Genomic DNA, 238114 nt, shown 5'->3' on the forward strand with positions numbered 1-238114 from the left:
CTGGACGTGCCTGGAACACCTCCCTAGGGAGGCGCCCAGGTGGCATCCTCACTAGGTGCCCGAACCACCTCAACTGGCTCCTTTCAATGCGAAGGAGCAGCGGTTCTACTCCGAGTCCCTCCCGGATGACTGAACTTCTCACCTTATCCCTAAGGGAGATGCCAGCCACCCTGCGGAGAAATCCCGTTTCGGCCGCTTGTATCCGCGATCTCGTTCTTTCGGTCATGACCCATCCTTCATGACCATAGGTGAGGGTAGGAACGAAGATGGCCCGGTAGACAGAGAGCTTTGCCTTCTGGCTCAGCTCTCTTTTCGTCACAACAGTGCGGTAAAGCGACTGCAGTACCGCTCCCGCTGCTCCGATTCTCCGGCCCATCTCACGCTACATTATTCCCTCACTCGAGAACAAGAGCCCGAGATACTTGAACTCCTTCACTTGGGGTAAGTCTTCATTCCCTACCTGGAGTGGACAATCCATCGGTTTCCTGCTGAGAACCATGGCCTCAGATTTGGAGGTGCTGATCCTCATCCCAGCCGCTTCACACTCGGCCGCGAACCGATCCAGTGAGTGCTGAAGGTCACAGACCGATGAAGCCATTAGGACCACATCATCTGCAAAAAGCAGTGGTGCAATCCTTAGCCCACCGAACTGCAAACCCCCTCCCCCACAGTATCTCCCTGGGAACCCGGTCATACGCCTTCTCCAAATCCACAAAGCACATGTACACCGGATGAGCGTACTCCCAGGCCCCCTCCAGGATCCTTGCGAGAGTGAAAAGCTGGTCCGTCATTCCACGACCAGGACGAAAACCGCATTGTTCCTCTTCAATCTGAGGTTCGACAATCGGCCGGACCCTCCTTTCCAGCACCTTAGAGTAAACTTTCCCCGGGAGGCTGAGTAATGTGATGCCTCTGTAATTGGCACACACCCTCTGATCCCCCTTTTTAAAGAGAGGAACCACCACCCCAGTCTGCCACTCCTTCGGTACTGTTTCCGACTTCCAAGCAATGTTGATGAGACGTGTCAACCATGACAGTCCCTCAACACCCAGAGCCTTCAGCATTTCTGGGCGGATCTCATCCACCCCCGGGGCTTTGCCACTGTGGAGCTGTTTAACTACCTCAGTGACTTCCCCCCGTGAGATTGGAATTGATCCCCCTTCATACCCCAGCTCCGCCTCTAACATAGAGTGCGGAGTTGTCGGATTCAGGAGTTCCTCAAAGTGTTCCTTCCACCGCCCTAACACACTATCAGTTGAGGTCAACAGCGCCCCATCCTTACTGTACACAGCTTGGATGGTACCCTGCTTCCCCCTCCTGAGGTGTCGGACGGTTTTCCAGAACAACTTTGGTGCAGACCGAAAGTCCTTCTCCATGGCTTCTCCAAACTTCTCCCACACCCGCTGCTTTGCCTCGGCCATGGCTGAGGCTGCTGCCCTTCGGGCCTGTCGATACCTTGCAACTGCGTCAGGAGTACCCAGGGATAACATATCCCGGAAGGCCTCCTTCTTCAGTCGGACGGCTTCCCTGACCACCGGTGTCCACCAAGAGGTTCGAGGGTTACCGCCCCTTGAGGCACCTAAGACCTCGAGACCACAGCTCCCTGCCGCAGCTTCGGCAATAGAGGCTTTGAACACTGCCCACTCTGGTTCAATGTCCCCAGCCTCCACAGGGATGCCTGAAAAGCTCCGCCGGAGGTGTGAGTTGAAGGCCTCCTGGACATGGGACTCCTCCAGACGTTCCCAGTTCACCCGCACTACACGTTTGGGCTTACCAGGTCTGTCCAGAGGCTTCCCCCGCCACTCGACCCAACTCACCACCAGATGGTGATCAGTTGACAACTCCGCCCTTCTCTTCAGGTCCGATGATACGATAACAAAATCGATCATGGACCTTCTGCCTAGGGTGCTCTGGCACCACGTACACTTATGAGCATCCTTATGTTCGAACATGGTGTTTGTTATGTCCAATCCATGACTAGCACAGAAGTCCAGTAGCAAACCACCACTCCGGTTCAGATCAGGGGGGCCGTTCCTCCCAATCACGCCCCTCCAAGTGTCTCCATCATTGCCCACGTGTGCGTTGAAGTCTCCCAGCAAGACTAAGGAGTCCCCTTCAGGAGCCCCATACAGGACTTCTTTCAGGGTCTCCAAGAAGGCTGAATACTCTGAACTGCTGTTTGGTGCATAAGCACACACAACAGTCAGAGTTTTCCCCCCCATGACCCGCAGGCGTAGGGAGGCGACCCTCTCGTCCACTGGGGTAAACTCCAACAAAGCGGCACTCAACCGTCCAACCCTTATCCAGAAGTAAGGTTCCAGAGCCGACGCTGTGCGTAGAGGTGAGCCCCACCAGATCCAACTGGTAACGCTCCACCTCCCGCACAAGCTCCGGCTCCTTCCCCCCCAGAGAGGTGACATTCCACGTCCCCAAAGCCAACTTCTGTCGCCTGAGTCTGGTCCGTCGAGACCCTCTGCTTTCCCTGCCACCCTTCTGGCAGCGCACCCGACCCCATCGTTGTTTCCTGTAGGTGGTGGGCCCGCGGGACAGAGAAGCGGAGGTGTTGCCCACGTTGGTTTTTCGCACCAGACGCTCGCTGACGAGTCCTCCTTCTGGGCCTGGCTCCAGAAGGGGACCCCGGGCTTCCTCCGGGCCGGGTATCCTCGCTTCCAATTGTGTTATTCATGGAGTCTTTTTGAACCAATCTTAGTCTGGCCCCTTACCTAAGACCAATTTGCCATGGGAGACCCTACCAGGAACACAAGGTTTCCCCCAGGTTCATCGGGGCACACAAACCTCTCCACCACGATAAGGTGCTGGTTCTCGGAAAGGGCTATTTATAGGGTGTTATACAAAAGTATAAAACAAAGTCTCTTGTACAATACAATAATAACATGACTTTTAAAGACTTCTCATGAGGACCCGTTTCTTTACTCAACCTACCTGCAGCAGACGTCGTATTTCCTGCTGCAGGATACCCACAATGCAACACTGTATAAAAATAGTGTAGAATGAAAGTCCTGACCCAATGATACAGGATTGAACAATAACTACAAGACAACTTATTTACTCCGTTACACTAGCTGGCCTGCATATTCAGCTTATCAATATTAAATATAATATAATGAAATAATAAAGCCTCATGTGTTATTGTGGATTTATGAAGCACAAATCGGCTTGAAAAAGCAGTCTATATCATTTTAAAAAAGGGTGTTTCCCACCTGTGAACATCATTAACTCATTGATTTATTTTCCTCATTACAGTTGTAAGAAATAATAATCAATATTAAGAGTAACCACAACACTGTTCAATCTTATTTTGAAATTGTTCATAATTGTAACCGGATGTATACAACACTGATGACGCTTGATGCCGGATGGAAGAAAACTGCGGGTTTGAGCGTTGGTTTCCTTAGCGGACAGAATCTGGATAAAGAGTGAATAGGGGAATTACTTGTGGTGTTATACATTAAACACACAATACTTATTGACGATGTAATACCCTACGGAGGGAGATGACCCTATGCGACGTATTCACTAAACTGACCAGAAGTACTGTTACGATTTGAGGCGACCAATAGGAAGAGGCGACCTCTGGACAAACAGCAATGCAACTAAGGAATCGATCTCTTTTTGCTCGGACCCTCGGACAGTAAACACCTCGTGAACCCTATTCATGTTTTGGGCCTGTTCAAGTGTGTTCTGAGCTACTGAGCCACAGCTGTGAAAATGTTGTAAAACTTACTGCTGCATCCTTTTATTAAATACTCCTTTTAAACTTTCATGAGGAGCTTCACTTCGTTTTCTTTTAAATCGACTTCGAATAAAAGAACATTTTCTACACAGTAAAATGCATAAACACTCATTTTTCCCTGCTTGGATGCCTGAGCGATCCAGAGATGGAAGGAGGGATCTTGTACAGGCATGGAGGAACACTGCAGCTGGAACATATACCAGGTGAAGGGGCCACAGTTTCTGTGTGGATCAGAGGCACATCCCAGCAGGAAGGCTATCACTTCCACCAGGCTCAGTGGGTCACTGGAACACGCGTTTACACAGAGCTGTTTCAAGCCCAGGGGATGACGGTGGTGGCACGGTGGAATTACCAGATGCTGGTGGACCTGAAACAGCCAGATGTTAAACTCCCAGCCGTCTGTGATCCAGCGTTGATGGCCGAGCTAAATACAGTCTCTGAACAGGTGTTGGGGCACGTTAGGTATCCTGCTTTTCATCTCCCTAACAGAGACACTGGAGAGAAGTTTGACCTGGAATATTTGGAGCCTGATTGCCGGCCAGTTCCTCTAGACTGGGATAAGCACAGGAGCAAGGCAGACTCTACCCAGGCCGTGGATCCACCTCCACAAAGCACAAGCAGCAAGCCCCAGTCTGAGCTTCTTCAGCCACCCTCCATCGCCCCAACCAAGCTGTTGTAGTTTCCTGCTAACCCTCCTGATGATTCGGATGTTAAATCAGATGTGACTGCAGGAACGACTCCCGAGCTTCAGACAGAGCTAGGTAAACAATAGATGGACAAACAAAGTAGTGAATAATGCTTCAGCATCAGTGCCTGGATTTGAATAATTTGTTTTTAAAAAGAGCCTTTACTTTCTTAGACATGTAACAATATGATGGCCTTTCCTTTTTTGTTAATGAACATCTGTCTTTTGTTGTTATAGAAACCACATGTCTGCACTCTCTGCCTCTGCTGTCCTCGCCAACTGCCGCTCGCACTGGACCTGTGAAGACTGGTGGGAGGGTGTTTGTGTTGGACCACAAGCGCTTGCCAGTCCCAATGAAGCAGGTTATTGACAACCTGCTCAACGAACACCGTGGTCAGAAGGACATGCTGAAGCTTGTTGACCAGGAGTATGCTGCTCTTGTACATGACTCCTGCACAGACCGGAAATGCAGATTCTGCAGGATGGAACTTAGGCAGGGCCCAAACAGTCCTCACAGTCATACAGGATTCCCAGGAGTAGTACGGAAGTATGTTTACTGTCCTGCTAGTGTATTCCATCTACAGAGATCAGGGCATGGAGAAGCAGATGACCTAGAAGGAGTTCCAGGAGTCTGTTTTTTTTGAAAGTGAAAAGGAAAGATGGCAGGGTGAAAAGGGGAAATGCAGATATATTTTGCTAATTGCCCTTTACTGCTTTATTTACATTTTATATATTACTTTATCTAATAATATTTTAGTAGATCCCCATTACATACAACAACAAAACTGACTAGTTGTGCAATAATAATTTATGTGCAATATATAAACCATTATTAACAACTGCAATATTTACCTGGCTGCCATATCTCAGTACAGGATGTGTATTTTGTAAATTGTGTGTTTTTCTTTATCTTCATATTTTTTAAATGCATATTTTCTTTTGTAAAGCTGCCTCTGTTGTTGCTGTAGCACATTTAAATTTCCCCTCTGTGGGACCAATAAAGGGATTCTGATTGTATGCTATATTTTTTATAACATAATCTGCTTTGAATATTTACTGTTTCTGTTGTTTTTATAAAGATTTTCTTGATTTAATATCTACAAGACTCATAAGTGAATGATTCATACTGCATGGTCCATAAGTTTAATATTAATAATACTTTCTTTTTAAGGTATTAAATAAATACTAACACAATAACAGTCACTATAACACATTGGGGTTCACAATTCTTGATTCATCTTGATTCTTGATTCATTATCTTTCACAAACTTTGCCCTAACCGGGAGTCGTGTCTGCTTCCATGTGATGACGCAATTTCATTGGCTGTCACTGAGTTCCACCTATACACGACTTGCCCTCGCGGGAGAGGTGCCAGTTCTCCTCCTGAGCCACTGCCAAGGTGACCTTGAGCAAGGCACCGAACCCAGAATCTGGTCGCTGGCGCCGGGTACCTGACAGCCTCCCTGGTCTGCCACCTCTCCTGCGTGTGTGTGGTTGTTTGTGTAAACACCACAGAGTGGGGAAAGAAATTTCCCTCTAGGGATTAATAAAGCATATCTTCTTCTTCTTCTTCTTCTTTGGGTTCACTGCATTTATATTATATACAGTATTAATATTCATTATTTATTCATATACTGTCTGAAGGCACCTTCCGCCACTAGTTATACTTGCGTAAGACAACATGTTCACTAGTTAACTATTAGGAGTTTATTTTGACTAAAAAGTAAACTAGTACTAGTAAAACTTTTACTAGTTGACTAGTTTTACAGTGGTGGGCTGTCAGGGCGTAACCAACAATATAAAGTGTGTGTAAAAGATTTTTCTTGGGTTATGTAAGTTTTAATCGTATAATATCCTCAAAATTACAAAAATTAAGTAAAGTTTTGTTGAGACTGTATTGGATTTTCCTGCATCATAAAGTCACTTAAACACCTCACAGTTATTTTAGTTAGTGGGGGCCAGCACAACAAATACTGCTAGCCTTTTGTTGAAAGACAACACATTTGATTTGTAATAAGCATTAGTGACAGAGTCATCAGCCAATCTGATTTTAAACAAAACGATCTAATAAATGCAGTATCCGAGGTGTTAAATGATCAAATCAAAGAGAAACTAAATTTGTGGCGGTTATGGTCGAACAGTCGACTGGCTTAGTACAGACAGTAACACTGCGCCGCTCTCGTATGTACTCAGGTACGTGACTGAAATGGGGGTTATGAGGACATGAGTGCACACAGATAAGGAAATAAAGAGAGGTGGGTGAATTGAGATGAAAGTCCCTGGACAGCCGAAGTGTGTCACAGATCTCCCATGTCCAGTTGGTGATTCAGGTTTTCCTTCAATCTGTCCCCTTCACATGACTTTGCCTCAGTGAAAGCTTTTGGAATATATCTCTATATCCTGCAGTGGATTTTAGGACACCAGAGGGGCCTGTCAGCTTCCTGTCAGTAAGAACTATTAGTATGCCTATCACCCAAAGCAGAGTATAGCACTGTAGCACTATTTAAAACGTGCTTTACCTTTCTCCAATGGAGGCTTTGATGAGTACTGAGATGAACACATTTTGACATAATCTTTTTGTGCATCATGTGAAAGAATTAGTAAAGAAAACATATGGAATTATATAGTAAACAAAAAAGTGTTAAACAATCCGAGTATGATTTACTGTATATTTTAGATTCTTCAAAGTTGTCCCCTTTTGCTTTGATGACAGCTTTGCACACTCTTGGCTTCTCTCAGTCAGCTTCCTGACGTAGTCACCTGGAACGGTTTTCAATTAACAGGTGTGCTTTGTCAAGAGTCAATTTGTGGAATTCTCAATGTGTTTGAGACCATCAGCTGTGTTGTGCAGAGGTAGGGCACAGTGGATAGACCTATGTGATTACTGTTGTAATCCATATTATGGAAAGAACCACTCGACTCAGTGAAGAGAAAACAGCCATCATTACTTTAAGAAAAGAAGGTCAGTCCAATGTTTCCTCAAGTGCAGTCGCAAAAACCATCAAACATTATGATGAAGCTTGCTCTCATGAGGACCGCCCCATGAAAAGAAGACCAATAGTAACCTTGATAAATACATAAGAGTTACCAGTCTCAGACACCACAGATTAATAGCAGGAAGAGAATTGTTCAGGCCAAGAGACACGAGGAATAGGCATTAGACCAGGAAAAATCTGTGCTTTGGTCTGATGAGTCCAAATTTGCGCTTTTTGGTTCCAACCGCCATGTCTTTGTGAGACGCAGAGAAGCTGAGCGGATGGTTTCTGCATGCAGGTTCCCACCGTGAAGCATGGAGGAGGTGTGAAGGTGGGAGGGTGATTTGCTGGTGAGACTGTTGGTGATTTATTCAAAAGTCAAGGCACACTTAACCAGCATGGATACCACAGCATTCTGCAACGCCATGCCATCCCATCTGGTTTGTGCTCACTGGGACCATCCTTTGTTCTTCACCACGCAATGACCCCCATCACACCTCAGGCTAAGTAAGAAGGAAAGTGATGGAGTGCTGTGTCAGAGGACCTGGCCTCCATAATCACCCGACCTCAACCCAATTGAGATGTTTTGGGATCAGTTGGACCGCAGAGTTAAGGAAAAGCAACCAACAAGTGCTCAGCTCCTCTGGGAAGTCCTTCAAGACCGTTGGAAAATAATTCCAGATAGCACCCTCATGAAGCTGACTGAGAGAAGCCAAGTGTGAGCAAAGCTGTCCTCATGGCAAAAGGGAGGGCTACTTTGAAGAATTTAAAATATAAAACATATTCTGGTTTGTTTAATGCATTTAGTACATATTTCTATGTGTTATTTCTTCTTTCTTTCCCATCTTCTGTATTAATCTACAATACTAAAATAAATAAAAACCTTCAAATGTGTGTCCAAACGTTTGACTGGTACAAAAAACAGGAGGGGCACTTCAAAATTATTGAATGAAATAGTAAAATAGGACATTTATATTTATCTAATTGAAATAAAGAAGTGATTACAGTGTCTGCTGCTTCACTCTAATGGCTTTCATCAGCAGCCTGCCTGCTGTTCTCAGTAAAAAACGTGGGTACACTCCTGAGCCAGCACCAGGGGCGTGTCTGCATTAGGGGCCGGTGGGGCCGGGCCCCACCACTAGTAGTCGCTGTGGTGCAGTTCACGACATGATCAATAATTCGATTTCCACTAACAACAAGTAGTATATATGTATTTATTTCGTAACTAACATTATTGCGTGTTTATTACATGATATGACAGTGGTAGCGCTGTAACTGTCTGGTACATTCCAAATCGCTTCCTGTACGTGTTGAGTAATGGTTGCGCTTCTCCTAGCAGTCTTCCTCAACGGGCATGGGGCTGGCCCCTCAGCTCCTGTTTAACCAGGTTAGCAGTCAAAAACACAGTGCGCTTGCTCAACGCGATTTCAATGATGAGTGGTGGGGCACAACGGTTTTGGCCCCATAGCCAATGAAAAATAATAGAAGGACATACGTCACATATTACCATCCACCGTTGATGCAGAATTCTGTACAGTTAGACCAATCAGAGTTATTTGCTTGATGCATTCTTATTTGAATTTTGAACGAACTAATAGTGATTTGTTAATTCCCTTTGCCCGTGATAGGCAGAGACATTTTGTAAGTCCAAGTTTCTGTTCTGAAGCGGCAGGTGCCATTTTGTTCTTTGCTTTTGAGTCAGACCTTTATAGTTGTATATTACTTACATTTATTTTTTTATGAGCTAGTTAAGTAATGTTAGTGAGTGTAGCTGAATGACCTAATCTTAGCAAACACTGCTCAACTTTACGGCTCTTTCGTCGTTGAGGCTGAGTGGGCTTTTTGCTAGTGGCTGCTGTTATTCTAACTTAGTTATCGTTAGCTGCGCTCCACTGGCACCTAGCCGTTCCCATGGAGCTTGAAGACGACGGAATAGTTGTTCTGACAGGTGCTAGGCCCACCGGAGAACCGGGAGGTGCCACAACCCCATCAGTCTCTGCTACGGCTGTTAACGTTCCATATCCCATTTTGCTTGAGGACGGAGGAGTTGTTTCTGTGCAATCGTGGTGAGTGAAGCCAGTCCAAAATAAATCAAATCGATAATTTACTCAGAGTTAAATTAAGTACCTTGCCATTAGAGCAGAAATTGGAGATTAAGCGTTTGGGACCACACCAGCAATTTAATTGTAATATTATTCAGTCTGGAGAGGACAGAAGCCGCTCCTTTAATTCAGAGTGGTTAAAAAAAAAGGCATGTAAAGGGTCTTAAGACAACATTTTGCTTTCCTTGCCTGCTCTTTGGGGGGGACACTACTTGGACTACAACAGGGTTCAAGGACTTGAAACATCTTTTGGAACATCTGAACAAACACGAAAGCAGTGGTTCGCATAATGCTGTTAGGTTAGGCTTGCTTTAATGTAGCAGCTCAAATTGATAACGCTCAAATACTAGCTATTACTGTACTATAGGCTACTACACCTGGCTTATGTGATCACTCTTAGTGAGTAGGTTAGCAGATAGGTGCACTTTACACGACTCCCTTACAGCGAATATATGTGTACTACTTCAACAGCCCCCCGCGTGCACGCGCGCGACCGGGCCCCACCAGTCTTTTCGTGCCAGAGACGCCACTGGTCAGCACCAAATCACAATTCCGCAAAGCTACGACATCAGTATGTTGATGTTGTGTGGTGTATTAAATCTGTTCAGTTAGTTAGCTACTCTGAGGTCATAGAGAGTGCAGGGAAGATGTTCAGGGGCCATATGGTGGGCAATCGGATGTCGTAAAACAACGTACGAAGTACGTCAGGGGGGCCCTATGAACGGACATGTCATTAGTGAGCCATACATTGTCATTGATTACCTCCTGTGAGCACACATACTTTGGACACGCACACACATTTTCTTCTATAAATTGCATGCACAAAGAGAGTTCGGGGGGGACTTCCACAATTGGCTCTGGGAACCTCGTATTGCCCGGGTTGGTGTATGATACTATGCTGTAATAAAAACCGTATTATATACAAGCTGGTGTCTCCGGAGACTTCTTCATCATCTTCACAAACATCGCTACAATACCTCAGTTGCAACATTCAACATAAATGCAAAAAAAACAAAAACGTATGAGGCTAGATGTGTAAATAGTAAAATTGCCCTATCAAGCTAATGAGGTAATGATATATCACTGTTGTGTTCCCAGCTTGTTCTGCTGCTCCCAAGGGGCCAACAATGGAGGTAAAATCATTGAAAATCATCAACATCTCACTTTAGCTTGGAATTAATTACTATTGAATTATGCTTGTGGATTTTCCAAGAATACATATAAGTTTGGTTAGAATGATAATAAATCAAGATCCACTAACTTATGTCAGTTTAGAAAGATAAGCAGAGCCGGTCGGATTAAAATTGGTTTGAACAATGAAATCACTGCTCCACGTTCTACACCTCTCCACCCATCTGCGTGTCAGCCTGCGGTGCAACCGAGCTTACGTTCTCCGGCTATTTCTTTTATTATTGTTGTCATTGGTAAACACCACACATCTGCCTGCTCATGTCGGCTTCCCATTGGTTTAACGGGTTGTCTTTCGTAGTACTTCCGTCCGTTTGGACGGTTTTGATTGGTAGACGCCGTTCTCTTTTCCTCTTCTTCGCGGCGGTGGGTCGGAGCCGCTGTGTCCCTGGTCTGGCACGTTCGTAGCCACATTCTCCACGGTGTAAAATTAGACCCCCCCCCCCTTTAACAAAAGCAAAATAATCCCCCTTTCAATTCCCTGCTACCGTTTACAGGTTCACGCTGAACTCACACAACCCCCCCAGCACACAGCTCTGAAGATGGCGGTGGTTAGCGGGATGTCGGGGTCGGCTGTAGCCCGGCTGGAGGGCCGAGAATTCGAGTATCTGATGAAGAAAAGGTCAGTGACCATCGGCCGGAACTCTTCGCAGGGTTCGGTGGACGTCAGCATGGGACACTCCAGCTTCATCTCCCGGCGGCACATCGAGATCTTCAATGCGGGAGAAGACGGCACCGGCACGGGCGAGTTCTATCTGCGGTGCCTCGGGAAAAACGGGGTGTTTGTTGATGGGGTGTTCCAGAGGAGAGGGGCGCCTCCTCTCCAGCTCCCCCGAATGTAAGATCACTGGCTGGTTTACTTCGGCTGCACAGATCTGCGGATCCGTGGCTCGTGTGTTGTTGTTGTTTATGTTGTGTTGTCCCGCAGCGTGGTGCACGTGTTGTGTGGAGAGTGCATGCTGCTGTGTGTACAGCACAGCTCCATGCCGGATCTGCCAGAGAACCTGCTGTTTATTAAGTCCAGCACACAGACATGATCACCGCAGAGCATTACCTTCTATGGAAGCGTTTTACCTTTAAGTTAGTTCTACTTATTTTGTTAAACCGACTATTCATGAATCCCGAATTACAGAGGGGGCTGCCGTTTAACAAGTCCCAATGTCTGTGTTTACTGATATCAAACAAACTATAACATCTCGGATTTGAAAAATAATTTGGTTTCTCCAAACTGAGGACCGTCTGCTGCTCTCTGACAGCAACATCATAATGCTCCTCATGCAACATGATTCAGCCACACAAAGATAGTAGAGGGGATTTTTGATTACAGAGTGCTACAACACTGTGTGTGTGTGTGTGTGTGTGTGTGTGTGTGTGTGTGTGTGTGTGTGTGTGTGTGTGTGTGTGTGTGTGTGTGTGTGTGTGTACCAAGCTCTTTCACCTGTAATACCCCAAAGCCCCCCCTACACGTTTGTACTTCTGGTAACTAATTTCACATTTTGTCTTTATATATATATATATATATATATATATATATATAAATATATATGTGCGTGTGTGTGTGTGTGTGTGTGTGTGTGTGTTTCTTAAATCTTGAACTCTACATGTATGGCAGCCATTGCAGTGTCTGTTGAATTCCAGCACAGGTAAATGTTGTCAGTGGTTTATAGAATACAATGAAACAATTCCTTTAACTCAAAGACATGTCTATAAATAGCAAAACCGGAGAAACTGATAATGCTGCAGTGGTGTCTTAATTTTTTCCGGAGCTGTAATTTGATATGACATGTCAAATTTGTCGCAATCCATGTTTGTTGTGGACAAATATACATAGTCATTTGAATGGAAATTGTTGGGACACTAATCACACACTTGATGTTTTTGTTTGTGCTTCCTTTGGTTCCCAGGTGTTGTTTCCGGTTTCCCAGCACAACTATAAAGATCACGTTCACAGCCCTGTCCAATGACAGGAAGGAGCCAAGGAACGTGTCGGATTCACTGGTTAAGCCTGTGCAACCCCAAATCTCCCCACTGACCATCAACATTCCTGACAACATTGCCCACCTCATAAGCCCCCTGCCTTCCCCGACGGGCACCCTCAGGTGGGAGAGCTTTGTTTCTCTTCTGTGCAATCATCAAAGCACATTGAAGTTTAAAAATATATCATATTTGAATTGTTTTATTTTTCAGTGCGGCAAACTCCTGTCCATCAAGTCCTCGGGGGGCGGGCTTCTCCAGCTACAGGCCGGGCCGTGTTCTGGCATCAGACCTGATAGGAGACAACTCCCAATCAGAAAACGACAAGGAGGCCTCAGGGGAAGACAGCCCAAAGGTGAGAGACGAGGAAAACTCTTAGTGTGTCCGCTTCATTTTCAAATATATTCTCGGGGATATTTTAAACGAGGGGGGGCTGCATGACAGACTGTCTGAGCAATATTATCAGCCCTGGTTACTCATTATAAAGGCAACATAGACTTTGGAGTAGAGGACAGTGGACTAAGTCTGTGTTAGTGTTTTTGAACCAGCCTGACCCTGGCTGACCTTGTGTTACATCAACATCTCCCCCTACCATCACATGATGCAAACTTTCTTTCCTTTTCCACAGGATGACTCCAAGCCTCCATACTCGTATGCACAGCTGATAGTCCAAGCGATCACCATGGCCCCAGATAAACAGCTGACTCTAAATGGAATATACACCCACATCACCAAGAACTACCCTTACTACAGAACAGCTGATAAAGGCTGGCAGGTCAGACTCTTCACTCTGCTTTCTGAGGTTGTGAAGTTCCTTTTTTTAAGGACTGTGTCACCTTATTGTAAATGTAAAAACCTGAGGCACTGTGGAACACAGGATTTACTCTGTATTTCTATCAAAATAATTTTAGTGTGTGCAGGTTTTGGATGCCTTTGAAATTTCAATGTTGCCTTCAGGCATTTTTCTTCTGTTGATAATGAATCTGTTTTAACTTTGAATGTATGGAGTCTCTTTGGACAGGGACAGCCAGTGTCTCATGATGGCTCTGACATGTTTAATACACCCGTGTCATGGAACAGTTGGTAACTGTTAGTTATTGTCCATTGTAAACCTCAGAAATCATCAAGATAGACATGGACAGTCCCAAACCGGGGAGTCTTCCTTCGTTAAATCATTACCGGTGTTTAATTTGAACATGAACCTTTTTCAGCTGCATCGTTTTTATTCATTTAAGCGGATTGAATTACAATATTTTCATTTATAATTTGGCAGAAATGTTGTCAATACTTTACAGAATAGAACCAAAATGTTAATTTTATTTTTACCTTCATCGCATACCTATAAATAGCTAAAAAACCTAAAGTGATATTTTTGCTGAGGTCCTTGTTTTTCTGAGCTGTGTGTGTGTGTGTGTGTGTGTGTGTGTGTGTGTGTGTGTGTGTGTGTGTGTGTGTGTGTGTGTGTGTGTGTGTGTGTGTGTGTGTGTGTGTGTGTGTGTGTGTGTGTGTGTGTGTGTGTGTGTGTGTGTGTGTGTGTGTGTGTGTGTGTGTGTGTGTGTGTGTGTGTGTGTGTGTGTGTGTGTGTGTGTGTGTGTGTGTGTGTGTGTGTGTGTGTGTGTGTGTGTTAGAACTCAATCCGCCACAACCTGTCCCTGAACCGGTACTTCATCAAAGTGGCCCGCTCTCAGGAGGAGCCAGGCAAAGGCTCCTTCTGGAGGATCGACCCCGCGTCGGAGAGCAAGCTGATAGAACAAGCCTTCAGGAAGCGCCGGCCGAGGGGGGTGCCCTGCTTCAGGACGCCCATGGGACCGCTCTCCTCCAGGTGAACCATGGGAGTGTGTCAGCTGCTATATTGTGCATATTCAAACCGTGCGGTCAGAACTCATCCTTGCTGTCCTCTTGTCCCAGGAGCGCTCCGGCCTCACCCAGCCACACGGGGGCACTGTCTGTGTCCAGCGGGGTTCAGACTCCAGAGAGCCTGTCCAGAGAGGGCTCCCCTGTCCCCATGGAGCCAGAGCCAACCCCCCCGCAAGCACCCACCCAAACCACGACAGTCCAGCCCAAACTGGCTGTGATCCAAGAGGCCCGCTTCACACAGAACTCCTCCGGTAAAGATCCTCCTCATGTGCTTCAGATTAAGATCAAACTGTTAAATTGAACTCTGTTAATACAGTATATATAGTTTTGTACACACACTAGTACACACTAGGGGTGTAACGGTTCACAAACATTTCGGTTCGGGACGTACCTCGGTTTTTCGGTCACGGTTCGGTACGTTTTCGGTACAGCATAAAAAATGGTCACAAAACATAAAATATATTTGTTTTTTTAAAATTATTATTAAACTGAATATTCTCTCAAATAAATACAAAATATAATAAAATAAACATTAAGGTGCAGCATTTCGAAAATGAACTGTACTGTACTATTCACATCAGCAGCTTGGCATTAGGACTTGTTATCAGCTTGTACATTCATTGTATTTTCATATTTTTTTTCAGAAAAATTAACTTGTCCACATTGCTTGCAAAAAGGCACTGGCACTAAAAATGTCTCCTGCTGTGGAGAACACACTCTCGCTAGGGCAGTGGTTCTCAAACTTTTACAGTCAGGCCCCCCTTGGGTAAGCCCCCCCACCCGAACCCGGTTCCGACCTAGATTGGTAGGATTACTTGTAAGAAGTTGTACAAACGTCACATTTTGTCTATCTAATAATAACAACAAAGATCCAACTATAATTATGTATATTATTATGGATAGAACATAAACAACTGAGAAATTAATGGTATTTTTATTTGTTATTTGTTTAGGGAAAAACTAAACAAATTGGAAACGGAATAAAACAATTATATTAAAATTGCTTTATTTAATATATATCGTGGATTCTGGGCTGCTAGCACACATATCATACCTGCAGTAAGTAATTAAGTACATTTACTTAAGTACTGTACTTGTACTGAGTATTTCAGGTTTTGCTACTTTGTACTTCTACCCCACTATAATTCTGAGGTAAATGGTGTACTTTTACTCCAATACCCCAGCAGATCTGTGTGCACGGTGCTGCAGCGTGTCTGTGAGCGAGCAGCCCCGCTCCCCGCACACACACGAGAGAGACGTCTCTCTTGTGAAGAGAGCAGAAATAATGTTATTGCAAGTTAGAAACGTAGTTGGTTCGATAAAATGTGCAAGCTAACTTTGATGTAGCAATAAGAAATACATTATTATAAAAAAAAAAGTATTCTAACAAAGCGCAACCAATGTTTGTTTACAACTTCCTCCCAAGTGGGAGGTGGGTTTGCACTTCAGTCATTTTTCTTTTGGTACCGGTGATATTCACGTTCGGGTGATGCCTTTTCAAATGAGTGTGCATGTTTGATTTATTGCCAGCCGCGTAACCAATTTGACCTGAACAATGCCGACAAACAGCTTCGGTTCGGTCCACCTGTCTTTGTCCGTCATCCGTGTATGTAACTTCGAAACCAAAATGTACCCAAACCGGAGACTTAAATGATGCTGGGGGATTTTCAAGCTCAACTTAAACTGTGGTCGCCATATCAACTGTTCCGCAAATAGCTGACTAAATTCCAACGCACCCCTGAACGCATACCTGACCAGCTCTCATAGTAGGCTCTCGTCCAATGAAATGACTTGGTTGCTCTATGACGTTGAACACGCAGCGAAAGAACGCAGCACCTGAGATTACTTCCAAAACGTTTTCCACGTGCTCAACTTTTTACCTTCAACGTTATATTCGTTCGGTACATTTCGGTACACATGTGTACCGAACCGAAGGGCCCATACCGAATATTTTCGGTACGAATACGTATACCGTTACACCCCTAGTACACACACAGTACACAAACATGCATTATAAAAAGGTGCAAGAACCAAGAGGCTTCCAGTCTGTCTGCAGCCAGGGAGCAGTAGTGCGGCTCGATGCCTTGCACCAGGGCACCTCGGCCAGAATGTGAACTGGCACCTCTCAAGCTAAAAATTCAACAATTTTAGTGTGGTCTGATTGGGACTTGAACCCCCCCCCCCCCCCCCCCGACAGGCTCCCCCCTCAGCACGCAGCCTGTCCTGATTGCTGTGCAGCGCCAGATGCCTCAGACCACCATGAAGCCTGTGACCTACACCATGGCATCGCCAGCCATAGTATCAACATCAGTTAGCTCCGCCCCCATCATGCAGACGGTGCACGTTGTCCACCAGATCCCAGCCGTCACCATGGCAACTGTTGCTGGACAGCCTACTGCTACAGTGAGCCCGAAGCCTCATGAGAATGGAGGAGCAGAGCACCGGGAGATCAAACGTAAGTGTGTGTGTGTGTGTGTGTGTGTGTGTGTGTGTGTGTGTGTGTGTGTGTGTGTGTGTGTGTGTGTGTGTGTGTGTGTGTGTGTGTGTGTGTGTGTGTGTGTGTGTGTGTGTGTGTGTGTGTGTGTGTGTGTGTGTGTGTGTGTGTGTGTGTGTGTGTGTGTGTGTGTGTGTGTGTGTGACGTGTGTGTTTCTCCCCCCTGTAGCCAAAGTGGAGTCAGTGCCCCCCCTCACAGCCTCATCCATAGGGGGAGTCAGCCGCATCGTCCAGGCTCCTCTGACTACACTCACCATCCTGCAGCAAGCCCCCCCACTGGGCCAGCACCAGCTCCCCATCAAGACCCTCTCACAGAACGGGACCCACCTGCTCCCCATCACCACTATTGCAAGCACAGGTACCCCCCCACCTCTTCACTGTCCCTCTCAGGTAGCTGCAGTCGGCTCCCTGTCCGTCAGACCTGTGAGGTCATAGATAATATCCCCTCAGAGCTGTGAGCTGTGGGGGGGGGGGGGGGTGTTTGACCTGTCTCTGCCAGATATGTTGTAACTTCCTTCTCCTTCTCTCTTCCAGCCGTTGCAAACCCCCTCCAGCTCCTGGCGGCCCACGCCTCCGCCTCCGCGTCCCTCCCCACCAAGAGGCAGAACGGAGAACTGCATGACACCCCCCAAACAAAGAGGGCGAAAAAAGAGGAGGGGGACGCAGCAGCCACCTGCAACAATGGCACCACGGACAGAGCCGGGGAGGGTGTGGTCAGTGAACAGTTCAGTGATAAGTAGCCCCCCACACACACACACACACACACACAATCTCTCCTGTAATCCCCCATCACTCCATCTACTCCAAGGTGCCAAAAACCGAAGAGATAGGGAAACACCTACAGGACTACAGAATGTTCAAAACACCCCCCCTCCCCCCGGACCTCTCCTATATATTTAAACACGATGCAAAAACTAAATACCAAATTTGAAAATGGAGCGAAGGAGTCGCTGATCACTGCGTCCCTGAAGCTGGAGAGCCAGAGGTGAAAAGAAAAAAGAAATCCATGTTCCAGATCACAGGAGGAAAAGTGCTGTGTGAGGAGCGACTGCTGCTACAGCTTCACTGTGAGGGGAGACAGTGGAGTGAGCAGTGTGTGGGCAGAGGGAAGGTGGAAGGACATTCCCATCTTGGACAGCTAGCCTCCATGTGGACCTCCCTCCCCAGTTGTGAGTAGATATGCAGTATTCCGTTGTACCAGTGTATCCTGAGATCTCTTTCAGTGTTGTCCTCGGCACAGATACTATCCAGTAATAAATAAGATCATTAAAAGCTCCATAAGGACTTCACACATCAGAACGTGATCTTTTGGAACTCTTTTTATCCGTTATGTTTGTGGACTCTTTGTTCGGTCAAATGAATGTAGTCCCCCTTTTCCTTTAAACACTATCTATGGAGTGGATGTTTGTTTCTGCTCATCCATGCAAATGACATTTCTTCATCACTGTACATTTACACATTTTTCATATTTTACAAATATCCTATGAGATGAGAAGTATATACCCATACGCTCCATCAAGCTTGCATGTTCTGATCTAGAGACGACGTACGTGAGCAGATAATCTGAATATGGAACTGACCCTTCATGGCTGTTTGTGTGACCTTTGTGTTGGAGCTGGATGGTTTGATTCTGTTCAGGCTATGAAACGGTCTCTGAACGTGGACATCTGTTCACAAGGAACAAAGTGATAGGTGTTCATTCTGCTTAAGTGGGTAAATGCTTTTTTTTATAAATTAATTTAAAACGCATAATCTCATAGTTTGTATTTCTTTGAGTAAAAGCCTTCACTGATACCTAGTCCCCTCAGTTATTTTTCAGACAATAACCAGCTGTCCTGAGGCCTCATTTATAAAGCTTTGCGTAGGATTCACGTGAAAAGATGGCGTACGTAGGAACAAAGGAAGTGAATACACACAAAAATATTCAGATTTATAAAACACTGCACACGTTTCCCTTTATAAATCACAATCAATCAGCTTTTGCAGGCTTCACGTAACTAAATAGTCAAGGAAACGCGGTGGAGACAAGTTAATGATACTGTTTGGTGGACAGTTTGAAGATAAAGACTTGCAGCATGTGGAGCACGCTGTGAACACTACTGCTCAGAAGGTCGGGTCGTAAACAAACTAAATAAATATGTGGTCCGCCAAAGTTAATGAAAAAAAAACGCTGAGTGTTTTTGACAGGGGACATCGCACCCCGTGATGAGAAACTGAAAAGGTTGGTGGGGGGTTCCCGTCAAAGATTGGTTAGAAATAGCCACGTTTATAAATGAAGCCGCAGAACCACTGTTTATAAGTCCAACTGTTCCTCTACTTAAAACCTGGCTTTATTCTAATGTAATGGTGTTATACACGCTGTCTTACTCACAGCTCAGGCTGCTTGCTGTTCCTGATCCAACACATAGGGCATTACTGTCAGCTAAATGAGGACACACTCAATACACTGACTGAAACTGTTTAACACCGAATGTCATGGCAGACACTGATCAAAGGACAGAGACTAAGCCAGTGTGAGAGATCAGTGCATCCACAGTTCACTCTGAATAAATGCAACTTATACATACATACATACAACCTGGAGGCCAGGACACCATTCAAATGCACACAATGCGTAAAGGAGGCTCCCTTCTCAGAGGAGTGACATTCACCAGGACCTCACAGCGGAACAGAAAACATTCATACCTGGCAGTAACAAAAAACACAAGATCAATAATTTTTTTATAATCCAACTGAAAAAAAACCTCTTTTGTTTAAAAACAGAAATGTAAATGGTCTGATATGAAAAAGAGCATTATGTGACATCATGTTTGCAGCGGTCCTCTGGTGTGTTCAGGTCTGTGAGTAATGAGGGGGTTTCTCAAATGGGGGGTTGTATGGTGTCTTCTAGGAGGGACTATGATAGAACCAAACATGAATTTCATTTCTGATTTTCTTTTTCTCATAAGAGAACCAGTGATCTACAGAACATGTATGTGGCTGTTGGAGAACCTTCTAAATATTCCTGGTGCCCTAAACACTGAGCAGTCAAATGGTTCAGTTTCAGTACAACAGGCAGACTCGACTTGTGTAAAAAAAGGCATGAAACAGCCCAGCATGTTTAACTGTAAAAGCAGATGTTACATTTATTCACCAATTCAAACGCAGGTTTACAATCATTCTGAGTGTCAGACACAAGTTGGCATTTCAGTTTGTGCGGCCCCCTGCTGTGTTAGCAGAGCCACAGTTCCATGTACAATCTGATGCAGGAAGCAACTCAAAAGTGTCCTCACACTGAATCAACAAAGATGCTGTCATCAACATGTCAAATCAAAAAAGGTAATATTCCATCATTCATTTACAGTGTCATTGTAGCGGAGCCAAAGTGCCTCCGGTTTATGGCGACACTTGGTGAAAGCACTGCAGCGTCCCTAAAAAGCAGCAGCTGAATGTGGGTGTGGCTTCGCATGCTGGAGCAGTTTAGAGGACACACTGCCACCAGAGGGATTTGAGTCAAGATCCAGCTTTGACTAGCCAACACAGACTTCTGATTTCATTATAACATATTAATGTTACACAAGATGTGCTGTCTTTAACCAGAGTCTACATTTGACAGCTGATCAGGTTAGTATAATCATTCTTTAGGATTGTTGGGTGTTTCTCCTCAGCTAGGAACAGCAAACACTAAAAGAAATAGTTGAACGGTTTAGGAAATTATTGTTTATAGTTTGACATTTATTGCCAAATGCACATTTGCTTTCTCACACGGAGTGAGTTAAGATCTATACCAATATCTTCACGTCTCAGTCAGAAAGCACTTTATTGCATTAAGTAATAAATGTCAAGCTATTTCTGAACCTTCCGTCACAAGCTCTGAACAAAAAGCATTAGGGGAACACTGTATGAAAAAAAGGACGACGGATACAAAGACATGTTTTTTCTGCTTCTATTCTGTACAGTTCTAGAGTTAGAAGTTCAGTCTGGTGCTTTGTGTTTCTACAGTGAATTTAAGAAAATCTATTAATACTAAGGTGACACTTACAGAATCAGTGTGTTCCAATGTATTCTGATTCAGATGTGAACACCTGATGTGGTACATTAGTATATACACAAACACACACAAGTATATATGACAAGGACAATATGTGCACACATACAGCTTCTTTCCAGTCTGAGGCACTCCCTATAGTTAGGTTAGGTGGTAAGTTGACAAAACCTCAATATTTTCAATCCATTGAACTATTAGAGTCATCATATGATAAGAACAACCATCCTTTGTAAATTCCTCGGAAGACATCTTATAAAGCTGCATGTTTTTTTTATTCAAAAAATACCTTTCACTCTTCTCTAGTGTTTGGTTTGGGAGTCAAGTCTGCATCCGTGTCCCTCTGTCCAGAGACAATCCTCTGTGTCCCTCTGTCCAGAGACAATCTTCAGGAGTGAGAAAAACAAAAGTCTTCATCCATGTGATCAGCTTCCCCAGTCTTTTTTCTTCTCTTTATCGGATGCTCTTTAACAGAGTCTGTAAAGATAAGTGCAGCGTGGGACCTTTCCTCCAAAACAAAAGAAGTACAGAAAAAAGAAAATCCGCCAATGATACAGCAAGTCTCCAGAGAGGTCAGAAGTCATATTTTCTCATCGGTCATCTCCAGGAACTGGGCGTACACGTCTCTGGAACACTCCCCTTTCTGGTTGAACAGGAACTTGTAGTAGCTGCCGTCAGCACAAATGGCTGCAGAGTGTGAGAGAGAGCAGAACACACTCAGTGAGCACAAGCAGGGTTTATGAGAGTCCTACAGGAACAGGAAGAGTCAAGTACACAGGTTTTAAGACTGTTGGACTTTGGATGAGAGACCTTGAATGAGTCCTGATGCTACTTCACTGCCAAAACAGAAAAAATAAGTTTTCCCCTCACCAGAATACGCTTCACTCAGGATATGGATTTTGAACTTTCATGTAGTGCCCCTTGATGGGCATCTTCCTAAAGGGCTAGGCCACTTGCTGTCTTGATGTGTAAAAAATGTAAAGAAGCATTGACACAGCTGTATAGAGTGCTGTTAAGTCTGAATGAAAACAATAAGGGGTCAGAAATAATGTGACAATCATGGGAGTGGTTCTCTTACTGTAAGTGCTGCAGTAATAATGTATGGTAGGAACCCGGAAGTAAGCATCACAAGGGCCCCTCAAGTAACACCCGTGGGATTATGTCATGATTTTGGAATATTGCAGAAAGTAAGATCAGAGGTAAACATGTTTGTGATACTATATGATGATATATTAACAGCCCTTTAACATTTGGAAGCGTAAATACAATCACCAGAAGTAAAAAGCTAATGCTAGGCTATAAGCAAAGTATGCATGTTTTTATGACACACAGAAGCTTCAGACATTCACCAGTGGGGTATTACTGAATTATTTTACGCCGTAGTAAAAAAAGGGTTATCTCTTCAGGTTGTAATAAGCACAGACCTTATTTCAGGCAACAAAAACATGTTCCAAAATCCATCGACTTTGAGACGAGGAAGCCATGGTATTAAAATGCTGACTCATTCCCTGGTTTTATTTTTATTTATTGTCATTCTTGCACCACGTGATAAAGTGATTTGTTTACAGCTTATGTGATTTTTTTCTTTGCCCTGTCTTATTTTTAGTGATGTCACTTTGATTCGAAAAGATGGCTTAAACTCTCAAAATCAAGCACAATTCATGGCATAGAAATGTGATGACATGCAGCAGTTCTCCTCATAATGCCACCCACAGAGAACAGGAGTGAACTCACCCAGCACAGCGTTGGGCTCTGTTCCAAAGGCACACACACAGGGGGAGCCTGAGGGCACCTGGAACTTGGAGAAGCTCCACTTGGAGCTGAAGTATTTGGGAAGAAAGCTGGCTGATGCCAAACTGCAGAGAGAAGGACACAGGTTTGCAGACAAAGTCCTTTAACTTTTTTAATAACAACATTTGTATTATTCTCAACCCATCAGAAGAGATGGAGTTATTACTACGCTGTAGACCAGGGGTGTCCAAACTTATTTCACCAAGGGCCAGATGCAGAAAAATGTACAGAGAGCTGGGCCGCTTATAGAGGTGAATATCGTCTCAAAAGTTAAGTTATAAGTTAGCAAAACAAATCAAATGTAGGTGAATAATGCGCGATACCTTCAAATGGTTTAAGGAAAGAACAACCTACATCCCATCTGTCTTTATGGTTTCATTTATTCTGTTGGCAGCTCATTCCTTAAAAACAGAAGCCTCAGATTGTTGATAATAAGAGTAAATATGAAGGTTACATTTCAAGCTGGTTATTGAAATAAACTATTGGGCTTTTTTTTTTATCAACTAAGATTTGTTAGAAAATGTTTTAGATTCTAAATGACTGAATTTATTTAAAAATTTGGCTCATTAAAATATTTGAACAGATATATTTGAGAAGTACAAAATAAGACAAGCAAGAGTTTAATTTGTGGGCCATATTCCATTATACTTTTAGAATTTGCAGAGGGCCGATTCAAAATGGCCTGCGGGACGCATTTGGCCCCCGGGCCGTAGCTTGGACACCCCTGCTGTAGACAATCACTCAGAACATCTCAAAGCTTCAGCAGAGACTGACCTCGACTGCTTGTTCCTTTTGGGGTCCTCTGCAGCAAAGATGTGCACAGTGCCGTGGTCACTGGACACACAGATCAGAGACGCATCCTGGTTGAAATTAATGCTAAAAATGACGGAGCAGAAGGTTTCATTAGAAGTGTTCATTAGAGTCAGTCTGATGACACAACATGAAGGTGACACCGCTATAATATAAAAGCTACAAGATGAATCTACAGAATGACAATAGGGGAAGTCTGATGGCAACATGGTTTAAAACTAAGTCACTTCCTGTGGAGGGCAGCTGGCTGGATCATGTGACCGCCGCCCTGCTGATGCAGCACTCTGCAGTCTGGCCAATCACACGACACAACATGCATTCTACTGCCTACTAACTACCACATTGAAAACGGAGCTAATCTCCTGCCAAAACTCCACAGACAAACCAAACATGTTTTACAAATGCCCTTTGATTCACAACATAGTGTGGTTTGCAAATACAAAACACCATCTAACAAACGCATTACATTTTTCTAATAAATCGTGTTTCAGACAAAAATACAGCAACACAAGTACATATAAGTACACACAAAAGTATATATATTTCCTACAGAGACAAAAAGATATCATATGACTTTTGTAAAGAATATTCCGCTAAAGATTTCCTCACAAATGTCGTGAGTGAGTCTCCAAAGCAGCCGCTGAGTCCATTTAAACGGAGGGGGGTTGAGCAGAGTGTGTAACAGCCCGCTCTTTTTATCCCATACCAGACTACATTAACACTTTGAGCGGACAACAGGTGAGCTTGTTGTGTCTGATGAGAAATCTAATGTTGAATAAACCTATTGTTAATGAGCAGGAGGATATGTAGCAGACTGCAAGAGCTAGCTTACACCAAGCTAGGCTTATTATCATTTTGGTTCAGTAGAAGTTTTAAACTGTGTTTTGCTTGTGGAGTTTGGGCAGGAATTTAGCTCCATAGAAGCAGTTGTATGCCATGGCCAGGCTTGAAACGAAGCTTGCAAACAACCGTTATACCTTCTTTTGTACAGCCCTGCATAGCCAGAATTGCTTATTGTTGTCAAGTAGAAGAAGCAGATTCTGCAGATGCTTTCAGCAAATTGAGTAAAAGATAAACAGGAGAGAGAGGGCCCAGCAAATGCTCTGAGGTGCAGATGTGAACAGTAGTATAGCTCAATGCTCACCAGTAGATGTTAGCTGCCTGAGAGCCACGCCTCAGCTCCTGAATGAGCTGCCCTGCAGATGTGTCGAAGATCCTGATAAGAGTCCCCTGTGAAAAGGCCACACGGATCAGTCACAAAGCAGCAACTCTAAAAACACAAACATTGAAACATTACATTCCCGTATTGCTAGCTTGGCATACTTTTTCTGATGCAGTAGCTATCCTTGTGCCCTGCAGATTTAGAGCGATGCAGCACAATGCCCCCTCGTGGGCGGGGATATCCACCGGGGGCTTCTCTGTGTTGGCCAGGTCCACTATCTGCACGTGGCCCGAGTGAGTGCCAGGGAAGGCCAGCAAGGAGTTGTTGCTGTTAGGACACAGCACACACAGACCTGAGGGGAACAGGTTGGTTATAATATGCGCCACATTTATAGCCAATCTCTAAATGGAAAGCCGGATGGTGTGTGTCTTTAGTCAGTAGGCTCACCTTTGGGATTATAGCAGGTCTCGAACACATGCAGCTGATGGGGGTTGTGGGTAAAGGTGAAGACTTTGATCATTGAGTCCAGGACCACCACGATCCTGAGAGCAGAGGAGAACCAACACACAAGCTGCCAGTTTACCTCATATCAAAGACTTCACTCAAACAGAATCACACGTATAATAGTAATGCTGTCATGATGGTGCTGAAATAAAAGTCCCAAAAACAATGACAGAATACTGTAACTGGACCAGTCCAGCAGCTTTACCTGTCACGCCGGAGCTTCACTGCTTTCACTTCTGTTGAAAACTCAATCTCGATTACTGTCTTCTTCTTCAGGTCATCCCAGATCATCACTAGAGTACCAAAGAAAATCCCAGGAATAAAGTGTGCCAGTTAGTCAATTTAATATCACACTGGCCAAAGTATGATAATGATATAAAACCAGAAAGGATGACATTACCTAGCAGGATGTGTCTCTTGATCACATGTCTTAGTACTCACTGGCTGTATAATTATAATTATTAATGATATTATTTGTTTGATTAACAATTCAATTCAATCTGGATAATCAGCAGAACATCAATTTGTTGGATTACCTCATCAACAAATGATGAATTCAATTAAAGGGAACATGGGATTCAACAAGCCATGCAGGCTCTTTAGAACATATTAGATCAACAGCGACGGCTGAAGAGCTACATTCAGTTATCTGGTGATGCATTAACAGCAGATAGACGCTTCAGACAGGTAGCATGAGAAAAATAATAATTATGTCCCCTGTAAGTTTAATTTAGGATCTAGTCAGAAGAGCAAGCTAGAGAAAATGTCTCTGACTTTTAAACATTTAAAGAAGGATTTGACTCCACCTGCAAATGAAACTACAATCCATTATTTGTCAGAACCAAAGCCGTTGTTAAGTCCAGTATAAAAAGATCACAAGACAAAACCTACCTTTGTTGGTTGGGTACTTTGGCTTCTTTCCTCCTCCCACTAGTGCTAGATAGTTACACCTGAACAGCATCTCCACATGGCCGACCCCCCCCTCCAGGAACTCTGAAAGTCATTGGGAGAGCACATCAGTAAAAATGTGAAGCACACGTCAAGCAAACTGCTTCAACAGGCTGTAAAGTCTGTGCTCAAAGAACTGCACGTGGATTAAGTCTGAAAAAAATGATTAAATAAGCAGATTTGGTCCGTCAATTATTTGCTAAGAGAGAAAACTGGAGCATGTCATGTGCTTAATCATATCTGAGCCCTGTTGGGGAGAATCTTCCTCTTCTATCACTCCATGTTTCAACAGTGTTCTGTGTGCAGCACCATTGGTTGCTCTGAATGATATTCCTGCACCTGTCACAGAGTATATGGCACATTATTCCTACAACTGCCTGCATTTATTAATTCATTTACTAACCCAGTCAAGTCAGCATAAATTAAAAGTAAATAAATCTAATTTCTATCAAGATAGAGAAATATACTGCAGTGGAAACCCTGCTGGGCCGGCTTGTAGAGTTGGTGGCCCCTGAACTAGGGCTCAGTCTCTGCTGCAGCGGACACAGGTTCAAATCCAGCCTGTGGTCCCGTTTCACAGTTCATTTCCTCTATCTAACCCAGGGGTGTCAAACATGGGGCCCGCAGGCCAAAACCAGCCCGCAAGAGAGTCCAATCTGGCCTGCGGGCAGACTTTGCAAAGTGTAAAAAATACATTAGTATTAAGACATTAACTGCAATTTCCACAACTTTTCTGTATTTTGTAAGTATACATTTTAAAGATTAACAAAGCAGGCTTGTATGGCGGTTTGTCAGTTTGGGTGGTCAGGAATACTACACAGACGTGGAAATGAATGTTAAATAATTTCTAGATATTGACAAGTTCTTTTGATCATAAAGTAAAATACTATATTGTTCAGATCCAGACACCTGGGACTAAATGTTTTGTGCCTTGTAGCTACACTCTGATCTGAGGCATAACATAACATACAATTTCAGTTATTTTTCTCTTTAAAACTTCATGTTGTTCATAATGTTTTGTAAAATGAAAGTTAATTAAATGTGAAAATTCTCAGTATGCACTTTTGCACTGAAACAAAGGGAAACGTTTGGAGTTGTGGTTATTAAAAGGTTATTGTGATAGGATTTTATTGAGATTAAATTTGGCTGTATGTGGCCCCTGACCTAAATTGATTTTGACACCCCTGATCTAACCCTTTCAAAACTATCTCTAGAATAAAGGCTAAACTGGCTCCTACCAAGCCCTGGAACTGTAATTGTAAACTACAGTATGTTGTCTTAAAACTGCCGGCTAACAGGAAACTAGGCAGTGTTGTCTCTGATTGCGAGCTCCTGGAAGCTGCTCTGGGTTCTTTTTTATTTGCTCTGCCTCCTAACAGGTTTCCCAATTAGTCAAATCTGAACCAATTGAGGGTGGGCTACCTAGAGTACATACTCATAGAACTGGAGTTATATTCAGGTTACTTCACAACATTATGTAAATGAGTTAATACTTCTATAAATGGAGGGGTGGCCATCAAATTCAGCGATTCACACATTTTCATTGATCGAAGAGATCAGCTGTTGAAACAGAAAAGCCTTAATTATCAATGTGTTGTAACCATTGATGGGCAAGTTACTTCCAAAATGTTATACAGTACATATTACTTATTACTGTCTTTTTGAAGTAATAAGTTACATTACATTATTACTGTCTCTGAACTGTAAAGCGTTACACTACTTTTGCATTACTTTCACCAAAAATAAAAGTATGGCTTTAAATGCTAACATGTAGTTTATTGCAGCTCATTAAAGCAATCTATGGAAGTATGCTGAAATTAAACTCATGCTCCGTTTAAGTGGGCTGAATAATATGTGATACCGGTAACATCACGTCTCTGTGTGTTATTAATAACATGTTAGTGGAGCCTCTGCACGGCCCTGTAACCTGCTGTATATGAACCAATCTCTATGCAGCGTTAGCTCACCTTGTCATTGGTGTGTTAACGGGGATTTTAACTTTCCAAAAGCCAGCGATTCCACAGAGGACAGAGGCTGCATATCTTCAACACTCAGCCACGAGTCTCTGAACTTCTCGGGGTTCAAGCAGCAGACCCAGAGAAAGTTACCTTCTGTTGCTTTGGCCTGCGCGCTCTCGTGTGTTTTTATTTTATTTTATCCGAGCCTGCAGCTCTGCATCGTGTCCATCGCGAGCCTGCAGCTCTCCATCGCGAACCTGCAGCTCTGCATTGTGAGCCTGCAGCTCTGCATTGTGAATCTGTTTCTGCAGCCCTCTTAACCAATAGTAAACAGCCTTACTGAGTTACTATTCTACCTGCACAATTATTTCTCTGGTGTCGGAATGTCTCGCGATGTTTGTGAATTCTTAGAAACAAAACACCACATAATTTGGGGTTAAAATGTGTTGTAAATGCGTTACTGATAATTGTAATGGGTATTATATTACCCACATTTCAGAAGTAATGCGTTATATTACTGCGTTACAGCTAAAAGTAATAGATTACTGTAACTCCGTTAGCGTTACACCCAACACTGGTTGTAACCACATTATACTGCTAAATGAAAATGTAAAGGTACACACCCAAACCAAACACTTGTACGTGAAATAAGATGACACAAACGCTATAATCTGCAGAGCTGGTACCTTGTTTCTCCTTCTCTTTAAGAGGATCGGTGTTGTACACACGGAACCCGTTCTCCATCCCGCAGGCAAAACATCCTGCAAACACAAAAAGAGATGAGATATTTTGTATACACTGAGGATAACATTATTGATCAGTATGAAATATATTTCAACCTTTACAGTGATGGAAAAAATGCAGAAAGAGGACAGTATTACAGAGGTAAAAGAGCTGACAGAGCCAGGACTAACAAATCATTAACTGTGCAGTAAAACTGGCACACCGTTATTTGACATATGATGACTGAAGTCAAATGTTGGAGGGATTACATAAGGTCTTTGGTTGCTTTGCCTGTATAACATCACAGTAAAGTTACCCTCTTGGCTGGTGAGTCCAGTAATTTAATCAAAGGATGTTAATGTTAAATGTTACATATAAACGAATACGTTAACTTTTCGGCCTGTCGAAATGTGTGGTGATGGCGAGAGGTATGTGTAAACAGTTCTGAGTCTAACTACGGACGGGTTAACATAACATTTACTTCTGAAACTATCCTTCTTTAAAACACTCGGCAGAAGCAAACACAAATCAGTTACACGGTAATAACTGTGAAGCTAACCTTACATTCTGTTAGCTAGCTAACCAGCGCTAGGTGTGGCAACCAGGGTTCTGCTTGTATTATGATATTTAACAAGCAAGTTAGCTTTTAAATTAAGATTAGCCACATCGACAATGTTAACCTTCCATAAAATGATCTCATTTAGGGACCACGTGTTTATGTCTGACTTATCAACCCGTGTCATGCTGACTTAACATTAGCTGATTAATGTGGCTGAAAACAAAAAAGCTAGCTAAGTTAGCTGGCTAACTGACGTAATTGGCCAGCAAAACTAACACTAAGGTAACGTTTGGTTCAATAAAGTTACCGTTTCTGGAGATACGATTTAAACACTACCAAAAACTTTAACGGTAACCTGTGACGAGCATAGACATTTCATATATGTTGTAGATAATGCTATGCTTAATTTAGCAACTTTAGCTTAGCATATTCGACACTGCCAAGTTCCAGTTGAAAGAAAATAAATGACAGCCCCGCTTCTTACCATGATCCTGGTTGAATCCAGCATAAAGGAGCCCATTCCCGTGAGGATTTGACGGCACTAAATTCATTATCTAACAGGAAAACCGAAAGCTAAGGAACGACAACAAGTTAGTTAATCCTACAGCTGATGCCCGTAGAGCTAACCTGCTAACGCTACCATTCCTTCGGAGGAAAACAACTGAGGCTTGTTCCTGCTTGGAGAGAACTGTCACCAGTCATCATGAAAGGGAGTTTCAGTGAACTTCGTTAACATATTTGAACGTACATTCCACCCTAAAAGTGTTAATTGACTTCAATAACGGTCTTATCTAAATGTAAACATATTTGAATGTTTGTGAGGCAATGACTGATTAAAAAAAAGCTTTTTTTTAATAAGACACTGTCATCGATCTATTGATAGAGATGATCTAGTAAGTGTACGGTTACTGAGTGGATTGCCAGTTCTTTAATATATGAGTGACAATAACGTGCGATATCAGGTAAATATGATTATTATTCATAATACATCCGATCCAAATTTCACTAAATTATACAATTCAAATCATGTCCGCTAGAAGCCCCAGTGGCCTAATGGATAAGGCACTGGCCTCCTAAGCCAGGGATTGTGGGTTCGAGTCCCATCTGGGGTGGTTTAATTTTAGTTATTTTTCTATTATCGATTATTAAAAAGTCAATCAATAAAAGCCATTATAATGACAGTCATTATACTGCAGTAAATTGTGATAGTATTATTCATATGCTTAACAGAGTTGGGTGTAACACCTTACAAAAGTTACAATTCCCAGTAACGCAGTTACAACACATTTTAACCCGAAATGATGTGGTGTTTTGTTTCTAAGAATTCACAAACAGCGCAAGACATTCCGACACCAGAGAAATGATTGTGCCGGTAAGATAGAACCAAAGCCCGTCTACGGAAAGCCCCTTCACTCTCTATTCACCCCCATTGTACCGAATTTGGCTGCAGTTCACCTAGGGGGCGATCGCGGGCGAGTGCAGAATACATGGACCCCTATGGAGCTAGGCGGCTAGCTACATCATTCTCCTAGCATATCGTCTACAAAATCCAAAATACTACTGTGGTTTCCGAGAGGTCGACAGGGATTTTTCGTCAAAAGTGGAATAATCTGGGGGTCATAGCCTTTTGTTTTCTTACAGGTTGGGCAGTTGCGACCCAGGTTCTGCTAGCATCTGGCTAATGAAAGCCGATTGGTCAATGAAGAACTCACGACTGGTTACGACCGAAGAATACGCTTTGTGGTACCTGTCCACAGAACATCAACAACGCTCTTAAGGTGCCAACCGCCGTTAAAAGAGAAGAAGAAAGCTCTTAAGGAGGACTCTGAAAGGACATTACAATCAAACTTTTTTATTTGATTATGGTCAACTTTGGATGTACTGATCCTACCACACACATACATTGTATTGTAAAAATAAATTTGAAAGTTAACTGATTACGAGCATGTGTTTGTTTTCTTACCTTGAGCGTATGTTCGATATTGCTATATTGCTACCTTAAGGATAAATCCCGCTTTCTAGAACATTAAACATTAAACATTCCGTAAAAAAAAGTTGATTAAGATAAAGATGCCGCGTCAGTGTGCTGCAATTAATTGCAAAAATTCTCAAAAAGGACTGTCCTATTTCAGCTTCCCCAAGGATGATGAAAGGTAACATGTTTTCCTTCTATATTCAGTTATATCTGTACTATATGCAGCCTATCTGCGCTCGGCTTCGCAAGAAAGCCGGTATTTAAAAAATTTGGAGGGAAAATCTGCGCAATTGTCAATGCCTGAAGGAAGTTGACAAATGTGACTAGAGACATCACTGATTGTACTTTGCTCAATTACTTCATAAACACAGGTCTGCGAATAATTTGTCAAATGCTAAAGGAGGTGTGCCTTCAGGGTAATCTTAGGATTGATTGCCCATCATCATCCTAACACAGACAAAAAAAAAGCATGCATCAGCCTTGTAACTGGACTGATTTTAATGACTTTTATTTAAAACAAAAACACATACACACACCACCCAGAAACATGCCAGCTAAATGAGGCGATCTCAATTACATAATTTACAATGTGCAGGCTAAGGGCCGAGATCAGAATATGGAACAGGGACGGGGGCCTCTCCATGAAAAAGGTGGCAGAGAAAAAAAAATGTCAGCATTTAGGAGCTCAACACATGGTCTTCATGGATGTCATTACTCCATACATAGATAACATAAATACATATATATATATATATATATATATATATATATATATATATAGATAGATACATAGATAAATACATACAACTGCAGACTTCAAAGCCTTCGTGAATGAGAGATTACAAGAACAGAACAGAAGAAAGTAATACCCAATTCATTGTACCCAATTGAAACGTGCAAAAACACCTATACAGCTAAAAACTTAAATGAAGGGGATGATGTGAGCGGTCTAAAATAGGAGAGAGCAATTTAACAAGAGAACACAGAGAAGAGAGCACACACACACACACACACACACACACACACACACACACACACACACACACACACACACACACAAGTAAACAAAACAATACAGCAAACAAAGTTGTGGCTGAACAGAAACGGAATGAAAACCAAGACACCTACAACAGAACACAGGTCCAAAAAGACTACATTTAATCAGATTTCACTTTCAGGAGGAAAAGATGGCTCATTAATATCAGAAGGGCTGACCTCAGACTTAGTCTGTCCCATGCAGAAATGATGCAGGGAGGATATGTGGTGTGTGAGCTACATTTTGAGGAGCGCTTTCTTCGAAAAGTGAGTTGTGCTGGTGTGTAACATTAGTGAAACATTTTTAGTCAACAGTGACATTACTGTCCTTGACGATGATGAAATGATAAGGTCACATGGCGCCGGGAGCACGAAGATCTATGCATCTCGTCAAATATCGTTTAGCTTTAGCCTAGCTCCCATTTCTGATCTCACTTACAACTTTGGATGGATGACTAAAACAATATGTTAACATTATATAATCGACAAACTGTTTTCATACACGCTTGTATTAACTCGTCAGCATCATACTTTCACCAGTTAACCACACACTTTTATTGTCAAAGCTTTTTTTTTCTGCTGACCATATCTAACGTTCCCTCTGGTAATAGTACTCACAGTGCTAATATAGCCAACTGAAGCAACCAAATAACGTATTTTTTCAAAAACGACATATTCACATCAGAAAGTCTTCATTAACACTTAATTGTTTGTTAAGATTTGTAAATTATGAGTATCAAATAATGTCACACCTTTTCAAAACATGTAGGGCCGAGTTCAAATCAGTCCCACGGAGCCAAATCAGCTGCGATCGTATGCAGCTGTTGCTGCGAGGGAAAGGAAAGGGAAGGAGAGACACAAGGTGCCGTAAAGCAATTTATCACGCATGACGTCATCCGATTTACAAAAACCTAATTTTAGTCAAAATCAAGCGAATATAAAATACTAGCTATGTGTCGTTTGTGAGGATTATCTATTCCATGTTTAAAAAACTATAGCAGTGATTTAAAAAAAAATTATATCCAAAGAAATGTAGGAATCTATGGGTGGGGCTCCATAGGACCACATTCATTCTGCACTGGCCCACCAGCGCCCCCCAGGTGCAGTACCATACCGGAACGGTTTTGAGAGTGAACGTTCTCGTCAATATTAAAAGTTCTCTGATAGAACTCAGTACGCCTGTTTACTATTGGTTAAGAGTGCTGCAGAAACAGATTCGCGATTGAGAGCTGCTTGCTCACATTGGAGAGCTACAGGCGCAAAATGCTGAGCTGCAGGCTCACAATGCAGAGCTGCAGGCTCGGATAAAAGAAAAGAAAAAGACAGGAGTGCGCGCAGGCCGAAGCAACAGAAGGTAACTTTCTCCCGGTCTGCTATCAGTGACGCTGGAAGTCATTCAGAGTTGGGGGTGCTGAGTGACGTCACCTGGTGACGATGACGTCACACCAAACGCAGCGCAACGGAGCAAAAAATGAGCTAGATTCAATATTATGCTACAACTTACAATAGGCTACTTAAATTAGCTCTATCTTATAACGACACGTCGTGTCATCATAACATTACAATAGTTTTGTGTACATCAGATGGCCAGCGTGTAGTATAGCCTACTGTATACATTTACTGAGACACACACAGACTTTATTCCTAATAAGTGCATTTATTGAGCGATTTAACTGATTACTGTTTTACCAACAGGCAAATCCAGGTCTGTCGTTATACCCAACATTCTCTCTCTTCTCTCTCTCACTCACTCACACTCACACACACACACAACAGCAGCTGCAGCTGCAGCATGAACAGCATCCTCCTCTTGCGCTCATTCACAGAACTACAAAGTAAAACAAGACATAAGCAATTAGCCAACTACATTTCTTAAAATAGCCTGATAACAAATGAGACGGGAGACTAAAAATATCACGATTATGCAAAAGTAGAAAATTAATGTTTTTATTTTGAAAAGTAAAAAGTTGAAAATAAAAATTATTAATTTACTACGTCAGTGTTGCATTGTTGCAATAGTCCTTCACCAGGGGGTGCTGCAGCACCCTCAGCACCCCTACTTCCAGTGTCCCTGTCTGCTATGCTGGTTGAATCCCGAGAAGTTCAGAGACTCGTGGCGGAGTGTTGAAGATCTGCAACTGATGTTATGACGGTTATGACTTAACGCGCAAAAAAGTCGCAAACGCATCGATAACTGCCATCGGCACATGAGAAGACATTCACCGATGGCAGTTCCCGATGCTTTTGCTACATTTTTTTTTTTGTTAGCGCGTTTTTGGCAGTTAATAGGGGGAACATCGGCCGATGTTTCAATGCATCCCTACCACATAGTCTTTTATCTCTGCTCTCAGTGTCCTTATCCAGGAGTCGACGAAGAGGCTCAAAGATCTCCGATAGCTTTGGCAGGATATTAGCCAGATACTGTGTATCACAAACCCGATCATGCGCTGCACTGCCGTAGCATCCGTGGGCGTCGGCATGTCCAACACTGCCTGAATTTTCTCTGGGTCGATTTTCAGTCCTGAGGACAGTACATGGCCTTTTAAATGTACAGCTTTGAGTTTGAACTGCAGTTTGCGTTCACTCAATCTGAGCTTCACAGCCCTGCACTGCTGCATGAGCTCTTAAATTGGTGTTGTGTTCCTCTTCGGCCTCTGCGTCCGTATCAGCACTATTTTATTTATCTTATTCGCACCATGTATGTTGAGTTGTTGGAGGAGCATGGAATATAAGATTTTCATTGCCAACATATACGTTGTAGTCTATATGCTGTACATATGACCAATAAAACCTTGAAACCTGACTACCAGGATGTTATCAGCAATAGTAGGCTCGATGCCAGCTAGGCCTGATAGCAGCCCATGTTGCTTGCGCTGATAGATCTCTGGCGCCACAGATATTACAAAAGTGAGTTTGAGCCATCTCATCCAACCCCATGGGCAGGGCCGGTTCTTCCTACAGGCCATCAAGGCGACCGCCTAGGGCGCCAAATTGGCGGGGGGGCATCCCCTAGTGGCGCCCTTAAGCACACATCTTTGTTTTTACAACATTGATTAACGATTTTTTTTTTTTTTTAAAGCATGGGATATAAAAATCTCAATATCGCCTAGGCTAGGGCAACCAATGGGCTAGAACCAGCTCTGCCCATGGGGTCCAGAATGTCGTCAAACGGCTTCTTCCCTAATCAAGCTTGCACTGGAGAAAGGCGTCACCAGTGTAAAGACACGAGCCTTGGGCAGTTTGTACAAGACGTCTTCACTGTAAAAAAATATTTTCCCTTTTTGTTGTCTCAACTTCTGTTTTTGAGTCAAGTGAACTTTCAACTCAAAAGTTTTCATTACTTTTGTTGAGATAACACAAATATCTGTGTTTTTGCTCTGAAATTCTAATCCACAGTTGGCACAACTGAGTTATTCTTGTCATCTCAAATTTAAGTTGAAGTTCACCCTCTGGTTCAACACGTTACGTCATCTTGCACACGCGCAGACCACGCTAACTTAGTCAACGTCAACCGTCAACCGTCTCTTCATTGAAGGACCAAGCGGATGAGAAGAGAGCCGACTGTAAGTAAACCTAACTTTTTTACCGTCAGATATTTTAGTAAAGATTGACTTTTGTCTTAACTAAGCGAAATACTGTGAACTGACCATTCAAACATACGGTACTTAGCTCTTAGTTTCAAAATCTTAAGTGATAGCTAGTAGTAGAATTGGCTATATGAATCGCGGGAAAAGATTCAAAATTTCAAGAGTTTATTTGTCATAGACGTAATTTGTAAAAAAACAAGTAGGCCTAAGCAGTGAAAAGAACGAACATTGCACGTTTTACATGAACAAGACTATTACTAGCTATATAATAATTATGTGGAGAAATTCTGAACTTGCCGCCAATTAAGTTATGCGAATAGCCAGTTGGTTGACTAGCCTAGCAAGCGACCGGCTAGGTCAGGATGAGACAGACTCACTTTAAAAACTACCCATAGGCCTATATGTAATGGCTATATCGTGAAATGTGAACGGTAAAAGTATGAACAAAGAGTACACCTTATTAGGGATTGCACTGTTCTCAATGTTCGCTGAGTGACATAGGTTTAGGAAGTGTAGCAAGCAACGTTAACATGTTCTGAGAAGTTGAGGTTAGGTCGTGTGCTAGCTTTGACGGCCAGCATGATTTTTCTCGAGAGTGTAACTACCTCTGATGAAGTTTGTTCGATGCACGTATGCATGGGCAAATTGTGTTTTCTTTAGAATTTCTGACATGGTTAAGTATGCATGCAAAGGGTAAAATCACGCAGGATCCGTCTCTTAAAACGTGACGCGAGCAAAAGCATTGTTTCCTATGGGATGGTGTGCCGTTAGAAAACACAATTTCCCCATGCATGCGTGCATCGTGCTTGGCGCGCCTGTAGTGTGCCGTTAGAAAACACAGCTCCCCATGCATGCATCGTGCGTTTACCTTATGCATGCGTGCAACTTGCATTTACCTTATGCATGCGTGCAACGTGCATTTACCTTATGCATGCGTGCAACGTGCATTTACCTTATGCATGCGTCTAGCGTGGATTTACCTTAGGGTAAATTCACACAGAATCCGTCTCTAAAAACGTGACGCGTGGAAAAGCATAAAGACAGTTCTGTTCATTCAACAGACTTGTGTTGTCATTTAAGGTGGATTATTCTCCATACCTGCCTTTTTGAAATATAAGTAAAAACATATTGGCTGCAAAGCCTACTATAATTTAATCAGACCAGTACATATTTATTTTACCTAGTAAATATTAATGAAAAGCAACTGAAGCCTTTAAAAGGGAAAAATGTATGTAATAAACTTAAAGTATGTTGGATTGAATTCAGAGTATGTATTACAACTATGCTGCTCATTGTAGCTGCCCATTCCCAAATGTGATCTTTCCATGAGTATTAGCTAAATAAACTAATTTACTGGTCTGTGAAAGTACAGTAAGTTAAGCAGCTCTTTTCCTAGTAGATCTACATTTATTACTTTGTAGCAGCACCTTTTGGCTTTTATTTGGGTTTTGATTTCTCTTCTACAGTTTATCCAGAAAGTCCTACTAGGTAGACATTGTATTACAAATCGTGGTCACCTGTCTAAAATTAAAACACATGACATTGTCTCTTTTAATCCGACATGTTGCCTAAACTACCCTCCTTTTGCAATATATTTGCTATTTGACTTGTGTATTTCAATAGAAACTATCAAAATTCAAGTTGACTCCACACTTTCAAAAGGTAGTTGCCAGTTCTTCAAAATCTGTAAAGTAAGTGAGGAATTATCACTTGCTGATTTAAGTCTTTTTTTCATCCAAAGCAATGACCCGTAGTTATAGAATGTATTAATTGTACACTCCTGAGTGAAATCTTAAAACCAGTTGAAAAATGGCAAGCATTTGATTTTGACAAGGTTTTAGGTATAACTTCAAAATGCTACGTAAAGTAGCGAAGGCTTACCACTCTTTTGTTGATGCAGGTTGGTGCAAAGGTAGGCCTACAAGATTTACAAGGAAAAACATTCGCACACTTAGTATTCCCTTCTTCCTTAAAGGTGCACCGCGTAAGATTTTTAGTAGTTTATTTCCAGAATTTACGCTGCCCATTCACAAATGTTACCTTTTTCATGAATACTTACCACCACCACCAAATTCTAAGTATTCATTATGACTGGGGAAATTGCACTTTTCATACATGAAAAAGGGGATCTTCTCCGTGGTCCGCCATTTTGAATTTCCAAAAATAGGCATTTTCAGCTGCAAACCTTACTGTACTTTGGTTAAACTAGTAAATATTGGTTTATTATTTAGTATATATTCATGAAAAGGTTAAATTTGGCAACATGCAGCACAGTTTCAAAGAGCAGCATAGTTGCAGTATCCATTCTGGTCACATTCTACACAGTGCACCTTTAACAATTGTTTTTCATCAGATATTTATATATTGAAATGCATCTTGTATATCCTTATGCATCTTGAATTTCCATTGCTTGAGGAATTAATGCTGATTGGCTATGTTATTCCAATTGCTTTGCTCTGTCACCAGCCAAATGAGGAGAGTGAAGCTGTCAAGGGAATGCACGTGGGAATCCTCATCCTTACAGAGAATGCACAGCGCCCTGTCCCCAAGGAGGTGATCGATGTTGCACTTGCACTGGAGGAGGATGTCATTCTCCGAAACCTGAAAGATGTGCCTCACGCGTTTTCGTTGCTGATGGGTTTGCTTTATGGTCTCAACATCCACTACCCAAAAGGACTCAGATACATGTTCGAGATCATACAAAAGGTGGTAATGAAGATTGGCGCAGAGTCTTGCTCCTCAAGAGTTAATGGTGTCCGGAACAGGCTCATGTCCACACACTTGTGATTGCACACGCATCTTTGAGTGGAGTTGTATGTTCTCAGTTGTATGCCGTTTTCTCTCCTTTAAGTGGTTTAGTTGCTTATACTTTTAAGTTTGAAAGGTGAGGGTAGCAACTCTGTTCAAATGACTGGAATTTTCTATGTTGGTTTTTCTGGCCCTTGTAGATGTGTATTTTGTACATAAACTGGATGTGTATGGTAGTTTGGGTAAGTGAACCAAAAGATATACTGACATCACTCACACTGGTTGGCAGACGTTGACAGACGTGAACACAGCAGCAGTAATAGTGAGGCTTACGTTTTTGTTTTCTTTTAATGTCTCAGATAGATGTGACTACCAACTTATGCTTAATTGCGACTGACTTAAACATGTTGGCTTACACACACACACACACACACACACACACACACACACACTACACTAGACTAGAGACACTCAGACACACTCACAGATGGACTGACGGCCAGACACTCAGATAGATGTAGAGAGACAGGCGAACTCTGATCAGCCATGCACAAACAGTAACAGTGACTTGTGTTAAATGTTTTGTCATACCCCAAGTGATGATGCACTGGTCAACTTTTTGAGCAATGTTGCCTGGCAACATGATTGTCCACTGCTGATTCAAGTTCTCCTTATCAAGGTCCTGTATTGATAAACCGCCCAAATAACATTTTGCAGTATTGTTTCTCAAAAGCATTGCTCAAAAAGTCATCACCTTTACCCACTAATGCCAAAGATACTTTTGTGTTTGAGAGATGAGGGTCGCAACTGGTTCAAATGGCTTTGGAGGTTGCCATGTTGTTTTGATCACCTTTTGTAGATATACTGTACATGCACTTAATCTTTTGATTGGTCGGCAAACGCTGATGCAGACGTGGCTTAAGAAATTACTGTTTTATTGCCTCTTGTAGACATGTATAGTACTGTACATGCGCTATATTTAAGAATTGCTAGTGTATCTTCAGCACCTTTATGGTATATTGTTTTCAGAAAATATGTTTTATTTTTGCCACTGTTTGTCCTACACAACCAAGTGTCTTGTACAGTGAAAGTTTACAGTAAAAGTGTGAAATAAATGTTGGTTGTTATTCATCTCATATGAGTGAGTCTTATGTAATTTTACACTGTACACCTAAAAAGAAGTTGGAAGAACTTCAATTTTGAAGGCAACCAAGGTAACGCCTAAAAAGAAGTTGGAAGAACTTCAATTTTGAAGGCAACCAAGGTAACTTACTTGATATGCTCATAGAGCTAACAGATTGAAGTCTGGATAAATGCAAAACTTGAGTCAAGCTGACTGTATAAACATGTTGGACTGATGTAGACTACAGTGGAGTCCACATAACCACTTGTTAAGACAATGCCTAATTAGAAGTTGGACTGATGTAGATTACAGTGGAGTCCACATAACCATTTGTTAATACAACACACGATTAGAAGTTGGACTGATCGAGATTACAGTCGGGTCCACAAGAGAATTTGTCCATACAACACACAATTAGAAGTTGGATTGATTGAGATTGGAGTCCAGTCCACAAGACCATTTGTTCATACAACGCATAAGTGGAAGTTGTCTGGAAAACAAACATCAGTTCACCTGACCTGTCATTAGTTCACCGAACTTGCAACCTTTAGCTGAGCGAACTGGTTGCCTTTTTGTACCAACTTCATGCTTCAATTCCATACAACTTCAAATTTGAAGGCAACCAGGTTACACCTATTTTTAAGTTGAGTCAACACATTTTTTTTTACAGTGTTCTAGCATTGGCATGTGGCAATGAGACCTGAGAAGTGCCTGATTGAGAGGCTTTGGGTCATTGCAGATTCTTATTTTAAGATAAGATAAAATAAGATGGACCTTTTTTAATCCCCGTGGGGAAATTCAGTAGTTAAAGCAGCAACAGAATAAGAATCCCCCTTGGAAAATGTGTTAATCCCCTCTGGAAAATAAATATTGATTGATTAGGACATGTCGTATGTATCCGATTGACTCTACAATTTACCGATGTTCACTAAACGTCTCATTATGCACGTGCTGCCAATGGCAACAATAAACAATAGCTTTATTCAGCACAGCCTGATGCAACAACATAATACTACCGTTCAACTGCTGACATAGGTGTTTCTGCTCCAAAGTGTTTTGTAAATCCACTATTTCTGTGGTGACTTCACAGCTACAATATTGTTGGATTGTGATGTTTTTGCTTGTAGACTAACACTTTTTGTATGCATTTAATTTATTCATTACAAAACCACAGATAGATTGTCGTTGGTTATTGTCGCTAGATATCGAGCATGCATTCCCATTATAAAGCACGTATGTGTTGTGTGTATGCGTACCCTTCAAAGTTTCTTGTAAAAACAATATTTTTACTCATTTTCAGATTAGGATTAAGAGGAAATGGTGTGTTGCCAGGAATTTCTTTCAAGTCAGATTGATAGCAGACCACCTCACAGTGTCACTCAGAAAGTATCAGGACCTTCTGATGTGGAATTTCAAAATAAAAGCCCTTCAAAATTTGTTAAAGCAATATTTTGTACTCATTTTCAGATTAGGATTAAGAGGAAACAGTGTGTTGCCATGAACTCAATTCACTTCAGAGTGATAGAAGACCACCCCAGAGTGTCATTCAGACAATTTCAGGACCTTCTGATGTTGAATTTCAAAAAGAAAAATCCCTTCAAAATGTCTTGTTAAAGCAATATTTTTACTCATTTACAGATTAGGATTAAGAGGAAACGGTGTGTTGCCAGGAATTCAATTCACTTCATATTGATAGCAAACCACCTCAGATTGTCACTCAGACAATTTCAGGACATTCTGATGTTGAATTTCAAAATAAAAACCCTTCAAAATGTCTTGTTAAATCATAGTTTTAATAGAAGATAGAATCGGAGGATGAAACCCTTAATCATTTACAGATTAGGATTAAGAGGAAACGGTGTGTTGCCAGGAACTCATTTCATGTCAGAGTGATAGAAGACCACCCCAGAGTGTCACTCAGACAATTTCAGGGCATTCTGATGTGCTATTTCAAAATAAAAGCCCTTCAAAATGTCTTTATAAAGCATTTTTTTACTCAATTTCAGATTAGGATTAAAAGGAAACTGTTTGTTGCCAGGAACTCATTTCACATCAGAGTACCACCTCAGAGTGTCACTCAGACAATTTCAGGACATCCTGATGTTGAATTTCAAAATAAAAACCCTTCAAAATGTCTTATTAAAGCAACATTTTTTTAACTCATTTTCAGATTAGGATTAAAAGGAAACTGTGTGTTGCCATCAACTCATTTCACATCTGAGCGATAGAAGACCATCTCAGAGTGTCACTCAGACAATTTCAGGACACTGTGATGTCCATCCATCCATCCATCTTCTCCCGCTTTTCCGTCAGGGTCGCGGAGGTAACAGCTCCAGCAGAGAGCCCCAAACTTTCCTTTCCCTGGCCACATCAACCAGCTCTGACTGGGGGATTCCAAGGCGCTCACAGGCCAGCGAAGAGATATAATCCCTCCACCTGGTCCTAGGTCTACCCCTCGGTCTCTTCCCAGCTGGACGTGCCTGGAAAACCTCCCTAGGGAGGCGCCCAGGTGGCATCCTCACTAGGTGCCCGAACCACCTCAACTGGCTCCTTTCAACGCGAAGGAGCAGCGGTTCTACTCCGAGTCCCTCCCGGATGACTGAACTTCTCACCTTATCCCTAAGGGAGATGCCAGCCACCCTGCGGAGAAATCCCATTTCGGCTACTTGTATCCGCGATCTCGTTCTTTCGGTCATGACCCATCCTTCATGACCATAGGTGAGGGTAGGAGCGAAGATGGCCCGGTAGACAGAGAGCATAGCCTTCTGGCTCAGCTCTCTCACAACAGTGCGGTAAAGCGACTGCAGTACCGCTCCCGCTGCTCCGATTCTCCGGCCCATCTCACGCTCCATTGTTCCCTCACTCGAGAACAAAACCGCAAGATACTTGAACTCCTTCACTTGGGGTAAGGTTTCATTCCCTACCTGGAGTGGACAGTCCATCGGTTTCCTGCTGAGAACCATGGCCTCAGTTTTGGAGGTGCTGATCCTCATCCCAGCCGCTTCACACTCGGCCGCCACCCGATCCAGTGAGTGCTGAAGGTCACAGACCGATGAAGCCATTAGGACCACATCATCTGCAAAAAGCAGTGGTGCAATCCCTAGCCCACCGAACTACTGACCCCCTCCCCCACGACTACGCCTCGAAATCCTGTCCATTAATATCACAATCAGGATTGGTGACAAAGCGCAGCCCTGGCGGAGGCCAACCCTCACCGGAAATCGGTCCGACGTGCTGCCGAGGACCCGGACACAGCTCTCGCTTTGAGAGTACAGAGATTGGATGGCCCTGAGCAGAGACCCCCTCACCCCATACTCCCGCAGCACCTCCCACAGTATCTCCCTGGGAACCCGGTCATACGCCTTCTCCAAATCCACAAAGCACATGTAGACCGGATGAGCGTACTCCCAGGCCCCCTCCAGGATCCTTGCGAGAGTGAAAAGCTGGTCCGTCGTTCCACGACCAGGACGAAAACCGCATTGTTCCTCTTCAATCTGAGGTTCAACAATCGGCCGGACCCTCCTTTCCAGCACCTTAGAGTAAACTTTCCCGGGGAGGCTGAGTAATGTGATGCCTCTGTAATTGGCACACACCCTCTGATCCCCTTTTTTAAAGAGAGGAACCACCACCCTGGTCTGCCACTCCTTCGGTACTGTTTCCGACTTCCACGCAATGTTGATGAGACGTGTCAACCATGACAGTCCCTCAACACCCAGAGCCTTCAGCATTTCTGGGCGGATCTCATCCACCCCCGGGGCTTTGCCACTGTGGAGCTGTTTAACTACCTCAGTGACTTCCCCCCGTGAGATTGGAATTGATCCCCCTTCATACTCCAGCTCCGCCTCTAACATAGAGGGCTGGATTCAGGAGTTTCTCAAAGTGTTCCTTCCACCGCCCTAACACACTATCAGTTGAGGTAAACAGCGTCCCATCCTTATTGTACACAGCTTGGATGGTTCCCTGCTATCCCCTCCTGGGGTTTCTGATGGTTTTCCAGAACAACTTTGGTGCAGACCGAAAGTCCTTCTCCATGGCTTCTCCGAACTTCTCCCACACCCGCTGCTTTGCCTCGGCCACGGCTGAGGCTGCTGCCCTTCGGGCCCGTCGATATCTTGCTACTTCGTCAGGAGTACCCAGGGATAACATATCCCGGAAGGCCTCCTTCTTCAGTCGGACGGCTTCCCTGACCACCGGTGTCCACCAGGAGGTTCAAGGGTTACCGCCCCTTGAGGCACCTAAGACCTTGAGACCACAGCTCCCCGCCACAGCTTCGGCAATGGAGGATTTGAAAACCACCCACTCTGGTTCAATGTCCCCAGCCTCCACAGGGATGCCTGAAAAGCTCCGCCGGAGGTGTGAGTTGAAGGCCTCCTGGACTTGGGACTCCTCCAGATGTTCCCAGTTCACCCGTACTACACGTTTGAGCTTACCAGGTCTGTCCAGAGGCTTCCCCCGCCACTCGACCCAACTCACCACCAGATGGTGATCAGTTGACAACTCCGCCCCTCTCTTCACCCGAGTGTCCAAAGCCTCAGGTCCGATGATACGATAACATAATCGATCATGGACCTTCTGCCTAGGGTGCTCTGGTACCACATACACTTATGAGCATCCTTATGTTCGAACATGGTGTTTGTTATGGCCAATCCATGACTAGCACAGAAGTCCAGTAACAAACCACCACTCCGGTTCAGATCAGGGAGGTCGTTCCTCCCAATCACGCCCCTCCAAGTGTCTCCATCATTGCCCACGTGTGCGTTGAAGTCTCCCAGCAAGACTAAGGAGTCCCCTTCAGGAGCCCCATACAGGACTTCTTTCAGGGTCTCCAAGAAGGCCGAATACTCTGAACTGCTGTTTGGTGCATAAGCACACACAACAGTCAGAGTTTTCCCCCCCATGACCCGCAGGCACTGGCGTAAAGTATACCCCCGCAGCCCCCGCGAGGCGGGGGGGCCCCGGCCCCCCTCATATGAGAACGGGCCCCCTACCTCTATACCCCAAAGCGGCCGCCGACAGCATGTTAGATTTCTACTAGAGCGGCCGCGGCCGGCCGCAATTTTGAAAGACACTACATGAAATAATAATGCGCCAGTGGATACATGAACAACTTACTTTTATTTTGAAACATTATTTTGAGTAGGCTAGTAGTAAGGAGGTGGCAGGTGGCGGTGGGGGGCCCCAGTCTAAGTACCTGCAGGGGGGCCCCAAGTGCTTGTGTTACGCCAGTGCCCGCAGGCGTAGGGAGGCGACCCTCTCGTCCACTGGGGTAAACTCCAACAAAGCGGCACTCAACCGGGGGCTTGTGAGTATCCCCACACCCGCTCGCCGCCTCACACCTTGGGCAACTCCGGAGAAGAATAGAGTCCAACCTCTATCCAGAAGTAAGGTTCCAGAGCCGACGCTGTGCGTAGAGGTGAGCCCCACCAGATCCAACTGGTAACGCTCCACCTCCCGCACAAGCTCCGGCTCCTTCCCCCCCAGAGAGGTGACATTCCACGTCCCCAAAGCCAGCTTCTGTAGCCTGAGTCTCAGATTAGGAGTAAAAGGAAACTGTTTGTTGGCAGGAACTCGAGGGAAATTCAAGGTCTCCGGTAGCTTTTAGACAACACACACAACATACACATACAACATAAAAAAGGATGATATAAAAATCCACATGAAAGTAAATAGAAAAAGTATAGGGATAGGACGCTTGCAGTGCCAGGGCCTGACCCTGTGATTCAGTGTGCATTGTAAGGTGCTCAAGGAGAATGTGTGCCATGGTGTAGTGCGTCTTACAGTGCAAGACTAAAGCCTAAAAACCAGCATTAAATATGGACAATAGAAAATAAAAGAAAATAATGTAAAAAGTAGGAGAGACACAGAAATCAGCAGCAAATATTAGAGTAATGTAAACAGTAGGAGAGACACAGAAATCAGTAGCAAATATTAGAGTACTAAGTATTAAAGTTACAGCCAGTATTCAAGTATTAAGTTAAAAGTTAGGACACAGTCCAGGTTGGGGGAAGGAGGGTGTGTTAATATGGGCTAATATAGCCAGTAGACAGTCAGACAACAAACATTGTTATAAGTGTCAGGGAAAATGGAAGTGGGGGAGAGGGAGACGGACTTATGCAAAAAGTCAATCTCTCCTCTACCCCTTAGTGACACATTGTAGAGATGTATAGCCCTGGGTGCAAATGACTTCTCCAGCCTGTCCGTTGAGCATGGCAGTGACCTTAGTCTTGAGCTGATCATGCTCCTCTGCTTTGTGAAAGTGCTGTGCAGTCGATGACAATCATTGTCCAGAATGGTAAGCAGTCTGTTCAGTCTCCATTTCTCCCCAGTATCTGTGATAACCTCCAGCTCAAGGCCAGCAACAGAGCTAGCTTTCTTTACCAGCCTGTCCAGTCGCCCAGCATCCTTCTTGTTAATACTGCCTCCCCAACATACCACAGCATAAAAGATAACACTGGCGACAACAGACTGCTAAAACATACAGAGGCTTGACTTTTTCCCCCCCATCTAATTCTGTAAATAATGGATTTAGTTTGTCGACACACGAGTTGATGCTTGTTGGAACAGTGACGACTAACCAAGACCAACAGCCTGGTGGTTTTCATGTTTCTGTAGAGATTGAATTAAGTATGTTTATCAAGGCAGCTAGTAGCTAGCTGAGAGCCTGACGTCTACCACTTACCTGCCTGCTAGTTATTGGAGTGAGTTATATATAGAGAAAGAACTGTTAACCTTTGTCTCAAGATATTGTCTGTAAAGAAACATTGTAAAAGTGATTATTGCAGTGAGACAACCAAAAGCATGATTCTACAGTATTTTTTTTTATAACAGTTCAATATTATTCAAATTAAAACCGATATTTTAATGTTGAAGAACTGTTCATTGATAATCTGATTGTAGTACACACTCATTTAAAAAAACACCCGAAGACACAAACACATCTCCTAAATCAGTGATTCTTAAACTAGGGGTCGCGACCCCAAACGGGGTCGGCAAAAACTTCCGTGGGGTCGCAAAATTATTTGTTACTTCAGTCGGAAATTAGCTGTTATAACACCTGGTGAAACAACGAAAAATAAAATGTCAATACAATGAAAATCTGCCTTTTTCTCATTCCTACACGCTGTTAAGAGGGAGAGAGAGAGAGAAAAAAAAAAGTTGCCCAGCTTTAAATGGCGTTTCGAATCGTTTATTGGTCCTATGATAGAAACAATGTAACAATCTGCGCCCACTGTTCAAACTCAATTTCTTCCCGGTTTTTTTACAATACGTCATAGTTAACTCGCCACGTTACTAGCCACGTTTGTGATACTAGCCACTTTTTTAGCCACTAGCCTAGTTATAACTTTCATCAAAAATGGACAGGTGGCTGCTAAAAAACAATGATTTGAGCTCAGAAGTGCCATCTACCTCCAGTTGTGCACCTACTCCTCCGCGATCCTCAGATGGGACAAGTTTGGCCGGTGGTGAGAATAAAAAAGACCCACCAACGAGGCGTCGCCGATACCTGAAAGAATTTCTTAAATATGGATTCACGTGCCAGGTAAAACATGAGCTCGACCACCCACAGTGTGTTATTTGCGGCGATGTTCTGGCACATGAAAGTTTAAAGCCCACAAAAATGAGACGACATCTCGAAAGCCGACATCCAGATGATGCTCAGAAACCCATGACATTTTTTTTACGAAAAGAAGCTGCGCTGCATGGGCAAAAGACCGTTGTGCATAGCCAAGCTACTGTGCCCACCAAAGCCTTGGCAGCGTCATACAAAGTGGCCCACCTTGTAGCCAAAGCACAAAAGCCACACACAATTGCTGAAAGCCTCATCCTTCCTGCAGCAATTGCGATGACCACAGCAATGCATGGTGAAAAGATCGCAAGTGTGCTTAAACAGATTCCCCTCTCCAATGATACCATGTCCAAACGCATTAACGACATCGCTAATGATATGAAATGCCAGCTCATCGAGAGAGTGAAAAACAGCCGGTTTTCTTTGCAGTTAGACGAGTCTACTGACTTGACTAATGTAGCCCATTTAATGGTTTTCATTCGCTACAGTCATGACGGGAAACTGCATGAGGACATGCTGTGCTGCTCTCCGATGGAAGGAAGATGTACTGGTGGAGACATTTTTAACTGTCTTAATGGTTGGATGGAGGAGACAGGCCTGGATTGGGATAAATGCATAAGCATATGCACTGACGGTGCCGGGGCTATGATGGGAAAACACAAAGGGCTGAAAGCCAAGGTCCTTAGCGTTGCACCACATGTCAAGTTCACACACTGCATTATCCATAGGGAGGCCCTGGCATCCAAGACACTTGAACCCGAGCTTAACAATGTTCTTCAAACAGCAATCCAAATAGTGAATTCGATCAAATCGCGCCCTTTAAATTCACGACTCTTCGCCCTTCTCTGCCAGGAAATGGGGTCTGCACATGAATCCCTTCTTTTTCATTCAGAGGTAAGGTGGCTTTCACGGGGCAAAGTTCTTACACGCCTGTTCGAGTTGCGAAGCGAGGTGCGCACCTTCCTCTCAGACGTGCATTCCCCTCTTGCAGACCATCTCACTGACTCGAGATGGTTATCACGTCTTGCATACCTGGCGTGCATATTTGACAAATTAAATAGTCTCAACCTGTCACTACAAGGCCCCAGCACAAACATCCTGACCCTCTCAGACAAAGTGAATGCTTTCACAAAAAAATTGCAGCGTTGGGCAGCCCGTGCAGAGAGTGGGGACTTTGAAATGTTCTCGGAGCTGCACGACTTTTTGGAGAGTGACATGAATGCCAATTCATTGAAAGAGTCAATAACCTGTCATCTTCGTAGTCTCCTCGACAAATTCAATAAGTATTTCCTCACGGAGAATGTAGAGCCTTTTGACTGGGTACGACAACCATTCACCAACTGCTCCTCAAACAACCTGCCATCTGAGCTCGAGGATGCGCTGATTGAGCTGTCCAGCGACCGCACATTGCAGGCGTCGTTTGCCTCAAAAACTCTAGATGAATTCTGGCTGTCAGTTGTGCAGGAATACCCCGGGTTGTCCAAGGCTGCCATGGACATCCTCACGCCGTTTGGATCAACCTATCTGTGCGAAAAGACATTTTCGTCCCTGGCCTACATAAAGAACAAATACAGATGTCGTCTCAACAGCATGGAGGAGAATCTTCGTGTTGCTGTGAGCAGCATCGATCCCCGAATTGACCTGCTATGCTCGCGGAAGCAGGCCCATCCTTCTCATTGACATGGCGTCCGTATAAGAGGAAGTGAGATCGTTCCAATCATACACACTCTCTGTTGACTCTTGACTCCCGTTTGATTTGGACATTTGTTTCATTGCTTTGTTTGTTCCAGTTCTTGTTTGCGTTAATAAATTGTTGCCGCCCAGGCCTTTTCTTACACATTGCCTATTTGTTTTTGCTTGATTGACAGTCGTTACCATGGGTTTGCAATGCATAACGTTGTCCTGGCAACGCGATTTACAGCCCGCCCCCAAACAACCAAACTGCAGATGGCATTGCTGTTTCTTTCAAAATGTATGACTATCACTCAAATCATTGGAGACGCAAACTCGTAAATTAATTCACACAAAATCGTTCCTTTTCCATAAAATAATCGTCATACATTGTTAATTTGTTTGGATTGGAACAAAAAATCGGTTGCTACGGAAACGTGACGTCACACTTACACACTTTTGGGAAAGTGGGGTCACCAAACCTCTCCAGTTTTTTTTGTGGGGTCGTCAGACAAAAAGTTTAAGAACCACTGTCCTAAATAACACACTTGCTCTTCAGTTATGTTATATGTTTCTTGTCATTTCTGTTAGGTACGGACATCATTTATTTTCCAAAGAAAGAGAGGAGCCTTAAAATAAAGATTGGTCTTGCAGTGCATCATGTTGATTTTGTCCTTTGGACTGTTTGGCTAAACTAAAGAAGCTAGAACAGGTACTTACATCTTTCATGTATACAGTCTGGTTACAACACAAAGACTTTGATATGAACTCGTAGTTTATTAGATGAAATGATCAACATTGTCTTTCTGTTTTAATAACTTACAAATTGTGCAGCATGATTTATATATTGATAATTCGGTGGTAATGAGGTAAAATTATGATGGCCCAAACCCAGTGGCGGCTGGTGGAGTTTTCTCCAGGGGGGGCTATAACTCCAAAATGTATATATAAAAAAAAAAGCATGCATACATGTACTAAGGTATCAAACAAGTGTATTTACATAAATGAAAACAACAAAAACAACATTATAGATAGATAGATAGATAGATAGAAGTGCAAAGAGAAACAAGTGCGATATATAGAATATGTACAGTATATGCAGTTAAGAGTGATTATGTAAAGATAAGGGCAGTATAAAGTGGTGGGAATAATTGGCATAGTATAAACAGATGTAGTATGAACAAATATACAGATGTGCTATATTACTATAGCTACAGAGGGCCAATATACATATATAATAAATATCTATCTATCTCTCTATCTATCTCTAGATATATCTCTATATCTATATATTTAAATAATATATATCATATATAACATGGACAATACACATATTATATTATACTTATGACAGAAGGCTGTGACGTCCTGCGCCGTGAGAGGTGCGCCCCAACATCGTCCTATCTCTTGTATTGAAGAGGAGCTACTGCGCATGTACAACTTTTAACGAGAGTCAAAAGACAAAGATTCCTGCGCCCCAGGGCGGGAATACGTCACCAATCAGACAATGTCAACGAACGAAACAACTTTACTCATCATTAACTATGAAATATTTATCTTGCACATCTAAAAAAATATATACATATATTTCGAAATTATTTTATTTTATTATTTCATTTTTATTTAATTTTTTGTATGTCTTATTCAAGGAAATGTGGTGAGAGGTGAGTGGTGGGGCGGCGCCCTAGCGCCCTCTATTGGCCAGCCGCCGCTGCCCAAACCCCTGCGGTAAAACTACTACAGTACCAAGAGGGGATTGGGCAAATGATGGGTAGCTAGCAAACACTAGCTATCAAATATCTTCCATTCTACTTTGACCACTTACCTCTAAACTACTGTTACAGGCAAAATAGATTATACTAGTCAAATTGATCTGAAGATGGGCATGTTTATACCTTTACACAGTCTGCATATCTTCCTGCAGACGGCAGTTCAAACTGTATTTCCTTTATGCTGTAATATGACATAATGGCTTTAAACTCCGCACACAGAGCTCTGATTGGTCAGCAGGCGGTGCTTTCACTGAGTTGATCTCTTATTTGGAACATAACCTGCTCCGGAGCAGATTAGGTGTTCAGCATAGGTTAGGTTATGTTAGCACAAGGTGTTCAAGATGTTGACTTGGCCTCCAATTCATCAATATGTGGGATGTGCTGGATAAACAAGTCTGATCTCTACTTACAGGACTTTAAGGATCTGCTGCTAACGTCTCTAACCACAGCACCTTCAGAGGTCTAGTCGAGTCCATGCCTCGACGGGTCAGGTCTGTTTTGGCCGGAAAAGGGAGGCCTACACAATATTAGGCAGGTGGTCATAATGTTGTGGCTGATTGTGGTATGTATGATTACTACTGACTTCTGAACTAATCAGAGACACTTTTCTCATCCATGGACTGACACTGGTGCTAATCTTCAGTAAATGAGGGTCTGCCACAAATTAACATACTATCAGTCTGTAGGGAAATGGCTTGGGAACTGAAGGATTGCTTGTTCAAATCCTGATCGGACCAAATTAAATCAGAGTGTGAAATGGTAGCTGGAGAGGTGCCAACTCACCTTCTAGGCACTGCCCTTGAGTAAGGCACCAAACCCCTAACTGCTCCCTCGTGGCAGACAAACTGGCAGCCTGTTTGCTCTTCATATAACAGAAAGAATGCATGTATGTATTTATATCTATGTATATGTATTCAGACCGTGAATAGGTCCTGTTTGTGTGTGTTGTGTGTTGAGTGAACAACTGAATTTTCTCCTGGGGATAACATTAAGATTGATATTTGTACTTTTTTATGTATTCTTTTATTTATCCATAATGCAGATATATAAATTCAGCCGCGGAAAAAATTAAGAGACCACTTCAGCATTATAATTTTCTCTTGTTTTATTATTTATAGGTATGTCATTGAGTTAAAACGTTTATATATATATTCTATAAACTACTGAACATTTTTCTCTGTTGGAATCCAACAGACACGGGAATGGCTGCCATACATGTAAAGACAAAGATTCAAGAAAAATGTGGACTGGTCTCTTAATTTTTTACAGAGCTGTATGTACAGTGGGGAGAACTAGTATTTGATACACTGCCGATTTTGCAGGTTTTCCCACTTACAAAGCATGTAGAGGTCTGTAATTTTGATCATAGGTAATCTTCAACTGTGAGAGACGGAATCTAAAATAAAAATCCAGAAAATCACATTGTATGATTTTTAAATAATTAGTTTGAATTTTATTGCATGACATAAGTATTTGATACATCAGAAAAACAGAACTTAATATTTGGTACAGAATCCTTTGTTTGCAATAACAGAGATCAGACGTTTCCTGTAGTTCTTGACCAGGTTTGCACACACTGCAGCAGGGATTTTGGCCCACTCCTCCATACAGATCTTCTCCAGATCCTTCTGGTTTCGGGGCTGTCGCTGGGCAATACAGACTTTTAGCTCCCTCCAAAGATTTTCTATTGTGTTCAGGTCTGGAGACTGGCTAGGCCACTCCAGGACCTTGAGATGCTTCTTACGGAGCCACTCCTTAGTTGCCCTGGCTGTGTGTTTCGGGTCGTTGTCATGTTGGAAGACCGAGCCACGACCCATCTTCAATGCTCTTACTGAGGGAAGGAGGTTGTTGGCCAAGATCTCACGATACATGGCCCCACCCATCCTCCCCTCAATACGGTGCAGTCGTCCTGTCGCCTTTGCAGAAAAGCATCCCCAAAGAATGATGTTTCCACCTCCATGCTTCACGGTTGGGATGGTGTTCTTGGGGTTGTACTCATCCTTGTTCTTCCTCCAAACACAGCGAGTGGAGTTTACACCAAAAAGCTCTATTTTTGTCTCATCAGACCACATGACCTTCTCCCATTCCTCCTCTGGATCATCCAGATAGTCATTGGCAAACTTCAGACGGGCCAGGACATGCGCTGACTTGAGCAGGGGGACCTTGCTTGCGCTGCAGGATTTTAATCCATGGCGGCGTAGTGTGTTACTCATGGTTTTCTTTGAGACTGTGGTCCCAGCTCTCTTCAGGTCATTGACCAGGTCCTGCCGTGTAGTTCTGGGCTGATCCCTCACCTTCCTCATGATCATTGATGCCCCACGAGGTGAGATCTTGCATGGAGCCCCAGAACGAGGGAGATTGACTGTCATCTTGAACTTCTTCCATTTTCTAATAATTGCGCCAACAGTTGTTGCCTTCTCACCAAGCTGCTTGCCTATTGTCCTGTAGCCCATCCCAGCCTTGTGCAGGTCTACAATTTTATCCCTGATGTCCTTACACAGCTCTCTGGTCTTGGCCATTGTGGAGAGGTTGGAGTCTGTTTGATTGAGTGTGTGGACAGGTCTCTTTTATACAGGTAACGAGTTCAAACAGGTGCAGTTAATACAAGTCATGAGTGGAGAACAGGAGGGCTTCTTAAAGAAAAACTAGCAGGTCTGTGAGAGCCGGAATTCTTACTGGTTGGTAGGTGATCAAATACTTATGTCATGCAATAAAATGCAAATTAATTATTTAAAAATCATACAATGTGATTTTCTGGATTTTTGTTTTAGATTCCGTCTCTCACAGTTAAAGTGTACCTATGATAAAAATTAGACCTCTACATGCTTTGTTAGTGGGAAAACCTGCAAGATCGGCAGTGTATCAAATACTTGTTCTCCCCACTGTATACAGTATATCAACTTCCTCTATCAACAGTCATATGGTGGTTTAGAGCCTCTAATTCTCACAAGGACAGATACAAGAAAACATTCCTGCCTACTGTACATTGTAAATTTATATTTAATATTCCATTCCTTACACTTAGTGTAAACAATATCCTGCTTTATTCAGACTGTAAATTCCCATCAATAGTGTTGCATTTTATTTTTCTGAGTTTATAGATTTTTTATCTTCATGGTCAAGTTGTATATTTTCTACTCTCAAATGCTGTTTACTTCTACTTTGAGATGTTTACATTTTAGAATAGTTATTTCTACTCATTTCTATTTATGTGCAATGCCTTGTTTTTTTATGCTGCTGCAACAAACAATATTTCCCAATTTGGGATCAATAAAGTTCATCTAATTTTATATCAGAAAAAATGTGATAAATTAATTATGTTTATTTATACTTGATCTTAATGTTTGATCACATTAATGAGACATTACATTAATACATGTAGATTTTATTTGTGTATTTATATATTTACGCTCTTTGGTATTTTTCATTTTGATGTTAATGTATAAGATGATGAGTTCACTAATCAGAGGCATTACCCCACTGGACATTTGATGGATGACGTTGACATTTATTTAAAGCAGCACGCTACACTTCATAAATACACTTTAATTTATCCCAAAAAATAGAGTAAATGAATACATTAATAATAGATGAATAATAACGTGTAGATCTATTTAAATACAACTTAATTTTTTGTATGTATGTAATGTGTTTTAATTCGTTATTTTTTGTTTTTAATTTAAATGTAACATTAAGTTATTCAATAAGTTAGATATTTAGATATTTTGTAATGGCTCCTAAAGCCTTCCATACGGTTCCAGGTAATAGCCCAAACCAACAATGAGCCATCTGTGGTTCAACACTGTAGATATATAACTAAGTAACCATTTTAGTGTTCAATAGTACTAAACGGATTCATTTTTAGACCAGATTCCATCACATATCGAAACAATGTGCAAACTAATCTGATGCTCAAATTTATCAGAATGACTTTTCTCCTGATTAAATTAAATGAAACAATAAAATCAAATATTCAATTTATTTAAGAAAAAGAAATAAATTCCCCAAGGGAATCCCAGTTTGTATCGTTTATACATACAAACCTTATGTAGAACTACAGCAAATGTTTCTGTAAAAAATACAAAGCTACATTTTTATAATGCACTATACATTTACACATCTTCCAACAATACAAGCTGCGGCAGCCAGAGATGAAGATGCAGCAGATATTTTAAGCAAAAAGTCCTTCAACTGAAAAACACAGTCCCAATTCCCCTTCCACACGCAAGGTTAAATCCTTTACAGTTCCTCAAGTTCTGGTCTACATCTGATGCTGACATCCTCAAAAAGGGGAAACAATAAACACAACATCCCTATGTCTTATGGCCTATGCATGAACAAGTCTCCTGTGACGTTTTAAGCCATGCAAGCTTGAAAAGCCCTTGTTACATACTGCACATACATATGGTCTCTCTCCAGTATGGGTTCGCATGTGTAAGGTAAGAAAACAGGATTGGACAAACCCTTTTTCACACACGTTGCACTTAAATGGTCGTTCCCCAGTATGGTATCTCCTGTGGATTTTTAATTCTGCAGCAGATCTAAAAGACTTATCGCAGTCGTCGCACTTGAAAGGCCTTTCCCCAGTGTGAATCAAAGTATGTCTCACCAAGGCGTCCTTGCCAAAGAATCCCTTGCCACAGTGCTCACATGGGAAACGCAACCCTTTGTGATGGAAGTTGTCATGCTTCAGGAGGCATCTTCTGGACGTGAAGGTCTTTCCGCACTGAGCGCAGGTGAAGATTGGCATTGGTTTCTCTGTCACGGGTTCTCCGGAGTGATGCACACGCTCCACGTGCCTCGTCAATGTCACACCGTGCCTGAATTTCTTGCCACATTCCCAGCAGAGGAATGGATACGCCTTAGTGTGCTTTTTCTGGTGCTCCACAAGGTCAGAGTATGATCGGAATCTTTTGCTGCAATGAGGGCACTGAAATGGTTGGTAACCAGTGTGTTTCCACTCGTGTCTGATGAAACGCTTTAGACTTGCAAAGGTTGTCTGACAGTGGGTGCAGGTAAAAGGCTCGATGGGATTATGGATGTCGATGTAGTGCTTATGCAGGGCCTTGAACACAGGGAAATTCTCCTCACACTGGTTACACTGAAAGGGAGTGTGGGATTCTTTGTGCATTGCCAATGCCTCAGGGTCCCGTACCAGTTTCATGCACACCTCGCAGTACAGCGGGTTGTGAGTTTGTTTGTGGGAATCCAATGTGGACTTGTACTTGAATGCCTTGTCACATTCATCGCACCTAAAACAATGCTTAACATCCTCAGGCTGCTCAGGGTCCACCTGCTGCTCATTGTAGCAAATGTTTCTTAAATGGAACCGAAAAGTTTGTTTGCATTTAAACTCCACACTGCAGTGAGGACAGTAGAACGGGCCTTCCAGCACGCTTTTGTTTCCGTCGGGGCTTTTCTGTTCCCCTTGTCCTGTGTTGTCTGACAGCGCCTCTTCATTGGCTGCCTCACAAGGAAGCCCACTGGATGATTGTTCACCCTCGTCTGCTGCGATCTCTTGATCCTTTGCTTTTGTCTGATTTGGACATTTATGCTGCTGCAAGTAACGCAAGCTCTTATAAAACTTTTTACACACAGGACAAGAAAAAGGCAGCTCCTCTGAGTGTCGATTCATGTGACGCTCTAAGAACTTGGCACGAGTCACCACCTTGCCGCACACTTTGCACGTTCTCTCATCCAGGTCATTGCTTTTGGTTGTAGCTTGGGATCTTGCAAACCTTTTAGGGCTGCTGTTAGTCGCATTACCGCCCGGTGTCTTTCCTGATTTCCTCCACTGGGAAAGGTACCGTTTCATCTTGAGTCCACGGTTTTTTCGCACTGGTCTTTCCCACAAAACGTCTAATTCTGGATCATTTTTGCCCCTCATTTTGCTTTGCACCTCAAAGTCTTTATCTTCTGGACATTTCTTTTTCCTCCCACGTCTATTTGGCTTCTTCTCCACGCTGTCGAGCACCGTCACCTGCCCGTCCTCCCCTATCATGAGTGTTCCAGACGGCTCTTCGGTCATTTCACTGTCACTGGCCTCCGTGCCTTGCACACGATCGGTATCCACCACAGAGTCCATTTCTGCCTTCACCTCGCTGCCGAGGCCAAACCACTGTGTTTGCACACACTCAGAGTTCAAATTTCCCTCCATGATCTCAGATTCCACCTCCATCTCTTGGCTCACTGTGTACATGAGTCCGCTCTCTGCATCTGTTTCTGTTTGTTCGTTGACAATCACAACTCGTTCCACAGGAGGCAGACACAGGGCTGACAAGATGCCACTGTCAACAACACAAGACTCTGAAAAGAACAGATAACATTACTCATTAAAATGCCAGTATCATTGATATTCTGTGAATAGGCTTATTAGAATTGTGACAAGCTTACCGATGTCCTCCAACTGTCCGAGGTCTTTCTGAGTGTCCAGCAAGCTTTTGAGCTCTTCAGGTTGAGCGAAAGTATCCATGCATTCATTCAGAACAGAAGAGGCATCGCTGAGCAGAGAGGCAATCTGACAAAGCCAACATGAAAACAGATGTAAGGCAACAGTCCTGCAATTTGTCATCGTTAGGTCAAATTCAGTTTAAAGCAAAATAAATATTACGACCCGTTTAAGTGATTTACAACACTCGGTTATGAGTAAGTGGGTAAAATAAAAACCGACAAAGCACCAAAAGTAACAAAGTCCTCTGCGAAAACTAATGTCTTAAGGGCAGGAATATTAAGCAGAGAGGTTGCCACACACAGTTTCTTTCCTCCTAGTCTATCATTTACATTGATGTCTACCTGTTGGAGAGTTTGGGTGGGAAGAAGCTTTTCAAGTCGGGACAGAAAGAGCCACATCAGGGTCTGGATTGCTTTGTCGTATGTTGGGCCAAAGTCTCCTGGGAAAACATCCTGGAAGACAAAGACATACCTGTCACTATAATGAGAAAAACTGGTCCACACGTCCTAACTTATAACAGTACTTAGCAGGTGGTAAGCTATACACTGGTGAGTAGTTGTTCACCAACAAATACTTCACTGCTAGCTTCACCGCTACTGCTTACTTTATATTTATTGTCATACATAGGCTTTTTCCCCCTTTCAAACACACAGCAATGGTACACAGCTATTGCTCAAAAGAGTTTTTCATATTCTATAGCTGATTTAAGTTTTTAAAACATTCTAAAAATACATTCAAAATGTATCCAAGATGCTTACTTGGAAGAAGTTTCTCCTCTCCTCCGGATTTCTCAGCAGGTTTTGGACGAGGCCCATGAAATGTGAGTCAGATACGTCTGCATTATCATTCTGCAACAAAGATTGGTATTAAACGGCAGAAGAACAGCACACTCGAGCCAATCAAGTCATTGCTACAGATCATTACCGCAAATTGTATAAAAGGAAAGTAACAGCTCAAAACACAAAAATACGCTTTGGTTAGTTGATGTTAACCAAAGGTTTAGTTCACCTCCACATTCCACAGAGTTCTGAGACTCTGCATTCGGTCAAGATGAGGCTGAATGATCTGGGGATCCGCAGTCTCCTCCGAGCGGCACAGCTCCAGGATCAGCTACAATCAGAGATAGAACATCGGCTTTCAAATTTGGAATTAAAGATGATATTAGCAGTCAGAACAATTAAAGAAGCAGTGTAAATAATAACAAAAACGCAAAGGGTCACATCTTAAAGAAATATTTAGATGCATTTATTTAAGATGTGAAGCTATAAGTTTAAGATGCACTGTTTATGTACCGTATTTGCAAACCTCTGTACAAGGCTTTGTCTTTCTATCTTTATAGTCAGTAGTGTAGTATTTAAGTACATTTACTCAAGTACAATTTTGAGATACTTGTACTTTACTTGAGTATTTCAGATATGTGCTACTTTGTACTATTAATCCTCTAAAATTCAGAGGTAAATGGTGTACTTTTACTCCAATACATTTATTATACCTTTGGTTACTTGTGATTAAAATGACCTGCAAGCTGTTAAACACTCATCAATAATAAAAATTAATGCATCAATAATTCAATCAATCAGTACTTTTACTATTGGCAATTTTGATTCTAATACTTTGTACCTTTACCTGCTACATAAGGCAAAGCAAGTTAATGTATTATTAATATGTAGAACTTCAAATTAAGTGCATTGTTTATCAGTGAGGAGGACAATGTTAAGAGATCATTATGATGGTCGGTAACATTATGCCCATGAAAAAGTAGATTAGGAAACACAGGCTAAAGCTAACGCTAGGAGCAATTGAAAATGTATGCTAGTAAGCAGGCTAAATGATTTATTAAATAATATCAAATAAAATTAACTTTGAAACATTCACTACAGATCACGCTCTGCTCTGAGTCACCGAACGGCCCATTCTAACAGCACTCCGAGTTCACCAAAGGACCAGTCTGTGCCAGAGTGACTCCGGCACGCACAGCGACTATTAACCAACGCATAAATTGTTTTTTTTCCTCCACACTCTCAGCATCAAGACACCTTCCATGTCACACTATGACGAATGAGTCTAATAAGCACATTATGTGTCCAACTGTAAAATATTAAAGAAAGTGTAAATGCCACACAGGCAGAAGTACTCAGGGTCAATAAGCGTTATCTATGTATTCCCACAAAAAATCATTCTATTAAGTTCATTTTCAAAAACAACCACCAACTTGTCCTCACCCGTGCTCTGAGACCCAGAATGAGTTCTGCACGCTGCCTCGTGCTGAGAAGTTGAGGGACTATCTCCGTAACCATGAAAACAAACTCCTCAAGAAGCCCATAATCCGACACAATTTTCTGCTCCACCGTCTGCCAGATGGCTGCAGAGACCAGCCGGATGGGGGGGATCAGGAGGCGCAGAGTGGAGAGAGGAAGAGAGGGACCTGCACACAGAGAGGTACAATTAATAGAAATGTTAGGAAGATGCCGTTCTCACATTACATCAAGACTTATTTAGTAGGTTGAGAACAAAACAATCTTATACAAGTTAATATGGCACACCATGCCATTTCTGGATAGATGTTACTGATTATGCTTTGAAATGCAATTATTCAGTGCCAACAGCACCACAAACAAAATTCCATTCATCTCCATTTTTGTGGTAACGGATATCTCTAACCTAGACAATAAACCAAACCATGCTAAGGGTCTTGCATAAATATATGATATAGATTAACAAAATTGAATAAGTAAACATACAAGATGTATGAAACATATTATATTGTATATCAATCAGTGTAATTATAATTTTACCAAAAAGTTATCTGGTCTTCCCCACCCCCAGACACACACATACCTCCCAGCCTGAGCACAAAAATAATGTTGTAACAAAGACAAAAAAGCATCTTGGTCAGAAGTGCAAGAAGAACATAAGTAAAGTAAGTGCCAGACTGTAGGAAAAGTCCTGCATTCAAAATGTTAGGCCTACAGAAGTAAAAGTACAAAAATATTATTATCAAATCCAAAAGTAATAATAGTCATTGTTTGATTGGTCCATTTCAGAATATATCTCTGATATGTTTTATAATGATTGATCATTAAAGTGTTCTCAGAGCTGGTAAAGGTGCAGCTAGTTTTAATGGCTTTGTATACTGCAGGGTAGCTGCTGAATTTACTGCAGGTGAACCAAAGTCTAATTTAAGGGTTGATTATATTTACCATCATTAATCCAAAACTTTTAAGTAACTGAAGGGATTAAATACATGTTATGAAGTACAATTAACCTATGCATTAGGTCAGCATATGGATTGTAGTGGGGTTTCTACGTAAAACGTAAGAACAAATAGAAATATTCAAGTAAAGTACCAGTTAATCTATTTGGTTGTTTTACACTACTGATCGTGGTTTATTATTGGAGCCAACTAAGAGGCATGTCTCATTCATGGTCTTCTGTACAGATGTGTGGTATCAGGTAATTCAAGGTATTAAGAGTCTGGGTTTTTTTGGGGAACTTAACAGAATACTCAACGAAATGCTAGGTCAGGCTCGTAGAAGCCGATACGTATTTTATATTTCGTGACTTAACATAACACCGAATGGAATTTTATACAAGAATAAATGCATTAATATCGGTTCAGCGTTTGTACCAGTTTGTTTGATTCAGCACACACTAAAGCAGCTGAGTGGGAGTTGTATGAAGCTAGTTCCGTTAGCGTTAGCTCAGCTAGCACATCGACTTTAGCATTAGCAACAAAGCTGCCGCTTCACATTAATGTATGACATAACCTAGCTACCGCTCTCCTGGGCAGGATGAGCACAGGTTTAGCGCCGGCAGTCTAAAGTCAATTCAAATGCATGTTGTAGTAAGCTGTCTAGACAAACTGTACATTCCTGACAAAGTTAGCAATGTCATTCCCGCGCGCGGGCTGCGTTGAGGCCTAGTCAAACAAATGAGTGAGTGAGTGAGTGTGTGTCTGTCCTCACCAGAAACACACCCGTCCATCTTGTGTGACTGCTCTCACATTACACTCAAACTTAGTAATGTCTGTCGCTCCACAGAAGCTCTTAATGTTAACGTGTGATGATTCAGGAGACCGATGCTGCAGGCGATCTTTGTGCGTCAACGTTTACACCGCGGTCCGTCCGAAACAACAATCCGACGAGAAACGCCCACGTGATATGAGTTCCACTTCTTCCTTTTTGGTCCCCCTCTCTCGTCACAATTCCTTTTACAGCGCTGGACACTATTTGAAAAATCCACTACAAAATCATCAACTTATTTAGTTGTAGTTTTATTCTACTGTGAATATGTATGCATTTGCTTTAAATGTTAATTGTTTTAATTATTGTTTAAATTAATGATGTAATTATTTTACAATGAATGGCGTGACAAAATCATTCCCCGATTTGGGATTAATAAAGATATGTCTATCTATGTATCTGTCTATCCATCTATCTAGCTAATATATCCATTTATCTTTGTAAGAATTCAGCATTATTATATAAGAAAGAGACTTTACTGAACCATTTAAAAGTGGCATATTCCTTGGTGAAATTACGAAGAATAAATGCTGCATTAAACAAATATGATTTGCATACAAGTTGTTACAACGTATATATTGTATATGTTAACATTAATTGGTAACACATTTTGTCTGTCTAACTGAGAAAGTTTAAGAGGTTTTCTTTACATAGATTATATTCTGCGAAAAAAAGACACGTCATATCACCGTTTATATTCCAGAACGTTTATAACAACTTCTTGATAATTAATTTTTTTCTTTTTTGAAGGTGATGGGATAGAAAAATATAAACATTTTGGAAAATTCCACATCAGTAAGATTTTAATAATATAATACGCACAAACAATTGAGTATTTCACACATTTTATTTAAAATATGAATTTCTGGTCCTTTTTTATTTCCTTTCCTTTTTGGTTCTTAATCTGTTTTACCTTTGTATTCCTGGTTTGAACAGTTGTGTGTGTATATTGTGATGATGTATGTGATGCTCATATATTTTCTTAAATAGAGAACAAATAAATCATCCTATCATGTTGGTCTGAGGTGTGACTGGTACTAATAGAAACAGGCCTATAGAGGAACCAGTGTTGCTACCATACAGGAGAGGCTTGGGCTGGTTAGGTAGCATGCTATTTTCAGAAGATATCTCTGCAACATAATATATACATGTTTTTGATGTAATGTTAATGTAACAATTCACATTCTGCTGATAATGTAAGGTTGTTTGAAAATGAAATTCTGGCCATACCCCTGTAGTGTATATTGCTCCTGCAGATTTAACACATTTTACCTGTAACAAAGCTTTCCTACCATGCAGGTCAATGCGTAATAAATGCATGCACTAGTTTTTTGTGTCTCTGCATGCTGTAGCGCTTGGGGAAAGCCTTGCCACAGATATGGCAAACAAATGGCTTCTCTCCTGAGTGTGTTTTAGCATGAGCATTGAGAAAGCACCTTTTTATGAAGCCCTTTCCACATATGTCACATGTATAAGGTCTCTCTGTAGTATGGTGTATGAGAACATGACTCTTCACTTCAGGAGTTGACCTGAAGTACTTGTCACACTCAGGCACGGTGCATTTGAACGGTCTCTCTCCCGTATGGATTAATTTATGTCTAGCAATTGTTGACGAGGAGACCATCTTTCCACAGTATGTGCACGGATGACGAAACAATTGATTCTGGTGTTTGGTCCTCTGGTGTTTTTTCAGGGCTCCTTTCTCTTTAAAAGATTTCTCACACTCGGGGCAAGAGTACTTCTTCTCATTTCGAGACTCGCTGTGGATCAAGTTGAGGTGGCGCAGCAGGTTAGACTTCTTGGAGAAAGTCTTCCCGCACTCTGCACACAGGTAGGGTTTCTCTCTTGTGTGGACTCTTTGATGGGAAGTGAGATCTCCGTCTGTTTTGTATCTCAAGCCGCACTGAGCGCACCGAAACGGAAGATGACCCGTATGTTTCCACTCGTGTATGATTAAAATACGCAGCTTAGATACAACCTTCGGACAATAGCTGCATTTAAACGGATGGTTGATTTTATGGATGTTTTCGCAGTGCTTCAACAAGGGCTTAAAAACAGTGAAGGTCTCCTCACAGCGGTTACACTGAAACGGGGTGTGAGAAGTCTTGTGCCTTGCCAATGCCGCTGAATCTCGTAACACCTTCCTACACACACTGCAGTAAAGTTCGTTGTGGGTGTGTTTGTGCCTATTCAGGGACACTTTATACCTGAATGCCTGATTGCATTTGTCACATTTGTAAAGATTCATTGTTTCATCTGGCTTCTGCAGCTCAAGCTGCTGCTGACCGTACTCAAAGCAGGTTCTATTGAAGTGCTGCCTGAAGGATGAGTAGAGTTTGAACCTGCTGTCACATCGGGGGCAGGCATATTCCCCCAAGGGAAAATGGGTTTTCATGTGGGCTCTCAGGCTTGTATTCACAAGCTCCTGGCAGATAAAACACTGGACCTTCTGAGTCTTTTTTAGAGTGCTTGCTTTGATGTCTGAGATGCCCTGTTTTTTTTTTATAGACGATATATTTTTAGGACCCATGAAGGAAGGTTTCTCATTTGAGCAGCTAGACAAAGAATCCCTGTCAATGGGACTACTAACAGGAGTCCCAAAGGAAGACTTATCAACTGAGTAGTCAGACCATGAACCGGCCTCACTAAGACTGCTGTTAGGAGTCTTATGGCCCAAGTCCTGATCAGAGTAGTAAGACCATGAGTCATCGTCGCTACCATTATTGATAGGAGCCATATATAGGGAGTTGCTGGGAAAGTCGAGCGCCATGTTGTCAGAGGGTTTTGTTTTCCTCAAAGCGGATTTGTAGGCAGGGTGGGCCTCTTCCCAAAGGTCTATCTTCTCGTTCAACAGAATCGTTTTCAGTCGCTCCCCTCTGTTTCGTCTCACAGGCCGAGACTGCATAGGCATGTCCAATCTTTTAAGCAGCACACTGCATTGTTTAAGAAGTAGAGGACCATCCTCCACTTGACTTTTAAGGAGGCCTACAGTTTCTTCATGTCTTGTAAAATGTCCCAATAGCACCTCTGTCTCATTGTTCCTCAGAGTCCAGTTAGTTTCATCAAACTTTAAATCCCTCGTCTGTTCTTCTGTGGTTGTATTTATCTTTCTCTGTGCTGTATGACACACTGTTGGATCTGATAACATCATATTATCCAAGATGTTGGATCGTGGTTCGTCAGTCTCACTTCGTTGTAAAGAGGGAATTTCCAGAGCAGAAATAACGCTGTCGTCTTCCAAAGAACTATCTGGAAATACAAAAATAAATCACATAATTTAAAACACCCAGTTATCATTAATTAATCAATGAGTATGCTAAATGAATTCTTTACGAGCCAATAGAGAAGGTCTGTATGTACAAGAAGCCAATCATTCAGAGAAAAACTCAGCAATCAATTGTTTAGTGGGTTGCATCATGTTTGGTCTCTTTGAGGCAGCATAACCAGCCTCATACACAGGACTTACATAATCACCTTATCAAGCTCTAAGCCAATTTACACCCCCAGTAGACACGGAGTGCTGCGCCTCTTTGTTAGCTAGGGTTTTGTTTTTATGAGCTATGAGAGAAATACCACCCTTATGCAGGGCAAGTGTCTATATATATTGAATTTAATGGCATGGCAATTTAAAGTTCTAATATATTCCTTGTGCGGTATACATAGATGGGCTTTTTGTATCGTAACATAATGTGTTTTTATAATGGACACCCATTGCACTACATAAACGCTCTCCAACATGTCTAGTGGTGATGTTTTCCCAAAAAGCATGATGGTGAGGAGTAGATCAAATTCAAAGGTCAACCCAAATAAAGCCACAAGTTTTAAAAGGTGTCAGTAATAATAAAGGCTTTCCATTGTGCTCCAGAAGGCTGAGGTCTTTGTGATACTGCAGCAGGGTCTTCAGCCCCTCACACTGAGACACAGAGTCCATACATTCCCCCAACACTGAGGACACATCGACAAACGTGGAGGCGACCTGAAGAACAATAAAAAGAAACAATGATAAGAGCATGAACACTCAAAGCTAGCTTACATTGATATATGCAAAAAGTTATTTTATCTCAACACTGCACGTCTATTTCATACCTGCTGGAAAGTCTGAAGAGGAATAATCTGTTCCAGTCTGGATAATAACTTCCACATCAAGGTTTGAAGTGTGTCATCGTATGTGGGACCAAACTGTTCAGGGAAAACTTTCTGAAAGACATTACATTATTTTATTTTATTTTTAAGCTGGAAACTATATGAACACCACAATGACTGAATAGCTCAAATATTTCAAAGCACTCAATGTAGTCTGATATCAACATACAGATACACATATTTTACAATCATTCAGTTTGTATTACAGAGAGCACTAAATACACTACTACAATTCTACTGCTGTCATTCAAACAGAGTATCATCCAACAAACACTGACCTGATAGAAGTGTTCTCTCTCATCAGCATTCTTCAGCAAGCTCTTAATTTGATCCACAAATGTTGAGTGTGGCACTTCCGTATTGGCTGCCCCAGCCTGCAGAACAACATGAGCAGTGTAACATTGTGTGGTGCAGTGGTTCCCAAACCCTTTCAGTGAGCCCCCCTTGAGTAATAGGAAATATTTTCCGAGTCCCCTATCTAGATTGGTCGGATTCATTGTATAAAAAAGGTGTACATTTTCTGGTAACACTTTATATGAAGGTACACAAATTCACCATCATCTAGTTGTTAATTAAGATGCATATTAGCAGTATATTGGCTCATTATTAGTCATTATAAAACACTTATTAATGTCATACTCCACATGACCATATTCTACAAGTAATAGGACATTAGTTAAGGGTTTTTCCTCAATAACCCTCTAATTAGTGCTAATTTATTGTAAGTAAGGAAGTTGTTGTACATGAGTTTTGGTCTTAATATGCTCTGCTCAATATGTATGGGGTGAGATCAGTCTCATAATTCACGAATGCACACAGAAGGATTCACACTTGTATTTCATGATCCGCAAAAGCAGGCCCGGCCCTGACCAATGTGCCACCCTAGGCAAGATTTTAGCTTGCGCCCCAATCATGGCCCGTCACTACCGCCCCCCTAGCCTAGCTACAACTTTACAGTTCAAAATCATATCTATATATATAAATATATAATTCTATATATATATAATTCTATATATATATATAGAATTATATATATATATATATATATATATATGTATATATCTCCCTCCTTCTCTCTCCCTCTCTCTCTCTAACTCCTTCTCTTGCTGACTGTCCCTTTATTTCCCTGCTAAGAAACACGTAAAAACCACTCTCCATGGTCCTGAAATCATGCTGCAAAACTAAACACAATTCCATATATTTAAGTGGGTCCTTACCATATTCTGATGAGTTGCACTGAATGGAGTCTGCCAAGGTTGCATAATCAGGACAGTAACTGCTGATGGCTAGTTTCAAGCAGGCCTCCAAATGTTCATCAGTCAAGGCGGAACAGGATTTCGACTTGATTATCTTCATTTGGGAAAAGCCTGACTCGCATAGATAAGTCGAGCCGAAGAGTGAGGTGGCACATTTTCTGAGGTTTGGATGCTTTTCAACTCTAAATACTCTGAATGGGCACGCGACTTCAACTGAATGTCGGCCTGCAACGACAACATTTCATCCTCTCACGCAGACGGGTTCAGATGAAACACTGCTCCGATGTTTTGGGCCAGCAAATCAATATCATTGTCTTCACTAAACGGATAGCACATGAATGTGGCGATTGGCTCGAGCAAAACAGGTCTCGAAAGCGTTTCTCGAAGTCAGATATAATGTTATTAACCAATTTTCAGTAGTTCCTCTTTCGCCATCATGTCTGTGAACCAGTGGCAAACCGTGTGTATCACAACTGGACCTTCTGTAGACAGTAGCAACTTCATTCAGCTCAATATTTCTGGGTGTTGGACGGCCTTTTTTTATAATTTCCATCTTTCCACTGAATGGTCATCTTGAAAAGGGTACTAACAACAATTCAGCAACAACATCAGCTTCACCTGTTGAAATAAAATAAAAACTACGTAAACTCACTACGTGAATTGCTACGCAGCACTTAGCTAGATCCTCTGTCTCAAGCCAGTGAACTAACTGGTCTTCTAGAATAACCTCGAACCGTGGGAACATCTGACAGAATACGCCCATTGGCTACAAATCAATATATGATTGGTTGATCAAATTGTCAATCCAAATGTATGCTCTCATTTGGTTTAAGGGCCAGGGCATTCTATCAAGGATATAGAATACCCAGGTTGAAGGATATTCTTCCCAGAGCCCCAGAAAAAGTTATTTTGAGTTATTTTGACACAATTAACAGGTGTAGTTTCATGTATTGTTACATAACAATAGACCATATTTGTTTGGTGTTATTATGAGATAATGACTATTCTTGTGGTACTACTGCCTTGTTAGGCCGATATTGAGCAGAACATATTAAGACCAAAACTCATGTACAACAACTTTCTTACTTACAATAAATTAGCACTAATTAGAGGGTTATTAAGGAAAAACTCTTAACTAATGTCCTATTACCTGTAGAATATGGTAATTTTTGTTATTTTTGAAGGGAAAAACTAAACAAATTGGAAACAGACTTAAAATTGCTTTATTTATGGTATAGTGTGGATACAAGGCTGCTATGACACATAAAATACCTGCAGTAAGTAACTAAGTAGATTTACTCAAGTACTGTACTTATTTGAGGTTTGAAGTACCCCTCAACACCTTTAGTTACTTTACAAATTTGGATTAATGATGTGAAATATAATCAACCCTTAAATCAGACTTTAGTTCACCTGGAGTAAATTTAGCAGCTACCCTGCAGTATACAAAGCCATTCAAACTATTAACTCTCCGTCTGAACACGAGGCCTTTTGGCCAGACGTTTTGGACAGGTTACCACGCTTCAGCAAAAATACTTATGTCAAGAGCATTGTCCACATCAAGCCTCGTAGAGTGTAACTTTTGAACGCTCCGTGGTCTCTGTCTCCGGCAGATCTCTGTGTGCACGGCGTCTGTGAGCAAGCTTCCCCCCCGCACACAGAGGAAAAAGAGAGCTTGTCGTGGGCTCGTACACTTTTCTTTTACCTGCTGTGTTAAAAACTTCTTCATTTTGTTGTTTTTTCGAGCAGCTAGTATTTGTTTACCAGTTCTTTGCACGCTTCACGCACTCCCCCCTTGCAATAGCTCTGTGCCCCTCACCTTAGGAACCACTGGTCTAGAGTATGGTTATGGTAAAACACTGTCTTCGGATTTTTTACAGAGTAATCCAAAGTAGCAATACTTCAAACTCACATCCACTGGCCAGGCCTCCACGAGTCTCTGTACTCGGTCCAGATGGGGCTGCACCAGCTCTAAGTCAGCAGTAGCTTCAAAGTGACATAGCTCCAGGACCAGCTGAAACCACAAAGCATCAGTGTTTCAGAACCACAGTGGAACAACATTCTTCCTCAAATCTTTTTAATAATTTCTTCATGCATATCTATTCTAATTAAAAAGTTTGAGACCTCCTCCTTACCTGCGCTCTCAGGCCAAGCAGGAGTTGGGTTCTTTGGCGGGTGCTGAGTAGCTCTGGAACAATGTCTGTAACCACGGAAACAAACTCTTCAAGCATCCCATAATCTGCCACAGTTTTGTGCTGTAGTGTTTGCCAGATGGCTGCTGACAGCAGCCTGACTGGTGGGACGAGCAGTCGCAGAGTGGAGAGCGGCAGGGGGGGCGCTGGAAGGAACATCACAGACTCAGTTAAAAAAATGTAAAAAATAAAAAAATAAAGGTCCAGCAGTGGCTCAGTCAGTAGGGGCTTGGACTGGGAATCATAGGTTTGCCGGTTCAAGTCCCCAAACAGACATGAAATATGGAAAGTGGACTGCTACTTGGAGAGGTCCCAGTTCACCTCCTAGGCCCTGCTGTGGTGCCCTTGAGCAAGGCACCGGACACCTCCAATCCCCCCTCCCCATTGCTCCCCGGGCGCTGCACAATAGCTGCCCACTGCTCCTAGTACTAGGATGGGTTAAATGCAGAGGACAAATTTCACTGTGTGTGCTCTGCTGTGTGCATGTATGTGACAAATAAAGAGGGTTTCATCCTCCGATTCTATCTTCTATCTGTCAGGTCACATGCTGAGGGCCATTTCCCTCGGAACTGATAGAACTAGGCTCTGTGGATATAGACTGCCTAGGGCCTACATTTACTAACTGTTGCACCTTCTGAACACACATGGTTAAACGCACTTTTTGTCTGTCACTTTAGATAAAAGCATCAGATAAATAAACAGAACTGCATGAAACCAAAATGTCTGGGTTCTGTTGCAGAAGTGAGAAACCCCCATTGAAATCACATTGGCATCGATTACGTTAATATCATATTAGAATTAAATATTAAAAGATAGCAAGAGAGATACGCAAGTCCTTCCTTCCTGCAGCAGTCAGACGTTACAACCATCACGGCCCCTGGTGGACCCCCACACATTTGACAACAAAGACTAAAACTGTTAAGATCTCAGTTTTGTATTTATTGTTTACGGTTTTATTTTGAAGTATATCTTGTTTTGTCACTTCCTGTCTTGTCTTGTTCACTTCCTGTCTTGTCTAGTTTACTTTCTGTCTTTAGTTTCCCTCCTGTCTGATTGTCTGATCGTGCTCACCTGTTGCCCCTGTGTGTCTCCTCCCCCTTCCCAGCTGTTTCTTGTCTTGTGATTACCCTCCTCTGTATTTAGTCTGTGCTTTCCTTTGTGTTCTTTGTCGTGTCGTTGTCGTTGTTCGTCCTTTCTTGCTGTTTCCCCGTGATGTCTTGGATCGCCCTTTTTCAGCCCTCCGTTTTCCACTGGTTTGTCTGAGTTTTAATATGATCCTTTTCCTTGGTTGTACCTTTTGTCTGCATTTTTGTCAACAGCTTTTTTATAAATAAAAGCTTGCCCTCTGTTACGTTGGAACCCCTGCCTCTTCTATTTGTTTCTGCACCTGGGTCCTTCCCCAAATCCTGACAGTACGACACGACCAAAGAAAGGACCCAGCAGAAAAATTTGAGGATGCCTTCCCAGGACAAGAAGTCTTGATGGCCCACCAGGCAACCTCAACCCAGGTACCTCTGCCGCCTGACCTCCACGTCATGATGCAGCGGCTGGCTGCCATGATAGAACAGCTGGTCCCCATAGAGGCTATTCTACCTCCGCCCTTAGCTCCGGCACCTGTTCCAGCTCCTGACCTGACTGGAATACGCTATGGAGCCTCGTGTGGGAACGGCCGAACACTACACTGCCCTTGCCCCATCCTCCTTGTCACTTCAAGGTTTTGCCCCGGCCTTCACATTGTTCCCAGGCCGAGTCCCGGACGACATGCTTCCAGCTGGGGTCTGGCCCACTTCATCCCCTCCTACCCTGTCGGTGGCCCGACCAACCCCAGCCAGTCCTGCCCGGACGACTCCAGTCTCGCCAGTCCTGTTGACTCCAGTCTCGCCAGTCCTGTCGACTCCGGCCTGGCCTGTCCAGTGGACTCCGGCCTGGCCTGTCCAGTGGACTCCGGCCTGGCCTGTCCAGTGGACTCCGGCCTGGCCTGTCCAGTGGACTCTGGCCTGGCCTGTCCAGTGGACTCCAGTCTCGCCTGTCCAGTCGGCTCCAGCCTTGCATCCAGTCTCGCCTGTTCCTGCTCCGTTGGGGGTCCCGTCTTCACCTGTTCCGATGGGGGTCTCGCCAACACCTGCTCCTGTCCTATTTGGGGTCCCATGGAGACCTGTTCTGCCGGGGGTCCAGCCGACATCATGTCCTGCTCTGTTGGGGGTCCCGCCTTCACCTGTTCCGATGGGGGTCCCGCCAATGTCTGCTCCTGTCCCGTTGGGGGTCACACCGTCACCTGTTCTGATGGGGGTCCCGCCAACACCTGCACCTGCTCCGTTGGGGGCCCTGCCGTCGCCTGTTCTGATGGGGGTCCCGCCAAACCCTGCTCCTGTCCCGTTGGGGGTCACACCGTCACCTGTTCTGATGGGGGTCCCGCCAACACCTGATCCTGCCCAGCCCCCAATGTGTCCTCGTCGCGGCCTCCGGCCCCGTCGCAGCCCCGTCTTCGTCGCCTGCCCTGTCTCCGCCCCCCCAGAGTTCTCTAGCCTCGGCTTTCGCCCCTGTGTCCGGCTCCCAGTGTTCCTTCACCGTGACCTACGCCCCTGTTTCTGGGGCCTCGCGGCCTCTGCCTTGCTCCCGGGCTGTTTTCTTGTCTTGTGATTACCCTCCTCTGTATTTAGTCTCTGCTTTCCTTTGTGTTCTTTGTCGTGTCGTTGTTCGTCCTTCCTTGCTGTTTCCCCGTGATGTCTTGGATAGCCCTTTTTCCGCCCTCCTTTTTCCACTGGTTTGTCTGAGTTTTAATTTGATAATTTTCCTTGGTTGTACTTTTTGTCAACAGCTTTTTTATAAATAAAAGCTTGCCCTCTGTTACGTTGGAACCCCTGCCTCTTCTATTTGCTTCTGCACCTGGGTCCTTCCCTAAATCCTGACAAAAAATACCTCTGTGGTGCAATATCACTAGTGTGTGTGTCTATATTATTATTATTATTACTGGCTCTGTCCGTTGGTTAGAATATTCCACTACTGTAACATCTCTAAATAACTATGCAATACCTAACTGCAACTATACTACACAATAGACCTTATTAATATAAAAATACTGTTGCTGTACTTATTGTTGTCCACCTGGATGTGCATTTTTGTAAATTGTAATTTGTGTAATTGTTTTATTATTATCTTTATCATTTTATGCATTACTCTTCATTATCATGTTTGGCTCTTTTGCTGTCACAATGTTATTCCCCTTCTGTGGGAGGAGTAAAGGTATTCTGATTCTGATAAAATAAATATTAAAATATAGAATGGGAAATCTGTCTGTTAATAAAACAGTACATTTTCACACCATGAACACCACACACCAGTGAAGCCTGGTTTAAGCCAGCGTTAGTTGAACCGTAGCTTTTACCAATGAAGTGGTGTTACTTAATCAATAGTTACTCACAAATCTCCTCTGAAAGTTGACCCTCCATCCGGGTCACACTCTGAAGTTCCGGCATGCTGCAGAAACGGTTAACTGTTAGAAAACATTAATTTAAGAAATTAAAGTCTTCCACTTTCTCTATTGCGACAAAGATGATAAGCTACCGTTCCAAACAGCGAAGTCTTCTCGTTCTTCTTCTCGTTCTTCTTCTATGAGGTGTATTGGCGGTTGGTAACCATCGAAAAGTGCCATACCGCCACCTTTTGGACTGGAGTTTGGATCAGTAGGTTGTAAGGGTAAAAGGAAAAGCACTTAATTCTCTCTAAAATTCAGGTTGTTGGTAATTGTTGTTCCTATTAAGGCCTGAGCTCGACAGAGTCAGAGCGAGGATCTATTGGAATCCTTGTAATTATTAATTATTTAGTTTTCCTTCCAAATGAATTGCCTTTCTGATGGCCAGCATGCTCAAAAGTCGGAGATTCTTTTGCACACTTGTCGGGTATGGTGGAAAACTTGATATTTTGTGGGTTTCATAATTGGCACACGCAAAATGGCTCTAAAGCACCCCCTAACAAGCAGGGTTTTGTTACTGTCTTTTTAAAGTAATAAGTTACATTACATAATTAGTGTCTATGAACTGTAATGCGTCACACTACTTTTGCGTTACTTTAAGTTACTTTCACCAATATAACCGCAAAAGTATGGCTTTAAATGCTGAAATGTAGTTTATTGCAGCTCATTAATTAAAGCTATCTATCTATCTGGCAGTACATGCTGAAAATTAGGAAAAAAGCTATACAAATTAAACTCATGCTCCGTTTAAGTAGGCTAAATAATATGTGATACCGGTAACAATACGTCGCAGTTTGTTATTAACAGTGTTGGGTGTAACGCGCTACAAATGTAACAGAGTTACAGTAATGTGGTACTTTTTGCTGTAATGCAGTGATATAACGCATTACTTCTGAAATGTGGGTAATCTATAATATAATATAATACCCGTTACAATTCCCAGTAACGCAGTTACAACACATTTTAACCCGAAATGATGTGGTGTTTTTGTTTCTAAGAATTCACAAACAGCGCAAGACATTCCGACACCAGAGAAATGACTGTGCCGGTAAGATAGAACTCAGTACGCCTGTTTACTATTGGTTAAGAGGGCTGCAGAAACAGATTCACAATGCAGAGCTGCAGGCTCACAATGCAGAGCTGCAGGCTCGGAGAAAAGAAAAACACACGTGTGTGCAGGCCAAAGCAACAGAAGGTAACTTTCTCTCTCGGTCTGCTATGCTGGTTGAACCCTGAGAAGTTCAGAGACTCGTGGCAGAGTGTTGAAGATATCTGTCCTCTGTGGCATCGTTGACTTTTAGAAAGCTTGGCAGCCAAATCCCCGTTAACACACCAATGACAAGGTGAGCTAACATTGCCAAAGAGACTCAATCATATACAGCAGGTTACGGGGCATTGCAGAGGCTCCACTAACATGTTATTAATAACACACAGAGACGTAATGTTACCGGTATCAAATATTATTCAGCCCACTTAAACGGAGCATGAGTTTAATTTCAGCATACTGCCATAGATAGCTTTAATTAATGAGCTGCAATAAACTACATTTTAGTATTTAAAGCCATACTTTTGCGGTCATTTTTGGTGAAAGTAACTCAAAGTAACGCAAAAGTAATGTAACGCATTACATTTCAGTGACAGTAATAATGTAATGTGACTTATTACTTTAAAAAGACAGTAATAAGTCAAATGTACTGTATTACATTTTGGAAGTAACTTGCCCATCACTGGTTAATAATATTAATTAATAATTAAAGCTGCAAGCAGCGATGAGTGGGTCTTCGACGCTCCGTGCAGGTCCAATGTCCGCACGTCGCCGCGTCACAAAGGTGTCTCGAGGACTCGGCCGTTAGCAAACGTGGGAAGTTTCAGGCCGATCGGAGAATGTACATGGGAGTTACAGCTGTAACAGAAACATGATGAGTGATCTGTTGCCATGGTAACATCTCATAATAGGCCTAGGTGTCTCGAGGTCTGCATCTTTATCAAACATATGAAGTTTGGAGAATGTTCACTAGAGTTATGAGAAAAAACCGTGTTTCATGGCGAGCTTTGGGTTGCCACGGAAACGGCATATGATGACACCCCATAAAAGGCCTAGGTGTCTTGAGGTCTGCATCGTTATCAAACGTGAAGTTTGGGGCCGCTTGGAGAATGTTCACTGGAGTAATGAGAAAACCATATTTCATGGCGAGCATTGTGTTTCCATGGCAACATCATACGATGACAACCCATAATAGGCCTAGACGTCTTGAGGTCTGCATCGTTATCAAACATATGAAGTCTGGGGCTGTTTGGAGAATTTTCGCTGGAGTTAAGAGAAAACCTGGTTTCATGGCGAGCATTGTGTTGCCATGGCACGGCATACGATGACAACCCATAATAGGCCTAGACGTCTTGAGGTCTGCATCGTTATCAAACATATGAAGTCTGGGGCTGTTTGGAGAATTTTCGCTGGAGTTAAGAGAAAACCTGGTTTCATGGCGAGCATTGTGTTGCCATGGCACGGCATACGGTGACACCCCATAATAGGCCTAGGTGTCTTGAGGTCTGCATCTTTATCAAACATATGAACTTTGGAGAATGTTCAGTGGAGTTATGAGAAAACCGTGTTTCATGTTGAGCTTTGGGTTGCCATGGAAATGGCATATGATGACACCCCATAATAGGCCTAGGTGTCTTGAAGTCTGCATCGTTATCAAACATGTGAAGTTTGGGGCCGCTTGGAGAATGTTCACTGCAGTTATGAGAAAACTGTGTTTCATGGTGAGCTTTGGGTTGCCATGGAAATGGCATACGATGACACCCCATAATAGGCCTAGACGTCTTGAGGTCTGCATCGTTATCAAACATATGAAGTCTGGGGCTGTTTGGAGAATGTTCGCTGGAGTTATGAGAAAACCTGGTTTCATGGTGAGCATTGTGTTGCCATGGCAACGGCATATGGTGACACCCCATAATAGGACTAGCTCTCTTGAGGTCTGCATCGTTATCAAATATATGAAGGTTTGGGCTGTTTGGAGAATGTTCACTGTAGTTATGAGAAAACTGTGTTTCATGGCGAGCATTGTGTTGCCATGGCAACGGCATACGATGACAACCCATAATAGGCCTAAGTCTCTTGAGGTCTGCATCGTTATCAAACATATGAAGTTTGGTTGCGATCGGACCATGTACATTGAAGTTACTGCGACATCGTATTTTGTGGCGAGGGATACGTTGCAATGGAAACGCAAGATTTTAAAACATCCGATTTGACGTAGAGCCGTCCAAGGCAGCAGTTTTAACCGCCATCTGAAATATGGGGCTGTTCTGAGCATGTCAGTTGGAGTTATGACATCATCTTGTTCCATGGCGAGGGATCACCTAGCATCGCGCGTACATGAAAATGGGCGCCACATTACGACAACGGCGTGCGATAAAAAATATTTTTAAAAATTCTGTTGGATGTCATTTTACCGCCCAGGTCTACAGACGTTACTTTCCAAGTTTGGAGTCGATCGGATAAGTGCCCTAGGAGGAGTTTGTCAAAGTACGGAGGGCGAAAAACCCGATAAATCGCGTTTTTCCAATGCCAGATTCAAAATAGCCGACTTCCTGTAGGTTTTTTCATACCCCTCCAAGAGGCTTTTTGGTTCATCTCCATACCCTCGACGTACGTAGCAAATTTTGTTCGTTTACGAGAAAGTTAAAGGGGGGGGGGTTTAAGTTAAAAACGGAAGTGGGCGTGGCTTGCACATTTTTTTTACGCAAAGTTCAAGAACCAATTAAACATCGCAATTTTCACCAGTTCTGATGCATGTGCAAAATTTGGTGAGTTTTCACGTATGTTGCGGGGGTCAAAAGTGAGCGCAATGTATTAAAAGAAATCCTTTCAATATCAATTATGCTTCGAGTAGAGCAGGCTACCCAACTGTCATGATTTTGGCCCCTTTTTTGGTGTTTTTGCGCCATCTTTTTTTTAATCTTCAACTTTTGCCTTTTTTGCCCTTTTTAGGGCCAAAACTATCTTCTGATGTAACTCAACCATATATACTCCTAAAATTACCAAATCTCCCTTGGATGGTCAGAGTCCCGCCCTGAAGACAGCTGTCTTTAGCATTTTCTTTTTTTCATAAACATCTTAAATAATTGTTTGTATTATCTTTATATTTTTTACCTACTTTTAAATTTTATTTTCTTAGATTGTTTATGTTCGCACCACCAGACACCAAACCAAATTCCTTGTGTAAACTTACCTGACAATTAAATTCACATTATGGAAAATAGTATGGGGCTAATCACCTGGAGGAGTTCCATTATGCTTCTCAGACCTATATGATATTGCTATTCCCATCTTAACTTGAACATATCTATCAGATAAAAGGTTCACTGCTGTCTCTTCATCAGCCCTGAACACTGCAAACATTAACCCTAACCATCCAAATAAATTACTGAATGACAGGTTCTAGTGCAGCAATGACTTCAGAGGCAGCACGTTCACAAACTTAAAAGGTTACAATGGCAATAACAGATAACATTTCTACCTAAAACATATGGCACTTTAAGCAGGGCAGCCTTTGCAACTGCGCTGATACCCTAAGCCTGCATGCAATAGGCCTATACCTAGTTCTTATCTTGGTAAAAGGTTCTGATTACTGTGAGATGTGTGTAGAAAAATAAATAGAAGTTTTAGATTACAGTGGAGCGGTGGTGGAACAAATGACTTCCTAACTCCACTCTGGAGGAGATCTCAACCCTGGTGTCCTCACAAACTATGTGTTTTACATCTGATTTTAAATCTGTTTCATAATCTCTGTTTTAATTCATCATTGCAGCAAATGGTTTGCCTTATGTTTTTCTACTTACAAATGTTAATTACTGACTTTGATTATAAAACAGTCATATGAATTGTTAAAAACATTCGCAAAGGAATCAATAATCCAAGAAATTATAAAACTTGACTCATTATGAAACCATGTTATGTATCCTTCTTATTTTAATAACAGTGTACAGGAGGTAATAGTGAACATTTCCCAATGAATCTTTATTTTATAATGTCATTATTATTTTGTTCACTTATTCTTACATTTCCCCTGGCTCTTAAGCAAAGAGCTATATAAACAGCTACAGATTGAGCAGTATGCGCCTCTTCTTTTGTTTTAAACAGAATTGTGTGTAATGCAGTTTTACAAGTGTGTGTGTGGGGAAATAAAGGGGTATCTCTGGTTCTCATCAATGGGAATATGTTGTGTTAACATGGAGAGTCCAGAGAGGTTTACGGCTCCAATAGTAAATAAGTGGTAACATAATGTGTAACCATAGCACTGACACAAATGTTTCCCATAAATTCTTTATTTGTGGTGGCAACATCATGCAGAAGCTCTGGTTAGAAATTAAAAGCAAACTTGGAATGATGCATATAAAATAAAATCGAAGCAGATAAGTCTCGAGAACTATTTCAGATTCAGTGGTGTGGGGGTGTGCTCTGTTCAAATGATGCAGAGCTACAGACTGTTAATATTAAACCAAGAAAGAGCTCAAACAAATACATCTGCACCTGAAAGGAAAATTAAAGACTTTGAATCCTGTTGTGATATTTCACATTAAGTACATAACCAGTGAATTCAGTAAAGGAGCCTAAGAGCTCCATGCGGTATACTTACAGGTGATTCATACTGCCCTCACTGGGTAGTAAATGGAAGTTTTGAAATGAAGAAAGCCATTTACAGTGATGAAAGTTCATTGCTGTCTTTTCAACCCTTCACTTTGTTTTAAACAAAAACAAGTCATGTCAGTACATTTTTAGGGCACTGCCAAAACATCCTCCTTTTGGAAAGGAGAATGTTAAATTGTGATATCTGCGTGTAAATGTATTTTCTACCAAGGGACACTAAAACTGATGTTCTTCATACAGGGGAATGCATAGCGATCAAAAACAGAAGAGCTTAACATGAGTAATTTGACCAGTAAAGTTAGGAGGATTCAACAGATCCTCCTCAAATTGATTCAGGAAAAACAATGCACATTTATTTTGATTGCAAATACTATTACAAGCGCTTGAGTCAATAATATCCCACCACAAGAAGTCCGCTTCAATATCATACAATGCCAAATTATAGGCAATTTAACATCTTCAGTGATGTGTCAAATCTTCAGAGAACACATTTTTCGGTAGAAAACTTCTCACGTTTTTTTTCCATTCTTTATACAGAGTAATAAAAAAGTTAAGGCAAGATGCATCAAACAGAAATCCGAAGGCCATGAACCAGCCTCTGCAGGAGTTCTGATTCCACTGACTCTGGATCAGGAGTAGGTGCAGCCAGCAGCTCCCATTCGCTCTCTGTCTCAGGCATCTTACACTGGCGGGATGGGAAGAGGAGGAAGCGGTGGTGGATGGTGGTGGGGGTGGGGAAGGGGTGTCAGAGGTGTCCACTAACACTCGTCCTCCACTCAGATCCCCCCTCTGTCCGTCTGCCTAAACACTCCTCTTTGGCACCTAAGCTGGCAGACTCAGCTTCTTCCCTTTCAGCACTGAAACAAGAGCGTTCAATAAACTGTTATTGCAGCTTCATGGCGTGGGATCAGCGGGTCTATGCATCAATATCCTCAAAGAACTACTGAGAATGCCATTATTCCAAAATGTAACAAACATCACCTCACTGTGACAGGTTCAGATCAGGTTTAACTTTTGAATTCGCTTCACTTGTATGACCTGATCTTAACCATTGTTTCTGAGTCGTGGTGCTACTGTTAAATATCTTGTATTACATTTATCAATGCCATTTAATTCTTACAACCATTACATGACTACTGGATTGTCTAAGGGTGTATATAGATTTCAAGATGATAACATTGAACTTCCAGTGGTCACTCCCCTGAATTTGCTGAAGAGCCACACAGTAAAATCCGCTTTGAGTTGTTTCACAGTGAAGTTGCCACTGATTCTAAAGCAGAAGCAAAAGAAAACTCTTTCCCAGTTTTACAATATAAGACAAAATGCAGCAGCCCTCACCTTTTGTTACATACAGATAGAAGAAGTCGCAGTAGAGGATGGTCTGCACCACCCCGGCAACAATGGCGATCATGTCGAAGAATCCCTCAAAGTAGAACCTCCATATCCAGTTTATGAGGTACAGCGCTCTGTACAGGCCCAAGAAGAACAGGTAGTGGGTAGTGATCGTCTCTGCCTCCCCCGTCTTGCTGATCATGAAAAGCTGAGGCAGGATGGCCACCGACTCCAGGTAGATGGAGAATGTCCAGAGAATCTGAGCCACACAGAGACAGTGTTTATGGGAAGTAATGCAGCACAGATGTCCGAGGTAAACAACACATAGCATAATACTTCTCCTGGAGATATTTAACTCAAACTCCAACTGAACAATACTTCTGTTTGCAAGAATCCTGCTAGGGCCCTAGCAAAAATAACTATAGTAGTAAAGTAAGTACAACTACATGAAGCTTTAGGTTTAGGTGCAATACTGGACTGCAAATCTCAGAGCAAAAACACCTTGAGCAACAGTGAGCCATTGTGTTGCATTAGCATGGCACACTAGAGTATGGTGTCTCTTAACACTTGGACTAATAGAAATGGTTCCCTGGCTGTTAGGAGGTGTGTGCAAGTGGGTAACCAAACTGTGTGTAGACCTAAATACAGCAACGGAAAATATTCAGCATTATCATTTTCTGTTTTTTTACTACTATGTCTTTGAGTTAAATTAATTTTTATTTTATTGTATTCTCCAAACTACTGACATTGTTTCTCTGTGTTGGAATTCTACAGACTCTGGAATGGCTGCCATACATGTGGAGATAAAGATTTGAGAAATATGTGTGGTCTCTTCCTTTTTTTCCGAAGCTGTATGTTCTGTTCAATCTAGAGTTATTGTTCTTTCTTTCTGACAAACCTGCACTATGTGTTAACATACACTAACATATGTGTGTGTGTTTAATATGTCATATCTTTTCTATGCCCTTGAGTGGGTGAGAGAAAAACCAAAGACAGAGCAATGCATGTTCACAGACATGAGAGACCCAAATGTGTGACACGACCTGGTGCAGGTTCAATGACATTCAGAAAGTGAAGCAGATGAGGGGGGGGGGTCTGTGCAGTATCTTACCTCTAGAGGAGAGAAGTCATGATTCACCAGGAAAGCTAGGCCACCAACAGGGACAACCAGGAACTCCACTCTGAATGTGTCGTGGTTCCCGTCATAGGTCGCCTTGAACTTCATGTAAATCAGGTACACAGTGGCGTACGCACAGCCGATGTAAATGACCTGACAGACAAACAGAAGCATGAGAGGAAAGTATTCACTTGTTCCAGTGTGTACTGACTCGTCATACAATCAAGGAGTAACATGACATGTGTTCCTTTAGCAAACACAGGTGTGGTGTGTATCGTGTGTCTTAAGCCTGAACACTGTCTTAAGTTGAACAGGATATGGGAGTGAGAGCTGGGTGTCATACCTTCATGGTGGTGTTGTAGAGAGAGATGAAGGAGGTGAGCAGGTCCAGGTAGCGGGTGGTGAAAACCAGGGCGAACAGAACCTGGCTCTTCCCAGAAATACCTGAGGAGACAGCAGAGTGGATTCAAAACATCTTGACATCACAGAATCTGGAAACATGTGACTGATTTCTGTTTGAAGGAAACTCACCCGGTACAATGCACACAGTAAGGTTAGTGGAGTGCTTAAACTTCAAGGAATAACACGTAATCAGCATCATCTTCATACAAATACAATATGTTAGGTTCTCACAGTGAACCATAAACCTCACACACTGCCAGGACCTGACGTGAAACACAGCGTTTCATTTGCTCATAATACAACGTTCCCTTCTTGCAGCCAGCCTATACAAACAACATCAAAGCCAAGACTGAGATAACAACGATGGTGTTTATTATTCTGGTTCTCTGGCATGTAACGGTAGTTCAGGAGCATGTTATAGTAAGAAGTTACCCTGTCCCCCTTCAATACGCAGTTAGTATTGTAGACTTAAGTCTATTTGCTCAGTGCGTCTCCAGCCATCCTCCCCTACAGCCTCTGCTTCCCCAGTCCCTCCCACTGTCAGACTGGGGGGCATCACAGATCACTACATTATATGTAGCTAATTATAGTGTAGTGCTATCAGTTGTAATACACTATTCATAGAGGTTTGCATTCTGGTCCTCACACTGAAGTCCAACACATATTACCTGCAAAATTGTCTCATCTTGCACATTTATGTCTACTCTTCTTATATATATATATATATATATATATATATATATATATATATATATATATATATATATATATATATATATATATATATATATGCATGTTGCATTGTAGGAGGAGCCTGGGACTTCAAACTTCGATTGCCATAACTACACTGTAGCTACAGTGAATATGACAATAAGATCCTTGAATGTTAAATGTGTAATATCATGGAGCTGCCTGGCTTCCTCTCAGGCTCCCCGCTGTAATGACATAACTCAGGTGACTGTCGGTATCACTGAGGCAGCCTCACCTTTGATCTTTGGAAGAACACAGCAAAGTTTCATCACGATAACACAACATGTAGCATGATCTGTTCCCCTGCCTGTGTTCTTCACTGACGCTGCATCTCCAGCTGTCAGCCTGATGACTGGGTGCTGCCACGTCACAGGGGCCACACTGACACACCGAGCGGCAGTAACCGGGGCCAGTGTGAGACATCAAGCTAGCAAAGTTCGGTCAAACTGAAAGGCCAAACTAAGACCCGCTGCATGTGGCCCTCTGTCCCTACCTCACGGTGTTGGGGCCCGCTGCGGGTCCAGGCTAGCTACACAGCTGATGCTAGCTGGACTTCACGGCTGCTTCTTCTTGACATTAACTTTTATTACGATTCCCTTCACAACCAGTCGAGTTAAAGTCTCATATACTACTGGCTGCCGTCATTGTGAGCAGCCAGCTGGCTAACGTTGGTTAGCTAAGGACTGGCTGTGGCTCCTAATAACATCACAGGACAAGTTCCACAGTGCTCACACTCCCCACATAGTTACACTGTAGTTACATATACACTACATGACACATCCTGTGCACAGCAGGGGCCATGCAGACTGTGAGTGAAGGTACATGACTACTTACCGGCACAAGACCTGGTTTTCCATATTTTTAGCAGCAGGATGATGATGGCTGCTAGGTGGGAGAGATCGCCGGTTAGCCTGAAAACGTTCATGTTTATGGCAGCTCCAGCGGAGGAAAACTGATGTAAGACTCTTTAAATAGCTCAGTTAGTCTCCGGTTACGTTTAATTTAGGAGCTGACAGCGTTGAATGACAGCGTGACAGCAGAATAAACTGATTCTGGCTTCAGAAGATGGGAAAATGGCGAGCAATGCGCGACGTGGCCTGGGGAGGTGTCCAAGACAACAGCAGCCAATCCAAGACGAGAAACTTTCGAGCGCTTAGCCAATCAAAACAAAAGGATGCATCGTTTGCATACATTCTGTGCGAAAGCTGCCTTCAAACGCTGTGAAAAATATAGTAAATCCGACTTTTGTCGTTTAGCTCTGAGGCTCCATACCCAAGGAAACGCAAGTGTATACGACTGCATTTTTAACTACAATAACTTAAAAACTTGGGGGCTACACACTGCCTGGAAATATACAAATGATCACACATTCATTTATTTACATTGACAGATGAGAGCTGAAACATACAGAAAATGAAGTGCATTGGTACTCTTTGAACACGAATACTGTATTATTTGCATAGTTCTGTGTATCACGGATTTAAAGCGAGATCACTTAACCTTTCAAAGACAAAATAATGTTCTTCTCTTCCAAAATGTTAATGTAGCTGTTGGGAACCTTCAGCTAGATATTGCTTGTGTAACTGGCCGTCAGTCTGGCAGCTTTAACAGTAATTATGTATATATAATTTTTAAATATAAATAAAATGTGAAAGGTGTCTCTGGTGAGCATATAACTAAACCTTACAGTCCTCTATCCTACAGAGCCTTAATGTTTATTTTTTTAATTACACATACTAAGCCACAGCTATACCCATTTTCAGCCGCTACTCCTTTCCAATATAGTACAGCATGGCTTGTGACCATTCTTTTATGGTTTTGCATTGGCAAGAACTGTGGATGGTACCTGGAACTTTTTCACGAGGGAGCTATGCCATAACCATCCTATAAGGTGGATTTAAATAATTACTCACCACTGATTGGTCAGACAGATTAATTACAAGAAGCATCACTTGCAGAACACAGGACATCTTGAGCTTCCTAAACTTGCTGAGCTTTTTCTAGCACATGACTCTCATGCTCCTCATCTGGCTGGAGTCGCTGTGTTCATCAGCAGAGTCTCTCGTCCTCTTCTGCCTTCTGGAGGTCGGCCTTTAGCTCTCTGTTGTCCGCCTCAGTGATGGACAGCTTCCTTTGCAGGCGCTCAGCTAGCAGCTGCTTTTTGTCTCTCTTACAGAAGTTTCTCTCCTTCAGGAGATAGGTACCTGTGTTTCCTTTCACGAGTCTTGAGTGAAACAGCTAATATTCATCGTCGTGGCTTCCAGTTTAAAAAAGTTGTTAACTTGGTGGGAATTTCAACATCGTTTGGTGTTTAAAGATGAAGAAAGGGGTACTGTTTCAGGATTTTTTTTTGAACTGATGACTTATAACAGGATAATGTTGGTTCCTATTTTTCTAAATTCACATTGTTCTGTTCAAGTAAATCATATTGATAATTATTCTCTCTATTTATTTGCGTTGCATTAAATATTAAGGTAATCCAACAGAAACAGAAAGTAATCAGGTTACATTACTTTTATATTTTGATACGCAGATTAGGTTACTGATAATATTTTTTAAAGGTAATTCGTAATTGTAAAGGAATACATTTTGAAAGTTACTAGCATCTTACATACATCTACGTTTTCAATTTAACCTTGTTTTAATTTGAGAACATTTGAGAACTTTCCACCACACAAAATGTTATCTCATGTTTCTCATTATTTTGTAAGAAAACACTGTTTGAATTATGTTTGCTGAAGCTTTTGATTAAAATGTCTCCTGATGAACATCTTACCCTGCTGGCTCTCCCTCTGGTAGACACGATATATGAAGATATTCAAAATGATGCTGGATGAAATTAATGACATTGCAAGGAGTAGCTGCCCCCCAAAAATGCTCTGAACACACAAGTGTATCTCAGTTCAACCAGTGAGTGAGGCTTTTGACTCTGTGTGAACACTCTACATTCTAGAACAGATTCTGTCTAGTGACATAATGCCTTTTTATGTAAGAAAACATCAGTGCAAACATCTGAATATTTGGCTCTTCAGTTTAAAATGTTCTGTCGAGCATTGTTCCTAACTATCTACAGACCAACAAAAATATTCAGCAAACGTTCTTGATGATTATTCTGAATTATTGTTGGATTGATTCTGACTCATACCTATAGCTGTTCTCTTCAGCATACAAAGGGGGGCTGTGGCGCAGTGGGATAGTGTGCTGATCTCCAGATCAGGGGAGACCAGTCCCCCTGCAGTCAGCACATCACTGTGTCCCTGGGCAAGATTGCTCCTGTGGGGATTGTCCACAGTATTGAGTGTATGTTAGTCACTTTGGATAAAAGTTTCTCACAGGTGACATGTAATGTAATGCACTGACAGCCCCCAAGGACAGTAGTACTATCGAATATCCTGGGAAGCTATGGACTGACTCAGCATGTGACTCGGCCCACTCTGAAATTGGGTCACATTCTTGACCTGGTTATCACCAAAGTCTCAATATTTCAAACCTCACAGTAACGGATGTTGGTGACTCAGATCACTCCTGTATCTTCTTTCAAATCGATACCAGTGTTTGCACTAAGAGGCAAGAAGAGATAATCACAGAGGAACATAGTTCAGGCCTTTTCCTACACTATCGGACTCCATTCAAACTCTTTTGATTTTATGGTTGATCATTTGATGTGTAAAACTACAAATCTCATTAGGCTCTCGCCCCTGCTACAGTCAAAGCTGTCTCTGATAAAAAAGCACCATGGAGTATATAAATCCAATCTCAATGTTCATTTTGAGATTTTTAAAGGATTGTCTCCGTAACATTAAACCTCAAAATGCAGAATGCTCTGTTATTCAGATATAAAGTTCGAAAAAAAATTAAGAGACCACTTCAGCATTATCATTTTCTCTTCCAATAACACAAAGAATACACTTCCTAATCTTCCTTTTGACTTCAGTAAATATAAACTTAAAGATCTGAATGGATTGGGATCACAATACATGTTCAGTTGTTATGCTCCACAGACCTGGATCAAACTTCCTGAACCGCTTGTGTCTGCCCAAACCCGTCTTTTAAATTGAGGCTGTAAATCTTTCTCTTCTTGAAGGATTATCTGCTATCATAACTTTTATGACTTGTCTTTTTTTGTTCAATTTATTTAGTTTTTAATTCATTTGTGTTAATGCCAATGTAAAGCATGTATCATTGCCTTTGTGTCTGATATCTGCTATATGAATACACTAACCTTAACCCCGCTACAAACACGATCTTATAGAATGTGATGCATCCTGTTCAAAAGCTAACTATTTTGTATGATCTCCACCTAGATGTTGAAGAATGGCAGCACTCCGCTACACTGTGGTCAGGCGATGAAGTGCAGATGTTCCCCTGTTTAGTTGCAGCTGAAAGGAAACTGAACCCGCTGGTTGAAGCAACATGAAATCGATTACATTTGATATCACATGGGCCTTTTATACATTTGTCTTAGGGTGCTTTACAATCAGTAAAAAAAGAAACCCCACAATTAACGTGAACAAATGTTAGAAATGATAAATGAATAAAGATGGATTCAGGAGAATCTCACAAAGCTTCCAGGTGTTGCCAACGATAAAAACACAGACATCCACCAGGATCTTAATGCCACCTTTAAATGGCAACCTGCCAGGGGATGAAATGAGTAGCTCTCCGAGAAAGTCTCTCAGCTGTGGGCTAGCTCAATGCCCCTGGCATAGGGAAGCATATAAAAACCATAAATGATAATATAATTTATAGCTATAGCAATAGTGTACCTTAATTGTAGCTCTTTCGTATTCTGGTGCAGGTTTAGGTGCAGTTAACTTGGTCTTGATTAACACAGCTATTCGTAGAATCTATCTGATCAACGTTTTGTATTGATAAGGAGGGTTTGATTATGACTCTTCTTCCCTGGGACATTAGTAACCGCGTCCCTGTGTCTACCAGCTGCAGTATAATGTTTGGTCCCCATAGGGTAAAATTGACAGTTTTCACCTCCGGCCAAAGACCCAGTCAGTCTGAACTGAACCAAACAGCCTCAAACATTATATAGTTGTCTGTGGCCTTGGTAACTGATTTTAATATACTGTACACAAAGTTAAAAAGGCTTGCTTTGAGAAGGCTTCACACTTTTTTCATTAATATCAGCAAGTTAAATACCAATTCACAATGATTAATTTAAGTGTGTGCATGCAAACACTGATCCCTGGAATCACTTGATATTACAGAATGATGAAAGTCTAACAGTAAACACTTCCCACAGATAACAGGCTCTACAGAGGGAACACCTACAGCATGGTGATATCTCATGGAGGATTTGATGTTCAGTGGCAGTTCAACAGCCGTTTAGTCCTTCAACATGGCTGGTTCATAAGGAATTACAGTACCTGAGCTTCACAGCTGACACGCCATTTCTAAAGAAATACTGTGTTGTATAAATTAAAATTGCACTCAAATCCAACCATGTTTCTTACAGTGCTTTTGGTTTTCAAGCAGACTCCGATGTACTCTCTGAAACCTTGAGAACAAAAACAGCATCATCGAGAACGTAGTAATCATTGTACATGTCTCCTTCACAGAGGTATGGCAGCCGAGTCACAGCCTCTACCTCAAACCCCACCTTTCGGAAGACCTCATTGGACAGGTTCGTTACTTGCTCCTCCCAGGTTTTTCCTTGTACTTTTATATGTTCTTTCGGACGCTGCCATTTTCCTCCTAAAAACAAATATAGAATGTTTTAATTTGGGTGAGAGTGGAAATGCATGAAGCCATATACGTATGAGGAAAGATTCCCAACTGACCGACTTCCACATAAGGCTGGAAGGGAAGCACTGCAGCCACGATGAGCCTCCCCGTGTTGGGAACCAGTGACAGCCGGATGTCCTGCAGCAGATGGAGGGGGTGGTCACAGCGGTCCAGCAGGTTCAGACAGCTGATCACATCGTACTGGAAACCACTGTACTGCCACTCATCGATCCCCAGCAGCCTAAGCACCACGGAAGAACAGAATTTTTAGATGACAATTAGTTATTTTTAGGGGTACAAGAAATGATAGTTATAGCAGTCCAAATGGCTAACGTGACGCCCCATCTCTGGAATTGCACTGTGGCTACCAACATTAAGAGCACAGCTGCTTACATATGCCCCTTTCCCACTAAACCAGTTCCAGCTCTGTGCTAGTGCTTTTCTGGTTCCGAAATGGTTCTTCTTTTTAGCCCGAGTTATGCTTCCATCGCCGAGAGCCCGACTGGTGCTGCGTCATGACATCACCGTTTAAGTGCTCTCTTATGACCCACACGGCGTTTTACGTTGCTGATTTTCTCCCCAACGCCACTCACAACAACATCAATAGAGGACTGTGTCGGGTCGATGGTAGTGTAGTTTTAAATCATATGAAGCCAGATTTAATTAAAGAACTACTTCTCCAATGTTTTTACTGCCGTGGTTCATTGTTTATTAATGTGGTTCAGCGGCATTTACCACCCGCTGCAGTGCTGCTCATCCACCAGCGTTTAGTCTGCCATTAACTCACGGAAGCGGCCGCTGGAAAGTATTCACTTTCTGACTGTCACACGAGCAGCTGATCATACCCCCCATCCCCATCAGTGGATGTGTTTCAGTCTGAATTGACGTTGTTTGGCATCACAACGCTGTTATCAAAGTTTCTCTTAGACAGGTGATGTTAGCAAAGCAACCGAAGCTAATCTGACTATCTTGACTACTTGTTGTCATCATATTGTGGCATAAGCCGTTTTCTACACGCATATTTTACCGGCATATTTTTAAATATGATTCTACTTATATAGTAGTCAGACGTGGCAACCTGTGTAGCCCATGTATTGAGTCCATATGATAGCTGCAATAATACAAAACAACAGGAGAACGTCTGCCTGCTCTTCACAGTGATCAATAACAGCGAACAGATGGTCATTAAAGTAAGGTGAAATAAACAGCATCACACTGAGCCTGGTTAGTGTTGCCTCACTTTAAGTGTGTCTTCTATAAGTGTGTGGTTCTAGTCTACTGCGCGTTACAACTTTTATTCGCCGCAATCGCCATGAACTGTTATTGCTCAGATTGCGGTGGAAACCGGAAGAACCAGATCTTAAATCAGGCTCTAGCCCTGAACAGGCCCTGGAAGCGGTTTGGTGGCACAGGGGCATATAACAGAGTGGTGCAGTGACAACCCATTTCCTTGAGGGTGGTGAAAACTGCTCAGCACATCACCAGGACGGAGCTGCCATCCATGGAGGACCTCTACACCCAGCGGTGTAGGAAGAAGGCTGGTAGGATATTAAAGGACCCCCATCACCCCAGCAACAATCTGTTCTGTCTGCTGCCGTCTGGCAGACGGTACCGCAGCATCCGGACCAAGACCACCAGACTCAGAGACAGTTTTATACCACAGGCTATAAGACTGCTGAACTCCTGAGCTCTGTGAATGTCTACTCACATCTGTTTATAGTACACACATACATATATATTATACATATCTGCCATATACATCTGTTATATGTAATATATGCATCTGTCCATACCTCCTCATTCAACAGTGTAAAGTATTTAAATACTTTCAATGTATTCCACATATGTATATATTTCACATCCTCAAATCTTTATTGTTGTTATTGTAAATATTCTTCTCTCTTTTGCACTATTTTATTTATCTTATTTGCACCATGTATGTTGAGTTGTTGGAGGAGCATGGGACATAAGATTTTCATTGCCAACATATACGTTGTATATGCTGTGCATATGACCAATAAAACCTTGAAATTTAATTTTTAAATTTAAATTTGAAATCCAATAAAAGACGGTGTGATAAAATGCTAAGTCTTTTCCAGGTTGTAGGACTCGTTCCTGCATCACTCAATTGGAAGCTTGGAAATAACGGATACTCTGGACACATGTCTTTACGGGTGCACTGGTTGCCTGGCTGTGCATGAAAGCTTTGCTAGTAAAAACACATGTGACAGCTGCCGTAAAACAAAGGATCGCTCTGGCTCAGGCAATACTGACCAGTTTAAATTGCCCTGATATTGATCTTTGAGATTTAATGGAGAGTATAACATGTATCATACTGATGGGATAAAAACTACTATTATTACTGTGGGTTGATATAGCACGCTGAAAAAACAAAGGAACGCTCTGGCTCAGGCAATACTGACCAGTTTAAATTGCCCGGATATTGAGCTTTGAGATTTAATGGAGAGTATAACATGTATCATACTGATGGGATCAAAACTACTATTATTACTGTGGGTGATATAGCACGCTGAAATAAGATAACAGCAATCATTTGGTTTATTACTCACTTGTAATTCCTCCTCTGAAGATGCCATTTCATGGGTGGAGAGACCTCGGTTGCATAAATCTCTCTAAAATGTGCTCCCATCACCCCGGTAACAGCACCATCCCCAGCACCCAAGTCCAGCAGTCTGTCAGACCTCCATTCTGGTCCGACGCGGAGCAGCTGCTGGAACTGCTCCGGGGAAAACACAAACATAGAGCCACGACCCAGAAACCTGAGACAGAGAGATGGTCAGAGGAGGAGACTGGGTGGAACAGAGCGGGACATGTCTGTAATACTCACCCATTGATGGAGGTGCGGGACACCAGTGGGCTGAGGAAGGTGGATACAAAAGAGTGGTAGAGCTGGGTGAACAGCCAGCCAGACTTATCCACGCTCCGCTTCAGGAAAGCCTTGGTGTCTGAGTCCAGGTGGCTTTGCACAAACAGGGGCCGCACAGATTCTCCCAGCAGGTCCGGACCGCACTGGTACCACTGCAGCCATGGGACAAGGAGAGGGAAAGTATTGACATTTAAACCAGAGATAGCATTTACAGAGTATAATATTCAACATGGCTCAAATGTGTCAATGCCGGTGCAATGGATTACATTTGTACATTAATACAACAAATATTGTGTTTCTAAATTGTTTAATGAACCCAAAATGAATGTAAGTAAGTACTGTACCTGAAACACATAAGAGGTACTTGTACTTTATACACTTAAGTACTTTTACTCCTCATACTTTAAGCACATATTCCTAAGCGGACTTAAAAACGTTACTTTATTACCATTGTCGATACAGTAGTTTTACTTGAAATGTACAATGTGCTATTGGTACTTTTATTCCAGTAAAAAAAATCTAAAACTTGTTTATTTTATTTTTGTAAAGCACTTGCCATGTGTTTAAGATGCTATATAAAGGCCATGCCTTTTTGTAAGCAGTGTGAAGCAGGGAGGAATGATCTCTGATCCGCCCTGTGATCAGTGGAGCATAACACACTGTCAGGTGCCAAATTCCATTTAAAATGTGATTTATCACATGAGTCTAGTATCTACACGTGAGTCAGTCTGTAGTTCGTCTGCCCATGCATGTTGATAAAGCGGGAAATGATAAAGAGTTCATACCTCTTGAGTCTCGGTCGCCGCAGCCTCGTTCTCGGTCACCATGTTCAAGAAGAGGGACCGGGCCAGCGGGCTGCGGACGTACTTCCCGGTCCACATCCTCCTGATGGAGAGGAGGAAGAAGACGTATCCCAGCAGCCAGGCTCCGAAGAGCAGCGTCCTCAGCTGCAGATGACACATGAGGACAACAGGCGTGAGAGCTGCAGCTGAGCCAGCGGAGGACTGACAGCTGTGTTAATGAGCGAGGATAAAGAAGGCCATGGCAGCCAATGGTGAAGCAACACGCCGGGAAGGGTTTCCTATTCAAAACAAGAAATCAACAAACCTGAGGGGGGGCTTTAACACAGCCAACTGCTGTTTATCCAACAGCTTAGTCTTGTGAGTCCATTGTATTATCGTATTTCACCGGTGTGCGCTATGCTCATCACTAAAAACAATTAAAAAAAAGCCACTTCCGCATATTGTGAACTTCCTGTGTAACCGTTAATATGTCCCCACACAGAGCAGGAACAACATTCATCCCGCCGGGTTGATTCTGTGAAATACAACACGTGACATTATGGCTCTTTAAATAAAAACGACACTAATGTCGGAAAAAGCTACAGTTTGTCAGGGATTCAACATGATAAAAAAACACGTAGATATGTAGAGGCAGAAACTTTTGTATTCAGTTTGCTTGCCACTTCGCGTCATTTTCCTACATTAAGAACTGAGGGCTGTAAGCAGGATGCTCAATCGTTTCTGTCAAAATCATGTGAAATGCTGTGCAAGATTTAATTGTCATATAAGTTAAACATGAATTAAACAGTCCAAATTAGGCCTGATATTTAAAATATTTGTTTCCGGCCCTAAGAAAAAATACAGTAATATTATTCAACCCGAATTTAATAGGCCATAAGTTCAAGTGAAACCAGGACATCTTGATCACCGGTTGGTGTCTGGCTGCCAATCTTTTAATAGGCCATGATTTAATAAGTTGGAGAGTTTTCTATTAGTGGCGCCACACTGTGATAATAACAATAGCCAAGCGAGTGTTGAATATTCTTTCTTGCTTTGAGGCAGTGAGACATTCAGAGTATTCAGCCACACCTATAATCGCTTCACTCAAACACAGAGGTGTATTTGTCTTTGTTTCTAGCACTGTGTGCTTACCTTTGTTAAATGACACACTGAATTGTGCTCTCTGTCACAGATAAGTGATTCATTAGAAAGAAGGTTCTTGCTCTAAAGAAGATATTAAACAAAGGAGGAGAGGGGTCTCTGATGTGAATTTTGAGATATTGTTATTCTTACTTTTGATTTATGTTCACCAAAACACAATGTTAGGATGTTTACCTGTGCGACTTGGAGACCAGTGTTCTTCAAGTGGCTCTTGCAGCTCAACAATTCAGGACAGCAGTGGTTCAGTCTGTAGGGACTTGGACTTTGGACCGAAGGGTTGCCGGTTCATGTCCCGTTGGGACCAAGAAATATGGAGTGTGGATTGCAACTGGAGAGGGGCTAGTTCACGTCATGGACCACTGCCGAGGTACCCAAAAGCAAATATGTTAAGTGGAGGTTTTCAATAAAGAAACTGCGCTGAGGTGACGTTAGTCTAGTGTCAACACCAGCAGGGGTCGCCAGCACACTGCCCTGGCGTCCGCTGTCTGCGGTAACTTGGTGATGCAGGGGGACCACATTTTTTCAAAACAACATAATTTATTGACTTACTTTAGACAATAACATTTGTCGATGATATTGTTATTCTATGTACATTTTATATTCATAAATCAACATTTAAAAAGGAACCCTTAATCGTCCCACAGAGGGGAAATTCACATTCTGTATTTGACCCATCCTAGTTAGGAGCAGTGGACGGCCATATGTACGGCACCGGGAGCAGTGTGGGGAACGGTGCCTTGCTCAGGGACACCTCGGTAGCACTTGGTATTAAGAAGACTTCTGGTTCCCAAGCCAAGTCTCTACAGAATTCAGCACCACAAAAAAACAAAAAACATTTTCTGTATTTCACAATGAGTTTCTTTATTTTTTTAAAAGCACTCAAATGAATGCAAAATAAAAATGCTAATTAACCGTTAAGCACAATTAAAAAATATTATATGTGTAAAAGCCCTAGTACTTTTTTGTATGTACCTTACTTTCTTTTCAGTTTTTGTAATGTTTATTCTTGTCTTCTGTATGCACCTGCATTTTTCGATTTTTCTTTTTTACAATCCTTTTCCAATAACGATCCAAAGCTTTTTTTTAATGATAGTAAAGAGTAGAAGCCACAGTTTAATTTCACCTGTTGACTTGGCTCTAAGTGCTGTAATTAAAAATGATATACGAGACAGTTTCACGTTTTACTCGCACTGTTATCACCAGATACATTCAGAATTAGATACATTTACATTTAGCCTTCATTTGAGTCCCTCAGTTAAACTATAATGAGGTCCCAGTGTGGGTTGATTGAGGTGATAAGAATAACTTCTGGTGTTAACCAGACTGTTTGTATCTTTTTCCTCTTGGAGTTTATTTATTTATGACTGTTTTCAGAATTACTAAACAAGAGTGCGTGTATTCTGCGTGTGTGATCCATGGATATACAGCTTAGATTCGACAGGCACAAAATGAAAAGATGTTTTGCTGCACTACTTCCGCTCAATTTTCATTTCCCTTCAGCACTCTGTCTGGGTTTTCGGTATATTCAGGTGTGGTTTTAGGAAATTTGAGGCCCTGGGCAAAGGACAATTTGGAGCCTCGCCCCAGGCCCACACACACAAACATGTCTTTGTAATACTGAGGCATACTTAGTGACACACAATATTTATTTTGAATAGATAAAATTGACAGTAAAAAACAGTAATAACAATCCTTTGAAATCCTTACAATTATGGGTGGTGTGTGAGTGTGCGTGTTTGTGTGTGTGTGTGTGTGTGTGTGTGTGTATATCAGTCTCAAGGGGTGCTCGGTAATATGTTTCCACGTACGAAAACCATTGGAAAACCAACTAAGCGGCGTGTTTGATTCCCCGAAGATGCGAAAACCAAAACAATAGACTGCATCAGCACCGACTGAATAAACCAGCCACTTTCTGTTGATTTTCTCTCCATTTCTCATCGTCATGGCATAGCTTTCTTTGGTAAATCTTCTGGGTGGTTTATCCGTATTTTGTGGAAATCAAAGTTCTTAATTTGCACTGGGCCTTTTTTTAAAAACTATTTCAGCTCGCTCTCTGTCTGTTAACTTGTTTGGCCATAATGCAGGGTCTTCGCTGATACTCACGTTTACGTTGATGTTAACATTACTGCATTCGGTTTCACCCATCAACGATAGCGATTCTGCCGCTGGAGTGGTGGCCGTGGCATCACCAGCAAGTGCGTCAGTGTTGTCAATTTCGGCAATGTCAGTGACTTGGTCCCAAACGACTGTTTCGCATGATCATCATCGTTGGTAGAAGTAGTTGGTGGTGCATCTGTGCCACTGCTGCTGCTAGCAGTAACTAAACTCAACTCACCAGATGTTGTGCTAACACTATCCAAAATTAGTTCTTCTTCTGTGGAAGAATTCTTCAAGTGGAAGAAATTTGTTAGATAGGCAATTTCTCCACAAACTGCTCACCCTCCCTTTTTCTCTTCCTTTTTTCACTACCACTTAGAAACCGTTTCGAGGTTTTCTTCGAGGTCAGAACTGGGAGTGACGTCACATCCGACTGCTCCACACACCACCACCACCATGAACGTTCAGACGAGTTGCTATGGTGACAGAAAACAGACCTGAAGTCCTTTGATTTAGGATGAATTCAGGATCAATCATGAATCCAAATAATTGTGTTGTCATGTTTATTATAGAATATTGGTTGTTTGCAATAACAATAAATAAATACATCATAAAAAAAAGTGAAAAACGAAATACGAATAACGCGACGACGAGGCCCCCTGGGGGCCGAGGCCCCAGGCAATTGCCCGTCCTTGTCCAATGAATAGTACCGCCCGTGGGTATATTCACGGGTTTTCTCCGGCCAATCTTTACCTGTCAAATCAGCGAACAGAGGGAGTGGCTGAGAACGATGACGTTGAGCGCGAGTTTGAGTTGTAGTTCAGCAATGGCGGCGCAGAAAGATGCGAGCGAAGCCATTCGGTCCGTTGTGGCAATGCTGCCGCGCATGACATACGTCACAACCAAATGTTATCGATTGGTTAGGGCAGATCCAGAGTGGCACTGGGCAGATCCAATAGTTTTAAACTTCCACAGAGTACCCGCCTTCAAGTAAAAAACACTTGTCAATGGGGAGTGGCCAGACTCTCTGTACAAATGAAATGTAGTACGAGAGTCTGGTAGGACTAGGCTAGGGTCTGGCCTCATCATCAACAGGAACATCTTCCCTGCAGACATGGAGGGTAGAAACTAGATCTGTGTCTAACCAACTAGACACGGTTCTCAATCTAAATTTCTTCTATATGGCTGGCAGATAGGTTAGTGGTTAGAGCTGGTGGCCTGTATACAGAAAACTTTAGCCCAGTAGGCTGGTTTGAGTCCTAAGCCGGCTGGTCAATTCTGGCGATGACCTCCCTTCCGTTTCTCCCTTTTACTCTTACATCTCCAATATAGGCCATCTGACCAAAAGATAATTTTGTTCTGAAAATCTTCATTACAAAATTCTGCACTCGAGAAATACATGCAGAAACACCAATATACAGTTGGAACAAAACACACCACCATGCATGCACAGTGAGAGTTGCTTCAACAGAAATAGGCTTTCTATCAAATACAGTACATGGAAAAGTAACTTTGAGGTAAAAAAATATAAAGATTTATTTATACAAAAAACTTTATTTTGATTTGTGACCTAGCTGTGTGTGGCCCCAGCACCTTTTCACCATCACAGAGGATATCTCCCCTCTCTCCCACTGCCTGTAGAAGAGGCATGAACACAGGGCTGATGCTCGTACAGCTCCATGCTGAAAACATCTCCTCCATTACTAGATCTCCCTCTAGCTCTTCCGGTCGCTGTAATGTCCATGTATCCATTGTTGTTGTAAAAAGTTGTTATGTGTAGTCTTTTTATAGTGCTTACATCCTGATTATTGTGTCAAGACTAAAGCAGTTCCATGTTTGTGGTCATTTGGCGCGTGTACTTGGGTCAATATCACCGTAAGGTGCCTTTGAGACTTACCCATTTCCAAAATAAAAAAGCTGAGATTTTCCATTGAACTTCATATTCATTTTATTACAGTTTTTTACAATTGGTTAAACACAATTTTGGAAACCATCCTGGTTTATCAAAAATACTTAACACAATTCACACAACCACATACCCAAACTGCAAAATACTTCATATATGCTGCAAAATGAAGCACTGCAACCAAAACTACATATACCATTATGAAAATCTAACTTTTGCACCAAACGGCACACACTTCATTCATATTACCAGATTTTTGTCTCACCAACTACACACTGTTGGGCAAAATGTACTAACCTCTTTAGTAAGCTTTGCCATAATACTAAAATAGTTCAAATTTGAAAATTCTTCAGATTGTTCACATGCACAGAAATATTTGTAGATACACACACATGCTGCTGTTATTTTGTATTTTTCACCAAAAAAGTAAATGCAAAATATGTACAGCAGATACATTGGAGTGAACAAAAATATGCTAACGAAAAACAGTAAACTGAAAAAGAAAATTACAGAAAAAATGTGCAGAAAAAAATATATGAAAAAAAGAGGCGAGAAAAATACTGTAATTACGCAGCATCTTTCCGCATAGCTGGATCTGGCCACAATGCCTCGTCCACATCACAGGCAATATCTTCCCTTGCCAGACATCGAGGGAAGAAGCGCCTTGAGTGCCTTATCCATCCCTGAATCGCACCCACATCAATTTCATCACATGCCTCTTCCATAGCCTGCAAAAGAGGCATGCGCACAAAGGGCTGCCGGTCGTAAACCTTCCACCGCCATGCTGAAAAGAACTCTTCTATGGGGTTCAAAAATGGTGAGTATGGTGGAAGGTATTGCACGACAAATGGTGGGTGGTCAGCAAACCAGGTTTGGACTGGGGCTGCATGATGAAAGCTCACGTTGTCCCATACTATAACATACCTGTTTCTTCGATGCTCTGCATCATTCATACGCTCTGGTGGTATGAGAATATTGTGGAGTCTGTCCAGAAATGTGAGACAATGGGCTGTGTTGTATGGTCCAAGGTTGGCATGACGGTGGAGGACACCATGCGTATTGGAGATGGCAGTGCACATTGTGATGTTCCCACCACGTTGGCCAGGAACATCTATAATGGCTCTGTGGCCAATGACGTTCCTTCCCCTTCTTCTGGTCTTTGCTAAGTTGAACCCAGCCTCATCTACAAAGATGAACTCATGCGGGATTGCATGAGCATCCATTTCCAGAACTCCCTAGAAACAAAGAACAAAAATCAGTCAATATGCTGTTATCCAGTACACTGGGAAACCATGTTGCATGTATGTTCTTACAGTAATCTGATTTCATTACTTTCCAAAACCAAGTTTACAATGGCAGCTTCCTGTGCCCCGGTGAACATTAGGCCCCTTCCTCCACCATGGTTGCGTCTCTCAGTCCTTTAGAAAAACAAAAAAACAAAAACATAGGGCAATGCAGCCTAAAGATATTTCCCCCACAGTAGAGTAAATGATACAGGAAACGTGTACAGTAAGTAAGTGTATGACATCAGCCATTCATGAAGTAAACAGGTGTCACCCAACTGATACACTATGAAATGACATGTGCTACAAAGTGTGAAAGAAATTTTGGTTGCATACCTGTGCTCCAGTCTAAATGTCCGGATGACAGAGGCGACAGTAAAACGGCTCATGTTGGGCTGCTCTCTCTGTCCAGCCTCTCGCATTGTCAGCCCATGGTTGATGACATGATCAACTAAGGTTGCTCTGATTTCATTTGAAAGTTGTTGTCTTTGGCCATGAACTCCTCTACCAGCTCTACCCCTACCTCTCACTCTTCCTCCTCCTCTCATTCTCACCCTTCCTCTTCCTCTCTCTGCAACGTTTTCCATTGTTGTTGTAAAAAAGAGATGCTCACCTGTGGTGCTTTTATTGTGCTTACTTCCTGATTGAAATGCTAACAATTAAGCATTGAGGTGTTTGGCCAGGTGGCACATATTTTTGGCCAATTAGCTCATGAAGTGTTATTTTGAATGGCAGTGTTTTGATATGGCAAACATGTGACTGTAAGTCAGATTGTTGTGTCTTATGCAGAGAACCATGTTCAGTGCATTTAAAAAGTGCCATTTTGAATTGCAAAATGTGTGTAAAGCAGAAAATGTGTTTAGAGTTTTGGAGACTTGAGAAGAGGTTTTGCTCTCTGTGTCAGTTTAAATAATTGTGCTATGCATGTCATTTTAGTGTCTTAACAACTGTAAACAACTGTAAGTAGATGTTATGCTGTTGGAAATGCATGTTGGTCAAGCTCCAACACTTTTTAAAAATAAATTAACAATCTACATGCAAACAGCAAAATATGTCCACCCAGGGGTCAGGGTGGACAATGACAGGGTGGACATTTTTGGCTAATGTTCGCATTTAATGAGCACATGGTGGACCTTCAGTAAGAAACATGATTCAGTTAGCAAGGTGACTGTGGTTTCAAGGTTTTATTGGTCATATGCACAGCATATACAACGTATATGTTGGCAATGAAAATCTTATGTCCCATGCTCCTCCAAACAACTCAACATACATGGTTAATAAGATAAATAAAATAGTGCAAAAAGAGAGAAGAATATTTACAATAACAACAATAAAGATTTGAGGATGTGAAATATATACATATGTGGAATACATTGAAAGTATTTAAATACTTTACACTGTTGAATGAGGAGGTATGGACAGATGCATATATTACGTATAAACAGATGTATATGGCAGATATGTATAATATATAGATATGTACACTATAAATAGTACACACACCCGGGGGTCAGGGTGGACAATGACGGGGGACATTTTTGGCTAATGTTTGCATTTAATGAGCACATGGTGGACCTTCAGTAAGAAACATGATTCAGTTAGCAAGGTGACTGTGTACTGTTTTACAAATATATTTCGAATTTCTGAAAGGTTTTTATATTACTGTAATTGATATTTCAGTATGACAGAGTGGACATGTTAAGCTTGACAACACCCGACTACACACATAATATGATGAAAATTACGAAATGTAAGTGTAAGTATTACTCTGCAACTACCCACTGTTTCAGCCTCCATTGAAGAAAGACAACATGATGGTAGTAATGCCACTCAAGACATCAGGGGTTACTTAAAGGGGCAGTTACCCCATAATGACAGGTTGGACAGCAATTTCAGGGACACATGCAAAATGTTCAATATGATTATGAAAATAGAATATACATGATCAAAATGACTCGTTTTATCAAATAACTTGTTGTGGACAATAAAACTAATAAAATAATATTTTCTTAAATTTAGTCTCATTTAACCACTTATTACACACACTGTAGTTAGCAGAGCAGTGTGTGGGACATGCCAAAGTCACGTACATCCAATGAAAAAAATGGTATAAAATGAAGGAAACACATTTCAAGAGACTTATCATTGTACTGATATGTGTGTGTTTGGGCATTTATAATAAGACCTCAGAGTTTCATTGTTCTGCTACATTTTTATGATGACTGAGTGATTCTGATGAGGGCACCAAAGACACTTTATAGTGATATTGACTCATTTGTTAACTGGTTCATGTGTGCAACAGTTTTAATGGCAGTGTTTTGAAAATGGCAAACAAGTGAATCTGTAAGATTTCTGTGTCTTCCTGAGAGAACTGTGTGCAGTGTTTTGTAAAAAGTGCCAAGATGAATTGAAAATTGAGTGCAAAGGTGAGAATGTGTTTAGAGTTTTGGAGACTTGAGCTGAGGTTTTGCTCTTTGAGTGTCGCTTAACACAGGCCCGTAGCCAGCATTGTGGTGGGGGGGGATCTTTTCCCCCCGAAAGTGGACTTCATTTGGCTCCCTACTCCAATGCCCCCTAAATACACCAGCACACTTCAAATCTTTTAATTTAGACATATTTTATTCATCGTCAAGTTTGTTGTGAGTCTGTTGTTGCTGTCCTTCATTTTTTGTCTGTTGCTCCCCACTGTTAACATAAATGGACATGAATTGCTTCAATTGAGCTATCTCTATAGTCATTAAAACTTTAACAAGAATGAAGAATTTGATATAAATGTAAGTGTTACTCAAACTTCCTACATCTGTGATTGTCTGTCTCTGTTGCTCACCTCAGTTGTCTGTTGCTTTCTTCCATTGCCTGTCTGTTGCTGCCCTCCATTGTCTGTCTCTGTTGTTGTTCTGTCTGTCTGTTGTTGCTGTCCTTTATTGTCTATCTCTCCACTGTTGACATAAATAGATAAGAATTACTTCATGAAGTACACTATCGGTATGGTCATTAAAACTTAAACATGAATTAATAATGATATAAATTGAAGTGTTCCAGAAAAGAGCTTTCAAACAGCATCAAAACCATCTCTTTGTAATTTAAATTGACATAATCAAGGTTGAATGTGTAGTGCCCTACCCTCTTACTTAAAACATTCTTAGTCCATTTCTCCCTTATATTAGTGCCAGATTCATGCAAATGCAGTTCTGGGGTTCTACCTTACCACTAAGAAGGCACACAAAGTTTGATTAAAATCTGTGTCGGTTGGGCCCCAAAGTGTCTGATTTCACGTGAAATGACCCACCCCCCATGTCTCCCTCTTCTTCTTCTATGGCTTCTATTGCATCAGAACGCTCATCAGCTCCAATCGTCTTGGGTGCATTTTTGAGTATAGATCGACAGCTTCATCCAGATCCAGAGCCATGTCGTAGTGGGTATGGATGAGAGCCAAGGATGACATGCGGTCCTCTCCCATGCTGCTCCGCATGAATGTGTTGAGTCTCCGGAGAACACTGGCAGACCTCTCACATTCGCAGGAGGTCACTGGCAAGGTGCATGCAATTTTCAGGAGTTTGAAGATGTTCGGATACATCATCTCATCACACTCTTTGATAGCTGAGGCACATGAGCTTGGTCTTTGGTGTAATGCTTTGACCTGCCACTTCAACTTCCACCGTTTCAGCTCCTGGTCAATGACCTCTGGTGATGGCAAGTCATCTTGGTACAGAGCGACTGCTTCAGAGATGTCCACCGTTACATCTGAGTTGCACTGGACAGATGGAATTAGGCCCATGAGCCTTGATGCGACAAAGGCACTGTAGAAGTGACTGTAGGCATCATGCCGTGCTGCCCATCTTGTGCGGCTGAGGTCAATCAGGGGCTTCCGCTTTCCGGTAGAATGTGCCTCCTTATCTACAACCTCCTTGAGAAGGTGTTCCCTCTTCGGGCTGCAGGTGAAGAACATGACGATGTACTTCATCTTATCAATCATGTTGCGCACAACTGGAAGAGCACAAGAGCGTGCAATGACAAGGTTCAAGCAATGCCCATTGCAGTGCATATAAACTGCCTTAGGCGCATCCTTTTTTATCAAAGCTTGAACGCCAACATTTTCGCTGCTCATATTGCTGGCGCCATCGTACCCCTGGCCTCGACAGTCAGCAATCTCTATGCTTAGATGACTCAGCACATCTTTGATCGCGCTTGCAATGTGGCGACCTGTGATCCGTGGCAAAGTACAAATCTCAAGCAACTCCTCTCTGATATTTAAGTCTTTGTCCACGAAGCGAACACACATTGGCATCAGCTCTTCATTATGGGATGTGACCTCATCAGCTAGGACTGTGTACATCTGAGCATGCCTGACCTCTTCCACGATCTTGGCCTGAATCATGTGCTTCCCTATTACATCAATCATTTCATTTTGGCTTTGAGGTGATAGATATGTGGCATTTTTTAGCTTTGGTTTCTCCAAATGCTGCTTCAGCTTTTCATCGTGATTTGAAAGCAGTTTCAATAGGGCCAAGAAATTCCCAGGATTGCCACTACAATGCTGCTGCTCAGCTGATCCTCTCAGTGCAATGCATTGACGGCCACAGTAGAGAACAGCCTCTGCAACGCACTTGAGAATGTGCCTGTTCTCTTTGATGTTGGTCTCCTTTGCACTGTCCATACGGACTGATATCCGGGTATTGGGGTTTTCATGTGACTGTCGAAACAGTTTTGCTCTTTCAAATGCCACTAAATGGTTTGCTTTCGATTGGTGGCTTCCAATTATCTTCGTTTTCTTATGCCATTTACTGAAGGGCGCATTTATCAGTGAAGTTGACTGTTTCCTCTCTGTGGCATTGAGAAAGAGAGCACAGCATATGCAGAAAGCGCCATCGAGTTTCATGCTGTAAACCAGCCACCATCCATGCTCCTCAAACCAATCATACCTGAATGCCCTGTTGCACCCACCAATAAATGGAGTTGGGAAAATGAAATGTTTCGAAGGTCTGACGTGGTTTTTCACCAAATTGTACTTTTGGCCATCAGACATCTGACACACAGCCTGTGCTATTTCCTCAATAGATTTGGTTGCATCTATGAAGAAGCCAAGGTCACTGTCAAGTACAGAGCTCGGCTGGGCTACCTCACATTCTGCTGCCTGTCTCACTCTCACATCCTCAGCCACTTCAGGAGCTGCTGCATCTCTCTGCTCTTCCACTGCACTGTTACCTGGCAAGGCTGTTTCATTGCTGCTACTACTAGCTGCTGGTAGCTCACCCTCCACATGCTGACTCACTAAATAAATACAGCAAAAGAAAGACATTTAAGTCAATTTTAGAGTATTTCAAACCAGACATAATAATAATTTTATTCTCTGAATTATTTTATTTTCTATTGTGCACATAGAATTGTGAGGGTTTGGGTAATTTCATCAAGCAGATATATTGCATTTGTCATAAAACGGTTTTAACAAAAAGCACACACAACAAACGTCTGACAACAAACATCTGCACCTGAAACACAAACATCAGGTGCAGGGAAACTACACTGATTGACTCACATACACCCTATCCATGTTTAACCCCCTTTTTTTTTTACACCTCTATACTGTATTTTATTTACTATGGCCTTAGGAGCAACAGGCATGGTGACAGTAAAATACAGCCTAGCTGGAGCAACAGGCATGGTGACAGTAAAATACAGCCTAGCTTGATCATCAGCATTGCAAAGTGAGTTACTGAATGTTATTGTCACTTACATTTCTTAAAAATCAACTAATGGGCATAAAATAATTTGGCTTTAGTGTGGGGGGAACCCCTCATAAAATCCGTTTCACTTTCAGGAAAAGGTGGAGAGGCACCAATAGAGACCGAGGTCGAAACTGCACATAATAAGTTCTGTCATAGACATCTGAAGCCGCGAGCACAAAATGGTAACACTCTGCGTCAAGACAGTAGACTCAGGAGACAGACACTAGTCTAAAACAGACGGGGGGAACTGTCAGCTATGTGGCACTTGCAGAGCACAAGCATAACGAGATGGAGGGGGGGAGACATTGAAGCACCGAAGTCACGTTAACACGCCAAGCAATACACTTTTAACAATCCCGAAAATAGTTACTGTTACGTTCGCTATGTTTCCTACAAAATTGACAGTGGTATTTTCTGTGTTCGGCGAGGGATGGGGCTAGCATATAGCCTAATGGAGCTAGGCAACCACTGACAAGTAGCCTAGGTCAGTGAGTGTTCAGATGCAGCTAGGTCTAGCAGCTAAGTAGTAAAGAAATAGAAGCCCTGCACTCAGCAGCTTACCGATTTTGGTCCTTTTCTGGAATAAGTCACCAATGTTTTGGGACAATGTTGCCGCCGACTTCTTTCGTTTACGTTCCTTGTCTTCTTTTTTACCCATTTTCGCTATTCTTCTGATTCTTCTTTGTTCCTATGTAATAGGCGATTAGGCTAGCTACCAACAGAAATGGGGGCATTACCGCCACCGACTGGATTGGTGTAAAACAGTCTGAACAAAATGTGTAAACAGAAATATTAACCATTTTTCTTACTCGTCACTTCTCTGAGTCTACTTTTCTTTTTTATTAGTCTGGATTTTGATATTGTAAATTTAGATTTGAATCATGTATATTCACCGGAGATGAACAATTCATTCATTGAATAGCCCACATATCTTGAGGGGCGTGTCTGTGTATGGGGGGAGGGGGGGGGGGGGGTCGAGTGCGGGAGGGGGATCGAACGAACCCTTCGATCCCCCCTGGCTACGGGCCTGTTAACATAGGGTGACCAGACGTCCTCTTTTGCCCGGACATGTCCTCTTTTTATGTCCTGTCCGGAGCGTCCGGGTTTTTTTTTAATAAATTCATGAAAACGTCCGGTTTTCACAGTTTTTCATGGGACCATTAAGCGTGTACTTAAATTGAATGGCGCTTTGCACATAAGTCTACTGTACTTAGACTTCCCCCCCAACAATCGCAAGTGTCCTCTTTTTCGCCACCTCAAATCTGGTCACCGTACTTAACATAATTATGCTTTATGTGTAATTTGAGTGTTAGCAGCTAAAACTGTTTAGCTTTACTTTGAAAGTGACTACCGGAAGTTGTAAAAATTGAGTGCGTTGACTTGACACGCAGGCTCCGTCTCGTGCTGTCAGCGCTCTGCCCTCACTGACACACGTGAAGGGATTGTGTGTGTGTGTGTGTGTGTGTGTGTGTGTGTGTGTGTGTGTGTGTGTGTGTGTGTGTGTGTGTGTGTGTGTGTGTGTGTGTATGTGTGTGTGTCGTCTGCTGCCACTTGCACTGCACTCTCCACAACAGGTGAGAACACTGCTTCATTTCCTTTTAAACCTGTTTATTTTGAAAAAACTAAAAGTACCTCCATATAGAGAAACTGTTAACACATATAAAATATTATGTGTGTCCGCCGGGGAGCAAGCAGCCTGACAGGGAGACTGACAAGTTGGCGAACGAGGAGAGGATTGATGTACGCACGATTTATACTGCGAGTACCATCAGAAGCGGACACAGCATAATGAACGTGTCCGACGACAGAGGCTGAGTGTCGGTTTTAGACGCTCTCTCTGCTGGAGATGCTGCTGGATGCTCCCGCTCATTCAGCAGCTTACAGTATTCCCAACAAATCTAACATTCCTCTTAGTGTACTCCAAAGCAAAACAGCAGACATATACGGTTAATTTATCATACCAATATATGAGTGATGTACTCAGATCTTGTACTTGAGTAAAAGTAGAAGTAGCCTACTCAGATCTTGTACTTGAGTAAAAGTAGAAGTACTCAGATCTTTTGCTTGAGTAAAAGTAGAAGTACTCAGACCTTGTACTTGAGTAAAAGTAGAAGTACCAGAGTGTAGAACACTCTGTTACAGTAAAAGTCCTGCATTCAAAATGTTCCTCCAGTAAAAGTAGAAAGTACTCTCATCTCAATGTACTTAAAGTAGCGACAGTAAAAGTAGTTATTGTTTGATTGGTGCCAGAATAATATCTCTGATATGTTTTATAATTATTGATCATTAAAGTGTTCTCAGAGCTGGTAAAGGTGCAGCTAGTTTGAATGGCTTTGTAGACTGCAGGGTAGCTGCTGAATTTACTCCAGGTGAACTAAAGTCTGATTTAAGGTTTGATTATATTTACCATCATTAATCCAAATCTGTAAAGTAACTAAAGGGATTACATACATGTAGTGGAGTAAAAATACAATATTAACTACTGAATTAAAGTGGATAAGTACAAAGTAGCATAACACGTTAATATGTCTCTGTGTTGGGGGTGTACATTATATGCTACTGCAGATAAGTGAACCTAATATTCCACGAATGAATTCTTAAAGGTTTTAACACTTGTCATAATTGATCTAATCATTACTGGCAATCAACGCGGGATTAAAGTGTCAGAGTAGACAATGGGATTTGTTCTGAAATTGTTAACTTGGAAATGTGTTCCAAAAATACTTTTCACTGTTGATCTTTTTAACCAATAATGAAGAAGTAAAACCCCATTCCTCAAAGCTCAAAACAATGAAAACAAATTGGCATTCTTCACATTCATTTTTTAAATAATATTCACCATCTTAAAGTTAATATTTTGAGCCAGAACATGTCAGACATTGGATTGAACTCCTCCTTTGTTCATTAATATTTAGACTAACAGCCTGTTTGCCTATCCCTGTTTACATTCTGGCTGCTGTCAGTGCAGGGATCTGTGTTTTACTGGCTGTCAGCGTGCCTGGCTGGTTTTAGATCATGTGTCAGTGCAAAACCATGCATTGCCCTTTTTTTTTTCTTTTCTACGCTCTTATCTTTTTATGTTATATGTTCTTGTTTATATTTGCACTGTGGGACTGCCAGAAATGGTATTTCAATGTTCTGTATGTATAACACATGCGGAAACTTTGACAATAAAGTGGACTTTGACTTAATTGGCATTCACTTCTGGGCTACACTTTTGATGATGTAGTCAATAGGAATAATTATTTGTCTAACTGCCTACAAAGGCTGGTAGAAAAGGTAGTATACTCATGATCTGGATCTGCTGTGTGTGTACTCTTGGCACAACATGGATATAAACTCAATGACAAAAGCCTGCTGCTGAAACATCCAATTCACTTGAGGTGGATTATTGGAATGTCAGGAATATACATTTAGCTTGCCTTTAGAAGCTCCACACTGTTGGAAATGTCTTCCTAATTGTGGTTTCATTTTGCACACAGACTGAACTGTATTGCTCTTCATTGGTTTTGCGCCTCATAGTAGAAACAGGGAGAATGGTTTCACACTTTCCATCGCTCCTGATTGCCATATCCCCCCAAGTAGCATTACATTCCTTGCTCTGCCTCGTCATGGAGATTCAGCTTTCCTCGCTTCCCTTCTTCCCCCATATTTTTACTATAGCAGAAAGCTGTCAGAATTAAAGATAGAGTTTTGACAGAAACGATGGTTTCTCAGAGTTCAGGGAATGTTATCAATGGAGGGAGACCTAATTCCTGCATGGGAAGAGCAACAGATTAGCGACACTCCTCAGGGACTGGGCTTCCTGGATCTGAGTACACAAACAAAAGTTTGGTCAAGTTTTTTTTTTTTTGAGACATGTTTTTATTGTCTTTTTTCTTTTCTTACAATACAATACAAAGACACAAAACAAAACACAAAAATAGGCACATCAATAATTATAAAAAGGCACTTATTATATTATTAGATATTAGTGGAACATAGCTTGTTTGGTAACTAACTGTTACTCATCATGGTTTAAAAACAAAAGAAAATAATAAAATAAAAGACCTTTCGCAGGCATGTACATACATAGGTAGACATCAATTGTATCCCACATACAAGTGTTCCTTCATAATGTGATCAGTGAACAAAATAAAAAGCAACAAAACAAAACAAAACAAGAACAGTACAAAGCCGTCATGAAATCGTCCCCCTCCGGAAATTCCATAAATGAGCCCCACATCTTTACAAATGTATTATATTTCCCTTTAATAACATATGTCAGTTTTTCTAAGGCAAGGCATTGCAGTAGCCCCTCAACCCACATTCGCTAGCTTGGTCTGTTAACAGACTTCCACGACAGTGCAATTTTATGTTTAGCTTCAAGAAGACTGAATATGACCATCTTCTTACTGCTATTGCTAAACATACAGCTTGGTTCAAAGGTCCAAAGGTTTTATTTGTCATATGTACAGCAGATACAGCATATATGTTGACCATGAAAATCTTATATCCCAGGCTCCTCCAACAACTCAACATACATAGTGCAAATAAGATAAATAAAATAGTGCAAAAAATTAGACAAGAAAATAATACAATAACAACACTAAGGATGTAAATATGTAAAATATATACATGTAGAATAACTTCAGATTATTTAAATATACTGTACAGTAATTTAAATACTGTACACTGTTGTATGAGGAGGTATAGACAGATGCATATATTACATATAAACAGATATTTATGGCAGATATGTATAATATATATATATGTGTACTATAAGCAGATGTGAGTAGACATTCACAGAGCTCAGAAGTTCAGCAGTCTTATAGCCTGTGGTATAAAACTGTCTCTGAGTCTGGTGGTCTTGGTCCGGATGCTGCGGTACCGTCTGCCAGACGGCAGCAGATAGAACAGAATGTTGCTCGGGTGATGGGGGTCCTTTAATATCCTACCGGCCTTCTTCCTACACTGCTGGGTGTACAGGCCCTCCATGGATGGCAGCTCCGTCCTGGTGATGTGCTGAGCAGTTTTCACCACCCTCTGTAGAGTCTTACGGTTGAGGGAGGTGCAACTGCCATACCAGGCGGTGATGCAGCCAGTCAGGATACTCTTGATGGTGCACCTATAGAAGTTGCAGAGTATCCTTGAGTCCATGTTGAACTTCCGCAGCCTGCGGAGGAAGAAGAGCCGCTGTCGAGCCGTCTTGGATATGACCCTGGTGTGATGTGTCCATGTCAGGTCCTCACTGATGTTTACCCCGAGGAACCTGAAGCTGCTGACTCTCTCCACAGGAGTCCCGTCGATGGTGATGGGTGTGTGTGCCTCTCTCTGCCTCTTCCTGTAGTCCACAATCAGCTCCTTTGTTTTGCTGACGTTGAAATGAAGGTTGTAGTCCTGGCACAAAGATGTCAGGGCTCTGACCTCCTCTCTGTATGCCGTCTCGTCGCCGTCTGTGATCAGGCCGATGACGGTCGTGTCGTCAGCAAACTTGATGATGGTGTTGGAGCTGTGTGTGGCCACGCAGTCGTGCGTGAACAGTGAGTAGAGGAGAGGGCTGAGCACACAATCCTGAGGGGCTCCGGTGTTGAGGGTCAAGGTGGAGGATGTGATGTTCCCCATCCGCACTGCCTGGGATCTGCCCGTCAGGAAGCTCATGATCCAGTCACAGAGGGCGCTGTTGAGCCCGAGGTCCCTGAGCTTAATGATGAGCTTGGAGTGCACAATGGTGTTGAATGCTGAACTGTAGTCAATGAACAGCATTCTCACATAAGTGTTCCTCTGGTCCAGGTGGGAGAGGGCAGTGTGGAGGGTGAGGGATGGGAGATTTTTAGTCCAGACCACATGTTTCTGGCGTTGGAGCCCTTGTAGTTAGACTCCACCTTGTCCCTGTATTATCTTTAAGCACTGCTAATAGCTCTCTGGAGTGCATACCTGGAATTCCTGTACTCATCCAAATCACCGCCGCTGTGCGCGATGGCCCGTGCTTTAAGTTTAGCTCGGACCTCGCCGTTTATCCAGCGTCTCTGCTGGTAAACGGAGAGAAGAAGAAGAGATGTGTGGTCTGACTTACCGAAGTGGGGGCGGGGGAGGGCTTTATATCCATGCTGGAAAGGAGTGTAAACATGGTCCAGTGTATTTCCACTGCGCGTGGGGCAGCTGACGTGCTGATCATGATCATGATGTACTCTAGGCTGGGAACACAGTCCGAAGAAATTATCTCTACATCTGAGCACCAGTTGTTTTTAATAAAGATGGACACAATTGTAATAACCTCTTTCCAAAACTCTTGAATGAGGGTGCATTCCCAGAGGCGGTGAAACAAACAACCTTTATGTGTACCACATTTGACGTCTGGTGTATTGGGGTAAATGCGATGCAATAACTCTGGAGTAAAGTATATTCTCATCAACCATTTGTACTGTAGGATTTTGAACCTTGTATTTATTGTTTGCACCTGGCATTGGAGACATATATCTTGCCACTCTTCTACCGTGATCTCTTCATTGAGGTCTGAACACCACGCTAATCTTTTGTCCTCTGACGATTCCTTTGCTGCATCTATGATAATCTGATAAAACGTTGAGATTAATCCAGCTGCTCCATATTGATTCAGAACTTTCCTTTCCAAAGAATTTAGTGAGGGAGGATTTACAGTGTTCTGTGTCTTTGTTATGAAGCTTCTTATCTGAAGGTACTTGAAAAAATGTTTAAGTTCAACGCTAAACTTTAGTTTGAGCTCAGTAAAACTTAAAAGATTATCATTCTCATACAGATCTGAAATCTTACTGATACCTCTATCTGCCCATAACTTAAAACTAAGGTCACTAGTACCTGCAAGAAGTTTCTGTTCCCCCAGATAGGTGAGAATTGGGATAGTGGAGGTGTTAGGGGATTTTAGAAGTTGTGGTTTCCTCCATCCTTATCCAGTACAGCGGTGACTGATGTTCAAACCAACATGAGGCTGCTCTTAGTTGGGCAGCCCAATAATATCCCTGGAAAGGGAGTTTTAACCTGCCTCTGTCATACGGTAAGTACAACAGAGTCATGCGTAGTCTTGAGCGTCTACCGTTCCAAATAAAATTACAAAACAGTTTTTTCATTTTAAGAAAGAAATTACTAGGGGGAGCAAGTGGGATGGATTGGAAAAGGTACAGGAACTTATGAAGAATATTCATCTTCAGAACATTAATACGTCCTATCATGGAAAGTGGCAAAGATTTCCACCTGTTAATAGATTCTTCTACAGACTCAATTATCGGGTTATAGTTAGCTGGTATAATGGACTCTATCGTAGGTGTGATTTTAACTCCAAGATATGTAAAGCTGTCTGTAATATTCCTAAAAGGAGTACTTAGTGGTGGATTTAGTCTCTCAGATTTTTTCAGAAAGAGAACTGTAGATTTAGATGCATTAACCTTGTAACCTGAGAAGCTGCCATAAAGTTAATAAAACAGGTATAGATTGTTTTAAGTCTATCGAAAAAATAACTACATCATCTGCAAACAATCCTATTTTGTTCTCAATATTATTAATTTTGATACCAGTTATTTGAGTGTTGTATCCAGTCGCAATCGCTAAATGGCCATAACAAAAAGAAGGGGAGACAGAGGACATCCCTGTCTTGTACCTCTGGAAAGAGAGAACTGTTTGGATACCATATAGTTGGTCATCACTGAAGCCGTTGAGTCATGATATAAGGTTTTAACCCACTTGAGAAAATAGCTGCCTATTCCAAAATGGTTTAACACCTCAAATAGGTATTCGTGCTCGACCCTATCAAAGGCTTTTTCCGCATCGAGTCCTATCACAGCCATATCAGGTGTTTCTTTTTTGGCATGTATAATATTAATTAACCTACGAAAATTGTGAGAGCCCTGTCTTCCTTTAATAAAACCATTTTGATCTAGTGCAATAATAGCTGGTAACTGTTTCTCTAACCTTCTGCCAAGAACTTTGGCCGTTATTTTCGCATCATTGTTAATCAAAGAGATAGGACATAGGATTCCAGTTCGTGGGGGGCTTTCCCGGTTTTAATATTAAAGTTATAAGTGCGTTCCGCAATGATGGCGGCAGCTCCCCCCTCTCAAGTGATTCTTCGCACATGTTCAATAAAGGAACCAACAGCATGTGTTTGAAGTTTTTGTAGATTTCAATAGGAATACCATCCGGTCCTGGCGCTTTCCCTCCCTTCATACTGTCTATGGCTTCTGACAGTTCAGATGCACCAATTGGAGAGATAAGCTCCTTTTTTGCGCTCTCAGTCAGGACTGGTATTTCTATCTGATCTAGGATGCTGTGGATTTTACGAGATGCAGCCGGACTTTCTGACATATACAATTTAAAATAGAATGCCTGGAAAGAACTATTAATTTCTTGTGGATTAGTAATTGTTGTCCCCTCCTCTGACTTAATTTCTAAAATTGATCTTTCATTCTGCATTGATTTTAAACGCCAGGCCAGAAGCTTCCCTGCCTTCTCTCCTTGGTCGTAGAATGTCTGTTTCAGTTTTATTATGCTATTTAATGCCTTATTTGAGGACCACTCATTATACTGTGCTCTTAGAATGGCCAGTCTCTGTCTAGTTTCTGTTGTATCATTAAGGTCAAGTTCCTTAATATCTTGTTCTTACTCCAACAGTATAAGGTTCTGTTTATTAGAGATACTGCTTGTATAACTGATAATTTGCCCTCGTGTATAGGCCTTAAACGCCTCCCACCTCGTAGAAGCTGATGTTTGAGTAGTGTTCACTATAACGTAAACATCAATATTGGTTCCAACACATTTTAAGAACTCCTTATCATGTAGCCATCGTGGGCTTAATCGCCACACAGTAGGACCCTTGGTAGCTGCCTTTACAGTGTAATTAACTAGTAGTATCGCATGATCTGAAATGACAATACTTTTATACACTGAGTCATTCACATTGGCTATCATAGGCTTAGAAATGAGGAAGGAGTCTATGCGGGAATAAGAGTTATGGGTAGTAGAATGACATGAATATTACCGTCTGGAAGGATTCCTATTTCTCCAGATATCACAAAGATTTAACTCACTCATAAAGTGTTGTATTACCTTCCTACTCTGCATATGTGAGGTGTCCACAGCTGATGACTTATCCAGTTTAGGATTAAGGATACAGTTGAAGTCTCCTGCCACACAGATGTGGCCATGTAATGTTGACAAAGTTAGAAACAGGTTGTTATAAAACTGTGCATCATCACTGTAAGGACCATATACAGTGGGGCAAAAAAGTATTTAGTCAGCCACCAATTGTGCAAGTTCTCCCATTTCAAAAGATGAGAGAGGCCTGTAATTTTCATCATAGGTATACCTCAACTATGAAAGACAAAATGAGAAAAAAATATCCAGGAAATCACATTGTAGGATTTTTAAAGAATTTATTTTCAAATGATTGTGGAAAATAAGTATTTGGTCAATAACAAAAGTTCATCTCAATACTTTGTTATATACCCTTTGTTGGCAATGACAGAGGTCAAACGTTTTCTGTAAGTCTTCACAAGGTTTTCACACACTGTTGCTGGTATTTTGGCCCATTCCTCCATGCAGATCTCCTCTAAAGCAGTGATGTTTTGGGGCTGTCGCTAGGTAACACAGACTTTCAACTCCCTCCAAAGATTTTCTATGGGGTTGAGATCTGGAGACTGGCTAGGCCACTCCAGGACCTTGAAATGCTTCTTACGAAGCCACTCCTTCGTTGCCCTGGCGGTGTGTTTGGGATCATTGTCATGCTGAAAGACCCAGCCACGCTTCATCTTCAGTGCCCTTGCTGATGGAAGGAGGTTTTCACTCAAAATCTCACGATACATGGCCCCATTCATTCTTTCCTTTACACGGATCAGTCGTCCTGGTCCCTTTGCAGAAAAACAGCCCCAAAGCATGATGTTTCCACCCCCATGCTTCACAGTAGGTATGGTGTTCTTTGGATGCAACTCTGCATTCTTTCTCCTCCAAACACGACGAGTTGAGTTTTTACCAAAAAGTTCTATTTTGGTTTCATCTGACCATATGACATTCTCCCAATCCTCTTCTGGATCATCCAAATGCCCTCTAGCAAACTTCAGACGGGCCTGGACATGTACTGGCTTAAGCAGGGGGACACGTCTGGAACTGCAGGATTTAAGTCCCTGGCGGCGTAGTGTGTTACTGATGGTAGCCTCTGTTACTTTGGTCCCAGCTCTCTGCAGGTCATTCACTAGGTCCCCCTGTGTGGTTCTGGGATTTTTGCTCACCGTTCTTGTGATCATTTTGACCCCACGGGGTGAGATCTTGCGTGGAGCCCCAGATGGAGGGAGATTAGCAGTGGTCTTGTATGTCTTCCATTTTCTAATAATTGCTCCCACAGTTTATTTCTTCACACCAAGCTGCTTACCTATTGCAGATTCAGTTTTCCCAGCCTGGTGCAGGTCTACAATTTTGTCCCTGGTCTCCTTTGACAGCTCTTTGGTCTTGGCCATAGTGGAGTTTGGAGTATGACTGTTTGAGGTTGTGGACAGGTGTCTTTTATACTGATAACGAGTTCAAAAAGGTGCCATTAATACAGGTAACGAGTGGAGGACAGAGGAGCCTCTTAAAGAAGAAGTTACAGGTCTGTGAGAGCCAAAAATCTTGCTTGTTTGTAGGTGACCAAATAGTTATTTTACCGAGGAATTTACCAATTAATTCATTAAAAATCCTACAATGTGATTTCCTGGATTTTTTTTTCTCATTTTGTCTCTCATAGTTGAGGTATACCTATGATAAAAATTACAGGCCTCTCTCATCTTTTTAAATGGGAGAACTTGCACAATTGGTGGCTGACTAAATACTTTTTTGCCCCACTGTAGATATACTTAATTAATGTCTTGATTTAGTAAAGAGCCCTGGACGATAACAAATCTGCCTGCATAGTCTTGTATGGTATTGTAAACCCTTAATGGCACTGAAGAGTGTACCAGTATTGCCACCCGTCCTGCTTGAGAGGAGAATGAGGCAGATATGACTTGACCCTGCCTCCTTCTCTTTAATGGAATATATTCACTGGAAAATAAATGAGTTTCTTGAATAAAAGCTATCTGTGTTTTGAGCTGCTTCAACCTAGACATTATTTGTTTTAATTTCACCAACTTCCTAAGACCCCTAACGTTCCATGAAATTATATTTATTTTAGTATGACCACTCATGATGAAGACAGTGAACTAAGCTTATGCGACCACCTTATCAACCCTGCCTTATAATAACGTAACAAGTGTGCCTTCAGAACAAACAAATACAACAGGAAACAATAACAAGGGCCTCTCCCAAACGAGGCAACAACAAGTAGGCCTAGCCTAAACCCTGTGCAACTAAACACGCAGATCCACCCTCCCTCCCAATTCCGGGATCCCGATTAGACCAAAGTCTGATCCTCTTGAGGAGCAGTAAGCAACCAGTAGCTGGTATTACGAAAGGGGAAAAAAAAAAAGAAGAAAGAAAAGTGTCGGGGCTCGTTCCGACGATACACATATTTATATTATGGATGGAGAATACAATGTTCATTTGTGACCCTGTTAGTCTGTCATTAGTAGCCTGAGAGGGCAGATAACGTCTAACCTCCAAGCCCGTAGCCTACTTTAAAGCTTACCAGGACAGTTTCAGCGATCAACGTCGGGTTACTTTCAGTCAGAGTTCTCTGAAAGGCCTACGTGCCGCGTTTCAGCTGATGACTTTTTTCTGCACGTCCTAATTGGTGTTGACCTTCATCTTTCAGATGAATTCCTCAGCTTGTGATGGGGAAATGAAGTAATGCCAGCTTTTGTCGTGTAGAATTCGTAGTTTTGCTGGGAACATATTCCTTACGCATTTGGTGCAGACTCTGTTTCACCCCATCGAAAAGTTTCTGTCGTCTTTGGACTTCAGTGGAAAGATCCGGGAAAAACATGACACAGCTACCCTCAACTGTGATATCGCCTTTCAGACGTGCTGCTTTCATTACCCGATCTCTGTCTCGATATGTCAGGAATCTCACCAAAAGAATCTGTGGTCTAGTTCTATCCGACCCCTGGCTAGGGTTGCCATCGAAGCGATCTGGTCCTCCGCTGTGCTAATGTGGGTTTCTGCCTCTGCGAGTCTTTCAGAAAATGTCCCTATAGCTTCTTTTATCTCTCGGTTGGAGGAAATTACTTCATATAGATGTACGGAAAAATCAATCCTCATGGATTGTATGGCTGTTAAGATCTGGCTCTCATCACGGCTAGTCTCCAATTGGGTTAGCATCTTGCTAGTTATCTGGTCTTCCGTGATGTCCTCGAGTCGAGTTTCAGTGTCTGCCTTTTTATCGTCTTTAGGAGGTGGTCGGGCTGCCTACTCCTTTTTTTTCACCTAACCCTGATAGCATTCATCTTTCATATCAGTTAATTTATTGCTTTAAAAAAAAAAATGTATTGTTTGTAATTTCCTGTGTGCAGCCATACAAAAACATTGCATTATTGCAAAAGTCTGCCATTTCAAAATTCTGATTTAAATCTCTTGTTTTTTGATCAAATAACAAGAACAATATTTAGTGCTGCCACTTTGTCCAATAACAAAGTATTTAGGTTTGATAACCAGTCCTACACACCCGTATGGTGAAAGAACAGCAAGGTCATAACTGTGACAATGGCAGGGATACAAAGAGGCTACCATTTTCATGAAAGATCTTTTTTAAATAGTTGTAGGCTCAAAGGGATTCTTGTCTGTTTTTCTAGGATTCTCTCTGCATCTCTCTCATGGCAGGTTGGTCTGCTGATGCCTTCAGGTTCATATGGACGGACCATGAGCACAAACTGCAGGCAACTAAACTTCTAAAGTCCTGCTGTAACTCCATATCTATGTTCACCTCCAAACAGCCTGCACCCATCAGAGTGAATGGAGCCAGACCCGGAACACAGGAGGAAAGTGATCTCCTGGAATAGTTCACCTTCCTCGCTCTAGATGCTACTAAGCCCTCTATGGATTCAGCAGCTACCTGTTAGCTTGCTGACAAATGTTTGCTGAAATAGTTCACTTGAAAGAATATTGAAGACAAAAAGCCACCTGGGCGGAGGACTGTGAGCACCCTGTGTCTGTGGTCAGGGCTGCAGTCATGGGGAAAGAACAGGACCTGCTGGTGGCCGTGAAGACTGGAGATCTTCTGCTGGCACACAAACTTCTCTCCAAAGTCAAGTGCAGCAAAACCAGTAAGTACACAACTTTCTGGGGCAAGGGGGTTACACACCTTTGTGTTCTGTCTTTGTTCTGTGCAGTGGGCCTGGGAGTTTTGTTTCCAGTGTTGAGAGAAGAACTCAGATATTTTACTTTACAAAAGTAGAAACACCTATAAGAAATGGCAATGCTTGATAGACTATTTTGACAACCTCCAAACACTCCCAACCTAGTAACGGGAAATAACTTATTTGATTCTATTTATTTTCCTGTTTTTTCTTATTCATACCTTTTATTTATTCATCTGTTTTTGCTTGCTATTTTACTTATTTATTTGTATTAATGTAATTATTTGTCACTGTTTCAATTTTATTTTTTATATTTGATCGTGGAATCAATGTGTTTCTTTGATTTAACTTGTATACCTACAGGTTTTCAAGGTGGGGTGGTATGGGTGGGGAATGGTGGGTGGTAATGGGTTGTTCCTGAAAAAAATGAAAATGGATGAAGATCATTGTCTCAAGTGTGACTGTATGATTGTGCCTGTTCTTCAATAAAAAAACATTGGAAAAAAACTAAACAAAAGTAGAAACACTAAAATGTAAAAATACTCTGTTACAAGTAAAAGTCCTGCATACAAAATCTTACTTGAGTATAAGTACAAAAGTGTTAGCATCAAAATATATTTAAATACAAAAAGATAAAGTAGCCTAGTTATTGTGGGTTATTTCTCATTTCAGAATCATATACTGTATATTAAATGACTGGATTATGATTATTCCTGCAGTAATGTGTTCATGACAGCTGGTAAAGGTGAAGCTAATTTTATTTCCCTTATATACTGCTGCTTAATATCTTTACTTATAATTGTATACAATAGTATGAGCTATAATCTGAATATATAAAGTAACTTATGTGGTTGAATAAATGTAGTGGAGTAAAAAATACAATATTGGCTTCTAAAATGTAATGGACTAGAAGTACAAAGTAGCATAAAATAAAAAGTACCCCAAAGTACAGTACTTGAGTAAATGTACTTCACTACATTTGCTCCTGGTTGTTTCCAGGATGAAATAGAACTTAGTAAGAAGAGGCACAGCTAATGGAGGGGGGATGTCACTTTTTAACTAAGAGCAGTTTGTTTGTGAACCACAAGTTGAGGTTCAGCTGCGGACAGGAGTCAGGTTAGGGACAAAAAGAAACTGCGGCTCAGCACTGGCTAATCTCCTGAACACAGACCCCTGCAGCTCCTCGCTCTGTGGGATGTGGTGGGTTTTCAGATGTTCTTATTTGCATAGATTCCAAGTCATGCAACAAGCGAGCTCTTTACAGAAATATTGTTGCACATGACGCGGTTCTCCCTTATCCAGCCTCGAGGAAGTAAGGCCATCATGCTGTGGAGTTGAAGTCTTTCTTCGTGACGTTATCTACTCTGAGCTTTTCATCAGTACGGCAAACTCTGGGAAAAAGCTGTGCTGTCAGGAAAAAGCCTGTGACACACACACACGTACACACACACATACACACACACACACACACACACACACACACACACACACACACACACACACACACACACACACACAAACACACACACACACACACACACACACACACACACACACACACACACACACACACACACACACACACACACACACACACACACACACACACACACACAGCCACTGCTGCTTGGCACACATATTTAAAATAATATTGTACACTTTTGTAATGCTGTGTGCTACTGTTCATGAACATCAAATAACGGCCAAGAGTTCTCTGCAGTTTTGTAAACTACCAGCTGTTTTTGAAAATCTGCGCAGTCGTCAATATAATTAATAAACGTAAAAAATGCTTCAATATTTATACAAATAAATACATAGATATTAGATTTTTTACAAATACAAAAATAAAAGGGGGAAAAGGATACACATTCATAAAACATTATGTGTATCAGAACAACCAAGTGGTGTGTTTATCAAAGAGGTCACCTGCTAAATGAAGTTGGACCCTCGCCGGCAAACACAGCAACTTACAGGACAGTCGTGGTCCCTAGATTGTGTGTGTAACACAACATCTAAAAATTATGAAATTAACCAAACACAATTTGGAATTTATTTGATAAAAAAGACAAAAAGAGATCATGATTACATTCAGAATGTTTTGGGACCTCATTGTGACACTTAATAACAAACACAACTTATACACAGGAACAAATCCTCTGCAGGTCAGGTGCTTTCTAAAGCTGTGTTGTGTCAGGCTGACATGCTGGACAAGCTCCAGCCTGAGCCTTGGGCCGGGTTGGGGCTGCAAATGGAGGAGGGAGAACCTGAACATGGATTTAACTCTTTAACTGGAGGTAGTGGCAGGGGGACTTGGGGGTCATGGGGTAGACACATGAAGGGGTTGTGTGTGTGTGTGTGTGTGTGTGTGTGTGTGTGTGTGTGTGTGTGTGTGTGTGTGTGTGTGTGTGTGTGTGTGTGTGTGTACGTTGTGTTTTGTTAACAGTGTGACAGTGAGGAACTACAACATTGACACACTGAGTGTCGGGTAACAGTGCATACCTCACAACTTACTTCATGGCAGGGAGCACACACATGACATTTAAAGCCAACGTTTCCATTTTTTAAGTGTAGCACTAATTAGTGAACAAAAAGTTAATTTCTTTAATTCAAGGTTTACTGACGAGTCTAACGCTATAGCCCCCATTGGACAAAATAGAGACAACTGTGCATCCCTGTGGGGATAAGCATGGCTCTAAGGCTGATGGACAGGGAGCTGAGAGAGGAGGTTACTTCTCCGATCAGCCATCTGCTGACAACAGGGTGGTGCTCAGTCAGTTTGAGGTCTTACCACAGCCTCCTCTTTCTGCTTAGCTGTTGCAAGCTGACACATCACAGGCTCACAGACAAACTGTCACACACTGCTCATCTGTGCCTTGTGTTGCCTATGGAGGGACATCTTGAAATGTAAAGTCTTCCTGCCCCAAGTGTCTTCCTCTAACACACTCTTGCCTCAGACTGAAGTGGGGGTTGGCCTGCCTGGATGGGGACCATGAGAGAATGGAGCTTATTCAAAGGCCTTCATGATTACAATGTGTTTGTTGCAGCACATGCTTGCTTTAATGTTGAGCCACAGCCCTGCCTCCTCCTCTACTAGGTAAATACAGGCCTGCAGGTTAGCTTGTCATGGACAAATGGAAAAACAGTTGAGACAAAAGGGAAAAGATTATATTTAAACATCTATCATGCCAGCTATTTGATCCGTACATAATATATTGGCAAGACACGAGGCTCGGAATTTCGTCATTTTAGGGGCAAAGCCATTTGGCCTTTTGTGTCACAAATTCTTTTAAGGCACAAAGGCCACATGCCAGGGCACAAAGGCCATTTAGGGAAAAATTAGGATTTGGAGCTTACAAATAAACAACTTAACTTTCTGAAAATAAAAACACATGAATGATATGGAAAACAAATTACTTTTTTACTACACTGCGCATTGAATAGAGTAGTTTTTCATTCAATGTGTGCGGTAAAAAATAAATCACAAGTGGAGCAAAGCGCTCGCAGCCCCACTGAAACATCATCTCTTAAGTCAGAGCTGAAAAGTGTAGTTATGAAGAGGAGACGAGAGGGCTTAGACTACATCACCAGCGGTAAATAATACAAACAGAAAATGAAAGAAGTTGACCATCTACTGGAGCTTTGGTGAGCGAAAGTATAATTTATGTATCGATGGATCAATTGCTATTGTAACCATGGTGACGAGTGTCTGTGTTTTCCTACAGTCTGATGTTTTCATGCTGAGGCATCACGGTTGTTGTTATTGTTAAGTTTTGCTTTGTGATAGCGCTCTTTACTCCATGTATTAAGGTACAAAAAGCCTTTATATATCTAAGTTCGTGCCCCACCAGTTTTGTACATATAAAAACGCCACTGGGTGAGGAGAAGGGAGGTTCCTAGAGAGAGAGAGAGAGAGAGAGAGAGAGACGGGGGAATGCTATGAGAGAGCTAACGGTATATGTGTGTGCGGGTGATAATTAACGTTCTTCTTTGTTGTTTTGGCGTGGTTCCGGACGACAGTAAACTGTCTCAGAAGTGAATAAATTCATGGACAAAAAGAGACACAAGGCCTCCTTGTATTCTTATAGCGAGACGCTGCAATGATGATTGAATGACATGTGAGGTGCGCGTAACCAATCCAAGCTACAAGGACTGATGCAGTTCAGAGCCCAGACCACCGCTCTGACACTTTTAAAGCAATTTCGAGATTTTAACAGTATCAGGGCACAACGGCCACCGTAGGACGTACAATTATTTTCGGGTCATCACGGCCAGACCGAGGGGCAATGAAGGCCGTGGCCGTCATGGCCGCCGTGAAATTCCCACCCTGCAACACACATACCAGTAATAAGCCATGCTAAATCTGCAGGCTGATTCAGAACATAGTTGTGATTAGCACATCTTAACACCATCACTGTCACAATACTTACAATGCAAATGAATAATCACGTGTCTGATGTGTTAGGTTTGAGCACCAACGACCAACCACCCTAAGAACAATGTATTGCAAAATCAGAGGCATGTACACAGGCATAGACATTTCAAGTATGCAAGTTCAAGTACTAATTAAATCTGGTTTTAGTGTTTCTTTTAAAGTATATTCTCCTAATTATCAGTAATGTTATATAATAATTTGTGCTGGGCAACAATTACAATTTTTAATTGAATGATTTTCTGCGATTTATTAATCGCATTGTTATGTGCAAAATTCCATAAGTAATTCACTTCACTTCAGGACATTTACACCACCAGGTTCACCAGGAGAGCACACAACATCATCAGGGACAGTACACACTCCCAGCACAGACGCTTTACTCTCCTGCCATCAGGCAGGCGCTACAGGAGTCTGAAATCCAGGACCAAGAGACTGACAAACTGCTGCTACCCACTGGCCATCAGGCTTGTGAACATGCTAACCCCCCCCCCCCCCCACACACACACACACACAAACACTGATTGAACTGTGAGTGCCACACAAACACTCACCATTTGCACTACGTACTTTAACAATGCATAGTGCACTTTGTTGTCTGCCGTCCAATATTTCATACACTGTGAACCATGTGCAATACAACTATTTACATACTATTTAAGTATCTTTTAAATTTAAGGTTGGTGCCTTAACGTTTTCCTCCCTTGCATGTACACGTGGCAAGGCGGCATACAACCTTGTCAGGTGCGGAGATGTGCCTTGTGTTGCTGGCCGAGTTCCCAGACCTGACGCTGCCCACCTTCTCTGCGCCCACCACCAAGCACGGGGTCGAGCACCACCTCACCACTGAGGGACCCCCAGTCTATGCAAGGGCCCGGTGGTTGAACCCTTCCAAACTCGCGGTAGCGAAGGCAAAGTTTTCGACCATGCAACGCCTGGGTATCATCCGCCGCTGACAGTCCTTGGGCATCCCCTCTGCACTTAATCCCCAAGCCGAATGGTGGTTGTTGCCCGTGTGGGGACTACTGCCGCCTCAACGACGCAACGACACCCAACCACTAATGTGTGACTTTTCGGCGCACCTTGCAGGAAAGCTTGTTTTTGCTAAGGTGGACCTGGTGTGTGGTTACCACCAGGTGCCCATACATCCCCTGGTTGTTCAAGTTCCTTCGGATGCCGTTCGGGCTCTCCAACAGAAGAGTTGCTGTAGCTCAAACATTTCATGCTGGTTCTGTTAGAAAGCTGTCAGAACACACAGAAAACCACAGCTTGTTGGTTTGGAGCTCCGTAGCTGCAGACCAGTCAGGGTGCTCATGCTGACCCCTTCATGGAGACGGTATACCCTAAAGGCAGTGACCTCCTTCAGCAGGATGAGGAACACAACAACGACTTCAAGGTTTTGACTTGGCCTACATATTCCCCAGATCTCTATCCATCGAGTATCAGTGGGATGTGCTGGATGAACTAGACCAATCCATGGAGGTCCCCCAACGCAACTTACAGGTTCTAATGGATATGCTTCAGAGGTCTAGTGAAGTCCATGCCTCGACGGGTCAAAAGGGGGACCTATACAATATTAGGCAGGTGGTCATAATGTTGTGGCTGATCGGTGTATGTACTTATTAAGAAGCATAAATAAAAGACACAACAGTCAATATAAACTAAATAACAATCACTTCAAAATGGATGAGGATGAATATATTGCAACAGTAGAAATATAAACAGTAGTGCAAATGACCGACCATAGCAGCGCAGTAGTTTTTTTTCTTTATTATAACATGATTTCTGAAAAAAAAATCACTGCTTCCTTTTGAATGCTAAGCTAGGTACTAGCACATCCTGGTTCAGTATTTTCTGAAAAGGTTGAACTATTTACTTTCATAAAAATCTTTGGATTCTTTTTGCAGATCAACAAGTGCCTTTTCTTTAACACACACTCTAAGTAGGCTTCCTTCATCTCTTTACCTTGAATTAGGGATAACCCATCTGGACTTGTGTCGGATTAGATGTCTGTTACATTTAAGAGTTTTAAGAAGGGCTGTGTTTGTGCATAAAGTGTGCAGATGAATGTGTGTTGCATTTTACCAAACACATGAATGACTGTTTTTATTTCAACTCTTCCACTTTTTGTGTCATCTCACCTGTAGTGGTCTGAGTGTTTAGCAGCAGCAGCAGGTTGAAGTTAGCCCATGAGCCAACAGGCTAGCTGGGCTAATCACTCTTCTACTTCAATAGCCAGACTGTCGGGTAGCAGCCAGATAGGGTGAACTGCTTTCAAGTTCAACTATCACACACACACACACACACACACACACACACACACACACACACACACACACACACACACACACACACACACACACACCCACACACACACACACACACACACACACACACACACACACACACACACACACCGTAATCCTGAGCCTTCTTCTCCCCTGGCAGATGGGGTAGCTTGTCTAGGATTGCTTAGGCTTTTTACGCAAGGAATTAAGTAGTGTGTGTGGTTACAACAGACAGTGTCATTTATTCTAGCATAACTATCTATTATTACTAGCTCCAGGCTGCACGTTGTTGAGTCTGGTACTCATCCTTACCGAAACAACCTTTTCTCCTCTTACTACAAAACAAGCTCTGATTGGTGCATGGTGTCACCAATCTGCCTCTACATGCCCTGCACCTCTACCTGCACGTTTATGTTCACATGATATGGGGACGACAGCGTATTGATTCTTGCTGCTATGGTTCAATAAGAGTTGAACAAATTTTCCATCCATGTAGGATAGTGTGTCCTTATACTGTTGCAAAGATCCAATCATTAACACATTAGCTCTGTAGCTGGAGGGCTCAGTAGGAACTGTAGACTTTGTGAAATAGATGTTATTGTTTGTTGTTTAACCACGGCAGAAATGGCCTTACTATTGCAATAAGGCTATTGAACCGCCACTATTTTAAAACATAATTGGATCCAAACCTAAGTTCATCTTGAACCTGTCTCTATTTTAGAGAGTAGAATGTAAAAGGAGTCTCAAGTAAACTACTCTCCTTAGTGGGATGGAAATTGTGAAAAGTATGTGACAGTCCACAGCTGTACAGGATCAGCTCAGCAACAAATACGCAATGTTTTCAAACCTCAGGCTGGTGAACACGTAGTGAACCTGTGTCCTTTTTCTCTTTAGTATTAGCCATGCTTTTGGAATAGGGAAAGGTTTCTGTAATTTCTCTCATTTAACTGTCTAGTGTTGATAGAAGATAGATAGAATCGGAGGATGAAACCCTCTTTATTAGCCACATGCACACAGAGTGAAATTTGTCCTCTGCATTTAACCCATCCTAGTACTAGGAGCAGTGGGCAGCTAGTGTGCAGCGCCCGGGGAGCAATGGGGAGGGGGGGATTGGAGGTGTCCGGTGCCTTGCTCAAGGACACCACAGCAGGTCGTAGGAGGTGAACTGGGACCTCTCCAAGTAGCAGTCCACCTTCCATATTTTCAAGTCTGTTCGGGGACTTGAACCGGCGGTTCCCAGTCAAAGCCCCTACTGACTGAGCCACTTCTGGACTGTTGGGACTATTTGCAGAGCTTTTACTCTATGTGTCTCTCACACACACACACACACACACACACACACACACACACACACACACACACACACACACACACACACACACACACACACACACACACACAGGATCATTGCCGACTTTCTGGTTATCAGACTGTCTTTAGCTCCTGATCCCCAGCCGCCCCAAAGAAAGAGATGGACACGGGAATATCTCAAAAGACTTAGGTTAAAGGTCTCCTATTATGCTATATTTGAACAATATATTATAGGGCCATATCTGTGCAAAACATGCCTGTGAAGTGTGTTGCCCAAAATACCAAACAGATACCCCATTGTAGCATGCCTCATCCCCCTCTATCTCATCCCTGTTCCTGAAGTGCTGATTCTGTGACTGAAGCTTTAAATGAACTAGCTGCTGCTGGCCACGCCCCTTTTGAGCGTCATGATCTCTCCTCTGAAGAGAGTTTCCTACCGGGAGAAACTCAGCTAAATGCTCCCGTGATTAAACGACATATTATGTTCCAAACCACATCCAGCATTATTTCTGAAACAGTATGGAGCTCAAACGTTTGTCTCTCTCAGTTTACCACAAGGACAGGACCTTTATATTACACATAGTCTGTCCAGTACAGCGTTAGCTCTGAGTGTTAGCGATGTAAACACAGACCATATTACTTCCAAAACAGAGGGGATTCAGCTCGCTGACTGCATATGGGGGACGATAGGTTGGGACGTGTCATATGGGCAGGACGTTGCCAGGAATTCAATGTAAAGCCAGCCCATATTTCTGGTATTACGTCATAAGGACAGCAAATTTGGATCAGTTTGTTTGTGGAGATGTGGGTAAGGAGGAAAAGAAAGAGGGTTGTATTTTCTGACTATTTGTGAGTCTCTTTACACACCGGGGACACATATCTATATATAAATGACAGCAAAAGTGGATTTTGCATAATAGGTGACCTTTAACATTTTGTAGCTGCCCCTGACGCTCTTCTTCTGGTCAGAATTAAACCACGCATCGACTGATGCTTAATGAGAGTGATGTTTATTTTTTCCAAGGATATTTAATGTCTTCAGACACAAAGTACACCAAACACCAAACACCGTGAAAAACTGAAATGAAATAAATATAACAGTCTTAACATCGTCATCTTCCAAACAAATGAATATCTTAGGCCAATATCTTTTACAGTCCGTGAATATCCATGTGGCCTTCATGAAACTTAAATATGAAATCTTACAGACTATTTAAACATAAAATGTACAGAAAAAACAGTTTTCATACCGTGTGCGCCTTCTGACCGGAAAATCAGGAGCTGCTAAGGCTTTACGGACACACTGTTGCACACATCTTGCTCCATGAGCAGCGCAGGTCCAAAAGACTGAAAGCACGTCTTCCCAACTACTTATTACGTTTATCACAAGACTTCCTGTACTCGTCATTACGTCATTATTACACATCAAATTATTAATTCACATTTAACCTAATTATATATGAAATAGAGAAAGAATAAGAACATAAAACTACCTTAAACCAAAAATATTGCATGACAATAATATACAAAAATATTAATGCAACAAATAAATTGGCACACCTTTTCAGCGACAGCTACACATTTAATCAATGTGTTTGTTTTTAGATGGTTGATCATAGATGCATGGAGTCTTAAAGAACATGAGATGAGTAGTAGTTGTTCCTGGTTAGATTGTTCCAGATATGTTTGCATGGGTCACACCGTCTTTCTGAAGGATTCATGGTTTCTTACCCCAGGTAATGCTTCAAGGAGGTGTTGCTGGAAGGAGCTATGTCTTTCTTTTCTCATTGTTAAAAAGTGAAAATCCAGATTTTATCTTTTTTTTTCATGGAATTAATTAGATCATTGTGGACATGAGTTTCATTTAGATAGCGTTGAACAACACAAGGTTATGTTAAGCACTTTTTTCTCTTTTCCTTCAAATTCATAAGAGTGGATTCTCCTAAACGGCAGACTTCCCCGTAGTTCTCTGGTGGCTGGATCATTTGCAGCTGAGGTCATGCACTGTATGTTCCGCTGCTAAACCTGGGAGTTTTAAGTGTGCTCTTACACACAGATGAAGAAAAAGCTTTCTGGAGCCTGAGTTACTTTTAGAAGTAATTTACCTGATCCCTCACCAGTTTCCATCCGCTGCAAATATAATAAATACCTCCAGTTCTGGCCCAGTTTTCAACAGGTATTGTATAGAAATTAAGTGTGTACCTCTGATTCCACAGATTTGTGCAGAACTCTGCACGGTACCCATGAGGATTTGTATCACCTTCCCAAGCAGACAGTCAAACACATTGCTGCACATGCTCTTGTGTTGTCATATACTGCTTTCAGGAGGATTGGATTGTGTTGTACATGTTCAGGTTTGGGGGTCCTGTGTTCTGCCAAAGACACACTTAGATCATTTTGATGTGAAAATCATAGAATAAAGATTTGTTGTGTATTAGTTTAAACCTTTTTGCCATTCAGATAAAATTCCAATAATAAAGATGATTTTATAGTCCAAGGATAATAGATATGTTTTTAAATCCTCAAAGAATAAAAGGAACATTTTGCAATATGCTAAAATATACTAAAATCCAACTATAATGATTATTCCAGATTGTCCAGTTGGGACAATCTCATTTCCCCCAGGTATCTTATGAATATTAATAACCAACAAATAGTAGCAAACCAATGTGACAGACTGTGGAAATAAAGAGGAGCCCTGCAGTGAGTCGGGTTTCTACAGGAAACAGATGATTTGAATGGAACGTAAAGTGTGTCGTCACTCAGCGGACTGGTTGAGATATATTGAAACCTGGGGGAGTTGATGTTTAGAAATACAGATGTAGAAATGCTCGTTGATGGCTTACATACACAATGCAATACAACAACACAACACCACAGATAATCTGTCACAGTGTCTTATGTCCACAGCAACTCATTGTCAGCTCATATTGTATGTGTCTGACGTTGTTGCCAGAAGGACATCACTCTAGATTTTAACAAAGTTATTGGATATATGGCCCAGACTGTCAGGGTTAGGAGCGTGGACTCAAATCCAGAAAGACTAAAGTTTCAACAAAAAACACCTTTATTCAGACACAACACTTTTCAGAATAAAACACTGAGCTGTATTCATTTCGAGGGTTTTTTCTGGACTCAGTTCCAGCATGTTCTTGTACTTAAGATACTGGGATAAGAAAACACATTAACATCACATGCAGACAGCCACTCAATCAAACCAGTTCTCTTTTTATGGGAGTCTATGAACATACTCAGTGTCCCTGTAGAACCGGAGGTAAATGGAAGGTGTTTTGGTGGCTCTGAGAGGACTACTGCGGCTCCTCACATGTTCAGAGACAGTTGCTTCAGGGATCGTCTGTCTTAATCCAGACATCCATTCACTTCATGAGCATCAAAATGCATCACATAACACGCTTCTGTGATTTACCAGGATTGCTGGTGATTACACCTGCTTTTTGAGATGTCTCTTCTCTTTGCTGGAGTCCACATTTTACTCCAACCTGATTGAGAATACACCATTAAACTATATGTTATGTTAAATTCAACCTGCCTTTACTGACAACTCTGGAAAGAAGCATGGCGCAGATGACAGACTGCAAGGACATACACACATCAGCAACTTTCTACTTCAAAATATTGTTTGCTTCAAATAGAACTGGATTTTCTTTATGGATGGAAAGTAACTAAGTACATTAACGTAAGTACTGTACTGTATTTCTGTTTGTCTTTCTGTGAATGTGCATGCAGGTAAGGTGTAGGCAAATAGGGGGGGTCAGCAGGTGATTGATGAATGCGCCCTACAAGTCACGATGGCGTACATGGGTAGATGGGTTTCTTAAATGGCCAGTGCCGATATTTAGAGAGCAGGTTGGCTGATAACGGATATTTGCAGATATAGGGAGGGTGGCGTAAGTTGACCCAACCCCTTTATCTAGGGAACTGAGCACATTTGTTGTCATGTTACCATAAATTCAGAAAGCACCTATCATTTCTCTTTGGCTGTGATGGAGATAATTGGTTCAATAATTTTACGGCACGCCACCATCTTTCCTGCCGTATTCCTGGCAGGTGTTCTTTGACAATCTGAACAAAGTGATAGACAGATAAGAGAATAACAACATTTGATAACATGGATAACTATCAATGACAGCCTATATAAATCAGTAAATGTACCTACCAGCTACATTAACAAGGGTATCCATTAACGGCTGTTAATTCTGATCTGGATCTTTCAAGTTTGTTTTACAGGCATAAACTCTCCAAAAATCATTTATAATGTTGACAAAACAGGTGTCACCACACTGCAGACACCAAAGCAGGTAGTGGCAGAGAAAGGATATAGTTTTCAGGTTTAAACTTGAAAAAGTAAATTGGTAGAAGACCCTACCTAAAATAGACATGACTTTTTATTCTGATAAATATTTGTATTGGATTTTTTAAGACAACAACAAACATCAATACATTACACATGTATCCCCTCCCCTTTCCCAGTCCCAAACAGACCTGAAACATATGTGCAAGGATATATGTCATTTCTGGAGTAAAAAAACCCAAAAGAGACAGTAGCTGGAAGTCTAGGACAATAGACGGAGTAATGGTAAAGGAAACAAAAATAAAATGCATAAATACAAATGATAGTAGCAATGTTAATAACAATAATAATAATAATAATAATAATAATAATAATAATAATAATAATAATAATAATAATAATAATAATACACATAATAGAGAGTACAGTCAGAAATAGTACACCATCATCATAACTTAAGCTTTTTAAAGTGTTTTAGGAACGGTCTCCATACCATATTGAACTAAGCGGATCTTTTCAAGTGTGAGACATGACATCAGGTCATTGAGCCACTGAGCGTTGGTGGGCGTCTTTTCTAAGTAGTATCACTCGACTGGCCAGCATGGAGGCAAAGGACAGTGTGCGAGCCTTGGTTGGAGTCAGGCGTGTATCATCCTCTCCAGTGGTGCCAAAGAGTGCAACTAGAGGGTGAGGGTCCAGCTATATATCAAGGATAACGGACAAAGTATGGAAAATGTCCTTCCAATACATTTCTAGACTATGACATGTCAAGAACATGTGTGCTAGGGTGGCCTCATTTATTGTACATCTTTCACAGTAGCAGGGGTTTGCATCTGAGTAGATCTGGGACAATTCAGCTCTAGACATGTGAGCCCTTTGCACAACTTCAAACTGTAGCCAACAGTGAGGGCACAGGTGTGGAATTAAGCAGTTTGAAGATTAAAACCAATACGTCCCAAGTTTTACTTTTGTTCAGAGGAGCATTTCTTATACCTGTCAGCTTGTCATAGATAACCAAAATAAGACCTCTCCGCATTGGATGTAATTTAAGAAGCACCTCAGAGATGTTCAACTCTTAGAATGGAGGAATTGCCTGGTTTGCAGATATCTGAAGAAATGAGTGTTTGGAAGGTTAAACTTTTCCGAAAGTTGCTCAAATGAAGCAAAGATGTTGTTAATAAAAAGATCCTTAAAACATGAGATACCCCCAAACGACGTGTGCTTGGTTGTGAAAATGAGACCAAAACCTAATACAACTTATGTTGGCTGCCCAATAGTAAAAACAAAAATTAGGCAGTGACATGTCTCCATCGCTTTTAGATTTTTGAAGACGGGCTTTGTTCAGTTGGGGGTGCTTGCCCCTCCAAATATAAGATGATATAACTGAGTCTCACAAGTCAAAGGGGGATTTAGGAATGAGAGTAACTCACTGTTACTGATCTGTGAAGGGTGACTCTCTGAGTATCTGCTGCCTTCAGCTGAATTGAAGTATGAAAAGCTAGTGAAAACCCTTCATGAAGTCCCTGCAGCAGCAGAAGCAGCAGGAGTAGTGTGATGATAAATGGATAGCCTCGGAGAAGTACAGGCTGTTTACCTTCAATTCAACTGTTCTACAGTATAGCTCTACACAGCTTACTCACACTTTAATGATGATCCGATCCTCAAGGCTTTCAAAATGTATACCAATTTAATCTGTATCATGCAAACTGTTTCCTCACCCAAATTTAGTTTAAAAGTATAAAAATTGGAGCAAATGTTTCTGGTTACTTTCTGCTCTGACAGAAGTAAAATAGAAAATGTAAACCGTCTAAATACAAAACAATGTTAACAGATGTCTGTATGAAAAGTTCTGCACAGTATTCTGAAACTCCATCCAACAGATTAAAACATTTAACAGCATAAAAATAGCAATTAAAAAAAGTAAAGTAAAATGTAAATGATTTAAATTAATCTGAAAAACATGGCCCTTTAGAGACGGGCGGTGTCAGGTTTTCTAGGTCAGTCTATGAGAACAATACAAAAACATTAAAAGCAAATACATTTTTTGAGTACAAAGTAGTTTGTACCTGAAAAAGAACATTACAGGCCTACTTACGCATGGATACACACACACACACACAGACACACACACACACACAATGTTGTAGCACTCTGTAATAAAAAAAAAATTAGACTACATTTAAATCATGTAATGTTTTACTTGGTTGCCATAAACACCAACAGTTTGTAGCATTGCTATTTGTGCCATAGGAGCCTTCATAACATTTCTTAGAAGGGGTTGGAGAGCCCCAGGTGTGCCGTGGTGGTTGGGTTTGACAGTTTACTCTCAGTAAGCAGAGCAGTTAGATGGACGTGTTCCTCAGACTTCCCTTGATGAGGTCCTTACCTGACCACTAACCATTCATCAGCCGGGAGAGATGACCTTAAATGACCCCTGTTTCTCGCCCGGTAGCTTGTGAATTTACTCCAGGTGGAACTAAAGTTAGATTTAAGGGTTGATTATATTTCACACCATCCATATCTGTAAAGTAGCTAAAGGTACTAAATACATGTAGTGGAGTAAAAGTACACGACTTACATCTGAAGTGTTTGTACAACGTAGCAAAAAAATGTAAATACTCTAAAGTACAAGTATCTGAAAGTTGTACTTAGGTACAGAACTTGAGTAAATGTATTTAGTTACACCCCTGCCTTTGACAAACTTTTGTCAGTCCATTTTTTAACTGATGTTGTGTTGTGTGAATGTGTTTCCTTTCAGTTTCTTTGACATACATGAACCATGATCAGAGACTTTAAAAGAGTTTTGAAGCCGTGTAAAATCAGAGCATCAGACGCCTCAGTCCTGTTGAAGGAAACACAAACAAGCTGATGTTTTCTTTTATTTTTTATTCACATTTTCCAGCTTTTACATCTCTCTATGTTCTTCCTGCAGAGGCTTGGAGCTACTGCCTTATGATGGTCTGATCTTCCAGTGTGTTTTAAACAGTCCTTGCACGTTCTCATGTTTACTCACACAAGAAATTTAATCTCACCTGATTCATCATTCTTTGGTACTTTAAACTGAAGATGTTGTCAGAAGGAGGCCCTTCCACTCTTTGAATGCAGAGGGACGGGAGGGGAAAGAAAGCAGAAGGAAGAAAAGGGAGTTGTAGACACAAAGTCAGACAGAAAGTGAGTGAGTAGGATAGCATGGTGGGTGTGCAATGTGAGGAATGCCCGCTCATGTTGTAACTAGAACTCCTGAAAGGGCCTGTTCTTTCCATATAGGCCCACGCCCAACCCCTCTATCCGTCTCATTATCAATGTGCTTTCTGTGCCTTCAGGCTCAGTGTTTTACACAAGAGTCTTCAGCAGCAACTGCTCCACAATAAACCTGCATTCAAAGCATGCATGTTCCTTGTTGGAGCACATTCATGTTTTTCACCTTTTGGGAGAGCATTTCGATCGAACCCTCTGCAGTGATGAGTGTGCCTCTTAAAAGTGGGATATTATCTCTTTACCATGGAAGTGCATTCTTTATCCCCTCACAGGACACGGTAGACATTCTGTATCAAGTTTATTGTATAAAACGAGTTAGTATATTTCTTATAAATTTCACAAATTGGTAGCAAAACAAGACTGCAGGACAAAATTGTGTATACTGTATCTCTTTTTCTGCTTTCATTGAAGTTTTCGGAGGTTTATGCAAAGAGCTCAGACTGCATTGGAAATCAGAATGTCCCCTAACAACTCTCTGAGCTGCAAATTACTTCAATAAACCAGAAAGAAAGAACTAAATATTTAATCGGTGCTCCAGTGGGGACAAAATATGGTCTAATTTTCTTAGTTTTTCTCATTCAGTTTCAAGATTGCTCTTACAAGTGACAGCATCACTGAACAGAAAGCACAGGGAGCACTCAAAAAGAGTTTGGAAGCTCTAATAAAGGCGAAGTGTGAAATCATTACCCATGTTTCATGTACTGTAGTTGTTGCTAGTGTCGCTTATATTTGCTCTACATGTATTCCTTTGCTCCACATTCTGTATATTTAGTGGTGTATATTGTATAACACATAAAATATGGAAAGGCAGAGACCATTTGAACATTTCATGACCAACACATTCACAATCGAACATATTATCCAGATGGTGAGTACCAGTGTTGGGAACGTTACTTCCTACTTAAAAAAAGTAATTAGTTATAGTTACTCACTACTTGTTCCAAAAAGTAACTGAGTTAGTAACTGAATTACTCTATAATAAAAGTAACTAGTTACCACGGAAAGTAACTATTTGCGTTACTGTAAAAAAGTTGCTATATATGTATATACACTTAACATGCACGTTCTTGCCTTTGACCTCAATGAATTTGAAGTAGTGCTTATATCTCCACCTTGAAAATGCCAACTTTTCATCGGATTGCTCCGGACTCGCCATTTCTGCTTCCTCGAATCTGTTTGTGTGTGTGGGTGTGTGTTTGTGTGGCGCACGTGTCCTGGCCTGTGTGTAAAACCACTGGCTCCGATGTGCTACCATGAAACATGACTCTGCCTTAGCCAATCATAATCGCTTATCTATCTCGTTGTTAACCCACCCGGTCTCCTCACTGGCAGTTTGTGTGAACGCACCCCAAGCCTCGGATGACAACATTTATTTATTAAATCAATTCATAGTAACGCAGCGCATTTAACGTTCAGTAACGATAACGGCGTTGTAACGACGGAAACAGTAATTAGTTAGATTACCCTGTGTCATGATCCTTGTTTTCTGTCTGTTTCCTGTTTTATTTTGAAATATTTTCCCTCTGTTGTGTCATGTACAGTTTTACTTCCTGTCTTTTGGTTTTCCTTCCTTCCTTGATTGTTTCATTGTTGTCACCTGTTGCCCTGTGTTTCTGCCTCCCCTCCCCAGCTGTGGCTTGTGTTGTGATTAGTGTCTTTGTATTTAGTCCTGCTTTCCCTTGTGTTCTCTGTCAGTTCGTTAGCGTCTTTCATGTGTTCAAGTCAAGCGTTTTTCATGCCCTGGACTGTCGTCTTTCATGTGTTCAAGTGAAGTGTTTTTCATGTCCTGGATTTTTCCTAACTTTGTATTTTTGTAAAACAGCTTTGGAATAAAGCTCGCCTTTTGTTTGTACACATACCTGCCTCCCTTTGTTGCTGCACTTGGGTCCTATTTCCCCAAACCCTGACAGAACGAACTGACCTAAGATGGACCCAGCAGCTGAGCTACATGAGGTGAAATACAGATTAATTTGCCTAAAGAATTGGTCTCGATATGCCTCAAGTAAAGAGGAGAGGCAGTGTATCTTGCCATGGCGCACCAAGAAGTGACATCAAGGCCCTGGTTAAGGGGCTCATTTCCGGATTGGGAAAAAGACTTTATAGGTGATTATGAGAACGTACCTTATTCCTGGCCTGCTAGCTCCAGGCATGCTAGCCCTCAGGCCGTTCCCAACGAAGCTCCTCTGGTGGACCCCTTTTTGGGATCCCGTCTGGCCTTTGGTGGCCCGCGGAGCGTTCAACAGGCTCAAAAGAGACGCAAGCCCAGGCTTGCAGCTAAGCCTCCACTAGCCAAGCCCCCTGCAGCCAAGCCCCCTGCAGCCAAGCCCCCTGCAGCCAAGCCCCCTGCAGCCACGCTTCCGGCTCAAGTTTTGGCCCTAGCAGCCGCATTCCCAGCTGCAGTTCCGGCCCACTCCAGCTACTCCTGTTCTGTCGGCGGCCCGGCCGACTCCAGCTCCGCCTTTCCTGTCGGCGGCCCAGCCGACTCAAGCCCCTGCTGTCCTGTCTGCGGCCCGGCCGACTCAAGCCCCTGCTGTCCTGTCTGCGGCCCGGCCGACTCCACCCACTGCTGTGCTGTCGGCGGCCCGGCCGCCTCCAGCCCCTGCTGTCCTGTCGACTCCGGCCTCTCCGGCCGTGCCGACACCGGCCTCGCCTTTCCTCTTGGCTCCGGTCTCTCCTGTCCGGTCGACTCCGGCCTCGACTCCAGCCTTGCCTGTCCAGTTGACTCCGGCCTTGACTCTGGCCTCGGCCCCAGCCTCGACTCCAGCCTTGCATGTCCAGTCGACCTCACCCTCGCCTGTCCAGTCAACCCAAGCTTCTCCTATCCAGTCGACTCCAGCATCGCCTCTATCCTCACCTGTCGAGTCGACTCCAGCCTCGCCTCCAGCCTCACCTGTCCAATCGACCCCAGCGTCGCCTGTCCAGTTGGGGGTCGCACTGACACCTGTTCAGTCAGGGGTCCCGCCGACATCAGTTCTTGTTCTGTTGGGGGACCCGCCGTCACCTGTTCCGATGGGGGTCCCACCAACACCTGCTCCTGCTGCGTTGGGGGTCCCGCCGTCACCTGTTCTGCCGGGGGCCCTGCCAACTCCTCATCCCGTCAAGTCGCTGGTCCCTCTGACACCTGTTCCGTTGGTGGTCCCACTGACCCTGCCGACTCAAGTTCATGCCCCGTTAACTCAAGCTCATGTCCCGCCGACTGTAGTTCATGTCCCGTTGGTGGTCCAGCCGATGCCAATACTACCGGGGGTCCCGCCCAAGCCATCGCCTGTCCCGTCCGGGGTCCCGTCGACTCAAGCTTATGTCCAGTCAGGGGTCCCGCCGACTCTAGTTCATGTCCCGCCAACACCTGTACCTGCTCCGTTGGGGGTCCTGCCATCACCTGTTCGGATGGGGGTCCCGCCAATCCATGTCCCTGTCCAGTCGGGGTCTCCGCCGACTGAAGCTCATGTCCCGCCGACTCTAGTTCATGTCCCGTCAGTGGTGCTGCCAGCCCCTGCACCTGCCTCTTCCGGGGTCCCGCTGACACCATTACCACCCGGGTTCCCGCCAAAGCCATGTCCTGCCTCTTCCGGGGTCCCGCTGACACCATTACCACCCGGGTCCCCGCCAAAGCCATGTCCTGCCTCTTCGGGGGTCCCACTGATGCCATTACCAACTGGGGTCCCGCCGACAACAGCTCATGTCCTGTCGGGGGTCCCGCAGACTGGTGCTCCTGTCTCCTCGGTGGCCCTGCCACCTCCTGCTCCAGGTGCTCCTTACTTTTCTCCAGAGGCGTCTCGCCGTCCTACAGCCCGTCGTCCAGAGGCGTCTCGCCGTCCTCCAGCCTGTCCTACAGCCCGTCGTCCATGTCTCCGGCCTCCGGAGTTCCCTTGCCACAAGGCCTGTCCGTGCTTTGTCTCATCCTCTGCCTTGCCCCCGGGTCATCCGGCCGAGACACCCTTCTCATCCTCTGCCTTGCCCCCGGGTCGTCCGCCCGAATCCCGCCTCCGGACCTCCTCCACCCACCCTTTTGGCCTTGGTCATACGTCCCTCCTCCAGACACCCTCCACCCACCCTGCTGAACTTTTGTGACTTTGTTTTGGGGCGTCTGGAATCCGCCCCTTGAGAGGGGGGTTCTGTCATGATCCTTGTTTTCTGTCTGTTTCCTGTTTTATTTTGAAATGTTTTCCCTCTGTTGTGTCATGTGTAGTTTTACTTCCTGTCTTTTGGTTTTCCTTCCTTCCTTGATTGTTTCATTTTTGTCACCTGTTGCCCTCCTGTTTCTGCCTCCCCACCCCAGCTGTGGCTTGTGTTGTGATTAGTGTCTTTGTATTTAGTCCTGCTTTCCCTTGTGTTCTCTGTCAGTTCGTTAGCGTCTTTCATGTGTTCAAGTCAAGCGTTTTTCATGCCCTGGACTGTCGTCTTTCATGTATCAAGTCAAGCGTTTTTCATGTCTTGGATTTCCCTATCGTCTTCATGTGTTCAAGTCAAGTGTTTTTCATGTCCTGGATTTTTCCTAACTTTGTATTTTTGTAAAACAGCTTTGGAATAAAGCTCGCCTTTTGTTTACCTGCCTCCCTTTGTTGCTGCACTTGGGTCCTATTTCCCCAAACCCTGACACCCTGTTACTGAAAAAATAACGGCGTTACCTAACGCGTTATTCCCAACACTGGTGAGTACTCACACTGTGGTGCATAAACGCTCCCAAGGATTCTGAAGAAGAACTTGATTATAAAAATGAAACCCAAAACGATAAATAAATCTTTACAGGGGACTCAGGACGATGTTTGTTTTTCAAAATAAAAGCCCATAACAGTCACTGTGTGTTCACGTTAATCTCAGGATGGATCTCATTGTTCAACATAAAAGCCCCAGAGTGCATGTCCGAACAGGGAGGAATAAAAGCCCTTAAGAGTCATTCATCATAACAGGGATAAACCCTCTTTGAAATAAAAGTACAAGAACTCCTTTTCTGTAAATATTTTATTTTTTACCTCATATTTAGCATTTTTAAATATTCATTCTACTTCAGCTTGAATTGTTTGTGAGAAATGTTCTAAACAATGAATCCTTTAATTATAAATATAAATGTAGTGCCCTAGTAATTTCTGTTAACATTTTCATTTATAAAGAAATGAAAAGGGTTATACATATGTGTATTGACATGTCGTTTTGTTTCGTCACCACTTGTCATGGTCCTTGTTTTGTGTCGGTTTCCTATTTTTCTTTTGATATGTTTTCCCCTCTTGTGTCATGTTAAGTTTCACTCCCTGTCTTTAGTTTCCCTCCTTTCCCTGATTGTGTCATTGTGTTCACCTGTTGCCCCTGTGTTTCTTCTGATTAGCCTTTTATATTTAGTCTTGGTTCCCCTTTTGTCTCTTGTTCAGTCGTCGTCGTTTCCTACCTGATGTTGTACGTGTTACCTGCCAGTTCCTGCCCATCCGTCTGCTCCTGTTCCCAGTGTCCCCTGGTTGGTGTGGTTATTTTTGGTTGAAAGTACAGCTTTAGTTTAAATAAAGCTCACCTTTTGTTTGGACCCATACCTGCCTCCCGTTTGTTTTATTGCACTTAGGTCCTGTTTCCCCAACCCCCTGACACCACTAAGTTACAAGAAGAGTATGTTCAGTGTCAGTTACTCGTTGAGTTGTCATATTTCCTGTTTAGTCCACGAACTTCACATTTGTATTGGTTGGTAGAGGTGTCAGTTATATAGCGAACAAATCAGAGTTCAGTGTTCTAACCTACCGGGTTTGAGAAGAGGGGGACAGAGGCAAAGTACGGAGAAGTTAAGACCGGAGAAAACGTCTTTATTTATTTTGAGTTACCAATCTTAAAATAAGTTAGAAGTACTGTTGTGTGTTCGAGTGCCAGGGAGAGGAGCGTGGGACCCATTTGGTAAAAAATTCACAAGACTATGCAAAACTGCGAGACTGTATGCTAACTGTAGCAACGGTTAAGTTAGCCTCATGTTTAGCTGCGTTGTCCGGAGTCCGGGTTTATTGTTTTAGAAGTTGAACAGTATAGACGTAATCTTAAGAGACTCGTGTGCCTGCCTGCTGCCGGTTGATAGAAGAAGGACATTGGGCCAACAGGAGGACTACGCGGGATACGTCTACGGATCGGCCGTGTGGAGGGAATATGAGCTGCATCTAGCGCGCCAACAAGGGTACCAAAACTGACTAAAATCCCGGGTAGTTTTATTTCTTTTGTTTTCAACCGAGTCGTGGAATATGTGTTATTAAGTTGACATGTTGTTAAAGTAAAGTGTATACAGATTGACAATCATTTCAGGTACAGTTCGGATATTTCTGTTAATGGAATATTTCTCTGATGGTAATCAGAGTGGGGGCTCTAGAGCTGATATTTGGAGTTGCATGGGAGATTTATTATTTTGCAGTATAGCTACGGTCTATCGCCGTGCTACCTGAGGGCTTTTAGTGACCAAAGTGAGAATCCTAGATAGGAGAGCTTATAGTAGATCCACCACAGCTGCACACACACACACACACACACACACACACACACACACACACACACACACACACACACACACACACACACACACACACACACGTGAGATAGACTGAGTGAATGGCTCTGGTTCATTCTGATAGGCAGTACAGATCCATTCAGCTGTCGACAGAGGAGGGGGCTGTGTGAATGCTATTTGAAGTCTATTAGCAGTAAAAAGTTCCATATGTAACCCTTAAATGCAAACATTTATATAACTATGCTTCGAAACCTAGCCATAGTTTTCAACAGGAAATTGTGAACAGTGTGGAAGTTTTCTTGAATAATAAGAACTATTGAATTTGAATCTCCATCACATTAATAGTTATTCAGAAGCAGGTCTTTTGAAAGTGCTGTCTGAATGAGTATGACTTGGGAAAGCAGCAGTCTGTCTGCTCTGAGGTGACCGGAAAACAGACGTGTTCAGTCTCGCCCACAGAATATTTTCTGAGTGCTGAAAAGGAAGGCGTGTGGTTATGGTTGTCACTCTCAATTTCAGAGAGCTGTGATAAGGAGGCAGTGTAAATGAAGTGGAAAGGTAAATGTCTTTAAGGCAGAATCATCTGTTTATGAATGTTTTGGCTGCCATGAGGGTGTGAGCCAGAGAGGCTGGGGTGAGGCAGGGTGAGGCAGCAGGAGGTGAGAAAAAGCTCCTCATCCTGTCGGCCGATCAAGTTCTTGGAAGAAAGGAGTGATGATAGGGTAGGAAAAATACCTATTTAAAGGTCCCCTATTATGCAAAAATCACCTTTTGCTGTCTTTTATACATAAATATGTGTCCCCGGTGTTTAAATAGACTCACAAAGTGTCAGAAAATACAACCCTCTCTCTTTTCCTCTTTACCCACATCTCTAAAAAACGGGTGTTCAAACGCTGATCCAGATTTGCTGCCGATATGACGACATAACCGAAATGTAGGCTGGCTTTTCATTGAACTGGCAACGTCCCGCCCACGTGACACGTCCCAACCTATCGTCCCCCATATACAGTCACAAGCTGAATCCCCTCCCCAGCTGTGTGTCTTTGTGTTCAGCACAATGTCTGCAGGAGGGACTGTAGAAAATGTTATTTTATTCGAAGCCCAGGAGTCGATTTAAAAGAAACGAAGTGAAGATCCTCTTATAAGTTTTAAAAGGAGTATTTAATAAAAGGATGCAGCAGTAGGTTTTACAAAAGTTTCACAGCTGTGGCTCAGTAGCTCAGAACACACTTGAACAGGCCCAAAACATGAATAGGGTTCACGAGGTGTTTACTGTCCGAGGGTCCGAGCAAAAAGAGATCGATTCCTTAGTTGCATTGCTGTTTGTCCAGAGGTCGCCTCTTCCTATTGGTCGCCTCAAGTCGTAACAGTACTTCTGGTCAGTTTATTGAATACGTGGCATAGGGTCATCTCCCTCCTTAGGGTATTACAGCGTCAATAAGTATTGTGTGTTTAATGTATAACACCACAAGTAATTCCCCTATTCACTCTTTATCCAGATTCTGTCCGCTAAGGAAACCAACGCTCAAACCCACAGTTTTCTTCCGTCCGGCATCAAGCGTCATCAGTGTTATATACATCCGGTTACAATTATAAACAATTTCAAAATAAGATTGTATTTCAAAATAAGACAGTGTTGTGGTTACTCTTAATACTGATTATCATTTCTTACAGGACTTGGAGTTGTGTATATAATACATATAATGTCTCTGTTCTAGTGGTAAACACTGAGAAGTGTTTCAGAAATAATGCTTGATGTGGTTTGGAACATAATATGGCGTTTAATCACGGCAGCGTCTAGCATCCGTTTCTCCATTAGAAACTTCTCTCTTCAGACAGAGAGATCATGATGCTCCAAAGGGGCGTGGCCAGCTTCAGCTCATTTGCATGAAAGGGAAAGTCATAGAATCAATACTTTCGAAAACAGGGCTGAAACTGAGGGATAGTTGACATGCTAAAATGCATGATCTGTTTGGTATTTTGAGCAAAACACGTCAGAGACATGTTTTTTTATATATTTGAGACCTGTAATATATGCCATAAAAGAGCATAATAGGAGACCTTTAAGTAAGACCTTTAGGGATAGAAGGATTTTTTATGTAAATACAAATGTGTCACTAAATACTAATGATGTTTTCCACCCCCCCACCTTACTTTCTCTCTGTCTCCAGAGTTGCTGGGCTCCACCAAAAGACTCAACATTAACTACCAAGACTCAGACGGGTAAGAGGTGTGTTTGTCGGCCTGTCAGATAAGTGTGAGTCTGAAGCATGCAGAGGCGTCAATGTGTGTGATTGAAAGATAGAAAGAAAGGCCTGCCTGTGGCTGCTTCCTGTTTTTCCTCAGTTTTCACCACTGTTTGAATCATGACACACACAACACACAGGCCCCTACAAATAATGTCCTTCAGAGCTATCAGCACATTATAAGTAGAAAATGACAGGAAATTGAATTTGCTTAGTTATAAGCAAAATTGTTCCTTTAATATATGACAATGCATCTGGGGTTTTTCTGGTCTAAACACAGTGTGTGCCGACTGAGGCCTGTGTCGACTTGCAGTGCCTAGGTGGGGGGGTGATATAAAATATCAGTGTTAAAAGAGGAAATGCATTAATTCATTAAATTCACAGCCTATAAAGACAGAACATGGTTAGTTAGCTTAGCTTACACACTGGGAGTCCAGATAAAAGCTAGCCCGGCTCTGTGTAGTAAACTAAAATGAAACACCTTGAGCTAGTTTGCCTGTGAGGAGAACATGTATTGACAATGACAGAAATACCGTTTTTACAAGCCATACTTTTGTAGAAATGGTACGTCTATTTTTCCAGAGAGATGATTGCTCAAGGCGTGACTTTGATGCTCTGAATTGAGCCTCTTTGTTACGCCTTGGTATGTTTTGGTAGAAAATTGTGTGTGGATAAACTGCATGTGTTTACCATTAATACTCAGCAGTTAACGTTTTCAAATATGTGTATTGACATGCTTCAAGTTTCAAGTTTCAAGGTTTTATTGGTCATATGCACAGCATATACAACGTATATGTTGGCAATGAAAGTCTTATGTCCCATGCTCCTCCAACAACTCAACATACATGGTGCAAATAAGGTAAATAAAATAGTGCAAAAAGACAGAAGAATATTTACAATAACAACAATAAAGATTTAAGGATGTGAAATATATACATATGTGGAATACATTGAAAGTATTTAAATACTTTACACTGTTGAATGAGGAGGTATGGACAGATGTATATATTGTGTATAACAGATGTATATGGCAGATATGTATAATATATATGTATGTTTATTATAAACGGATATGTATGGCAGATGTGTATAATATATATATATATATATGTATGTGTGTACTATAAACAGATGTGAGTAGACATTCACAGAGCTCAGGAGTTCAGCAGTCTTATAGCCTGTGGTATAAAACTGTCTCTGAGTCTGGTGGTCTTGGTCCGGATGCTGCGGTACCGTCTGCCAGATGGCAGCAGACAGAACAGATTGTTGCTGGGGTGATGGGGGTCCTTTAATATCCTACCGGCCTTCTTTCTACACCGCTGGGGGTAGAGGTCCTCCATGGATGGCAGCTCCGTCCTGGTGATGTGCTGAGCAGTTTTCACCACCCTCTGTAGAGTCTTACGGTTGAGGGCGGTGCAACTGCCATACCAGGCGCTGATGCAGCCAGTCAAGATACTCTCGATGGTGCACCTGTAGAAGTTGCAGAGTATCCTGGAGTCCATGTTGAACTTCCGCAGCCTGCGGAGGAAGAAGAGCCGCTGTCGAGCCGTCTTGGATATGACCCTGGTGTGATGTGTCCATGTCAGGTCCTCACTGATGTTTACCCCGAGGAACCTGAAGCTGCTGACTCTCTCCACAGGAGTCCCGTCGATGGTGATGGGTGTGTGTGCCTCTCTCTGCCTCTTCCTGTAGTCCACAATCAGCTCCTTTGTTTTGCTGACGTTGAGATGGAGGTTGTTGTCCTGGCACCAAGATGTCAGGGCTCTGACCTCCTCTCTGTACGCCGTCTCGTCGCCGTCTGTGATCAGGCCGATGACGGTCGTGTCGTCAGCAAACTTGATGATGGTGTTGGAGCTGTGTGTGGCCACGCAGTCGTGCGTGAACAGTGAGTAGAGGAGAGGGCTGAGCACACAACCCTGAGGGGCTCCGCTGTTGAGGGTCAAGGTGGAGGATGTGATGTTCCCCATCCGCACTGCCTGGGATCTGCCCGTTAGGAAGCTCAAGATCCAGTCACAGAGGGCGCTGTTGAGCCCAAGGTCCCTGAGCTTAATGATGAGCTTGGAGGGCACAATGGTGTTGAATGCTGAACTGTAGTCAATGAACAGCATTCTCACATAAGTGTTCCTCTGGTCCAGGTGGACCTGGATGCTGCGAGCGCTACAGTGAGTTCTCTTTCCAAATGTGTCCTGGCAGTTCATTGGAACAGAGCTCTGGGCTGTGACTGCTGGAGGCAGTGTGAGATAAGCTGAAAGTTACTTTATCCTCACGTGTGTGAGTGTGTACAGAGAGCCGCTGCTCTTGAACCCTCGGTGTGTCTCTGAGTCACACCGACCCAAAGTTCCCCTATTATACGAATTGCACTTTTTGCTGTCTTTTATACATAAATATATGTGTGTAAATATATATATCCTGTGTGTAAGTAGACTCACAAAGTGTCAGAAAATACAACCGTCTGTCTTTTCCTCCTTACCCACATCTCTAAAAACGGGGGTACAGACGAGCTGATTGAGATTTCCTGCAGACTTGACGTCATATCGTTCCCCATATACAGTCCGCGAGTTGAATCCCCCTCCAGCTGTGTCTGTGTGTTCAGCAGGATATATATATATATAAATAAATAATACATATGTCTCTAATGTCTATAATGTATGTGCTGTATCAGAAACAATGCGCCACCTGTTTTGGAAGTAATATGGTCTGTGTTTACATTAGCAAGCATCGCCAACACTCCTCAACCCCTCACATCAGATCAGAAATACTTTATTTATCCCAAACTGGGAAAAATGTTTCATCTTTTTTTTTTTTTTTTACATCTCTTTGCCCCGTCCCAGCTTCTCGGCGCTACACCATGCAGCTCTGACAGGCCCCACAGAGCTGCTGTCTCTGCTGCTGGAGGCCCAGGCCACGGTGGATATCAAGGACATCAACGGTAAGAGCAGCTCCTCTGAACCTGAGTCCCCAGACAGACTTACAGCTCACGAAAGGGATGTTTGAGGTCAATGTTACCTTTCTGCTTCTGGCACTCTTAGCTGCAAATAAGTTGTAGCCATATGAATGATTCACTTTTTTTTGGGTATTGTCTTTTTTATTGTTTTTTCAGATAAAGAAAGATACATACATACCAACACAGCCTGCTAAATACATCACATATCAAAATGTCAAAGTACCACAGCAAGCTACACCATAGACAGGACAAAAACAGAAAAGACGTACAAAGGGAATGGTACAGAGGTAGAGAATCCTCCATGATATACACGATATACATGATACGCAGTATGCAAACCATCCTGCACCTATCAGGATACAACACCTTATATTTATACATCAAATACATAGTACATCACATTGTTGCTTCATTTTTGTGTTTTAAATGATTTGAAAGGGTGGAACTCTTCAGCATTTCAAGTCGCCGCCACAAAGGGGCCCCATATTTTCATAAATATCTATTCTATCCATCATCTTATAACATACTCTTTCATAGGAGGAGATTTTGGCTATTTCTACCATCCATTCCTAAAGGGATATATCTCCTTTAGTTTTCCAGTGTTGCAACAATATCCTACATCCAATAATAAGGGTTATTCTGCACCATGAGATCTGGTAGGCATTCAGACCACTTTCCTTTGGTACCATACCTACCATGCAAAGCATTGGTCCCTGTACCAGAGAGGAAGCCATCACCGTATTAATGAAGGCAATAATCTTTGACCATAAGATATCAATCATGGGGCATGAATACAACATGTGTAAGAGAGTGCCACATAAAGCATCACATCTCGAACACAAGTCGGAGTCTCTGAGTCCTAGCCTTGCCATTTTACTTGGGGTCCAATATGTTCTATTGATGATTTTATAATTAAGACGTGTCTGCATTTCCCTTGAAACTTGAAACCATGACCCAATAATTTCCCCCCATGTTTCACCAGTTATCTCTTCCCCTATGTCCTTCTCCCAGCATCTCTTAAGGCCTGCAAATTTGGGTGCATGAGACTCCCTCAGAAGGTTATAAAAGCATGATGTTTTAGTTTTTAAGTGCCAACCTCTTTCTAGCCTGTCCTGTATCTCTGTTTTTGAAATAAGTGGTAATTGTCTAAGGCGTGTCAGTAAAGAAGTCCGTAGCTGCAGATACTTCCAAAAATCCCTATTGGGAGTCTATACTTTTTCCTTAATTGTTCGAAGGACATAAGTTGATCTCCATCACTAGATCCCCAATAAAAACAATTCCCAATTTCAACCACCCAGCCCATTTTGAAATGTGTGTTATGCCATAATGACGTTTTACAAGTAAAAGCAGGGTTTGAGCCCGTGATCTTGTGTGCGGTTCTCCATGTTTCCTGTGAAAAGGCGAGAACTGGTTTATCATAAGAAGTGACCCCATTTGTTTGCGTAATAAAAGCATGGATAGGGTGAGGGTTTAAAAGAAGTCTTTCGATAGACACCCACATTAGGGCTCGTCCAGTTGTCATATATATTTTTGATAACTGTTTCAAACAAAACTCACAGTGATACCAATCTATATGAGGAAGGCCTAGGCCACCGTCCTCTATGGCTGCATAAAGTTTTGTGCGATTTATATATGGTTTTTTGCCATCCCATAGAAATTTGTATACAACTTCATTATATCTCAATAGGGCATTGCGTGGCAAGCTCAATGGTAGAATATCACTTAAATAGTTAATTTTAGGAACCATTACCATCTTTAAAATATTGATTTTCCCCAAGAGCGATAACCCCAGCTTTGTCCAATTTTGTAAAATAGGCTCTATTTTCTCAATTAATGGGATTAGGTTGTTCGTCATTATGTCTTCCAGCCTTGGAGTGAGCTTGATACCCAGATACGTTAGACCAGATGGCCGCCATGCAAATCGCCATCCCTGTCTAACACTAGGTGGGCAGAGTCTCGATAGTGGCATTACCTCAAACTTGGACCAGTTTATTTTGTAACCTGATACATCTGAGAAAGACTTGATCAAGTTGAGGATGTGAGGCATCGTTGTTGCGGGGCTTCTGGATAGTATCGAAATGTCATCCGCGTACATGAGCAGCTTATGTTCCTCTCCACCAGCCTTTATGCCCACTATGTTGTCATTTTGCCTTACAGCAGTTGGTAATGGTTCAAGTACCAGCGCGAAGATTAAGGGAGATAAAGGACAGCCCTGCCTTGTCCCTCTATGAAGCTCAAAAGGGGGGGATTTCCTGCCATTCATCACCACAGATGCTTTAAGATTTTGATATAATAATTTGACCCATTTAATAAAAGATGCACCAAGGCCAAATTTCTCCAGTGTCTGGAAAAGGAACGTCCACTCTACCCTGTGAAATGCTTTCTCAGCATCAAGTGAGAGAGCTACAGTTATATCAGGATCATTTCCAGCTTGCCACATGAGATGAAGCAACCTGCTGAGATTGTCAGACGATGTCCTATTTTTAATAAAGCCCACTTGGTCTGGGTGGATAAGTTTTGGTAAACAACCCTCAAGTCTAGACGCCAAAATCTTGGACAGTATTTCAGCATCAACATTAATCAGTGATATGGCTACCACATTGTTGTGGGTCCCTACCTTTTTTATGAATCAGAGTGATTAAAGCAGTTTGCATACTGCCAATGCATCTCTAAAAACTACAAGTAGTCTTGAGGCAAGTAAACCTGAGAAGGCTTTATAAAAATCAGCTGGGAAGCCGTCCTCACCCGGGGATTTACCATTCTGTAAGTCTTTTATGGCCTTTTTAATCTCTTCTAATGTAATGTCCGTTCCAATATCACCCCGTTCGTCGTCTGACAAGGTCGGACATCTTACCTTTGATAGAAAATATCTTATATTCTGACGGGTTGTCTGATTTATAGAGATCTTGATAAAATATATTAAATATATCATTAATGTCCGTCTGGTCTGTCTTCAGATCGCCCCTATCGTTTTGTATTGCTGGTATTATTGATTGTGTATACTGCTGCTTTGCTCTCTGTGCCAGGAACCTCCCTGTTCTTTCCCCTTGTTCATAATATTTTTGTTTAGTAATAATGCATATTCTACTTTCTTCTGTAATATGGAGTTAAATTCTACTTTTAGTTTGTTTAGTTCCAGAAGGGTAGTATGGTCAGATTGGGAAGAGTGTATATTTTCCAGATTTTTTATTTCCAGCTCCAGTTCCTGAAGCCGCTGAACCAATCACTTTTCAGATAGGAACAGTGTTGAATGAGTCGACCTCTAATAACCGCCTTAAATGCATCCCACTCCACGGCTGTGTTTGAAACTGAGCTTTCGTTATTCAGCCAATAATCCATTCTCTCTTTTTTTATAAATTCCAGGGACTGTTCATCTCGGAGTAGGGATGTGTTAAATCTCCACCTAGTGGGTGGGGTTCTTAGCATTTGGTCTAAACGACACGCTATCCTGACCGAAGCATGATCTGATATTAAGATGTTACCTATGGACGTTCTGTAATAGAAACGAGCGACTTTGAGATAAGACAATAACCTATCCTTGAATAGGATGTATGTGGGTTGGGGTAAAAGGAATATTCCCTTACCAACGGATGGAAAAATCTCCAGACATCCACTAAGCCTAACTCTTTTTCCATTGCGTCAATAGCTTTCTGAGCCCCTGAGGGTCGTACTATACCCCGTCTAGGTTTTATCAACTTGATGGTCCCTAACTTTGTTAAAATCCCCACCTAATATTATAAGAGTTTCCGAATTGTCTTATTGTATTGCTAACTTCTATAAAGAAACCCGGCAGGTTCGCTGTTGGAGCATATATATTCATAAAAGTGCCTCTAACACCATATAATTCAGTATTGATAGCCACCCATCTCCCCTCTTCATCTGACTGTTGTTTAAGTATTTCAATTTTGAGATTCTTTCGTATCAAAATGGCAACTCCCCTCTGGCTAGAGGACCCAGCACTATAAAAAACCTTCCCTACCCATTCCCTCTGAAATAATGAGTCCTTTTTTTCCAGGTGGGTCTCCTGCAAGAAAACCAGATCAGGTTTTTTCCGTTTTAAATACAGTAAAATCTTTTTCCTTTCAGTGGCTATGTTTGCACCCTTAACATTTAAGGATGTCAATCTAAACAGTTCACCCATTATCTATTTCCAAATGTATAGTTACCAAGATGATTTGGCATACCGCAACCAGAGCACACGTTAAGAGCTCCAACCCCACTGAAACATTCCCTTGAAAGACGACAGACCTAACACACAACGTAACTCTGTTAGACAAGAAACTACATAAAGAAACTACAACTATAAGCAACAGCAGAACATGTGGCTCTCTTCCTTTTAACTAAACTTCATAGTGCATCCTGTGAAAAGGATCCCTGACTGCCAAACCCCCCCATCCCCAAAGCCTGTCACTTCAATGCATTATTCATAATTAAAACCCACAACTCAACCCCGACTAAATATTATTGTGTTTTCCGAGGAGAAAAAAGGAAATAAGAAACAATGAAAAATAACCCGACAGATAGGCATACTGTAGTATCAATTAGTAAATTATAACAAAAAATGTATAAAACAGCATAAAGCCACGTTCCAATAAGAAAATAGAAATAAAAGTCAAAATAAACAAATAAATACAATAAATCTACCTGCATGTACAGACCCAATACCTGTATGTAGGCGCAGCCACATCTATGGGGAATTAAATAATAAACTCCAACGTACACATCCATGCACGTAAACGTTCACGTGCGCCAGCACACTCATTTCCCCAAGATAATATCTAAATCAAACCCCCCCAGAGACAGTAGAATTAAAATAAACAGAATCAACGTAATATTTACTGTAAGTAGCCTGCAGCGCAGCAACGTGTGTCCCCACAAACCCTCAGAGTCCAAAACGAGCCAGTTCAGTGACCGCGGTAATGTCCATGAATGTCCCATGGTTCCGAGGAAGCCCGCCGCCGTGTCCGGCGAGGTGAAAAAATGGGATCGGTTGTTCACAGTAATTTTAAGAGTTGCTGGATATAACATGGAGCACGGTATCCTGCGTTCTTGGAACTGCTTCTTCACCACATCAAACTTCCTACGCTGCTGGAGTACCTCCTGAGATAGATCCTGGAAGAAGGAGATTCTGTTGTCCTGCCATTCGACTCTCCTCTTGTCGCGGGCGGCCCGTAGCACGGCTTCTCTGGCGCTGAACCTTAGCAAGCGGACCAAAATATGTCGGCTGCAGCCATCATCCTTCTTCGGTCTGAGGCGATGTGCACTTCGAGGTCCAGTTTTTCAGAAAATATGGTAAGCACAAAACTACGTAAGTCCTGTTGCTCAGCATTTTCCGGCATGCCCGTTATACGAACATTATTTCGTCTTCCAGGTATGTGACTTTATCTTGGAGTTTTTTCACTTGTGCTGCGGTGGAATCTATGCTAGCGCCGCGGCTGTTTCTAACGTCCTCTAGGTTAGAAATCCTGTCTTCAGCCTCCGACATCCTTCCTCCAAGCTTCTCCACCGTGCTCTGTAGTACATCCAGACCCAGTTTTATACTGCTCACATCTGCTGCAATCCCTTTTAGGAGGCTGTTGATGCTAGCAAGTTCAGATTTGGTTTCGTCGGCACGTGTTGCCTGTCCGCCACCTTGAGCTTCCATCTCTGTCGGGCTCTTCTTTACATTTCTTGATGGTCGAGGCAGATTTTGCTTCGCTTCCTGCGACATCCTGGCTTATGACACTATCTGAGACTGTTTTAGCAAAATTTGGTCCAGTGTTATAACTGTGGCATGGGGCTGAGTAGCTCTGCAGAGCTGAGCAAAGGGCTAAGCAGCCATGTTTGTCACTCTCTTCACCGGAAGTATGAATGATTCACTTTGAAGTTTGTCGACAGGAGACTAACAGGAAATATCTTTACTCACTTTTGTGCATTAATTCAGTGTTTACATATAGAACATCTAGCTCACCAGGGAAGAGCTCCTACACATTCGAGAAACAACCTGACTCTTGTTTAAAGGCAGAAACAGAAACTCTGTAAACCTGTTGCCAGGACATTCAGGCAATGGAGCAGTGAAGCTATGGAGGACCTTCAGGAGTGTTTGGACTGTACTGATTGGGATGTGTTCAGGACTGCTACTCAAAGTCTGGCTGAGTACACAGAGGCTGTGACGTCCTATATCAGCTTCTGTGAGGACAGCTCTATACCAACAAGTACCAGGGTGAGTTAAGATAAGATGTACTTTTATTAATTCCCGTGGGGAAATTCGAGTGTTCGAGTGTTTAAGCAGCAACAAAGAGGAAAAACAGTACAGGTTCATGCAGGGATATGACATTTAAAATAAAAAATGAAAAAAATATAAATACAGATAAGTAACTAGAGTATTGTTAAAAATATACACTTGTATGTGTTCAGAAAGAGAAGCAGGTCAAAGTTATTTTGCAAAAGTGCAAGAGTGCAGGCTTTATGTGCAGTCCGGGTTTTTGTCAGTGAGTCACATGGTTAACCCCCTGTTATGCAGCATGATGGCTACAGGCACCAAGGAGTTTCCCAGGCGCTTAGGTTTCAAGGTTTTATTGGTCATATGCACAGCATATACAACGTATATGTTGGCAATGAAAATCTTATATCCCATGCTCCTCCAACAACTCAACATACATGGTGCAAATAAGATAAATAAAATAGTGCAAAAAGAGAGAAGAATATTTACAATAACAACAATAAAGATTTGAGGATGTGAAATATATACATACAGTGGGGCAAAAAAGTATTTAGTCAGCCACCAATTGTGCAAGTTCTCCCATTTAAAAAGATGAGAGAGGCCTGTAATTTTTATCATAGGTATACCTCAACTATGAGAGACAAAATGAGAAAAAATATCCAGGAAATCACATTGTAGGATTTTTAATGAATTTGTTTTCAAATTATTGTGGAAAATAAGTATTTGGTCAATAACAAAAGTTCATCTCAATACTTTGTTATATACCCTTTGTTGGCAATGACAGAGGTCAAAGGTTTTCTGTAAGTCTTCACAAGGTTTTCACACACTGTTGCTGGTATTTTGGCCCATTCCTCCATGCAGATCTCCTCTAAAGCAGTGATGTTTTGGGGCTGTCGCTGGGCAACACGGACTTTCAACTCCCTCCAAAGATTTTCTATGGGGTTGAGATCTGGAGACTGGCTAGGCCACTCCAGGACCTTGAAATGCTTCTTACGAAGCCACTCCTTCGTTGCCCTGGCGGTGTGTTTGGGATCATTGTCATGCTGAAAGACCCAGCCACGCTTCATCTTCAGTGCCCTTGCTGATGGAAGGAGGTTTTCACTCAAAATCTCACGATACATGGCCCCATTCATTCTTTCCTTTACACGGATCAGTCGTCCTGGTCCCTTTGCAGAAAAACAGCCCCAAAGCATGATGTCTCCACCCCCATGCTTCACAGTAGGTATGGTGTTCTTTGGATGCAACTCTGCATTCTTTCTCCTCCAAACACGACGAGTTAAGTTTTTACCAAAAAGTTCTATTTTGGTTTCATCTGACCATATGACATTCTCCCAATCCTCTTCTGGATCATCCAAACGCCCTCTGGCAAACTTCAGACGGGCCTGGACATGTACTGGCTTAAGCAGGGGGACACGTCTGGAACTGCAGGATTTAAGTCCCTGGTGGCGTAGTGTGTTACTGATGGTAGCCTCTGTTACTTTGGTCCCAGCTCTCTGCAGGTCATTCACTAGGTCCCCCCGTGTGGTTCTGGGATTTTTGCTCACCGTTCTTGTGATCATTTTGACCCCACGGGATGAGATCTTGCGTGGAGCCCCAGATGGAGGGAGATTAGCAGTGGTCTTGTATGTCTTCCATTTTCTAATAATTGCTCCCACAGTTGATTTCTTCACACCAAGCTGCTTACCTATTGCAGATTCAGTTTTCCCAGCCTGGTGCAGGTCTACAATTTAGTCTCTGGTCTCATTTGACAGCTCTTTGGTCTTGGCCATAGTGGAGTTTGGAGTATGATTGTTTGAGGTTGTGGACAGGTGTATTTTATACTGATAACGAGTTCAAAAAGGTGCCATTCATACAGGTAACGAGTGGAGGACAGAGGAGCCTCTTAAAGAAGAAGTTACAGGTCTGTGAGAGCCAGAAATCTTGCTTGTTTGTAGGTGACCAAATACTTATTTTACCGAGGAATTTACCAATTAATTCATTAAAAATCCTACAATGTGATTTTCTGGATTTTTTTTTCTCATTCTGTCTCTCATGGTTGAGGTATACCTATGATAAAAATTACAGGCCTCTCTCATCTTTTTAAATGGGAGAACTTGCACAATTGGTGGCTGACTAAATACTTTTTTGCCCCACTGTATGTGGAATACATTGAGAGTATTTAAATACTTTACATTGTTGAATGAGGAGGTATGGACAGATGCATATATTACGTATAACATGTATATGGCAGATATGTATAATATATAGATATGTGTGTACTATAAACAGATATGTATGGCAGATGTGTATAATATATATATATATATATATATATATATGTATGTGTGTACTATAAACAGATGTGAGTAGACATTCACAGAGCTCAGGAGTTCAGCAGTCTTATAGCCTGTGGTATAAAACTGTCTCTGAGTCTGGTGGTCTTGGTCCGGATGCTGCGGTACCGTCTGCCAGACGGCAGCAGACAGAACAGATTGTTGCTGGGGTGATGGGGGTCCTTTAATATCCTACCGGCCTTCTTCCTACACCGCTGGGGGTAGAGGTCCTCCATGGATGGCAGCTCCGTCCTGGTGATGTGCTGAGCAGTTTTCACCACCCTCTGTAGAGTCTTACGGTTGAGGGCGGTGCAACTGCCATACCAGGCGGTGATGCAGCCAGTCAGGATACTCTCGGTGGTGCACCTATAGAAGTTGCAGAGTATCCTGGAGTCCGTATTGAACTTCCGCATCCTGCGGAGGAAGAAGAGCCGCTGTCGAGCCGTCTTGGATATGACCCTGGTGTGATGTGTCCATGTCAGGTCCTCACTGATGTTTACCCCGAGGAACCTGAAGCTGCTGACTCTCTCCACAGGAGTCCCGTCGATTGTGATGGGTGTGTGTGCCTCTCTCTGCCTCTTCCTGTAGTCCACAATCAGCTCCTTTGTTTTGCTGACGTTGAGATGGAGGTTGTTGTCCTGGCACCAAGATATCAGGGCTCTGACCTCCTCTCTGTATGCCGTCTCGTCGCCGTCTGTGATCAGGCCGATGACGGTCGTGTCGTCAGTAAACTTGATGATGGTGTTGGAGCTGTGTGTAGCCACGCAGTCGTGCGTGAACAGGGAGTAGAGGAGAGGGCTGAGCACACAACCCTGAGGGGCTCCGCTGTTGAGGGTCAAGGTGGAGGATGTGATGTTCCCCATCCGCACTGCCTGGGATCTGCCCGTTAGGAAGCTCATGATCCATGAGCCCAAGGTCCCTGAGCTTAATGATGAGCTTGGAGGGCACAATGGTGTTGAATGCTGAACTGTAGTCAATGAACAGCATTCTCAAACAAGTGCTCCTCTGGTCCAGGTGGGAGAGGGCAGTGTGTCATCCGTGGACCTGTTTGCTCTGTAGGCAAACTGCAGGGGGTCCAGTGAGTCAGGGAGGGAGGAGGTGATAAAAGTTTTGACTAACCGCTCAAAGCACTTCATGATGATGGAGGTGAGTGCAACTGGGCGGTAGTCATTGAAGCAGATGGGTTTTGTCTTTTTGGGGACAGGGACAATGATGGACTCTTTAAAACATGTGGGGACTACAGACTGGAGCAGTGACCTATTGAAAATGTCTGTGAACACATCTGCCAGCTGAACTGCACACACCTTGAGAGCACGGCCAGGGATGCCATCAGGTCCAGGAGCCCTGTGTGTGTTGATCCTTTTCAGAGATCTACGATCGATGGAGGAGTCATCTGAGAACCTCTGTAGGTGGCATGAGCCTGAGTTGAAGCGGAAGTCAGTGGTGTAGAGCAGTGGTAACCAACCTTTTCAAGCCCAAGATCGCTTTTTATTCCAAATTGTAAACTGAGATCTACCAATCCGATATCTTCCAAAAAACCCACTTACATTATCTGTAAGCCTTTTAAAATCTGGTTGATAGTTAGTGATTGCCAGTCTGAGGCAGACATGTGGACTCGAGTCACATGACTTGGACTTGCGTCTGACTCGAGTCATGATTTTAATGACTTCAGACTTGACTTGATCAAATTCGGCATGACTTGCAACTCGACTTGGACTTGAATACTATTAACTCGGACTTTGCCTCTTTTACTTGTAATGACTTGACATGTCTCGAGTCAAAAACTAAATTTCCTGATCATGGACATCCTTCCCTGCAATGCGAATTTGCGAAGCCCCAAAGACCGTACGAGAGCCCGTAGGCAAGCGCGAGCGATGCAATCATGTGGCGGATTTTGGCCTTTTGGATTGGATCTTAACCAACGTGATTGGATAATCCCCGGTTTTCCCCTCATTAATATTCACGATTTTCCCGGATTTCACTTCAGAAAATATGCAATTGCGCCGCGAAGGGAAGCCTAGTCGAGAGCTGTCCAGTCTCTGGCTCTCTCTCTCTGGGATAGGCGCTCTGTCTCTGCATGACCCTTATAGCAGAACACCAGATATTACAGTGTTAAGGGTGAAATGTTGCTTTACACATTTCAACACTTAATACTGTCACCTTGATTCCAATTTCAGATACCTGTATTTGCCTAACTGAATTAGTTTATAGAGAGAACAACATTTTGACTAAAACTAGACTAAAACTATGAAGGATAAAAAGGACTAAAATGTGACTAAAACTAATAACCATTTTCGTCCAAAGACTAAATCTAAAATAGCTGCCAAAATTAACACTGACACACACACACACACACACACATACACACACACACACACACACACACACACACACACACACACACACACACACACACACACACACACACACACACACACAAATGAGAAAAAAACAACCCTCTCATTGCACATGTTAGTTCTCACTCTCACACACACACACACACTCTTACATTTTGGAGGCAACACCTGAGAAAAAAAAAGGTTCACTTTTCATTTTCCCGATGTGAACCGTAAAATAACTGCCCCTATTTTTCTCTCTCTGCTGTTTTTGTAATGCAGATTAAACATTTTTTATTGAAATATTAAGTCTCACTGTATTTAAAGGAAATTGTTTACGTACTGTAATTGGCATGCTCAAGCACTGCTTTCAGACATCCACTCAGCTCATATGCCTCTGGTCAAGGCGCTTTACTAACTTTATGGTCACATTGGTGCTTTCCATGCTAAAACAATTCAAACCCAATATTCACTCTCACTTCTTTTCTAAGATACTTTGAAGGTCTTAGGGCGCATGTGTATATCGTAAAAATTTCAATACAGAAACATTGAACCTATTTCAATCTGGAATTTCTAAAATTAGACTGTAGATTAGATTGATATGTTCAAATTATGATCGATAGTCTAATAATTGCAATATTAAGTGAAGAGTACATGATGACTTGTTTAGGACTTGAAAAAGATCGGGACATGGACTCGACTTGGCTTTGATGTGACTCAGACTTGGACTCGACTTGACCTTCTCTGTCTTTACTTGGGACTTGACTTGGACTTGACTGCTAAGAGTTGGGACTGACTTGTGACTTGCCAAACAGTGACTTGGTCCCACCTCTGGTCTGAGGCAGTCAGTAAGATATGCGTCAGTCATACGAGTTCTATACTTGGATTTTATTATTTTCATTTGTGCAAAGGCCATTTCACATAAGTATGTGGAGCCAAAGTAGGCCTTCAGTTTAAGCGCGCATGACACAATCAGTGGATACCGCTCTCTACTCACGAGAGACCAAAAGTCCTGGTCTCTTGCTCTGGCCTTCAATTCAATATCGCTTTGCATTTCAATAATCTCCATGTCAACAACCATAGGTAATGTAAACACCTCCTGCATTTTAACTGACAGCTGTTCAATGTCAATGCTGAGGAGAGCGTTTGATACAAAACCAACTACATGCCCCATGTCTTGTACCTCCACAAATCGAGCGCCAAATTCTGATGTCAGTTTGTTCAAATGGGCACAGAATTGTTCAGGATGAAAAGCGGTTTTGTCTGTGAGGTTTTGTGACACCTTTTCAAGATTTGGGAAGTGTGTCAGCCCCGCATGTCTTAACTGAGTGGTCCACAAACTGAGCTTCACTTTGAATGCCTCCACTGCACTAATCATGTGACCAAGCTCTCAATCTTTCCCTTGCAATTCTCGGTTAAGGTCATTGAGTTTTGCGGTCAGATCGGTAAGGAACCCCAAGTCCAATAACCAAGTATCGTCGGACAGCTGCTCATACTCCTGTTCCTCGACTTCAGAAAACTGATGATCTCTGGCAGCAAATCCAGAAAATGCTGGAGCACCTTGCCCCAACTGAGCCACCTTACATCTGCGTGAAGGATCAAATCTCCATATGCAGAGTCGAGTTCGTCCAATAAAGACTTAAATACACGGTGCTGAAGCGCTTTTGCGCAAATTGAATTGACTGTTTTAACAACAACATTCATTACATGTGACATGTCAATTGCTTTAGCTGCCAATGCCTGTTGATGTATCACACACTGATAGTTTACAAATGGTGGAAAGTCTGGGTCTTTTCTGCACAACGCGACGAATCCTGAACGAACACCGATCATCGCCGCTGCCCCATCGGTTGTGAAGCACACTATTTTATGAATGGGAATCTTGTACTCGCGCACAAAGTCCTTGAATGCATTGTACACGTCCTCACCCCTGGTTCTGTCTTTCAATTGGATAAGGGCCAGAAAGTCCTCCTTGACAGTCAAATCCGTGAAAACCATTCAGACAAACACACTTAGCTGGGCTGTGTCTGTGGCGTCGGTAGACTCGTCAAATTTAATTGAAAAGTATTCGGGGAAAGATAAGTCTTTTAATACTTGCTGGGATACATCTTCGGACAATGACTCGACTCGTCTGGCTACTGTTGGTGCACCAAGTGGTACACTTCTTATCCTTGTTTTTATGTCTTCTTTGTTTTTAAAATCAGCAAACAAGACGTCAGCTGTAAGGCTCATTGCTTCTTTGATCAACTCACCATCCGTAAATGTTTTTTTGTGCTTAGCCAAAATATGGCTAACCAGAGGTGGGACCAAGTCATTGTTTTGCAAGTCACAAGTTAGTCTCAAGTCTTTGTTTTCAAGTCCCGAGTTAAGACAAGCAAGTCTCGAGTCAAGTCCCGAGTCAAGACCGACAAGTCTCAAGTCAAGTCCCAAGTCCTACCCTTTGAGTTTCAAGTCTTTTCGAGTCCTTTTAACAACAGAGAAATAATATTTACACAAATCATGTATGCTGTTAAGATCTCTATATATTTATCAAACCAACAACATTGTTCAAACACATCTGAAATAAACAAAGGCAAATGTAATTTCCACAGAAAGTGCTGACGTTGTATTTCCATTGCTTATTGCACTACAACTGTCTCAAAAGATCCTCATTTTTGCAAAACACTCTTGTGTGTGTGTGTGTGTGTGTGTGTGTCTGGAAGGGGACTAGATGTGAAGTGTCATGAACATGACAATGAACAGAGTTGTGCTTTTCTATCTCAGAGCCCTATGCTGCATTGCATTTGCAAAAGATCAAATTGGCCAAAAGTCTGTCAGTCATTTGTGAATGATGGGGACGTAGTATGATGCCACCATGGCTGAAAACTCTCTCCACTGGAGCACTAGAGGCAGGCACTGCCAAGACTCTGGTGGCCACTCGGAAGAGTGGAGGAAGAGACTTCATGTTCAGTGCCCAGAACAAAAGGGCGCTCTGTCCTTCGACTGTGTCTAGGTAGTGATTAGCTGTAGTGCTGGAGTGGTCCCAACATCCTTCTTTTGCCTCTTATGGTATGCAGCAAACAGCCCTTCTCCTTGTCCAAGGTCCTCTTGCTCTTCTTTATCAACCAGAGGCACAGGTTGCTCAGTCTCTGCAGCATCTTGCAGGATCAATTCTGGAAAAACATTTAACAGCAGAAACAAAAGAGCCCTTATTACGTTGGTGTTGGTGATACAGTGTTAGGCTGAAAAATGCAATTATTGATGCTGTCAATAAGATCAGACTACGAGAAAAAAAGTTGCATTGAAGTCAATAATGTTTACCTTTAACTTGTTGTGCCACCTCTGCCTTGATGTCACGATTGAGGCTGGATCCAAGGCGGCTGCTTTGAGGTAGACTGGGTCTGAAAAGGGGGCAGTGATCCCATCTTGAGTCCCGGCCATTTTTACGTTAATGAAGATCCCAAGAAATCTTTTGTTCAGGGATGCCTGGAGACTTCCGACCAGGCCGCTCAGGAAACGAACTTGAGGCTTCAGCTTCTCAAGGTGATGATTGAGGGACAAGACGGATGGAACAACTGCACTGATTGTGACGACCTTCTCTCCCTGTGTCAAATCAGTTGCTTCTCCAAACGGCTTCAAGATGTCCACCAACTCCTTCAACAGATTCCACTCGCGTGGTGTGAATGACAACTCCTTATGCCCAGCCTTTTTTAGAATGTCACAGAGCTTTAGATGATCACACTGGAGAACTGCCTTTACTTGCCTCAGTGTTGAGTTCCATCTTGTGTTGACTGCAGCAGGGATGCCTTTCTGTTCCCCAAATTCACTATCAAACACATCTTTGAATGTTGTGCTTGTGTGCAGCAATGAGCTAAGTTTTGATAACTTGGAAAGAGAAGGACGTGCCACTTTTGTTTCTTTCAAACCTTCTCCCACCACCAGCTGAAGAGTATGCGCAAAACACTGCAGGCGCTGTTTCTTTGCCATAGCAGCATCTACCGTTTGCTGTTCTTCCAGGGTTGAGTCACACCAGAGATCAGGGTCATCAAGATGATCTCCATCATCATCCACTTGTTCACTGGGGAAGCACACAGTGAATGCTTTTCGCATGTTAGCAGCATTGTCACTAATAATGTAGTCCAATTTATCTTTGATGTTGTATTCATCGCATATTGACTCAAATTGGTCATAGATTCATTCAACTGTGTGTGAGCCTTTGAAGCGATTGCAGGCCAAGAGATTTGTATCTAGCTGTATCCTCTCTTTAGCTGTCTCTTTCTCTATCCAGTGGACAGTAGAGCTGTCACTTTACGTCCGAGAATCGATTGTACAATTGATTGGACCGACCAACACACGTTTCGAAAACGAAAAGAGGGAATTGATTTTTTACTAAATAACTTATTTTTTAATGAATCAAAGAAATAAAAAATATTTTATTTCATTATTATTATTATTATTATTATTATTATTATTATTATTATTATTATTATTATTATTATTATTATTATTATTATTAACATAACTCACAAACAAGCAGAAAAGAAAATAATTCCGAAAGTGCAGTAGGCATTGCGAGGGCTAAAAAGTATATTCCCACCAATTGCATGCACCGGAAACAGCCTGATAGTGTCAATCGGCTGCTGCGGCTTAGTGTTTTAACAACAAATGGAGGGCAATGGCGAGTGATAACCCCTTATCACATGAGGAGTTCGATATGGAAGCACTTCGGATTTTGGGCAGAAGGCAAAACTATGGAGAAGGACAAAGTGGTATGCAAACTGTGCGATCGTGAGTTCCCATATCACAACAGCACTACAACTATGAGGGGGCATAAAACACAGCCAGTTGCAATCAATAATCAAGTCGGACAGTATTGCATTACTGATAGCCTTCTGCTGTGGATGACTCATGCTGTAATGCGCTACACGACTGTCCAAGAATTGTGAGATTGAAGGCTGTTGTGGTTCATCTATGATGCTTCTACTCATGTGGTATTCTTCAAATCTGTAACAGGTAAGCATATAAAACAGATGTAAGAAAGTCCCTTATAGCCACACATAAATTGCATTTGAAACTATCTCCTCATATATCAATGCTAACATTGTGTTAATATTTATTTCTGTATTATTATGAATTGTATTGTATACTGTAAGATTGTGTTTGTTTTAACATTACATTGATAAAATACATTTCCATTTTCAGTGTACACTTACTATATTAATTTATACTTTTCCTGCTTTACCTTGCCATCAAGCAGCCCTTTCCGACAGGAAACTGAAGTATGCTTGTTAATTCACTCTCACAGCACACCTGATTCCATTGGCAAAAACAGCAATTCTACCTGCAACACACAGAAATTGCTGGTCTACTGCTGGCTCAATGATTAAGTTTAATTGTGCTATTCTATGTCTTCGTTGATAGTTCAGCTTTGTTGTGATTTACCTAAATTACATAAACGACCTCAATGAGGCAGAATAGACTAGCAACTCCTTCGTGCTGCAAAGTAAAATAGCCATTTTTGTCAATGGAATCTGGTGTACTGGAGAGAGTGAGATATACTTAGTTTTCCTATCGGAAAAAATTGTCTTGATTGACCTTGATTTGACTAGGCTTGCTTTAGTTTTGCTGCTGGCAGCAGCCTACTGTGTATGATCCGCTGACTTGCTGCTAAGTACATACAATCTCGCTTCAAAAAATCCTAAACTATCCTTTTACAATACGAGTATGGATAAGTTCACTATTTTGCACTTTGAGCCCCATTTCTGGTTTGTCTAGGATGAAATAGTGTGTTTGACACCGACATTTTAACGATTGGTCCCCCGTGCTTCATGTAAGGGCATTCATAAAGCGGTCTTTAAATCAACCTTGAACGTTCGTTTTCAAAGATGTGCAACTCACCGAGTGGTCACTGGTTAGTGGTGATGCTCCAAAACGAGTGTCTTAGCGAAATACAGTTTCTGTCGTGTTTAATTTGACATTTTGTATTCCAAATATCAAGCGGAAGTTAATAGCCTCAGTAGGGCTGTTTTCGACTAAGGATTTTCATAGTCGAATCTGATTCGTCAGATTTTGCCGTAGTCGACTGATAGTCGAACCTTTTTTTTTTCAGATAGCAGCTAGATCTTTATATTTTTCCGTTTCAAACAAAAGAGCTCAAAAAACATGGTAGGTGTGAAACAAATACCTTTATTTATTTAAAGCCAGATGAACGAAACTGGGCATATTAAACATCAGAACAGTTCACATAAAATCGGAACAAAATGGCTTCAAAAACAACAACGTGCCAAAACATGCCTTTATCGCTCAGTTAAGAACCTATTTCTTGGCTTTCAATTCACAGTTTACACTCGGGAATCGGGATAAAATAAATAAATAATTAAACTTATCGCAACAGCCTGGAACTAGTGCAAAATGACATAACACTTCTTTCCAGCCCTGGCCCTTTAAGCTCCCATCGCCTGTCCATCTCCTCGGACAGCGTAGTCTTGATGATATTTGTGGTTCGACTGTCGTCCGCATGCACCACCAAATGTCTTTTTTAATATTCATAAGCATGGGGACAGTGGCAGACAGGGATGCATTATTTTCTTGGGACAAAAGCTCTGTCAGAGTGATCATTGGTTTAAGCACAGCGACAATGTCCTCTGCTGTGCGCCACTGTGATGTGGATAGCTCCAGGTCACGATCGGACCGTTTGCTCACACTGTCATCTGTGAGCACGGCTGAAACTGGCCCCTTCTGTTCGATCAAGCGATCGAGCATCAAATAAACAGAGTTCCAACGGGTGACAACATCCTGCATCAGTTTATGCTGAGGAACATTCTGTTGTTTCTGTTTATCTTGAAGTGCTGTGGTGGCCTTTGCGCTTTTTTTGAAATGAGAAACCAAGCGCCTTACAGCAGCAACAGTGCGGCAAATGGGGTCCTGCTTCAGAGCGCTGTTTATGCAGAGTTGTAATGTGTGGCCCGCGCAGCGCACCCCTTTCATATTTCCCCAGGAGGGCTGCTGGACCAACGGGTTGGTGCACGCAACCGTGTTTGCTGCGTTGTCATGCACCACAGAAACGATCTTGGTACTTGGAATGTCCCACTTGCAAATTATCTCCGTCAGTTCCCGTGCAATGTGATCGGCTGTGTGACAGTCCTACATTTTTTTGGTTTCTAAAACAAAACTCTCCAGTCGCCAGTCTCCAGTGATGAAATGTGATGTGACTGTGAGATAAGCCTCCATCTGAAGTGAGGTCCAGATATCAGTTGTGAAACTGACAGCTTCACAGTCCTGTATTGTCCTGTATATCTCTGACCGTGTCGATAGATATTTTGTGTGCACGATATCCATCACCGTAGCTCTTGTAGGGACGGTGTAGCCTGGCTCAAGTGTGCGCAAGAGTTCTTTAAATCCCCCACCCTCAACAATGCGCACAGGCCTCATATCAAGTGCCACAAACTCCGCAATCTTTTCAGTAATTTCCCTTTTTCTCTTCTCTGAAAGTGGTGGTCTCAAATCGAGTTTTTTTTGCGTTAATCTCGGGGCCGCCGCTGATGCAGACGTGCCGGCTGAGTTGTCGTCATGACACTGCGGTGTAACTGTAAATGATAGAATAATATAACAATAATATTTTAATGCCTGTATTGATAAAAGAGTGGTAGAACTGTTTGTTTGTTTGTAAAGTTAACAAGCCTTACCCGCTTCAAATGATATGCCATGTTGGTTGTCGTCGTGTGATATGCAAGAAGCTGCTCACACAACTTACACTTCACTTTCTTCGGGTCATCTTTAACCTTTTCAAAATAGTTCCACACTTTTGATGTCTTTTTAGTAGCCATTGTGAGCCAATAAATCCGTAAACACTAACGATCCTGTGTGCTGCTCACCTGCGCTCATTTGGATTGCGCAACTGCAGTGGGTGTGATTTATTAATACCGTAATAAGCTAAGACTACCAACGAACAAATCATTGGAACTCTTTATTAACAAAAAAATAGACTTAACTTTTATATAACAAAAAAAGACATTCTATGTAACAATTAATGCTCGGCAGCCACGGGCACCCCATATAGTCAGAATGGTATGGTCTTTGTTGTATAACAAAATTTTACGAAGATCCGACTACGAGGTTCATAGTCGAATCAGACCTCTCCAAATCGAATCGTCGAATAGTCGAATATTGGAGGTCAGTCCTAAGCCTCAGTGAAGTATCTGAAAACATAGCTAGTTCCACAATAGCAAATAACACGGACGGAATACAAATATTTCGCCAATATATATTTTTTTAAACAACTACTAACACCACTTACCACTCGGTGAGTTGCTCATCTTTGAAAACGAATGTTTAGGGTTGTTTTAAGGACAATGTTATGAATGCCTGTAGCCAACCTTTCTGAAGCAGGGGGTGATTCCAAATTAGCCAAAAGCTGGAGACTGGACCAATCGTCAACATTTCTATTTCATCCAAGACGACCCAGAAAGGGGGCAAAGAACAAAATAGTGAACTTATCCATTAGATAGAATCGGAGGATGAAGCCCTCTTTATTGTCACATACATGCACACAGCAGAGCACACACAGTGAAATTGGTCCTCTGCATTTAACCCATCCTAGTACTAGGAGCAGCGGGCAGCTATCATACAGCGCCCGGGGAGCAATGGAGAGAGGGGGGGGTTGGAGGTGTCCGGTGCCTTGCTCAATGGCACCACAGCAGGGCCTAGGAGGTGAACTAGGACCTCTCCAAGTACCAGTCCACTTTCCATATTTCAAGTCTGTTCGGGGACTTGAACCGGTGACCCTACGATTCCCAGTCCAAGCCCCTACTGACTGAGCCACTGCTGGCCTTTTTAATGAACCCACAGGAGATACCGTTTAGCGTGTTCGTAAGCCAAGGTGACGTTTACAGTCTCATTGATATGTAGCTAGCTAGCAATTAGCCGATAAGCTAGTGTTGGCTTTCATTCAAAACTTACCGTTCTTTGTGCAACTTCAAATGTCGAACGAAGTTGGAAGTTGGAAGTTGTCGCGTCTCCGTCTGTTATCGTCGTCCCGCATGTTTTACAGACTGCAGTTCTTTTTTTGTTGACCACCTCAAAGTTTTTAAATCCAAATGAAACTACCGTGGTATCATTGTTGCCCACTTGGCGCCTTATAGTTTGTTCCGACTCATTAATTGTCCAGTACTTTGATTGGTTGGATGCTGTCCGATCAAAACAACGTGGCTCTAATTTGATTGGATGTCGTGCCACACACACGTTACGCACACAGATGCACACAGGTGCAAAGAGAGATAGCGCGGTCTATGTCAACACACTTTTTAATCTTTGGGTTTGGGGAAAGTAGCAAGTCTTTTCGAGTCAAAAGGGGCAAGTCCAAGTCCAAATGCGAGTCACTGATGTTAAAGTCCAAGTCAAAGTGCAAGTTCTTTTAGATTTTGCCAAGTCAAGTCTCAAGTCATCAAATTCATGACTCGAGTCTGACTCGAGTCCAAGTCATGTGACTCGAGTCCACAACTCTGGCTAACTCGGAAGGACGTTTCGGTAGCTGCCTTGCTCTTTTGTTGTAGGCGCAATGAAAAGCGACTGCTGTGCTTTTAGTCCTCTTTTCAGTTCATCAATTCTTTTTGATCTTAATGCGCTGTTGAGTAGACATGAGTCTTTGAATTTAGCATGGGTGCGAGCAAGAAATTCATATCCATATCAATATTAACTGTTAGTTAAGGTTGGCAGAACTTGGCAGTTTAAAGTTACTACTTACTCAAGATGTCCGTTAGGATATGATTTTTTTTAACCCCGCCCACAATTGCATGCAGCCTCAGCATAGACCTCAGTATATCAAATAACCAAATGACCTATGCGTGATTCAAATCAACAAGCCAGAGCTAGGTCTAAAAAGCTTGTTAAAACAACCAACCAACTAGAGCAGGGGTGCCCAAATACTTCCCGATGGAGGGCCAAAATTGAACGTGAGGGGAGGGCCGAGGGCCAAAATGATAATTTTGCAGTACATTAAGTGTACGGTAAATATATGAGTGCAGTACATTACGTGTGTAAGTTAAGCATACGTGTGCAAAATAAACACTATATCACAAAGTCATTTTGAAAAATGAATTGCACTGTTTACTGTGTTTCACATTTAGGTCAATAACATTTCATAACATCGATCTGGCTTCTTTAAATTAAAAAAATAACTGAAGCACTATGAAATATTTGTGGACAGGTGTGGAACATTACCAGTCCTTGGGCCTACCATACTCCCAGGTGACACAATGGGGGCCTAGGGCAGGCCTACATATTCTGCCTGTAGTAGTCCAATCAGTGGGAAACATGAAGCCTGTTCTTGGTTTTTAAAAGCCTCTCAATATCAGGTTCAAGCTGACTAACTGACAAAGTGAGAATGTCATGTAGGTGAGAGTCAGATAAAGCATTCCTCAGTTTGGACTTGTTAAGATTCATAAGGCTGAAAGCCTGCTCACAGACATAAGTACTTCCAAAGAGGGATAACATAACCTGGGCATGTTTGCGTATCTTGCCATATCTGTGTGCGGGAATAGACCTGTAAAAATCTTGTAAGGAAAGCTCTCTGAACCTGCTATGGAGGTCTGAATCAGACTGAAGTTCCAAAAGTTCCATTTGAAGCTCCTCACTGACTGCATCCACATTCACAGAAAAAGGTTGAGCAAACAGCTCAAATGCTGTTGTATTTCCACGAAAATCTTCAAAGCGATGGTCGAACTCCACCTCAAGATTGTTGAGAATGTTGAGGTATTTTGGTGTGTCTTCCTCCATCAACCCAACTTCTCTGAGGCTGGGGAAATGTTCCAAATTTCCTGAAAATACAGACACAAAGACAAAAGCAGCAATGTAAGATTGCTGCTTTTCATGAAATGAAATGAAATACCAATCATCAATCAAATGGTGGGCAGGGGATATATTTTGTTTTGTTTATGGCTGCAGTAGACTATGAAAAGCAATACAACTACTGTTTTGGATTTAATGCCTGGTTTAGTGGTTTTAAAAAGAACATCTATTTTCCACCAACACAAAGTATACATGCATCACAAACAATATATCTATGATAGCATGGTTGTGACAACAAGCGTAATACATTGTTTTATGTTCAATAAAATATTAAAGTTAGATCTCACCTTTTGAGAGATGTCTGCTAAGCAGCTGGAACTTTTGCTTGAAGGCTTTGACATGGTCATACATCTGCGTGATCATCTGGTCTCTCCCTTGGAGCTGAAGATTGAGGATATTCAGCAGCTCTGTGATGTCCACAAGAAAAGCCAGGTCTGCAAGCCAGTGACTGTCCGTGGGCACTTGGATGTTGTTCGTCTTCATGGCTTGAAACTCTCTTATTTCCTCGCGCAGATCAAAGAAACCCCGCAAAACTTTCCCACGGCTCAACCACCGCACCTCCTGATGGTACAATACATCACCATACTGGGCATCCATCTCATCAAGCAGAGCTTTGAATTGACGGTGTGAGAGGGCCTTTGAGCGAATATTGTTGACAATGGCGACGACATCCTGCATGACGTTTTTCAAGCCCATGTTTTTAGCGCACAGTTGCTCCTGATGCAAAATACAATGGTACTTTAAAATCGAGCCACCAAACTCGGAGACCTTGTCCGACACAAGTGCAGTTAGCCCTGCTCGCTTACCGACCATGGCGGGGGCTCCATCAGTCATGATGCCAGATAGGGTTTCCCAGTTCAAACCGTTCTTGTCCAGAACTCGCTCCACTGCCATAAAAATATCCACACCTTTTGTTGTCCCTTTCAATGTTTCAAGGCCCGCTAGTTCTTGACACACTTCAAAGTCCTCATTGACGCCTCGCAAAAACACCAGCAACTGTGCTGAGTCGGACATGTCGGTGCTTTCATCGCACGCAATGGAGAAGGCAGAAAAGTGACTTGCTCTTTGGGCTATCTGACCTCGAACGTCTTCGGCCATGTCCTCAACGCGGCGGGTGACAGTGTTCCGTGACAGGCTAATTTGAGAAAACACACGCATCGGATTTGGACACACATCTTGGGCAGCAATTGTCAAACACTCCTTGACGAAATCACCCGCTGCAAAAGCTCTCCCACTTCTCACGATTGCATTGCTAATGCGATAACTAGCCCGAGTGGCATTTTCTTGTGCAGTCGACGGCTGAAGTAGAGTTCGCTGCTGGGTGGTTAGCTTTGTTAGCAAGTCTGCTAACTTGACCTTGCAATGTTCTCCAGTGTACTTTGCGAACTCAGCCGCATGCTTAGTTAGATAGTGACGGCGAATGTTGTATTCCTTTGAAACAGCGACCCTCTGCTTACATACCAGACACACTGCATTGGAATCTACCTCGGTAAAAAAATAGTCCTGTTCCCAAGTTTTTTTTAATTTTCGTTTGTCTGTGTGCCACAGCCTACTACGCTCCATCCTTGAATCCTCTCACTCACTGGTCTTGGGCGTTATCGGGTAGCTAGGAGCTGACTGGAGCTCAACAGCGCCATCCTATGGCATTATTTGGTAGTGCGCCAATAAATAATTTTCAACGAGAACTTCCGATCGTTTATGGTGGGACAGTGCGGGAAGGCACGGGCCAAATTTAATCGGTCGCGGGCCAAGTGAACTAGAGCATGAACATTTTTTTTTTTTTTACAAAATGTGAAAATGTAGGGATCGACAGTGAAGGCTTTGAAGATCGACCAGTTGACCGCAATCGACCTGTTGGTTACCCCTGGTGTAGAGGGTGAACAGGAATGGTGACAGCACAGGGGGGGGGTTAGGGAATGGTGGAGCTGTATGCCTCAACATTGGCATACAGCAGGTCCAGTGTCTTATTGTTCCTAGTGCCACCGGTCACATACTGGGTGAAGTTTGAAAGGCTTTTGGAGACTTTTAAATGGTTAAAATCTCCATTAACCATGATAAATGCACTGGGGTGCTACGTAGGGTGACCAGGTAGGGTGGCCAGACGTCCGGCTTTAGGCCGGACAGTCCGGCTTTTCAATGCCCTGTCCGGCGTCCGGACGCGTATTTGTCCTCCTTCGTCAAGAAGGAGCTGAATGAGCTTCTGTCCTCTCTCTGCTCTAAATCACCTTCCACCTATCTGCTGGGAGATTTTAACATCCACGTCGACTCCACCAGCTGCAAGTTTGCCGTAGAATTTCTGTCACTTCTGGACTGCCTCAACATAACACAGCATGTCCAGGGCTCCACCCACTCCAAAGGTCACACGCTGGATCTAGTCTGCTCCACTGGTGCCCTCCCCTCTCACCTGCAGTGCCTAGACCTGGCGGTATCAGACCACCATGCCATCATCTTCACCATCCCCAACCCCCTGCCCAGGCAGCGCCCCGGGCGCACAATCACCTTCAGGGACACCAATCAGTGAGTGCATCAGCCCTATCAGACCTTCTCACAACCCACATGACCCCGGCTCTCTCCGACACTTCGCCAGAAGCCTTGGCGGTCCGCTACAATACTACCCTCTCTCTCAGCCTGGACTCTCTGGCTCCCCTCAGAAGCCGGAAGGTGTCTTTTCCCCGCCTGGCACCATGGTTCACCTCTGATCAACTGGCCTGACTGTCCACCGTCTGGCCTTGGTGGACCATGTGAGGTCCTACAAGGAGGCTCTCTCCAAGACCAAGACCACCTACTACTCCTCCCTCATCACCTCACAACAAAATCACCCCAGATCCTCTTTCTCCACCATCAACCGACTGCTCCGCACCCTACCTGCCACGCACACTGCTGAAGCTCCTGACCTGTGCTCCAAATTCCTCGACTTTTTACAGGCTAAGGTGATCTCCATTCATCAACAACTCCTGGTGCCCGCCCCCTCCCCTCCGCACTTGACCCTGACACAGGAATGCACACTCCCAGCTCAACCCCTCAATCCCCGATGCTTTCTCTCCTCCTTCTCCCCAGTGGATGTTCCACTGGTCTCGAAGCTGGTGACCAATGCTAAGGCCTCCACCTGCTCCCTTGACCCCATGCCCACGGTGGTGGTCAAGGCCTGCCTTCCCACCCTCTCCTCCATCATAACGGACATCATCAACTCCCCTCTGTCATCTGGAAGCTCTACGAACCCCTACAGTCAGCCTACAGAGCACATCACAGCACAGAGACCGCCCTCCTCAAGATCACTAACAACTTCCTTCTCACTGCTGAATACGGACAAATCAGTATTCTCTTCCTCTTCGACCTCTGTGCGGCCTTTGACACCGTTTCTCACACAGTCCTCCTGAAATGCCTCTCCGACAACCTTGGCATCACTGGTACAGCTCTGTCATGGTTTCAGTCCTATCTCTCAACCAGGCCTCAGTTTGTCAGCATCAGCAGCTCATCCTCCCCCCCGGCCCCAGTCAACCATGGTGTCCCCCAAGGCTCCGTGCTTGGTCCCCTACTTTTCACGATTTACATGCTCCCCCTTTGCCAGATCATGCGTCACTTCGGTCTGTCATAAGCTGATGACAGCAAAACCACTCAAACTCAACAGTAAGAACACTGAGCTCATGGTTGTGGCCCCCAAGGCACTGCTCCGGAAGGTTGGAGATCTCCTCCACGTGGACGGCTGTTCCATCTCCCCGTCTCTCGAAGTCCGTAACCTGGGTTTTATTCTTGAATCCACTATCTCATTTCAGTCACATATCAAATCCGTCACCAAGTCCGCCTTCTATCACCTCAGGAACATTTCCCGTCTCCGACCATCACTCTCTGATTCCGTGGCCGAGATCCTCATCCATGCATTTGTCACCTCCCAGTTGGACTACTGCAACAGAGACGTGTTCGGGGTTCCCAGTAAAGCCCTGGACAGGCTTTGCAGAACTGCAGAACAGGTATGTGCAGAACTCGGCTGCCAGGGTGCTCACTCACACCAAACACTTGTTGCACATCCCGCTGATTGCTGCCGTTTAGTGGTGGGTAGTTCAGGGGCAGTAGGGAATTTAAAATACATATGCTACTAACACGATAAAAACGCAGCAATACATAATAAAAACACACATAAGATCCCTTAAAAAAGGGCCCCGTCACATCCCCCCATGACTAAAAGTTGGCAGTCTCTGCAACAGTTTTTATGGTCTGTAGCTTGCTGGTGGCACTCCCACGTTAGGCCTTGCTGAACGTCGTACTGGTTCCTCCTCTTCAGCAGCACGTATTGCAGGGGCAGGGGAAAAAAAAGAATAGGTGCCTCTATATGCCTCTCTCCATCTGGTAGTGGGGTTGTGGGCTTTGGTTGCAGCGGAGAGCCTATACACAGTTTAAAAGAGTTCCTATGCAAAACCTTCCCCCTTCCTCCCCTCAATGGCCTCAACCTCTACACTAGTCCTGTGTTTCCCACTGTGGCTAGTATAAAGTAAGGTTTGAGGTCCCAACCACCATGTAGCTTACCCTGGCCTTCTCTATTACTGTTCCGGACCCAAACTCGCTCACCTGTAAGTAAGGGGGTAGCATTTGCTTTTTTGTCATAGCGACGTTTCGAATGTTCAGCAGCTTTACTCATCCTATTGTGGGCTACGTCGTAAACATACATTAGTTTCTGATGATGGTCGTGTACCCAGCCTACCAACCCACTCTGTGGTTTCTCCTGGATGACACCTAACCCAACATCTACGGGGAGTCTGTGGTGCCGGCCGAACATCGGGTAGGAAGGGGAAAACCCTGTGGCACTATGTGTTGTGTTTTTGTAGGCTTGCAACAGCTCTGGTAAATACTCTGGCCACCTACTCTGTTTTTCAGCCTCCAGGGTACGAAGCATGTTAAGGAGTGTCTGAATCATACGCTCTACCCGTCCATTACCTGCAGGATGGTATGGGGTAGTCCTGCTTTTAGCGACCCCGTACAAATCACAGAGCTGTTTCATAAGGTCACATTTGAAACTTGGACCTTGGTCAGAATGAAAACGAGAATGGCAACAAAAAGTCTGAATAATGTGGGACCAAATAGCATATACTGTAGTTTCAGCTGTCTGATCATTAGTGGGTACAGCCCAAGAGTAGCGTGTAAACATGTCTGTCATGACCAGAATATTTTGGTAAGGGTCACTCGGCCTATTGACGGAAAGGAAATCAAGGGCTACTACCTCTAAAGCAGGGGTGGGCAATTTTTACAAGGGGCCACATGAGAAACCTGAACTGTGTTGGAGGGCCGAACCAATGATAACTTGAACTTAATTCTGGTCAATATTCATTTTCTCCCATTGTGAAAGCAGTAAATTATATATTTTTATTAGCTGCTACTGGTTATCAGAAGAATAAGGATATTCTGTAAATATTTATACAAATATATGGAATTGTGGTGTAGGTCAAATAGGAAAATACTCCTATAGAAGTAATAAACAGTAAAAACATCATTTTATTTTTAACTAATCTTCACAAACACTGAAAATGTGTTTTGCAGTATGTTAAAGATATGCAATTGATCAACTATACAAAAAGCAATACATGCTTTTAATTTGTTTTAGTTCATTTTACTGTTCAGTGAGAGAAATCCAGTCTGGCTTGGGCTTGAAAAAGTGCATTGAAATCTGGCTGAATGTCTGAGGTGGATATGCGAAGGACAGCTGAGAGGTGTTCATCAGTGATAGAGGATCTGTATCTGGGTGTTGGAGTTCATCACTGAGAATGTCTGTTCACATGTGTAGGTAGATCCAAAGAGGACTACAATCTTCTGAGCATGCCTCCTCAGGTGTGGAAAGTTCCCCTCTTTGAGAGAAGAGTAAAAATCCAGCAGTGAGACTGACTTAAAGTGCTCTGCCAGAAGTTTGTCACACTGCAGCTCAATGAGTTCCATCTGAACATCACTTGGGTGCATTATCCACACTGCAGGTGAAGGGAGAAGAAACCAAGTGCATGTCAGTCTCAACTGTTTTGAAGTCTTGAAATCGCCTTGAAAACTCACCATGCAGTGCTTCTAACATGGATGAGTACCTGTGGAGGTGATCAGCTGATGGTGCGGCTTCCCTCAGTGTTGGCAAGTGGGTGAGAATGTTGTCCTTCATTTGGCTTGAGAGAAGCTGCAACTTTCTCATGAAAACCTTCACTGCGCTGTACATTTCATGCACAAAAAGGCCCTTGCATTGCAGTTTGAGATTTAGTTCATTCATTAGTGATGTCACATCAACAGCAAAACCAAGGTCTACCATCCAGTCTGCATCTGAAAGCTGTGAGATGTCACACACAGAACTCTTGAATCTCCTCTCTCAGGTCCCAGTCATTTTTCAGCACTTTTCCCAGGCTGAGCCTCCTGACAGCTGTGTGGTAGCTTATGTTACGATGTTCAGTCTCATTTTCCTCCAAAAGTGCAACAAACTGTCTGTGATTCAATGTTCTTGCCCTGATGAAGTTAACAATTTTAGTTACAACATCAACAACATGGTTCATTTTTAACACTGACTTACACACACCTCCTGATGTATAATACAATGCGAAAATGTCAGAGGGGATTTTGCCCGGGGTGTAATTCCATGCAGAACCGCCACTGCCCATTTGAGTCCCAATTTGTCCAAACATGCCTCCGTGAACAAATCATTCCCAGTTGTTGTTCCTTTCATTGACTGCATGGCTGCCAGCTCCGCCGTGATTTTGAAGTCTGCAGTTATCCCACGTAAGAAGCGAGTAGCTGGGCAGTGTCACGTACATTGCAGCTCTCATCCAAAGCCAGAGAAAAATAGTCAAAGTTGACCGCTCTGTTCTTCAGCTGAAGCTCCAGATTTCCCGGGATGTCCTCAACCCTCCTCGTTACAGTGCGTCGGGAGAGGGGCACGCCCCCAAATGCGCCCTTTTTCTCCAGGCATGTTAGTGCTGCAGAGTCCACCAAACACTCATTAATGAACTCTCCTTAAGAAAACGGCTTACTTTCTCTGGCGATTTTGTGGGATGTGACAAAACTTGTCCTGACAGCCGCATCTTTGGGTGTGCAAAGTTTTGTAAAAAGTTCTTGTTGGTTTTGCAGTTTAGCTAGCAAAGCATCCGACTCCCTTGAGCGTTCTTCATCAGACAACTTCTTGTATCTCTCCTCGTGTTTGGTCACATAGTGGCGATTCAAATTGTAATCCTTTAACACAGCGATCTGTGTACCACAAACTAAGCACACCGCTTTACCCTTGACCTCTGTAAATAATATTTAGCAGTCCATGTCTTGTTGAAAACGAGGCATTCGGTGTCAACTTTTCTTTTTTTGGTGTGAGCTAACATTTTGAGGGCTAGCTGGCCAGCATCACTTGTCTCTATTCACACACGCACGTCATGGACGTATAATACGCACGTGCGTCCAAACATAAATAAGAAAAACATGTTTTTCAAAATAAAAGCAACACACTTGTATAGCATGAACGGCATAAATATTTTTTCATTCATGTTCTGATTGACCTCACGCGGGCTGGACAGGGACGCCGAAAGGGCCGGATGTGGCCCGCGGGCCGTTAGATGCCCAGGTCTGCTCTAAAGGGTAAGTGACAACAACAGGGTTTAAAGGGGCCCTGGGTTCTAACATGTCCTTCTGGAGGCTTCAAAGAACACACCCAGACTGGAAACCCTTCAACTCTTTCTCCATGTCGACCCAAAACAAGCGGCGTCTCAAGGAAGAACAATGTCCTCTCCACTCCGGCATGTGCAGTGGCTTCAAGATGTCGCAGCCACACCTCTTGACGCTTATGACTTGGGCACATAATCTGGAATATTTGCTCATGGGTGTTCTTCTTCCTGGCTCACTGCTGCCAACATGATCTCACCCGCAGTGCTGGTTGACGGCTGCTCTGGTGGTGGGCAAGCTATAGGGAACCGGGAGAACGCATCCGCATTTGTGTTCTCCCTCCAAGGACGGTACTTGACCTCCAAGTTGAAAGATGTGAGCTGCGCTGCCCAGCGCTGCTCCCCAGCGCTGCTCCCCAGCACCCAACTTTGCAGACTGTAAATGAGCAACAGGGTTATTGTCCTTGTATACGAGAAAATCAGTTCCGGTCAGGTAATCTTTCAACTTTTCTGTAATTGCCCATTTCAGGAGGAGTTTCAATTTAAAGGAGCTATAATTAGCATCATTACGCTCTGTTGGTTGCAAGCTCTGACTAGAATAAGCAATCACCCGCTTCTTACCTATTGACCTGAGCCAATACTGCTCCCAACCCTTGGTGACTGGCATCTGTATACAGAACAAACTGCTTGGAATAATCAGCATAGGCTAGAACTGGGGCCTCGGTTAGTGTTCTTTTTAAAGGCGTCAAAGGCCGTTTGAGCCTCTGTTGACCAACTAACAAAGCGGGATCCAAGGCGCTTGTCATTTGGTATGCCAACCACGATCGAGTTTAGTGGGCGTGCAACCTTAGAAAACTCGGAGACAAAATGCCTGTAATACCTAGCCAGTCCTAAAAACGCCTTAAGTTCTTTGGCTGTGGTGGGGACAAGCCAATCAGCAACAGCAGATACTTTTTCGGGGTCTGGCATAACTCCTTGTTTGTTAACTACGTGCCTTAGCAATTTCACTTGTTGCCGAAAGAGTTTGCACTTGTCCGGCTGAGGTTTCAGGCCATGTCCCCATAGGCATTCAAACACCCTCTCCAGGTGTTTGAGGTGCGTGGCAAAGTCAGGGGAATAAACAATAATGTCATCCAAGTAGACGAGCAGGGAGTCTGATTTGGCCACTGAGGCACTGTTGCATTAGACGCTGAAACGTTGCTGGGGCATTACAGAGGCCAAAGGTCATCCGCTGAAACTCAAATAGACCCAAGGGGGTTGTAAAGGCAGTTTTCTCACGGTCCTTTGGGTCCACCTCTACTTGCCAGTAGCCACTGGCGAGATCCAAGGTGGAGAACCACTTAGACTGGGTCATGGAGGTGAGTCTCTCCTTGATTCTAGGAAGAAGATGCTTCCTTGTGAGTCACAGAGTTCAGCTTTCTGAAATCGTCACAGAACCGCCAGCTGCTATCTTTTTTTCTCACCATAACAATGGGGGCTGCCCAGGGGCTGGAACTTTCAGTAATTATGCCATTTTGCAACATACCTGCTAACAGAGTTCTCATGTTTTGGTACAACATGAGTGGTAATGGTCTGAACCGTTCTCTTGTGGGGGTAGCGTCTCCTGTGGGGATGCAGTGCTTGACCGCACCAGTCTTTCCAAAGTCCTCATCATGGGTGGAGAAAACTTTCTCCCACTTCTGCAACAGAGCTGTTAACTGACCTTGTTCATCTGGAGACAGGTCGGGCCGATCAGCCAGTTTCAATGCTTCAAATTCCTGTTCCTTCTCCAGCCCATCACAGACGTCCACCAACCCCACCTCCACTACACCATCCGTACCAGGCATCAGACTGATGTCACGTGCCCCATGGATGTCGCCTCATTCACCTGGAACAGCTTTCCTAGCTTCTGGTAACAGCCTATGGATACAGGGAAATCATGCAAGTTACAAATGCGTATGGGGAGTCGGCCTTGTCGTACCACAGCTATGGTTCTAGCTGCGGAGATGGACCCAGGTTCCTTTAGTGCCTCCACAATCCCGTAGTAGTCACGCCCTTGCACTCCAGCTTTGGCACTTCCCCAGACTACCACTTCACTCCTGGCTGGTATGATGACTCTTCGACGACTGGCCAGACATGACCCAGGAAACCATCCTCTGAGGTCACTTCGGTCCTGCGGCACACAGCAAAAGCGGTCTTCCAGGCATTCTGAGACTTAGGGTTCTGACAGGAGAAAGACACTGGACCATTGTGCTTATGGAAGACGGCATCCCAGCAGGCTTGCTTCATGCCTATGATTAGGGGGTTAGATGAAGACTCATCATTAACAATAAACCCTCCCTCTGGTCAACCTTGTGGCCCTCAAAATCAAAGTCCATAGTCACATATCCCACACAGGGGATACGGAGACCATTGGCAGCTTTAAGTTTTATCATGAGCAGGCAGTTCTTTAATGACATGCTCTGGAAAGTACTGGATAAACACACTGTGCTGTATCAATGTGGTATGTGACCCTGTGTCTTGCTAACCAGTCATTCTAACTCTGCTCATCTCAACTTCAACATGTGGGCATTGCCCAATTAATTTTTCACTTGGCCCACTTACTGCTTCTTCCTGACCTAACCCTACCGCTTGAGCCACAAGGGCAAGGCACATCAGTTTAAAGGTGCTCCTGGCTGGCTACTGTCCCTGCAAAAGAGAGCGACGTGGCCTTCTTGGTGGCAGCGTCTGCAAATGGGCTTACCGTCAGCTGACCACAGGTTGGAGGGTGCAGGTGGCTCCCGTCGCCGGTCTGGCTCTTGCTGTGGGACATAACTGGTTCGCCTTGGTGGGCTCCTTGGTCTGAGCTCTGGGATGATTTCCTTGGTCCAGTCTTTAAGCTGGTCCTTCAGTTCGGTCATGATCTGTTGTTTAAGCTCTGCCTTCCAGTCTGCCTTCTGTGGGTGAGAATTAACGTTATTTGCCCCTTCCACAGCTCTACATGTTACATCTGACCATTTGGGTCTGCATCCCTCCTCCTCGAGCAGTAGGGCGTCCCGTTGCAGGGCATCAAAGGTCACATCAGGGTGTTGACGGGTATATCTTCTCAGTGTTTGTGTTAAAGATCCCTCCTCCAGGCCGAGCAGGAACTGGTCTTTAAGGTGCTCAATGATGGGGGCTCTGTCTGGGTCGTGCTGCAGCAGCCTGCAATGTAGGTCCCTCAACCTGAGAACATAGGATTGAAAAGGTTCATCTGGTTTCTGCCAGCACCCTTAAAACTATGCTCTAACCACCGACACTGGGGCCCGCACTTGGTAAATGCCATCTAGGGCTGCAAAGATTCTAGCAGTTGTGTTACGTTACGTTCTTCCTCGGTCAACATATTGATTTGCCTCTTAGCTACTCCTGTCAACGCCCCCATTAAAACATCCACTTTTTGTAGTTCTGTCTCACCAGCATACTGTACAAGCCCTTGTACCTGTTCTTTCCAGTCCCCATACTTAAGGTCTGACTCTGGACCCCCAAACTTTGGAACCCATGGTGCACAAGGGAAAACAGGCATCATCATTTTTAAACTAAAACAAAAACCCCAGATAAAATACAATAAAACCAGGGATAAAAGCAAAAACTGAAAACCTTGGTTTCAACTCTGCTCAGGCACCTGATCCTGCCGACAACGCCTGAAAATCCGTCTGTGGCGAGGTTAGAAATGAACTAAAATTAAAATAATGCTAGAATAGTTGCACACAATGCCACCTAGGTTTTAAAAAGAGACTAGGGCTCTGCTTAAAAAGGCTACAGAGGTTCTTTAAAATCAGGGGTGAGCAGAGTTAAAAAACCACAGATCACATAAATGACCAGCTCTCTCAGCTGCACGTGCCCGACTCCACCTCCAGGTGGATCACAGACTTCCTGTCTGACAGGAAGCCGCATGCCTCTCCGACCCCCGGACCATCAGCACTGGTTCCCCTCTGCTTTTCTCCCTGTACACCAACAGCTCACCTCCTGTCACCAGTCTGTCAAGCTCCTGAAGTCCGCTGACGACACCACCCTCATCGGACTCATCTCTGGACGGGACAAGTCTGCCTACAGGTGGGAGATCGACCATCTGGTCACCTGGTGCAGTGACAACAACCTGGAGGTCAACGCTCTCAAGACAGGGGAGATGGTTGTGGACTCCAGGAAGAACGCAGCTCCACCCGCCCCATCCCTCTGTGTGACTCCCCAGTCACTGCTGTGGAGTTCGCTTCCTGGGCTCCATCCTCAGCCAGGACCTCAAGTGGGAGCAGAACCTCAGCTCCCTCCCCCAAAAAGCCCAGCAGAGGATGTTCTTCCTGAAGCAGCTGAAGAAATTCAACCTGCCAAAGACGATGATGGTGAACTTCTACTCCTCCATCATGGAGTCCATCCTCACCTCCTCCATCATGGAGTCCACCCCCACCATCCCTCCACCCCACCAACATGATGCATTACATTAATGAACACAATGTAAAATATATCGTCTTTATTTATATATATATATATATATATATATATATATATATATATATTTCAACCATATTTGATGTAAATATTGCTATATTTTTTATGTTATTATAGTTTTCTTAAAATACATATATTTCTTCAGTGTTTTCATTTTCGTTTTATTTTTATGTACAGTGGGGAGAACAAGTATTTGATACACTGCCAATTTTGCAGGTTTTCCCACTAACAAAGCATGTAGAGGTCTGTAATCATAGGTACACTTTAACTGTGAGAGACGGAATCTAAAATAAAAATCCAGAAAATCACATTGTATGATTTTTAAATAATTAATTTGCATTTTATTGCATGACATAAGTATTTGATCACCTACCAACCAGTAAGAATTCCGGCTCTCACAGACCTGTTTTCCACTCATGACTTGTATTAACTGCACCTGTTTGAACTTGTTACCTGTATAAAAGAGACCTGTCCACACACTCAATCTAACAGACTCCAACCTCTCCACAATGGCCAACACCAGAGAGCTGTGTAAGGACATCAGGGATAAAATTGTAGACCTGCTCAAGGCTGGGCTGGGCTACAGGACAATAGGCAAGCAGCTTGGTGAGAAGGCAACAACTGTTGGCGCAGTTATTAGAAAATGGAAGAAGTTCAAGATGACGGTCAATCTCCCTCAGTCTGGGGCTCCATGCAAGATCTCACCTCGTGGGGCATCAATGATCATGAGGAAGGTGAGGGATCAGCCCAGAACTACACGGCAGGACCTGGTCAATGACCTGAAGAGAGCTGGGACCACAGTCTCAAAGAAAACCATGAGTAACACACTACGCCGTCATGGATTAAAATCCTGCAGCGCACGCAGGGTCCCCCTGCTCAAGCCAGCGCATGTCCTGGCCCGTCTGAAGTTTGCCAATGACTATCTGGATGATCCAGAGGAGGAATGGGAGAAGGTCATGTGGTCTGATGAGACAAAAATATAGCTTTTTGGTGTAAACTCCACTCGCCGTGTTTGGAGGAAGAACAAGGATGAGTACAACCCCAAGAACACCATCCCAACCGTGAAGCATGGAGGTGGAAACATCATTCTTTGGGGATGCTTTTCTGCAAAGGCGACAGGACGACGGCAGCGTATTGAGGGGAGGATGGATGGGGCCATGTATCGCGAGATCTTGGCCAACCTTCCCTCAGTAAGAGCATTGAAGATGGGTCGTGGCTGGGTCTTCCAGCATGACAACGACCCGAAACACACAACCAGGGCAACTAAGGAGTGGCTCCGTAAGAAGCATCTCAAGGTCCTGGAGTGGCCTTGCCAGTCTCCAGACCTGAACCCATAGAAAATCTTTGGAGGGAGCTGAAAGTCCGTATTGCCCAGTGACAGCCCCGAAACCAGAAGGGTCTGGAGAAGATCTGTATGAAGGAGTGGGCCAAAATCCCTGCTGCAGTGTGTGCAAACCTGGTCAAGAACTACAGGAAACGTCTGATCTCTGTTATTGCAAACAAAGGTTTCTGTACCAAATATTAAGTTCTGTTTTTCTGATGTATCAAATACTTATGTCATGCAATAAAATGCAAATTAACTATTTAAAAATCATACAATGTGATTTTCTGGATTTTTGTTTTAGATTCCGTCTCTCACAGTTAAAGTGTACCTATGATAAAAATTACAGACCTCTACATGCTTTGTTAGTTGGAAAACCTGCAAAATCGGCAGTGTATCAAATACTTGTTCTCCCCACTGTGTGTTTATGTTTGCACCAAAAATACCAAGACAAATTCTTCGCACTGTATGTGTTACCCTACTTTGCAATAAAAAAAATTATGATTCTGATTCTGAATCTGATTGAGAAACATTTGTGAGCAATATTTTCGAGAGAAAGGCCTTTTGAGTTCATAGAAAAGGTCTTAGATCTTTGATTTCAGCTCATGGAAAATGGGAGCAAAAACAAGTGTTGCATTTATATTTTTGTTCAATGTGTATTTTATACACTAAGTGTGTGTGTCCTGCAGGCATGCGTCCCCTGCACTACGCCGCGTGGCAGGGGAAAGCTGACTCTGTCCTGTTGTTGCTGAGAGCCGGAGCTTCAATCAACTCCCCCTCCCATGATGGACAGATGCCGTTACACCTCTCTGCTCAGTATGGACACTATGAAGTGGTGAGTATGCACATACAATACACACACACACACACACACACACACACACGTGGGCACCCCAGGTTCCCAGTCCTCCCCATGAAATCTACCCCCTTTGTGTCCAAGCCTGGATTGTCCACCAACAATAGCAATGACACCTTTAAAGCCATGCTGCAGGTTATCCAGGTTCATCTTTTGCTCCTGGAATTAATTAATGAGCACACTCATATCATGAACCTGTCATAATCCACATAGAGACTTGGCCTCTTCAGTGCAACACCATCAAGCACAATAGACCAGGGGTGGCCAACCAGTCAGAGACGAATGGCCAATTATTTGACTGTTTTACTGCAGAGAGCCACATCATACACACACACCTGGATGTACAGTATGTCCCCCCACTTCTCTCTTGCCCTCTCTTTTGCTCTCACCCATTCTGTGTGCTCCAGTGGCATAGCTATCTTTTCAAGTTTGGGTGGGATGGACTTCACATCCTCTAGGGGGTCCGGGGGCAGGCTCCCCCGGGCAGATTTTTAAAAACATTTAAAGTGAATTGCATGCATCTCGTGCAATTTGAGAGCAACATTAAGAGGCTACATCTAATAGAACTGTTTGGTCTTGTTAAGGGGAGGGGGCACAACTCTCAACACTAATATGAGAAATAAAAAATACATTTTTTTCTTTTCAATTTCAAAATGTTCATTTTGGTTGGCTCTAGACATTTTGGGTGGGCTGAAGTTCACCTAAAATAGGCCTAGCTACGCCACTGGTGTTCTCCCTCATTCTCTCCCTCTGTGCCCCTCTCTATCTCTCACACATAGGAAATGAAAATCTAAAAATGTACAATAATTGACACAGACACACACACACTCACCACTCGCCAAACTCAAACTCAAAGACACACCCTCCAATAGACACACACTCCGTCACACAGACAGACACACATACCTCTGCTCAGCCAGATTTCTTGTAACACACACCATGATCTTGACAGAAATCAGTATTAAGACCAGCGGCCAGTTATTGTCAGCAATTAATATTGTGTGCACTGTCTCACACACACTCTCACTTAATAATGTGAAAACTACTTTTATATTACTGCATGTTGCTTCTTTGAACTAAGTTGGCATTCATTGTTGGTTGGTTCAAATACTGCTTCATGACAGTTATTATATACAAATAAATGAAGTGTATTTAAATTAATTATCAACTTTTACCCTGTGACTGACAGAAGCTCTGCTGACAGAATTGCACTTTCTCTCTTATTTATTTCGTTACCGCGATTCAGCAACTCGGGAGTCCTGTGTCGGTGGCCAGCTTTCCCTGAGCAGGCCCTCTCACACACATCTACAGCTGCAAAGTGTTACCGTTTTGATTTGACAACTTTATATTGAGTTATTACGGTTTTATCTGAGTTTTATTTTCACCGTTCAGAAGCAGATCTCTCTCTTCACTGTCACATCGCGAGAGCAGTAAAGCCCGCCTCCGGTACTGCAGGATCTGCATTCTGAATGGCTAAAGCACTTCTGTGTTGAAAACTCTGTGTAATGATTGGCCTGGAACTTGTGTGTTGTTAACCCTTTGTGAACTTGATACATATGTGCAAAAAAACACCACACAATTAAAATTCGATATGAACTGAGGAGCCGCACCCTGCCACCCCTGCAATAGACCATACTAAACAGAGTGTTCTGACACACACTGAATGCACTAACGTCACTCTCTCCTCCTGTCAGTCTGAGATGCTGCTGCAGCACCAGTCCAACCCCTGCCTGCTGAACAAGGCCAAGAAGTCTCCGCTGGATCTGGCCTGCGAGTTTGGGAGACTGAAGGTGTGTGTGTGTGTGTGTGTGTGTGTGTGTGTGTGTGTGTGTGTGTGTGTGTGTGTGTGTGTGTGTGTGTGTGTGTGTGTGTGTGTGTGTGTGTGTGTGTGTGTGTGTGTGTGTGTGTGTGTGTGTGTGTGTGTGTGTGTGTGTGTGTGTGTGTGTGTGTGTGTGTGTGTGTGTGTGTGTGTGTGTGTGTGTGCGTGCATTAACTGTTTCAGGAGGAAACACTCATGGGGAGAGGTTGCACATTGAGAGGACGTGCTCTCTCCTCAGATAAAGGAGCGTGCAGATTTATCTTTTAGACTTCTGGACATTCACATCCTCATGTCAGAGAAACAGTGTCAGTCTGCAGCCTGGGTCTCATCCCTTTTTCCCCATTTCCTGTTGCTCTACACCTGTAGTGAGTAAAGGGAAAAGCCTGCATTGGTTTCCAAGTATTGAAAAACTATGAAACAACAAATGAAAATATATATTTACCTTACATCACTCTGTTTGCTGAGCTCATATCACGCTATACTGCATCACTTGTACCATGTTAACATCACTGAACCTACCTGAGGAATGTGAGGACAGATACAGGCAGCAGCTGAGCTTTTGTTGTTCAGAAGGGGCTGGTATTATAGCCAGTCTGAAAGGAAATGAGATGGGAGGAGAGAGATGTACCTCACCTCACCACTGAAACCAAAAAAACTAAAAGCTTTATCTGAACAACAAAAACCCATAAAAGCATGGTCACCTCTCTGAGGAAACACAGCAGAGTGTGTTCTTTAGACAGCTTCTGACTAGTGGATAATCCGCTTTAGCTACACTCTATAGCCACCAGATATATTCCATACCTTTACCACAGCACCTCAGCTACCATGGCTTTGCGTATTTATTAAAATATGACTAAAGCTGTAGTTCTTGCCCTATTTCTGCCTCTCCTCTGTCCTCACTGCTCACGGTTCATCTTCACCTTGGTATCTTTGATTTCTGCTCAGGTGGCTCAGTTGCTGTTGAGCAGTAACATGGTTGCAGCGCTGTTAGAAGGGGGGGCAGGGCAGGAGAGTCTGGACTCTCCCAACACCACCCCCCTCCACCTAGCAGCCAGGAATGGACACAAAGACATCATCAGGTGAGCTCACAGCCAAGAGATGTCTGTTTCTCCATCCTGCCACAAATGCTTGTTAACTTTTTTTGTAATCACTGTTTCTAGGGTTAGAGCCTCTAATTATTAATCAAATTTCACTACAAGTACTCCCACTGAAGCTATTCTGTCACTGCTGCCACTATCAACACTTCTAGGGCAGTCAGTGCTAATATTATCAGTGCTACAGCCACTACTGCTAATGCTTAAAGCACCACTACTAGTACTGCTGCTGTATCTATATTTTATATTGGTGCAACTAAAATAACTACTATAACCACTCTAGTTCTACTACTACAACAATTTGTATTTCTACGTCTACGTCTCCTACCACCTTGACTCTCAGAGATGATCAGATTTCCTGTGCAGTCCCCTCTCTGTCCTCCTCTCCCAGGCTGCCGTACGGCAGAGTTAAATAAACATGGAGGAGAAAAAGCAACCCTTCTACACAAACAGAAATGTAAAAAATTAGCCAACTAGTTTTCTCAGCAGAGTGTGGCTGTAATATCCCACCAAGGGATTAACGTCTCTTCAGCACATACTTCTACAGGTGACTTGAGGCTGCAGAGCTGTACCTAACATTCAGTCATTCTTTGTTGTTAATTTAGTACAAAACAAGAACAAGGTCTCTGTTTTTAATCATTTATCGTATAATGTATCATTGAATACATGTGTTGTACTTCATGTGCATCACTGCAGTTTATGTAAATCTCTGCTGATGCATACCTGCAAACTAGTCACCTTTCGGCGAAATTCGCCGTTTTCAACTCAAAATATGTCATTAACGTGAATCGTGTAGATCCGAAGAGTTTTTTTTTTAGGAGGGGGGGGGGGCTGACCGACCAACCAACCAACCATAGACTGTATAACGGACTGTATAATGAGCAAGAAACAAGTTTGCTATCTTCACAATAAATAAAATCTTTGTTCAAATGACTCGCGTTCCACGACCACCGACCAATCATAAGCAAGATAAACCACAGCGCGTTTTTTTACCCATCGGTCCCTCTTGGAGTGGAGTGCTCAGTCGTCAGCGAGTGGTTCTTCTGGACAATTTTTGGGATACGTTACAGATACAAGTTTTGAGGTAGGTCTAGTTGCAGCTAATCTGGCAAAAACATTGTATGCTGTATCATTTTAACGTTGCTGAAGTCAAATTATTTTAGCCAAATAAAGTGTATTAACATGCTTCAGCTTATCAGCTTGTTAGGTTGCTAGCTAACCTCAGTGAATTGTGTTAAAGTTAGCCTAGCTAGACCAGTTCTACGTCACCTCCTTCAATGCGAAAAGAATACGTTTGTGAAGGCTGATCTCCACAGCATCCGTCCTGTTATCTGATATTACTGGTGGCTATGTCATTGTGGTCAGATATGAGAGGGATGAAAACGAACACGTAATGAACAAATACACATCCGTGTGTGGTTTAGTGAGTAGCTAGTAGTGGTGCAACGGATCATCATTGATCCGTTCGGATCAATTATTTCGGTTTCGCATTCATCAACTTTTTAGTAGCTACGAACAGTTTGGAGTTACGAACAAAATCTACAAACGCTGGCGACCGTGTGTAGAGTTTGTGTACAAAGCGAGAGTACAGGTCGTTTTGGTCAAAGCTATGAAGAGAATATATTTGAGGAAGCTCATACATATGATGGGTCACCTGCTGCCACCAGATGCTGACAGACCAAGAAATTCTGCGTTTCAATGTTGACCAGGCGCTTCCCAGTTTTCAGCATGGAGAGGATGTTGTCAAGTGGTGGGCCGTCGTCTTCAATACAGGGAAGTACCCTGCACTGTGTCAGGCAGTCAAGGCTGCCCTCTCAATTTTCCATGGTACCCTGGTTGAGTCTTCCTTCAGTGTCATGGGGACCATCATTGATCAACGTCAATGAAGATCTCCACCCTCAGTGCTGTGCAGACTGTTAAATACACTTTGCAGACCAGGAACCAGACTGGGGTGGAAATGTTCAGAAGGGATGATGTGAAGTTTGGGGAGGTAGATAGGAGGTTGTGTTTTAACATTAGTGCAGCTGGAACGAGGGACAAAGCCCAACGACAGGAAAATCAGCTTGTAATCAGAGAAAGGAGGGTTGAGTTTGGCTGCCAGCCATCTACCAGTGCTGCTAGTAATAGGGCAGAGGTGGTGGAGAACGATAGTGTGGCCCGAAAGAGGCACATTGCCAAGCAGCGAAAACGGGCCCTTGAAAGGCTTGTCCAGGCCAAAAGGATGAAAAAATGAAAATAATATTACGTTGATATGTTGCCAAATTTGGCCAATGGGATTTACTGTTTACCTGTCCTGAATGCTTTTCCCATTCAAAATGTTTTTAACTGACCAGTTTACGGGTCAATAAATGTGCCATTGTTACCATAAGAAAAGGTTGTCTTTTCCCTTTATTTTCTTATGGGAGTACACCAGAATGCTTAATTTACATGTTAAAATAGCTAAATTTGGCTGGGGGGGGGGTTGCCCCCAGACCCCCCTACAACAGTTTAGTTTGTCACCTTTTTCAGCCCTTCTGAGTTTGCAGGTATGTGATGGGCAGGACAGAGATCAGCTCTGAGACTGCTCAGTGCTTCAGAACACGTGCCGTGGTGGAAAGAAGACGGGCTGGCTTCTCTGAGTTCACTTAAGGCTTTATGTCCCTTTTTCCTACCTGACTACAATAATTTAAAAATACTTTTAGTGTTGGAGCCATTTTTTGTTTTGATTACCAATTTAAATGTTCTATATAATAATTTAGGTTTTTATATGTTATTTTGATTTATGAATTTGCAGTAAATTAAATATTCCGAGAATAGTTTGGATTTAGTGTGATCAATCAGATGATCAGCTAGGATACCAGGACGGGTGGGACTGGGCCTCTGGCTTTAATTGTATGGAAGATGTGAATAAATCAGCCAAAGGAAGGCAAAGAAATCAGTGCCTACAGAGTTTTATTTTGGACGGTTTTAGCGGTGCCCTGTTAACACATTTTAAAATATTCTACAAAGAATGAGCCATGACATTTAGGATGGCAGGACGCATTCCTCATAGGGTCGCACTTTCTTTTTTGTCATTCTTTCTGTATTATATTTCTTTTTAGAAAATAAGTTATACCATTTATTTTACTTCTTTGGTAAAAATTTGCCTAAATATTTGTAATATTTCAAAAAAAGGAGTAGTTAAAATAAAGTTGTTTTTAAAATGGACATCGATTTTTATTTTAAAAAGTGAAATATTCACGAGAATAGTGCAAACATTTTGTATTATGAGTTTGACAGTAACTTTTCTAGATAAACTAGTAATGATGAACTGGTAATATTTTTTAATAGTTAAAGACATAAGAACTATGAATTATTCCTAAAATATAATCTTGTTGTATCATAACTTTATTCTCTAAAGTTTAGTTTTGTGGCTCCATTACTCTGTCATACAGTCTTATTCAATGGAAGGGTAACTGTCTGTGATGATAATTTAGTTTTATATTTTGCCCAACCCTAACTTGTTTGACAGTTTGTAGTTTACAGTGATATTGACGTTGTAGAAAATTGCAGCAGGAAAAAAGAGAGTTATTGCAGTTTAGCATCCAGCCGACATAACATTGATTTAACATGATACCTATTCATGAAGATACAAACTCAGAAAAGCAAAAAACCTGCAGGGACATTCACTTCAAATAAGCCAAACAATAGAAAGTACTGGTGCATTAGTTTCAAATGAGCCTTTTAGTACACACTGGTGACCAGCATGTGTTGCAGCTCATATCCCACAGCAGTGCTTCAGACTCACTGCTCACACAGTGCCAAGGAGCTGCACTCTCACACCAACAGAGACATTTCTGATAGCTTGTGTGTAGGCGGATGAGTGGGGGGTTCATGTCTTAATGAGTTGTTGCAGATGTGTGTAACAGCTGAACAGTAAAATGTGAACGCTGCCTGTGGCCTGACATTAGTGTTTGTCTCCGCAGGTTGCTGCTCAGAGCAGGGATTGACATCAACAGAGCCACCAAAGCCGGGACGTCTCTGCACGAATCCGCACTCTACGGCAAGACAGAGGTAGTACGGCTGCTGCTGGATGTAAGCACACAACTCAAATATCATTCCAGCTCATATTTGATTGTGTAGAGATATTTTTGTATTGAATGTGTAGATAGACAGTTTCCAAAAGGAATGCTGCTTCACACACAACAGATCATTACAAGGGTATTCATGAATCAGTGGTGTAAGTACTGTACTTTACTTGACTATTGTCAGGATTGGGGAAAGGACCCAAGTGCAGAGCCAATAGAGGAGGCAGGGGTTCAAAGATATAACAAAAGGCAAGCTTTTATTTAAAACAAATGCTGATAACAAAATGCAGAAAAAGTACAACAAGGGAAAGTATCAAAATAAAATGCAGACAAACCGGTGGAAAAGGGAAACAAGAAACAGGCGGGTGGATGGCCCGGGAGTAAGGCAGAGGCCGTGAGGCCCCAGAGACAGGGGCGTAGGTCACGGCAAGGGAACACTGGGGGCTGGAGACAGGGGCAAAGACTTGGCCAAAGTCAAGGAAAAAGATGGGGCCAAAGACAGAGCTGGAGGCCACGGCGGGGGATCTCAGGAGGACGGGCAGGAGTGTGACAGAAGCCGCGGCAGGGACCCTCTGGGGGCCGGGCAGGAGGGCGACGAGACGGGCTGGAGGACGGCGAGACGCCTCTGGAGGACCGGCTGGAGGACGGGCCTTAGGGCGGTGGAACCCGCGTTGGGACCTCTCTGGAGGACGGGCAGAAGGCCGGTGTAGGCAGCGGTAGGATCCCACTGGAGGACGGGTAGGAGGCTGGCATAGGCAGCGGTAGGACCCCTCTGGAGGGCGGCCTGGAGGTCTGCGGGACCGCTCCGGAGGACCTGGAGCAGGAGGTGGCAGGGCCACCGAGGAGACAGGAGCACCAGTCAGCGGAAGCACCAGTCAGTGGGACCCCTTAACGGGACATGAGCTGTTGTCGGCGGGACCCCAGTTGGTACTGTCGTCTGCGGGACTCCCGAAGAGGCAGGAGATAGCTTTGGCGGGAACCCGGGTGGTACTGGCATCGGCGGGAAGCCGGGTGGTACTGGCGTTGGCGGGACCCCCGGCGGAACTGGAACAGCTGTTGATGGGACCCCCATCGGAACAGCTAACGGCGGGACCCCCAACAGAGCAGGAGCAGATGTTGGCCGGACCCCAATCGGAACAGGTGACGGCAGGACCCCAACAGAACAGAAGCAGGTGTTGGCGGGACCCCCATCGGAACAGGTGACGGCGGGACCCCCAACGAAGCAGGTGCAGGTGTTGGCGGGACCCCCATCGGAACAGGTGACGGCGGGACCCCCAACGGAGCAGGAGCAGGTGTTGATGGGACCCCCATCAGAACGGGTGACGGCGGGACCCCCAAGGGCAGCCGGAAGCGTGGCTGCAGGAGCACGGGCTGGTCGCCTGGCCTTGCCTCCCTTAGTGGACTGTCGCAGGCTCTGCAGACCTCCAAACGCCCGGCGGGAGCCAACACAAGGGTCCACATAAGGTTCCATGTTGGGAGCTGTTTCAGGCAGGGAGCTAGCATGCCTGGGGCTAGCAGGCCGGGAAACAGGTCTTGCCTCACAGCTACCCAAAAATTCCTCTACCCACTCTGGTAATAAGTCCCTTAGCCACGGCCTCGATTGTATCTCCATGCGTGCCACAGCCATGATGGCCCGCCTCTCCTCTGTACTGGAGGCGTACCGACAGTCATTTTTCAGTCGAGTTAAATTATATGTTACCTCATAGAGGCTGTCTGCTGGGTCCATCTTTTGGTCGCGTCGTACTGTCAGGATTGGGAAAAGAACCCAAGCGCAGAGCCAATAGAGGAGGCAGGAGTTCAAAGGTATAACAAAAGGCGAGCTTTTATTTAAAACAAAAGTATAAAACAAAATGCAGAAAAAGTACAACAAGGGAAAGTATCTAAATAAAACGCAGACATACTGGTCGAAAAGGGAGGGCTGACAAGGTAGATCCAAAAGGGTTCAGGGAACAGGCAAATGACGATGACGCGACAAAGAACACGAAGGAAAGACCTGACTAAATACAGAGCAGGGTAATCACAAGACAAGAAACAGCTGGGAAGGGGGAGGTGAAACACAGGGGCAACAGGTGAGCACGATCAGACAATCAGACAGGAGGGAAACTAAAGACAGGAAGTGACAAAACAACACACATTTTAAAATAAAACGGTAAACTAAAAATACAGAAACTGAGATCCTGACAAGTATTCCCATTTTTGGTTACTTTGTACTTCTACACCACAGGAAAAAGTTTAATTTTACTCCAATACATGTATTTAATACCTTTAGTTACTTTACAGATCTGGATTAATGATGGTAAATATAATCAATCCTTAAATCAGACCTTACTCCACCTGGAGTAAATTCACAAGTGTGAAGATCCTTGTTATGTGTTTGTAGTTTCTTGTTTTATTTTGAAATGTTTTCCCTCCGTTGTGTCTGGTGTAGTTTTATTTCCTGTTTTTGGTTTTCCTTATGTCTGATCATTGTTGTCACCTGTTGCCCTCTTATTCTGCCTCCCCTCCCCAGCTGTAGCTTGTGTTGTGATCATTGTCTTTGTATTTAGTCCTGCTTTCCCTTGTGTTCTTAGTCAGTGCGTTGTCGTCCTTCACGTACCCAGTGAAGTATTTTTCATGTCCCGGATTTCCCAACTTTGTATTTTTGGTAACGGCTTTTTATAGTAAAAGTACACTTTTTGTTGAAATTGGTATTCCACCTCCTTGTGCTGCACTTCGGTCCTAATTTCCCCCCTCCCTGACAAGGTTTCAAGGTTTTATTGGTCATATGCACAGCATATACAACGTATATGTTGGCAATGAAAATCTTATATCCCATGCTCCTCCAACAACTCAACATACATGGTGCAAATAAGATAAATAAAATAGTGCAAAAAGAGAGAAGAATATTTACAATAACAACAATAAAGATTTGAGGATGTGAAATATATACATATGTGGAATACATTGAGAGTATTTAAATACTTTACTCTGTTGAATGAGGAGGTATGGACAGATGCATATATTACGTATAACAGATGTATATGGCAGATATGTATAATATATAGATGTGTGTACTATAAACAGATGTGAGTAGACATTCACAGAGCTCAGGAGTTCAGCATTCTTATAGCCTGTGGTATAAAACTGTCTCTGAGTCTGGTGGTCTTGGTCCGGATGCTGCGGTACCGTCTGCCAGACGGCAGCAGACAGAACAGATTGTTGCTGGGGTGATGGGGGTCCTTTAATATCCTACCGGCCTTCTTCCTACACTGCTGGGTGTAGAGGTCCTCCATGGATGGCAGCTCCGTCCTGGTGATGTGCTGAGCAGTTTTCACCACCCTCTGTAGAGTCTTACGGTTGAGGGCGGTGCAACTGCCATACCAGGCGGTGATGCAGCCAGTCAGGATACTCTCGATGGTGCACCTATAGAAGTTGCAGAGTATCCTGGAGTCCGTATTGAACTTCCGCATCCTGCGGAGGAAGAAGAGCCGCTGTCGAGCTGTCTTGGATATGACCCTGGTGTGATGTGTCCATGTCAGGTCCTCACTGATGTTTACCCCGAGGAACCTGAAGCTGCTGACTCTCTCCACAGGAGTCCCGTCGATGGTGATGGGTGTGTGTGCCTCTCTCTGCCTCTTCCTGTAGTCCACAATCAGCTCCTTTGTTTTGCTGACGTTGAAATGAAGGTTGTAGTCCTGGCACCAAGATGTCAGGGCTCTGACCTCCTCTCTGTACGCCTTCTCGTCGCCGTCTGTGATCAGGCCGATGACGGTCGTGTCGTCAGCAAACTTGATGATGGTGTTGGAGCTGTGTGTGGCCACGCAGTCGTGCGTGAACAGGGAGTAGAGGAGAGGGCAGAGCACACAACCCTGAGGGGCTCCGGTGTTGAGGGTCAAGTAGGAGGATGTGATGTTCCCCATCCGCACTGCCTGGGATCTGCCCGTTAGGAAGCTCATGATCCAGTCACAGAGGGCGCTGTTGAGCCCGAGGTCCCTGAGCTTAATGATGAGCTTGGAGTGCACAATGGTGTTGAATGCTGAACTGTAGTCAATGAACAGCATTCTCACATAAGTGTTCCTCTGGTCCAGGTGGGAGAGGGCAGTGTGGAGGGTGAGGGAGATGGCATCATCCGTGGACCTGTTTGCTCTGTAGGCAAACTGCAGCGGGTCCAGTGAGTCAGGGAGGGAGGAGGTGATAAAAGGTTTGACTAACCGCTCAAAGCACTTCATGATGATGGAGGTGAGTGCAACTGGGCGGTAGTCATTGAGGCAGATGGGTTTTGTCTTTTTGGGGACAGGGACAATGATGGACTCTTTAAAACATGTGGGGACTACAGACTGGAGCAGTGACCTATTGAAAATGTCTGTGAACACATCTGCCAGCTGAACTGCACACACCTTGAGAGCACGGCCAGGGATGCCATCAGGTCCAGAAGCCCTGTGTGCCAGAGTCAGACTGCTCCGACCAACGCTGCACTGTCCTCGTCACAGGTCGGTCCCTCTTCAGTCTCTGCCGGTAAACCAGGAGCAGAAGAAGAGATATGTGGTCTGACTTGCCGAAGGGGGGGCGGGGGAGGGCTTTATATCCATGCCGGAAAGGAGTGTAAACATGGTCCAGTGTATTTCCACCGCGCGTGGGGCAGCTGACGTGCTGATAGTATTTCGGCAGGACTTTCTTCACGTTGGCTCTGTTAAAATCCCCGGCCACAATAAATGCGGCCTCTGGCCGAGAAGTCTCTGTCCTGTCGATAATCCCATACAGCTCCTCCAGCGCTGTGTTGTTGTCAGCGTGCGGCGGAACATACACTGTTGTTAGAACAACCGATGTGAACTCCCTCGGCAGATAAAAAGGCCGGCATCCGATCATGATGTGCTCTAGGCTGGGAGAACAGTCAGAAGAAATGATTTCCACATCTGAGCACCACTTGTTGTTAATCATGAAGCACACACCTCGCTCTTCCCTGAGTTTATTGTCCGGTCCTGGCGATGAATGGAGAATCCGTGTGCAGCAATGGCGGCGTTCGGTATCGTGGGGTCGAGCCAAGTTTCCGTGAAAACCAAAACATTACAGGTCTTAATGTCCCATTGAAATGCCATCCTGCTACGGAGTTCGTCCAGCTTATTATCCATGGATTGGACATTTGCCAGAAGTAAACTCAGTAGAGGAGGCCTGTTTTCACGTTTCCTCAGCCTGACCAGGACCCCGGCCCGGGAACCTCGTGGTCTCTTCCTCCTGCGCTCCACAGGTAGAGCTCCAGCAGGTAAACACAGAGACTCTCCATTGTTTGCAGGTTGTGGTGGATTATTGCTGTCCACCAGCGACCTGATGTGTAGAAGTTGTTCTCTATCATATTGGATGATAGGGCTCGCTTGGGCGGTTTGCATGTTGCAAAAAAAAGTTCAAAACAACCAACAAAGTCAAACAATAAAAACACTAAGATGTGGAGTTGGTGAGGAGCTCGAGACACGGCAGCCATCCTCGGCGCCATCTTGCTCGGTACCTTTTTTATCTCTGCATTTGACCCATCCCATTGCTAGGAGCAGTGGGCTGCCATTATGTACGGCGCCCGGGGAGCAGTGTAAGTAACCGGTGTCTTGCTCAGGGACACCACAAAGTATACAAAGCCATTCAAACTAGCTGCACCTTTACCAGCTTTGAAAACACTTTAATGATCAATAATTATAAAACATATCAGAGATATTATTCTGAAATGGACCAATCAAACAATGACTGCTTTTGCTGTCGCTACTTTAAGTACATTTTGAAGAGAATGCTTTCTACTTTTACTGGAGGAACATTTAGAATGCAAGACTTTTACTGTACTTCTACTTTTACTGAAGTACAAGATCTGAGTACTTCTACTTTAATTTTGTATAAAATGGGATTACTTCTCCAACCTCTGTCTTTAATGAACAGGGAGGTTGTTATTAAACTGCACCTCACCCACATATATCTACCATGGGTGTGTATATCTGTCTGTTTGTGATTGTGTTTGGGTTTCTAGGCTGGCATCAATGTGAACATGCGCAACACATACAACCAGACAGCTTTGGATATTGTCAACCAGTTCACCACCTCTTCTGCCAGCAGCGAGATCAAACAGCTGCTCAGAGGTTTGTAGATCTACATTGTGATGATTTTATGAAATAATACTTGTGTAACGTAGGAAAGATTTGTATTCTGCCTATCTTACCCAGTTTAGTTTAGTTTTCCATTTTATTACCCAAAAAAACATATGCTCGTCTGGTGCGCCAATCCTACCACCACCTGTCTCAAATATATAGTAATCACCAGGTGCCTAAATCACCCAGTGCCCAAAACCTCCTTCAAAATAAAAGCTTAGAGAACTACTGAAAATACAGTTACTATGATGAATAATGATTCATTCAATACAACAAAAACAGCTGGGAAATAAATATTTAATTACTAAATAACATAAACCAAATTATAGCTCCAACAGTACTGTTGTTCAGGCAGAGGCAGGGAAACAGTGGGGGAGAGATTGCAGACAGGTCAGAATCCCATCCTGATGATGTGTGTGTGTGTTTGTGTGTGTGCAGAGGCATCGAGCTCTCTGCAGGTCCGAGCCGTGAAGGACTACTGGGACCTCCACGACCCCACAGCTCTGAACCTGCGTGCTGGAGATCTGATTATGGTACTTGTGTTAGTCTGTTAAGGAATGTTTAAGGGCAGTAAGTCACAGCTTCACTTCCTGCCTCAGGTGTTGAGCCCCTGCAGACTCGTGTTCCTCTTGCCATTCACAGCTGTTACGTCTTTATAGAGCTTCCAATAACCTCTTTATCTATTTTTTATTATTTTCAGTCTTTGGGATGTTTCTTGCAGTTGTTAATTTACCTGTTGCCAGAGGTGTTAAAAATACTTTGATCTTTTAAAAGAAGTAATACTATACGGTAGATTTACTCAATTAAAGTGAAAGTCTTCCATTCTAAATATACTCAAGCAAAATTACAATAATATTATCTTTAAAATATACTTAAATACCAAAACTACTCATTATGCAAAATGGCCATTTTAAGAATTATGTATTTTATATCACCGCATGATAATAAGGGACGCATTCCTGTGAACATCATTTTATTTTGCAGCTGGTAAATGTGGAGCTAAGGTTAATGACTTGTATACTGCCAGGTGTGTTTATCCATTATAGTATATCATAATTAGTTAACTGATTTATATTTGAAAATGTGAAACTGCAAGTTGCTTCCAAATTGTACAATTGTACTGTTTAAAGTAGCATTAAATGGAAGTACTCAAGTAAAGAACAAGTACCTCAGAATAAATGTACTCAGTTACTTCCCACAACTGCGTGTTGCCTTGTTGTCAGGGGGCAGTGCTCACATTGAATGAGGCCTTACTAATTATCAAGGATTTACTAGACCAGAGGATTGTTGTTTTTAGATTCCGTCTTCACTTTCATATATCAGCCTCAGATCTCTCGTATGTACTTGGTCTGAAATAAAAAAAACATTATCTCTCTTGTGTAGTAATATCTGTGTGTGTGTGTGTGTGTGTGTGTGTGTGTGTGTGTGTGTGTGTGTGTGTGTGTGTGTGTGTGTGTGTGTGTGTGTGTGTGTGTGTTGCTGGGTAATTTAGCGAACGCTGAAACGAGACCACAGCAGAGAAACAGGCACTCACTTGCTGCTGTCGCTCTCTCTCTAACAACACTGTTTGCACTAATGCATGTGTATGGACATTTTTGTGTTAGTGGTCATTGCTGTGCATTTTGGTATCATCATAAGAGTCATTGTGAACCCCCCCCCCCCCCCCCCCACACACACACACACACCTGTATGAACGTTTTTGTCAGAAGGCTGTGTTTGTGTTTGTCCTTTCCAGGCGTTTTGTCAACACTCACAATGATTGAACTTCCAGCTCATTGGCTCTCTCATTTTGTCATAAAAGCCTGCCTGGAGGGGGTCAATTATTAACCCTTAAATGGTTTCTGTATCCTGGGGTATACATTTATTAGACAGGCTGTGTCTATGTGTAAAATGGGTAATATAGCAGTGTAATTATGGGTCTAATTTACAGTGTAACATGGGTGAAATATGGGTTTAGTTATTGTGTAACATAGGTGTTAAAGGAGTGTATTAATGTGTAATATGGGTGAAGTAACCGTGTAATTATGGTGTAACGTGGGTATCAGGGCGAAATGTGGCTGTAATACGGATGTAATAACTGTTTATGGGGGTGTATTAATGTATAATATGGGGGTATTAGCAGTTTAATATGGGTGTTATGCACACAATAGCAATCAATTAATTTTCCAAATGATTGGATGCCCATTAAGTGATGAGTTTTCAAGAGAAAATCATTTGGAAGGATCACCCCTGTAAGTTTAAACTTCTTTCAGCCCCCCGTTGTTAATATCATCAACTCATTCCTCTGGGTGTCTCTGATCCTGGTTCTTGTCTCTGCGGTGGTTGTGAGGCTGATGCTGTTTGTGTGCACACACACCGTTGAGCTGCTCTGTGCTGTGTTGCTGTCAGGTGGTGGAGCAGCACTCAGACGGACGCTGGAAAGGTCACGTCCACGACACCCAGCAGGGTGCAAACCGGGTTGGCTTCTTCCCCCCCTCAGTGGTGGAAGTGCTCAGCAGACGAGCAGGTACACACACAACATTGGAACAAACACACTCCGTGGTGAGGTTAGTAAGTACACATTTTTATAAGTACAAGAACACCCAATATATATTTTAAGTTAGAATCTGGCCAACCTCAACTAGCTATGACAGGACATTAAAGAATCTTAATGTTTCTATAGCTCTTTGTTTTTAGCATTACTCTCCATGGAGTGAATATAAGAGGGGGCTGTACCCAACAGCATGGCTTCATACTACATAAGTAAAGCAGCGCTACATTACTTTATTTTTATGCATTGGGATAATACACAATGTAAAATGTATTTAATGGGAGCGCTGAGAGTCTCTGATGTCACAGTTCCTGACAGAACGGCAAGCTGATAGCGTGAAAAAGGCTGAGTTAGCCCAGAGCAATGCTTATATCTGGACCAAGAATATATCTCCACACTTTAGCAGGACGATGTGTGTTGGCGTGCATGATCAATGGAGGGTTCAGCATATCATCAGATGTAATCCCTGGGATGAAGAGGAATATGATCCCTGCTTGTTTAGCAGCTGTAAAGCTTCAGACCTTCATCAGCAGGAAGTGCACAGTGATGGGTCCAAAAACAGCTACATACACACACACACACATATTAATAGGATTACTATGATCAGATTGCAAAGTGTCAGCTCAGTGCTAAAGCCCTCACTGTGTGTGTGTGTGTGTGTGTGTGTGTGTGTGTGTGTGTGTGTGTGTGTGTGTGTGTGTGTGTGTGTGTGTGTGTGTGTGTGTGTGTGTGTGTGTGTGTGTGTGTGTGTGTGTGTGTGTGTGTGTGTGTGTGTGTGTGTGTGTGTGTGTGTGTGTGTGTGTGTGTGTGCCCGCCCCGACTCTGTGTCAGCATCTGTGGACCAACAAGAAACCAAGTAAAAGTAATCCCTCTGGACATCTTACACTCTCCTCCAGCAGCCTCTTATGTAACACCGGAGCGGATTTAAAGACTTTTTTAGCTGTTGTTCCAGAGACTGTGATCAGGAAGACATGATGAAGTTCATTATGTTCTCACAGGACTCCTCACTGCCTGGTTCTATACCTGAAGCTGAGGAGCAGACATTAGCAACATCTCCTTCCCTCATTAATGCCAGCTCCTCCCATTCTCCCCTAGGTGTTACTCTCTCCCGCCTAGCCTCAACGCCCGGCCAGCGACAACACTCTGCATCCAAAGCACCCCCCTCCAACCATGGCCCCGGTCATCAAACTGATGACTCGTACTCCCTTGGATATGATCCTTCAGGTACAGTACATACTGTACACACACACACACACACACACACTTACCTTCAGTCTCCCAAACTCGCAGGCCAGATTCGCCAACATCTTCCTATTGATTTGGTTTCTGTTCACCCCCATGACACATTCTTGTTAATATTTGTACCCCCCCTCTGTTTAAAGTGACTGTACACAAATTGCAAATGATGCGAGGCAAGTTTATTTATATAGCACCTTTCAACACAAGGCAATTCAAAGTGCTTTACAAACATGAAAGACATTAAGAGTGTTAAAAAATAGTGCAGTATAAACACATTATAAAAAGGCATTTAAAAACATTCATTTAATGAAATGAATGAAATAAAGAGATACACACCCACAAAGATAATGAAATAAACACAACAGGTATAAAAAACATGAATACAAGTTACAGTGCAGAATAAAAGTCACAGTGCAATGTTAGATCAGAACAGTTCAATTAAAAGCAGCAGCAAAAAGAAATGTTTTCAGCCTGCATTTAAAAGTAGTAAGAGTTGCAGCGGCCCTGCAGGGTTCTAGGGGTTTGTTCCAGATATTTGGAGCATAATAACTGAACGCTGCTTCTCCTTGTTTAGTTCTAAGTCTAGGGACAGAAAGTTGACCCGTCCCAGAAGACCTGAGAGTTCTGGATGGTTCATAATGTAGCAGGAGATCACAAATGTATTTTGGGCCAAAACCATTCAATGCGTTATAAACCAGCAGCAGAACTTTGAAATCAATTCTTTGACAGACAGGAAGCCGGTGTAAAGACTTCAGAACTAGAGTGTGATCCACTCTCTTAGTGTTAGTGAGGACCCAGCAGCAGCGTTCTGAATCAGCTGCAGCTTTCTAATAGATTTCTTAGTAAGACCTGTAAAGACACCGTCACAGCAGTCCAGTCTACTGAAGATAAAAGCATGGACAAGTTTTTCTAGATCATGCTGTGACATTAGTCCTTTAATCCTAGATATGTTCCGCAGGTGATAGTAGGCGGACTTAGTGATTGTTTTAATGTGCCTGTTGAAATTCAGGTCAGAGTCCATGACTACACCGAGGTTTCTGGCGTTATCTGTTGTTTTGAACATTGCTGATTGAAGCTCAGCACTGACTTTTTGTCGTTCCTCCTTCGCTCCAAAAACAATGACCTCAGTGTTATCTTTGTTTAATTGGAGAAAGTTCTGACTCATCCAGTCATTGATTTGTTCAATGCACTTACTCAGTGTTTTAATTGGAGCAGAGTCTCCTGGTGAAATGTTAATGTAAATTTGTGTATCATCTGCACAGCTATGGTAACTTGTTTTGTTGCTTTTCATTATCTGAGCCAGTGGTAGCATGTACATGTTAAAGAGAAGAGGCCCCAAGATGGGACCTTGAGGAACCCCACATGTCATATTTGTCAGCTCTGATGTGTAGCTGCCTATAGAGACAAAGTGTTTCCTGTCCTTTAAGTAGGATTCAAACCGATTTAGAACTGTTGCTGAAAGTCTCAACCAGTTTTCTAGTCAGTCTAGTAATATGTTGTGGTCAACAGTGTCAAATGCAGCGCTGAGATCTAATAATACTAACACTGAGATTCTGTCTGTGTTTAAGTAGATGTCATTGAAAACCTTAAGAAGAGCAGTCTCAGTACTGTGGTGCGCTCGAAAGCCTGACTGGAACATCTCAAAACAGTGATTTGCATCCAAGAAATTACTCAGCTGTTTAAAAACTACTTTTTCAATGATTTTACCTAGAAATGGGAGGTTTGATATGGGCCTGTAATTATTCATTACTGAAGCGTCCAGATTATTCTTTTTTAAGAGTGGTTTAAGTAGTACTACTGCAGTTTTCAGGGCCTGTGGAAATACACCTGAGTGAAGAGACCGGTTTACTATATGAAGTAGATCTGAGGACATGCTATGAAAAACATTTTTGAAAAAGCTTGTAGGTATAATATCAAGGCAGCAGGAGGAGGACTTCAGATGTCCTCAATGTCTTTATCATTAATCAGATGGAATTGTGTCATGGTGTTTGAATTGATTTTAAGTGGACATAAGGACAACACATTTGCTTTACCTGACAAAGAAACACCGACTGCCTGTCGGATTTTCTGAATTTTGTCAATGAAGAAGGAAGCAAATTCATTGCAGGCCCTGGTGGATTGAAATTCTGATGCTACTGACACAGGGGGGTTTGTTAGTCTCTCCACGGTAGCAAACAAGGCACGTGAGTTTGTGTTTTTGGCAATGATGTCAGAGAAGAAAGACTGTCGTGCCTTTTTTAATTCTGAATTATAAAAGCCAAGTCTTTGAGTCTGGACCTAGCACATACCAGTTAGAGCTTGTTGCCTTTTCTCCGTGTGTATGTACACATCCTTATCAGGCTCCGGAGACAGCGGAGTGACGCCACAATGGAATGACTGCGTTGCAGTAGCAGTCAGAAAAAGACGCCAGCGGGAAAGGTGTTGTTGTTTACAGCTTTACCAGTCACTTCTGGTTAGCCATTGTTAGCACCAAAATAAAAGTATAGTAGCCAAATATGTAGTTGGAGTGGTGGAGTGGATTTTCCGGTTCTGTGCCCAAGGGTACATTGTGTCTTTATCCGTCCATGTTCGCAGGTCTCACTTACCCCTCCCATACAAACCCTGATCCCAGCCTCTCTTGATGCAGTAGGTGGACTCCCAGCTTCTGTATGTGGGGTATACAGTGTGTGTGTGTGTGTGTGTGTGTGTGTGTGTGTGTGTGTGTGTGTGTGTGTGTGTGTGTGTGTGTGTGTGTGTGTGTGTTCTTTAGGATCTCCATGTGACAGTCAGCTCTCAGCTAGTCCTGCTAGCCCCTCTCAGGACATTTGGGTCCTCAGGAGCTCTCCCACTGGTAAGGGTGTGTGCTCCTTAACCCCCACCAGACCCAACGTTGCGAACCCATCCGAGACACCCTAATAGATCCCTTCACATGCCAAGTCCTTGCCCCCCCACAGCCCAGTAATTCACTAACCATAACCATGGTTCTCTCGCAGCAGGACATGGCGGTGTGTGAGCAGCTCTTTATTTTCCTCCTGTGCCGCTGAAATATTAATATTAGAATATTAGATCTGTTTTTCATGGGCAAATAAATGATTTCATCTTTAATTCTAGATAAGTTCTGCAATTACCAACATTTTAAAAGGAAACTGGGATATTTGGGTAAATACACTAAATATGAAGTGCCTTTCCATAGCATAAAAGGTTACACATTAATACATGTTTGTTTAATTCTTTCAAAAGCATAAATATAAATATGAAAGTGTTATTCTGGGGGCAGTGGCATGCTATACTGTTCTTTCTGGAACAGATAAATTGTTGTTTGTTACACCAAGTGACTTCCCCTAAAATAAAAAATGTTTTACCTTTTTGTTAATGTATATATAAAACAAATGAGGTGAAATCAGTGATTGGTCAATCAAGTGATTAGCAAATTCTAACTGCTTGATTGTTGTTTTTTCAGGGGACCTAGACCACGTTCCTTCACTTACAACTGAACCCTTTCTCCTTGCTTCCTCTGTTCCGTGCTAATAAACTCATACCTGCAAACTAGTCACCTTTCGGCGAAATTCGCCGTTTTCAACTCAAAATATGTCATTGACGTGAATCGTGTAGATCCGAAGAGTTTTTTTTTAGGGGGGGGGGGGTGCTGACCGACCAACCATAGACTGTATAACCGACTGTATAATGAGCAAGAAACAAGTTTGCTATCTTCACAATAAATAAAATCGTTGTTCAAATGACTCGGTTCCACGACCACCGACCAATCATAAGCAAGATAAACCACAGCGCGCTTTTACCCATCGGTCCCTCTTGGAGTGGAGTGCTCAGTCGTCAGCGAGTGGTTCTTCTGGACAATTTTTGGGATACGTTACAGATACAAGTTTTGAGGTAGGTCTAGTTGCAGCTAATCTGGCAAAAACATTGTATGCTGTATAATTTTAACGTTGCTGAAGTCAAATTATTTTAGCCAAATAAAGTATTAACATGCTTCAGCTTATCAGCTTGTTAGGTTGCTAGCTAACCTCAGTGAATTGTGTTAAAGTTAGCCTAGCTAGACCAGTTCTACGTCACCTCGTTCAATGCGAAAAGAATACGTGTGTGAAGGCTGATCTCCACAGCATCCGTCCTGTTACCTGATATTACTGGCGGCTGTCATTGTGGTCAGATATGAGAGGGATGAAAACGAACACGTAATGAACAAATACACATCCGTGTGTGGTTTAGTGAGTAGCTAGTAGTGGTGCAACGGATCATCATTGATCCGTTCGGATCAATTATTTCGGTTTCGCATTCAACTTTTTAGTAGCTACGAAAAGTTTGGAGTTACGAACAAAATCTACAAACGCTGGCGACCGTGTGTAGAGTTTGTTTACAGTAAGCACATATAACGCTTCACTGTTGGAAATGACAGTATTCATATTGCTCTGTGTGTACACAAGACGCAGATGCCTTTGAAACACGCGATCTAAAAACGAAAACATGTTTTATATGTAGTAACAATTGTTGGCAATTGGCAGGTTTAAGATCCAGATTAGGTTCATGGTTGTGAATTACCTTTGTAAATCGACTCTATAGATTACACGTTCATTCTACATGTTGAATGATGATAGCGTAATACAAATATAGGCTATACATACAATGACAAAACTGCCGTGGGCTATATGTTATCCGTATCCTTTGTTAAAATTAATGTTCAATAGCTCTATGCCAATGGGAACAACAGAACGTGCGCATTACATATGGACCAATGCGACACGTTCATTACGGCCATGGACCGATAACACTCAGTAACGTACGCACACCAACCGGCATTTGCGTGTTTAACACCTTGTTTAACACTGGCGTTACCGCCGCTTAACTTAAATAATGAAGAACTGCTTTTAATTACGACTTGGCCGAGATCTTAACGTGCTGTTCATGCGTTTCGCATGAATAGCCTACTACTATAACTCGGAGCGGAGCAGGATATAATGCGCATGCGCGGCGTTGCTAGGCAACGTGTACAAAGGCTGGGGGGGTTTAGTTTGTCACCTTTTTCAGCCCTTCTGAGTTTGTAGGTATGTAAACTGTGTGTGTGTGTGTGTGTGTGTGTGTGTGTGTGTGTGTGTGTGTGTGTGTGTGTGTGTGTGTGTGTGTTCTCTCAGGGGACAGGATCAGTGTTGGCAGTGTGGGCAGCAGCCGCAGCGCTGGCAGCGGTCAGAGCTCAGAGAGCGGTCACAAACAGAACGGGGTTCAAACCAGGAACAATGGCAACAGTGGAAAGGTCAGAACACCCCGCTCCCACACAGTGACCCTGTAATCAGCCTGTTCAAACATTTGAATGAATCAGTAACCTTAGTCATTCCAGATATTCACTGGTGGTGTATCCTCCTCCCTGATTTTCTGTGCAGCTGACCCCCTCTGCTGGTGAGTCAGGAGAGCACCCCCACCCCGCAGCAGTGCAACACATCAAGCAGGCAGACAGATCTTCAGGTTGGTGTTCTTCTATCTATTATAATGCTTATGTTTCTCTCACCAACAAAATCGCGTTGTGTATGCAAAAGAATGTACAAGAATGACTTTACATTTCATAAACACTTCATGTCACTCACAGGTGTGTGTGTGTGTGTGTGTGTGTGTGTGTGTGTGTGTGTGTGTGTGTGTGTGTGTGTGTGTGTGTGTGTGTGTGTGTGTGTGTGTGTGTGTGTGTGCATACATTAACTGCTTCAGGAGGAAACACTCATGGGGAGAGGTTGCACATTGAGAGGACGTGCTCTCTCCTCAGATAAAGGAGCGTGCAGATTTATCTTTTAGACTTCTGGACATTCACATCCTCATGTCAGAGAAACAGTGTCAGTCTGCAGCCTGGGTCTCATCCCTTTTTCCCCATTTCCTGTTGCTCTACACCTGTAGTGAGTAAAGGGAAAAGCCTGCATTGGTTTCCAAGTATTGAAAAACTATGAAACAACAAATGAAAATATATATTTACCTTACATCACTCTGTTTGCTGAGCTCATATCATGCTATACTGCATCACTTGTACCATGTTAACACCACTGAACCTACCTGAGGAATGTGAGGACAGATACAGGCAGCAGCTGAGCTTTTGTTGTTCAGAAGGGGCTGGTATTATAGCCAGTCTGAAAGGAAATGAGATGGGAGGAGAGAGATGTACCTCACCTCACCACTGAAACCAAAAAAACTAAAAGCTTTATCTGAACAACAAAAACCCATAAAAGCATGGTCACCTCTCTGAGGAAACACAGCAGAGTGTGTGTTTGTGTGCACATGCAGCTGTGCTCTGGACTTCCTGAGTTGGAGCTTTGAAAATGTTTTTCTAGACCTGCTGGATGAAACAGGGGATCTCTGTTGACCTCGGGCTGAATGGGAAGGAGGGTTAAAGTAAGGAGAGGAGACATGAGGAGTGGGAGGGAGGAGACAGGAGCAGAAAGAGCAAAACACATCTTTTAAATAAAGGAGAAAGAACAGATCAGATGACTGAAGTGAGGGAAATGTCTGTCTGCACGAAGGAAGGATGAAGTGTGGAACATTAGCAGGTCTGCCGCTCTCCTCCCTGCTGAAGGGTAAGAAGCCACGGACTCTGTCTGATGTTGTCAGGGCTGAGCACTTCTCCTAACATTCTCTCTGAAGCTACAATCAGTTGTTTGTGTAACCAATATAACCAGAGGAGTCAACTCACTCACTGTGTGTTTACTGAGACATCATGGAGGCATCGTAGATGAAACAAGAAAGACATTTTTAGGAAAAATGTCTTTCATCGGTCAATCATTTTTCTGTTTTTCTGTCAGGACTGTCAGGTGAAGAGTTTCTGGCCCTGAAGCAAAAATACCTTTTCATGAGTTTCACCCTTTTTAGAGCCTCTCAAAAAGAATGAGAAATATATAAGTCACAAACAGAACAAACAAATACAGAAAGATTAGCAACACAGGGTATGGTGTTAGGGCTAAACTGAAATAACCTGAGATTCTTTAGCCTCCAAGCATCCAACATTCAAATGAACCTAAAGGAAAACCTTTTTTGTCTGGACTGGAGTGGGGACATGGTTAGCCTAGCTTACCTGGCTCGTTTAAAGTGTATGCTTACACCCGCCCACTTCCTCTGCACTGTGCAGGGTCTGCAGCGCGGACAGTTTGAGGATTTGTGTCTGCTAGATCATTCTGAGTAGTATTGTTTTTTAGCTTCTCCCTCAAAAGCATAGACATGATCCTCTTGTGTGAGTCCCACAGCCTTCAATTGATTGACCTGAGGCTTAAAAAAAAATGTCTGTTTTCCTGAAATTACGACAAATACAAAAGAACATTCTTTTCCCACTTATATTGAGTGGTGGCTAGCCATTCAGAAACCTAAAAGTAAAAACCAAAGCAGTGCATGACCAGACACTACTAGAGAGGTGAGAAGATAAAAATACATTATTATTGTTTTAGTGAACACACTTTTCTTTCATCTCCTTCATCCCTTAATGAACTAATTATATGTGTGTTTTTTGGAAGGAGTTTTAAAGTTCCTTTAACGTTAGTTGGACCCTTTCAGAAGAACAACACAGAGAAAAAGTGAGAAAACGCTCTCTCTGGGAACAGAAGGAAGAGATGTGGGAGGAATGCTGTATATTCACTCACCTGGAGAGACACAACACCCAGCTGCTTGAAGGCGGAGTCAGCAGGACTCAACATGTTAGACCTGACTGATGGTCATGCAAATGATATGACTGGATGATCACATGTGGAACATGTGTGGCTGTTGTTTGCTGTTTCTGTCAGTGTATGCAGCCTGTTGGAGGAGTCAATCCTCTGTGTGTTTTCTAGGAAGCTCCAGACGGCAGGTCAACGGCGGGACTCCTCAGAGAGGCTTTGTGAGGCCAGCAGAGCTTCTGGAGGGCAAGGTGAACTGTGTGTGTGTGTGTGTGAGTGTGTGGGGGGGGGTGGTCTGTGCTTAATTAACAGCCTCCCTCCCCACTGTCAGGACTCTGAGGCCATCTACCAGTGGCTGTGTGAGTTCCAGTTGGAGCAGTACACATCCAACTTCATCATCGCAGGGTATGACGTCCCCACCATCTGCAGGATGACCCCTGAGGTGATTCCATCATGATATGATGATACGTCTTTACAATAAGATCCAGTCTTGTTGTTGTTGCATGTGAATCTTGAATGCCCTGTTGTATTTCTTGGCAACAGTTGTGTCTTAAGTAAAAGCACAAATCATTTGGTCTTTAAATACTGAGTAAATTAGTAAAGTTTCCAAGGTAAAAGTACTCGTAATGCAGAGTTGATCTTTTCACAGTGTTGTTTTATATACAGTGGGGCAAAAAAGTATTTAGTCAGCCACCAATTGTGCAAGTTCTCCCATTTAAAACGATGAGAGAGGCCTGTAATTTGTATCATAGGTATACCTCAACTATGAGAGACAAAATGAGAAAAAAAAATCCAGAAAATCACATTGTAGGATTTTTAAAGAATTCATTTTCAAATTATTGTGGAAAATAAGTATTTGGTCAATAACAAAAGTTCATCTCAATACTTTGTTATATACCCTTTGTTGGCAATGACAGAGGTCCAACGTTTTCTGTAAGTCTTCACAAGGTTTTCACACACTGTTGCTGGTATTTTGGCCCATTCCTCCATGCAGATCTCCTCTAAAGCAGTGATGTTTTGGGGCTGTCGCTGGGCAACAGGGACTTTCAACTCCCTCCAAAGATTTTCTATGGGGTTGAGATCTGGAGACTGGCTAGGCCACTCCAGGACCTTGAAATGCTTCTTACGAAGCCACTCCTTCATTGCCCTGGCGGTGTGTTTGGGATCATGTCATGCTGAAAGACCCAGCCACGCTTCATCTTCAGTGCCCTTGCTGATGGAAGGAGGTTTTCACTCAAAATCTCACGATACATGGCCCCATTCATTCTTTCCTTTACACGGATCAGTCGTCCTGGTCCCTTTGCAGAAAAACAGCCCCAAAGCATGATGTTTCCACCCCCATGCTTCACAGTAGGTATGGTGTTCTTTGGATGCAACTCTGCATTCTTTCTCCTCCAAACACGACGAGTTGAGTTTTTACCAAAAAGTTCTATTTTGGTTTCATCTGACCATATGACATTCTCCCAATCCTCTTCTGGATCATCCAAATGCCCTCTAGCAAACTTCAGACGGGCCTGGACATGTACTGGCTTAAGCAGGGGGACACGTCTGGAACTGCAGGATTTAAGTCCCTGGCGGCGTAGTGTGTTACTGATGGTAGCCTCTGTTACTTTGGTCCCAGCTCTCTGCAGGTCATTCACTAGGTCCCCCCGTGTGGTTCTGGGATTTTTGCTCACCGTTCTTGTGATCATTTTGACCCCACGGGGTGAGATCTTGTGTGGAGCCCCAGATCGAGGGAGATTATCAGTGGTCTTGTATGTCTTCCATTTTCTAATAATTGCTCCCACAGTTGATTTCTTCACACCAAGCTGCTTACCTATTGCAGATTCAGTTTTCCCAGCCTGGTGCAGGTCTACAATTTTGTCTCTGGTCTCCTTTGACAGCTCTTTGGTCTTGGCCATAGTGGAGTTTGGAGTATGACTGTTTGAGGTTGTGGACAGGTGTCTTTTATACTGATAACGAGTTCAAAAAGGTGCCATTAATACAGGTAACGAGTGGAGGACAGAGGGGCCTCTTAAAGAAGAAGTTACAGGTCTGTGAGAGCCAGAAATCTTGCTTGTTTGTAGATGACCAAATACTTATTTTACAGAGGAATTTACCAATTAATTCATTAAAAGCCCTACAATGTGATTTCCTGGATTGTTACCCCCATTCTGTCTCTCATAGTTGAAGTGTACCTATGATAAAAATTACAGGCATCTCTCATCTTTTTAAATGGGAGAACTTGCACAATTGGTGGCTGACTAAATACTTTTTTGCCCCACTGTACGAGCATTGTATGAAACACTGTGTAGATTAGTAGTACAGTACTGCATTATTCCATATCAGCACGTCATATGTTTTTATATGTACGAGGTAACTGTGAGTGTTAAAAAAATGTAGTGGAATTAAAAAAGTACACTATTCGCCTGACTAAAGTAAAAGTATATAGCTATAAAGGAAAATACTTAAGTTCAAATATGTTAAAAATACTTGGGTAAATGTACTTAGTTACCTTCCATCTCTTGGTCTTGTTATTGTATATCAAGACCAAGAGATTTACTACAAAAAGTGTTTTTTTTAACGTATTTAACCATGATCATTATGTGATGTGTCCATCCATCACTATACATGATGAAACTTATTCTGTTTTCTTGAGGTTATATATTCATTTCTTTTATTCTTCAGGACCTGACAGCCATCGGAGTGACCAAACCAGGCCATAGGAAGAAGATCTCCCTGGAAATCAGCCAGCTGAGCATCCCGGAGTGGCTGCCTGACTACACTCCTGTGAGGAAACATCATGGTCACAACGCCAAATCTAAAATGTAGTAAAGCACCACGTCCAGGATGGTTCTGACTTCTGTCTGTGTTTGGTGTCTGGTGCTCACAGTCGGAGCTGGGGGAGTGGCTGAGTGTGATCGGACTGCCTCAGTACCAGAGGAGGCTCTGTGACAACGGCTATGACTCCATCTCTATCGTCAAAGACATCACGTGGGAGGACCTGCAGGAGATAGGCATCCTCAAACTGGGTGAGGAATTAGAGTTTTCTGCATGTCTGTGGTCTCCTCAGTGGATGAAGCTGGAACATGTTAACCCCTCCTCAAATCAGACTCCGACATTCACTTAATGCCTTTCCACTCTAACTTACATAAACATTCATATATTTTGTAGCAAAAAATATGTAACAGTGAGTGCAGTTCTTCAGTCAAAGAATATTTTAAATCAACGCCTGCATAACCTACACACATGTGGGGGGTTAAATCAAAGCATTCATTAACAGGCTCTTTATCTGCTCATGTAAACTTATACATGGTGATTCACTGAAGACCACTTTTATGGGGTGGCAGCACTAGCAGTTGGATACATTTACATGTATCAACTTGTACTGTGAAAACTCACAGCACAGCGTATTGGGGGGGCCAGGCAGGAGTGGTGGTGGTCGAGCAGCCATGATGTGCCTGTGTGAGGAGTCAATGTAATGTCTGGCTTTAGAGACGGTGTACGTCCATTCTAGGGCAAACCCTGCTGCCTGTGTGCCTGAAAACAGCGGTTCAGATATTAAAACACCTATACACACCAACATCATCTCTGAGAACTTAGTCTGAGTAACCCTGTACAATGAGCTGTGCCTATGTGTATGAGTTTTTGTGTGTGTGTCGGACACCGGCCTTGATAACATGAGAGCAGAGGATAAATATGATTACCTGGCATCTCAGCAAACAACATGAAAACAGGAAACAGTGGACAGTGTGTGAGCTCTGTGTGGCCCTGCACTGAAACGTATTAACCACAAAGCCATATCTATGGACTGAAAGACAGATATCTGCCGGTGTGATTGGTTGTCTTTTTCTTAGGTTCTTAGTGAGCTGCTAGACGCTCCACTGACACCTTCAGTCATGTTTACATGGACATGATTTTGAGGCCACAGACCGTGCCATGTGAAGTTCAACAGAGCTCCTCACATGCAGTGTCTGAGGAGGTGTGTGTGTGTGTGTGTGTGTGTGTGTGTGTGTGTGTGTGTGTGTGTGTGTGTGTGTGTGTGTGTGTGTGTGTGTGTGTGTGTGTATTCAGTAGATCTCTCTCTGTTACAGGCCACCAGAAGAAGCTGATGTTAGCGGTGAAGAGACTCTGTGACCTGCAGCGCTCTCGTAACCTTGCTGACAGAGCTGGAGGCGGAACCCTCGGGCGGAAAACCCCCGCAGCCCTGGAGCTGGTGGCCATTGAACACACACCAATACACACTGTGCACACTCACGCTCCTTCTGATGACTGCTGCCCCTCCCCTTGTTCCCCCAGGACCCTGCTGTCCTTCCAGGACAGCGAGCTGAGCGCTCAGCTGCAGAGCGCCATAATGGGCAGGGTGGTGGGGGGGTCTGCGGATGCATTCAGCTTCAGGGCCGGGGGCTCTGCAGCAGCCATGTGCGTCAGTCAGGAGAGCATCAGCACGCGGTCCCGGGGGTCCGGGAACTCTGGGAACCCAAACTCAGGATGCTTTCAAGACCCCCGAAATGCAGGTATCTCCAGCAGCTCAGAGGAGTGTTTGGGGAGCGTTGGGGTGCAGGAGAAGCGTGTGAGGAGCAGTCCTGGAGTCAGTAGCAGACACAGACCCCCCGCGCAGACGGCCTTCAGTTACCTCCCTGTCCAGGCAGGTGGGGTCAGTGGGGCCCCCTGGGTGCTCTCCAAGTCTCTGCCTGGAGCTGTCCCTCTGCTGTCCCCACGGAGCGCCTGGGACCTGGCTCACGAAGGCCAGAGGGGCCCCCACAAGAAGCGCGCCCAGAGCCTGACCCGCTATGCTCTGCCTGATGGAGAGCCGGGCGAAGAAGACAACTCGGCCCCCCGCCACTCCTCGCCCCCCCCTGCAACCATGCCCTCCTACGCCACACTGTCCCGCAGGCCGGGGCGCGGGCACACAAGTGCCACAGGGGCCCAGCGCCACATCAACCGCAGCCACTCATTCGCTGTGCGCTCCAGACGCAAAGGCCCGCCCCCAGCCCCCCCTATGAGGATGAGCTCCATCAGCGGGGGCCCGGCATGCCGTACCGATGATGGGGAATCAGCGGAGTCAGAAATTAAGGACGGGTGGGGGACTGCAAGCGTGAAGAGCATTGCAGCTCGACTGGACGAGGGGTGCAGCAGTCCGTCCAGGAGGATAGACATGCCCCCCCCTCAGACCCCTCTGTCACCTATCTTCCTCCCTGTGTCCTCCCCCATTCCTCACTTCCTGCTCCAGCACAAAGCGGCCCCCGCTCTTGGCCTGGGGGGCCTGAGGAAGACCGACGTAGTACCTGACAGACAGAGAGGGGATGGCCCAAAGGAGACGCCTGGAGAGAGAGCCAGGAAGAGTGAGACAGTGTCTCAGAGCGCTGCATCTCCAATCCACGGGGGGGGGGGCCTCCCATTTGCTGAAGAAGGAAACCTCCCTATCAAGCAGCAGACCCGGGGAGCTGTGGCCCCCCCCGCTAAAGCTATAGTCAAAACTCTGACCCCCCACTGCCTGGAGCACCCAGAGTTCAACCTGAAAGAGTCCGACACGGTGAAGAGACGGCAGCGACCCAGAGACAAAGACTCGCTGACCCCCGAGCAGACGTCCCCCCCTAACAGAGCCTACAGTGATGTCAGTGCGCTGAGCGTGGATCCACCCCAGGGGCCGGGGTGGGTGTTCCAGAGAGTGGGCTCCATTGGGAAAGGCCCCAAACCTCCAGTTTCCTCTAAACCTTCCAGTCACCTCAAGCCCCCCCCAAACAGCAGACCAGCACCCCTCCCGAAAACATTATCCTCAGGACGAGCTGGTATACCCACAGCCATTCCTAAACTCACAAGCGTTCAGGTCCACACCGTCTCCCCGAGGCTACACACACACACATCTGCACACTGCCCCAAACCTGGGAGTCCAAAAACAGCTGCAGCGAGGACCCTGCTGCCCGCGACGGGCCCCCCTGTGGGCCCCCCCGCACCTGCAGGTAACACCTGAGGCTCAACCTGCCTTCTCAGGAAAAATGCTTCATTAATGTTTGATAACGGATTACTGACTTCCCCCCTCACTGCTCCTCTCAGGACTGAACTTCACCAGGGCCCAGAGCGCTGCGTCGATCCCCCCGTCAGCCCCAACGGGGGGGGCAGGGTCCGGCCTGGCAGGTCCGGAGGTTATGGCTCAGCAGAGGCTGGAGCAGACCAGCACGTCCCTGGAGGAAGCTCTCAAGGTGGTGGAGGACAAACTGGCGCAAGGGGGCGATATGGAAAGGTAACTGATACTCAACATATATATATATATATATATATATATACAGTTTACTTATATATATATATATATAAGTAAACTGTATATATATATATATATATATACATATATAAGTAAACTGTATATATATATATATATATACAGTTTACTTATATATATATATATATAAGTAAACTGTATATATATATATATATATATATATATATAAGTAAACTGTATATATATATATATATATATATATATACAGTTTACTTATATATATAAAAGTATATATATAAACACAGATCAGCCATCACATTATGACCACTGAGGTGAAGTGAAGAACAGTGATTATCTCGTTAGAATGAGTTACGATCCATGGAGGCCCCCCCTCGCAACTTACAGGTCCTAAAGGATCTGCTTTAGAGGTCTGGTGGTGTCCATGCCTCGACGGGTCAGGGCTGTTTTAAACGCAAAAGGGGGACCTACACAATATTAGGCAGGTGGTCATAATGTTGTGGCTGATGGATGACGGATATAAAAAACGTATATATTCACACAATGAACATGATAAGGAGGTATAAACATTAAAACAGCAGTATAGAAATACACTAAAGATCAGGTTTAAAAATATAGAGCATTTTAGACACTAACGACAGAATGAATATGAATAGACTGTAGACCAGGGGTGTCCGAACCTTATCACTGAGGGCCACATACCGAAAAACCTACAAAGCGCTGGGCCATTTTCTAGAGTTGAGTGATTGCCTCATAATTTAAGTTCTAAGTTACCGTAATTTCCGGACTATAAGCCGCTACTTTTTTCCCACGCTTTGAACCTCGCGGCCTATACAATGACGCGGCTAATTTATGGATTTTTCCCGCTTTCACAAGCTTCATGCCGCCAAAATGGGATTTTGAAAAGAAATAGACAAAAAACTGAGCACCGTCACATAATGTGACGTGAATCGAGCGTGCTCAAACTTCCCATCATTATGATTACGGTAGTCATTTTGTCACCCTCATCATGGCAAAGACACGGAGAAATGCATATAATGCAGCTTTCAAGTTGAAGGCGATCGATCTGGCAGTTGGTAAAGGAAATAGAGCTGCTGCACGGGAGCTTGGCCTTAATGAGTCTGGACTGCTGCGTGTTGAAGAGGGCAGCATGAGCTCAGCGGGGTATTTGCCTTCGGATGAAAGTGACGAGAGCGACAATGAAGACGATCCAACATCGGATGAAGAAATTCTGAGGCTATTCAACTCCGACACCGAAGGAGATGACTTCAGTGGTTTCAGTGCACAGGAGGAGGAAGATAGTGACCAATGACTTTCTTGGTAGGCTACTGTTTACTGCTATTTTTTAAATTTTTGTTACAAGCCGTGTTTCGTTAAAGCCTATTTATTTTTGTTACAAGCCGTGTAAAAAAGAAAAGAAAAAGAACAACGAAATTGGGGAGAATATTCATTTTAACAGCATTGACCGTCCCTGCCAGGGATAAAGGGAGATGTGACAACCGACCAAAATCATTAATGTACGCTCAAATACAGGTTTAAAGTTCAATTCAAACAAGTCTTGGATAAATCTACTCGTGACCACATCCAAGTATCAAAAGGATTTGTCAACCATCTTAAATGGGAATTGAGAGTATGATATACCTTGTTTCGTTTAAAGGCCTATTTATTTTTGTTACAAGCCGTGTTTCGTTAAAGCCTGTGTTCATTTGTTTCAATGTACCGGTAGGCACCTGCGGCTTATAGACATCTGCGGCTTATTTATGTACAAAATACATATTTCTTTAAAATTCAGTGGGTGCGGCTTATATTCAGGTGCGCTTAATAGTCCGGAAATTATGGTAGCAAAATTAATCAAATTTAGGTAAGTTATGATGACACTTGAATATGCTTTAAGAAAATAACAGCCTTCATCACAGCTCTCCGTAGGGTTTACTTTATTCTGTTGGTAGCTCATCCCTTATTCAGGATTCTCAGAGTGCTCAAAATAAAAGGAAATATGAATGGTATATTTCAAGCTTTGTTATGTATTAAGTTATTTGGCTTTTTCTTATCAACTTAGATTTGTTAGAAAAAAAAATCTAATTTGACTGAATTTATTCAAAAATTGGGCTCATTCACACGTGAATACTGTGTAATATATCTGTGCATATATATTAAAGAAGTACATTACAAGACAAGCACAAGTTTCAGGTGTGAGTCATATTCCATTATGCTTTTAGAATTTGCTGAGGGCCGATTCAAAATGGACCATAGGCCGCATTTGCCCCCGGGCCGTAGTTTGGACACCCCTGCTGTAGAACGTTATTGACATTTTGAGTAATAGGAAAAAATCTGAGTATGCTAAAGAAAAATGGAGTCGTTTGGACAGGCGTCAAATTCAAATGGAGCAAGGTATTTGTAAAAAAACCTGTATCCTTTTATCATTGTATGATCATGAGGAACATTCATTTAAGAAACGGCGTGCGGGGGGGCCTTCATCACTGCTCTGTAACAGTCCTGTGCTCCGCAGCGGCTCAGTGAAGGCAGCAGGAAATATTCTGGACGACATCAGCAACATGTTCGATGACCTGGCTGACCAACTGGACGCCATGTTGGAGTGACCCCCATTTCAGAGGATATCCTGCACAACTCCTCCTCATTACTGCGGAAGTACTTCCCCCAAGGACTCAGCCGGGACAATGCAACACTGAGGATCAGCAGGTTGTCACTGAAGGGGGTCCATTGAGCTCACCTGTAAATGTTTCACTGTCAGATATGGATACTTCTATTTCCTTGCTTTAATCGTTCTCATATATAGCTTAACTGTGCTGTGAATATGTTTTGCTTTATAACGTAAGGGAAATATAGTTTTATTGTATTTATAGCAGCGTATTCCTGACATGATTTGACAGGTGTTCAAATGGTGTGTATCATCGGGTGTGTGTGTGTAGACAGTTTTGCTCTCACACAATGGAGATGCTTTTATTTCAGAGGCAGTGACGTAAGTGACTGAACTACTGTTCAGTTATTCTGGATTAGTATCCAGAATAATTCAAGACTTCTATGTTCAAATATAATCAAATAACAAATTGATATAGTTTAGTAAATGTAATATTTAAATATCATTTTAACTCTGCACTATAAAATGAAAGTCTAAAGCAATAGCAATTTAGTTTTCTGCTTTGATATTCATGTTTTTTATTAAAAGACGTGTAAACAGAGCGTCCCCTGACACCGGGGAGCAGCTTTATGCCTCTATGAAGTTCTTGTAGTACAAACACTACCAGCCATTCCTTGACAAACCACAAAGCAGACTTGGCGTTCCATTTATCCCTGCCCATCAATATAATGAGCAGCAGAACAACAATCACACTGAGGCTGTTCACTTCTCTCAGTCAAATAAAAGGTTTATTCATGTATGTACAATCATTTATCAAGAGCCACATGAAAAATAAGATGTGACTTCCTCGAATCATACAGGATTTCCAACGCAGTGCCTCACACGTCATGTTGGCAGTAAGGAGTTATCATACGAGGGAGATGGATATATTCTTTCATTCTAGTTGCTGATTGCATTCATCAAAATCTGACATTTAAAATGTAATAATCTTTCACATATGCCCCAATAATCCTTTTGTAGTCCTTTTCAAGTGCAAACTACATTATTTTTGTCTTCAAAACATTCTTCTTAAAGTATTATCATTCATTCCTGTGTGTGACTTCAACCGTTATTAAAAAGAAAGTGGAAACACTAAATTAAAACAAATAAAATCATCAAATAATACTGTTTTCATGAGTTTCAAAGTCCACAGGAATCTGGTGTCTCAACATTGAAAACAAAATCCAGATGGCAGACAGGAGTGGAGGGAGGGAGGGAGCGGGGGAGTATAGGGGGGTTGGAGGTTGAGGGTAAAAGTGGGTTTTATAAGTTTCCGAACAGCTCGTTCCTCTTGCTCCAGTCCATGGTCGGAGCTTTCTTGGCCGATCGTTTCTGACGAGCTCTCTCTTTAGCCTGAGCTAGAGACAAGCTGAGACCCAGATTGTCAGCCGGGGCGGGGGGCTCCACCTGCTCACACACACCAACATTTATGTATCTCTATTGCACCGTTGATTGAAATTAAAAAACAATTCATACTAGAAACATGCAAAACATTTAATGGTTCCAGATTAATAACGATAGTTACCAATAATTATAGTACTATTCTTTTTATCACATTCTTTATTTATTTTTCCATCAATACCAACATAATGGTCAGGCACAGCTCTTACTAAACTAAAGTGTTGCTGTACTGTTATAAAATATCAAAAGTCAAATGATGTCTTAATCTCAAATATTCAACCTTTCAAAAAAGATTTCTACGTTACTTCCTTGAAATATTTACGCTTTATTTACTAAGTCTGACCATTTGTGTAACCTTGACCCTTCCTATGACTAACAGCACATTACTACAGCTACCAATCATCTTAAGGGTATTGAAATGATTGAAATCTCATTTTATTCATTTATTCTATCTTCATTGATTTGATGTGTTGTGGCTTATTTGTTTTGTCTTAGTTCTAATAATTGTCTGAAAAATCACCTCCTGACCTGTGGCATTCCACCTTACCTGCAGAAGGGGTGTGAGAAGCTGTGTACTTAATATGTGCAGTGTTTTACCTGTGGAGAGGGATCGCTGCTGCCGGTCCCCGGCAGGGAGGCGATGGAGGACGCGCTGGAGGCTGAAGAGCTCACAGACACTTTGGGCTTCACCACTGCTGCCACCTGCTGACAGAGGAGCATTCAGACTGGGTTCTATCAACAGAAACTGATAAGTATGTATAGTGTGTGTTGTCCAGCAGGGGGCAGCGGTCACATTCTGTCAGCTCTGAAACTGCCCTGCGGACTCAGTGTAAATATACACATGACTTTCAATCAACTTCATGTTGTGACGCTGGACCAGAAACAGGAATCTAGCTCTGTTCAGAATATATCATAATGCAACATTGTGCATACTCTATCCCCTTGGAGTGCAGGACTGTGTACAAACATTGGAGTGACAGCAGATGTTGTTGGAATGCACCCTCACACACACACATTATGTAAGGGCTGCTGAAAGAGGGATTGTTGTTGCTCTGCTACGCGTGCGTGTGTGTGTGTGTGTGTGTGTATTATGTGAACAGCTCCTTATTCTTCTCATTAGCATAAGCCCCGACGCGGTAAAGCCACTTCAATCCCATGATCCTCCAGGACTCTGAGACCGAGAGGAACCACACTGCACTGCTCAGCTCCTGTTGCCATGGTGAAGGGTCAGACACAATGTCATCAGAGGGGCCAATCCACGCTTGCCAAGCTGTCAGTGTTGTGTGTGTGTGTTTTTAATTATGATAAACTTTTTGCTCACGTTAGTTCATACTGACCGCCTAATAAAGGAGCATTCTGCTTGTTATGTCTGAAAAAATAACCCTGAGTTGCATTTCGGGGAGTGTAGGATGCTGTGTTTTTGGATCTTTAATGAGAGGGAGACTGTCAGAAATGTGATCTGCTCTCATCCTTACACCCCACTCCACCATCTCACACCATCTCTCTCCCTCTCACACCATGTCTCTCCCTCCATTCATTACGGCTCAGTCTCCGGCCTGGTCGTGTGCTTAACAGTTTCACAGAGCAGGATACACAGTCAGAATACTTTACATGCTGTGTGTGTGTGTGTGTGTAGTGCTCCTCACCTCCTCCTCTGATGTTCTTTTTGGCTCAGGCAGAGCTCCTGCAGGGGAGGAATACGTAGTGATTAGACTCAGTTTAACATGGTGACAGTCGTCATGGAACGGCAGTGAATCAGTTCCCGACAGTGGCAGCTTTTAAAAGCTCAGAGCAGATGTGTGTGTGTCGTACCGCTGACGTGCTCCTTGGTGGGCAGCACGTCACACGCCTTGAAGAACACTTCAGTCTCTGCATCCACCACCAGCAGGGACGTCTCTTCGCCTCCTGCTTTGATCGCTGCAACCACCTCCGAGTGCTGCATGTCCTTCACTGACAGGCCATTCACCTGAAGAGACAGGAGATGGGGGGGGGGGATCTTATCTTTTTGTAGTTTACGACTCATGAAATCTGAAACAAGATTTGTTGTTTAACTAAAATTAACTAACTAAATTATTAGCTGATTATTAAACATGTTGCAGATTAGTTTTCAGTTGTAATCCTCTCATCACTCGGGCAGTAGCTGGACTTCGCATTTAGCATGAGGGATGGACACTAATGTATCACAAATCTACAAAAGATAAGAGTCAACACTTCTATACTGTAAAAATCGACTTCATAAAATGGGTCAATGCAAGTTTCTTACCAAAAACTACACTTTAAAGTTTTACTGCATTTTATCTCATCATTATACATTATAATGTATGCTTCGCATGATACTACATTTTAATCAATAGATTTTGAGTGCATTAGCCATTAGCTCGGTGCAGGACCAGCTGCTATCAGGTAACGTTAGCTAGCTCTTCTGCAGACTCAACACTTTTTCGTTTACATTGAAGCATCAGCAGAGAAAATCAGCTGCTTCCTGACGGATAAGTGCCATGATTCTGCCACAGAAATAGGATTCAGCCCCAGTCAGGGCCACAGAATAGATGAGAAGAATCCAACACAGATTCCAAAGGAAGCAATTCTTAATTTTCCATCCCTATATTGATGAAACACATAATCATGTATTCCATTATGTCTGCACGTGCCAGATAAAGTATTGTAATAACTAGAAATGTTAACGCTGTTCTGTGTGCACATTGGGAGCTGCTGTGGTAACGTCTGAGGTCAGGTTCACAGTGTGGAGTCACGGTTGATATACCCCAAAATATATTATTCTTTATAATATTTGTTTGTTCTTGGGCAGAAGCTAAATAAACTTTGTTCACATGAATGTACGGCTCTGTAACCAAGGCAACAGCCAGCAGCAGGTAGCGTATGGCAGGCTAACAGAGGAGCTCCCAGAATGCCTCAGTTATTACATATTGAACACTTTGGCCTCCATACTAGAGGTGGAACATGTTATCAATTTAAACTTGTATGGGTCAGATATTCTTATTCAAATTAAGATATCATAAAAGTCATCATTAAAAATGACTGATGATCAACTATCTAAAAACTATTCTTTCTACTTCCCCTGAGTTATGGATCCCACATGACAGCTGTGTAAAAAGGAACATACTCCACTCTATCAAGGTCAGATGATATTTGATTTACACAAAGGCATGAATGATGATTTCTGTATGGTAAGAAAAGATGCCAATGTAGTGAGTGGAGTGTTATGATAGGGCGGCGTGCACCAGCACACTCCCAAAGCCCAAACTAATCACGCTCCAGGGAGATAAGGCACTGAGGAATTCTGGGGGAGGAAAGTCTGAGATGGGAATACCATCAGGAATCTCTGGGTGTACTCCCACAGGCTGTGGATGCACAGCTGGTACGTAACATTCTACTTCATTCCTCTTCAGTGACCCTCAATGGAAACCTCCTCTCAACCTTCTCACTGAGTCTGTCCAGTTGTGCTTTTATTTCCATTGATATTATCTACCCCAGCCCCCCTTTAAGAACCTGTATTCATTAATCTTACTGAAGTATTTCTTATACAAATAACACAGGAACATATCCCGCTGTGATTAAAAGCATTCTACCAGCTGACTCCCTGTTTCTTTCTGTTCTCATCCTTCTACTCTGCTCCCCTATCCATATCCTTTCAATGTGTGTGTGTGTAGTACCTGGATGATCTTGTCCTGTGGTTTGAGTCCGGCCCGCTGTGCAGGAGAATCGTCGTCCACGGCCCTGATGAACTGACCCGGTCTGGACTTCTCACTGTGCAGGTTGAAGCCGTAACCGCTGCTGCCTTTCTGCATGTGGCAGAGACGAGGCCGCAGACCCCCCCCCTCCTCCTGCACACACACACACATAGTAAATATTGGGAGCATAACATTTCTGATTATAGGATATTAAAATGATTATTATTTGAGTAAAAAGTTGGATTTACTAAGACGTTGTTGACTTTTCTGACAATTCTTCACAATCTCTGGAAGGCTAACATTTGGATCCTCATCTCATATTTTGAATAAACTTTGTTTGTTTGCCCGAACTAGCTTTCCTTCCTTCATTTTTAACCCTGTGTGAGAACAGAACGCTCACAACTGTACTTAAGTACAAGATTGAGGTACTTGTACTTTAATTGGCTACTTTTACTACACTACATTTTGTAAGACAATGTTGTAGTTTTGAATCCAACACATTTATTTTACGTATTTATTTACATATCTTTTACGTATACTAGTTACCATGCAGATTTATTTGCTGACACACATTATAATATACTATTATGGGTCAAACTACCCAGTAGCATGTAAAGTAGATGAAATAAACCCCACTTTCACCAAATGCAACATTGAATTGATGAACACATGAACGCACCAATGTGTTTCCTTTTTACATCTGTAACTTGAAATCACCATTCCACCTCTGCTTAATTTGACAAAACATACTGAGCCCTTAAACAGGAACATCAGGCATGTCTTCAATGTATGTGGAGCGGACTGTAACACTGACGTCTTTATTTCAAGACTCTGGAAATTCACTTAGAACTAAAAGTGGTCAACATAAAAAGGTGTTTTCCTTTAAAACATTTTTGCCTTCTTTTTCCATTTCATTTCTAATTTCGCAACACATCCTCCTCACCCATTTGGAGCAAACATGTGCATGTGCCTTGACAAAACGCTCCACCTTCCATTAATCGGATAAACACCCAGCTATCTACACTAACTATGTCTGTAAATGATTCCCTGACAAGTGAGCATTAAATATCAACCACTGCATGCTCAGCATTCAAGACTCGAGACAGAACCCCCCCACACAACCCTCTCAGCCTCTCACCCACACATATGGATTACACATTGAGTTTAAATGGCAGGGTGGTTGATGATTCCTGAAACATTCAGTGAGTCAGTGTGATGTTAGCGGACCTTTGGATAGCACTGCACATTTATGAGCCAGCAAACACAATCAGTGACTGTTAATAAAGATGATCAGGGTGATAGAACAGGTGAGGTGCAAAGTACACAAGCAAACACTACAATTATCTCACTCACAAAATTCAGCATGATCATTTTCTGTTTTTTTACTATTTATAGGTATGTCTTTGAGTTAAATTAATTTGTATTTTTTTGTATTCTATAAACTACCGACAACATTTCTCTGTGTTGGAATTCAACAGACACTGGGATGGCTGCCAAACATGTAGAGATAAAGATTTAAGAAACATTTGGAGTGGTCTGTTAATTTTTTACAGAGTTGTATATATATATATATATATATATATATATATATATATATACTGTATATACAGCTCCGGAAAATTATATATAATTGTGGGATTCTTGTATATATATTTTTTTAGTATCTTGGGTGTAATATTAAGCTGTCTTTGGCTCTTTCTGCTGTAATCATGAAAACTTCCCCTCTGTGGGACAATTAAAGGTATTCTGATTCTGATATATGTATATATATATGTATATATAAAAAAACCTTCCACCCAAAAATGGCACTCAGTGACACAGAGAGAGAGTACTACCATCTCTTTTCAGAGGTTATTCCTGTCTGCGTGCACAGGTTGAGCAGAACGAGCGCTGCATGATGACAGCCCGCCCCCCCCCACCCCTCAAGTGTGATGGTACGAGAGGCAGCATTGTAAACATTCCCTAAGCTGGTTATTATGGGAGGTTAATGGTTTTACAGCTAGCTGTAGTTAAACATCAGATCCTGTGTTTCCAACAGGGTGCCACATTATGAGCTGGTGGGAGGACCTTGAACTGAGGCTGGAACATTAACTGTGTGAGGAGAACCATTTACACAGAGAGACAAGGCTTCATCTCAATAGTATGGGTAACAGCTTACAGGATGTGAGTGCTGCACCAGCTGAAACACTGTCAAGAGTCCAGGCAGCTCAGTCCACCTCCATGCCTCTGTGCAATGACAAAATCTAAAATCCTTTATTACTCCCACAGCAGGGAAATGTACAATTGCAGCAAAGAGTGGCAGAGCAGCTTAAAGGAATGCACTAATAAGGACAAGCTAATTTATTCAATATAGAGAACAAAAGCACACAGTATTTAAACTACAGTCTCCTAGATATTCCACGATCAACTGTAAGAGGTATTATTGCATAGTGGAGGGTTTTTCTGGGGTTGGCCTCGGCCCCTTAGTTCCAGTGAGGGGGGATTTTTAATGCTTCATCTTACTGAGTCATTCTGGACTATTCTATACTTCCAACTTTGTGGAAACAGTTTGGGGAAGGCCCTTTCCTGTTTCAGCATGGCCCCGTGCACAAATCAAGGTCCATAAAGGCCTGGCTGGATGACTTTGGTGTGAAAGAACTGGACTGGCCCGCAAAGAGCCCTGACCTCAACCCCAGTGAACACCTTTGGGATGAACTAAAACAGAGAGCCAGTCCCTCTCGTCCAACATCAGTGTCTGACCACACAAATGCTCTTCTGGAGGAATGGACAAAAATTCCCACAGACACACTCCAACATCTTGTAGAAAGCCTTCCCAGAAGAGAGGAAGCTGTCACAGCTGCAAAAGGGGGACCAACTTCATATTAATGCCTAAGAATTTGGAATGGGATGTCATAAAAGCTCCTGTAGATGTAACGTGTAGGTGTCCCAATACTTTTGTCTACATAGTGTATCTGAGTGACTATTTTAATAATCATTTACATGTTGGCTTGGGTCTTTGACATTGGTTACAGAGTCATAAATCTGAAAAATCTTCAGCATTTATAATAACTACAACACAATGACACATTTTATTATGTATATATATATATATATATGTTTATTTATAATCACTGTCAATTAAATGTCTTCATCTTTTTCTTTTATTGGCACAGAAACCCTAGTTCACAGTACAAAAGTATTTTGTGTGTGTGTGTGTGTGTGTGTGTGTGTGTGTGTGTGTGTGTGTGTGTGTGTGTGTGTGTGTGTGTACCTAGATGTAGTGTAGTAACTAAATGAGGGTGAGTGAAGCAGTCAGTGTGTCGTCCGTCTGTCCAAAGTGTCCAAAGTGTTTAGCCTCACACTGACCGACTCAGCTCACCTCCTCCCCATGGAACATTTAGCTTTGTGTTAGCTGCGGGAGCAAGGGATTATCCTACAATACAAACTACACCAATCTGTCATTCCATGTAACGTTATGGTTATCTATAACAGGCCTAAGCTTCAGCACTATAGCAACAGGAAGTGGTTTCCTCATAGGTTCCGCCCAACAGCTTACAACCTCTACCACACAATCTGCAAAAACAAGTTGAAGATATCGCACTCAGAAACTCTGGACTCAGATCAAGAAGAATTAAGTGCAGCAGGGATGTGATGAACAGAGAATCAAAACTAGCAGCACTGAACTACATTATTATCTTTTCACTGCTCAAGGAGAAAACCATCCACAGAGGTCTGGTAGAAACACAAGTTGGACATGTGAAGCATTAAAACAAAAAGAAAACACATTCGACATAAACAAGCATCAGAACTACAAGCATTACACAAAATGAACAGAGTTCAGTAACAAAAGCAACTAGTGGTGAGATGTTCTTTAATAGTGTTTTATAATCATTTTTAAATAAAAGGGAATCTAGTTTACGGTGTCTCTGTAGCACACACTAAGATGCGAGTGTAAATCTTCTAGGACTTCCTCCAAACACAGTGGGGACAAAGGACTGGCATGCAGAATGTCGACGTAGGTGAGAGCCAATCACAGAACATTATTATTACAATCATACAAATTTCTGTCCTCAGAGACAGAGTGAGGACCAGAGACCAGGAAGAAGCGTCGTCCTCTTAAAGGAGTCAGCTGAGGTGAAGGGGCATGTCTGCTTTGCTTAGACTCACTCAACACAACCTGGGACTGGAAAACAGCTGGGATGGATGTTTTTTATTTTAGTTTTATTTAGCTCTACAGCTGCACACTAACATATAGTCACGTGATGCTGAATTCTCAATTATCTGTAAAACAATATGAATGCAGTCATCTTGACAGGAGTAGAGGCTTCATAGACAACCCCCGATTGCTTGAACGAATGTTATTATAATGACTGTCATCCAGTCAGAGCGGGGGGGACCCTAATCACAGCAGTCAGCTCAAAGTCTCCTTCAGAAGCATGGCAGCGGTAATAAATAGCTAAATGATCTCTATTCCTGAGAGCAACAGTGTGTGTGAGTGTGTGTGTGTGTGTGTGTGTGTGTGTGTGTGTGTGTGTGTGTGTGTGTGTGTGTGTGTGTGTGTGTGTGTGTGTGTGTGTGTGTGTGTGTGTGTATCAGCTGACGCACGCAGCTCTTTATGGAGTTTGTTTTGGAGGCCAGCCCATATAAAGAGCCAGCTGCTGTCAGCAGTACCAAACCGGTTGTTTTTCCAAAATACAAAATACTTCTCTAAAGATGTGTGTGTCTTCTCTGGGAATTATAAAATCATTTGCATTTCTGTCAGCAGGGAAGGTCATTTAAGACGTGTGCTCCAGCATTTTCATCGGAATCTCCTAATGTGAGGACATCCTTCTGTGTGTTTTGGGGATTTACATGTGCACCCTTATCAAACTCTAGGCTCCATCAAGATGCCCTCTGACCTCCAGGCTGCCACAGCTACAGGCCGTGGAACAGAGAAAGCTGGGTTGGCACTCATTTCACTCAACTGTTTTTATGTAAATCATACATAGATGTTTACCAAATAGTAGTTACCTTTTAGGTATGAAAGACAACAACAGGCTGTAATTTTAATAATCAGTTTGTCTATCTCCTTTCATTGTTAAGACAGCGTGGACAGGCTGGCCCTATGTTGCTGGGACACTGGACCTGCAGAGGAAGATCACGTGTTCCAAAAGCTGTTCTTGAATGCACCTTGAGAGGAGACTGTACTGTACCTGTTACTATTTAAGTAATTTTAGTTTAATCAGTTTGTCTGTAAAATGCCAAAAATACTAAACAACCACATCAACATTATAAGTATGGTATTGCACATATGCAGTGGTGGAAAGTAAACAAGTACTATACTTACTCATTTAAAACGTGTGATACACTGTTAACATAATGCATCTCTGAAAATTAAACTAGTGGACTAACTGTTTAAGGTACAAAAAAGCAAAATTATAAAAGATGTTAAAAAACCTGAATAATTTGTGCAACAAGAGCGTTGTTTGTCCCAAATAATATATCACATACATAACAAGTACTTTTACTTTCAGTATAATTTGATGTTGATACTTTTGAACTTTAACTTAAAGGGATACTCTGTGAAAATTGACCCCAGGGTCTTTTTCTGCATGAAAACTGATAAAAATAAGCCCTCCAGAGAGTTTTTTCGTTCATCAACCAGTACAGAGCTTGCCCGGAGCAACCGGGAGCAACGCTAATAGTCCAAATGGCTTACAGTGCATTCGATCGGGGCAGTGCGCAGAACGCTTCCAAAACGGCATTTTTTAACCACTACCATTGCTCGAAATAGCACCAAACCTCTGCAGAAGCATGACTAGGGTCCCTACACATAAAACGGAGCACCAACAACGTAGTTTGCAAACCCGAAGTTTATTAAAAGGAACTGTTTTACACAACTCACCAACTGCCCCCCATACCAACTCCTCTCCAAGGAAATTCCACACAAGTCTATTATCGAATGCACCGGAGTTCAGTTCAAGGAGGAATGTTTTGGAATGTATAATTCCATGGAAATTCATATCTAGTGAGTGTTGACACGGAAATTAAAGGAGTTGCATGTAAGTTACAGGCAAAACATTTTTCAAATGAAGTACAAACAAAAAAAAAGTATACGTGTTTTTCTGGAACAAATCTTCAATGGGCTCCTTCCTTTTGCATTGCATTCGATAATCGACTTTCCTAGGAGAGGGGCTGGTATGGGGGTTAGGGTTATGGTTAGGGTTAGGGTTAGAGGTCTAAAAGCTCTATCGAACACCCCATCCACAGGGGGGCTGTGGTTTTCGACATTATGACTACAGCCAATCTGCAGCTACATTGAGTAACACAACATTAAACTTGATTTATAGCGCTCACTATTCTTGAATCAATACAGCAGCAGATGAATTGTTCTTTCCCAGGCTTATATGAGCTGAGAGATAAGAGTTGTGAAACACTGAAGAAAAATGATGTGTTGGAAAAAAGACGAGGGCAGCCTCAAGGACTCATTCTGAGTGTGAGGTTCAAAGTCTTAAGATATGTGTACCTGCAACAGGGAGTGGAAGCTCAGAGCACACAGTCCTGTTAGATATGGCGAGTCTGTAACATTTCCACATATGGAACCAATGGGTTCAATGTTGGGCATTAACTTTTTACTTTTGTTCAAAAGCCTCAATATATTAAACCTTCCTCTAAACTCCACCATTCATTATACTAATGTCATCTTTTTGTTAATGTTCAAATATACAAAGCCTGAACAAACTGCTGTTTAATCCCACAGCCGGCCCCTTCCCCTCCCTTTATTGCAGCCCTCCTGACAGCGTTCAGTGAGGCAGTAGGTATTTCAGGGTCGGCATGGCCTCCTTGTTGAGGGGAGAGCCCGTTCTCCTTTCCTCCAAGGCTCACAGGCCTTTCTCCCCATGCAAACACTGTGGACAAAGCCTCTTTCTGCGGCTGGGGGTCTCTATGGAGACCAACCGAAGGCCCCCGCTCAGTGAGGTGGAGGAAGGAGGTGCTGGAGGCCAGGATGTTACCATGATATGATGACATGCTCATTTACCTCATGCTTTTATCTTCCAAGAAAAATAAATCTCTGAAGTTCATGAAAGAATTTGGTAATATATTAAATTATCAAACAGTCTGGTGACTAAGTCCTGGACAAACCAGAGGTTAAAATAACTATTGTTTGAAGCAGTTAGTCAGTTAGTTTCACATCGCCATGGGCCGGCCCACTGAGGTGTTCCCCCCCGACGGTTTGCTGTCAGAGCCTCAGTCACACTCTGCCATGTGTCCCATCAGAGAGGAATGCAGTTGGAGGTGTGCAGCATCGCAGCCGCTCTTTTTTCTTTTTGTGACCATCTTATTACTGTTTTCACTCGCCCTCACAGAGGGACACACACATATACATTTATCATGATATATATAAATATATATATGTGTGTGTGTGTGTGAGAGATGGCATGTTGTTAACTGCCAATCTGACAACACAACAGGCAAATAATCTCAGTATGAATGAGTTTGACATTAAAACCATGTTGAACTTCACACCTGCATGCAGATCTGCTGACCTCAGTAGTTCCCCTGAAATTAACTGATTTAACTCTGGACTAGTGCTTATGCAGCAAATACAAATGTTAATGTTTAAACACGGGGGGTGGGGTCTAGCCTCCTGTTGGGAAAAGGGTTTGAAATTGAAGAGACATAGAAAGATGATAAAACTATTTGCAAGGAAAATAACTATTAAGTCCAGCTATAACAAAACAGATATTCAAGTATGAGGATATAAATGCATATCTGACACTATGTTCCCTGCAGGAGCTTTGTTGTTTTGTAACAGTATACCTTTATCCTGTTAGCTACAAATACAAAAACACGTCTGTCATCAGTCCCTGAATAACAGATGCTCTGCCTGTTCAAGAAGAAATCTATCAGCTGATATGAAGGGCTTACAAATGTTGCTCTGACTCGCCGGGGTGAATCTCGTCTGACAAGACAAACCTGACGGGGAATAGAAGACGGGAAGTAAAGACTGACAGACGATTTGATGACGGGGATGGTGTGGAACAGGAACATTTCACTGAGCTGTGTCACCGCTCTGCCACAGCCTGTAGCCTTCCTCTCGCAGATGAAGTAGCTACTTAATAGGAGATCTATTTCCACATAACCTTTGCAGCTCAGAGGCAAGGCCTCAGATCAGTTAAAAAGATAAAAGTCAGCCATATTCATAACACTCTGGGTTATTAGGGCTGGTATATGAATGAAATCAATGATCAACAAGTATTTATGGCAGAGAAATAGTTGGAGACAATTTTACAAAAGCAATATGGTTTAAGATTATAAACAGAACGCATACAGCAAAGAGAGTGGCGTGTGATGTGGTGATATTACAATATCCGGAAAGTATATTACATTTAAAGACCGGCGGATTTTCTTAGGTTCATGAACCCTACTTCAGATATGTGGATGCTGGGGCCATCATGCCACTGTTTCATGTTATTCTTATAATTGTATCCCCTGATGCTGCATGTATGAGCTGGAGTTCTGTGTTTCTGGTTTGTCTGTTGGTTTTATTTCTCTCTCTTCTGATTTCCATAATGTTGTAAGAAGAAGATGAATTCACAAGGCTGCTTATTCACAGGTCAAGAGGTTAAGAGCTGACCTACTGACCGAAGGGTCTACCTAGTGATTGATCAGAGCCTAAAGGAGAGACAAGGGTTGTATCTCCCGTTGCTGTTCCATAATGTAATACACAATATAATTATGTATTACTTACATAATAACTTTAGCCCAAACTCAGTAAGGTACCTTAGTGATGGAGCTGACACTCAGCCTCTCCGACCTCTCGGAGGCAGCATCCCCATTCTCCGGCGGGGCAGGGGTGCATTCCCTCGGGGTGCCGTTGCTCTGTGTGTCCCCGTGCTCAGAGTCGCTGTCCCCGCCAGGCAGGGGAATCCCCTCCGTTACGAACTCTTTCCGGCACTGAAGGTTGTGTTTCTTCAACAGCTCAGCCGTTTCGGAGTCCACCACGATAAGCTCCAGAGCCTCGGCGGTGGCCCGGATCCTCGCAACCACCTGCTGGTGGCTCTCGCCCTCCACGCTCTCTCCGTTCACGAAGGCCAGGCAGTCGCCCGCGAAAAGCCCGGCTGCTGAGGCGGGAGTGTCGGGCTCCACGAGCCGGATAAACTGGCCGGTCTTGCCCTTCTCTCCGTGCAGGTGGAACCCGTAGCCACTGGACCCTTTCTCCAGCACACACTGCCTGGGGCGGAGCTTTGACATGTTGGTACTTTTCTACCGAAATAAAACTTTTGTGTTTTTATCCAAAAACGTGCGAGCTTTAAAGAGGTGTCACTCAAAACACCTGTTGCGCACTGACTTTACTCGAGCTCCACTTCCGCTGAACTGAGTGACAGGAGAGTTTCCGCTACTGTGTTTCTGCTTCTATCCTTCCCCCCTTCAACTCTTTGCTGTGTGGCAATCTTCTTCCACCTCACTGCCTCCACCCTCTGCCTCCCCCCGACAGCGCCCGTGCAGTCTCAAACTAATACAATAAGATCAATTCGTGTCATTGGATTTTCAAAGTAAAAGATACTGTTCAGACTTCATGATCACAACCAAGTTCATAGCCCTTTTCTTCTCAATGGCTGATATCTAATATACTGTTTTACATAGAGTTTTAAAAACCAACGTCTTTTAGACTCTAACTATAAACATAAACCTTTAAAGGTAACAACATAAGTGACAACACTATGCAGAACCGGCTCTAGAGCACCTTTATAAAAAATACCTTACTTTGATTTTAATAAATGAAAAGGCAGTCTCCCTAGTTGGAGTTGGTTTATGGCTAAGAAATTAATAACCAAAACAAAGATACATTCATTTCAAGAGGTACAGTATATGCAGTTTATGCTAACGAAACATTGGTTGTGCTTTTATTGTGAAGGTTAAACCTGCAAATAGGAAATGCATGTCCTATGTATGCCTGTAGGTTTCATAAGTATACAGGTTGACTATTGAATGTTGACCATTATAAAAACAGGCTTTGTGGAGTCAATTCAAAGATACAGCATATATACTATATTTATATTTATACATTGATATATTGTGTTCAACTTATTATAATGTCAAAAGTGTTTGTAAAAATGTAATAACACATTTTGAACATGATACATTTAACACTGAATTCAAATGTGCTGAGTTAAAATAATTTATTTCTCAAGCAGCATAATATACATCAAAGAGGACTTTTCTGTCTGACAACTTAACAAAGTGATCAAGGTCTAAAGGCAATAATTGGAATACTTCTGCATTTTAAAATGATATCATACCTGAGCATCCACACAGTAATTGACCAATACATATATTTGCAGAAAAGCATTACATAGCCAACAGGGGCTCACAAACTTGCCTGTGTTACAATAAACAGTCCGTCAATAAACAGACGGACTGACCCGGAATCTGTCCAAAATTGCAGTTTTAACATCTTGATGAAGACCCCTATGTTAGATGTTGTGTTCCAAAACTAAATTCAACCCTCATTGTTTAACTTAAATCTGAAGATAAATGCGAAATATGTGTTATTACTTTTATATTATTATTATTATCTAATCGTTGTTTTTTTTTGTTGTTGATACAAATATAAACAGTTTCATATGTTCTAGAGGCACTGCGCACAGATTTGGTACATGCAACCCAGCAAACATGCAGCTGATGAGTCCTTCATCAAGTCATAAAAGCAAAATACACAAATTATATTAACTGTATCTCGCTCTGTCTCTCTGTCTCTCTCTGTCTCTCTCTCTCTCTCTCTCTCTCTCTCTCTCTCTCTCGTTCTCTCTCTCGCTGTGAGTAGATTAGTCTAGACGGATTTCAGAAAAAAGGCCTTTTATAAGAAGTAAGGAGCATTTATGGGTACAAGTCGGGAACCGGCCTACCTTACATATTTCAAGGGTGCTGAGTCCAAAAAAACCGGTACCCGGGTGAAATTTTGAGGTTTTGACCTTCTAATTTGCATATTAAAATGGCCGCCAAATTGCCCATCTTGCACAGTTATTGGACCATTTCCTCCTAGTTTTTTTTGTAAGTAGGCAATCAAGATGAGGAAATTAAGTTTCTAGATCGATAGTCAAGGGTCAAACAAGGATATAGTGGAGGCTCAGTGCCTTTTTTATGTATATATATATGCAAAATACCAACTTTTAAGGTGAAATTAAGCATTATTTGTGTCATTTTTTAAGGCCGACATAAATATTAAATAAAAGTTACTCTGAAATTTTCCCTGTTGATATGACATATGATGTACACCATATTATATGATAACAAAGAAAAAAATCCATTGCAAGTTGTCTGAGATTTCATGTTTTTTTTTTTTTTTTTTTTTTGCAAATTAAGCATTTGTTCTCTAAATTCTAAGACGGGAAAAACCCAGGTGAATAGGGAAAAATATTCAAAAAGAGACCACCATGAAACGTACCAAGTTGAATATTTAGATCAGTACATAGCATGGTCAGTCCCATCGCTGAGGACCCTTTGCCTGAGGTGAATTAACAGCAAAGAGGATCGTAACAGTTTCACACGCTTTGGTAAGTTTCCTGCTTTTTGATTTTTTTAGACAAAAAATGTCAATATTCCTTAGTTATTGATTGAGCTTGTTAACCCTATTTATCCAAAATGATACTTTTTCAACCATAGTGGGTCAAAATTGTGTATTTCAATGATATTGAGATGGCTAGCAACTGGGAGAAAACTAGCTAACAGTTAGCTAACAGTTTTGGAGGGGAAAAAAACAGCTAGCTAGTTTTTTTTTCTTCCAGTTGTGCCCTAAAGATGACCACCTCTGTTGATACAAGTTTATTTCTTATAATTCCAACCCAAACATAGCCCTGTGGCAGCATAAATCCCCCTACTTTCTAGCTAGCTAGCTAGCTAACAAGCTATCATAGGGCAATGGATGCTGGGGAGTGACTGCTGTGACAGGGCTAGATTTGGGGGGAGGAATTATCAAAAATACATGTGTCAACAGAGGTGGTATATCCACTTTTCTACGGAGAATGAAGACCTTCTCCGTAGAAAAGTGCTGAGCATAGCACAGGACCTGATCTACTGTGTCAGTCGCGGCAGAAAATGGACACCTAAACATATCGGACTGGCTACTACACTACATCAGGCTACACGATCAAAACAGCTGGTAGAGTTATTCAACAAGGCCGGCCACTGTTTGAACTATGAGCAGGTGATGAAGGTAGACAATGCCTTAGCTGAGAGTACCTTAAAATCTATGGACCCAGCAACCGGTGCCATTATTCCACCAAACATGGTAGCAAATCGATTCATCCACTTCACTGCTGACAACATTGACATCCTTGATGAGTCCTTAGATGGAAAGAACACCTTTCATGCAACCCAAATGGCAGCCTGGCAACGGGGAAAAAAAGATATAGAACTTGACATGCTGAAGCCCTCCACTAGCCGTACACTGGTTGTGCCAGATGTCCTGGAGAACCTGCACCACGTCAATGTACATTCTGCCACAAGCAAGCCAGTATTCACATCACATGTTAACAAGACCTGGTTTACCAGACCTAAAGGAGACAGTGAGTGTGTGAAACAAGCACAAGCAACAGACATGGCTTTCTTCCTGCGACGTCAGGATTCTGAACCCAAACCTTCTTGGACCGTTTTCAATCAGTCAGTCTCGTCAAAGGAACCAGAGCAGACAGCAGTAGGATATTTGCCAATAGTCCTTGCTCCAGCTCATGAGTATGATACGCTCAATACAGTTGTGAAGAGGTGCATGGCAATATCATCACATTTTGGCCAGGAGCATACAGTCATAACAGTGGACCAAGCTCTTTACTGCAAGCTCATGGAACTGAAGTGGTGTGTTGAGGAATATCAGGGCAAGTTAATCCCTCGGCTTGGTGGACTTCATATTGCAATGAACTTCCTAAAGACTATCGGAGATCACATGGCTGGGTCTGGTCTAGCTGAAGTGTGGCTGGAGAGTGGATTGCTGGGGGAGGGTGCTGTCATGCTTGTCATGTCAGGGAAAGCATACAACAAGGGTATGAGAGCTCACAAACTGACCTTGCAGGCCCTATGGCAGCTTTTGTTGCCAACATTCCTCGCGTTTGCTGCAGAATCAAACAAGGAATGCCATGATGAGATCTCTGCTATGGCTGCTGATGAAAATCCTGAAATGATTCCTCAGTTGATAACATATCTGAAGCAGGAACAGTTTGACAGTCTCCTCAAAGATTTCATCGCAAGTAAATCTGAAGATGTCAACTTTGTCTTCTGGTGGAACTACATGGATATGGTCTCAACACTGTTGCAGTTTACACGAGCTCAGCGTGATGGACTCTGGGAGCTTCATCTTCACTCCTTCAGCTGGATGTTGCCGTACTTCATGCGATATGACCACCTGAACTATGCAAGATGGGGGCCAGTGTATATTGCTGAGATGCACCAACTCCCAGAACCTGTACTATCTGAGTTCCAAAGAGGCAACTTTGTTGTGAAGCGGTCCGATCAACGATTCAACCAGGTCGATCCAGACCAAGCAATGGAGTGGATCAACGGAACAGGGAAAAAAGGAGGGGGGATCATTGGCATTACTAAGACACCTTCAGCCCTTTCCAGATGGACACTCTCCTACAACATGAGGTCCCATGTAGCAGAAGAGACACATTTGATGTTCAGCAACACACCTGAGAAAACCTACGTCCACAATGAAGCTACCAAATCCCGTGAAAAGAGAGACAACAGAGACGAAATGGCATTGGTTTTAGTCTTCAAAGGGTTCAAGGTGTTTGATTCAGTCTCCTCAGGCTCATTGCAAAATCTCGCCACGAAAGACGTTGCCACAGAGGCTATCCAAAGCTCATTACTTTCTGCCAAAGACCTAGGACAAGAAAAAGTGATTGTTCCTGAGGACAAAGATAAACCAGAGGTCCCAATCCATGCAACCCTACATAAGAGCAAAGCTAAAACATTTGCATCTCTGTATGAAGTGGCCAAAAATCCTAAAATCAAAGACAACAGAACTGTCATAAAGGCTGACCGAAACATTCTCAAACGCCTTGTTACGGCCTATGAGGCAGGTCGTCCAGTTGACTTACCAGCTGTCCTAAAACACGAGCTTCTGCCAGTTCCCATATCCCTTGCTGAAATGAATGGGACACTTCGCACTGGAAACAAGTCTGTATTAGTAAATAAGTTAACTGAAGACATAGTCTGTCCTGAGGCTATTGAACTTCCCGACATGTCATCTTGTCTCATCATAGATGGACAGGCACTTGTGGTTGCCCTTGGAAAGCCAGACAAAGCAGTAACATTTGGGGATCTGGCCGACACATTTGTCAGAGCAGTGTTGAAAGCAGGATGTTACTATAAAAGGATAGACGTTGTGTTTGACAGATACAGAGAAGAGACCATCAAGGGTGCTACCAGGACACGACGCACAAAAGCAGCTCAACCAATCAGACGACTTGTTGAGGGTCGTGATGTGCCTCTTCCAAAAAACTGGACCAATTTCCTGTCCCTCCCTGACAACAAAGCTGATCTTGCCAATCTACTCTCTGAAGAACTATGTGCTCAGGCACCGGATGATAAAGAGATAGTAGTTGCTGGTGGGTTCAGAGACGGAGGTTAGGTCATCAAAAGCAACAACCAACCTGACTCATCTGAGAGCCACACACGAAGAGGCAGATACCCGATTGGTATTACATGCAGTGCACTGCCAGTCAGACACAGTAGTCGTGTCATCTAGAGACACTGATGTACTTGTGATTCTCGTTTCCCATTTCCCACACGTAGCATGTAAAAAACTCTGGCTGTTGTCTGGTACCACAAGGAAGCCACAATATATACCAATTGATGCTGTTTTTAACAAACTGCCAAAGGATTCAGCACCAAGCCTTGTAGCATTTCATGCACTAACTGGTTGTGATACCACATCATACATTGCAAGTCACACCAAAAGTACATCATGGAAAGTCTGGAAAATGCACCATCAATTGCTCAGCAACCTCGGAATTGGTGATCTCACGGAGGAGACTCAAAGATCTTCAGAGGCTTTTGTCTGCAGAATATATGATGTGCATAAAACAGACTCTGTTGATGCAGCAAGGCATATACTTTTCTCCAGGACAGGTAAACCAGAAGCAATGCCGCCTACAAGCGATGCGCTCCACTTCCATCTGCTGAGAGTACACTACCAGGCAATGGTTTAGAGAAATGCTCACTATGCCACACCTGAGCTTCCTTCACCCTTGGACATGGGATGGAAAGATGGTGATTCAGGACTACAGCCCATTCTTATGTCACAGAACCCAATACCTGAAAGTTGCCTGGAAATGATCAGGTGTGCCTGTAAAAAACAATGCACAACACGCCAGTGCAAATGCCGAAAATCGGGGCTGTTATGCACTGCAATGTGTACATGTCAGAGTGATGACCAATGTCCTTGTTTAAATGTGGAGTTGTAGTCCTCAAGCATACCAAGGCAATGGGTAACCAAAGAACTTGGAAAAGGACTGCAGAAAGAAATACTAATCAAAATGAAATTCCAAAGACAAATGGCACACAAGCAAACTAGAAAGGTATAAAAACAATTTACCAAAACAAGTGACCTATGGAACTTACAGAAGACAGATGAAAGCAAAGCAATTCAGCTAGAAACATGAAAGAAAATATACAGAAACAAGATGTGATCTGTAGAACTGTTCAAGGGAAGTTTCATGTTTTTTTTTTCCCTATTCACTTGGGTTTTTCGATGTTTGAATTAAGAGCATTATGCTTTGTTTGCATAAAAAAATGAATTCTCAGACAACTTGCAATGGTGTTTTTCTTAGTTATTATGTAATATGGAATACATCACATATCATATATACACTGGGAACATTTAAGAGTGATATTGACTGAATATTTATGTCGGCCTTAAAAAATGACACAAATAATGCTTAATTTCACCTTAAAAGTTGGTATTTTGCATATATATATACATAAAAAAGGCACTGAGCCTCCACTATATCCTTGCTCTGACCCCAGACTATAGATCTAGACACTTAATTCATCATCTTTGATTGCCTACTTACAAAAAAACTTGGGGAAAATGGTCCAACGACTGAGCAAGATAGGGAGTTTGGCGGCCATTTTGATATGCAAATTAGAAGGTCAAAAACTCAAAATTTCGCTCGGGTACCGTTTTTTTTGGATTCAGCACCCTTGAAATATGTAAAGTAGGCCGGTTCCCAACTTGTACCCATAAATGCTCCTTACATTCACTTTTTGGGTACATCCCGTCTAGTCTAGATCGGTGAGTATTGCGGAGAGTGGTGATTATCGGTTTCGTAAGTTTTCAAACCCTTTTAAACATGTGTTTTCTTTCACTGGGTGATTGTGTATAACTTTGTGCATCATGTCACCAAATTTTGGTGGGTTTGGTGGATTTGTTTGGTGGCACTGGTGATTTTTTTGCCAGGCGGCTCGGCATGGCGTCTTGTGGCAGCAGCTCCGGGTTGGAGAAGCTGACTCGCCAGCATGCCATCAAGCTCTCTCCACCTGGCGGTGTTTCGGTAGAGGAGTGTAGTTTGGCTGTGGGTGCTGTGGTGGGATATGGCAGGGTGAAATCTGCCTATCGTTTTGACTTGGTTAGGATGCAGCTATACTTTCATTATGGGTGACATAAAGCTTGGCTCTCTGAATATTAACGGTGCTCGAGGGGATGCCAAGAGAGCATCTTTGTTTTCTTTAATGGAGAGTAAGAATCTGAATGTCACGTTTCTCCAGGAGACTCACAGCACTGCTGACAATGAGAGTGACTGGAGGAGGGCATGGAGTGGGGAGGGCTTCTTCAGCCATAGTGGAGGGGTTGCTATTCTCTTTGCCAGAGGTTTCACATCCTTTTCCTGCACCGTTGAGGACGTCATTCCAGGTCACTTGTTGAAATTAAATGCTGTTTTTGAGAGGGTTAAAATATGTTTTATTAATATTTATGCTCCCAGTGTGGGCTCTGAAAGGTTTTTTTTGAACAGTTGAGGCATGCCCTTAGCACCTGCAGTAGTGAGGAGTATCTGTTCCTGGGGGGTGACTTTAACTGCACAGAAAACCCTGTGCTGGACAGGAACCACTGGGAACCGCATGCTGCCTCTAGGAGTGCTTTAATGAGGATCACAGAGTCTTTCGAGCTGAGTGACATTTGGAGGCATCTTTACCCGGGCCAGCGGCAGTACACCTGGGTGCATTCTAGGGACAATCTGTTGTCTCTAGCCAGACTGGACCGAGTGTACTGTTTTAACCACCACATGAATACAAGCAGGAGCTGCTCCATTAGTCCTGTTGGGTTCTCTGACCATTCCCTTGTTCAGGTTTCAATTTGTATTAATTATGTGAAGTGCAATAGTGCGTATTGGCATTTCAATGTTTCTCTGTTGGCTGATAATCATTTTAAAACAGTCTTCAAATTTTTGGGGTAAAACTACCATAATTGTAAGAGTGAGTACAGTAGTCTTCAGCAGTGGTGGGATGTGGGGAAAGTAAAAATCAAACACTTTGCCTGCAGTACACTCTCAATGTCACCAAGGACATGGCTAGATCTCTGAGGGCTCTGGAGAGGTAAGTGGTGGAACTGCAGGGATTGGCAGACTCCACAGGAGAGCGAGAACATGTTGAGGTTTTCAAAAGTAGAAATTCAGCTCTGTCCGACCTGCTTGGGTTTTCTGCTCATGGTGCTCTGGTCAGATCCCGGTTTCAGAACATCGTGAAAATGGATGCTCCCTCTTTTTCTCCTGTCTCGAGCGCAAGAATGGTCAGAGGAGGCTGATGCATTCCCTGAGGTCAGACACTGGGCCGCTGCTTGAGGAGTCGGCCGACATTCAGCAGTGTGCTGTCAGGTTTTCTAAAGAGCTCTACAGGTCAGATTTCCAGGCAGAACCAGAGGCGGCACTGTCCTTCTTTGAGGGCCTTCCTAAGGTCCTTGAGGGGGACAGCGCAGACCTGGAAGCTGAGCTCTCAGCCCAGGAGTTGCAGGAGGCCCTGCAGAGCATGCAGAGTGGGAAGGCTCCCGGCATAGACGGCCTGCCTGCAGACTTCTATAAGGTTTTCTGGCCTGTTATGGGTGATGACCTGCTGGGAGTCCTCAGGGACAGTCTCAGTAAGGGGAGGTTGCCTCTGAGCTGCAGGAGGGCGGTGCTCACTCTCCTCCCCAAGAAAGGAGACCTGCAGGAGATTAAGAACTGGCGTCCTGTATCCCTTCTCTATACCGACTACAAACTGCTCTCCAAAGCGTTGGCGACGAGGCTGAGGAAAGGGATGGAGCATGTCATTCAAGTAGACCAGACATACTGTGTACCCAGCAGGTTGATAACTGACACCGTTACTCTGATTCGAGATGTTTTGGACCTCTCCGGTTCATTGGGCTGTGAGCTTGATCTGATTTCTCTGGACCAAGAAAAGGCTTTTGACTGAGCACCAGTACTTGTGGCAGACGCTGGAGGCTTTTGGGTTCGGCTCTGGTCTGATAGCCAAGATCCAGGTCTGGTACAGGGACATTGAGAGTGTACTGAAGATTAACGGTAGTTTATGTGCTCCTTTTAAAGCCGAGAGAGGAGTCAGACAGGGCTGCTCTTTGTCCGGGATGCTGTACTCCCTGGCCATAGAACCTAAGGTCCAAACTACATGGTTTTTCTTTTCCTGGCTGTGATCATGTTCTTAAATTGTCTGCGTATGCAGACGATGTACTGCTGTTTATGAAAACTCCAACTGATATCAATGCTTTAATAAATACTGTGGGTGTTTTTAGCAAGCTCTCCTCCGCTAGGGTAAACTGGGGGAAGAGTGAGGCCATAGCAGTAGGGGCAGGCCACATTAATGGTCTAGTTTTACCTGGGGGCTTTGTTTGGAAGAGGGGAGGTTTAAAGTACCTGGGTGTTTATCTCGGTAACAAGACCTTTTCTGTCCAAGACTGGGACGGGCTCGTAGAAAAGGTGGAAGGCCGATTGAAGAATTGGAAGTGGATCCTTCCTTTCTTTTAAGGGGTGTATTTTGATTTTAAATAACCTTGTGTCTTCCATGCTGGCTCACCGGTTGGCATGTTCAGACCCGCCTTCAAGGTGTGGGGGCTTTTCCGGAAAGAGAGAACGTAGAACTGTGCCTCTTTATTCTGGCTCCTCAAAGAGCCGGTGGTCCACGGGGCTCGTTTTCTGTGTGGAATAGGGCCTTCTCTACAGCAGAGACTCTGTGAAGAGAAGATCCTCACACTGGGACATGTGCTGGAGGTGTGTGGCCCTCGCCTGGACTATGCTGCGGGCCTGGCGGCACGTTTGGGCATCAGGTCAGTCCAAGTGACCAGCCTCCTGCTGAGTAATTGGAAATAGCAGCTCAGCGAACCAGAGCTGGCACTGGCTGTTGCTTTCTGTAACAGACTTACTGAACCAAGCGAAAATGACTCTTTTCCCGGGAGATACTTTGTGTTCCTGACATCACATGTGATCCTTTTCTGTTAAGGTTAAATAATGTCACTGATTTTAAGTTTAGCACCATGTCACACAAAATAATGTATTATTTTATGACAAAAGTGCTAAACCAGAGAAGACTGCAGGGCTGAGTGGACACCCGGTGGAGAGCCCACCTGGCCCTGACTGAGACTCAGAGGCCTGAGTGGAGAGCGCTTTACAAGCCCCCGCTTACGAAGAGGCTGGGGGATCTACAGTGGAGGATTCTCCACGGCGCGGTTGCTGTCAATGCTTTTGTTTCAGTGATCAACCCAGCTTTTTCTGATACCTGTCCGTTCTGTGACCAAAGAGAAACCATTTTCCACTGTTTCTCAGAATGGGATCGACTCCTTTGTTTCTTTCAGTCACTGACCCAGATTTTTGTTTGTTTAGTGAGGTTTTTTCCCCCAAAGTGTTTATCCTTGGTTACAGGTACAACCAGAGACAAAAGTTTAAATGTCAGCTCCTGAACTTTTTGTTGGGCCAGGCAAAAATGGACATCTACCTCAGCAGGAGAAATAAAGTTGGGGACTCGATGGCTTGTGATGCTGTGCTGATCTTTAAATGCATGGTGAGAGCGAGG

The 238114-nt window shown here is 43.0% G+C and overlaps 10 protein-coding genes and 1 non-coding gene across 21 annotated transcripts; 3 read left to right on the plus strand and 8 right to left on the minus strand.

Moving 5' to 3' along the window:
* The first annotated feature begins 11052 nt into the window (after window positions 1-11052).
* LOC134870371 (forkhead box protein K2-like) lies at window positions 11053-18781 on the plus strand. Of its 3 annotated transcripts, XM_063892518.1 has the most exons (9): window positions 11054-11542; window positions 12609-12803; window positions 12892-13033; window positions 13307-13453; window positions 14307-14500; window positions 14587-14786; window positions 16733-16990; window positions 17199-17387; window positions 17564-18781. In XM_063892518.1, exons 1-9 carry the CDS (start codon window positions 11247-11249, stop codon window positions 17767-17769), a joined length of 1827 nt encoding a protein of 608 aa, XP_063748588.1. In that variant the 5' UTR covers window positions 11054-11246; the 3' UTR covers window positions 17770-18781. The 3 variants fall into 3 exon arrangements, with proteins under 3 accessions (XP_063748589.1, XP_063748590.1, XP_063748588.1); XM_063892519.1 differs by lacking the exon at window positions 17199-17387 and having other exon boundaries at window positions 11053-11542; XM_063892520.1 differs by lacking the exon at window positions 16733-16990 and having other exon boundaries at window positions 11053-11542.
* A 1343-nt stretch (window positions 18782-20124) lies between these two features.
* Window positions 20125-30202, minus strand: wdr45b (WD repeat domain 45B). Its single transcript, XM_063892521.1, has 10 exons — window positions 29993-30202; window positions 28913-28987; window positions 26212-26313; window positions 25526-25613; window positions 25264-25358; window positions 24978-25168; window positions 24799-24884; window positions 23619-23720; window positions 22788-22909; window positions 20125-21740 (listed from the first exon to the last, which is right to left on the minus strand). Exons 1-10 carry the CDS (start codon window positions 30057-30059, stop codon window positions 21634-21636), a joined length of 1035 nt encoding a protein of 344 aa, XP_063748591.1. The 5' UTR covers window positions 30060-30202; the 3' UTR covers window positions 20125-21633.
* Window positions 30203-30547: 345 nt separating this feature from the next.
* On the plus strand, window positions 30548-30620 carry trnar-ccu (transfer RNA arginine (anticodon CCU)). Its single transcript has one exon. It is a non-coding gene; the product is annotated as a tRNA-Arg (tRNA).
* A 24331-nt stretch (window positions 30621-54951) lies between these two features.
* Window positions 54952-61600, minus strand: LOC134870985 (zinc finger protein 37-like). Its single transcript, XM_063893554.1, has 7 exons — window positions 61403-61600; window positions 59660-59862; window positions 58446-58547; window positions 58196-58285; window positions 57779-57889; window positions 57380-57503; window positions 54952-57292 (listed from the first exon to the last, which is right to left on the minus strand). Exons 1-7 carry the CDS (start codon window positions 61419-61421, stop codon window positions 55314-55316), a joined length of 2628 nt encoding a protein of 875 aa, XP_063749624.1. The 5' UTR covers window positions 61422-61600; the 3' UTR covers window positions 54952-55313.
* A 687-nt stretch (window positions 61601-62287) lies between these two features.
* On the minus strand, window positions 62288-72666 carry LOC134870291 (zinc finger protein 37-like). 2 transcript variants are annotated; one of them, XM_063892367.1, is made up of 8 exons: window positions 72615-72666; window positions 72472-72527; window positions 68994-69196; window positions 68771-68872; window positions 65881-65976; window positions 65546-65656; window positions 65312-65435; window positions 62288-64708 (listed from the first exon to the last, which is right to left on the minus strand). In XM_063892367.1, the coding sequence occupies exons 2-8, from the start codon at window positions 72524-72526 to the stop codon at window positions 62760-62762; spliced, it is 2640 nt and encodes an 879-aa protein (XP_063748437.1). In that variant the 5' UTR covers window position 72527; window positions 72615-72666; the 3' UTR covers window positions 62288-62759. The 2 variants fall into 2 exon arrangements, with proteins under 2 accessions (XP_063748437.1, XP_063748438.1); XM_063892368.1 differs by having other exon boundaries at window positions 64621-65435; window positions 72472-72640.
* Window positions 72667-77840: 5174 nt separating this feature from the next.
* LOC134870633 (ER lumen protein-retaining receptor 2) lies at window positions 77841-82870 on the minus strand. Its single transcript, XM_063892897.1, has 5 exons — window positions 82614-82870; window positions 80971-81071; window positions 80622-80780; window positions 79517-79769; window positions 77841-79035 (listed from the first exon to the last, which is right to left on the minus strand). The coding sequence occupies exons 1-5, from the start codon at window positions 82702-82704 to the stop codon at window positions 79001-79003; spliced, it is 639 nt and encodes a 212-aa protein (XP_063748967.1). The 5' UTR covers window positions 82705-82870; the 3' UTR covers window positions 77841-79000.
* Window positions 82871-86207: 3337 nt separating this feature from the next.
* mettl9 (methyltransferase 9, His-X-His N1-histidine) lies at window positions 86208-91680 on the minus strand. 2 transcript variants are annotated; one of them, XM_063892896.1, is made up of 6 exons: window positions 91510-91680; window positions 91188-91349; window positions 90364-90554; window positions 90086-90295; window positions 87572-87756; window positions 86208-87485 (listed from the first exon to the last, which is right to left on the minus strand). In XM_063892896.1, exons 2-6 carry the CDS (start codon window positions 91281-91283, stop codon window positions 87259-87261), a joined length of 909 nt encoding a protein of 302 aa, XP_063748966.1. In that variant the 5' UTR covers window positions 91284-91349; window positions 91510-91680; the 3' UTR covers window positions 86208-87258. The 2 variants fall into 2 exon arrangements, with proteins under 2 accessions (XP_063748966.1, XP_063748965.1); XM_063892895.1 differs by having other exon boundaries at window positions 91188-91651.
* An 8451-nt stretch (window positions 91681-100131) lies between these two features.
* LOC134870906 (52 kDa repressor of the inhibitor of the protein kinase-like) lies at window positions 100132-104322 on the minus strand. Of its 4 annotated transcripts, XR_010166612.1 has the most exons (3): window positions 100921-104322; window positions 100459-100570; window positions 100132-100316 (listed from the first exon to the last, which is right to left on the minus strand). XR_010166612.1 is itself a non-coding variant. In XM_063893423.1 (2 exons), the coding sequence occupies exon 1, from the start codon at window positions 102928-102930 to the stop codon at window positions 100954-100956; it is 1977 nt and encodes a 658-aa protein (XP_063749493.1). In that variant the 5' UTR covers window positions 102931-104322; the 3' UTR covers window positions 100132-100570; window positions 100921-100953. The 4 variants fall into 4 exon arrangements, 1 of the variants encoding a protein (XP_063749493.1); XR_010166613.1 differs by having other exon boundaries at window positions 100132-100570; window positions 103919-104322; XR_010166611.1 differs by having other exon boundaries at window positions 100459-104322.
* Window positions 104323-104848: 526 nt separating this feature from the next.
* On the plus strand, window positions 104849-214255 carry LOC134870905 (caskin-2-like). Of its 2 annotated transcripts, XM_063893421.1 has the most exons (23): window positions 104880-104931; window positions 116068-116095; window positions 116209-116538; window positions 140810-140861; window positions 143716-143813; window positions 179554-179699; window positions 181415-181510; window positions 182485-182618; window positions 186578-186686; window positions 192663-192771; window positions 193219-193313; window positions 195169-195286; window positions 196406-196534; window positions 199299-199379; window positions 201673-201791; window positions 201919-202000; window positions 204331-204407; window positions 204488-204598; window positions 206824-206925; window positions 207029-207167; window positions 208230-210098; window positions 210193-210379; window positions 212883-214255. In XM_063893421.1, exons 3-23 carry the CDS (start codon window positions 116445-116447, stop codon window positions 212971-212973), a joined length of 4038 nt encoding a protein of 1345 aa, XP_063749491.1. In that variant the 5' UTR covers window positions 104880-104931; window positions 116068-116095; window positions 116209-116444; the 3' UTR covers window positions 212974-214255. The 2 variants fall into 2 exon arrangements, with proteins under 2 accessions (XP_063749492.1, XP_063749491.1); XM_063893422.1 differs by lacking the exon at window positions 199299-199379 and having other exon boundaries at window positions 104849-104931; window positions 116068-116538.
* Window positions 164660-167238, minus strand: LOC134870487 (general transcription factor II-I repeat domain-containing protein 2B-like). Its single transcript, XM_063892671.1, has 2 exons — window positions 165790-167238; window positions 164660-165471 (listed from the first exon to the last, which is right to left on the minus strand). Exons 1-2 carry the CDS (start codon window positions 167063-167065, stop codon window positions 164957-164959), a joined length of 1791 nt encoding a protein of 596 aa, XP_063748741.1. The 5' UTR covers window positions 167066-167238; the 3' UTR covers window positions 164660-164956.
* On the minus strand, window positions 213734-227528 carry LOC134870908 (Na(+)/H(+) exchange regulatory cofactor NHE-RF1-like). Of its 3 annotated transcripts, none has more exons than XM_063893424.1 (6): window positions 226847-227525; window positions 218087-218257; window positions 216225-216378; window positions 216059-216096; window positions 215010-215117; window positions 213734-214418 (listed from the first exon to the last, which is right to left on the minus strand). In XM_063893424.1, the coding sequence occupies exons 1-6, from the start codon at window positions 227315-227317 to the stop codon at window positions 214275-214277; spliced, it is 1086 nt and encodes a 361-aa protein (XP_063749494.1). In that variant the 5' UTR covers window positions 227318-227525; the 3' UTR covers window positions 213734-214274. The 3 variants fall into 3 exon arrangements, with proteins under 3 accessions (XP_063749494.1, XP_063749495.1, XP_063749496.1); XM_063893425.1 differs by having other exon boundaries at window positions 215010-215114; window positions 226847-227524; XM_063893426.1 differs by lacking the exons at window positions 213734-214418; window positions 215010-215117 and adding an exon at window positions 215127-215620 and having other exon boundaries at window positions 226847-227528.
* Between the last annotated feature and the right edge of the window lie 10586 nt (window positions 227529-238114).

Source organism: Eleginops maclovinus, chromosome 10, assembly GCF_036324505.1.
Source record: "Eleginops maclovinus isolate JMC-PN-2008 ecotype Puerto Natales chromosome 10, JC_Emac_rtc_rv5, whole genome shotgun sequence".
Classification (NCBI taxonomy): Eukaryota; Metazoa; Chordata; class Actinopteri; order Perciformes; family Eleginopidae; genus Eleginops; species Eleginops maclovinus.

What these genes read in the sequence shown, in the direction of transcription:
- LOC134870908 (XM_063893424.1), bottom strand. Translation starts at nt 227,317, where the DNA reads ATGTCAAAGCTCCGCCCCAGGCAGTGTGTGCTGGAGAAAGGGTCCAGT. An exon ending in AAAGAACATCAGAGGAGGAG is followed by an intron (nt 215,118 to 216,058) that starts GTGAGGAGCACT and finishes CTCCTCTGTCAG; the next exon opens with CAGGTGGCAGCAGTGGTGAA. An exon ending in GCAGCGATCCCTCTCCACAG is followed by an intron (nt 214,419 to 215,009) that starts GTAAAACACTGC and finishes GTGTGTGAGCAG; the next exon opens with GTGGAGCCCCCCGCCCCGGC.
- LOC134870633 (XM_063892897.1), bottom strand. Translation starts at nt 82,704, where the DNA reads ATGAACGTTTTCAGGCTAACCGGCGATCTCTCCCACCTAGCAGCCATC. An exon ending in GAAAACCAGGTCTTGTGCCG is followed by an intron (nt 81,072 to 82,613) that starts GTAAGTAGTCAT and finishes CTGTCTCCTCAG; the next exon opens with GTATTTCTGGGAAGAGCCAG. An exon ending in ATGACTTCTCTCCTCTAGAG is followed by an intron (nt 79,770 to 80,621) that starts GTAAGATACTGC and finishes TGTGTGGCTCAG; the next exon opens with ATTCTCTGGACATTCTCCAT.
- LOC134870291 (XM_063892367.1), bottom strand. Translation starts at nt 72,526, where the DNA reads ATGCCGGAACTTCAGAGTGTGACCCGGATGGAGGGTCAACTTTCAGAG. An exon ending in TCAACTTTCAGAGGAGATTT is followed by an intron (nt 69,197 to 72,471) that starts GTGAGTAACTAT and finishes TGTTCCTTCCAG; the next exon opens with CGCCCCCCCTGCCGCTCTCC. An exon ending in TGCTTGGCCTGAGAGCGCAG is followed by an intron (nt 68,873 to 68,993) that starts GTAAGGAGGAGG and finishes TTGTGGTTTCAG; the next exon opens with CTGGTCCTGGAGCTATGTCA.
- LOC134870906 (XM_063893423.1), bottom strand. Translation starts at nt 102,930, where the DNA reads ATGTCTTTCTTTTGCTGTATTTATTTAGTGAGTCAGCATGTGGAGGGT.
- mettl9 (XM_063892895.1), bottom strand. Translation starts at nt 91,364, where the DNA reads ATGTGTCATCTGCAGCTGAGGACGCTGCTCTTCGGAGCCTGGCTGCTG. An exon ending in TCCCGCACCTCCATCAATGG is followed by an intron (nt 90,296 to 90,363) that starts GTGAGTATTACA and finishes TCTCTGTCTCAG; the next exon opens with GTTTCTGGGTCGTGGCTCTA. An exon ending in CTTCAGAGGAGGAATTACAA is followed by an intron (nt 87,757 to 90,085) that starts GTGAGTAATAAA and finishes CGTGGTGCTTAG; the next exon opens with GCTGCTGGGGATCGATGAGT.
- LOC134870487 (XM_063892671.1), bottom strand. Translation starts at nt 167,065, where the DNA reads ATGGAGCGTAGTAGGCTGTGGCACACAGACAAACGAAAATTAAAAAAA. An exon ending in TAGCAGACATCTCTCAAAAG is followed by an intron (nt 165,472 to 165,789) that starts GTGAGATCTAAC and finishes CTGTATTTTCAG; the next exon opens with GAAATTTGGAACATTTCCCC.
- LOC134870371 (XM_063892518.1), top strand. Translation starts at nt 11,247, where the DNA reads ATGGCGGTGGTTAGCGGGATGTCGGGGTCGGCTGTAGCCCGGCTGGAG. An exon ending in TCCCCGACGGGCACCCTCAG is followed by an intron (nt 12,804 to 12,891) that starts GTGGGAGAGCTT and finishes TTTATTTTTCAG; the next exon opens with TGCGGCAAACTCCTGTCCAT. An exon ending in CTTCACACAGAACTCCTCCG is followed by an intron (nt 14,787 to 16,732) that starts GTAAAGATCCTC and finishes CCCCCCCGACAG; the next exon opens with GCTCCCCCCTCAGCACGCAG.
- LOC134870905 (XM_063893421.1), top strand. Translation starts at nt 116,445, where the DNA reads ATGGGGAAAGAACAGGACCTGCTGGTGGCCGTGAAGACTGGAGATCTT. An exon ending in AACTACCAAGACTCAGACGG is followed by an intron (nt 140,862 to 143,715) that starts GTAAGAGGTGTG and finishes GCCCCGTCCCAG; the next exon opens with CTTCTCGGCGCTACACCATG. An exon ending in GGCTGCCTGACTACACTCCT is followed by an intron (nt 206,926 to 207,028) that starts GTGAGGAAACAT and finishes TGGTGCTCACAG; the next exon opens with TCGGAGCTGGGGGAGTGGCT.
- LOC134870985 (XM_063893554.1), bottom strand. An exon ending in TTCTGGGTCTCAGAGCACGG is followed by an intron (nt 58,548 to 59,659) that starts GTGAGGACAAGT and finishes CTCTGATTGTAG; the next exon opens with CTGATCCTGGAGCTGTGCCG. An exon ending in CCACCCAAACTCTCCAACAG is followed by an intron (nt 57,504 to 57,778) that starts GTAGACATCAAT and finishes TGGCTTTGTCAG; the next exon opens with ATTGCCTCTCTGCTCAGCGA.
- wdr45b (XM_063892521.1), bottom strand. Translation starts at nt 30,059, where the DNA reads ATGAATTTAGTGCCGTCAAATCCTCACGGGAATGGGCTCCTTTATGCT. An exon ending in TAAAGAGAAGGAGAAACAAG is followed by an intron (nt 26,314 to 28,912) that starts GTACCAGCTCTG and finishes AATGACTTTCAG; the next exon opens with AGTTCCTGGAGGGGGGGGTC. An exon ending in AAAGTACCCAACCAACAAAG is followed by an intron (nt 25,614 to 26,211) that starts GTAGGTTTTGTC and finishes TTGGTACTCTAG; the next exon opens with TGATGATCTGGGATGACCTG.